At 41.7% G+C, this 227,608-nt stretch overlaps 2 protein-coding genes and 3 long non-coding RNA genes across 13 annotated transcripts; 1 reads left to right on the forward strand and 4 right to left on the reverse strand.

The window, feature by feature from the left end:
* Window positions 1–10,704: 10,704 nt before the first annotated feature.
* CHST1 (carbohydrate sulfotransferase 1) lies at window positions 10,705–51,535 on the reverse strand. Of its 7 annotated transcripts, XM_020800138.3 has the most exons (4): window positions 51,395–51,535; window positions 35,404–35,505; window positions 31,433–31,556; window positions 10,705–12,744 (listed from the first exon to the last, which is right to left on the reverse strand). In XM_020800138.3, the coding sequence occupies exon 4, from the start codon at window positions 12,694–12,696 to the stop codon at window positions 11,437–11,439; it is 1,260 nt and encodes a 419-aa protein (XP_020655797.1). In that variant the 5' UTR covers window positions 12,697–12,744; window positions 31,433–31,556; window positions 35,404–35,505; window positions 51,395–51,535; the 3' UTR covers window positions 10,705–11,436. The 7 variants fall into 7 exon arrangements, 6 of the variants coding, with proteins under 6 accessions (XP_020655797.1, XP_020655770.1, XP_020655780.1 ...); XM_020800111.3 differs by lacking the exon at window positions 31,433–31,556; XM_020800121.3 differs by lacking the exons at window positions 31,433–31,556; window positions 51,395–51,535 and adding an exon at window positions 51,077–51,222.
* LOC144587289 (uncharacterized) lies at window positions 25,115–57,234 on the forward strand. The gene is made up of 5 exons (XM_078387368.1): window positions 25,115–25,753; window positions 28,767–28,884; window positions 33,501–33,555; window positions 51,193–52,931; window positions 55,846–57,234. Exons 1-4 carry the CDS (start codon window positions 25,115–25,117, stop codon window positions 52,283–52,285), a joined length of 1,905 nt encoding a protein of 634 aa, XP_078243494.1. The 3' UTR covers window positions 52,286–52,931; window positions 55,846–57,234.
* A 1,167-nt stretch (window positions 57,235–58,401) lies between these two features.
* LOC110082527 (uncharacterized) lies at window positions 58,402–125,568 on the reverse strand. 3 transcript variants are annotated; one of them, XR_012082509.2, is made up of 5 exons: window positions 124,727–125,568; window positions 122,916–123,057; window positions 104,433–104,624; window positions 98,141–98,212; window positions 58,402–59,898 (listed from the first exon to the last, which is right to left on the reverse strand). It is a non-coding gene; the product is annotated as an uncharacterized LOC110082527 (long non-coding RNA). The 3 variants fall into 3 exon arrangements; XR_013543162.1 differs by having other exon boundaries at window positions 122,681–123,057; XR_012082510.2 differs by lacking the exon at window positions 122,916–123,057.
* A 6,724-nt stretch (window positions 125,569–132,292) lies between these two features.
* LOC140703154 (uncharacterized) lies at window positions 132,293–133,589 on the reverse strand. Its single transcript, XR_012082511.2, has 2 exons — window positions 133,461–133,589; window positions 132,293–133,005 (listed from the first exon to the last, which is right to left on the reverse strand). It is a non-coding gene; the product is annotated as an uncharacterized LOC140703154 (long non-coding RNA).
* A 23,886-nt stretch (window positions 133,590–157,475) lies between these two features.
* LOC144587915 (uncharacterized) lies at window positions 157,476–220,562 on the reverse strand. Its single transcript, XR_013543167.1, has 3 exons — window positions 212,254–220,562; window positions 162,150–162,186; window positions 157,476–162,020 (listed from the first exon to the last, which is right to left on the reverse strand). It is a non-coding gene; the product is annotated as an uncharacterized LOC144587915 (long non-coding RNA).
* Window positions 220,563–227,608: the final 7,046 nt, after the last annotated feature.

The raw sequence follows: 227,608 nt of genomic DNA on the forward strand, positions 1-227,608 counted from the left end.
GTGAGAATGGTCTGCCCACATCACATGAGCTAAATGGCAAAGCAATGTTCCTGTGCACACAAATGTACATATACATAAGTGAATAATGTGTGTGTATGTGTGTGCGTGCCCACATACGCGCGCGCACACACACACACACACACACACACACACACACTTGCAGGTCTTACATAAGTCTGTCCGATCCCCTTTCTACTCTCATACGCAACACCAAGGACAATTTAATCGAAGGGCAATCTATTTGATTTCCATAAGAAAATACTCAAGTAAATATACTTAAGGTTTGTACTCTTCCTTGCAACTGCTAGAAACTTAGAGCAAACCTCTTTGATTCAATTACTTACATGTTTAACTAAATATGCTTAAGCTCTCTACTTTAAATTCACAGAAAAGGAAGCTATGCAGAGAGCAAACATTTGGAAAAATGCAAAGTATGGAAAATATTGGTTGGGTTTTCTGGGCTGTTTGGCCGTGTTCTTAAGGTTTTTCTTCCTAAAGTTTCACCAGTCTCTGTGGCCAGCATCTTCAGAGGACAGGAGTCAGAACTCTGTCTGTGCTGTGTTGCAGTTTGTTGGACAGTTGAGTATTTATACCTGTGGGATCAGCTTTTGTCCTTTTCAGGAGACTGGGTGACTACGGTGATCAGCGTGTTTTTGTTGTGGGTGTATTGTTGTGATAAGGGGAAGAGATGATCTGTCACTGTGATTGATGGGTGTTGTTAGCTGATCTTTTGCGTGCAATGATCATTGGTCCTTGTGGCTGGCTAGAGGTCATTGACTTTTTGCAGGCTGTATTTTTCAGTTCCAGGAGCCAGGCTTTCTTGAGTTTTAAACTTTCTTCTTTTTTGTTGAAGCTCTGCTGGTGTTTGTGGATTTCAATGGCTTGCCTGTGCAGTCTAACATAATGATTGCTGGTGTTGTCCTGTACTTCAGTATTTTGAAATAGAATTTCATGTCCAGCTTGTTTTAGGGCATGTTCAGCTACTGCCAATTTTTCTAGTTGTTTTAGTCTGAAGTGTCTCTCATGTTCTTTGATTCTGGTGTGAATGCTGATTCCAATATATACCTGTCCACAACTGCAAGGTATCCGGTATACTCCTGCAGTGGTGAGGGGGTCCCTTTTGTCCTTTGCTGACCGTAACATTTGTTGTATTTTTGTGGTGGGTCTGAATACTGTTTGTAGGTTGTGATTTCTCAAAAGTTTCCCCATGTGGTCTGTGACCCCTTTGATGTATGGCAGAAATACTTTATTTGTGGGTGGCTGTTTTTCCTTTTCAGTTTGGTGTTGTTTTCTTGGTTTAATGGCTCTTTTGAATTAATTCTTATTGCCTGTAGGGCCCAATTCAGATGGTTGAGTTCGGTGCTGAGAAATTGAGCTTCATAATTCCGATTTGCACGCTCTACCAGTGTTTTGATTATACCTCTTTTTTGTCATGGGAGGTGGTTGGAATTTTTGTGTAGGTCTGTGTGGGTGGGTTTTCTGTAGACCTTGTGTCCCAATAGGAGGTCAGTTTTGCGCATGATCATGACATCTGGAAAATATTGCTTTCACCTGCTGTTAACCTTATGGACTTATACAAACTGCAAGGGCAAACAGAAGGGTCAGCATGTGAAGGGAAATTTCTCACTTTTGCTTTTCCCTTATAAACATTTCAAAGGAGAAGCTGGAAGAAGGATTTGACATTCCTGTGCTATCTTTTCCCAGAAGGATATTTCAGGGTAAAATCTGGCGTTCCTGTCTTATTTTTTTATTAGGGTAAATTTCAAAGTGAACCACAGCAATGCTTTCATGCTTTTAAAAGTACTCTTTGATGTGTGTCATCCCAGAGTGAGTCCCTTCATGCCTAAGGGTGTGTTAATTTAACTAAGGATAGGGAGCTATTGAGGAAACTAGACATTGTCCTTATAAGGAATGAAAGATAATTAAGTGTAAGTGGCAGCACACCACCCAAAAATGTCCCTTTACACAGGCCCATGAACGAGTATAAAGGGAACTGTGACTGCGCTAATTTTTGAGTCCTATCCAGGGAGGTACCCTTTGTCTGCTCATGACCTTGTCATGACCTTGTCCACAGTAGCCTATTCTACTTAAGTGTGAGTATAGAAGAGGTTAGAGTAGAATTTTCTTATTTCACAGTGTGAACATTCTTGGGAAATATCTGGAGTGCTTTGTTATTGTATTCACAAAGGCTTTCACAGCCAGGATCTAATGGCTGTTTTGGGTTTTTCGGGCTCTTTGGCCATGTTCCGAAGGTTGTTCTTCCTAATGTTTCGCCAATCTCTGTGGCTGGCATCATCAGAGGACAAGAGTAGCATTCTGTGCTCTGGTGCAGTTTGTTTGGAAGTTGAGTATTTCTAGCTATGGGAACTTTTGTCCTTTTCAGGAGATGGGTGATTATGGTAATCAGTGTGTTTTTGTTGTGGGTGTATTGTTGTGATAAGAGAGATTATCTGTCACTGTGATTGATGGGTTTCTTTAGCTGGTCTTTTGTGTGTAGTGATCACTGGTCTTTGTGGCTGGGTAGAGTTCACTGATCTTTTGCAGGGTGTATTTTTCAGTGCTGGGAGCCAAGCATTGTTGAGTTTTAAACTTTCTCTTTTTTTGTTGAAGTTCTACTGGTGTTTGTGGATTTCAATGGCTTCCCTGTGCAGTCTAACATAATGATTGCTGGTGTTGTCCATTATTTCAGTATTTTGAAATAGAATTTCATGCCCAGCTTGTTTTAGGGCATGTTCAGTTATTATTTAGGGCATGTTCTGTTATTGCTCCATAATCCTGTGATTTCTTTTGAGTAACTGAGTGGACTTTTTGAAAAAACCTTTTGTAACTGTTTTATTCTTTTCTTTTTCTTTTAATAAAATACATAAATTCCTTTCCAATATTTGGTTGGATTTTGGATACTTTAGCCTCACTGCATTACTGGATCTGGTAAATGGTAAATGGGTCGGTGGCAGTGTGCCTATTTGAGTTAAACTCCCTGAAGGCCTGGTGTCACACACCCCCAGTTCCTCTGTTTATTCTTCCACACAGCCCAGGTTCACTTTCGGATATGACATTTATTTTTCAACCATTTTCTGCTGCAACCAGAGGATTTATTCCCCACTCTATTACATATGACTCTTAAATCAGTGTTATTCAATAAAACAATGTTTATTTAAGTGTTTATAAGTAAATAATATAAAGTAAATCATGGATGGTCTTATTTTATTCATTCAATCAGCTGTGCTTTGATAACATTTATATGTGCTTATGTATAATCATGTTAATCAAGGTATTTATTCATTTCTTATCTTGTTCTCTATCTCTCTATTCTTCTTTAACACAAGGCTGGTCCTAACTGTCTAAACTGTTTCTCTCAAACTGATATCTCTAACTGACGTCCCTAACTCTAACTCATATACCTAACTCATTCCTAACTGATCTTTAACTGTCTTCCATTCTCCTTATATTTTCTTAGTTCCACCTCTTCTGTTCACCCATTGGTTGTTAAATCAGGGTTCAATTGTGATGGACAGGAGTGGTTACTGACCTGTCCGTCACACCCGGCCAGCCTAAAAAGAGCAGGGGTGTTCAGCAAACGGAAAAGCAATTTCCAATTAAGTGCAATAGACTCTCACCCTTACCATTACCTTGAGTTCCCCCATCTCAGGACAAAGAAGAGTAGAGTGGCTATCAGAGGGGCTGAACTGGTATCAGAACAGCTGCCACAGAGGCTCCTCATTCCTCTGTCATCTCCTCACTGAATGAGAAGAGACTGGCTATTGGGCTCACCAAGCTGTGCTTCCTAGACCTGTATGCATATAGGATATATGGGAGAGTACAGTATAATGGATAATATACCAATTGTTGAAACTCCCATGTTGTATAGCTTGAAAACCCCATTGAATGACATATATCAATAAAGAGGATGTACAGCCTATTTAACAATGTACTTACTAGTACTGTAGCTTATTATTTATTTATTTATTTATTTATTTATTTATTTATTTATTTATTTATTTATTTATTTATTTATTCATTCATTCATTCATTCATTCATTCATTTATTTATTTATTTATTTATTTATTTATTTATTTACTATCCTGCCCATCTAGTCATTCGACTACTCTGGGTGGCATACCTCAAACAAAATAAACAATTAAAATAATACTAATATCCAAAAATAATTAATCATTCAAAATGGAAAAAGACAAAGAAGATAGATCAGATAGTGCCCAGCTGGAAGGCTTGCCTGAATAGCCAGGTTTTTAATTAGTTTTCAAAAATACCTAGCGAAGGGGCCATATGGATCTCTGAAGGTAGATTATTCCATAACCAAGGAAACACTGCTGAGAAGGCCTGGTTTCTTGTTTTTTCCTTCCGGGCCTCTCTCGGCGTTAGGCTCCTCAGTCGCATCTCCTGACTAGATCGAGTGATATGGGTAGATTTTGGTGGGAGAAGGCATTCCATCAGATAGCAAGGTCCTAAACCATTTAGGGCTTTGTATGTAATCATTAAAACTTTGAAATCGATGCGGAAGCGCATGGGCAGCCAGTGCAATGTGGCCAGAGTGGGAGAGATATGATGGTGTTTCCTCATCCCAGTAAGGAGTCTGGCCGCCACATTCTGCACCATTTGAAGCTTCCGCATCAGTCTCAAAGGTAGCCCCATGTAGAGTGGATTACAATGGTACATGCACTAAAGTGGTGAGTGCCCCAGCATCAAGATAGGGACGCAGCTGGGCAATCCACCAAAGTACACCTTGCCTATTGTCCATACTACACTGGTTGTATACACAGATGACCACAATTTAAAATGAACGGTCATAGGCCTAAGAGCATGTTCTCCCAATCCAGATATGGGTTACACTGGTTTTGTACTGAAAATTATGCCTTACCTGTCTGCAATTTTGGCTCCAAAGGCACCTTGGGGATAAAAGCAACCAACGGAAAATATTTTATTAAGAGAAACAGATACAGTGCCCTTCATTCAGGACAGGACACTCACTTGGATTGGAGTCCTATGGCTGTTCTCCTCCTCCCCCACCAAAACAAAAGCATCCAGATTAAGCACATTTCTCTGAATGCATAGCTAACATCCCATGCCTTTTATCCCCTACTGCCTACCTTTATAATTTTTAACATTCAAAGAAAACAATTCATCCTATACTGGAGATGTGTATATATTCTTAAAAATTCCATCGGACCTTCTCTCAAAGATTCTTGTGAGTTCATTATTTAATGCCCACAATTTTGAAATTGCCCCCTACTTGGACAATTTTCTCAGTTTTTTTAAAAATTTAATTCCCAGAGAACTCAACTGACCTAGATTCTGCTCACCAAAATCTAGTGCGGAGAAGTAGTAAAAGCTCATCTTCCCTTATTTTGCAAGTGAGGCTTTCTAATCTAACTGGCTAGAGCAGCAGTGGGGGGAAACTAACTAGGGCTATAAAAGCAGGATAGCCTTGTGAAGGAACCCAGCTCACTGAACTTATGGAAAAACGTAAGTGATGAAGTGTTTCAGCTTTGGTAACAAACAGCTAACAAGAAATAAAGCACATGTATTAAGTACCTGTGTGAAGAAACGTAACTGCAATGTTTCTTATTGAATTTGTGCGATGTATCATATAACGAATAACAACGCATCTGTTAAAACAAGGACATAGGAAAATAAACTAATTTCTGGCAGAGCAGGATAACCTTTTTAGGAGTTAGGTCCCAGATACTAAGGGTTTGTCTACATAGCTAGATTGGAACAGGCTGAAGGTAGTTGAATAGGGTCTTGGAGAGGCTCTGTATGCCATTTGCTGCTATCCTTACATCCAAACGGCATACAAACCTCAATTGACCCCATTTGGTCTGCTTTTTTAAAAGTACTGTACAAATGCAGGAACATGAGATACCTTTATTAGACCATTAAGAAAATAAAGCGAAAAACAAAAATTAAAGTGAGCTCTCAATGATAATTCATCTTCCTCAGGCTGTGCACCAATTTCTCGTGAGTAGTTCCAAAATTACATGCTTTTATTAAACTCCCAAAGTCTCATGGTTGATGCAGAGGCCAGATGAGCTTCTTAGACAGAAATAGTTGAACTCTGTGTGACTTCAAACCTCTCCTCCAGGCCAGTATTTTGGGATTTATCACCCAGTGCATAAACAAAGGAAACCAAGTATTCTAATTAGCCAGTATCCCAAAGTGATTCTAGTAAGCTACTTCATGATATTGCAAATAAAAAAAAGGAAGGCTTTTGATTCATTCCAAGTGATCACACTTGCAGGAAATGCACCAAAAGAGGGTGATTCTACCCACATCAAAAAAGTGAAAGCCCTTGGACTAGGGCCAGAATGATGTCAGTAGGATTGCTCTGCTGGGTGGGTTTGTTTGCTCCAGCAAAGACGTCTTTAAAAGCAAAACACCCCATCCCTGCAGTGGGCCAAGCAGCTGGCTGAATGCCCATCCAGTCAACTTCTAAAATCCTACAAAATGTTACAGGTCTTGCAACCTACCATAGAATGCAGAAAACGACAATTAGTAGCCAAAACCAGGTTGACATAGTACTATGAAAATTATATATAACTCTACATTGATGGGCTATTATGCAGACCTCTTCTAGATGGAGCTAATTTCTACAGCATCTTACTGTTTTATTTTGTCCGCAAGCTTCTACTTGATTTCAAAACAGTATTTCATAGAATAGGTTCACATTTTTAAAAAAATCCAAAGTGAAGAGGAGAGGTACAAGGCAGAAAGGAATTATTTTATGTTCCTATCTTCCCCTCTATCAGTTTTTTTTAAAAAAAGGGGTAATGCTATAATGTTTACAGAGAACACCCCCACACAAAATCCATAGGATTTAAATAATGGGAAGAGGGAGACCTCCCACAGAACACAAGCTAAATGCAGTTCTTCTGCTTCTTTTTATAACCCCAATTCCTTGCTGCTGGATAGGCAAAAACAAAAACATAAGTAACTGAAAGTTTCCAAACAAGCTCTGATCTTAGAAATGAACTGAAAAACATCATCATGCTAAATGTTGCTCCTCGGGGGGGGGGGAGAGAAAATAAATAAATTTTGCTTTATAGGAGGTACATTTTGCTCTGGAAAGTTTTGGTTTCTGTTACTTTTTGCCACCAAACATGACGTAAAGCCTTATGTCGCCTGGATGTGGTGGTGGGGGGGTGGAACCTGGAAATTTCAGGGACTAATCAGTAGAGTTTGGGGAACTCAATCAGGCAGAGTTTGGGGAAGATACTGGAAAAGTCTGGTGTATCAAAAAAAAGATGCATAAGTAGAACACCAAGTCAGACTGAAATTATGAATGGTGTGATGGAAGTAAACAGGAAGTTTTTATTTCACTCGTATTAGAACCAAGGGCCATCAACTAAAGTTGAATGGTGGCAGATTTAGGAGAGATAAAGGAGGTACGTATTTCTTTGCACAGCAGAGTTAAAACTGTGGCATTCATGTCCACAAGATGCCAATATGAATAGCTTCAAGGGACTAATAGATGTGCTTCTGAAGATTAGGAACACAAATGGTGCTAATCAGGATGCCTATCAATCTCACCTTCAATTTCAGAGGTGGTAGGCTGCTTTGCAACAGTAGCTGGGGAAGCAAGATAGAAGGTACATTTATACTCATATTATCACCTGCTCCTGCATTTGTATTGTTTCCACAACCATGTTGCCTTTTCTTTTTTTTTTTTTAAACTGGAAGATACCACAGAATGGCCAATCAAGTCATCAACTGAACACCAGCATGAGTTCTCAAAAATCATGGATTCTTGACAACGTACAAGCAAGTACTACATGCTAAGGAAAGGATCTACCAGGTAAAACTATTTATTTGGCATTAATCTGTCTTAAATTTACTGTTCTGATCATTTAACTAAATTCCTGATCACAACTCTGTTACAGGCAGGCGATGCTAACTGGGTAGTCTTCCCTCCCCCAGCTAAAAAGAAACTCTTTGAGTTTCAAAAAGCCAGAAACTGAGAAAGAGGTGGGGGCTCAGATTGCAAAGCAAAGCAAAGCGTGCTGCTTATATACCGCCCCATAGCGCTTCAAGCACTCTCTGGGCAGTTTACAAGTTAATTATGCAAGCTACACATTGCCCCCCCCCCCCAGCGAGCTGGGTACTCATTTTACCGACCTCGGAAGGATAGAAGGCTGAGTCAACCTTGAGCCGGCTACCTGGGATTTGAACCCCGGGTCATGAGCAGTTTTGGCTGCAGTACAGCAGTTTAACCACTGCCTGTGACTGTCCTGTTTTAAGAGATGGGCCATAAATTCCAAACTGCTAGCTGAGGAAAAGTTTGAAACCAACATGCATGTTGCAATTTCCATCTAAGCTAACTTGGTCTCTATACCACGTGAATTTGGAACATTAATAACAACACATAAGTTTGGAACTACTCACAAAAACCTGATTCATATCTTTGAAGATGATTTATCATTGAAAGTTCATTGTTTGCATGATGTTTTATATTCTTATTGGTCGATTAAAGGTATCACCTGCTCCTGTATTTGTATTGTTTCCACAACCATGAGGCCTTTTCCTGATTTTTCCTGAACTCATACTCTGATGGAAGATATTCCACAGGTTCACTGGGCTAAAAGGTCATGACGCACAGTGGCATCAATGATACTAGCAGATAGCTATGAGAATTTAGAAAGCAAAATTAGGTTACAATGTATGAGTTTTAAAGAGGGATTTAGACATGCTAGACAGTATGGAATAATTTGAGATGAGCTGGTATTTACAAAATAGACTGCAGTTCAGCCAGAATGGAATCAGCTTACTGGAGCTTAACAACGACAACGGGAAATTGTAGAGCCTCAGAAGGTTCACAAGAGGGCAACCAAAATGAGGCTAGAGAAACTGACCTATGACACGTGGCTACAGTGTTTCCAGCTTATAAAAAGACAGGTAAGAGAAAACATGGCAGACACATTTAAAATAACGTATTATGTGCTGAAATTGGATAGGACTTCTCTAACTCTCTCATCAATCTAGAATCTGGGGTCATCCAGGCTAAGCAGTGGATTCTCAACAGACAGGTCTCTGAATTTACAACCATAAAACGTAGTGGTAACTGGCAACTTCAATAACTTTGGAAGAGGATTAGACCAATTCATGAAGAATAAGGCTATCAGTAACTACTGGCTATGGTGACTTTACATTACCCCCAGTAATAGAAGCAATCTGTCTCAGTAGCGGTTGGTAAGGGCCATAAATAGAGTGTGGGGTTAGTATTGCACTCAAAAATAATTGTTTGGTTGCTGTGTGAACAGAACTTTGCACTAAATGGCCCTTTGATTTGATCCAACATAGCTGTTTATATAGTCTTCAACAAAGGATTAGATGAAGTATTGGCTAACTTCAGTTTAGATTATCAACAGGGGGAAAGAGTTGTTGCCCTCACATATTGTTTTGAGGGGTTCCTGGATGGTCAACATAAGCAAAATAATATTAGATTAGATGTGTGTTTAGCTGGAAGCAGTGCAGCTCTTATGCTTTTATGACAACAGTACTGTTCACATCCAAGAACTTTTGTGGAGAAGAAATATCTATTAAACCATTTTTTTAAAAAAAGTAATGTAGATGCACAGTTTCTGAAAAGTGATTTCAGCATTGGGTAATATCATGACCTTGCACAAATAACCACATAGCAATTTTAGTAGGAAGCTGCTGGGAGTACTTTCTGAGAGAATTACAGTCCTCTTAGAAGTTCAACACCCAGGATTCCTTTGACGAGATCCAAGACAACTAGGCAGGCTAGAATCTGTTTCAAAATTGCAGCATAAATGTGTCCCTAAGGCCTTGTGGCACAACTGCCCCTAACAACTTCAGTTGAACAGAGATGAACTCAGATTTTCAAGAGTGACAGAACAAATTTGGGGGGTGGGGGGAGACAGAGTTTAACAAACGGACATATGAAGCTACTTTGTAATGAATCAGATCACTGGTCCCTCAGTTCAGTACTGTCCCACCTGGCTGGCAGGAGTTCTTAGTGCTTCAAGTTGAGATCTTTGCCAACCCTACTACCATAGATCCTTTTAGCTGTGTATACTGGTGATTAATCCTGGGCCATTACACATATAGAAGTAACTCTCCTACTGAGCTAGAAATCCTCCCTTTATGTACTTGTTGGTTCGAGTGTGTGTCTTTGTGTGGGGAGTTTGAGAGGGAAAACTTTCTCTTCATATAGGCTTTTTCTCAGTGGCTGTCTGCCAAATAATTGGACAGCTGTTTTTGTTGTTTAGTTTTTCCTCTCCCCTGTTAATTTTTTGTCTTTAATATTGTAAGGTGTCTTGGATCCTCTTGAGGAAAAAGGTATGGTATAAATATTTTAAACAAATAAATAATAATAAACATAGAATACTGAATTGTCCTCAACATTTCATAGTTATAATTATTCTTGTTATACCAACCACTTCTCATTTACTTAAAATAGCTGTTTTTGTTAGATCAGCCAAACTACTTTTAATTTACTTAAAATAAAAATGGTATAGAGTTAAAATGCATATGGATCCTGGAATAGCCCTTATTTTCAGATTTTGTCACTTAACAACCACACAATTAACTTCCACCAGTATCACTGTTTTGACTATCCATCTTTGGACTTAGAAAAGACAGAAGCCACATCTTTCCTATCCCACCCAACATAGCATTTAATGATGTTCACAACTATCCAGAGTAGAGGTAAATGATCTGACAATTCATTGAGCTTGGCCTGGTGAATTTTACCCTCCAGGAACAATTGATTTTATTGAATTCTTTATTTGCCGAAAACACAAAGATAAAGCATTAAGGTTTTGTTGTTGCTGTTCAGCAAACCACTATCTTTTCTTTTGTTTTTGTTTTTGTTTTCCTTTTTGGCACAAAGAAATGTCATAGGTGTTACTAAACAAACCATGGATCAGCGACCAGCCTGATAACATGACTCAGACATATCAAAACAAGATTAAAAACAAGGAGATTATTCCACATTCAGCTAACAGTAAAACCAGCTCTTATTCAGAAAGAGTTAGGTGGGAAGTGACAACACTATTCATAAATTAGACATATATATTTATATATATATATATTTATATTTACCTCTTACATTGTAAAAGTAAACAGTGCAAAAAGTACAATCCCTCAGGTGCCCTTCAATGGGGAAAGCCTGAAGGTTACTTTTTTTTTCCTTTTATACATTGTTAAGTGTGTGTAAGTTGTAAACATTACTACCTGTCCACAGTTTATTTGTTTTAGCTCTTGCTTTTAAGAGACCCGATTCTTATAATCCATTATAATGGTCTGCGGGGAGGCACCTTCTCCTTGTTAACGCTTTTTTGACACTCCCATTCAAGAATTAGTGCAAATTTCAGAGAGTAGCAGGGAAGGGAGGAAAGTAAGGCAACAATTACAAACAGCTCGTCTCAGAATTACAACACGAGCCCTTAATGTCTGCATTACCAGAAAGGCAGAAAGTCCCTTTCTTCCACCAGACTGATGGAGAGGTTCTTTAATTCCTTCTCAGAGGACACCAGTTTGTAACCCAGCTGTACCAACACCTGCTCGCATGCATTCTGCACAAATGCCACAATTTCATAGGAGAGGCGGAACCGCCACTTCTCTGCAGTTGCTGCTGAATTTCGGACAGTCCCATACTTGTGTTTGGCTGCAGATCTGTCCCCTCTTGTGTTATTCTGTATCCATCGTTCCACATTGCTGTCCATTGGGATACCAAGGAACTCATATATCTCTTCAGTTTTTTTTAAGGGGTTCCTGGCCAGGTCTTCATATCTCACCAGCATATATTTGCCCTTGAGCCAGGGAGGCCGGCTCAGTCCAGTGGAAACAGAGTTCAAAAAGTCCTCACAGACAGTGGTGAGCTGTGACACTTCCAGGTTATACGGTTTCCTACCTGTTCCATCCCAGATCCGCCAAAGTCTGTAAGTGTCTCTGAATGTCTCTGTCCTTGAAGCCAGGATCCCCCTAGGGTCTCTCACCAGTTGTATAATCTTCAGGTTGAGCCTGGGATCATCCACCAGACCTCGGAGATCATTGACCTCGGGCACCCGCACTGTTTTGATAGCAACATGCCCATGATCTTTGCATGACTCAGTGGCCAGAGTCAGGTTCAAAGTGCCACATTTTTTCACACAGTCCCCTTCTTCCAGGGGAATATCAATGGGTGTCAAGGTCTCACAAACTGGAGGGGAGCACAGAGCTTTGCTGGCTCCCCTTCGGAAAAGCCTGTCCGTGGTGTGGTTCACTGGCTGAGGTTTGATATAATTTTCCAAGAAATAAAGATCACACTCATAAAGACTCCTCAGCAAATCTCTGCCAGCCCCCAGCATGATCCGTCGATCCGCAAAGACCTTGGCCTGTGTTAGCTTTGGGAACAAGGTGATCTGGACATGGTAGAGAGGCTCAAATAAATAGAAGACATCGAAGTGCTGATTAAAGAGCTGCCCAACAAAAGAAGAACCACTTCTGGTAGTGGCCAGGATCAGAACATGCGTCTTCTTGGAAATGTTATAAGGGAGGGTGGGGCTTTCATCACAAAGTCTGTCTGCTGATTCAGTCTCTTGATTCAGGCTGCAGTTCATTGGATTAGGTACAGGGCAGCTGTGGAAGGATTTGGTTGTGAAGGTGCGGATGGCTGTGTACTGGATAGCAATGGAAGCCAAAGCAAGTAGGAGGACAGCCTTCCAAGAACATTGCATGGCTGGTCACCTTCATGAAGATTCTTCTGCACTGGTCCTCTTAGTTATCTGTAACAAAAGAGAGTAAGCTGGTTGAATATAAGATTCCCAGAAGACTACTTTCTCTTTGAATTTGTTTTAGTAATGTTTTCTCTAATATTTTTAATATAATGTTTATTTAATTCTTCTTAAATATCTGAACAACTAATTTTTTTCGGCTTTCCATACTATAATGATGTAAGCCACTTTGGGTCCTTTTTTTAGGAGAAAGGTGGGGTAAATTTAAAACTGAATATGAAAACCACAATATTTGATATTCTACAACCTCAAGACTGTTTGGAATCCATGATGGAAATCAGACAAACTATAGATGAATCTGATACATTTCAAAATGTGCTCCAAGTATGAAATCTGGGGCAGTGCAAATATGGGAAGCATATTTAAAGTGGCAGACTTTTAAATCTCTGGGTAAGGAAAAAGGTTTTCTAATTATATATTTTTTTACTAGATAGTTCACCCATCCTTAAATTAACCAGGTTCTCTGGTAATAAGATGCTTTGTGGCATGTGGCCTTTTGCTCCTTGGACACTAGCCTTTGAGGAACATGCTCCTTCTGAGTGACGCAGACAAGTAGCTCTGGCCTCCAAAAGGCTTTCTCTCCTTTTGTCAAACAAGTGAGAAAAGGGTCATCTTGTCTTTTCTAAGACTGTTCTTTCCTGGAAGAAGAATTTGTTTGGCTTCCCTCCTCACAGAGAATATCTTAATCCCTTCACATGAATTACTGCCTAGTGCATTAAGAGAGATATTTTTAATAAAGCAAGGGGCTTGTGGGGGAGATGGGATATTTTTGACAAAACAAGAAATGCCCAATAATGTAGTGATGAAAAGGTACAGCAGCTGTAGCAGCATGGAAAATATTGCCCTCAAAATAGTGGCTGCCAGAAGAGCTTTCAAAAGGCTTTCTTAGACAACCAAACCCCATCCCTTTTTTGAGGCCTTTTATGTTTCATTTGAAGGGTTCCACAAGTACAAAACTCCACAAGTGATACCATGCTAGGACTGAAAGATTTCCTTTCCTCTGCTCCATCTCTGGCACTGCCCAGGTTCTTGAATCCCATTAGAATCAGTACTAAAAAGGGCACCAAAATGGCTGTTTAATGACTCAACATGCTACAGGGATTCACTATTTCATTTGAGGGACTCGAAAGGCTAACGTAAGTGATGTCCTTGCACAACCCTCTGAGCAGGTCTTGTTTAGTGGGCCAACACAACATAATGCCCCTCTGTGATTCCATGGTCATCCTATGCCCTAAAGAAGCTTCTCCCCTCCCTTCTCTTTCCCAGGCAGATCCCTCTTTCCCCACCAACCCCAAAATGGAAAATAACACAAAAGTGTGAGGGAAGACCGTTTTAAAAGGCAAGATCTGTGAAGAATATAAAATTTGTAAATAATAACAAAAGAGAGGGAAGAACCCTGACATTCATGGTTCCAGAGACAACTCTGTTCTGATTGTGGCAGAGAAGGAAACCTGCAAAAGAGGCCAGAAGATGAAGCCTCTTTGCAAAGTTTTAAGGTATTCTGGATGGCAACAGGCACAAGCACCTTCCTTGTGGGTTCCTCGCACCAGAGAATGATCCAGGTACAGATCATGGGTGGGCAATCTCTACAGGGCTAAGGGCTTTTTTTAAAGGTTCGATGGCAGCCCAAGGGCCACACTCTCAAGGGGACAAGGCTAAAGAATATGATTAGCATACATATATCTTTATGCTAAGATTGCTACAATTGTTTTTTGTTAACAGAAGAACTGGTTTAAATAAAAAAAAGGGGGGAGATTAATCGGAAAAGCCCCTTTGCACCTTCTAGTGACCCAGTTAAAAATAATTTTAAAAAATCTGAAGATGTAACTGCTTGCACAAGAAACTGCTTGCACCTCAAAACATGTAAAAATCACCCTGTGTCTTCTAGAGAGCACAATATAGGTCTTCACAATTAAAAAAAAAATCCAAAAATTCCACATTGATAAATAATTCCTTTGGGGATCATGAACAGAAAGAGCTCAAGAAAGTATCAAGGGAGAGGTGAACAACAGGTATTTGACTGCCTGAAACCTAACACTGCTGTCCAAATACACATCAATGGAATATCTACTGGCCAAACCCATATCCTAAAAGTTTTCTGGGGTAACTTATCACTGCTATAGCAGGACTTTCTTGGAATTACTAATAAATCCACTGTTACATTGGTTGTAACTAGAGATGGGCATATTCATATACGAATATGACTATCCCCGCGAACCTGGACCTCACAAGGGCCCAGCCTCCAGGACCAGATCATCCACTCAAACATCTTGCTGTGGCACTGGTCCTGCTTGTCCTTCCAATGGTGCCCGGAGCTCCTCTCTCTCTTCCCACTCGGCCGGCCACGCAGCAGCCTGGAGAGGCCAGCTGAGTAGGAAGAGAGAGGAGCTCTGGCACCATTGGAAGAATGAACGGGACTGGCACCGCAACAAGACATGTGAGTGGATGGTCTGGTCCCAGGGGTCAGACCCTTGTGAGGTCCAGCTGTATACAAATACTGTATTTGTATACTGTTTGTATACAAATATCCCCATCTCTAATTGTAACCTTCCTGGCTTTATGTTCAACAATTAAAAAATCTTGAATTTTATGTTCAAAAATAAAAAAAATCTTGCATACAACAGCTTGGGCTCATCAGTACACATGTATGGGTTTTTCTCCATCTGTTTTTGTCCTCAAAGTACAATCTATGAACTGTTAAAGAATGGACTGCTAGATGTACTCAGGTGCCTTCTACTGTGCTTTTCACTGCTGTCTTTGTGTGTCCTTCTCCAGGTAGTTAGCTATATGCTTCAGCAGCCTGTAAGAAACACCAGTTTCCTGGTCCTGGAAGACTCTATGCTAAATAAGGACCTCACACGAAATGTTGTTCAGTTCTTATGTGCAAAACAGTATCATCCATTGTTGTACAGTGGTGCCTCGACTTACAACTGTCTTGATTTGCAACCAATTCGAGCTACAGTCATCTTAACTGCTTTTGCATTAGTTCCTGTTTTTAGTCCCTGCTGGAATGGGGCTTTGTTTTTTGTTTTAGACTCCAAACTCTCCCTTTCTTTCCTCTTTCCCCCATTGTTCCCTCCCTCCTTTCCTGCCCTTTTTTAAACGTTTAAAAATGGTCGGAACAGATTAATCACGTTTCAATTTATTCCTATGGGAAATGGTGCTTTGAGTTACAACCAACTTGAGTTACAACCATCATCCCAGAACGAATTAAGTTTACAACTCAAGGCACCACTGTATTGTATTTTGTCCTACTTTACTTCCAAAGTGTTTAAGCCAGCATACATGTTCATCTCCATATTTTATGCTTAGAACACCCTAAGGTCAGTCTGCTTTAAAGTCTGGATCCTTCCTGTGGCAATGAAATCTGATCCTAAGAACAACAGCTGTAGTCAGTGATACAATACCTGTCATAGAATCATAGAATCATGCAGCTGGAAGTGGCCTATGAGGCCATCAAGTCCAACCCCCTGCTCAATGCAGAAATACAATTCAAAGGATATCTTCCAGGTGGTTGTCTAAATTTCTTTTGAATGCCTCCAGTGTTGGAGCACTACTCACACCTCTCAAAGTAACTGGTTCCATTGCTATACTGCTCTAACTGTTAGGATGTTTTTCCTGATATTGATCCAAAATCTGGCTTCCTGCAACTTCAGCCCATTGTGGCATATCCTGCACTCTGGGTTGATCAAGAAGAGAACCTGCCACAAGTGTTCTGCCCTATGATCCATCCAGATCAAATAACACATGATGCAAAACATGTCACCTGAATTTGCATAATATTTTGCTTTAAGCATAAATACCACTAGGGACAGATCAGGATTGTAGTTGAGACAGAGGAGGTTTAATCCAATTTTTTTTCTCTTGTACACAATTGTCCTGATGATAGTTGCAAAGCTGGGACCACCTGCAGGACGCCTGACAATTATCATTATAGAAAGGTAGAGCTTTAAGGGATTCTCAAGGATCATCATGTCCAACTTCCTGCCAAAGCACGAAATCCACAGCTAAAACATCCCTTATAGGTGGCCATTTAACCTGTTTAAAAATATCCGATGAAGGACAGTCCAGCACCCTCTGAGGTAGTTCATTTCACAGTTGAACAAGCCTTTACTGTCAAGAAGTTATTCCTACTGTTTAAGCAAAATCTCTTTTCCCATAATTTTGAATCCATTACTTCAGGTCCTACGCTCTGGAGATACAAAAAATAATATTGCCTCTTCTTCTATGTGAAAGCCTTTCAAATATTTGAAGATGGTTCTCCTACTGCCTCTCAGTCTTCTCTTTCCCAGGCTAAACATAACAAGCTCTCTCAACCATTCTTCATAGGACTTGGTTTCCAGAACTTTGACTATTCTGGGCACCCTCCTCTGGACACATTTCAGTTTGTCAGTATCTTTCTATAATAATAATAATAATAATAATAATAATAATAATAATAATAATAATAATAATAATAATAATAATAATAATAATAATAATAATAATAATAATAATAATAATAATAATAATAATAATAATAATAATAATAATAGAGGGCTGGAAGGAACCATATTGATTGAATCTAGCCCCTGCACGGAAGCACAGTGGGGAATCAAAACTAGCAAGCTCTGACTCTCCAGCCAGATGCCTAAACCACTGAGCTATCCATTACACCAGTGGTTCCCAACCAGATGTTCTTGGACTGCAATTCCTAAAAGGCTTTACCACCAGCTGTGCTGGCCAGGTTTTCTGGGAGTTGCAGTCCAAGAACACCTGGGGACCCTAGGCTGGGAAATGCTGCATTACATAGTTTACTTATCTTAAAGTACTGTGGTTTACTAAGACCCCTAGATCCTTTTTACATGTAAGACTGCCAGGCCAACTGTCATCCATCTTATAGTAGCATCTATTTTCGGCTACCTAAATGCAGGACTTTACCATTTTCTGTTGAAACTCCTTTTGTTAGCTTTGGCCTAGTTCACCAATCTGCTTAGGTCATCCTGAATCCTGATTCTGTCTTCTGGAGTACTTATCTATCTCAGTTTGGCATCATTGGCAAATTTGATGAGCATTCTCTCCACTTCCTAATTCAAGTCATTTATAAAAATTCTAAGAACCCTATGATAGCCCAGTTGTCACTTCTTTCCAGTGGTCCACAAAGTAGCACAAACAGAATATACAGTACTGATAGAATGGCATGGAATTGGACACACCTGTGTCCCACTTCCAAAAGAGAAGATGCTTTGGCTGTTACCATGAGAAATTGCTATTTACACAGCAGCAGGAAGAGCTCACAGGATTGGGCTGTTGAGCTTTAGAATATGAACATAAAATGCTGACAGCAAATGCCAAGCAAATCCCAGATTAATTTACCAAAATATTTTTAAACTGTCCCTGCTACAATCTGGCCCTCAAGAATGTTTGTCCTGGACAGTTGTTTTCCATTTTGCATCTCATCCTTCATGTAGAAAGCTTCTTGTACCCACAAAACGAAACTCGTGCACAGACTTTGATCCATAACAGCTACTCTCAGCAGTCCTAAAACACCTGGACTTTTTTGCTTCACCAATTCTCTCTCTCTCTCTCTCTCTCTCTCTCTCTCTCTCTCTCTCTCTCTCACACACACACACACACACACACACACACACACACACACACACACACACACACACACACACACACACACACACACACACACTGCTCACAACCCTGAACAGGCACCTCTTCATTCCTTTACTGCCCACATTAAGTCTCTACACCACCATCTCTGGATGGCAGAACAAGAAGAGCATCTGATAGACCACAAAGCAAGAGGATTTCTTTTCTTTTCTTTTTTAAGCCAACAACCTTTCTATATGCTATGCAGCTTCAGGAAGCAGCAATGTTAGTATGCAGGGACTGTTCAACCTCGAAAGCTCCCGTGGCTTTAGCATATTAAAATTCCTAACGGGACTGGAAAGGCACAAAGTTCCTGGTTATTTCTCCCAGGAGAGGATTCTGCTGTTGGCAGACAGTGGCATGCCTGGGGAGGGGTGGGGGGAAAGAGAAAATAGGCTGGTCCTATCTGTGCCTGTTATATAAGGGCCAAAAAAGGACTGCTTTTCATGGGCCCAGAGGCTGGTTTGAAGCATTCATGTTTTTTTATTTATCAGGATTTAGTCCAGCTTCAATGACTGTTCTATAGTATCAGACATTTTCCTCTGTGAGGAATGTATAAACAAGACACTGAAAGAGAAGGAACAGATGTTGCCACGAAGTAACATGACAGGTTTAACTCAAACTTACCTGGATGGCTAGTTGATAGCCCAACCTGACTGAGGACATTTCTGAAGCTAGACCTCAAAGCTACGTATGTCTGACACTAGTCACTTTGTAGACTTTCCAAATGTAAGATTAAGACTTGAAGTTATACAGTGTTACCAGTATATCAAGTTCTGCAAAACAGTACAAACAAACTTCTCCTTTCTCAAGGAACTTATTATCCATATTTTTACAGAGATCATAAGTACACAAGGTATATAAGTGCTAGCTGCACAAAGTGTAAGTGCTTAATTTTTTAAAATAAATTATATCAAGTTTATTTAAAAATATTTCCTTTCTTAAAAATTTCTATTAAAACTATTTCTTTAAAATGTTATTAGAAATGCAATGCGAACGTAAGTTTACAGATCGTTTTATTGCATTAAAGGAACACTGCTCTGCAGAGTAACTACCGTTCCTGCCTCTAGAATGTTTTGTGCACTTACCTTCAAATACATATTTTTGTATGGCAGCCCCACATGTGGGTAGAGAGAACTGGAGCTCTAATTTCACAGGATATCACCAAAAGGCAAAGCCTGAGAAAGGTAGTTTGGGGGGGGGGGGGTTGGAGGTGGGAGGGAGCGGAGACTCATAGCCTTCCCCAGCTGATGTGTAGTATCACTGACTGGGGGAATTCTGTGAATCACAGCTCAAAAAAGTTAGGTTAAGCTGTGCCAACAGACAGATGAGGCTAAAAACACTCTGGCCTAGAAACACTCTGGCTTACAAAGCTCCTACAGTTGCTCACTGTACATCTTCCATTCGGATTACAGCTAGGTCACCAGATCAGCATCAAAATTTCACAACTCCTTTCTCAAATACAGAACCCCTGAAAGTGCCATTCCGTGTTTAAAAAGCTCACATTTTTGTCTCAATGTACAATCCACTACATACACCCAACCAGGAACACAGCGTGCCTTTCTACACCAGGTGAAACTATTTAGCCCTTTATCCTAGTATTGTCTACTCTGGCTGACAGCAATTCTCAAGACTCCTAGGCAAAGGCTTTCCCATTAATTCAAGGTGGCTTACAACAATGCATTCAAATCGACAAAGAAATCAACCAGTAATAAAACAATTTTTAAAGCTGCAGTAAAACACACCAAAAGCACACAATAAAAAAACAGAATAAGAAGCAGGAGGCTCACATAAAATTATGAAAAGCAAGCAATAAAAAGCAGCCAGTAAAGGCCAAATGCCTCTCTCTCTATAGAAAGAGCTTAATTTGTTGTGGCAGTAGGCCAAGCCAAACTTTTCCTGAGCTCCAAAGTTTTGGTGCAACAAAGACCTCCCTCTTGCCCCAACCACATACAGGTCTGGACCTTGCACATGGATGGCTACAGACAATCTCTATCAGTGAGAAATGTCATATGGGAGAAGGTAATGCACAGGATATCTTTTGCCCTGAACTGTGAAGAAATTTAAAGGTCATATGCTTTTAGTTATTATGCACCATTGCCTGTACATCAGCTAGTTTTTTGGTGCTGACATGGAAAAGAAAGGAATCTGTCACTTCCAATAGCTTGCTCTTTCCCTCTGTGGCTTTAGGAAATCAGCTGCCCACTGCAGGATCCTCCCAACTAGCAACATTCATTTACAATCTGAATATGCTTTGTCAGACAGATAGGGCAGAACAACTGAGATCTGCTGGCTTATCCCACAATTTATGACCTTGTCTTTATTCCAGCCAAAATCTCTCAATGTACCACTAGGTCTCCTCAAGTTCCAGTTCTAGAAGTTCTAATTTTAGCATAGTTCTTCTTAGTTTACTCCTAAGATTTTGACTAAAGTAGGCTTTTCATATGTGTTGCAGACAGGTGTAAAGTCCTAGTTTTAATCATCTTCCTCCTGGTCAAGTGGAAGGTGAAGTGTAACACTGTAACTATCAAGATCTCACATATCTAAGTGGCTTCTGGACAACTGGCAGGTTACTCACCTGTAATTGTAGTTCTTTGAGTAGACCTCTATGATTCACACTGTGGGTGATCCGTGCCTATTCTAGAGCTTTTTCAGTAGCAAAAAACATATTATAATAGACCCCTCCCCCTCAGTATAAGTACCTTGGCGCCAGGACTCTCCCTTCAGTTGTGTCAACCACTGCAAGGGAAAAAAATATTGTATGGCATGACAGAAGGGAGGTTGGATGGGATGTGTGAATCACAGAGGTTCACTTGAAGAACTCCAATTCCAGGTGAGTAAACTGCCGTTCTTCTTCATGGTCTCTGTGAATCACACTGTGGGGGACTAGCTAGCTGTCTTACCTAGAGGCAGGGTGTCACGCCAAGACAGAAGCCAAAACAGCACATCCGAATGCCACATCAGACTTGTTGAACATCTAGTCTATAATGTCATACAAAGGTAGATGGTTGTGCCCACATAGCCGAGGCACAGATGTCGGGGAGAGGCACACCACGTAGGAATGCTGTAGAGGCTGCCAATGCCCTGGTGGAATGAGGGCAAATAGCTTGAAGGACCGGCTGTCGAGCAAGCTGGTATGCAAGCCAAATAGTAGACGCAACAAAACGAGAAATCGTCTGGGAGGTGACTTGTAGGCCTTTGTTAGGAAGTTGATGACTGACAAAAATGTGTGGGGAACGTCGAAAGGGTTGCGTACATGACAAATAAAAGGAGAGGGCCCTCCTCACTTCCAAAGTATAAAAAAGTCATTCATGGGTTGTAGATGGTGACGGAAAGAAAGATGGGAGGACCAATGGTTGAGAGAGATGAAACTGAGAACCACTTTAGGGAGGAAGGAGACATTGAGGAACAGCTTTACTTTATCAGGATAGAATTGTATATAAGGGTAATCATGGCATAGGGCCGCAAGGCCGTTTGCTCAGCAAGTTGAAGTAATTGCAATGAGAAAAGCCATTTTGAAGGAAAGTAGACAGAGATCCGCTGAGGCTAGTGGTTCGAACAGAGATTTAGTGAGTTGTCACAAGACTAAGGTCAAGGACCATTGTGGAGAGGGCAGGTGAACATCTGGGTAAGTGTGTGACAATCCCTTAAGAAAGCACTTGAGCATGGGATGTCTGAAAAATTGAGCTGCTGGAAAGGTCGGTGGTTGGTACGAGATGACTGCCGAGAGATAGACTCTAACAGATGAGAGAGAAAGACCAGAAGATTTGAGATGGAGCAAATATCAGAGAACCGTGGAGAGAGATAAGTTGATGGCAGGAAGGGAAAGAGCTGCAGTAAAAGATTGATTTTTTTTTCCATTTATACAGGTAAGCTTTTGTAGTTGAGGGTTTCTTTGCCTGACAGAGAACATCCATCATGGAGGGAGAATACTCCATGCTGCCAGGTGCAGAGCAGGTAAGTTGGGATGAAGGATCTGGGAGTTGTTCCGTTTGAGGAGGTGTGGTAGGTGGGGAAAGTGATAGACATCAGAGGACAGGTGGTGTAGCACTGGGAACCAGGGCTGTCTCAGCCACCAAGGAGCAATGAGAATGGTGTTGGGTTTGTCCTATTGTATTCAGACAATTACCCTGTGGAGGAGAGGGAATGATGGGAAGAGGTATGTGAGGGTCTTGGGCCAGTGGCCAATGAACATGTCTCCTTGGGAGTGTTTCCCGATCCCAGTACGGGAGCAATAGCGCTTCCATTTCCAATTCTTGCGAGAGGCAAAAAGGTGTAGAGTTAGTTTTCCCCATCTTTTGCACAGGTGGAGGAAAATTGTTTCATCTAATTTCCACTCATGGGGTTCTGAGTTTGTGTGGCTGAGAGAGTTGGCTAGGTCACTGTCCTGGCCTGAATGTGCAGAGCTGTGAGGCAGATGTGGTGTGAAAGACAGCATTCCCATAGGTCGACCGCCAAATAGAGGAGGCTTGGGGAGTGTGTGCCTCCTTGTCTGAGAATATAGTACATGGCTGTTGTGTTGTCGGTGGCAATCTGAACCACCTTGCCAGCTAGAACATTTCTGAATGCTTTGCATGTCTTTATTACTGCTAATAGTTCAAACTTGTTGATGTGGAGTGAATGTTCCCTGTGGGACCAGCTGGCGAGTATTTTGAGAGAACCACAATGCTGGTGTCAGTTGTGACCTGTATTTGAGGACGTGGTTGCTGGAAAGGATATCCCATAGAGAGATTTGGGACGAAGCACCACCACTGGAGTTGTGAGGCGAGTTCAGGAGTAACTCTTAAAAGACTGTTGGGAGGATCTGTCCGTGGGTCGAAAACTGTGAGAAACCACATTGTAGAGACCTCATCTTCACGTGTACATGTCGTACAACTGAGGTCATGGAGGCCATGATGCTGTGGCAGAATGCCCATGTCCTGTCCATCATATGGAGCTCAAGTACAGGATCCTATGATAGGACAGGAGGGGCGGAGTTAGAGTAATAGTTGGGGAGTTAGAGGGACAGTTAGAGAATTAGAGAGGGAATGGAAGTGAGAGAGTTAAGACAGAGTTTGGAAAGTGGGAGTGTTATAGAGAATAGGAAAGAGTTAAAAGGAATAGAGAATAGATAGATGATTGACTTCTTAGGCATCCTTCAGTCTCGAGAGACTATGGTAATGTACTCTGAGCTGGAGTGTCCTCGCCAGAGCACGAAGCCTGGGTAAAATCATACGGAGGATAGGCTGTTACCCAAGCAGCAAATCCCCCCTCTCCACCTTGCTGAAATAGTCCAAATGAAAGGCAAGAGCCAATACAACTGGTTCCAGCAACGTCGCAGGAGTTGACAGAACGACATGAACTGCCTCCGGGATTCTGGCTCCAGATTTTGCCTAAAGGTTAAAGTGGTCACTGTGAATAAAAGCACCTACAGGTAAACGTGTGATCAAATCCAATTTAATGAATGATCTTCAACAACTGTGATTTACATCTGTGATTTACATACCAACGAAAAGGTCAATAAACCTGTTCCCCAGCTTTAATTTCTAATTCCCTTAAGTGAAATTCCTCCTCCAATTTCCACTTTATAAACTCCTGGGAGGTTAAAGCAACTTCTCCTCCTGAGGCATAATCCTCCTGGTCAGATATTTCCAGATTTCCGTCCTCTTCATGAGGTAAAACTTGAAGTTTAGTTACCTCGACTGCCACCTTTTCCCCTCGTTTAGTTTAGTTTAAAGTGCTTTTTTTCCTTTTCTGTGTTAGAGAGAGAGTTATTCTGTAGCTCTCTGTTGGCAGCTACAGATTGTTACTATATTTTTCTTCTGGAGCCCAGCCGGTCCCTTGGTCTGAGACACTGTTTCTCTTTTTTGCCTCCAGACACCAAAATTGTTCAGAAATATTTACTTTATTCAAGCCTATGTTGGTTTCAGGCACCTTAGCTATATTTATGACCTGGTTTCCACTTGTCACCTCAGTTCTCCCTCCTTAAAGCTTGGGATCTCAAGCTAGCCTACTGGTCTTTTCACTTAAAGTGTGAGGTAACCTTAAACCACTGAATTTTCCTCAGAGCCTTTTCCTGTTCTTAGTCTTTCCCCAGGTCTGCGATCAGGAGCCCCTTCTAAGCTTTTCAATAAGAACTCTAGAGGGTTTTCCACTCCTTCTCGACAGTCCCAGACTAACAGGTCCTTTAGACTCAGAAAATTCACTTTTCCCCCTTAGGCTTACTGGACTTTTAATTGTGTCCCACTGCTTGCCACCACTTTGTCGCGTCCCCCTAGTGTCCCTTGTTTGTTCGCCCCAAACACAGGTTCACCCTCAGGATGTGTTGCCTCTTTTTACACTGCCACCAGTGGATCCAGTCCACAATATACTAAATATATCTCAGACACTTAGTGCCAATATAAAAAGAATTACAGCTAGAAATAAGAACTAGGGCTGAGGCAGAAGCCAGACAAATAGAATTAAAAGAAAGAGAAATGGCACTAGAACAAGAAAAGAGACACATGGATTATCAATTAGAACTGAAAAGATTAGAATTGGCATCTCTAAATAAAAATAACAGCAATAATAATGAAAATGAAAAATAGATCTTAAGAAATTCCCACAATTTAGGAAGGATGATGGCCCAGAAGCATTCTTAATCACTTTTGAGCAAGCGTGTTGAGATTTTAACATAAAAACAGAACATATGGTTATATTGAGGTCCCAGATAAGTGGGGATTTAGCAGACATTTATGCCCAAATGCCCTTAGATCAAGCCAGAGATTATGAGGCTTACAGGGAATTGGTTTTCTCAAGGTTTGGGATCAATGCTGAACATCTGAGGTGGAAATTTCAAGCACTGATTAAAAAGCTTGAGGAATCATATTCTCAATTGGGGGCAAATCTAGTCAGATACTTGGAGAAATGGCTAGAGCAGGCTAAAGTCAAGACATTAGAAGATATGAAAAATATAATAGGATTAGAACAATTTTATTCAGTTCTACTAGGAGAACTGAGGTACTTAGTCAGAGACAAAAAGCCCAAGAATGTACAGGAGACAAGTGAAACTGTTGACTATATAACAGATATCAAAAACCCCAAATTCTCTGAAGTGAAATTTGATGGGAAAAGTAAGGATGACAGAAAGAGCCCAGGGATTACCTCAAGCACAATCAGGCAACTGGAAGCCACTTTAGAGGCAAGCTCTCAGAGCAGAGCCAATAGAAATATAAGAGCTATGAATGGAAGGGGGACCAGTCACCATATTTTGAACAAAGAGTCCCTAAAACTTGCTATGGGTGCGGTGAAAAAGAACATTTTATTGCCCAATGCCAGACCTCAAGAAATAAAGATTGGTCAGCAAAAAGTTGGGAAAAGTCAGCCCAAGAAAGTGTACTGTGTACAACAAAAGAGAGCAACCACTGAGGCAGTGGAAATGGGTGCCATAACCCCAATAACTGCTAGAGCCAGGAACAACAACAACAATCACTTCCTTTGGCAAAAGTTCTCCGATGTTTAATATTGAAAGTAACCAGGAGCTTCTTCACTGTTCTGGGGATGTTATTTATGTGAATGATGCTAAATATCTGGCTCTAAGAGACTCATGCTCTCAGGTGACATTGTGCCATCCTGATATAATCCCTCAAGAAGATATTTTAAGAAATGAAAGCCTCACCCTAAAAGAGATTGGGACAGAGTTAATTACTCTACCAGTGGCTAAAATACAAATAAAATATCAAGGGTGGAATGGAATGTGGAAAATAGACATTGCAGATCAAATTCCTACCCCATGTTTGATAGGGCTGGATCTCTCTGAGCATGTTAAGAGGGTTCTTGTAACAATTTATTTATTTATTTATTTATTTATTTATTTATTTATTTATTTATTTATTTATTTATTTTATATCCCGCCTATCTGGGATATACTCGTTCCCAGAAAGAAAAAAGGGAAGCCACTGAGGAAAAATATGATTTCTCTAATGAAATAATAAGAGGAAATGAGGCAGATGAGACAGCTGATTTAGTGGCTATAAGGAATCCTCATGATAATGCTTTTAGAAGGGAACAAAGAGAAGATTCGATCCTAGAACCATGCTTTAAGATGGTTAGAGAAGGACCAATAAACCCTGAGAACCCTGAAAGGTACTTTGTGGGAAAAGGCCTATTATATAGAGAGGTCTTAGTAAATCCTAAAAGGGGAGGGAAAAGTCTTCATAAACTGATAATCCCTACAAAATACAGAGAAAATCATAATAGAAAAGGGACATACAGACACCTTTGCTGCTCATATGGGGATCACATGCACTAAGCAGAAAATAGCTCAGAATTCTTACTGGCCTGGAATGGGGAAGTAGATAAAATTATATTGTCAAAGCTGTGACATATGTCAAAGGCAGGGTACTGGCAATGATAAAACTAAAGCCAAATTGTGCCCTTTACCTATTATCTCAACCCCCTTTCAACGTATAGGCTTAAGCATTGTGGGACCACTGCCTAAAGTTACCAGACAGGGAAACAGATTCATACTGTCTATAACTGATTATGCCACCTGATATCCAGAAGCAGTTCCCTTACAAAATATGGAAACAGAGACAGTGGCAGATGCCTTACTGAGTTACATGTGTCGAATGGGCTTCGCTTCTGAGATAGTCACTGATTTGGGAACCTCATTTACATCTAGATTAATGAAAAGGCTGTGGCAACTTTGTGGCATAACTCACATTACATCATCCCCATATCATCCCCAAACTAACGGATTAGTGGAGAAATTTAATGTAACCATCATACGTATGATCAGAGCTTACACTGCAGAAAACCCCAATAACTGGGATCACAAATTACAACACCTATTGTATGCATATCAATCTGTACCCCAAGAAAGTACTGGATTCAGGCCATTTGAACTGTTATTTGGGCAGGAAGTGCAGGGACCCCTAGATTTACTCCGGCAAAATTGGGAGGAACAAAAAGGAGAAGATCCTGAGACAGTGATCCAGTATATAGATAACCTAATGAACTCCTTGAAACAATCTCTGGAGTTAGCAGCAGAAAACCTGCAGAGCCAGCAAGGGAAGCAAAAGCTATGGTACAATAAAAGGGCCAGAGAGAGAACATTCAATCCTGGAGATGAAGTGTTGATTTTAAAACCTATTAAAGGTAATAAACTGCAATTAAATTGGGCAGGTCCTTTTAGAATAATCTCCAAAATGAGTGAAGTAAATTATATCATTCAGGAGGAGGGAGAAACAGGTCGAAGAGTGGTCCATGTAAACATGATCAAGCCTTACTATAAAAAGGAAACGTCTTATATGCCATGAAAGATGCGGACAATGAAAGACATGAATTACCCTATCGGGAAGAGAGGGGCAAACCCAAATTTAACCCTGAAGAGGCTGAAATCAGTCACACGCTATCCCTAGAATGACAAAATGAAGCGAGAGCCTTGCTGATGAAGTACAAGCAGGTCTTCTGAAACAAACTGGTGTAGCAAAGGGAGTAGTGTGCAAAATTGATACAGGAGATGCCACTCCACAAGCTGTCACACCTTACAGAGTAACAGGGCCATATGTAGCCAAGGTTCGCCAGGAACTAGACAAAATGCTTAAAGAAAAAAATCATTGTTCCTTCATCTAGCCCGTGGGCAATCCCAGTAGTATTAGTGGACAAACCAGATGGCAGCATCCGCTTTTGCGTGGATTATTGAAAACTAAACCACATCACGAAGCCTGATGCTTACCCAATGCCCCGGTTAGATGATTTAATCGAAACTCTAGGAGGATATCAGTTTATATTGAGTTTAGATCTGACTAAAGGGTTCTGGCAAATGGGGCTAGACCCCAAAGACCAGGAAAAGACCGTGTTCAGTAGCCCTTTTGGATTGTATGAATTCCGTATCTTAAGTTTTGGATTGCGAAATGTGCCAGTGACATTTCAAAGACTCGTGGACCAAACATTACAAGGGCTTAGGGAATTCACAGTAGCATACATCAATGATATAGGAATATATAGTCAAACGTGGGAAGATCACCTGTACCATATCGAGACAGTGCTACAAAGGTTAAACAAGACTGGGCTAACAGTGAAAGCTAGTAAATGCCAGCTGGGTAGTTCCAAATTAAAATACTTAGGACATATAGTAGGGGGAGGTATAATTGAACCCCTAGAATCAAAAATTGAAGTAATCAGTAAGTGGCCTAAACCTACATCAAAGGAAAAAACAGATCTTTCTTAGGGTTAGTTGGCTATTATTGGCACTTTATACAAAACTTCACTGAGATAGCTGAAGTTTATCTGACTTAACACATAAAAGAAATGCTGAAAAGATCCAGTGGACGAGTGACTGCGAGGAGGCCTTTGGGAAGCTGAAGACTGCATTGATAACCAGTCCTGTCCTGAGAGCTCCTGATTTCTAGCGAGAGTTCACCGTCTTCACAGACACAACCAACATCCAGCTGGGAGCCGTGCTGAGCCAGGCGGATGACAACGGAGAGCAACATCCAATGACGTTCCTGAGTAAGAAACTGCAGGCAGGTGAGAGACATCTGTCCACAATCGAATGTGAGTGTCTTGCAATCGTATGGTCATTACAGAAGCTCAAGCCATACATATGGGGAAGACATTTTGTTCTTTGCACAGACCATTCCCCACTTCTGTGGCTGAGAACTATAAGGATGAATAATAGCAAGTTAATGAGGTGGGCCCTACTGCTACAGGACTTTGATTTCGAAACCCAGAGTGTGAAAGGGATTCAAAATGTAGTGGCTGACTCTTTGTCACAAAGACCAGAAGACTGATCGATGAAAAAGAAGAAATAAGTAACTTAGAATGTAATAAATGGGTCTAGTTATGTATAAATAAAAGAAGGAATTAAAAGTATAATTTTTCTGATGAATTAATGGTAAGTAATGATATAAGTAACAGTAACAGTATTGTAGTAAATAAATTATAAGTAATGCAAATGTTGATTAATGTATTTTAAATGGGTAGAGTGATAATATTTTTAAAATCGTAATCAACAATAACATGCATGTCTATACTGTGTAAAAGAGTAAATAGAAAATTGATTTAAATGTGTAACTGAAGAATGTATTGAAAAATTGTTTGAAATATTGCTAAGTGTTTCCTATGTTGTTCATAAGGGTAAACTACTGTAAGTTTTACCCCATGAAACCACCTTTCCAAGGGGGAAGGTATGTGGCGAAATGCCCACATCACTCCTGTCCATCATATGGAGCATCATTTGGAGCAAAAATTAATATAAGACCCTGTCTTATTTTCAGGGAAACATGGTAGTACATGTTGGACAAGGATGGCAGGAATCAAGGTGTGGAGGGTGAAACCTTGGAGGAGGGAGATGAAGAACTGAGTTATCCTGCCAGCTTTATAAGGCAAACATTTATAAGGCAAAGCATATTGTTGTTTCAACCTATATGCTGCCCTATAGTGCTAGAGCACTCTCTGAATGGTTTACAAATTATGCAAGGAACACTTTCCTCCCCTGTGAACTGAATACTCATTTTACTGACTTCGGAAGGATGGAAAGCTGAGTCAACTTTGATCCAGCTATCTGAACCCATTAATATCAAATTCAAGTCATGAGCAGAGGCTTGACAGCAGTACTGCGGTTTAACCATAGCACCATGGGGTCACTTTTAAAAAGTACACCAATATATGAACTATATTAACATGCACTTAAAGTAGAAAACAAACCCCTCATGAAGATTCATTTAACTCTACATTAAGAAGGGAAACTGTCGCAAAATAAGCAGCTTATATCAGATACCAGCAAACTGCATTGTCATCAAAGCACTGCCTGATTTTAGAAGATTCTCATATACTGCACCATAGCTTGCTTGACAGCTATGGAAAGTTTCTGTCATACATCAATAAAAATTATGTTATATCCACACAGGATATTAATGCAGTGACATGTTTGCAATTATATTTATATAAGACTGTACCTCTGTTGCATATAATTTTTTGGTCACTGAAAAGGTATCTCCACCAGGATAAGTATACACAATCCAGCAGAAAATCATAGAATTTGATTTTCAGCCTCTCTTAATAGTTTCACCTAGGGTGCTGATTACTTATTGTCAGATGCCCTTTAAAAAAGCATGCCTCATGGTCAGTGAACAAAGCTGATAGAAGAATAGAGTGATATGTGCATCTGTCCCCAATCCCTGGACTTTTTTAATGGGTCAAAGAGGCAAATGGGAAATTAGTGCAGAAAGTCTAAGACACCCCCCTTTCCCCCAGCACTCTGATCTTAATTGCATACACACATATACACAGATAGTGATTAATGAATTTTATTTTAGAATTTTATTTTATTCTTATTTTAGATCAAAGAAGAACCCATTCACAGATCTCCCATCACTTCTCGTTTGGCCCACAACAACATGGCTTCTTATCTTTCATTCCATTCTTGAACCCCCGCACATCTTTTTATCTTCAAGCTGTGCATTTCAGTTTTATTGGAGCTATTGCTTGCTTCACATGCAGAGCTTAGGAGAGATGAAATCATAAGCTGCTGGGAAATCGGTAGGTATCTTAACATCTGACACTGCATCAGAAATAGGAGCGTGGGCTAACTAAAGCAATGGTTCTTAACCTTTGATTCTCCAGATGTTTTTGACTTTCAGCTCTCACAAGCTCCAACCAGCATGCATAATGGCTAGGGATTTAAAAGTCCTACACTTTTAAGGGCTGCAGGATATCGTTCTTCAAGTGTGCGCTTGCAGTTCATCTCCATCCAGGGGGATACAAAAGGAGCCTCACTGAAGAATGCAATGGCTATGAGCCCATTTAGTCATCTCTTAGGCAACAACAGCACCATCTTGGATGATCCTTCCACTGGGGAAATACCACTGGATTGCTTCTGAAATGAACAAAGATCTCCATCCAAGACCAGATGTAGCTTTGAAGACCACCTGGCACATTGCTCCCCAAGAAAATAAAAGCTGAGTAGTTTGGTGCTGTGTGAAGTTGACTAAGAATATATCAAATAATGGGCAGAATCTTGGTGGGATGCAAAGAGAGCCATTCATTTGGCTGCAGCTGATTATTACTCACTCACATTTATTTTCATAGTAGACAAAATCCTGTTCGCGTAAAGTTATACAGTAGAAGCTGATGACCCTCTTCCTGAGGCTCTCAAAAGCTTCCCCAGGGCAAAAGGCAGTCTTAAGGTGCCTCAGAATCTAAAACAAGAGGGGATTTTTAAAATTAGTTTTTGTTAAATATTACCAGTGCCAGCTAATGACATCATTAGCTTCCACTACTAACTTTACACAAACAAGATTTTCCCTACTATGAAAAGCAAATATGAGTACCAATCAGTTGCAGACCATTCTACATCTTGCTACAAGAATACGCATGTACTGTATCCCTAAAACGGAATGCTTTTCAGCTAGACACAGAGAAATGTCAAACATCTTCAGCTACCAAATTCCTATAATAAACATGTGAACAGAATGAGAAGTATGCTGTTTCACCCAGAAATGGCCTTAGCCCTCTTGCCTGTCTGTGTCAGGTGCTTCCAACACAAAAGCATTACCGAGCAAGCACCCCCAGCAACAGTCATTAGACCAGGGATGGGTGATGCCTTTGGGTTGTAGAGCTATACTGATTGCCTTATAACATTTGAGGCATTCTCTTAATGTGATGGCTGATGAAACAGATGGGTCTGCAGTGGGTGATGGAGTGACAAAAAATAGAGCAGTGGCCAGGTTTTCATGATGTGGTACTGGTAAAACCACTTCTTAAATAACCCACTTACCTTGAAAGCCCTATTAGAGTGACTATAAGTCAGTGACTTAAAAGCTCATAACACCAACAACCAATTCTGGCAGTAATGAGACAGCTCAGAAAGGGATATAAAAATGGCCTTGGGGCTGCATATGACCCATATACCACATGTTTCCACTCTGAACTAAAGACCACTGCCGTGCATATATGCCTTATGTATTGTAACATATATGCCTCATGTATTGTATTAAGAGCAATCTTAACACTGTAGGACTTTCAAGATAATTCAGGTATCTGAGTGATTTCATCAGTGCTAGCACCACCACTCTATTGAATTTCTATGGCTGAGTAGGGATGCTATGCCAGGTATCTCCTGAATCTTAGTCCATGATTCTATCCATTACTGGGTATCTTAAGTCATACCACAGGATCACAAAATTACAATTATACATATTTCTGCATTTTTGTATACAGCTTAAACCCACAGTTTTTTCTTAAATGGGAAATGCAGAGATAAAATTAAAATAGGGAGGATTCTATCAAGTAATAATTAAAGGCAAGTGAACGTGCAGAAGAGAGCAGGAGAGAATAAATGTAATGTAATGTCTGATGTCCACTCGCAATGGGATCCCACTGGATAAGCAGCCAAAACATATTAGGAGTGAACATGGGACTGGGGCCCTATGACAACTTCAGCTATAATAGAGCCATCAAATCATGTGGATTTACAGACATACAGACTCACCATCCACCAACTAATTCAATAGATCTACTAAAATAAACAGAGACACCCAATGTGGTGTAGTAGGTAAGAGTAATGTACTGAAACTGAGGAGGCCTGGGTTCAAATTCCCTCTCAGACATGGAAATTGGGAATGCAGAACTGGTAAAACCAATCTTTAAATATCTCACTTACCTTGAAAGCTCTGTTAGGGTCACTACAAGTGGGAAGAGACTTGAATGCATGTAACAAGTGTAATTGGTGCTAAATTGGATTTAGGACATTGCAATTATTCCCCATAAAGATTTTTGCATGCTTTGGATAAAACCACTTCCTTGGAATGGAAACCCATAATGCTATTGTCTCTTTCAGGTTGATTTAAAAACAATAAAAAAGCCCAAGATGTAACAGGAAGAAAAATGCCCTACCCCACTGTATTTCACATCTCTAATTTTATACTTATATTTCACATAAACAGAAGAGTAAAAATACATCTATGACATGCAGTGTAGATGTGGTATAAGTACACCTTTCTGGAATAGGTACATGCAACAAAACACAAGCATCTGTAAGACACACAGCAATGTTAGCCTTATGGAAATAGCAATATAAGAGACTTCTGGGTTTTGTTGTTGCTGTTTTGGGATCAAGTTGTATTGTCTTTTTTTCATTCCAGCATGGACTGTATTCCATTTATGGAACCCATCATATGTGGACAACTGCAAAGCTGGGTAAGATAACAAGCAGATATAATGGCTTAAATACTGTTGCATAGTGCACTGGTTCTTAACCTTGGGTTACTCCGGAGTTTGGGACTACAACTCCCAGAAGCCTTCACCACCAGCTGTGCTGACTGGGGTTTCTGGGAGTTGCAGTTCAAAAGCATCTGAGTAACAAAGGTTAAGAACCACTGGCTTAATGTACTAAGTCACTACTAGAGTAGGGCCTTTGAATCACTGGGGATTTGGTGAGTTGGCTCCTCTGTAAGTTCAATTGTATTCTACCTGCAACTTACTTTAGTGTAGTAAAATGCAACTAGAGTAGGCCAATTTGAATCAATGGAATTTATAGAGGAGGTGACTCACCAGATCCTCACTAATTCAATGGGCCTACTCTATAGCAATTTTTTTTACCGAGCAAAAAAGATTTAAGCAAATGATTCCAAGCTAAGATTTGATGCTGGTTTTAACAATAAAATTGCTTATCTTGATTTTGTTTCCATGAGCAACCATAGGAAGCGCATGGGAATTACCATTCGCCAACAAACAACTGGAAACAGCAGACACACCTGATGCCATCCAGCTTGCTGGCTCACTTCACTATTATCTCCCATTGTGCCTTTACACTTATAATTGGATGTTCCTGTAACTTATTTTGGCCCTTGCCAGCAACAAGAACACAAAGAAAAGACTAAGACTTCACAGCAACAAGTTATGTATTGAAATAGCATGAGTAGGACATGTACCTGGAAATTAGATGGCCATTTTCTCTCACACACTCTTCCTGTCCCCTCCCTCATCTCTGAAGAATTTCACACAACACTGCCTACTGATGTTACTGAGGACAAAGTATGAGCCCCTCACTCAACACAGTGAAATCCTGCCCATCCCTCTTGCCAATATAATTTTGGCAGTCGCCCAACTCCTAGCAGCATTTCTACTAATATTTTCACTGCCCCTAAAACCAACTATAATGAACAAGTCTGTTTCCATGGAAACAATACAGTGACTCAGGGCTTTGGGGCTGGCTCTAAATATGATTGTCAATAGCAAAAGCTCCAAGAGATTCAGGATTCAAAAGGAGTAAGAATGAAAGGTGTTCTGTCCATAAAAGTGAACATGCTCACCCTACACAGTGTTATGTAAACAAAGGGGAATGCAAGAACACATGTGGCTCAAGCCCACACCAGAGCCATCCAACATGAGACTGCTGCATCTTCTGAGAGTCAGAACAGAAGCATATTTATTAAAAGGTATACATCAGGTTACTATGGAAGATGAGCCAAGCTGGCAGTCATTTTTGTAGGTTTGACACACTTGAATGTACACAGCATCATATTCAAAGTTCAAGTGTCTATATGGAACCCATAAAATTCACACCACTGCCTCCCCTATAGTATGCAACACTGCTATTCATATTAAACTTTCATCCGCTGGAATATTTGGGGAATAGCACCTGCCTTTCAAAGAAACGAAAAAGTAATTTTCCAAACACTTTCAAGTAGGAATTTAAATTGAAGTGTTTGTCAAAGATGAAAAAGAAATATTTTCTTAGCTTTGATAAACTGAAATGCAAATTCACTCTGCTCAAAGCCTGATCTCAGAAACAAGATGAGCACCTTTCAACAACAAGTGGATAAATAATGTGTTTTAACATCCAGCACCTTCTCTTTACAGAGCCCATCACCTTTTTCAAAAAAGCTAAAGATTCATATTTCAGCCTTCTTGGTCACCGAAGCATCAGGGCAGCTAACCCATATTTCCATTATCTAATTCAGTTTCTCAACAATTGTGTGAGGAAAATCATTATGAGGTCAATGTCGAATTGACACTGATAAAAAATTCCCAAGGCCTACCCACCTTTTAAGGCCATTGACAAGATGGATCATGTCCAAGGAGCAACCAAGATAGTGCTAGGTCTGGAAACAGGTCCTATAGTTGAAAGAGCTGGATATATTTAGCCTGGAGAAGAGAAAAATAAAGGAAGAGATTACAATGCTCCTTAACTACCCGAGGGTTTACTTTGCATCATTTCTGGATAGAAAGGATTAGCCAGCTGCTCAGGGGATCCCCAAGTGTACTCGAAGTGCTTTCCACTCTTCAGGGAGGCTCCAAGCATAAAATATTTGGAGCAGCAGCTATTACAGTGGCATATGATACTGTCCACCATCAATTGCTGCACAGAAAACTCTATCTCCTTACTAAAGATCATGGGCTAACAGAGATGGTCACCGTACTTCAAAACCAAATATGCCTCATTGAATTTCATGAAAGGCATAATCACTGGAGAAATCAAAGAATCAGTCTCCTACAAGGTAGCGTCCTGGCACCACAACATTTTAACATTTACACAAATTATCAACCAATGTTCCCATACTCCAGGAGTTTCATCTATGCTGATATTCTTGCCTTTACAGTCCAAAGAGAATTTTTTAATTCCATAGAGCACCACCTAACCTCTGCATTAGAAGGTATATTTTTATGTTATAAAAACAATCAGAGAAACTAGAACCTTTAAAAACACAGGTCTGTGCCTTCCACTTAAAGAACAGAGAATCAAAGAGAAAGCTCAGAGTTAACTGAGAAGGCAAAATTTTGGAACATTGCCATACTCCAAAGTATTTGGGCATCACTCTGGATCAAACCCTGACCTACAAAAAAAATGGTTAAAACATTGAAAAGGAAGTTCTCGCCAGAAGTAACAGGAAATTGGCTGGGTCAGATTGGGATGCTCACCCACAAACAATAAGAACAACAGCTTTGTCCCTGTGCTATTCCACAGCAAAATACACTAGTGTCATATGGTATAAATCTGAGTGGATTTGATTTAAATCAAGTCAATTTAAATCATGATTTAAATCAGTAAGACTTGGTTTAAATCATGATTTTTAAATGTAAAGACTCATTCTTGCTGGTAGTTATAATCTTTAGTATTTTCAACCAGACGAAGATTTCAAATTTGGAATAATAACCTGTCAGATTAGCAAAACATCTACTGTATATCAGAACTGAAGTGGGTTCAATAGGTTAATCACTCATATTTGAAGAACTACCGTTTTCCCCAAAATAAGACCTAACCTGAAAATAAGCCCTAGTATGATTTTTCAGGATGTTTGTAATATAAGCCCTACTCCAAAAGTAAGCGCCAGTTAAGTGAAAAACTGCCCTCCACCATTGTGCAGCAACCAGAAGAAGATGACAGGACTGTATTTGAATGAATGTAGATTGTTGTACATGAACAAACATAAAAGATCCCCCAATGCGTTTTTTGGAGCAAAAAATAAGCCCTAATGCGTTTTTTGGAGCAAAAAATAATATAAGACCCTGTCTTATTTTTGGGGAAACAGGGTAGATTTACAAAACAACAATGGGATGAAAGTCTCTTCCTGAACTTTGATTATTTTATACCATTTTTACTGTGAAAAGTGCATTTTATCTCAACTTGGATAACCTCGCTTAATTGAATTAGTTTACAAAGAATGTAAATATTGAATGAATATACAGCCTCATGCTACATAACTACAAAACTAAGCTCTATTTCTTGCTGAATAACCTTTGAGCTACAATGTATCTTAAACAGAAAACTATCTTTAGATAGATTTTCCTCCAAAAGCATTTCATTATTTATTTTTATTTATTTATTTTATTTATATCCTGCCTATCTAATCAATTAAGACCACTCTAGGCGGCTTACAACAACAAAAAACAACAACAATGTAATTAAAAGCCATTTTACATAAGGGAAAACTTTCAGCAAGATGGGACAGACAGTAGGGAGTGGAGAGAGAGGGAAGATCAGGAATTGACTAAGGGGAAGGCCTGCCGAAACATCAGTGTTTTCAGTTGATTTTTAAAAATGCCCAGCGAGGGAGCCGCGCGAATATCAGGAGGTAGGTTATTCCAGAGGCAAGGAGCCACCGCCGAGAAGGCCCGATTTCTTGTCTTTTCTTTCCGGGCCTCCCTCGGCATTAGGCTCCTCAGCCTCAGCTCCTGGCTCGCGCAGGTGACACGGGTAGATCTTGGTGGGAGTAGGCGTTCCGCCAAGTATCGAGGCCCTAAACTGTTTAGGGCTTTATATGTAAGCATCAACACTTTGAAGTCGATGCGGAAGCGGATGGGCAGCCGATGCAATGCGGCCAGAGTGGGTGAAATGTGTTGGTATTTTTCACACCACTAAGAAGTCTGGCCGCCGCATTCTGCACCACCTGTAGTTTCCGCAGCAGCCTCAAAGGCAGCCCCACGTAGAGCGCATTACAGTGGTCTAATCTTGAGATTACGAGCGCATGCACCAAGGTAGTGAGTGCCCCAACCTCGAGATAGGGCCGCAGCTGGGCTATCCGCCTAAGATGGTAAAAGGCGGTTCGGACCACCGATGCCACCTGGGATTCCATGGTGAGCGCCGGGTCCAGATGGATCCCCAGACTGCGGACCCCATCCTTGGTGGGGAGGGTCACCCCCCTGAAGGAAAGGGAGTTTCCCCAACCCCCAACTGTGGGGGCGCTCACCCTTAGTACCTCTGTCTTGTCCGGGTTCAGCCTAAGCCCATTCTCCTGCATCCATTGCAGTACGGTCCCCAGGCAGCGCTGAAGGGACAGAATCCAATTAAATTTTAAAAATCCTATTTCAAGTTTAAAAAATCTGATTTTTTAAAAAATTAAAAACCATTGATTTTAATACACCCTAGTATAAATAGGCACACACCAAACAACAGGATATAATAATAATAATATAATATATGGCTCTTAATCATGAAAGATTATTACTGGCTGCTTGAAACCTACTCCCATTGAAGAAGTTCATTATTTGGTTGGCATTGCCCCTCAAGAAGTAGATTGAGAGGTACTAGCAAATATGAATGAAATAAAGTACAGTAATACAGCACCAAACCCATTCACATCATGGACGCCAATCACCTAAACAATGGCTAAATTAAGGAAAAGTTTTCTGCACACATTTCAAGCTTAAATAGTAAACCAGAAGAGGCCAGACTAAACCTATGGAGAACAAAAATAATACACTGTGCTGAATGAATGAATGCTAAAGAGTGTCTCCCATCAGGACAAGATTTTAGCTGGACCATCTGGAAGTCACTTTATAGACTTCAAAGTAATGTAAGAAGTAATAAGATCAAAGAATAATCAAGCAAAATGGGGTTACTTGGATACAAGACACATTTTCTGTGGAGAAATTCAATCAATGCAGCTTTTATGTGCATGCAATTTATGTCTGAGCACATATATGATCTAGTAAATGGCTGAGATAAAGTGACTGAAGTAGCCCGCCTCTGGATAAAAAATAATCAAATCATTTTAACATTTTAAATCTGTTTGAACTTTACCTATACAGTATTGCATATATGTCCATAATTTTAAATGGCACAATGCTCTGATATGAATAAAGAGGGGCAGAAATGGAAAACAACAGAGGGCTAGAGCCTGTTCACAGAAGTTGCAAAAAGGTGGATTTCAGATTACCATGAGAAAAAAAACTTCAATTTAGGAAGCTAAACTGAAGCTATTGATAACGGAGCAAACTGCTTCAGAAGGTAGTGCTTCTCTTTTGGTAGAAGTAATCAACACGCAAGTTACATAACTTCAATGTTGGCAATGAAGAAATCAAAATGATCCTATCTTTAAAACAAACTGAAACTTCACCTAAGAAATTGGAAGAAGACTGAGACTGCGAACAGTAGGCATGAAGGAACTAGAAAACATCCTACGTTTAAGTATGTGTTGCTGGACAAAGGCCAAGAGCATCCATATGTGTGTATTCTTGACTGCTATGTACAAATGTGAAAGTTGGATAATTAAAAAAAACAGGGAAAAAACTATTTTTGCAAAACATCATATTGAAGAAAAAACTTTATAGATACCATATGAATGCCAAAAAGACACAAAGGGGGGGGGTGTTCTAGATCAAATCAAGCCTGAACATTCGATAGATACAAAAATGGCTAAAATTGAGGCTATCATACTTTGGATATATTATAATACCATAATATATTCACTGGAAAAGACAACAATGCAATGAAGAGTTGAAACAGCAGGAAAGGAGGAAGACATAACATGAGATGAATCAGCACATTACAGGAATCCCTACTTTTTAGTCTGCAAGCCCTAAGCTGGGCTGTTAATGATAGGACCTTTCAGAGACCAGCAAATTCACAAGATCCCCATATACAGTGGTGCCTCACAAGATGAATTTAATTCATTCCGCGGTTAATGTTGTCTTGCGAAAAATTTGTCTTATGAAATACATTTTCCCATAGGAATGCATTGAAATCTAATTAATGTGCTCCTATGGACAAAAAAATGTCAGAACAAAGTCAAATTTGGTTTACAAAGGGTTTATTAAGTGCTATTTAAAGCCATACATATTGTACAGATGATTTCAAAAATTTCAGTCCAAAAATTTTAACTTTTTAAATATCATAGAAAAACATTTAAAAACCAGCAAAGATGAGGTAGGAACAAAAAACGGAAAACATTCATCTTGCAAAGCACAGCCATAGGAACATTGATCTTGCGAGTCATCAACCCCATTGCCAAAACCATTTGTCTTGCGAATTTTTTGTCCTGTGAGACATTTGTCTTGTGAGGCACCACTGTATAAGAAGCAACTTCACACCATGTGGCAACAATGACTAGTCCTCATGCACCAGATTTTTTAAACTTCCATTGAGCGAACTGTGAAGTATTTTCTGATCCTAGCGAGAGTTCCAATGTATAGAAAATTATCACAAGGGTCAATGTTGTGAGTTAGAGTTAATTGAAGGGTTTTATTGTACACTTTGTTTATTTTCTGAACCTACCAGGAATCCCAAAGTTGCTACTTGAGCCAACCTACTGACAGAGAATGCCACTTCTGATTCTTGGTATCACACTCCACTTTAAAAACAGCAGACTTTGTTTTTCCCTCCACTAGGTTATCTCAAGGTGAAAAGGCCATAGATTTGTTGAGAATTTTTTCCATCTTTAAATTGTTTACTAGCCAAAACAAAAAGTACACAGCAAGTGGCTGAAATCTGAGACAATCTGCATTTGTTATGGTGACAAGGCTAGAGTACCTACATTATAAATCTAGTTCTATGTCGATTCTGCAACAAAATATGATCCCAAGGGACCAACCTGACCCGCCCTAGTGCATGAGGGTAAACCAAATGACCAGGAATACTGTAACTGTATCCTGTATTGCAGAGCTTGTTCTGAACTGAGCTTGGACTAAGGTAGTAATGAAGAACCACTTAGCCTACTAGATGTTTTGGACTTCAGTTCCTAGAATCCCCAGCCAGCACAGCAAATTATAACTGTGGGAATTGTAGTCCAAAACAACCTGATGGCTAACTGTTCCCCATCACTGGACTAGGACAGCTCCAACTCTATGATTCTAATAATTCCCATCTATGAAATAAATTGCTAACAGAAAGCTTGCCTGAAAAGAAAGGTCTCCATCTGCTGGCGGAAGGACGGTAAAGATGGGGCCAGCCTGGCGTCCAGTGGGAGGAGTTCCAGAGAGTCTGGGAGCAGTGACAGAGAAGGCCTTCACCCATGTCCCCACCAAACACACCTGTGAAGGTGGTGGGACTGAGAGAAAGGCTTTCCTTGATTGTCTGAACAAAATCCAATGCTTTTTACACTAGGGAACTGAGAGGCTTTACCCTGAGTTGATCCCAGCCCTAAAATACATAAGGCATGATAAAATAATTTAGGTATAGGCCCCATTTACACAGTGTAAGAGCTTAGAAAAGTTACATTTTGGACTTCACTTCTTCCAGATAGCGACTGTAGAAGCTATAGTTCAAAAAGTGTGCATACCTGTGGGAACATGAATGCTGCTTGCCTCTGCTGCAGTAGTTGGGTAAATACCACAGTTGCTAGGGCAAGGCAATCAAGTTGTTCCTGATAGCTACCTGTATGGCCCATTTGTATAGGTTCCCTCCCTCCTCAAAACTAAGCAGAAGAGCAAAGTGGATGGAACCAAGTCCCCACTTTTTTCCCCACACAAGAGAATGGGAGCACATGAACAAAACTAAAACTCTCTCTCTCTCTCTCTCTCTCACACACACACACACACACACACACACACACACACACACACACACACACACACACACACACACACACACACACACACACACACACACACACACACACACACACACACACACACACACACACACACACACACACACACACACAAAAAAAAATCTGCCTAATCCCACTGGGCCTTCCAGGAGCAGAGCTAGCCTTTGTAGCTTTGGGGAAATCTACACAGTCCTGGGATGTCTCAGAGGTTTCTGAGTACTGTAGTTTAAACCTAGGAAATCCTGGAAAAAGTTGCCATAAATCAGATGATGTGATGGCACACTATTATTATTATTATTATTATTATTATTATTATTATTATTATTATTATTATTATTATTATTATTATTATTATTATTATTATTATTATTATTAACCTTTTTTTTTTAATGTGGCAGAGTCACATTAAGATTCTGCTAAGAAGAAAAACAAGACGGTGCCCTCCTCCAGCCCCCATGTAAAAGTTGACCGGACTGGTAGTTGATTCTTTTTTCATTACTGCCATTGGGACAGCAACCATTGAGAGTATCAGGTTAGTTTAGGGAGAGGATGGCAGGCCACACAGCTCTTTTCTCCAACACAATGCTGCTACGTATCAGTATCTCCATTCCGACATAACTCTCTCACTGTACCTGTTGGTCAGGCCAGCCCTGGATTGCCATGAAGAGAAGTATTAATCAATTTGCAAGGGAAGCTCTGCTTGGAAAGGACAATCTTGCTGGCATTTTTTCAAGTAACTCTATTCATACCTGGCAAAGATATACAGGAACCAGAAACAGGGAGAGTGTATTCTGCTCACATGTATCTAAACAAATGACTGCCCAAGCTGGATTGGATAAACTACTGTTTCAGTGCCTATTTCAGCGGAGTCTTAATTTTGACAGCCCTGAATTTATTACAGATGCTGCTGTCAGACACTGAAAGCTGAACAGGCACCCACCAGGTGCAATCAGCACATGAAATCTTCAATGTACCACTCATCTTCTAGCACCACAAATGGGATCATCATGCTGCCTACCGCACAGGGTTGGGAAAGGTTCAGGTACTAAAGCACACTATGCCATGCAATGCTTCTGTTAATAATGGTTTATGTGATTTCTCTTGCTTTTTTCATCAAAACCACACCAGTAGCAATTGTAAAGTCACATTTATCAGTACAAATGATAGCTAGAAGGGTGGATAAACATCATTTTAAAAAAAATATATTATTATTATTATTATTATTATTATTATTATTATTATTATTATTATTATTATTATTATTATTATTTTATTATTATTATTATTATTATTATTATTATTATTATTATTATTAATTGTCATTGTAAGTATATACACAGTATACCCGTACAACGAAATTCACATTATTATTGTTGTTGTTGTTGTTGTTGTTGTTGTTGTTGTTGTTTAAAATGTCAAAAAGTCTGATTTTTAAAATTTAAATTGTGATTAAATCAATTTGATTTCAATCAAATCCACAATGATAGCTAGGACTGTTGTCTTCTACAATGCTGTAGATCACAGCAACTTACAAGCTGCACTGATGAGCAGTATTTGGTTCATGCCAGAGTAGACTATGTCTAGATGGGCGGCATATAAATGCAATAAATAAATAAATAAATAAAATAAAGTTATGTGCTGGGCATTACACCTGGCAATAAGCAATCGTGTTAGGGAATTGCACAACTGGTTGTGTATTCCCAACTTGACAAATGCACAATGTGCTGGCAGGAGTGCTTTGGGAATAGCCCTACCACCTTGCCACTAGCACAACTATCTCACACACAACTTTGAATTGCATGCATATATAGTTACTCAATAGGACTTTGGCCAGTGACTCCAACCCATACCCAAAGTGCCCTTGCCACGCCATTAAGAAGCCTAGTCACAGCAGTCTTCTGAAGATTATTGGGCTAGTCTTTCAAAACCAGACTGCATGAGCTTTTCATATCACAAATCAGAGGGGCAAAGGCATCCTGGAGTTCAGCAGGGCCTTCTGGCAATGCTGTCTAACAAGAAATCCACCCACCCGCTCACAATCTCTCCCTTTTTCTCTTCCCCTCCTCCAAATGCTTCCTGCCTGCAGTAGCTCCTATCATCACAAACACAGACATGAAGCTATTGGTTTGCAAAACAAACAACTCCTACTGGAAGAGAACAACTGTGGCTTTGCTGGTTGCTTTAACTGCCTGGATGAATGATAACTTTGTTTCTTGAAATGAAATGCTGCCGCCTTACAAGCAGGGGAGATAGCAAAGCATAATGTCAAGAGTTAGATTCTGACACAGCTTTATTCTTTGCATAGTCAAGAGACTGCAGGAGGACAGCACAAGCTGGTACTCTTAAGTATCCATGGGGAGGGGAGGGAATCTAACCAGAGAAATTCCACCCTAAAATCAACCTAAACATATGATTTACAGCTCTACAGCATAGCAGAATTTGCTTAAACCAATGGAACTTAAGATGCTACCTAGCAAGCACACTAGTCATGTTGAACAAACAGGATCACTCCAATCAGTTCCAAGGGGTGAGTAGCCTTTTCACTGACAAGCTGAAATGTTTTCTCCCTTCTTCTTTGACATATGTCACTCACTTTTACAGAGAGAGAGAGAGACAGACAGAGACAGAGACAGAGACAGAGACACACAGAGACATTCACTTCTTCCTCAGCAAAGTGGTGGAGAGGGTGGTGGCTGATCAGTTTCAGGCTCTTTTGGATGAAACCAGTGCCCTGGATCCGTTCCAGTCAGACTTCAGGCCGAGCCATGGCACAAAAACGGCACTGGTCGCACTGATAGATGACCTGTTGAGGGAGGCTGACGGAGCAAAATGTCCCTGTTGGTCCTCCTTGATATCTCAGTGGCCTTTGATACCGTCGACCACGATATCCTCCTGAAGAGGCTCTCCGAGCTGGGAATTGGTGGCCTGGTACTTGCCTGGCTCGATCCTTCTTGGGGGAGTGCCCTCAGAGAGTACAGCTTGGGGAGAGTGTCTTCGCCCCATGGAGTCTCAATTGTGGGGTTCCGCAGGGGGCTCGATCATCTCCCCAATACTGTTTAATATCTATATGAGGCCGCTGGGTGGGGTCATCAGCTGTATGCTGATGACATGCAGCTCTATATCTCCTTTTCACCTACTTCAGTGGATGCCGTTCTGTCCCTTCAGTGTGGCCTGGAGGATGTACTGCAATGGATGTAAGGGAATGGGTTGAGGCTGAACCCGGACAAGACGGAGGTCCTGAGGGTGGGTGGCCCCTCCACTGGTGGCTTGGAAAACTCCCTCTCCTTCGGGGTGGGGTGACTCTCGCTGCAAAGAGTGAGGTTCATAGCTTGGGAGTACATCTGGATCCAGCGCTCACCATGGAAACCCAGGTGGCATCAGTGGTCCGCTCCGCCTATTACCATCTGTGGCAGATTGCCCAGCTGTGTCCCTATCTTGATGGCAGGACCCTCACTACTCTGGTACATGGCTTGTAATCTTGAGATTAGACCACTGTAATGCGCTCTATGTGGGGCTACCTTTGAGATTGATGCGGAAGCTTCAAATGGTGCAGAATGCGGCAGCCAGATTACTTAGTGGAACGAGAAAACACCAGCATATCTCTCCCACTCTGGCTGCCTTGCATTGGCTGCCCATTCATTTCCGCATTGATTTCAAAGTGTTAAAGATGACATATAAAGCCCTAAACAGTTTAGGACCTCAATACCTGGCAGAACGCCTTCTCCCACCTAGATCTACTCAAGTCACTCGCTATTGCCAGGAAAGATGGCTGAGGCTAAGAGAGACCCAGAAAGAAAGAACAAGAAACGGGGCCTTCTCGGCAGTGGCCCCTCGACTATGGAACAGCTTGCCATCAGAGATCTGCCTGGCACTCTCGCTGGGTGTTTTTAAGAGCAAATTAAAGACTTGGCTCTTTAGGGAAGCCTTCCCTCCTATCAATACTTCACTCTTACTTTTACTTAGTCTTTTGTTCTATTTTCCATCTTGATCAATACTAACATTGTCAATTTAATTCATGGTTTTAATTGTTTTATGAATTTTTAAATAGTTGGGGATTATGGTTAAGAGAGTGCATGTAGTCAGAATGATTGATATTATAAATATTTGTGACTGCCAAAATGACAGTTAAGATGCAGACTTGAATCCTAGAATGCTAAAAGCAAATGTTCCTTTTTTAGGTGACCAGCACAAATTATTTAATTCAACACTGATAAATGGTAAAAATGCCAGAAATTCAGTGTATACCCCCACATTACTGAAGTAAGCAATGTATAGATAAGCTCTCCTATGTGTCTCTTTTAAAACTCTGGTCCACATTTGCTGCTTTCCCCAACCATTAAAATCCTTCTCCCATTGTCTTTGAGTGCATTTTTGATTACTCCTCCCAATCTCTGTCCTTGAAGTAACTACAGTATATTACTATAAGGTCTTTAACATACTTTGGTACCTAAGAATAATCATTTTCTTGCACAACTTAAGTTTTAGTGATTGTCATATTCAAAATGCGATTAAATACAAGAGATTAAATTACACTTCTTCTCCCCCACTTTTATTTCAGTTAATCAAAATATATCTATGCTAATACAAAAAGGAAGAAAAATTCAGAGGGTGGGAGTGGCCCAGCCAGCAGAATGATTTCAAAAGAGGAGAAACTGGATGCCAAGTAAGGTGGAGTGGTGCAAACATATATCATGAGATATTTCACCATCCGTAAAAGAAAAGGGTTAGGAATGGTTGGGATTAGAAAGAGGAAGGATATGGCTTAGTTTGGAGCTCAAAGAGAGTGGGTCACTTCATTTCTAAGCCACATCCACCTTCACCTTTCCATTCTAAAAGGACACATGAGATTGTCAAGAAAGCAGTGAACATATTTTGAATATGCAAAGAAGCAGACTGCATTGTATATCTTAGATGCATGGACAGCAGTGGTATTTTACAGTACTGTATTTTTTTCAGAAACATGTATCCAATCCACATCTTACTATTCATACTATATACCCCTATAAAGACACTTTTCAGTTTACTTGCTGGCGTTCCTCAATACACATTTTTAAAAACATGGGAAATAAAAAGTTATAACAGACATAGTGCTCATTACAATGTCAAAAATTGTGAAATTAAATCCTATTTTAGTTCCAAGCAGAGCATGTGTGTTCCGTATCATCAAGTTGAAACTGACTTACAGCGGCCCTAATAGGGCTTTAAAGGTGAGATATTTAAGGCATGGGTTTAATAGTTCTACTCCCCCAGTGAGTTTCCATGACTAAGTAGGGATCTGAGCTCTGTTCTCCAGAGTCCCATCACTCTATACACTACACTGAACTGGGAATCATATTCAAGTACAGTATAGCAGACCCACTGAAGACAATGAAACTTATATTAGTGTTGAATAACAAGTCCTGTTCATTCCAATGGCTCTACTCTAGTTGGTACTAATATCAGGTTTAGCCCATGATGCTAAACCTCATTTTTGCCAATATATTGTGGAATTCAAGGGCAGGTTATTTTTGTTTCTTTCATCAGAGGCAAAAATAGAAAGGACATTGGCTTGTTGTTAGGAGGAAGAAATTACATCTTGCTGTGCAAAACATCTGAAGGAGGGCATCAACAGGTGAAGAAAGGATTACCTGCACCTCCCTCTCACCAACTCCTTTAAAAAGTGCCCGCCCTGCTGCTCCATATGAAGAGGGAAATGTACCAAATGTATCCTTCTTAACATCTTCACAGGTTCCCATCCTGGGAGTTGGGACCCCACAAGGGGGTCATAAAATGTTTTCTGGGTAGGGTCACCATGATTATTTGTAGTTGCAATTATTTTTATACTTGTTATATTAAATATGTCATGCACAGTGCTGTTTATTTTAATCTTCTTGGCTCACAGATAGATAATTTAAATCTGAACCAGCATAGAAGGCAACCTAGAGTTCTTAGTTATTTCTGTACCCCTTTGGGCGGATTTTCTTTTTATGCCTGCACATCATTCCTACCCCCTCTGAAAGAGCCCCTCTTGCTCATTTCTCTCTGTTCCTCCATGTCCACCTTTAGATGACTGATGTCAGCCCTTTGGACTGGAGCATTAGCCTGGCTCAAAGAGGTCTGAATGAACAAGCAACGGTGCACACCAATTATACTCTGAAAAAATCTATTTTAATGTGTCTTCTTTACACCATTAAAATGCCTTGTTATGCAACTGTAGCAGGGGTCTCAAGTTACTTGGCTATTATAAAAGAGGGTTGTGACTTAAAAGTCTGGAAAGCACGTTCTAGATAATATCTTGACTGATGATTCAATGGGGTTTTTCTTCATAAGAAGAAGAGAAGGAAGAAGAGAAAGAGGAAAAAGAAGAAGTTGCTTTATCTAATAATAGCCAGAGATTCCTATATGGAACTTGTGTATCATTTCGTTCATGCCTGTCTTCAGCTTCTCAACTAAGGAATGCAAGTAATTTCCTATCACAACCATCTGACTGTTTCTTAATCCCCTTTTCCTCAATCTGCCCTTTATAGCTTGTCCTGATTTCTACCTTACTTCAACACTCAACAGCACCACTAATGCACCACAGAACGTTCTCTGCATCAATATGAGTATCTTTCATAAGTGTTTATTCAAAAAGTGACCCTGTTGTTTTAAGCAGATATTAACAACCTACTTTGAACAAGAACCTTCCAGTGCAAAGAATAGCTGATTGCCTCAGCTTTAGCCATACTATTTCTGCTTTCCTGCTTAGGCCCCCCACTGCTGGCAAGATACGATTTTATATCCACTTGCACTACTGCGAGGCACTCACTGTACATGGGTCTGTCTTTGAAAACAACCAGAAATGCAGGCCAGTTCGGAACATATGGCTGCAAAATGTCTCAGTGGACCAGGACAACGCATCATGAACACATCATGTCAGATCCAAGAGGTGGAGGGCTCACCTAGCTACTGTGGGATGAGCTGTTTGGACCATGGACTACCAATGAATGTCAATGCTTTGCTATCTGAACTGGCTTCCAATCCATCTCCAGGTACAACTGTAAATACTGCCTTTTGCCTAGATACTATAGCTTGTTCTTTCCACATATACCTATTCTGACCTTGATATTGCCTTCTCTGAATGACCCAACTCAAACAGAGGTAGTAGAGAGCAACAGAAGAAAGTGGTCTTCAATAATCATAACCTGGCTGTGGAATATTCTCTCTAGCCTCTTCTTCTGATTCAACTTGAAGCTACTTTTACTCTTTGCAGCTGTTTTAGTACTCTATTGCTCCGTTCGCTATCACTGAGCTTTTAGTACTTGTTGTGAGCCATCCAAAGAACTTCTATGCACTGGCTTATAAATACCATAAACAAAATAAATAAATATACTGATGAGAGCCAAGGCTTTTCCCTTTTTCTGTCCTCCATGGATTGTTCAGTATTTGTGTTGATGGGTCAAAATAAGCAGAGCTTTCGGGACCAGATAGAGTCTGAAGAGGGCATGGAAGCAGAAATAAGTAATGGATAATATTGACTAAATTCTAGGCAGCTGGGTTGTGAGTCCATTAAAAGTCTTTTTTTCTTTTTAAATAGATTCTTGTTCCAATAACTCTTCCACAGAATTCAGGAAGAACACAGCATATGCCTGCATTGCTTTTTTAGCCTTTTTAGAATGATTCCAGAGTCCAAATTCAAATGCAGTAGTGAGATACAAAAGCAACACTTTATGGATTGAGAGTAACCTTGCTCTATTTAGTAGAAGAGGTACGGATAGGATGGTATGTACTCCAGGGGGGGAAAAACTCACTCTACAAAGAATGTATTTGTATGAGACCTGGAACTGTCTAAATTGCAAGTCTGAAAATGTGCTGTTTTATCCAGAGTGACAAATAGCATTCACCTATTTAAGCCTGTCCAATTTCAGCTCCACAGTAAGCCCCTCTTCAGGAAAAGCCTTGGCTTCAAGGGGAAAGAAGGGAGTAATGCCACATGTTTTAGCCAAAAAGTCCTCATGAATCTCATACGATCACATTCCAAAGAGTACCCATCCTCAATGACAATGGCTCCACTGGCTGGAGAAAGAGTGACCGCCTCTAAACAGCAACAAATTGTTATTTGGGTCTAATATCCTGAAGCAGATGTGCTTTCCTGAGGAAATATGTCAGGTCCCGCACAACAGAAATAACAACTTTACTTTTGTTATTGTGCCATTCTTTGTTTGCCTAGAAAGGTATTTTCTGTGACTTATCTGTATTCCAGACAACTTTGGGACGCTCCCATTTCAGTCAGACCTCTAACTTCCTCCCTAAAATTATTGCCCAAAACAGACCAGACAGTGACAAACAAGAAGAACGGATGTTGCATCCTCCCTCTGTATATATACTCCTTGGGAGAACCTCTCCAAGCAGTGGAGGATAGTGATCACACATAGCATTTTATAAGACACGTATGTATGGTGAGTGCTTCTAACAAAGGGCTTACTGAAAGGCAAGTGTTTTGATTCCTCCTCAAAACTAAACCAAGAAGCCATTGGGACTCTTTTGGATATGCAAGTAAGGGAAATCCTAATCCACCAGGAGAAGAGCTGTTGAGAGAGTGAGAAATTAGAAGGGAAGATGCAAATCTGGTGACTCCAGCTGTTAAGCATAATTAAAATGTAAAACAGAGACAGCAAAACAGAGGAAGCCCTGCCGATTCTTCTGTGGTCTACCAGAAATCTCTTAACTCCAGCCTCGCTTCATAGCTCTGGACAAACCTGAAACTTGCTACCGCCTGGCAAGCTAAAGAAAGAATCCCTAAAAGACACAATATGTTGTGGATGTCCTTCCTTGGACCGTGTATATCCCTTGCCTGACACTGTGTCATTCTGCTACTCCAAATCTCAAATGAGACCAACTAATTACCCCCAAACTTCCATTTGGGACTAGTTATCCCTTGGTACAAACTTTCTTTTAAAGAAAAGGGAACAAAATGGCGAGTCCTCCGGGTGATACATGACATTTTCTTCCTTCCCTTTCCTGTATCTGTCAGCCCTTTCAACCTCCTGCACGATATAAAAACCATCCAAACCTTGTTTTCCACCTTACAGTATTTGATTCTTAATTATAACTGTCTGCTCTTCCTCTGCTCTGCCTGTTCGTCAGGCTACAATCCTACTGAAAGTGTGGTTAAATTCGGACTCCACTCCTGGGTACCCCGGTTGGACCACGAATGCAACAGAGTCGTTAACAGACCAGAGACGAGAATCTAAGGGATAACTAACCTGTGTTTTAACAGCAAAGGGAGGGGGCCGCGGCGCGCGGAGGAAACTGCCTAAATCTACACCTTAAATATTGTGACATAAGCTTTTGCGGATAACAGCCTTCCCCGCATCAGATGGAGAAGGAAAGAGGCTCTGGTAGCCCACGAAACCTTCTACCACAGTACGATCTCTCAGATCTTTAAGGTGTCACACCGGACATTGGCAAAGGGTCGGTGCAAGGCTTACCTCGACCGTAAGTAAAGCCCTTCCTTCTACCGAACGCCAGCCCGGTGAGGCAGGCGCCCAGCTCGGCGGCTCCGCTCTCGCCCACTGCCCCGCTCCACGGCTCGCTCCTGCTCTAGGGGCCCGAAAGGGAGAAGGCAGACGACCCCTTCCGCCCGCCCGCCCGCCCTCGGTGCACTGACCGAAGACCCGGCAGAGCGAGCGCTCGCCCTCTTGCTTTCCCTCACACACAACGCGCGCGCACACCCTCCCGGCACGCGGGCAGAAGGCGCTCGGAAGAAGCGCCCTCACGTCCCTCCTGCCCACTCCAAGCCCCGCTACCTTCGGAAACAAGGAGCCGCTCCGGGCGCGGCAGCGGCGGCGGCGGCGGGTCTCCACCTCATCCCAGGGGCTGCAAGCCAGCAGGGCTGCTGTCGTTGCCGCATCTCCTCGCCCGTCCGCAGCTCAGGTCCCCTCCGTTCCAGCGAGCGGCGGCAATCGGATGACCATCTTGCGTGTGTGTGTCCGTGTGTGTGTCCGCGTGTGTCGTCTCCCTCTCCCTCCTCGGGGCTGAGCTCCCGCCAGCTTTCCCCCCCCCTCCGCCCGCGCCCCCGCGCGACGCACGCGCGGCTAACCAAGGAGACGACCCACGCGCAGCTCGGGCGGCGGGGCTTGGGCTGGTCCTATCCCCGCCGCGCGCCCGCCCGCTCTTTGCAGCGCCAGCCCCGAGCTGCCCACGCGCTTCCTCTTCGCCTCACACGGTCGAGCCGGGGCTGCCGGGCGGCAAAGGGCGCCTTCTCTGTGACGGCTCTGCCGCTGCCCAAACCTGCGCGCCTTCCTCTGCTCGCTGCTCCTGCTGTTGGCTCGGCCGCCTTTCTGGGGAGCGAGGAGCCTTATTTATTGATTTGGCAGCTGTGCTCCACCTTCTCCCGACCCACACATACGCACACAACTGCACAGCAGCAACGGAGCGACTTAGGCGGCGGCGGCGGCGGCAGCATCAGCATCAGGGAGTTTCTCTCTCGGAGCCAAATCTGCAGCAGAAAGGAGTTGCCGGCCCCTCCCGCGCCCCATCGCCGAGGTCAGCGCACTGCCTATGCCCGGCTGGGCTTTAGCCGAGGGGGAAAGGCGAACCCCTCCGACGGACCTCGCTCCCCTCCAGCACGGCTCGTTTCTTGCGACTGGGATCTGGCCAGAGAAGCCGTGCGCCAGACCGAGGCTGGCGGGGAGTAATTCAGTGGCATCGGACTAAAAGCATGTGGTGCTGCCGCCACGCTCCGCGCACACACCGGACAACTTTGACGCTTCCAGATGGTCAAGCTGGCGAGCTTCTCTCTTCTTAAAGGCGCCGACGCGCGGAGTGAGCCGCCCCCCGGGCGGGGGAAGGCGGGATTCGTGGCAGCCGCCGGCTGACGGGACGCGAATAAAGAGAGCAGTTGCCGCTGGCCGCTAGGGGGCGCTTTCCGGCTAATCAAGATTCTGTCCTAATGAGGGCCGGCCTGCGGCCAGAAAATTTCTCTCACGGGATGTTTCCAAAGTGAGAAATTAACCGACTTCCAGGCATACATTTTGGTAGCTTCGGGCCTCTGCCTGCTGTGATGGGCACTTTCTTGGTATCCAAAAGGGTTCAGATATTCTCCCCACAAAATCTGGGCCAATAGTTTCCAGTTATCATGCTATAAAATACCTATGCCCTGGATCTTTCAAAACAGCAGCTGGAAATATTTTAGCATCAGCAGATTACTTCCAAACCAAAATTCAAGGACTTCACCAATCCATACTCTCAACAGAGACTCGGGTTATAATTAGGGAGGGAGAGAGAGAGATGACCCAACCCATTTCACCATTGGAAAGAGCTTTGTTACATTTCAGTGAGCAGGTGAGAATCCATTTTTCTGCTTTCCAGGACCAGTTTTATGGAGGCTTTATCAAGCTTGGGAAACAAAGCACTTTCCCACAGGAGCATTCTCCTGATGACCACAACACTCACAACATTGCACCAACCAGGACAGCTAATGAGTCAAGCAGAGTGCCTCATTCCAAATTAAAAGGGTGCCCCTACTCCCACTTATATGCATGCAATTATATATGCCAGTAGTTTCAGTAAAACTAAAACCACGCAGTCATGAAAACATATACTCAAAAGCCAGAGGGAAAAAAAGTGTTTACATGCTAAACATCAAAAGACATGATATAAACGAACTTCATTAATTAGGCCAGGGACAGAAATATCCCTACTTGCATTCCAGCAACCCCTGTTGTTGTTTTGTTGTTGTTTAGTCATTTAGTCATGTCCAACTCTTCGTGACCCTATGGACCAGAGCACGCCAGGCCCTCCTATCTTCCACTGCCTCCCAGAGTTGGGTCAAATTCATGTTGGTTGCTTCAGTGACACTGTCCAATCATCTCATCCTCTGTCATCCCCTTCTGTTCTTGCCTTCACACACTTTCCTAACATCAAGGTCTTTTCCAAGGAATCTTCTCTTCTTATGTGATGGCCAAAGTATTGGAGCCTCAGCTTCAGGATCTGTCCTTCCAGTGAGAATTCAGGGTTGATTTCTTTCAGAATTCATAGGTTTGTTCTCCTTGCAGTCCAGGGGACTCTCAAGACCCTCCTCCAGCACCACAATTCAAAAGCATCAATTCTTCGGTGGTAAGCTTTCTTTATGGTCCAGCTCTCATTTCCAAACATCGCTACAGGAAAATCCATAGCTTTGACTATTCGGACTTTGGTTGGCAAGATGATGTCTCTGCTTTTTAAGATGCTATCGAGGTTTGTCATTGCTTTCCTCCCAAGAAGCAGGCGTCTTTTAATTTCATGGCTGCTGTCACCATCTGCAGTGATCATGGAGCCCAGGAAAGTAAAATCTGTCACTACCTCCATATCTTCCCCTTCAATTTCCCAGGAGGTGATGGGACCAGTGGCCATGATCTTAGTTTTTTTGATGTTGAGCTTCAGACTGGGTTTTTTGCGCTCTCCTCTTTCACCCTCATTACAAGGTTCTTTAATTCCTCCTCACTTTCTGCCATCAGAGTGGTATCATCTGCATATCTGAAGTTGTTGATATTTCTTCCGGCAATCTTAATTCTGGCTTGGGATTCATCCCGTTCAGCCTTTCGCATAATGTATTCTGCATAGAAGTTAAATAAGCCAGGGGACAATATACAGCCTTGTTGTACTCCTTTCCCAATTTTGGATCAATCAGTTGTTCCATATCCAGTTCTAAATGTTGCATCCTGTCCCATGTATAGATTTCTCAGGAGATAGATAAGGTGATCAAGCACTCCCATTTTTTAAGGACTTGCTATAGTTTGCTGTGGTCCACACAGTCAAAGGCTTTTGCAAGTCAATGAAGCAGAAGTAGATGTTTTTCTGGAACTCTCTGGCTTTCTCCATAATCCAGCGCATGTTAGCAATTTGTTCTCTAGTTCCTCTGCCCCTTTGGAATCCAGCTTGTACTTCTGGGATTTATCGGTCCACATACTGCTGAACCCTACCTTGGAGGATTTTGAGCATAACCTTGCTAGCGTGTGACATGAGTGCAATTATGCGATAGTTGGAGCATTCTTTGGCACTGCCCTTCTTTGGAATTGGGATGTAGACTGATCTTTTCCAATCCTGTGGCCACTGCTGAGGTTTCCAAACTTGCTGGCATATTGAATGTAGCACCAACAACCACTACACCCATTTAAAACAAAAATTAAAAAATCCCTGTAACATCCCTTGTGTCCTTCTTGAGGATAGGGGCCAAATTTCCCATATTCTCCTTGTATTCCTGCCCCATTCCAGAAGTAGCCTTTTTTAAAAAGTTGCCACTAGAAGGTTGCAGTAAACTGAAATATTTTTTAAAGAAAACGATTTTGGGAGTGTGAGGGGCTAACCCTGGCTCACCAAGGTCAAGGAAAGCATATATGTTTTTGGAACTGTGGATGTTGCTCATCTCTACTCTGAATCTTGTTTAATTCTCTTTATAGTATGTATTATTTTATTTTATTCATTACATTTATACCCTGCCTGTCCAGTACCAAGGTACTATTCTGGGCAGCTCACAGCATTTAAAAACAAAGCCCAGCTGCCCATACTCACTCATATAGTGTAAATAGTGAGATTCAACAAAAATATTAAATACCAAATATCTAAGAGAGAGAGAGAGAGAGAGAGAGAGAGAACTGTACTGTCTTATGTATACTCAGAAGGGAAACAATATATTGAATGTGGCTTGCTACCAAGCAAATGTGTGCTGGATTTCAGCTTCAGTCATGCTTTCCATTAGAGCAGTACAAATTGGGTTAGAAGCTTCTTTAGCTTCTTCCAACCTGGCACCTTCTAGATTTAAACTATGTCTCTTATTATTCTCAGGCAGGTGACAATGGGGGTTATAGTTCATCACCTCTGAAGGGTATGCAATTAGGGAAGCCATGCTAAATGAGTACTTATCTATAAAAGACCTACGGGATTATATACTGTCAGGTTAGAATAGATCAGTCTAACTCACAGCACCTTGTGTACACAAGTGAGAACTACACCTGTAGACTAAATACCCAGTAATGGAGGTGGTGCCATAGGGAGTTACCTGCCTTTCCCCGAACCCTATCTTTTCTGTCCTTCTTACTTGGAGGGTGCAATGCTACTGGCTAGAACTCATGACTTTGGCAGAATGCATTAAAGTCTGTGAGCAGGTAGTTCAACCCCTTTTGCTAACACATTCATGTGTGTTTTGATACGTTCTGCTGTACCTTCTTGTCGAGACTGAAGAAGTTTGACTAAAGACTGTTGGACCACTTTTTTCCAGAACATCTCGGCACAATCTGGGTCAGGGGGTAGAAGGAGCATGGATTCATTGGAGAATGTGGAAGAAAGAGAGAAACGAAATCTCCAGCAGAGAGCCTCCTGTTGACAAGTGAATAATATCCATAACAGATTCTATGAACTCTGTTGCCACAGTAGTTTAATATTTCTTCTGTCTGCTGTACTCTCCTGCTTCCAAGACTGGATATTTTGGGGGATCCTAATTCTCTAGGATCTTCAAATGGTTGTTAGTTATTACAGACTGAAAACACATAAAATGACATTAACCAAATTAAAAGGGGGAAAGGAAGAACATTTGTTGCATCTTAAGACTAACAAATTTACCCTATTTGGTTATGTATTAATATATTTTTATCCTATTTTTTAATATTGTTGCTCATGTTGATAGCCATCCAGAGTGGCCAGGTTGCCAGATGGTGCAGGGTATAAATTCAGTCAATCAGTCACATAATCAATCAATCAATCAAGGTGTGGATCAAAATTCTGTGGATCAAAATTCACTTCCTTAAAGTAGCTTTTGATCCATGAAAACTCACATTGAAGCAACATTTCACATTTTGTTCTTTGGGTTCCCCCCCTCACTTTTTTCATTTCTCCCCTTCAGTTTGGTGAACATGCTAAAACAAACACAGCCTTTTGCACATATGTTGATTTCTACCACCCTTTCCTTGCATGTTTGATGATTCTTATTCTCCCCTGCTTCATCACAATATTCCCTTCTTCTTCCCTTGATGAATCAGGTGCCCATTAGGGAGGAACAGAGGCTGCAAGCTCTTTTAAGAAAAGAAACATATAGCAGAAAATCTAATCACACATCTTACCCATAATGTGTAGTTTGTCCCTTGATAAAAACACCTTAAAGTCTTGTTTAGAATTTATATGTAGGTTTTAGTCCTAAACATACGTACTGTAACTATGTTGAAATAGCAGTGGCAGGAGATTGCACTAGAAAATGGTTCAGGCTAAGGACTAATTTGTCCTTAAAGAGTTTTAGAGAAGCTAACAGATACAATTGCAAGGGTCACTTAAGATACAAAGCTAATTAATATCTCCAAGAGAGCTGCTGCAGCAAACAGAGTTTACAAAGGTTGTGTTGCCTATCAAAAGGTGGAAGAAAATAAGTTTCCTTTCAGGCTGGGTTTGCCACATATTAAAAGGCTTTTATGTTCAGCATGTTCTGTAATCATGGTCTTGCTCCTTTAATAGCCTGGCGTAACTAGCAATCCTGTTTTGTACTTCTGGATGCTCACCCAGAGAATGGTATCTGTGAACTGTTATTTCCAGGAATCTTACTACTACTGTTTCATTGAGTGGTTCAGTTTTATTGGCTGTTTATAACTCAATAAAATTGGTTAAACTCTTTGATTTCTAATTCAGTCTTCTTTATTCAGCCACTCTTGCTAACAAGGTTTATTGAAATTGGTATGTATGTTACATCTGAGCATGAACAACTAATGCAAGAATTTTTTTAAAAAAGGATTTCCACATTTCAAAGATTAATTTTGAATGGAAACCTTTCATTCACAAAATCTAATTGGGCTCTTCGTGTCTTTCCACTCTTCCAGCTAGTTTTATTTTTTTCTCCTTGTGCCATGTACATGAAGAATTTCCCGTTGCTAGCCTACAATCTTACGTTTCCAACAGGTTGAAAATTAAACATTGCAGACCTGTACAACAACACATAGCCTCCTTGTCTGAAAAGGTTACAAATGAAAACTGATAACTGACTCCAGGAAACATAGCAATAACCCTGTGCAAACTATTTTGGTGTTATATGCCATTAAGTTCTTTTCATATGGTGACCCAAAATGAATTAGTGACGTGCAAACTGTGGTCAGTGCAAATAATCTGAGCATTCCTGGAACCCTACCATGAGCTACATCTTGGAAAAGTTAACTTGCTTGGACTGGCTAGGGGTCAGAGTTCAAAAAATCAACATTCTCAAGTTCTGACCACCAAATGACTTCCTTAATGCCAGCTTACTCAACTTGGACTGCTTGACAAAGACTTTACACCCTGGTCTGGTCTTCATTTTGTGCTGGACATAATGCTGCCTAAGCACACTGGATCCATGATATGGTATGCTCAGAAGCTCTCCTGCAGATACAGAGTGGAAAGCCACATGTAGTTTACATTGAAACAACAATTAAAATACCATGGGAAGAAACTACCTTCAGCAAGGTTCTCAGCTGAATACGGAAGTTAAATGATGTCAAATCTTCAAATAATTTTAAAAATATCCTTGAGTGAAATTCAAGGTGATCCAAGTCAGTTATCTAAAAATATGAAATTGTTGCTTTCCTCTATGTAACACTAATGTCAAGGCAGATGCACTATTTGGCATATTCAGCATCCCATAGAATGGTGAGATGCAGAATGTGCAAAGTGGCAGAGCCCCATCGATCCATTATTCATATTTTGTCCACTGTTATGTCACCCTACACCCAGAGGCTCCAGAACTGCAAGAGTTTTCCCCCCCTGTTCTTTATCATGAAACAGACTTTGAAAAGAGTTTCTTTCAATTTACGCAACTGCCAGGTCAGAAAAAGTCACCTTTATTTGATTTCAGAGAAGAAGAAAAAGCACCTTTGGAATACACCTTAGTGCCCTTTGCTCAGTCAGTGACTGAATTCCCAATTACTACCAAGTATGACTGCATAGCTGTTTTATCCATTTTTGTTGCAATGATTGCTTTTAAAGTGACCCCTTCTTTGTTCACAGAAGTCACTACTAGTATCATTCATAACCTTCAACACTGTCCTCATGCAGATTGGTAGGGCATTAGGTTGATTTAGGAAGTTGCCACCATTTCACTCCTGTCCAGTGCACCTGCACTCTAGCAGACCCTACCATGCTCAGGCCTCTTTTCCTTAAGATGAAATATTAAGAGAAAATACACTGAGCCTCGTGGCCTCCTCTCAACCTTACTGTATGCCAGCAACACCAGTGGTCCTAGCTCTTTTTACAAATGCCTGCCACTTGCAGCCATCAGATAAAAACATTTAACCAAAGGCTAAAAATGACAGCAAGTAGAGTTGTAGTAATAACTTCAAGGCAGCTGACAATGTGTTTAAAATCAAAAGTTGTCATAATGTCTATAAAGCTTTGGTCTATATCCCAATTTAGCCATGTAAATCTGCTATGGTATTTCCATGCAGGTCTTTAACTGAAAGGTTGTTAAATGGTAAAGTGAGAGCTGGCTCAAAACTGTGAGCACTGACACATCTTAGTGGCCCTAGGAATGCTTTTCAGTGTCTTGGCAGTGCCAGCCCTACTGTTCAGCAGAGTGAGGCAGCTGCCCCAGAGAGCAAAATATGAATGTCAAGAGATGGCAGGAAATTATTGCTTTTTTTAAAAAAAAAAAAATCATATTTGATTCTGTTTTTATGACTGGGAATACAGAAATTTGCTTAAAACTTGGCGTTTTCCAAATGGAATGTGCCAAAATTTATTTATTTATTTATTTATTTATTTATTTATTTATTTATTTAATTTATACCCCGCCTATCTGGTCGGTGAGGACCACTCTAGGCGGCTAACAACAGTAAAATGATACAATAAAAATATAAATAAACAATTCTAATTAATAAAAACACTACAATACATTACATGAAACGCAAAACGAAACAGTAAAGAGGAAAGAGGGAGGTCAAGAGGAATGTGATGGAAAGGCCTGCCCAAACGTCCATGTCTTTTCTGGCTTTGAGGAATATGTGTCTAGATTTAAATTGTGACTGTTTCCTGTGACAACTCAGTAAAATATCTTAGGGTAAACGTGATCTGATTGGGTTTTCAAGAAAAGCACCTGGTATGCTGACATGGACAACGTCTGTGCATGGAAAAAATCCAAAGTGTTGACCATAGAGTAATTTTCCATTTCAAGTCTTCAAACTCAACATGGCCTGAAGCTTATTTTCTTCCCACTGGCGCCTCAAGCAGGCTTGATTAACATGAAGTTTCTGTGCAAGGTTCTCCCACTTCAAGGTCAACGTTTGAGGTCTTTTGGAGATGTCAAGAACTGGTTTATGAATGCAACCTGGAAAAAAGACAAGAAAATCAAAAGGGGGAAAGCCCAGTTCTATTTCTAATAAATACTTCATGCAATTTAAATACAGTACTACAAAATTAGTGAGCCTTTTTTTTTCTAAATTTATAGCAAACCCAACCTTAGACATCAGGGTGAGGTATAATACAGTATGTACCACTGAGCATCTGGGAATATCCTTCTAATACATGCTTCTTATCCGGATGGAGAAATCACTCCTCAAACATGTCTTTGGCCTCAGGGTAAAAATTGTTTATTCTAGAACTCAACAAACCTTGGTTAGTATAACCTTTAGAAGGACAAAAGAAGCATGCTAGATTTACTTTCTCATCGGCATCTTGATCGGGGGGGGGGGGGAGAGATTATTTACAGACATTGAGAGGTGTATAAAATTAAGGCGCAAAGCAATGGCACAATGGAAGTTATTCACTTGGTGTTTTCCACATCACAGGATAATATCCATCATGACACTCATAGCAAATTATATCCATGACTAAACTCAATCAATTCCTCCAATAATCAGAGTTCCTTTACTCATATGTATTATGAAGACAAAAAACAGACAGGCTTTAAATTGGAGCATAATCCATCACTGGTTTATAGCAGACAAAACCAGTCAACCTGAGCTGGACAACAGATTTCTATTCTTGTAATCTGACTTGCAAGCTGGCTGGATAGCTCAGTGGTTTAAGTATCTAGCTATGGAGCCAGAGATTGAGAGTTTGATTCCCCACTGTACCTCCTGTGAGTAGAGCAAGCTTGTGTTGCCTTGGGCAAGATGTGCAGTCCCAGGGTGCCCCCAGAAGAAGGGAATGGTAAACCACTTACGAATATTCTCTACCTAGACAACTTTGAACAAGGTCACCATAAGTCAGAATTGATTTGATGACACATGATTATTATAAATATAACTTTCAAGCCTAGAACAGTAGCCTAGAATGCTCCATCTATGAAATATATGATCCCACTCCATCACTGGTGACATACCACAAGAAATTTGCCAAGAAAAACAAAATTGATAGCTTGAATTTACCTTAAAATGTTCTATTGCCTGCATTCTGCCATGAACCTCTTCCTGAAGCACAGCTTTTACCCCCACTTCACTGTGATCAGTCGACATCACTGGTTCTTAACCTTGGGTTACTCAGGAGTTTTGGACTGCAACTCCCAGAAGCCTTCACCACCTGCTGTACTGACTGGGGTTTCTGGGAGTTGCAGTTCAAAAGCATCTGAGTAACAAAGGTTAAGAACCACTGGTCTACATCACTGGTTCTTAACCTTGGGTTACTCAGGAGTTTTGGACTGCAACTCCCAGAAGCCTTCACCACCAGCTGTCCTGACTGGGGTTTCTGGGAGTTGCAGTTCAAAAGCATCCGAGTAACAAAGGTTAAGAACCACTGGTCTACATGGTATGATACGGAGTAAAATAAGCAAAAGAAGATGCAACTGCCCCAAACTGTTCACAACTGAAATGCTGGCAGTGTTTAAAAAATGGAAGGAGAGGGGAGAAATACAATTGAATGAACAGACACCAATGCAGTAATATAAACCAGTAGCAGAGATGGATGAAAATGTTGATGTTTTGTTTTGTTTGATTAAAAAATTCAAAATTTATAAATGTCATAAACAGGATGATAACTATGGTAAAAGCTCACTCAGTCCCCTTCCCCCTTATATTCTCTGTTTGCCATAGACTCTTTTCCTATGGCTAAGCTAACAATGCCTGTAGTCTGCTTGACAGAGACCCAAGATGAGATTATTTGCTTTCACCCTTCATGTCCTACCTTGCTGGGTTGCTGGCAGGCATTCTTGATCTCATTCTTCCTTGTGTCTTGACTGCCCTCAGGTGTCCCAAAGAGACCTACTTTCCCTGATTGGCTGGCCTTATTTCTCCCTAGTCAACCCTGGCCTAAACTCCTGTGTTTAAAAATGGAATGGGCTCTGTCACCATCTTCCTTTCAGTTTGCCTTTTCTGAAATGTATCCCATGATTAGCATCTGCATTTCTCTTGTGGAGGCTATGCGTATATGTGCATCTATTGAATTCATAGGCCAGCTACGAGAATTTGTTCCACTCTGGAGCCCCCTGCTGGAATGGTTGGGATCACTCTAAAATATTGGCTACATGACATTCATCTTAGAGCATTCCAACCCCTGCCTAATGAGGACTAATCCATCCCAGATTAGTCTAGAGTTAGAGCCTACTGTTTATTTGGAATGATTAGGATAAATAAACATGGCACTCTCCATTATATTTTGCAGTGGGGGAAAAAAGCATTTTTGTTTACTTTTTTTATTAAAAAATAACTTTCCACGATTGCACTGCATCACAAGTGCTATGACACTTAGCAAAATTTAATTTTAAAAAGAGGAGAAACAGGAGCTTGAAACATGGCACTCTGTACCCTCCCCCTTGGTGTGCATAAAAGCCCAGCATTAATGCCCAACCACAAGCAAACAGAAGCAGGCTGTGTCCCAGTCGGCTGCCAGCTAAAGAGAAGGCAAGAGCAAGAAAGGGAGTGGTACATGGTGACCAAACAGACCAAACAGAGTCATCTAATGCCAACATGTGGTTGACTAGATTCCAAGGACAAGGACTACAGGAGTAATTTCCATGGGAATGAAAGGAGCAATCTAATCAAGCCCCACCATTCCAAAGAGTTCTAAAGCAACTCAGACTAGTTCATTCCTTGTTGCTAATGTAGCCATAGCCTTAGTTAGAACTCTAACACTACTAGTCTTCACCAGAAAAAAACCAATGGTCATTTTCTCTCATTTAACTGCCATTTCTCAACTTTACTTAGTATAAATGCATTTTGATTAGAAGGGTGGACTTGACTGTCCGTATTTGCCTAACCACAGGACTGTTTGCACTCATGTGCTTAAACATTTGTTCACACTCCAAGCTTTTAAACTATTATAAGTGGAAAGGTACAGATTGGGTCCTGTCCTGCCCATGTGAAAGAGTGTGATAAAAATACTCCCCCCCCCCAACGCTTCTAGAGCAAAGGAAAATGAACAAGGTTATGGTGACTACTCACATATAAGCAATATGCAGGTCACCTTCCAGCCCATTCTACTTCAAAAGATGTTTGTTACAAGGTGTACAATGGAAAATACCTTCCCCCAACACACACACACACACACACACATGTGCAGTGATCTTCAAGGGTTTCTCATTCCTATTTTTTTAAAAAAAATCCAAAGTAAATTGCAAGAAAAAAATATAATCACTAAACACTTTTCTCAATATTTGTCAATATTTCTCACCTGAAAAATATTATTATAAATTAGCTGCTTTAAACCAGTTGTTCAGTAGCCCTGCTTAGATTTTGCTATTAGAATCCTTAAGCTACAGTAACTCAGATGTAAATTTGAAGGGGTAAGTTGAGGTGCCATCCCCGCCAAGCACAAATCACCTCTGGCAATGTACTGGCAGTTCGCAGGAAAGGTTGTTTCTCTCCTGACTCAGCATTTTGCCTAGCCATTTTCTTGTACTTATCTCTGGTTTCTGGATGGCATGTTCCCTTATGACCCTTGGTTGCTTCACCAAGCAAAAGGTGCACACTACGTGTCATTCAGCTGCCACCAGCTGGTTACATCAGCACTGTTCACTATTAATGACAGAGGTCCAGGCAACATATCATTTAAGAACCAAGTAGAAATTGTTTATTGTTATAGGTGATAACAGTCCAGTCAATGTCGTTAACTCTCAACTAAAACAACCTTCTTTCTCCACTCTCAACCGCCTACTCTACTCCCCTTCTCTCCCTCCTTTTCCTCACTTTCCACTTAACTCCACCCCTACCGATTCCTATTGGTGCATGCAAATTTTCATATAAATATTTATGAGCAGGGTGAACACTACACTGGATCTTTGGCTTCTCCTAAATAAACAAAATGGATCCCAGCAACCTGAAGTCTGCCAACCCTGGGATGAATGCATGGATAGGCCAAATGATACATGGGAAAGGGTCAGTTTTGAGGTTGGATGAGAAGAAAGAGAGAGACTAATAATTATTTTATTTTATTTCTTTATTTATTGCATTTATACCGCACCCATCTAGTCAATTGACTACTCTGGGCAGCTTCCAACATATATAATAAAACAATATAAAATATAACAATATTATAGACCTCAATAATCAAATTATTCAAGATGGAAAGAGAAAAGAGAAAGTAAATGAAATAATAACTGAAGGGAAGGTTGGCCTAAACAGCCAGGTTTTCAACTGGCTTTTAAAGATGCCCAGCGAAGGGGCCGCACAGATCTCAGGAGGAAGATTATTACAGAGGCGAGGAGCTACCACCGAGAAGGCCCAGTTTCTGGAATTAGTGACTGGAAATTATAAATTACAAACATAAGCAGAAGTCATGTTTGAGCTATTTCAGAAAATGGGGAAGATTTCAGGTAGAAATCACATGTGAACGGAAATGCCTCTTTCCTGCTATTCTTGTTATTGTTCCTTTCCTACCGGAGGATGGATGTCATCATGACTGTTCAGACTTGGGATCCTGCAGCTGTAGACAATGATATTGTGTTGCATCCAAGCTAGCCGCCCAGGTTTTTCAGTCATTACATGTTTGTCCTTCCCACATTTCTTTTCCTATGTCTTTTACCTTGAATGATCAAGTGCAGCAGCCTGTACTTTTCATTGTCCAAAGTGTGACTAAAGTGTTCCAGTCTTCCGCATTTCATGTGTTTTATGATTTTTTTTCTTTATTCCTTTGTCTTAATACTTGTTCATTAGTCTTTGTCTCAGTCCCAGAGATGCTTAGCATCCTCCAATAAATCCATATTCTCTATGCTTCTATCTTCTTAACAGAAGCCCGTGCTAATAATCCATTATTCCATACTATACAGGTAGAATAGTAAACGTTCTATTGTTACATATTTGTTAAATATTATGTTTGCTAAATTGCTACATTTTGGTTAAATATTACATTCTTAAGGCTGCTACTCTGAAGCATCTCTGTTCTGAATTTTATTGCTTGGCTATGATCCTACTGCTTGGGCAAACAAATTTTAAAGTACACAGATTTGTCAACACACTCCGCACTTTCCTCTTCAACACATTTCTTCATCTGCTTGTTTTTTTTTTTAATTGATGGCCATGAACCTGGTTTTATTACCACTCCTTTCAACATTATCTTTAATACTTTCTTCCTTTACTAAGTGACCTTTGCAGATTATCTAAACTGTTAGCTAGTGGTCTATATATCTTCATGCTGTCTGGACAGCTCAGTAAGTTGGGTACCTGGTTGCACACCCAGAGGCTGGGAATTCCCCACTGTGCCTTCCATAAAAACCAGCCTGTATAGGTTTGGGCAGGCTACACAGTCCCAGCATCTCCAGAAGAAGGGCATGGTAAACCACTTCTGAGTACTCTTTACCTAGGAAACTCTGAAAAGGGTTGCCATTCAACAGAATTATTATTATTACATGTCTGTGTGTCTGACATCATTGATAATCTGTCTGCTGACTGTGATGTCATCATATAAATGCTATTGTACAGTTTGTACATTACAAAGCAGTGGCATGAGTTTACATCTGTGCCATATTCCTCTTTATATTTCTGTTTTCCCTCATCTCATCTTCACATTTCACTGCACCTTTTTTGTTCTTGAGTACAGGTTGCCAATTATATAAAAATATTTTGAAGCAAGACCTTTGTTTACCAATAACTGCATCAGCTTGCCATGCTGGACTTTGTCAAAGGTTCTTTTGTAGACAATAAAGACACCATACATATCCACACATGTGTCTCAGCATCTCTCCTCAATTATATGTGTGCACAATATTGGTTCCAGATCCTCCTCTGAATCGAAACTGTGTGGCCCTGCCCTTCTTCCCATTTGTAAGTTCTGTCTTGTATCATTTTTCAAAGAATCTTAAGCAAATGGCTCATTAAGCTTATTGTTCAGTAGCCTCAGCAAGCTTTGATATTTTCCTTTTGAGTAAAGTTTAATTTCAGACAAATTTCTACATCAATTTCACCTATTAACTTTAATATTTCTACAAGAACACCATTGAGTCCAGTAGCTTTGTCATTTATATATCAAATTTCTGCACTTGTATGTGGATATCTGGTACATTAAATTCTGTTGCCCTGTTATCTTTATGCAACTGTTTAATGTAGCTCTTAATATTTAATAACTATTTTTAACATAGCTAGTTGCCCAGCACTTGCTGCTGGTATATTAAATGTATTTTTAAATGCTTTTATGCATTTTAATCTGTTTTCATATGATGATTTTAATATTTCCATGTTTAATAATTTTTAATGTTTCTTGTACATTGTTTTAATTCCTCTCTCTTTTAATTATCTTTAAATTGCCTTGAATTCTGTCATTGGGAGACAGGTGCCGCAGAAGTCAAGGAAGGAAGGAAGGAAGGAAGGAGGGAAGGAGGGAGGGAAGGAAGGAAGGAAGGAAGGAAGGAAGGACGGAAGGAAGGAAGGAAGGAAGGAAGCACTGCTGTCCCTGATCCCCTCTACGGCTGCCACCCCCTCATGCTCACTGCCACAGTGCTGTAATACAAGGGGGCAGCACCTTCTTGCCCTGGTCATTGCTGAGACCTTCCCACCAACATATCATGGCTACTTCTAGGCCAACTAGCTGAACAGTGCCTGGTCTCAAGGGTCCAAGGCATTATGGAAAGAAGTAACCAAAAAAAAAAAAGACATTAGCTGGTGATTTCTTAAGCCATCCATTTCCATAATGACCTGACTGCAAGGCAAAATGGAAAAGGAATTTGGAAGAGGATAGGAAGCAAAAGGAAAGAGATGAACTAGAAATATAGGGTAAGAATTACATACATGGAATGATGATGAACCTTCCTGATTGTTTGAACCCCAAATTGTGCCATAAATGCTGTTGTGTTGTGTGAAGACATTCATATCTTCTAACTGAACTGCTTGCTAGTTAGTAAACATGATACAAAATCTCTGGAACTGTGTAGCCCAGGTGTTCTTGGACTGCAATTGACATAAGCCATTTACCACCAGTTGTGCTGGCCAAGGTTTCTGAGAGTTGCAGTCCGAGAAGATCTGGATTACCTAAGGTTGGGAACCACTGTTCTAGAGAATGCATACTTAGATTTTAAAGACTGGAAGACTTGATTGCTTCCTTATTCTTGTTTGAGAAATAGTTTGGAATTGGAATATAGTCAGCAAAGAGAAGAACATCTTGAGTTTTGACTGATGGGTTGTGTTGGAAGAAGAGAACCACCCAGCATATCCAAGGTGGACAGTCTGTATTTCTCCAGATGTTGTTGGACTTCAGGTCCCACCAGCCACAGCAAGCAGAGACAATGGTCATTGTTGATAAGATCTGTTTCAGTTTGGAAAGATTCTGCTTTGAACATTAGCCTCATCTGATTACTTAATTCCCACACACCAACATCCTTTCCATCTTGTAGATATATGTATAATATAAATGCCAGTCCAGTTGTACATCTTTGTCATACTGGGCTTTTATTATGGCCTCCCTAAGCAGAACTTAGTAAAGTTATGTTTTCATTGACAACAGCTCCCAGAATGCTCCCAGTCAGAACAGCCAGCATAAAAAACTGGCAGACCTTTCAGCCAATGCTTGGTAGACATCAGACTGGTGGGATCTGGTTTGTTTCTTATACACACCAATGAAGGAAATCTGAAAGCAGCAGTGCTGCTTATGATAAAGGGAGCAGGGGTCCAGAATCCTCAAGAGATGCTGGGCAGGGGATTCTGAGACTTATAACTCAAAAGCATGAGAAAAGACAGGAACATGAATTTACCCAGTTCCCTTTTTGTTGTTAGTATGGAGGCCAGCCCCCCCCCTCTGAGTTTGTAGACTGCATAATGACAGCAGCCACATGGCTGGGGCCAGCAGAAGATGTCTAGCCTTTGCACCCCTCCCAACAAAAAGGGTAGGAAGGGGGCCAGGACTGGCCAGCAGACCAGAAGAGGCGCGGACTCTGCACCAGTCTGCCGGCAGGATTCAAAAGGAGGAGCTGGGGCCCTGCCAAGCTCCAGTTCTTTCCGAGCAGCATCCACCCCCAGTACGCCCTCTTTAGCTATATCCTTTGCACTTTCTTATATAAGTTCTTTGGTTCCACTATTAGGTGTTTGTTCACTTCTCTATTGTCACAACTTGGTTGGGCAGTTTCAGGCATTGGAATGGATCACCTTGGTTGGTGAGAAGCCATGGGGTGGCACATGTCTATAAAGTTCTGGCCATTTTTACTCTAGTTATGGCATTTCTGTTGTTTTAAGGAAGGAGCTAGGACCTCCTTAGCAGTAGGCCAACAAATACTAATTATCCACGAAATGACCTCCCTCAACCCTCCATTCCTGCTTAAACAACTTTAAGGCAGAGAATAAACCTGGCCCTTGGGGGAGACAGGAGAGTGTCAGCTCCCAGTGGAAAAAAAAAAGCAGCTCCATCCTCCAGCCAGTTTCCCCCTGCGTACTCCATGTCACCAGCCTTGCCAACAGAACAGCTTAATTTGCCCCTGGCCAGCTATTAAAGTAGTTAAGACTCTTTGCCTTCTTGGCTACCTGGACTTTTCCGTTCATATTTCCACAGTTCATGGTCACCTCCCATCGCAATCTGAGTTTTCTCAGTCTGTGCCTTTGCTGTCAAGGTCCTTTATGGGAGTCACAAACAGAAATAGGCTCAAGTTTGCTGTACTGAAGGGAGAGAAAGGAGCTCTTTATTGCCATGCAATCCTGCCAACAATCTGGGGCCTCTTAAAGCCAGGCAGCAAGGCAGCACAGCCGGTGTTTGTTGGGGAAAATCAGGGAACCAGCAGCACAACACTCTTACAAATTAACGCCACAGAAGGCAGCTGGCTCCTGAGCTAAGGGTGGCACTGTTGTTTTTAACAGAGAAACTAGCAGAGGAGACACAGGCAAAAGATCAAGCCCTGTTGTCTACCATAAAGCAAGATATAGAGTTCTGTTTTGTCTTATACATTCCCAAGAGGTGTCATGGCTTTTCCAAAACCACACACAGTGATAATTTTCTCAGCATTACCTTACTCTGCACTGATTGCCCTAAAATATTTTCTTCTTTCTTTCTTTCTTTCTTTCTTTCTTTCTTTCTTTCTTTCTTTCTTTCTTTCTTTCTTTCTTTCTTTCTTTCTTTCTTTCTTTCTTTCTTTCTTTCTTTCTTTCTTTCTTTCTTTCTTTGTGTTGCACCATTTATAATTATAGACATATATAAAATATTGGTAAAAATTAAAAACAAATTAAATGTAAGAAAGTATGGTCATTAGTGCTCCTAAAAAGACTGTTGGGTCATTTTGCTCATCAGCAAGTTTGCAATGCAATGCTATTGGAAGTGAAGGATTGTCCAGCTGTGTGCCACTGCTCAGGGGATGTCAAAGGGAACTCACAATGCTTTCCAGTCTTTGGGTAGGCTCCTTCTTTGAGTCTGATCTTCTCCTGACCTCTCACCATCTGAAAGCATCTCTCTTAAGAGTATCTAGCTCTGTTCTTGCGGTTTTTTATAGTATGGTCACAAAGCACCAGCTCCTAGGAAAGTTAATGGAGAGCTACTGTATTATAAGGAATAGGATGCTCACAGACAAGGAAATCCAGGTGTAAATATTGGACCATCTATGAGACAGTTTAGGCCATATTCGCCTTTACTCAGCTCTAATGATACAAAATGGCATATGTGAACAGCCAGCTACTTTTTTCCTTTTCATGTAACCTCACGCTGACTCAATCAGTTAGACTTAAAGAAAAATGAGTTTATGAAATTCCCAGTACCACACCAACGTGAAGGCAGAAAATCTCCCGATTTTGGAAGCTAAGCATCATCAGGTCTGGTTAACACTTGGATGGGATTCCCCTAAGGAATAAGAGGGATCTCAAGGAAAGAGTCCTAGCCAAAACTCTGGAGATTCACTGCTGCCAGTCAGCATTGACGATACCAGGAGAGATCGTTCAATGATTTGACTCAATATGAGACATCTTTTCTATAAGACATAGTCAACTTGTCTTTTATAAAGTAATGATTACTGGGGATACTGTAGTGTACAGCAGGGAGCAAGCAATCTTTGTGTGTTAATTTCACCGCTTGTGTAGAAATGATGTTATTTTTGTACCACATGGACAGATTCTCCCTGCCTTCTAACTGACCTCACAGGACTGTTATGGAGGTGAAATGGAGAAATCCCCTTAAGGTCCTTGGAGTAGAGAAATGCAATATAAAAGGCTCTGCATATCTGTTCTACTGTGTTTTTTCAATATGGTGTTATTACTATTTTCTGTTCTAAGATGAAACTGAGTGCTTTGAATGCCACTTCTTATATAACCAAAATAGTAACACTCTATCTCAAGGAAGAGGCAGACCCCAAGTACTGCAAAATAAAGGGAGGGGGAATCCCTTTAAAACACAGGAAATCCATGTTAAATGCTCTGTGTGGCTTTAGATTCACTGGGTATCCAAGTAGTAAATTTTTCCCAAGTTCCACAATTCTGTAAACAGAAAATAAGAATATACCTTTCACAAGGTTAATGTAAAATAGTTCTTTAAGATATTATAAACTTGCGTGTTTTTAATTGACATTGCCACTGTTCCTCAGGGTTGTAAATTACTGTGTAGTCTTTCAAATTGTTTTATTCTGAGGCAATTTAGATGACTGAGTGGGTTAGATCCAGGCTGCAGGAATCTGGGAATTGTAGTCCAAAGATGTCTAGAGGATTCAGAGGACTGTAGTCCTTTTATCTTGAAAGCTTTTTGAAACAATGAGAGCTAAAAATACAAAATTTTGTATGGATGCCAATAATTTCCCGTATTATATAACTAGATAGGCTATATCTTAATTACCCGTGCTGACTTAGGAATTTTAGTTCTATTCCAAAAATACCTTTCTATCCTATGAGTATTGAACTGAATAGTTGGGTGGAGAGAGTAAAAAAAAAAAGTGAAAAAAAGTTGAGTTGCCAAAAGAAGAGAGATGGAGAACAAGGGTAAGGGGAGATTAATGCATGTCTAATTGTGTTGCAAGCTGAATGAGTATCAGGATGGAAAGAGTGAAAGAGAGATAACTGAAGGAAGGAAGGAAGGAAGGAAGGAAGGAAGGAAGGAAGGAAGGAAGGAAGGAAGGAAGGAAGGAAGGAAGGAAGGAAGGAAGGAAGGAAGGCAGGCAGGCAGGCAGGCAGGCAGGCAGGCAGGCATTGGGTTAGGATGCAACTCATAGTTTTTAACATCACGTAACTAGTTCATGTAACTAGAAATGAGTAATAACGTAAATATTGACCTCAGTGATACCTTGGTGGAGGGACAGCAAATGACCAGCATGACAAATATTGGGTTAGACAATAAACAATACTGGGAGAACCAAGGGATTTCTAGGCAGAGTATATTTCCTTATAAATAAATGTTCTGTTGATTTTTCACATCCATTGTCTGAAGACACACACATGTACTTTACTATCACTCACTGGATTTGTTCTTTTGTTTTGTTTTCATTGTTTGGGATCTCTTCCATTTTAGTTCTGGGAGGACAAAAATAATGCTGAAAAAATGGCAGCCCTTCCTAGCCAACCTATTTTGTAATCAAAATAATATTCAAATATTGTCGGTATATTTCTTTATTTCAAGGAGGTGGTGAAATATTAATCTGAACTCTCATAGTTTCTGCATGATTAAAGCCAGCCAACTTGCTTTCTGAAAAATTAAAAAAGCACACATTGGGAAGAGGGAGAAAGAACCTGATTGAGGATAACAATTCTGCACAATTTCCTCTGCAAACTCTAAGTAGATAAAACTGATAAGGAGGGAAAGGCAATGAGATAGAGAAGATGGCTGCTGAGTGCAGTATAAAATGGGGACAAACTACTCTAGCTATGAGTAGTCTGACTCTACCCTAGTATGGGCCAAAGGAAGCATTCAAAACCAGCTTTACCATTAAAGGTTTGAGGAAACATGAAACAGCATATCCCTGACGATCTTTTTTTTTCTTTATATCCCTTTGATCTCTGTCTTTGCTCACTTGTAATGTAATGTTTTTAAAAATTATTGTTGTGAATTGTAAGCCGCCTAGAGTGGTCGAATAAGACCAGATAGGCGGGATAGAAATCAAATAAATAAATAAATAAATAAATAAACATGTGGTGAAAGAGGATGTTTCAGTGCTGCAATGCTGTACAAAATTAATCCTATGCGCTCTTTTGTATTCATCTGTTTGTGTATTCATCTTACCTATACAGCAAGTAGATTTCCTGCATCGTATATTAAGCTAGCCCTCATACAGTCAAAAAGTTAGCCTCATCTTGCAATCTTTCAAGCTTGACTTAAAAATCCAAAATCCCCCAAGATGTATAGACTTGGTAGATTCAACATCTTCAAGTTATGCTGTCAGGTAGACATCTCCACCAGACATTTGTTAAAAAGTTATCAGCATAACTGCTTTCTGATTTCCATTTTTTACTAGAGAGTAGGGAAAGCTCGTGGACCAAGCAGGAGGCTACCTCAAATTCCATTTAGGCCTAAGCTATGCATAGTAGTCATTTGGGTTACAGTAACTTAGAATCCAGTATGCCAGAAATTAAGGGGGAGGGAGACAACAAACCAAACTTGCTTTCAGTGTAATTAAGAATAATTATTATTACTATTATTTACCCAGTCTTCTTTATCTGTGTTGAAATCAATCCAATGAGTGGAAGAATTGACCAACAGGGTGCCATTTTTGCCCAGGGACTCCCCAAAATTCCCAAATGTGTACACAGTCCTCATATTATTCAGGGAGGCTTCTTCCATGTCCACTGCTATTTTCTGATGAAGTAGCAACTTTTTAGAAATATTTTCAGTGGTAATCAGGCACCTAAACTCTGACTATATTGACATAACAAAAGAGTCTCGTGGCACTTTGTGGCATGAGGTTTCAGAGACATTGGGCATCTGATGGATGTCAAGAGTATTTGCTTGTTACGAGTTCTTTTGAGAGTATGAACAATGGTGCTGCTTTTATAGTGTTTATTTTCTTCTTTATATGCTTTTCTTATTATTTGCTGTTTCTCCTGAATAAACATTTTATTTGTTAAGATTAGTCATTTTGCTCTAAGTTATTTACACTGTGCAGCCTTGGCATTCAATTGCTTCAACCCACTTTGCAATACGTTACTTGAATAATAAGCTTAAGGAGAAACTTCCTGTGTTAAACGTATAAGGGATACTTAGATTTCACATCATTTCTGCTCCTGTTCTCACTTTGTAATTTGCGCTGTCATGTGAACAACCATTATGCATGTTTTGCTCATGAATAACTGAGAAAAACAAAATTAAAAAGAAAAAAATTAATATCCAGACAAAATTAAAAACAAAACAAAACCGACCCATAAATGCTGTAGCAGTTTAAAGACTATTATAATTTCAATGTGACCTTTCATGGTTGCATCCACTTTTTCAGACATTCAGTGTCTGAAAGAATAAATATATCCATGAAAGCTCACTTTGAAATGTAACAGTCAATCTCATCTGTATATGCTTCCACAAACTAATATGGCTACTTCCCCTAGCAAAGTAACTACACATACCTCAAGCTGTTTTACTGCTGTTGTCTTGAAGGCAGACAGATGGTTGAGCAGCTCAGCAGCAAAGCTGGCAGAGTGCTAAACTATGAGCTGTTCAGCCTTTACCTCAAGGGTGGGCAAAATATAAGCCTACCTGAAAAATAATTTGCTGAGATTAAGGTGCTGGGCCAGAAACAAGAGCTTTATAGGGCCAGAGGGGGTTCTATTGGCCCCCTGTGTCATTTGATATTCGTTAGGCAACAAGCTGCAATACAGTCTCCATCCATCTAGAGTGGTGGTGCTGTAACATAGCAGACAACAAAAATGCCAGCTGTCTATTGTTTGCAAGCTCCTACCTAACGAAGGGAGTAGACAATCAGTTCAAAATGGTGTGTGGAAATCTACATTTTTGCAAGTGAAATTCATGAAAGCAATGCCATTATCCTTCTCCATTCTTCTGCATATTTCACAGAGAGTCGCGTGATTTAAATTCATGTGTGTCATTATTAAGTGAAATGAATAGTCTTGTTATGTAACCATCCATTCCCAAGAAGGAAATGCTACAGTGAAAAGTGGTCCTGAGAGTTAAAGCCAGACAACTTTCTCTTCCTGCTTAGAAATGAAAATCGGGCAAGTGACTCTGAGAAGGATGTCAGTGCATAAATTGTTTAGGCAGTTATTGTATGCCAAGTCTCCAAGGAGCTTAGTATAGCTCTAAGAGCTGAATCAGCTCAAGTAGACCAGGCCCTGAATGGTGCTGAAATGTCAGCATTAAGGTGTGGAGGGAGTCATTCCCCCAGAGCTTGGAGAAATTACATTGAGAAGCTTCCTTTTTCATGTGAACTGGGGAATTCTGAGTTACTTAGATAAAGCGTATGTTTCCTCAGTTCTTGATGTGCCATGTGTAGTATTAATTATAGAAAGGGGTAACTACTTAGATATTTTCTGCAGATGAGTCTTTAATCTTATTGAACTATTTATTGTTCACACCGGAATTTAAAAATAGTTTTGTTGCTACCTCGAGGTTCACAGAGGAACTAGTGACTTTCCCACAGAACAAATCAGGACAAAATGCAAGCAACAAAGTTTCCTCATCAGATTTTGTTCCTTCCTGTCCTATTTTAAGAAGACTGTATTAAAACCTGCCACACATACAAACCTGGCCTCTCTCTCCAAGCCCTTTCTCCTCTTCTTCCAGCAGCATGTAGCTATGAGGTGAGGGCTTCCACCCCCAATGAGGCAAACTGGCCTCACACTACCGTGCCCAGTGTTGGTGGTACATTTTTTCCCCTTCTGCTGAGCCATCATGACTGAGTTATAGAGAAACCCCATGTCAATGCTGCCCTCTGTCAAATGTTCTTTGGGGAACAATAAGGCCTTTCAGCGCACCGTCTCAAGCTGACACGACAACACCGTCTTGGTCTCTCTGCTCAGTTTGCCTGCCAATAGCTGTGTGTGTGCAAGACCAGACAGAATAAGGTAAACAGGTTGTGGGACTTGCCTCAGGAAACTCCAGGTAAGAGGTCAGCAAGATCAACAGCTATTATAAGTACAGTAATAGAAATTGAAAATTGGTGGATGGAAATCTTCCCATCCACACCCTTGAAACAAGAAACAGCAGGGATTACTGCCTAAACCACATATGGATTTAGTGTGTGACGATGGCTCTGAGATCAGCTCTTTGAGAAATGACTTTTTCAGACAATGACACCTGGAATTTCAGAGCTAGCAGGAATAATGTCTGGGCAACATAGACAGAGCCTTCGGTAGCATGGACATTGCAGGAGTAGTTGTTTCTCTATTCAAATTAGGACATATGTTAAAATCATATGGTAAGTCATGCATCCTTGTTTCCAGTGGTTTGCCCAGAGGATAAACTCAAGATACAGGTGCCTGCCAAATGGAGAGCCTAACAATGAAAGTGCCTCCATAAGTCAGAGGCAACTTGACCACACATAACAACAAAACTAAAAAAAAACCTGGGGAGGTTCTCATCCTTATTGAGATTTCTGCAACGTTTTGGGGCAGGGGCCTTTAAAAGGAAAATCAACCTCCCACCTACCCACCCACCCACATATACTTCAAGGCTTCCAGGAATGCTGCCTGCCAATTTGTCAATTTTTTCCCCTTTTGATCTGGTATGAGCAAGGGGACTGAGGAAGCAGAGGCGTGTGAAAGCCAAGCTGAGAACTGCGGTAGGCCACATCTGATGTGCCAGCTGCCTTTTGCCCACCCCTGCAATAGCTATTCATATCCCTGTGTGATCACATCTACCAGAAGCCACAGCAGCTGCACTAGGTATCCTAATGGCTTGGAAATGCTGTTTCCCTACAAGAGAAGCACTGTCTTGAGAGAAGAGTTCAGGATTATCCACAAACTGGGTCAGGACAGCACTTCCTTGAGAAAGAAATTTGGATTGCCTGCAAAATTTTGGTATTATACTTTAGTAATACTTCTGCAAATATTACTCTTTGTGACTTTTCCCACTGTACATCCCAGAAGAGTCAGCCTGTGTAGATATGGGCATGTTGTTGTTGTTGTTGTTGTTGTTGTTGTTGTTGTTGTTGTTGTTGTTGTTGTTGTTGTTGTTGTTGTTGTTGTTGTTGTTGTTGTTATAATACACACTTGAAATCAGAAAAGGAACGTTTTAATTAATGGCAATCCCTGCAGCAACAATTGCTCATCTTATTTAGTCCTAACATATGTGGGCCTGTCCATACTGTGAAATTTAGTGTGATCCAGTCAGTGCTTAAAAGGCCTTTATCTTCAGTGCAATCTATTTTAAACTCCTACTAACCATCCACAAAGGCAAAACAAAGAGCTATTTTGCATCTCAATGAATCATCCTAAAAAGTTTGCATGCCCTACCCTGTGCCCGAAAGATATGGGGCAGCTCTTAAAGGGGAAGTTTGGATTGTTTTAAGTGGAAACATGTTTGCCAAAGAGTGCCATAAAGGTTCCATATACCATAGCTATATTCTAGTGTCACCTCTTTGGAAACGATGGTACTCACAACTGGACATAGTATTGCAGGTAAGGACTGACAGAAGAAAAATACAACGGTACCTATTATTCTATTATTCTGTTATTATACTTGACAACAATATGGTTGTAACTTCAAGTGATTGAATGATGGTGGTGGTGATGGCAGAAAGAATGATAAGGATGCTTACACTTTCCTACAGCAATTTAAAAAAGGTTCCTGTAGCAATTTAAAAGAGTCTATCCAGACCGACAATCTTGTGAAAGGTACCTGCACCACAATTTCTGTCTTTGTAATCCACAAAGTCCTTACTTTCAGCTTTTCTTTTTCTTTATTTCTCCTGGTGTGCAGATCTTTGCTTGTTTGTTTATTGTTTATTCTATTTTTTTTAATCATCCTGCAATAAATTGGCAGAACGCTAGGCAGCCTAGCATTCGCTCTCTGCCTATGGGCCTATCAATCTGCTGTTCGGCAGGCCCATAGGCAGAGCAGGAAGGTTTCGCTTCCAGCAACCTAATGTTCCCTCTCTGCCTCTGGGCCTGCTGAACAGCTGATTGGTAGGCCCTTAGGCAGAGAGGGACTTCTAGGCTACCAGAACGGAAGTTGCCACCACCATCTGCAAAGATGGTGGTGGCAGTGGCAGCAGCAACGGAGGAGGGGGGGTGGCAGCTGGTCAAAGTAGGGAGGTGACAGGGCAGTGGGAAGGGGCTGGGGACAGGCTGTGGGGGCAGGAAGGCTTGGCTTCTTCTTCTTTTTTAGACAGCCATGGGCTGTCTAAAATAAATAAACACCAAAAATTCAATTCATGGTTTGTTGGTAAAACATTAGTAAATTTGTAGTTTGTCCCCATCTTTGTCCTGGCCACTGAGGGTTGATAGGGGAATAGATAAAACTGGGAAAATGTCTGTCAAATCTCTCTAAAATGTTTTTAAATGCCCTTTAATACTAATGTTTGGAAGCAACTACTTATACAAAAAACTGTACAGTATTTGTAATTACTAGTTACATAGCTGTTACCAAAAATAATTATATTACTTTTAACAAGTTACATCCAAGATGTACCCTAATAGTAAGGAAAGCCTTACATAGAAACTAGTAGAGGAGGTAGTTGCTATTCCCTTTCACACCTAGAAAGGAATAAGTATTCAGTGATAAAACCTGCTCTTGTAACACAGCTATGCATCATGTCAAAACGAAATCTTCCCCCAGCTTCAGAGTGGGCAGTTTTTTCACATATGCAATCCTGTATTCATTTTGCTTGGATTATGTCTTATTGAATTCAATTATATTTGCTTTGGAGTAGTTATATGCCTATAACAGACCTCCATTCTGGTACTAGCCCCATGTTGAATGTATCAACTGCACTCTGAATGTAGAAAGCTAATTCATCATGGGAGGAGGAAGGTAAGTTAATTGGAAAGTATTTGTTTCTAAGCATCTAGGGCAGTCCAGGAATAAATTCATTCATTCATTCATTCATTCATTCATTCATTCATTCATTCATTCATTCATTCATTCATTCATTCATTCATTCATTCTTTCTTTCTTTCTTTCTTTCTTTCTTTCTTTCTTTCTTTCTTTCTTTCTTTCTTTCTTTCTTTCTTTCTTTCTTTCTTTTGAAAACTCCATAAGCCTCTGTAAGATAAAACTGTGAAAATACGTGGGTGTACTGTGAGCTTGACCTCCTCCTCCTGATTATTGTTTCTCCTTCCAAGCCTTTTAGAACACGCATTTTCTTCCCTGATAGCTTTCATCTTTTACTCTGGGTAGTGTCAGCTCCTGCCTTTTAGTAGGGAAGGAGGGGCCACCTTTTTGCTTGCTCCTTTGTTGTGCCCATTTCAGAACCTGTATTGATTTCCCACCTAATGTGACTTTTACCAATGCTGATGCTTACTGTAAAAAATTGATGTTGCCTTTTTGCCGATGCAGGACCCCTTCACTTAGTATCCTTTGAAGGCACCCATCACACTAATAGTAATACAAGTTCCTAGGTGAAGGATCTGCTCTGCAGTCTAAATAGATTATGTTCTTTGATGGGAAATGCGTTATGTGAAAATGCACCAGAAGAAAATAACAGGCGGGGTCAACCTGAGATGCTACTTTCCTGAGCTACCTCTCAAGTAACTTCATCCATCTGCATGCTGTGCTTGATCTAAGAAGCTCGCACTTTTCTATTTTAATCCTGCCAACAACCCAGTGGGGTAGGTTGGGCTTTTTGAAAATAACTTTCCAAGGGCTAATTTGTGAATTTCATGAGCCAATTTAGATATTATAGGTAATGCACAATTAGAACAAAAAATTCAGTACATGTTTTTTAAAAAGATGATGTCAAAATGTCTCTATAAAATGACTTGTTTTAGTTTGTGATTGGCTATTAGAGGATAAGCACAGGCTTCTTTTGCAAATATGACTGCTCAGGTATGATACTCTTACAGAATGATGTCTCTCGAACACTAGCAGGTGTCAGCTTCTAATAATGGGCTATCCCTAATGTAAAATTTGGCTCTAATGGTTAAATCCAGACTATCACATTGGTGTTCCGGAGTGACTTCATACCTTTCCAACAAATACAGACTCTCCTCTTTTTCATAAATATTGCTAAATTGCTAGGATTCCTGTAGCTCCTAAATTTCTTTGCATATTCCAGGCTGGCTCAACTTCAAAAAAATAACCTGTATGATCTTGTCATTCAAGTCGACTGGTTGGTCAGTTTAAGGTTTCCTTCTCTGGGATCTGCCTGGGTGACAGATGAATATTTGTGTTTTTGGAAGTAACTTCCTTTGTCTTTGCCTGGAGAGCTGGGAGGCCATATCAGCCAAAAAGCTATGCCAAGAAGTCCCAGGGCTGTCCTTCATCTCTAAGTGGCTTTGCTGAGTTGATCCTCCAAACCTAATAAGTTTAATTAGCTAATGGTTTATTTGTTCATTTTATCTCAAAAGCAACTGACTGTTTCTCAACATGACTATTTAATGAACATACTGAAACTAGGTAACTAGGTGATTTATTCTGTTGGCCAAGATGAAGGCTGGCCTTAACTATGTACTAATCATACTAACCTAGTTGGTAAAGGGTTCAAAGAAGTCTATCGTTCTGTGTGGGCAACTCCTGCTTAATAGCTGTTAGCTACATTCTGTTTGTGACATGCATGCACTCCTGGCAGAGAGCAGAGGCTCCCAGCGGGTGGGGTAACCCTTCATTTTGCCCTTTACTTAGAGTTAGAGCATTAGATCAAAAAGTTATTTTAGCCAATCCTAGTGGTGACTAGGTAACTAATATCCTCTCTGAATTCTCACAACACACTATGTAACTCATGCTGAGTCAAAAAGGGAGCACTCAGGGTGTTGCCTTTAGACTCCGCTGGCTCAGACATCTGTGGTAGACTCCACTTTGTACTTTCTCTAAGGCAATCAGCCTTCCTATTATTCTGTGATCACCCACATCATTAGCCTTCCGTTGTTCTGTGATCACCTACACTTCTACATACATGTCTAATCCTGGCTTTTTTTGTATCTCTACTAGGACAAAAGAACAAATAAAATATGAATGATGACAAACTATCTCTAATGAATACAAATACCTTGCAGATTTTCCTATATTGCAGAGTTAGAAGTAAAGAAGCTGTGCTTTGACACAGCAATGTGTGGATAACAAACGTGTGTAGATCATAAAACACTTCAAAATATTTAAGATAGTAGAGTGGGGGACATCCTATACAATATTTCAGCTCCACAGTTAGAAACTTGGCTTCTGTGTAAAGGACATATTTGTCCTGCTTCACGTTTCCTGCAGCTCTTACAGTTGCAGATTAGCTTGCTTTTATTTGATGGCTAGTAATCAGGAGATGAACACTGGACTTTATTAGCACATTGACTGTGCATACAGGGCAGCTTTGAAGGAATACATCTCTGGAGAAATAATGTTTAATCATGTTCTAATTGTGCAATTAGTATCTTATTTAGTTTGGCCCAGAAATACAGGACACCAAGCAGTCTATCCTGCTTCCCAAGTGTGGACTTTCAATCACACTGTCTTCTTGTCAGCATCTTGAACATACATGAACCAGAGTTATCAGTGCTACAGCATGATGTGTCTGTTTCTTTTCCCAGGTGTCCATAATTTATAGGTGAAGAGTCAGCTTCCTTATAATGTGTCAGCTGTTTGGTCCACTTAGCTCAGTAATAGCTGGACTGCAAAGAGCACCTTCCCATGGTCTCAGAAAGGCAGCTTTCTGCATGCACAATATATGCTGCACCAGTATGGTGGTGAGGAATTCACGGGTAAGACAGTCTTATTTAACAATTTTTAGAAAGATCCATGAGTGCTACCAAATAAATATGTCAGATAAGAAAGATGCTAGATTTACAGTGCCAAAACAGGGGACATCCATTATGGGCTAACCATGATGTTGTGAAGTTAGAAATATCTATCACCTTCTCCAGAGCAATTCCACTGTATTGTAAGGAGCCAGTGCAGAGAGTCCAAAAAAGAAGGGGAGTGGGAAGGCAATCTAAGACTTCTAGCAACTTCAAATGGAAGAATGACCTGCAAAGTCAAATTCACTCTTTTAAGGCAGAGAACCACTGCTAAACTCAGAAGAAATTAGAATAATTTTGGGAAAGATCTGCAGACTGTTCTTTAGATCCACTTCCAGGAGTTGTACTCACTTAGATATTATTTGGGGTGTGAGTACTAGGAAGTAGTATCTGAAACTTTGGATCAAAGAAAAATAGTTGTACACCTTTTTGTGTTCTTCAAACAGCCAGCTTCCACTGGGAACGATCCCATTGGCCATCGGACCTAGCCCACTGCCAATGCAGGAAATCCATACCTATAGCACTGCGATACTTGGCCATCCAACCTTTGCTTTAAAATCTTCAGTGAAAGAGAGTCTGCCACCCTCTAAGGCAGTTGATTCCATTGTCAAATTACACACCCTGCCAGGAAGTTCTTCTTAAAGTTTAATCAAAACCTCCCTTCATGTAACTTGAATCCATTACTTCTGGCCCTATCCTTCTGAGCTGCAAAAAAAAAAAAAAAAAAAAACTACCCTGCTCTATCCTCCATGTGAGAGCTATCAAATACTTGAAGATGGCTATCATAGCACCTCTTGGCCTTCTCTTTTCCATCCTAAACACACCAAGTTACCTTTCTGCACAGCATTTGTGTTCCAAAACTTTTATCATTCTATTTATTTATTTAAAATATTTTACCCTGCCTTTTGCCTTAAAAAGGACTCAAGGCAGCTTACATCATTAAAAGACAATATTAACACAATATTAACACTAACAATAATGAGTATACAAATACTAAAAAGGATTTTTTTTAAATTCCATACTAAAAACATAAGCAACACCAAAAGACATTAAAAGCAATAAGGTATAACCATCCATTTAAAAGCCCCATTCAGGCAGGCGGTCACTCAGGAAAAGCTCGACTGAAGAGAAAGGTATTTGCCTGCTTGCCGAAGGACAGTAAAGGTGGAGTCAGCATAGCTTTTTCTGGACATGCTACTGTACATGATAAACCAATTTTGAAACTGAGAGGGGACTTTCTATGCAGTTTGTTATGCGACATGAGCAGGGAGCTATTGCTTGAAGGTGGAGTCCCAATAATCCAAAGCATACTGGCACCTTTGGGGATGCCTGAAGTACTTATTTGGATCCTGACTGTTAATGTTACATGCCATCCGAAATAGTGTAATTACTCTACTCAGAAGCAATCTTGCCAGCTCCCCTCATAGTATTTTGAAACATTCTAAAATCCAAGCACCCAAACAACTTCACTACTTTGTCATCATGATGACCCATATTTTCAGCCATCATTAGGATACTGGACCAGAAGGAGAGGACCTAGTACAGTCCAAAAAGCAGTACCGCACACAGTGCAGAGGTGCTGGATCAAGGTCCTGGCATCAAGTCCAAGTTTAGCAGTCAAGGAACTGCCAAGACACAGACTCCCTCCACCTGGAGCCACTGAGCCAGATAAAACAAAAGCAGCGACACTCTTCATCACCTGTTGACCTTATTAATCAGGCAGTACATTGGGTGAAAGATAGAGGAGAAACAACAGAATGCCACATTTCAAGCTGTGGATCTTCAGTTTTTAAGGTTCTCCATTGCTGAGCACAGAGGCAAAATCTGTGTGCAACAATCAGCCCCAGGGTGAATGTAAAGATTCTGTTAATATCAAACCAAGAGGTAACCTCTACTCTTTCATTCCCTAAAGAGAGAAAAACTACTGCTGCTTAACTAAAGGTGAAACCCATTAAAAAACAACAGACAGAACCAGCTTTCAGTTGCATGAGTCAGAGATTGCCCTGTTGAAAGCAACAGGGCTTCCACTTCTGTAAAAGAATGGCAAACTCTCCCTTCTGCATACAGCAGGGAAGTCTTGCCTGCACACACAATGCAGTTTTATACAGACAGAAAAATCAAACAGGATTTTGGCCAAGAAGACTGTATTCCCCCAAATACCGATCAATTGGACGGAACTATTAAATATTATGTAATTGTGAATGTCAGGGAGTGCAGTATCTTTACAACTATACAGGATCAACCTATGGGTTATAAACTACAGCAAAGCCTTTGACTGTTTGGATCAAGAGAAAATATGGCTTTTTCTGAAAGAAATACGTGTGCCTCAGCAGTTCATTGTCCTGATGTTTGACCTGTATTGTGGACAAGAAGCTACCATTACGAAAGAATATGAAGAGACAGAATGGTTTCCTATAAACCACAGCATTAGACCAGGGTACATTTTATGTCCTTATCTGTTCAGTCTGTACACCAAATATATCATATGAAAACCCAGACTACATTCAGATGAAGGACGAATAAACATTAGTGGAAAAAACATCAGTAATTTAAGATATGCAGATGACACCATATTACTAGCAGAAAGTGGCAATGACTTGAAACAACTTTTAGTGAAAGTGAAAGAAGCAAGTGTCAAAGCAGGACTGTAGCTGCTTAATCACACTAAAGAAGAACTACTCAACTTTAACAATGACAATGAAAGAACTGAAATTATTAAATATTTTGTATATCTTGGTTCAATGATCAGTCCAAACAGAGATTGCAGCCAAGAAATCAGAAGAAGATTGGGACTCAGAAGGACATCAATGAAGGAATTAGAAAAGTCCATCAAGTGTAAGGATGTGTCACTGGAGACCAAGACCAAGATAGCCACACTCTTGTATTCCTGATGACCATGTATGGGTGTGAGAGCTGGGCAGGTAAGATAGCTGACAGGTGAAAACAATGATTTGTTTGAAATATGGTGCTGGAGGAGAACTTTGTGGATACTCTGGACTGCCAGAAAGATAAACAAGTAAGTCCTAGAGCAAATCAAGCATGGACATGCTTTGGAGGAGGAAAAATGATGGAACTGAGGCTGTCTTGCTTTGGGCACATCATGAGAAGGCAAGATTTTCTGGAAAAAGACAGTAAAGCTGGGAAAGGCTGAAAGCAGCAGGAAAAGACAAAGATCAAATACAAGATGGATTGACTCCCTAAAGGAAGCCACAGGCTTGAGTTTACAAGAGCTGACCAGACTGTCAAGAACAAGACCTATTTAGAGATTGCTTATTAATAGAGTTGCCGTAGGTCAGAGGCAACTTGACTTCAAGTAACAAGAACAAATTGTGAGTAGGTGTTGATAGGCAAACATGAATGCTTGTACTGTATTTCATTTCAGCTCCTCCATACTACTAATATTGCATTAAGAAGGGAGTAGGGTGAAGAGTAGAATAATACATATTTTGTATTTGAGGTGGAAGTTAAAGTATAAGAGGAACAGATTAATGTGACCACATTATGAGTGAGAAAGGTCTGTGGTCCGAGGTTTTTTTTAATTTCGATTGTGCAGCTCCAACTGTAAAATGAACTTTTTTTTTAATCATTTGGGAATCTACTGTAAATTATCTGGTGATATCTCAGTTTACTTTCTGCTCACCCTGGGGTAGAGTACATATATTTCCTTTATTACTCACTTCCAGTACAGCTAAACAATAGCATCAAATCAAGCAAGATCCGATGGAAATTAGATCATTTTGGAGGTTTCACTCTGCACAGAAAAAGAAACGTGAATGAATTATTTTAGTGCAGGACACACTCTTTGTTACAGAGCAGATCACAGGATGAAATCTGACTGCTATCACAATCTGCACAGCCCTGAAAAATAGCAGGGAAGCTGCAACGCACTGAGAGATGAAGTTGCACAGCATCTGCCCACATTAGCTCTGCCCAACTTTAAGCAGAGCTGCCAACTGAGTGTCACTTCCATCTCTAAGTGCTAAATTGACCTCAAAATTAAGAGATTCCCCAGGAAGATAGACACGGAGTGATAAATGAATGCTTGTATATATTCAGACAAAAAATCTAGATGGAAAGAAAACAGCCTGGAAGCTGAAAATGGCTTGCCCTTTTGATTAGGTAAAGTGAGGGTCTGTTTACATTAAAGCAATAGTTCAGAATATGTGTCGGTGAAAATTTAAATCTACTCCGAGTCACATGGTGTAACGTGGTGTTTGAATTGCAGTTTGCATTTCCTTGAAACAAATGTGTGATCCCGTGACAGACAGAAACCTTTATTGGCATACTGTGCAAAATTAAAAGACACTAAAATGCAAATGAAACATTCAACAGCTAACATGTGGCAGGGAACAGCCAAATGCATATTTAGGGCTCAGCATTCTGCGACAGCACATTGCGTTGCCTCTGCACGATGGAGTAGATGTATCTGGCTGTTATCAGGGTAAGTTCCTTAATAGTGCCACCTAGGAGGTGTCAAATTTTTCTCAGGTCGTCCCATCCAGAATGGGAGGAAAGGAAAGTGCTCAGATAAGACAGGCAGACATCCTTATACAAGATACAGTAAAACAACATATGCTGTAAGGATTCAACCACTCCCTGACCACAAGGGCAGACTCTCAGTTCTGTGAGTAAACCCATATATCTGCCCAGTGCTAAATTCAAGGGTACAATATTGCACCTAGCAAGGGTAAATGCCCAGTGATCTTGTGGATGCTCTAAGTGATATCAAGTGTGTGATCCAATGTTTTTGAAGGGATACCCTCCCCAGATGTGTGTGCTCTCTTTCTAAACCAATGCTGGAATTCAGAGAGGCAGGCAGGTAGATATGTATATGTGTATACAGTACCTTGCAGGTGCGGAGCAGGGAAGTGCAGTAGGAAGTCAGCACTAGAAAAGCCTTCATGCACACAGCGGAGTCTTGTGAACACTGACAGGCGCCGGACACCCCAGTGGCAACGGGAGGCTGACAAACACCAAAAACACACAAACGAAACATGTGCACATGGAGCTGGGGCGGAGGATACATGGGCTGAAACTGGCTGGCTGGAATAGGAAAGAAAGAGGCAGAGGCGGCAGCTGTGTTTCGCCAGCTTGCCTGCCAGCTGCCGGTTCTGGGGTTTGCACACTGGCTAGGTGAAGAGATGCTTCCTTTGGTTGATCTCACCTTACCACTCCCCCACCTTGGTTTTGGAAGATTTCGGCAGGCAAGCAAATGACAGCGGGGGAGGGGGGGTCCTGCAGGTGGCCTAAAGGCCTGGCTCACCCCACACACACGCACACACACTTTTAACACGACAACAGGAGAGGCAAATGTCTGATTAATGAAGCCTAGACATCGGAGGAATCAATTTAAATCAGTTGATTCCACATCTGCATTAAAATAAAGGGACCTCTGGCAGAGGAGTGAAAAAACTCCCTGCTACTCAAAATAACAGGAATCCCTGTCAAATTAATCTTCTCTTACACATGCGTTGTACATTCACTCATTCTTACAGCAATTCAAAAGAAGATAAGCCCAAATCAAATAGGGTTTTTAAAGCAATGTAACCAACTTCTGCTCCTTCACGGATTGCTGCCTTGTTGTGGCAAAGGGGCCTGAGTAATTCAGAGAAGCTATGGGCTATGCCATGCAGGGCCACCCAGTAATCCTTAGGAGCAGAGTATGAGAGCAGAGTATGGGAATAGGTATGGAATAACCTCTGCATCACTGTCGTTCCTTTCTAGTGGAAACCAACACAGAATTGCAATCCTGTGAAGCAAACCCACAGGCTGGTCTCACTTCTGCCTCACTGTGGGAAGAGTAGCACATTTCACAGCAGTCACTAAAAAGCCTCATGAAAATGCAGCCTGTCCTTTCTCAGCCTGAAGCAGCAGCATTACCCTCCCCCCCCCACAGATCCCCCAAGTGCTTTGAACCTCTCTGACATGCATAATAGCATTGCTGTTTTGTAACCATCAACAGAGAAGCCCAGTCTGCTTTCTCAGTGGGGATGCATCCAAACATTCACGCATGCCATCTGCTCTGGAGAGATACAGGCTGTTTCTCTCCCACCCCTCCCTAGCACCTTCTGGTCTGTTCCCTTTGCCTTACCCTCTCTCTCAGCACTGCTGCTGTGACTGCTTGCTTGTGCAGTCTTTGGAGATGAGTGAGCAAGCTCGTCACACTACAAACTCAACACAAAACTAATTTGTCAGCTATAAGCAAGTGGCAGATCTTTAGTGTGATTTCTGCCCACTTTATTCCATTCTCCAGGCAGAGGCAGAGTGCCTCCATCCCAATGTAATTCAGATCTGATTGGTTGGCATGGTGACAGAAGCACGTTGGTGCTTCTAGGTGTGCAATGAAGACCTATTAGGGAACCAGCAAGATCGAAATGGAGGCTTGAAAATGTGGAGGAGAAAGAATAAAAAGTGAGACCAGCCTGGCAGCTGTATCATCTACTTCTGGTTCAGATTGAGAAGGTTGGGAGAAGGGCTAGGATGAGGCAGAATCAAGGCCACCAGAAGCTCCATCATGGCATAAAGGGGAAAATTGGTCTTTGACTGTAACTGGATTCCACCAATAAAGGAATGCCTTGCTTGGCTATATGGATGCACAATAGGTGATGGTAGATGTTTACAGAAGTGTTAAGAGTCTTCCACTCAAATTAAAAAGAGTAAAGACTCCATATGAGCTGCATAGAAAACTGAGAGAAGGCTTGGCATGTTATAATGTTGAAGGAAAGACAGAATCAAATGACACTAAATTACTCTTGAAACCAAACAAGTTGTTGTTGTTGTTGTTGTTGTTGTTTAGTCATTTTGTCGTGTCCGACTCTTTGTGACCCCATGGACCAGAGCACACCAGGCCCTCCTGTCTTCCACTGCCTCCTGGAGTTGGGTTTAATGCATGTTGGTCGCTTCGATGACACTGTCCAACCATCGCATCCTCTGTCGTCCCCTTCTCCTCTTGCCTTCACAAAAAAAGGAGTACTGCATGCTAAAGAAAGCCTCTACCAGGTAAAACTATTTAGTTGGCTTAAATTGACTATTCCTGGTGCTTTAACTAAACTCCTAATCCCATCTCTCTTGGAGGCCATGCTCCTGGGCATTTTTCCTTCCCTCAGCTAAAAAGAAACGGTCCGAGTTTCAAAAAAACAGACACGGAGAAGGAGGGGATCCCCAGATTGTCTGGGATCATCCCCTGTTTTAGAAGATGGGCCATAAATTCCATACCGCTAGCTGAAGAAGAGCTTGAAACCAACATCCATACTGCACGATCTCCATCTAAGAAGCGAACCAGGCCTCAACACCATCAACCATGTGAATTTGGAAATTTAATAACAGCATATACGTTTGGAACTACCCACAATAACTTGATACACAGCCTTGAAGATAATTTACCATTTTTTTCTCTGTATAAAATGACACTTTTCCCTAAAATAATTAGAGGAAAACTTGGGGGTTGTTGTTTTATACGCGGTAGTAATGAGGGGGGGAGAGATCAAAGTGCTTAAATCCCTGCTTTTCCCCTCCACTTTTTTCAAAGGAAGTGGGGAGGGAAAGCAGCTTTTTGCAAAGAAAGTGGAGGGGAAAGCACTTTCTTCCCAAGAAAGTGGAGGGGGAAAGCAGGAATCAAAGATCCCTGCACTTTCTTGCAAAGAAAGACATTTAGAGTTAGAAAAGGAGGAGGAGTCTTATACATGGGGGTGTCTTATACACGGAAAATATGGTATCATTGAAAGCCCACTGTTTGTTTTTTGTTTTTGTTTGTTTTGTTTTATATTCTTAATGATCAATTAAAGGTATCACCTGCTCCTGCATTTCTAAATGTTAAATTATTGAATCTCCATGGACAAAAATTCCAGAAAGAAATGAGGTTTTGGAAAAGGTAATATGGACCACTAGGCTAAGCTTCTGACTTCGATGGCTTTGTTACTGTGTTTGTCATAAAGGGTAACTTGTACACAGCTCTGACTTCAGTAGGTCTGGTCTGCCAATAATATTTCAAGGAGCTTGTTTTTACAAAATGAAACTGCCTATTTCCCATGTTGTTCCAGTGAGGAAACACCCTCCATTGTACTCCTACTGACAACTCTTGAATTTTCTACTACAGAAGGAGACCTGACAACTTCTTGGGAAATACTATAGTATCCTACACTGATATCAAATTATTACAGGCACTTGCTTTAAGTAGCAAACATGCAATGCCTCTGGAGGTTTTGACAGTTTAGATGCCCAGGCTAAAAATGTAGACGTTGGGCCCAGCCATAGTCATATATAGAGTAGACCCAATGAAATCAATAGAACTTAAAGGAGTCATGAATGATTAACTTAAGTCCTTTTGATTCCAGTGGATCTTTCTTTCTTTCTTTCTTTCTTTCTTTCTTTCTTTCTTTCTTTCTTTCTTTCTTTCTTTCTTTCTTTCTTTCTTTCTTTCTTTCTTTCTTTCTTTCTTTCTTTCTTATGTCTTATTTATAGGCTGCCTTTCTTGAGGGGCTTTAAGGCAACTCACAATATTAAAATAATAGAATTAGAAACATAGTAAGTTAAACATTAAAAAACAATTAAATTATACACTTTTAAAAATACAATTCAATAATTAAAAGCAGACAAACATTAAAAATTATCTTACCTTGGTATTCAGGAACTCAGTCATGATTGTTAAAAGCCTGCCTGAAAAGATGGGTCTTCAACTGCTGGTGGAAGGATAAAAGGGAGGGGACCAGCCTGATCTCCTGAGGGAGAGCATTCCATAACCTGGAAGGTACCACAGAGAAAGCCCTCTCCTGTGTCCTCATCAACCATGCCTGCTCTGGCCATCGGACTAAGAGGAGGGTGTCCTTTCCTGTGATGGTCTTAAATGCTGAGAAGACTATAGGAGGATATATAGTCCTTCAGGTATCCTGGACCCAAGCCATATAGAGCTTTATGGGTAATGATGACCACACACTTTGAATTGGCCCCAGAAATATGTTCTACATATGATGAAGTTTGGAGCTAACCCAGTGCCTTAGAGTCATCTTCATTGTGCATCTTGGAGGTAACTGGATTTATTGTGCACCTTACACTGGAGGTAACTGGATGCCATTAAGCTTACATTGAAGAAGATGCACACCTTTGCAAGGGAAGTTGTAAAACGAGGCAGAAGGAACTTCTTTGATATCCTAGATTATCCTGCATTTGTTCTGACCGATGCTTGCCTTTCTTCCACCAGAACTAAGATTCTTAGAGTTGCTGATGTTATTCTCTTTCTTCTCACTGAACACAGGAGACATCTTGAATATTTTTCCTGAGAGGTGAAGGAGCAGCAGTGGTTTCATGCCTCTCCATTCTGGTTACCCGGAAGGAAGATTCCTGTTATCTTTCCTATCTCAAATGTGCTTCTCTTTTAAAAAAAACTAGTTTTCATATTTTTTTAAGAAGAAATGTAGATGTGATTCTTTCCCAAGGGGGAAGTTTGCTCTGGCAAGTATTCTAATTTTCAAGGACTGAATCCAGAAGTTAACTTGGTGGCTAGTTGCCCTGTTTCCATTTCAAATCCTTACTTCCTACGGCATACTTAAAGCAACCTACTACCGAAAAGCTGGAGAGTTTAATTTCGGGGGGGTGCAAGAGGCTTCCAAGCAGGCTACCAGAAATGAACCCTTTGGGGTGCACCACAATTAGTGAATCAAAGCTCACACCTTTTCCTGTGATAACTGCACAACACAAATCCATCCAAAGTGCTACTAGATCGATTGGTCCTGACAGGAGGTTTAGAAATGTGTCACCTAAGGTGGGTGTTGCTGCAATGAATAAAGACCACAGAATGGAAGTACCACTTGACTAAACACGGCCTCAGCACTATTATAAATGCTGTTATCGGGGCAAGCCAGCTTCCTTCACGGTTCTGTAGTATTGGGCTCTTTCTGTTGAATGAGGGGAAGGAGAATGCAGTCGTCATATCTTTCTTTCCTCCTTTTAAAAGTGATTAGGAATACAGAAAGTAGAGGGGGGTGCTATCATAATCTTTTCCATGAGGCCCTGGCTGCTCCTAATGCAGGTTTCAAAGCCAATACTGTATTGCCTAAGCAATGAAGCTGAAATTTTTCCACAAAAAGGAATCCCTGTTATGGAGATGGAAAATACTTGGTTTCTTTGGACTAAAACTCCCAGAATCCCACAGCCAACATGCCCAGGGCCTAAATGTTTCCCAAGAAACTGTCTTGGCTGAACATCAAGCAACCTGGGCTGTTTTAAGAAACAATTGAAAACACTGATGTATAGGCAGGCTTTCCCAACAGATAATCCCTGATGATTTTTCTTTTATATTCTTTGATTTCCATTTTTGTCTATTTGTAATGTTTTTAATAATTTTATTGTTGCTCCAATTGTAAGCCACCTAGAGTGGTCTAGTATGACCAGATAGGCGGGATAGAAATAAAATAAATAAATAAAATAAAAATAAATAAATCTAGTGAGAGCCTGAGAATGGAACTTACGCCACACATCATTTTGCCAAGCACCATTATGAGAAGTTTAAGAATGATATTTCCTTGCAAACATTGTTACTATTGTGGGAAAATGTCCACTACATGGAACAACCTGGAACCTTGACATAATATTTAACAATATAATTATTAGGCTCTCTTGCACAATGTGGTTCTTTCTTGCAGCTAATATGTAAGTCTTTGTTTTAATTATAAAGCACAAAATGAGGGGAAATGGGAGCTGCTCTGCAAACATGTCTAAAAAGTTGTAATATAATGGAACCCGCATGCAAGGTGGTGGGAGTATGCATTCTCATGACTTGTGAATGTGAGTGTCAAAGCAGAGCATGTATTTCCAAATTAACCATCATGTGTGGTACTTTCATATCACCTGATGTTAAGTTGAGCAGAGCACTTTTCAGCAGAAGTCAGCCACATGGTTAGCTGACAGCTGCATACTGGATACATGCAGGATCATCACTTAATTTTTTAAAAAAAATGATTATGGTACAGTTTCTGACAAGTAACTAACTGTGCAGTCCTACATACTTTTCTGGAAGTATGCCCCACTGAGTCCATTGGGACTGACTTCTGACGAGACCTACAGATGCCTCAAGTAATTCCACTGAAAAATCATTTTGTTTTGGCAGTCAGATCCTCTTGCATCGCACAGCTATCCTAAAGTATCCTCTCTGCAATGGATCATTCACAGACACACATCCTCACTTGGTAATTTGCTCTTGAAGTGATTTGCATACATGGATGAACTACCCTCTGATGCTCAGCAGCTTGATGTAGTTAATCAAGTTCTGCATAATAGTGTATATATTTATTCTGCATATAATGGAGAGAAAATCTTTTCTCAGTGTTCGCACTCGGAGATTATTTATGCACAAATAAAATGGTGTGTTTTATTCATCATCCACTTTATTATTGTTCCAAGAAAGAATGGGGCCAAACTGATCCACAGGAACAAAACCAAGTCCAAAATCTACAGATGGCCGGCATCTTTATTTGCATCAACACTAAATGCTTAAAATTATGCACACTTCTAAGGTTTTTTTATAGCTCTTTATCAGGCTAAATGGTAAAAAAGTGAAAGGAGGAAGAGAAAAAAACATTAGACCCAAGCTGGAAGGTAGGGCTTGATGAATAAGATAATTTCTTATTGTTGTCATTGTTGTTGCTGCTGCTCTTTTTCTTCTCCTTTCTCTTCCTGCATTATTTTATCATTCTATTTTTCTTCCATTATTCTATTATTCTGTGATGATGATTCTAACTTCAGTATTCTATTTCTTCTTCTTCTTCTTCTTCTTCTTCTTCTTCTTCTTCTTCTTCTTCTTCTTCTTCTTCTTCTTCTTCTTCTTCTTCGTGTGGGACATTTGAAGCCAGATAAGTTTCCCTCTAACCAGTCCAATGTTCCTTCTAACAGTAGCCCCCAGCTTACCTGGATTCAGTTTTCAATTTATTTGCTCTTGTCCAGTTTATTATCAATGCTAGGCAGTGATCAAAGATCTGTGCAGTATCCCATAGATGAAGAAAGGAGAGAGAGAGCTGTGTGTCATCAATTTATTGGTGATAGCAAATCCCAAATCTCCATATGACTTCTTCCAGCAGCTTCATGTACTGCAGATGTTTAAAAAGCATTGGAGAAATTGTTGACCCCAAGAGACCCCTTTGCAAGGAAGAACCAGAGCCAGCAGAGAACAAAGCCCCCAATCCTTACTCTTGGTAGCCTTGCAAGATGGATACAATGATCGATGGTATCAAAGGCCACAGAAATATCCAGGAGAACCAACAGGATTACATTCCCCCTGTTCTGCCTGTCTTACGATATCCTCTTGCAGGGTGATCAATGCTGTTTTAGTCCAAACTCAAACTGAAATGGATCCAGACTATCAGTTTCTTTCAAGAATGCCTAAAACTGGTCAGCCACCACCCAGTTGATTAACTTCCCAAAACCATAATATTTGAGACAGGTCTGTAGTTGTTCAGATCATCCATTGTCAAATTAGTTTTCTTAAGAATGGGCCTTATTATAGTTTCTTTTAAACAGGAGGACACGTGGCTTTCTGGGCAAGAAGCATTGATGGTATGGGTGGCCCATTCTACCATTGTATTCTTGGCAGATTTTAATAGCCAAGATAGACTAGGGTCTAAAACTTAGGTAGTAGCTTAACAGCATGCAAGTGCCTTGTCTACATCCTCAAGCCTTACTAACTAAAACTGATCCAATAAATCCTGACTAGACAGTGCATTGGACATCTCAAACTGATCTACTGGGATAAATGAGGAGCCAAGGTCATAACGGATGCCTTCAGCTTTGGCTCTAAAATGGGCTTCCAGTCATTTGCAGTTCTCTATACTTAATTGTAATGTCTGCATCTATCTGGCATTTGTAAGGCTGTGGACAACTTGAAAGATTCCACCTCTTGGTTGGAGGTCACGTTAATCATTTTGGTGTGGTAGCCTCTTTTTGCCACCTTTACAATATTTTCCAGACATCTCTCTGACTGCAGCCCAGTTGCGTTCTGAGGGAACTTTCCTCCATCTGCTCTCTAGCTGTCTTCTTAATTGCTTTGTCATCTTTAGCTCTTCTGTAAACCATGATGAGGGTTGAGTTGTGCAACGAAGAGGGTGTTTAGGAGCAATCATATCTATTAAATTCTTTCAGTGTTTTCTTTGTATCATTGAATTGTTTCTTTTGTCCAGCACACAAACACACACCTGCAACCAGCTCTCCATAGAAAATATGTTTTGGGAGACCGAGACATATACAATTTCCCTTACGCTTGCCTAAATTGGCAATTGAAACCTGATCCTGGTCCAAAAAAAAAAATTGAATATTTTCAAGGACTGGGTGATATGCTCTAAGTGTGCAGAAAGCAAGGAAATATGAATAGAAGACATTCATCATAGAATCAAAGACTGTGAGATCTTGCAAAGTAGGCAGTACAGTACTGTCAACTGTGAAATGCTGACGGGAATTGGCCACTGCTATTGGCACACAGTGGCCAAAATCCTTCGCTTACTTTTCAGTCTGTTCCTGTGTGTTTAGTCATTTAGTCATGTCCGACTCTTCGTGACCCCATGGACCAGAGCACGCCAGGCCCTCCTGTCTTCTACTGCCTCCCGGAGTTGTGTCAGGTTCATGTTGGTTGCTTCGCAGACACTGTCCAGCCATCTCATTCTCGGTCGTCCCCTTCTCCTCTTGCCATCACACCTTCCTAACATCAAGGTTTTTTCCAATGACTCTTTTCTTCTCATGAGATGGCCAAAGTACTGGAGCCTCAGCTTCAGGATCTGTCCTTCCAGTGAGCACTCAGGGTTGATTTCCTTTAGAACTGATAGGTTTGTTCTCCTTGCAGTCCAGGGGATTCTCAAGAGCCTCCTCCAGCACCACAATTCAAAGGCATCAATTCTTCGGCGGTCTGCTTTCTTTATGGTCCAGCTCTCACTTCCATACATCACGACAGGAAAAACCATAGCTTTGACTATTCGGACTTTTGTTGGCAAGGTGATGTCTCTGCTTTTCAAGATGCTGTCAAGATTTGTCATCGCTTTCCTCCCAAGAAGAAGGCGTCTTTTAATTTCAGGGCTGCTGTCTCCATCTGCAGTGATCATGGAGCCCAGGAAGATAAAATTTGACACTGCCTCCATATCTTCCCCTTCTATTTCCCAGGAGGTGATGGGACCAGTGGCCATGATCTTAGTTTTTTTGATGTTGAGTTTCAGACCGTTTTTTGCACTTTCCTCTTTCACTCTCATTACAAGGTTCTTTAATTCCTCCTCACTTTCTGCCATTAGAGTGGTATCATCTGCATATCGGAGGTTGTTGATATTTCTTCCGGCAATCTTAATTCCGGCTTGGGTTTCTTCCAGTCCAGCCTTCCGCATGATGTATTCTGCATATAAGTTAAATAAGCTGGGGGACAATATACAGCCTTGCCGTACTCCTTTCCCAATTTTGAACCACTCAGTTGTTCCATGACCAGTTCTAACTGTTGCTTCCTGTCCCACATATAGGTTTCTCAGGAGATGGATAAGGTGGTCAGGCACTCCCATTTCTTTAAGAACTTGCCATAGTTTGCTGTGGTCCACACAGTCAAAGGCTTTCGCATAGTCAATGAAGCAGAAGTAGATATTTTTCTGGAACTCTCTGGCTTTCTCCATAATCCAGCGCAAGTTAGCAATTTGGTCTCGAGTTCCTCTGCCTCTTCGGAATCCAGCTTGTACTTCTGGGAGTTCTCGGTCCACATACTGCTGAAGCCTACCTTGCAGGATTTTGAGCATAACCTTGCTAGCGTGTGAAATGAGTGCAATTGTACGGTAGTTGGAGCATTCTTTGGCACTGCCTTTCTTTGGGATTGGGATGTAGACTGATCTTTTCCAATCCTCTGGCCACTGTTGAGTTTTCCAAACTTGCTGGCATATTGAATGTAGCATCATCTTTCAAGATTTTAAATAGTTCAACTGGAATGCCATCACCTCCACTGGCCTTGTTGTTAGCCAGGCTTTCTAAGGCCCACTTGACTTCGCTCTCCAGGATGTCTGGCTGAAGGTCAGCAACTACATTGTCTGGGTTGTACGGGATATCCAAATCTTTCTGATATAATTCCTCTGTGTATTCTTGCCACCTCTTCTTGACGTCTTCTGCTTCTGTTAGGTCCCTCCCATTTTTGTCTTTTATCATGTTCATCTTTGCGCAAAATGTTCCTCTAATATCTCCAATTTTCCTGAACAGATCTCTGGTCTTTCCTTTTCTGTTATCTTCCTCTATTTCTTTGCATTGTTCATTTAAGAAGGCCCTCTTGTCTCTCCTTGCTATTCTTTGGAAGTCTGCATTCAATTTTCTGTAACTTTCTCTATCTCCCTTGCATTTTGCTTCCCTTCTCCTCTCTGCTATTTCTAAGGCCTCGTTGGACAGCCACTTTGCTTTCTTGCATTTCCTTTTCTTTGGGATGGTTTTCGTTGCTGCCTCCTGGACAATGTTACGAGCCTCTATCCAAAGTTCTTCAGGCACTCTGTCCACCAAATCTAGTTCCTTAAATCTGTTCTTTACTTCCACTGTGTATTCATAAGGGATTTGGTTTAGATTATACCTGAGTGGCCCGGTGGTTTTTCCTACTCTCTTCAGTCTAAGCTTGAATTTTGCTATGAGAAGCTGATGATCAGAACCGCAGTCAGCTCCAGGTCTTGTTTTTGCTGACTGTATAGAGCTTCTCCATCTTTGGCTGCAGAGAATATAATCAATCTGATTTCGATATTGCCCATCTGGCAAGGCAGCAATCCATGAAGGAGCAGTCTGTTCCTAGCCAGCAAATAAGGAGTCCTTGCTGCTATTCTTGAGTGGACATGTACTCGCTCGCTTGGTGTGTGCGCTCCCTACTGAAAAGTATGATGGGGATTTTTTTTAATTTGCTGGTTAAGAATGCATCGAAAGTTACACATTTACTTATGCCAAGCAAAAGGGTTTGAGCCAGTGCATAAGCTGCTTTTTGTATTTACTGGAACCGACTATACAAAACGCAGCAGATGCAGCCAGCTGCAGTGCAGTGATGTGCTGTGCAACACATCAAAGAACTTGCCACAGATGTGGAAGGCGCTTGAAAACAGTTGCTCTGTTTTCTCCAGAGATAAAACCCTCTCTTCTTTATTTTTCTGCTGCCCTTAGCAACCTTCTGATTTCAGCCCTCGTTCCTCCCTGCACACACACACACACACACACACACACACACACACACTCCATTCATCGCTCCCGGTCATTTAAAGTCCCCCGAGAGGGCTGTACTTGTTCTCTTTCAAGTTCAGCCACAGGCTTTCAAGCAGGATGTTGCACTTTCCAGAGGGAAAGCAAAGCCCTCTGGCTTCACATCGATCCCTGCTCTTGATGGGGGCTTTTGAAGATCTCTGTCCTTTGAGGCAGACATGCTGATGCTGCCTCTCAGGGGGCGAGCGGGGCGGGGAGGGGAGGTTGCTTCATGATCCATCACTGAGCGCTACACATTTCAGGGTCAGAGGCATTAGGGCAACCGGTCATGCCTGCCGGCAGGGTCCAATCCTCCTGAGAATGCAAGGGAAAACACTTTTCCTGCTTCTTTTTGTTCCTTATCAGAGGCTGCATGGGACACAGTGGCACAGAAGACGCAAGGTGGGGAAACTGACTTTTGCAGACAATGATACCCAGAATCCTCAGCCATTCTGCCATTGATAGCTGGGGAATTCTGGCAGACGCAATCTAGGAAGGTAACTTTCCCCTACAGGTCTTGGAGAGGTTTCCTCTGAAGCTCCTTCAAGTGAAAGAATACCTGTCAAAGAGGATACTTTTGCAAAGTCAAAGAAAATAGATATGATATATCAAGGCAGGACTGAGATTCATTTTGTACTTTCAGAATCCAGCATAGCTAAGGTTGCCAGATTTTGACCAGTTCTGGCTTCTGTGCCTTTAACAACAACCTCTTCTGCAGGCAAGTGATCATTTCTTCTATTAGCAAGTAGAGGATCAAATCACTGAATAAGACATGTTAGTATTTCCTCTATCTGCAATGTTATATTTCCAGCCATGCAAATATTTTGTCACTTTCAGCCTGGCAAAACTTGCTGCCTCCCAGCTGACCAATCACAAAAAAAAGGAAACCAAGTTGTTCAGTACAGATTGCAACAAGCTTGTGCTACAATAAACATACCATATTTTCCTTTTAAGCGTGCACTGCTTCTAGATATGGAGTCAGTGTCTCATCTACAGAGACTCTCAGTGGATAAGTGCCACTGTGACTGTTGCAGCCAACGTGGACACATATGTGGGAGGTAAGGGTTTTGACAAGTGTAGCTAATTATGCAAGGAGCCCTATACTCTTTTTCAAACTACTACCCTACAATTGGGGATGCATGGAAGAATCCTGAGGTTCACAGAAATATAATAAATAAATAATAATAATAATAATAATAATCAAATATGTTTTTCTTTAAAAATACTTACTGTATAATGCTGGGATAAACCATGATGAAGAGAAGCAAATCTTGTTTGCCAGTAGGTTGGTCCCAAAGAGGTCTGAGGAAATAGAAAAATATATAGGAAACGCATCCAGTGCTAACCCTACTACTAGCCCTCAGTAGAGTGGAAATCCAGTGAAGTTCAAAATGCTTCCCAATTCAGTGAATGGAAGTCCTTTGTTATGTTCTAAATCCTGGTGCATGAGGATTAAATAAGATTTGAACAAAGCAGCTCTCCAAGTAGAAGATATCTTCAAACATAAACCTATCCTTTGTAAGGGATAAAGCTAAAGAAAGTTACTTTGTTAGGCTATCTGTCTATCTGTCTATCTGTCTGTCTGTCTGTCTATCTGTCTATCTATCTATCTATCTATCTATCTATCTATCTATCTATCTATCTATCTATCTATCTATCTATCTATCTATCTATCTATCTATCTATCTATCTATCTATCTATCTATCTATCTATCTATCTATCTATCTATCTATCTATCTATCTATCTATCTATCTATCTATCTATCTATCTATCTGTGGCCTTTCTCCCCATAGGGGACCTAAGGCAGCTCACAACAGACTTAAAAACATTATATAAATCCAATATTTAAAAAACAGTTATATATTAAGATTTTAAAAATCAAGTTATAAAACAATTCTAAAACATATTAAGAATCTCTAAGCCAGCATTTTTACTTAAATTTAGCTATCTGCAGTGTAAATCACACTTTGTAATGCGGTTACTTCTGTCATATGTAGAAACAAAATGTGGGTTGGTGCCCATGATGGAAACAGATAGTTAGGTGCATGATTGTTATTAGGACTCAAAGGAAGAAAGTCTGCCCATCAAGACCAGTGTGTTGACTGTCACTTTCTTGACCTATTTTCATACTCTAAATTACTTTTCATGTTTCTGCATGCATTTCCTTCCCTTCTGCTACTGAGCAAAATACCCATTTCCCATTCTTTCATTGGACTCAGTTCAAACAAACAATTGAAATAATGTGTTAAATGACAAAGGAGGTATATTTAAGCAGGGCCAGGCATGTTCTACATTCTTCCCCAAGTAAATTTTAAGAATTGCACACATGAAATACTCATTTTCAGTTCAACGATATGGGTTAGATCAATTCATATTAATATTATGTTCATTTCCATCTTGTATTAGTCCTGTGAATAGTTGATAATTCACAGCATTCAGAACATTTTGAAAAGTAATGTATTCGTGAAGGCTTTCATGGCCGGGATCTAATGGTTGTTGTGGGTTTTTCGGGCTCTTTGGTCGTGTTCTGAAGGTTGTTCTTCCTAATGTTTCGCCAGTCTCTGTGGCCAGCATCTTCAGAGGACAGGAGTAGCATTTTGCAAAGTACTCTGACAGATGAGGCAGGGGGTCAGGAAGATCCTGAAGACCCCAAATCCTTAATTGCCAAAAGCCAGGATATATTTTTTTTTTTTGTTTCTAAGCACATCAGATAAATTGACAAGAGGAAAGCTTCCAATATAGGCACAATGCAAGAATGAACTATAGAGCTCAGCCATTATGTCTTTGCGTTGTTTTTGTTTTACTGGACATGGGAAAGATTTTTTCCTTGGCCCTCAGCTTTCAGAACCACACTGCTGTCCTGGCTTCCTTGTATGTCACCCAAAAACCATTGTTCTCGGTGAGTTTTAAAATAATTATGACCAGCCAGGAAGCGAAACCCTCTGTGTTCACTTTGTAATCCTTTGGAACAAGTAGATGTATCTTCTCTGGCTCTTTCTCTTTATTTCTTTTGGTATCACCTTAGAAGGTAGGCCCCCACTTTAACTTTCATGACTTCATCCTACAGAATCCTGCATTTTTTTTAGTTTGGTAAGATACTTCTGTTCCAGAAAACTCTAGTATTAAAGAAGTACTGATACTGGTAGAGATGTGAAGGGGAAAAACTTTTGTATGGCTTTCATTTTGAGGGGACTCTTTTGGGGGGGGGTTGTTTCAGGTACAGATCCCTTTGGGGAACCTGAAAATACCCTAATCTTTCAGGTTCTTCCATTTTGGATTTCCCATTCAGGTTTCTGCCACTAGTCCCAGTTAAGCCCTGCGGAATACACAAAACTAGTCCAAAAAGAGGTAAGACAAGAGACAGCCAACTAGTCAATAGTGGGCAACAACAGTGCATGAGAAGGAAAAATGAATTATCCACAGATCTATGCAGGCATTAATAGTACTTTAAAGTCCACGATAATCACATCGCCACCTTCATCATCCTCATCAATTCATCAGCAGGAAACATTGCAGATGAGATGGAGACTATGGGGAACTGGACAGACAAGTCTCTTTAGCTGCAGTCCACCAGCACAAGTATGCGAGTACTGGGTGAAGTTAATGCATTGTTCCAGGCAACAATAAAGGAAACAATACCTCCAAAAAAAGGCAGAAAAAGCAGATTAATTCAGAAATGTGTAAATTCCATTAACCTCTCTTTCAGATTCATGAATTTCTCACAAAGTTAAGACTCTGAAAACTAGATTGCTAATCCAAAAGTACTATTCCTAGCTACTGGAGTGATTTCTAATGCTTGGAGCTACAAATTACAAGATTATAATGGAGCTAGGCCTCTTTTTTAAGGCATTGAGGGTCCAGGGCAGAAATGTTCACTTGAGGCCCCTCCCAGTCCCTCCTTCTGTCATGATTTTTTTCTGAACGCTGGGGGTGAGGTGTGGGGAAGGTAGGTGTGCATATAATACTTTTTTTAAGAAAAGGAGCTATATATAGGAATTGTGTTTTTGTACAATTAAAAGAAAACATTTATACAAAATGACAAACAGAATTTAGGATATTTTAAAAGTTACCTATTTTTCCCTGCTTTTCAATCAACAAATTCAGGTATGAAATTATCAAAATACTATATATTTTCCTCAGTAGTTCACAGTCTAGGGATAAAACAGACTGTGATGACCATCTTGACTATAGCAATGTGGGATGGAACATATTTTAAATAAAGGTTAACTTGGAGAATGCAGGTCACAATTTCCAACTGGTGAAATTAGTAAAAGGCTCAAACCCTTAATGTAAATCTTCAAACTACTCTGTGCGGTAGCCTCAGATCTCTCACATCCTTTGACAGAAGAGGTTCCCAAAATATTTGACACAATAAACTCCTTTAGAATTTTTTTAGAAACCTCTGCATCCCCGTCCTCTCCTTGGCCATCAATTCCAATGCCTAAAATTTAAAATTTACAAGTTAAAACGACAAATAAAAACCTAAACAGGCTTTAAATCATATTACATTAAAACCAGGTTGCCTGGATTATAGTTTATAACAGTTTCTAAGATGAAATGCAGGAACAGTTTTTCGGACAAAACTGGAGCAACGTCCTAATTGGAATTAGCAAATTAGAAGGTTGATTTAGTTCTGTCTGGAAAATCGATATTGTGAAAAGCATGGACTGAGGTGATTAGAATTAAAAGGGATGTTCTGCTATGAAATCTAGCAGTTGTTTGGTCTCTCCACAGGTCCTTAGTAGAGGCACTAATAGAGTGTGGCTTTACAAAAGGAGTCAGATGGTGACAGCTATTGATTTTGGGGGTGAGGCAATTAGAACTTTCTTCCTTCTCCTGTTACATCACTATACCATCTGCATCCCCCTCTCCATAACCATATATGGCAATGTTGACTGGGGAAATCTATGATTTATAGTCTACAGCACTGGCCAGGTTGACTAGGGGTATTCTGAAAGAGTCCAAAAAAGTAACTCATGTGGATGCTGTTGTTAATACATTTCTTGGAGATGCCAACCAACTGTCTAGGTTTTTATCTGGCAATGGCACAAGGCACAGGAAGAGGATGAAGCAAAAATCTGTACACACACACACACACAGAGAGAGAGAGAGAGAGAGAGAGAGAGAGAGAGAGAGAGAGAGAGAGAGAGAGAGAGACTGTATAGCCTCTATCCAAAGGGGGCCACATTTATCTCATCAAAGACTGGGCAAGAGCAACCAAGCCTGACTCTGATCAGTGCCTAAGCTGGACCATTTTTGTCCAAAGAAAGGGCTTCTTTTCTTTGATGCCAGGCTGAAGCAATTTCTGGACAGGCAGAAGGGTCGCTGTAAGGGAGATTGCTCCAGGCAAAGCAACCCTTTAAAATGAAATCAGACAAAATCCTTTCTTGTTGCGTCCTTAGTAATGTGGCTTTGTCCCAAGCTATTATACAGTCCTGGTTCTTAGGTTTGGCCACTCACAAAGCTCAGCTTCCTGAACTCCTTGTTAAGGCAGGAAGGAACTACAAGAAATGTCAGATAAAGCTGAAGATATAAAAAATACACCTTGGCACTGAATTTCTAATGACCACATTCCATTTTCTAACACTGGGACTTCAGCTTTGCAGTGCCTCTCTTCCACGTCCTGTCCCCCATTTGTGCTCAATGAGAATTCCTGACTCTGAGATGTTAGTAATAGGAGGGAAATCTGCAAACCCTTTCAGAAGTGTACATGGATGAATGATTATGTTTTGCAATTGTCTCTTAGCAGTTGCTCACCATAAACAGTCTCTCTCATAAGAACTTGTACTTCTATGGCAGACTCTAAGAAATTACTTTCCCAGCCTTCACACCCCACCTCGCCCAACAAAAACTGGGGAGTGTCTTTCCCAAGTTCTGGCACTTATCCTGCTCACATACAGCAGGCTTTCCTGTGCCAATAAAATGATAATCTCCTGTGAATACTTATTAAAGACTAATAAAAGCACTGGGCCTTATTTCAAATAAATACACCTGGGGATCAAGCTGTAATTGTGACTGGAAAGATATGAGAGGAGGATAACCACAGCAGTGGCTCCAACTGCTTATCGGGGGAGGGGGGGAGAGATTCACCTGGCTGGAAAGCTATCTGGGGCTGGGAAGCAAATGCTCCTTGAAAGCCATGAAGAATTACAGGTTGTAACACTACCAATAGAAAGAACGTTGGGCAGGTAGTCTATCATTTCCTTTGTCGTACATCCCCTCTCTAAAAGACAAGCCCACAGTGGTAGCAGGCCCTGTAGGAGGAACAGAAGATAATGCCTTCAGTTCTGGGTAGCAGATAGAAGGAGCCGGTAGGGCCTGCCTTGCATACTTACTGTGCAGGGCAATGCTAGGCTTTAGCATTCAAGTGTTCCTATACAGTCAGAAGATGCTTTTGTGTTCTGGAAGCTCACCTAGTGCTTAAACGTCCTGTGTCCCCAAACAAGCAGAAACAGAAAGCCCATCAGAATTTGGAGGATTCTGGTGAGAGTGGTGAATGACTTGGAGGAGGATGACAGATATGTGTTGCACCCTGACTCCTCACTGCTCAGAAAACTAGGATACATGATGTGTGAAGGACCAATGACTCCTTTTATGGACCTACCATATGTTAAGATCACTGTCGGAGGCCTAATGTTCTGGTCCACCATTACAATCTGGAAAGCTGGTAGGCATCAGAGATGTACGACCTTCTCAGGAGTGGCCTCTGCCCCAGAAATAGAAACATTTATTCTTTTCGGCTTCCAGCATCCCATGTCCATCTCTGTTCTGCCCAATGGAATTACTCCTTTAATACATATAAAGCTGGCTGCAACTACTATTATTTTTAAGCTGGTTTTAAAACTGTATCTATTTTCTTTGACATTGACTGTCTTTGGCTTTCTGTGGCCTTTCATTATGCATGCTGATTTTCTTGGCAGTTTTAAGTATTGAATTTGGCATTTATTAACTGCTTCAAACTTAAAATTGTCAAAAAGATTTATGATTTAATAGACATGCTATATTGTTATAGTATGTATTAAATTGTATGTTGTTTTGAAAAGCTTAAAAGGAGCTAAGAAAAGCATTGGAAAAATGGAAAATGCAGTACAGTATTTCAAATGTAGATGCTTGCTTTTCAGCTGTACAATGAGAAATACTTCATTGTACTACTTTATTAGTATGATGATGATGATGACAATAAGGTGGGGGGCACATGACTTGGACAGTGCTGTACAGAACAGTTGTAACTCTATCATGGGCCACCAGCTGGAAAGATTCAACCACAGGGAATCAATGCATCTATTGAGAAAAGTGCTGCAGATCCTGAATATATTATTGTGAAATTAGAGTAAAACCAAAAGCAGTGGTGATTCATATTACAGAAAGCTGTTTGATATGCTTCCACAGCAAGGATCAAGATGACTAGGCTAGAAGAATAGAGTGAGTCATTAATGATCAATAATGCTCATCCAGTCTTACCATGCTTCTTCTGGCAGAACTGAAATATTCACAGTAATAAAGTAAGTAAAGCTGTATACCTTGTTTGGAGCCAGATGCTTCAACATGCCTATAAAAACACACGCTGACATGCAGAATTGGTGTGGAAGTTGAGATCATCATCCTATGCAGCTAGTGTCCATGTTGGTGTTTCTTCTTCATCACTGTTACATATCTAGGAGGGGTTGGCTCTTCCTACTGGGAGTGGGTGGGTCTTCTTTATTAGTATTTCCCTTGTTGAGAGAGAGAGAAAGAGAGAGAGAGATTATTTACCTGTTGTGTCAGGATGAACCCCCTAAAATGACCATGGCTGTCCAGCTACTTGGAGGTTCTGAGCCTTATTGCCAATTAGTCTTCCTTTCAGCTCTGCTCTTTGGATTTGTGTTGTGTTCTATTATTTGTCAAAAATGCTCAAACATGGAACTTACAAAAAGTCCTGGGGAAATTCTAAGAACGTACATGGTAGATTTGCAACTGCATGGTGTTTCACGTGTAGAACGATTGGTAAGAAAATCACCAAATGTCAGCAGCAAAATGTCAAGCTACAGCAAGGAGTTTATGAAGCAACAATTATAGACTGAATTTCAATTACAATGAAATCAATCTGACATGATATGTTTCCTGATTTGTTTGTTTTTTAAGTAGAGTTTTGGAGTTCTAGAGCACATGCAGAGCTCATTTCAGAGATACTGTAATGGTCGGAGAGGGAGTATCATGGTTTAACAATTTATTGTGATGAGCCATGAGATTTCACAGTGTGGTGTAGTGGACAGAGTGTCAGACTAGGACTCTGGAGAACAGGGTTCAAATCCCCACTTGGCCATGGAAATTCATTGGGAGAATGGAACTGGTAAAGCCACTCCTTAAATACTTCACTTACCGTGAAAGCTCTATTAGTAGCTATCATATAAGTCAGTTCCAACTTGATGGCACTGAACACACAAAGGATGATCCATGAGGACTGAGCAAATTCTTATATTTATGATAAATGTTGAGGATCAAAAGCTAGCTTATGTTTGTGGCTTTTAAGTGGTCTAAATAAAGGTACCACCCACATTGCTTGCTCTTTACATATACTGTTATCTTGTACAGTGATAGGATAGCGTCTGTTCCTAATGCCAGTTGTCTAAAACAGTGAATCAAAAAATTGTTTGGCAGCTGAACTCACATTTTTAATGACCCTCAATTTGCATCTCAAAAAACTGACTAGTTAAAGCCACAGAGAGAGTGTATGTGCTTCAGGTTGGGATAAGTATTCAAGCTGGCAGGATAGATATCTGGCTAGGGAGCCGGATGTTGGGAGTTTGATTCTGCACTCCTCCTCCTGCAAGTAGAGCCGGCTAGTGTGGTCTTGAGTAAACTGAACAGTTGCAGGGCACCCCAAGAAGGGAATGGTAAACCACTTCTAAGTATTCTCGCCATAGGTCTGAACTGACTTGACAACATATGATTATTACATGTATTCATAAGCAAGCCACAGGATATGCACTTAACACATATTCAAGCTGCTCTGCAGGTTGCTGATTGCTTGGGGGGAAACTCTTGAGCTACATCAGCATATACATATAAAGTACAATCCCGTGAGCCCTCTGTAGCAACGATCCATTCCAATATTCTGTATTTGTAGCTTGATTCATGATGATGCTTTTGGTGTGGCAAGTTAAATGGCCTGACCACATGGGAGTGGCTACTCTGGACCTCTGATCTTTCGCTAGAGGTGTGCCCAAATCAGAGCTCGAGAGGCTATAAATACTTTACAAACATATGGCTTTGAGCAGGAATTTCTTTTAAGTAGTTAACACATTCTGAAAGTTATTAATTTTTGATGATTGAGCAGGTTATATTATCCCAACTGAACAGAAGCTGTAACATCTAAAACAGAGGTCACGTGAGTAAAATCCATGCACTGCTTTCATAGTCGAGGAAGGAGGGGGCATTTCCCTCCTATAAACTCACAATGAAGTAAAATACAAATATAACACATTGACGTCTTGCACACACATTGACATGTCTTGCACACACACACACACAAGGAATATGAATAGATCTCTGTCTCAGTATTGCTGCATTCCTCCAAATCCCATTTCCAGATTTTCTCCTCATTCTTGTTTTATATTTTTTTTATATAATGTTTTTCATAGACAACACATTGGATAATGCATAAACTGTGTGTTAAAATGGTATTGGTGTTGCTTACCATTGTCAGTGTGGTATCTGTCTGATTCTTTTTAATATTTGTATGCGTACAGTTTTTAGCTTTTGAATATTGTCTTTTAACTATAGACGCCATTTTGGGTCCTTTTTAAAGGGAAAGGCAGAATAAAAATATTTTAAATAAATACTTAAATAAGCAATCAAAATTGATTAGCATTAATTTTATTTACTATCCCAAGCACACCCAAAAAAATCAGTTTAATAGATCGGACCCATAAGAAAAACTTATATCTCTGTGTAAGAACATTTGATCATGAAATTGTACTGCTTCCAGCCAGCTAAGGCTCCCTTTCCCACACAAATAGAGAATTACAACTCAGAAATGTCTTTGGTGCTTTCCAAGGAATGTGGAGAGGGAAGCAATTTTGCCTGCTGCTATCTTCAGGGCACCTGCTGTTTGTGTCATTTCTAACTAGCTTCATGCAAGGAGTGAGTGGGCGGTTCTTGTTCTTGCAATCATCCATGTTTCCCGACAGGAGAGAGAGACAAGTGCAAAGTCTGCTTTCAAAGCCTCAAGGAGGGTAAACAAACAACCCTCTGCCTCTCCTTTCTCATAGACAAAAGGGTCTCCTGCTCTAGGCTGCTTGCCATACAATGTTAAGGAAAGGTCAGCCCAACATATGCTCCTATTGCCAACTCACTCAACTATATTTAATTGGCAAGGCAATAACTTCCCCCACTGTCCTCACACACACAATACACTGTTCCACACCTGTGCAACTACAGCGTATACACCCAGTCTTCACACTATGATATCAAAACAGGGCTGTACCACTTTCATATAGTCTCCTTGGCTATGTCATGTATAGTAAATTAATGGACTGCAGGCCAGTATGAATTTCTACAAGTTGGAACTTGTGTCATCACCAGGACAGGATCCTTCAGTTCAGACTTTTCAATACCCAGGAGCAGTGCCTTGGTTTTGAAGCAAAAGCAGGTCAACAGCTCCCAAATCCTTGAGATTCCAAGCCCAAGAATAGAGCCCAGGGGTGGATCCTTGTTAAGTTACAGGGCAAACCTTTTCGATGCCACAAAAACAGGAGAGGTAAGGCTTGGCAAGGGGGAATATTGTCCCCGGTGATGTGCAACAAAAAAGCTAATGAGTTAGGATTCTGGTACTTCACTACCTGCTATGCACCAAGTGGTATGATAGGTCCCAAGATAACACAGCAAAAAGTCAGGAGCAAGGGAAAAAGTGGGAGTACATGCACTTCAGCCCAGTGTACCATTTGGAACTGGGCTGCATTAATAAAAGTATAGTTTCCAAATCCCGCGAGGTGGTAGTTCCCCTCTATTCAGCACTGGTTAGGCCTCGCCTTGAGTATTGTGTCCAGTTCTGGACACCACACTTCAAGAAAGTTGCTAACAAATTGGAACAAGTTCAGAGGAGGGCAACAAGGATTATCAAGGGGCTCGAAATCAAGCCCTGTGAGGAAAGACTGAAAGAATTGGGCATGTTTAGCCTTGAGAAAAGAAGATTGAAGGATGATATGATAACACTTTTCAAATATTTGTCATATGGAGGAGGGGGAGGATCTGTTCTCGATCATCCCAGAGTGCAAGACACACATCAATGGACTCAAGTTCCAGGAAGCCAGATTTCAAATGAATATCAGGAAAAAAACTTCCTAACTGTTAGAGCAGTGCAACAATGGAACTAATGACCTAGAGAGGTTGCGAGTGCTCCAACTCCGGAGGCATTCAAGAGAAACTTAGACAACCACCTGGCAGATATCCTTTGATTTGTATTCCTGCATTGAGCAGCAGGGGGTTGGACTTGATGGCCTCATAAACCCCTTCCAACTTCACTATTCTATGACTTCTATAATAATCCAGTGACAAAGATCTTCATGATGAGCCAATGAAACCTGGTGCCAACTGAGAATGAGTAAAGATGTCTCCAGATGTTAAAGCCACCTTACACAGAGAAATTTAGCATTCCCCTCCAGCAAGAGTCTCAGCCTATGGTTTCTCTCTCCTCCTGGAGACTCAGTGAAACTTTAGCCAGCACTCAAAGAGCCAGCAGCTGTAGCAGCAAGCTCCCTCCTCTGGAACAGGGCGGGGTGGTGGTGGAGGAATCCTTCCATTTCCAAAGGATGGGGTCACCACAGCACTATTCTTAACAAGAACTTAAGCTATTACAGAACTGACAGAGCCTGGAAAGATTAGTTCAGAGTTTTCTCAGGGATTCTGAGAGTTATAATCCAGAAAAGTAACTCTTCTGAGCTCTAACTCCAAAGAACTCCCTAAGCCTGATATATAAGAAGAATGTTCCAGCTAACACACAAAAAGAGGAGGAAGTATTTGAGGCTGCAGCAGAAGAAGATCCTGATTTTCATGGGCCCCTAAGGAACTGTTATCAGGAGCTGAGGTAGAGGAAAGGATGTGCAAAACTGACCCAGATTCTTCAGTAAGAACTCTTGCATATTATTCTTATTCCACCTAACTGTTTAGTTCTTCTCAAGGCTTGGAAAAGTTTCTTCTTAACTACAACTCTCAAAGTCTCCCAGCCAGCATGGGCACCATCTGGCATTGTGAATCAAAGAGAGAGAGGCAAGGGGCTGGTGCAGTCAATGGTACTGCAGTTGCAAACTTTACTGCAGAGATCATTTTTAGTACTGTAATAGTGAATCTTGCTAGAAAATATGACATACACACACAAGCATCCACACATGTACAGATGTTCCACTTTTACAAAGGAAAGCAGACTCTGCCTGGGTTGTTGTTGTTGTTGTTGTTGTTGTTGTTGTTGTTGTTGTTGTTGTTGTTGTTGTTGTTGTTGTTATGCATTCAGTGCAATCAAATATCTGGTTACAAGTATGTAAGTAAAAGAGATCTCTATCCCTGTGTTCAGAGATTGGAGAAGGTACATTTAGTCTACAACTTCCAGAATCCTCTCACCAGTAAGCTTACTCTGATACCCTTAGACCTGGTGACTCTAATTTAGGGCCTCTGTAAGCAACCAATCTTGAAATGTGTCCATGCTTCTGGCTACAGTCCCACTGGACCTCAAGCTATAGCTTCTTGTTTGCTAAGAAAAGAACAAATTGTAGAGTTACTAGATCTCAAGGTGGAAGCTGAAGCCTCACAGATTAGTTATTCTTCTCTGGGTCTTGGGCAAGGGGATACATCTCAGAGTGGGTGTTACTGAATAAAGTTTTGTTTTTGTGTCAGAGTAGTAATGTATAAATGTGTTTTATAAAGCAGATATCTCAACCAATACAAAACCAGTCTGCCATGAAGAGGCATGCCAGACTTATCTAAAGCCTAGAGAGGAAAGCACCTGGCTATGAAGTATCTGCTCACCTGGCCTGTGAAGTGTAAAGTTAACTGGTGCATATATGTGGCACATGGGTAGGTTCTCTGCAACAGCACCGGGAAGCCCAAGAAACAAAAGACTGCTGGTGAGACATAAAGAATCCATGTGCTCTTCAGTCCTCAGAAGAATAAGTAGAGATGGAAGAGGTTACACAATGGACATGATCCAGGTTCACCCTTGCCACCCATGGGTTCACAGAGGATGGGGATGAAGAGGCATGGCAGAAAGCAAGGAGGAGTGTGTGTGTGTGTGTGTGTGTGTGCGCATGCGCGCGTGCACGTGTGCACGTGCGTGTGTGCACGTGTGTGCGTGTGTGCGTGTGTGTGTGTGTGTGTGTGTGTGTGTGTGTGTGTGTGTGTGTGTTAATCGGGGCTTCAGGAATGTAGAGAAGAAAGGCTAAGGTGAATGGAAAAGAGAGATAAGACTGCGATAAAACAGAGCTGGGCAAGAAATCAGATTCCTTCCCTTTCTTCCTCAGCTTCTCCCTTTCAGACCCTAAGGGACTGTCAAGGCTGAGACGTTGCTCTTCTCCTGCTTCAGCCCATTCACCCTTACCTCAGGCTGAAACCAAGTTCTGCAGCAGAAAATCTCAAAGGGTTGGCGTGGGGGCTTCCTATCAAGGGCGCCCTGCCCTCTGCTGTTTTTCCCATAAAAACAAAAGAGCCGTCAAATTTTTCTTGAACCACCAGGACAGGATACAAAGGTCAGCATTAAGAGGATTTATCCTTTTGCTTTCTTCACTTTGCTTATAATACCTGTGAGCCAAGTGGACGACTCTGCCCATCCCTCACATGGCAGAGGAGCTAATTCTTTACCCCTTTGCACATTACATGTGTTTGTATATATGAACACAAATGCACAAAACGATTGACATGTACTTCTAAAACAATGTCACTTCCAGCAATGCATGGAACAGTGCAGGCATTCTAGGTGGAACAGCACATATTTCCGAACAGGGTACAGGGAAACAGCAGGCAGAACAGCATTTCAAATCCTGGCCCAAGTCAACTTTGCTGCCCACCTCAACATGCACAGTTCACAAATTATTGTAGTTTACAAAGCAGAACCCACAAGGAATTCCCCCCTCCCAGATAGTACAAAGACATGTGTGTCCCTTTGGTAACACTCCAAATGTGCCACTTGAGAAGTCCATCTCGCTTTACCTAATGGTTGGGCTGGCCCTATCCAGATGTTGCAGAAAAGTATGAGACCTCTACGGACAGAAGAGATGAAAAGATATGGATTCATGTGAGCGCTTTCAAAGCAGATGATGCTTTCAGTCAAGCCTAAGGCTTCATCCCTTGTGGAAAGCACCATCAAGTTCAAGAATTGCTGTGAGGAGGTGTTGGTGTCCTCCCACCTCACCCACCCAACCAGTATGGTCCCGATAAAAACCCCACTACCACCCTGCTATTGGCCAAAGGGAGAAAGGAGCTCATGGGGGATTTTTCCAAAAGGCATTTTCCTTGGGACCACAGCCCAAGGGAAAATGCCACTCCTTCCTGCACGTCACAATGTTGATCCATACCAAGCCCCTCTTCCCACAGGTGCTATGGCAATGGGAAGAAAAAAAATATGGGGAAACAAGATCACAAATGTACAGCATGATGCAGTGGATAGGGTGACAGAGTAGGATTTAGAAGACCTGGCTTTGAAGCCCTGCTTGGCTGTGGAAACTCATTGGGGGAACAGAACTGGCAAAACTCCTCCTTAAATATCTCACTTATCTAAACTGTTGTAAGTCATGTCCAACTTGCTGGCATATAACAAAAATGAACATAACCACACCTTTATTTATGCCGCAATACCAGACTCCATATCCATCAAGCTCAATAAGTATCCAAAATAGATATGCATTGGATTGCACTATTAGCATTGACATGTCTAGCCCTTTAGCTGTCATTTCTCTCTTCCATTCCCTATTATATATCTTCACCATATACTATATGTATGTATATGTGATTCTATGCTTTTGGGGTTAATGATTTTGGCTTGTTTATTTTTTACTCTTTCCTTATTCTGTTGCTCTGAAAAATGCCACGTGTAATATAACATGGAAAAAAAGTACATACTGTTCTACTAATGTATGCTAAGTTATACTGCTCAAGAGTGGCACTCCTACCTATGTAAGAGCCATATAGAGATGGAAATAACCTGCCACTGTGCCAGGCATGCTGGGTTTTGATTTATGAGCTGGCCAGACCCCAGCTAAGGCAGCTAGTGTCTCTCTTTCTATGGAGAGGGTCTGCCATCCAGATGCTGTTGGTTTATTTTGCAGGCACTGATCATTTTACGCCTGCCACACACTCCTTAATTAACAGCTCAGTGGAAGTGGGGTGAGGGAGAGATGTAATGAGTGCATGTGTTTGCATATCAAAAGGCAGTTTCATTAACATCCCAGCATTTGCTCGAGTTCTCAGGATGGAACAGGGTCACTAGCAGAACTACCCACGACTCAGATTGACAGCCCAGAAGCCAATGCTCCCTGAAGCCTGATGGGGCTTGATTTACACATGGTAGAAGCACACAGTTCAGAGTGCTTGTCGTTTTGTCAGGCCTGCAGAAGGAGAAACATAGACGAGTAGTTGCAGAGGGCATATTGGCCTGTGTATCGTGTTCAGAATCCTGTATCCTATCCAATATTTATGCTTAATGCGAACAGTAAAAGGTATAGTGGCAATATGACAATGTGCTGGTCATACACAATCAGGTACAAAGCTGACATTTTGTCACATCACCGCAGCAGTTTCAGCAGTTTGAGTTCTGCATGCATCATTATTGAATAGGAAGAGTGTATGCTGATAATGCTGATAATGATGATCCTAGTAGGGTTTCCTATGTGAGATATTTAAGGAGTGATTTTACTAGATCCCCTCCAGTGACTTTCCATGGCTAGGATTTGAACCCATATCTTCCGAGTCCTAGTCACTCAATCTACTGCACCACATTGGCTCTCAACAAAAGGTGATACTGGCCAGCGTATCTTATCCAACCAACAGTAATCAGGCATAGGTGTTTGAAAGACTGTATGATAGACTGGTTATACATTTAGATATCTACCTCTGGAGCCAGAGGTCGGGAGTCTGATTCCTTGCTAAAAAGATTAGAAAAAGGCTGTTTAGTCCTTAAGATTGCCTAAATCCAAGAGTAGCCAATACTTTTATGAGACCACTGGGGGGGGGGAAGGAGCAAACAGCAAGCTTTCAAGGATAAAATCCACTTCTTCAGACTTATGCACCAATATTTTATGAATAGGCCTACTCCTATTTTTTTTCTGGACTACGTAAGATGCCCTCAGTGGCCGCCCATAGCACCACCTGTAGGATGACGTGGACTAGAGACATCAGCTAAATGGGACTGCAAACTGAAGAAAATATCTCCTGATGCTGAGGAGATAAATTTATTAATTTGGTTTTAATTGGGTTTTTCTACCAGGTTAGCCAACCAAAATCTAACCCCAACCTTCTGATGGGGATTGTTCTGCTTTGTTCTGGGTTGCCTTTCTCCAGCCCCATAGCCAAAAAAAAACCTTTGTTTCAATAGCAGGCAATGTGTGGGGAATTGGGGGGGGATGCAGAGTAATTGGCAAACCTTTGTTAGAAGAACTGAGTGAAAAATTCCAGCCATGCAGCCAGAGGTGGGACTTGAGATCATGCCTCCCAAAGGCATTCTGCATTCATCATTTTAACTCACCTCAAGCGGATCTGGCACAGACATCTGCCATGAATTTTTAGGACTCTTATTTACAATCCTTCTTCACTATCTATAAAATATTGGTGCATAAGTCTGAAGAAGTGGGTTTTATCCTCGAAAGTTTGCTGCTTGATTGATTTTTAGTGATCTAATAAAAGTATTGCCTACTCTTGCATTTGTAATTCCTTGCTGTGCTTCTTAGGAGAACAGGGTGCCTCTGTAGGCGTGACCCAGATACAGTTCCAGAGCGCCTCCAGAAGACTTCTACTCTAAACCTCCCTGAAAAGAGTTGCTATAAATCAGAAATGACTTTGACAGCACACAATGATGGTGGTGGTGGTGGTGGTGGTGGTGGTGGTGATTATGCCACTAGGCTACTCGCTGGAACCCTCTGAAGGAATATAGACAGCTACCTTGTACTGAATCATAAAGTATACTTACATTTATACTGTTGGTCCATATAGCCCAGTTTTGTTGATCCATGTAGCCCACTTCTATCACACCTGACTGGCAGAAATGGCTTTCCAGTGTTTCAAACAGAGCCCTTTCCAACCATACCAAGAGATCCTTGGACTTTTTTAGTAGCTCTCCCATTCAAGTAGCAACTAGGCCTAACCCTGCTTAGCAGACAAAATCAAACAAGACCAGCTATTTTATTCGCCCCACATTCTGTTTCAGCAGAGGACATCCTGTACTTTTGCCCAATACATCCAGGGCTGGTTCTCGAAGACTTTGTGTCTTCTTTGCTTTTGGCCCTCCTCACTAATGTGAATAAAAGTAAATGAAAAAAGGTCTGCCGTGTGTGTGTGTGTGTGCGTGCGTGCGTGCGTGCGTGCGTGCGTGCGTGCGTGCGTGTGTGTGTGTGTGTGTGTGTGTGTGTGTGTGTGTGTTGAGACTGCCCAGAGCACAAGAGCTATCAGATTAAGAAGAGAGATCAGATCTGTCCATTCAATAAGAGATCACTAGCTGGACGCCAAATGCCTGCCACGGGGGGGAGTCACAGTGAGGCAGTGATATTACAGAATCTCATTGTGCTACCAGCACCATCTGCTCTTTTGAAACATCTGCCCCCAGAAGCCTTTGCAAACACTTCTATTTGGTCAGACACAGAACAGAGGGATTAAATGTTCCATTCATCCTATCCCCTTGTAAATCAGCACTAAAAACATGGGTAGTAGGTCCCTCACACATAAGGATGCTTTTGCCTGACTTTAATTAACAAGATCTGCTCTGACACAGAGTTCCTGGCTGTTCACCCAGCCAGACTGGCATAGTCATATTCTCCTGGCTAAAGCCTAGGCATTCAAAACCTGCCAACAGGTGTGCTGGCTCAGGCTGGAATCTGGCCTCAGCCGCGAGACCTAGCCAAGTCTTCCATGGTTTAAGGTTTGTGGTGTGACTCCACAGCTGCTCATTTTGTGTTGTTAAATCTGGTCATGTTTAGCAGAAACCCTTCTCTGTGCCTCCTTTCAACAAAGTTTTAGAGCTTAAGCAAATCCCCCCTCATATTATTCCCTTGCTCGCTTGTTTTGCCAGGGATAAAGGAAAAGGACCTCTTTTTTTCCATTTTTTAACAAAGAAAAGAAAAAAATGTGCATGCTACAAAATGTGCATGCCTGAAATGGTAATCCACTGGATCATCTCAAGATGCCATCATAGTGCCTGAGTGCATCCTGCCATTAGTAACAGTGAGGTCAGTGCCTCAGGCAGTAGGGCACTGGAAAAAGCATATTTGCCAGTCCCCTGCCCTCACTTCCTGGGCAGGGGCCCACCTCTCTGAATTGCTGCCACACTCCACGCAAACCTCCACACCTGGCCTCTGGTGGCAACACAGACTATGGGCTTCCACTGTCTCCACAATGGAAGGAGGGAAGATGTATTCGCGAAGGCTTTCACGGCCGGGATCTAATGGTTGTTGTGGGGTTTTGGGGCTCTTTGGCTGTGTTCTGAAGGTTGTTCTTCCTAACGTTTCACCAGTCTCTGTAGCTGGCATCTTCAGAGGACAGCACTGTGTGCATCTGGTGAAGATGCTGGCCACAGAAACTGGTGAAACGTTAGGAAGAACAACCTTCAGAACACAGCCAAAGAGCCCGAAAAAGCCACAACAACCGAAGGAGGGAAGACCTCAAATTCTGTGCTGCCCAGCTATATCCTTCCTCTCAGGAACACCTCACAGGGTCCTTCTACTACATCTGGGGAAGCTCAGAAAGCTAGTGGCACAAATGCCCCATGCATTTTAGGGTAGATGGGTTGCTCTAGTTACAAAATCCTTGTCAGGAAGAAGGGGACACAGGAACTGCTGCTGTCACCCTCTTTTCCACCTTTTTCAGGGACAGCCATCATGCAGTGTGGGGGTTTTCTTAGTTCCTCATGCAGTGTGAGAGCTTGGGCTATCTGTCTGAATGTGACTCTATTCTGGGGTTTTATAGGCCTCCCTAAAGAGAGAGGGAAATCATGAACAAAAAGACCCATGGGGTCAGTGAAGGCAACTTTTCCTAAGAATAATCCATAACTTCAGATGAGGGCTTAAAACCTTGACTCCAGATGAGCACCAGGCCCTAGTTTTACCACGGACAAGTTACCAATGAGGAAAGAGCTAGTGACTGAAATCTTGTTGCATATTATCTACAATGAAAACAGACTTTTAAAATAATTCAATCACTTCAGCAGGTACTGGTTGAAATCCAGTAGTAAAATGCAACTAGAGTAGGCCAACTGTGGAAGGAGTCAACTCCTTCTTACGTTCAATTGATTCAATGGTCTACTCTAGCAGGCTCTTGCAATTTCCTGTGTGAAGCAGCAGGATTTCAGCCTATACTTCAAATCAAAAACTGTTTTAAAAAATACTTTTATTTCTAAATATCAAACAGCATGTTTATATGACACATACAATACAGAAGAGTATAACATACATATTAAAAAGTCATTTTTCAGAGGAAAAAGTGGCCAGAATCCCATTGCCACTTTACATTTTCAAAAAGGACATCATGTAAGACTTGGAGACTAGCTGCCACTCATAAAGAAGCATATGTGAAGATAATTGATGTTAAGCTTCCTAAACTCCCTGGGTGCTAAGCTTCTTATTTAGACAAGAAACCAGTAATTCAGAAATGGTCTTAGAACACAATTTCTTAACAATGGACTGTTGTAACTGGAAATCAGTGGCTGCAGTTTTCCTGTCAGCATTTCCAAATACTGTAGTAAGTTTCCACAGACAAGACTTTTGACTCGAGTCCATATTTTACATTTCCTTCTTTTGATCCCAGTGTCTCTAGGGTACTATTATTACTAACCATTCAAAACCATTTCTCTCATTTTCATTCATTTCAGCAGCATCCACAGGAATCATTTCTATTACTTCTTTTGAGAAATTGTGAGATGAGAGGAAATGTCTAGTGAGCAAAATTAAATGTTGTTTTCTCAGGCTTACAAACTAGGGGGGCTGTTTCTACATCATGAAACAGGAGGAGGTGAATTACCAAAAGAATGATGAAAGAAGACACTCCTTTGCATTAAATTGCACATGCTAATTTATCTGCAAGAACCAGAGTGATATAGTGGATCAAGTATTGGACTAAGAATTCAGGAGACCTGGGTTACAATCCCTATCTGGACATGGTAAGTCATGGGAGGGGGCAGCAATGACATCTCACATACCTGAAAAACCTGATCACCATAACCAAGAGGCACCTAACAATAATTTATGTGTACAATTGCGAAACCATAAATATTTGAATAATTTAAGCAGAATTACAATATATTACACGTTATTTAATTAATTTTTTAAAATTATTTATATGCTGCCTTCCTCTCCATAGGGGACCCAAGGCACCTCACAACAGATAAAACAACAGATTTAAAAACACTATGGTATATAAATATATATATATACTTTAAAAAAACAGCTAAACATATATTAAGATTTAAAAGACCAGGATTTAAACCTGGCCTTTAAAATTTAAAAACATTTTAAAATTTGTAAGTTAAAAACCAGCATTCCTGAAATACAATAACTTAATCCTTAAAGTCCTGCCTGAAGAGGAAGGACAAGAGTGGGGAGGCCAACATGGCTTCTTAATCCAGTGAATTCCAAATCCTGGGAGCAGCTCCTGAAAAGACCATCTCCTATGTACTCACTGAGTGATCTTCGGAAGGTAGTAGAAGCGAGAGAAGGGCCTCCCCAGAGGATCTTAAAAGCCAAGAAGGCTCATATGACATGACATGATCCTTCAAATAGCCTGGACCCAATACATATAGGTTTTTAAGGTAATAAGCAGCATTTTGAATTGCGCCCAGAAACAGAAACAGCCAAAGAAGCTGTTGTAATAAGGGAGTTAAATGCTCCCTATAACCAGCATGAGTCAGCAGTCTGGCTGCTGCATTTTGAACCATCTGAAGTTTCCGAACACTCATCAAAGGCATCCTCACGTAGATTGCATTGTAGAAGTCCAGAGACATAATGTCACTAAAGCATGTGGCTGAAAAAAGCTGTTACCAGGTGTGATGGAACCATGGCCAGTTTTGCCTGGCAAAAGAAGAATCAAGATAATTGGCTGGAGGAATGCAGGACAGCCTGGTGAAGGAGGAGCAGTAAGAGCTGGAATTTTGGGAGGTTAATTTGTAACCAAGGAAGGAGTTTGTATTTTTGAAAGCTGGCATGTAACCTAAGAAAAATTTATGTTAAATTGGGTTTACCTTTCAGTTGTTACCTTCTAACAAATAACATGTATATATTTTTTTCATTCTTTAACCACTTGGTATAGTGTGTTTATGGCTGATGTCAAGTCTTTTAAAGGAAGGGTATTTTGAAAGTGGCAAGTTGGGGTCGTGGCTGGTCACACCAAGTGACCTGTTAGCAGGTCAAATTGATAGTGGCTGTAGATGGGCAACTTCAAGGTCCCTGATCTCCCTCCTTATGACTGTCTTCCCTAAAAGAGGGCATGGGGCCACCCTAAGTGTCAACAAAACTAAGTTGGCAGAAAAAGTTCCTAGCTAGGAACTGTGGTGAAATGCACAGCACATGAACTAGAATACATCAAAGTGAAAAGGAAATTAATCTCACATTTTCTCTTATTATACTCTGAAATAAGAGCAACAATCTAGATCATAAAGTAAAAACTGATAGAGTATCTTGCTGTCATCACCACCATCATCTTGGAACTACAGATAATCAGACACATCGTTCAGAAAGGTTCAAAATTCTAGACAAAGAGTAAATTTATCAGAAATACAGGGTTTTTGTGATGAAAACACATCTATTTGTATCTAATATCTGTAACATTGTCTCAGAGTCTTCCTGTTTCAGAAGACCATGTCCTGCAATTAACTTTGCAATTAACTGAGGGCTGACAGTGGACCCACTGATGTTATTTAAACTCAGCTTTTGAGGCCAGTCTGAACACAAAGGTACCTGTTTTTGACACTATGGGGAGAAGAGAAAAGGAACAGCCCCATCACTTCTGGAGGGAGCATGGTTTGGTCAAAATCTGGGGAAAACAAGCCCATCAAATGTGTGGATTACATGAAGGGACTCGCTAGATCTACTCACCCAGTAATTCAAGCACTGGAGGAAACCTCTTTGTTCAAACCTCACTCTAAACCAGGGGTGTCCAACCTTTCACCTTCCCTGGGCCACATTAGAAGATGAAAAATTGGTTTGGGCCGCACATACATTTGGTTTGGGCCGCATGGGGGGGGCAGCCCTAGCCTTCCTCCGTAGCCCTGCTCCAAGCGTGCTTACCGGCAGCTGCAATCTTAGACAGCAGAGGCTGCCAGCTTCGACTCCGGTGGCTTTATGGGGCCGGGAGGGGGTCCGTCTATTGACGGGGATGGTGCAATGCAGTCACGCAGCCCCCCTCTCCCCTCCCCTCCCACTCCTTCCTTCCCTCTCTCCCCCTCTAATGTTGTGACATGCCCCAGCCACATTCCGGCCGCAAGTGTCGGCAGTGTAACTTGAAACTTTGGAATTTCTTTAAAAATAAAAAATTGCACTGGGCCACATTACGAGCTGACCTGGGCCACATGCGGCCCTTGGGCCGCAGGTTGGACAAGCCTGCTCTAAACATTGACCAAACAAGGAAAATGATCTATATTTTTGAATAAAATCAGCATACAGGAAGCTTGTGCTCGAAGTCCCACCCACCAACCCAGCTCAATATTCTCTGGATCAGTTTCAAGTTTCTAGTCTTACAGGTATTTTATGCATCAGTGAAAGCACATTCAGACACAGTCTGCCTTCTTTGACCTTTTTAAAACATTTGCAGGAATTCAGAGTAACCAATAACAAGAGATGCCAGGAAAGAGAGAGGGACCCTGTCTCTGCCCCGAGTGTTTACTTGTCCTAATGGATTTAGGCCATCTTCCCAACTTTGTGAACTACAGGCATCCGACCCAAGTGCTTGGTATATCATTTGCAGAGTGGGGTAATGGGGCCATCTCCAACCCTGGGGAAGCTACAAAACTCTGCATCTCCTGCAGGAGAAAGGGTGACAAATGGTAGTGAAGGTAAGTGTCTATAGGGCACCCCCAAAGCAGCTTGGGATGAGGGTGCATGTGGCCCCCTCCATTATGTTCCAGGAATCTAAGGAGAGGGGACACCTTGCAATATGCAAGGCCACCATGAAGAGAAGTTTCGAGTAGGAAATTGAGAGGCACGTGGGTTCTCCCACATGAGTTTCAAAACAAGGAAAGTCTGCATGATATACAAGCAAAGCAGCCTGGATTTGAATTTTGGAGGATTTCCCAATACATGTGCTCAGGAGGGGCAACTCCCTTGTGATGAATGCGTATTTACACCTATCTTTGCATCTTATTCAGGAACTTCAGGGGCTTTCCTTTTGAGCCACACAGTCTTTGTGCCTCTGATCATTTTGCAAGAGACTGGGCAACTGGGCTGCCCTGTAGATCTCCTCTTGCATGCTATGATGTCTGCTCAGGCACATTGTTAGTGCACAGAACTCAGGGGGGCATATATTTCTTTAGCATCCAGTTAGTAGTATTTGTATTATTGTTCTTGTTTTTGTCACTCAACTTGAAATTTCAGATCTTTGTGAAGTTCATTGTGGTTATACTTTTGGTCTAGATGGGCGGGAGAGAAATCCAATAAATAAATAAATTATAATCCTCATTTTCAAAGATAGCTCTGCAAATCCTGAACAGTGGTACACATGGCTTACAGGGCTGTCCAGATGAATTCCTACCCTCAACACTTCACACTCCACCACATGAGCATGGAGAAGGCCCTAGATAGTTGGCCTGGACAAGGCTTTACCCTGAGCGCTACCAGTCTGGGTAGGTTGTTCTGGGAGAGATCAGCCAGGATTTCGTGACAATGTCCTGAATTCATGTTTCAGCCATTTATGACTATGGGGTCCCAGAGACCTCTTGCAGCCCTATGCTTTTGCTGTCCTTTCTATGGGAAGCTTGCTTAAACTGCAAAATCCCCAGTGATCCTTGTCGAACTAGAAACTCAGTGAGATGATTAAGGCCAACAATCTCTTTTTTTAATGGTGCATTAGAACAGTGCCTGGCACGGTGGAGTGTAGAATTTGACAAGGGCACATGGCACTGCCCTGGCCTTGTGACAATTTGAAATGGTCATCATCACTCACCCGCTGATATGCAGAAAAGATGATAAATTGGGGGGAAGTGATGGTTCTCTTAGTTTTATATATGTTTATGTCAGAAAAATTTTAATTGCGTCTCCTAGGGGAGATGCATCTCCATCTAATTCAGTTCTTAATTAACCCAGCACACCCCATAGAGGGTCTATAATCACTTGTAAATTAAATATGAAAAGAATTATTTATCTAGGAACAGCCGCCTAATGACTTAGTCTGTGACGCTTATCTTTGCTAATGATGATGGATCAGGAAGAAAAAATTTGGAGGGGAGGAGAGTACCTCCCTTCTCTCTAGCTTGCCTCTCTGCAGGGGTTACCAGATAGATAGGATGTCAACAGAGCTTTCAAAGTAAAATTTAGCACAGACAGACAATTACAAGGCAGAAGAGGACTGGCCCTGAGCCAGAAAAGTTGGAATGGTTTGTCTAGAACCACTAACAGACTGGAGCATTGAATGAGTTTCATTCAGGATAAGTCACAAATCCAGAGTCCCAGAGAACAACTGTGACCCTCTTCTGTCTGCTAGGTGGTAGAATCCTGAGCAGATCCAGTGGTCTACACCATTTTAGATTGGGGGTGGGATGGTCATATTTTCATATTCCCCACATAAAATCCTGGGTACCCAGTGTGATACAGTGGACTGAGTGATGGACCTGGGTTGAAATCCCTGCTCAACCATGTAAATTCACTAGGGGAAGCAATGGTATACTACCTTTTAATCTAGAATACTCTAAAAATTCTTTTAGGATCACCATAGGTTTGAATTAATTTGGCAGCAAATAACACACAATTAACTTTTAAGCACATATGTGTGCTCTTTGGCAGTTCAATATTCTTAACCCACCAGGAGTCTTCAAACTTATTCAAATTCTAGAATCTCTGCCTTTTGCCTCATGATCCCTGTTTGACATATCTTTACTTTTCCCTTCAATAGAGCCTGGTGTAAAGTGGTCTTTCTTTTTATTATTATTCTTATCAGAGCATGGCACAATTCAAAATCACAGTAACACATGAAATATAGGCAAAACCAAAAACCAATTAAAATGTCTAGACAATGAAACTGTTTTTGACTAGAAGCAGTCAGAATTTTTCCTTGACTTCAGCCGTCATCAAGGGGGTCACCACCCACGAAGTGAATGATCATATTCGAGAAGGGGTGGACAGGAGTTTATCACATAACCAGAAATACAAAAAAAGTGAGCTATCTCAACTGTGATATAAATAGCTTCAGACCTGGGCAGGCTAGTGATGCTGAAGACATTCTGCAGCCTGAAGCAAAAAGCAGGATGATATCTTCTCTCCCCAGAGAGGTCAGGATGCTACATTTTAAAAGTATTTTTTTTAATTACTTACTACTTCCTGCCACCCTAGCTGTAATTTTGCCATGCATTATTAACATGTTGCATTGTCAAAAGGCCAGAAGCTACAAGGGAAATACTTACTGGTTTCCTCTAGAGCAGCCCTCAACTTTTCTTTTGGTCATGACCATAAGCACAATATGAAATCTAGGCTCAATCAGGATTGTATAAGCCGGATCCCGCACCTTACAAGGTAACGTCTGTGGTCCCCTTCAAATGTACCAGGGTTTCCCATGGGGTCATATGGCTCCCATTGAAAAGGCCATTTCTGATTTTGCATCTTGAAAATATTTCTAAAATTTGTTATATTGCTTCTCACCGATGCAATCCTGTTGGCTTTCTCTCTTCCTACTGTCTTTAACTTTTTCTAGCATTACAGTTTTTTCCAGTGAATCTTGTCTTCACATAGTATGTTCAAAGTACTGTATGTCCGAAGTCAAGTTGACGATGAACCAGAAGAACTGTGGATTGAAAACCAGATATTGAGCAACAGAGTGGCTTATCGGCCCCTTTCAACTCCATTATTCTATGATTCTGTGTTATCAAGGAAGAATACAAAATGCTGTTCCTTCAGTCAAAAGCAGACAAAAGCATCAGTGGAAGACTTAGCAGTTTTAGAAAAAAATGAGAAACAAAAGTCAAATGCAACTTTTCAGTGATTTGAACATGAAGCAAAGTTATAGATGGAAAAGGAAAGCTCAAAACTGCACAACATGTAGAACTAGAACATGGGACATGAGTACTCTGAATCAAGATCTATTTCAAGATTCATAGAAAATCCTAATAAAAATATGCAAACAAATGTGGAAAATAAAGCAATGAATCACAAACTGGAAACATTTGATAGACATTCCAATTCCAGAGAAAGGAACCACCAAAGACTGCAGTAACTAGAGAACAAACACATTGATTTCCCATGAAAGGAAAGTGACGGTCCATACTTTTCAGTGAAGATGTTTGCCTCTTACATTTATTTATTTATTTAATGTTAGAAGATCAAGCAGGATGCAGAAAAAGAAATGGAACTAGACATCATATAATGCATGTTGGAGCATACAAGGAACCTTCAGAAGAAAATCCATTTTTGCTTTATAGATTACTATAAATCATTTGACTGTGTAGATAATGAAAAGCTAGGGATTACTTTAAAAGGAATAAGTTTGCCACAAGCATTTGACTGTCTTAAGGTATAAAGTATACTTTGGACAAGAAACTACTGCTAAAACAAATGTGCAGAAATAGAATGGTTTCCAACTGACAAGGGTGTCAAACAAGGATGTATTTATCTCCTCAGCTGTTCAATTTAAAGGTAGAATATGCCATATGGAAAGCTAGATTAGAGTTATATGGAGGAACAGTGAAAACTGATGAAGGAATAATCAGTAATGTAAGATATGCAGATGAAACCACATTATCAGTAAAAAAATAGACGCACTTGAAATGATTACTGATGAAGATTAAATATGAAAATGCAAACGCAGGACTGAACTTTAAAGCAAAAATAATGACGATAAGAGAAATGCATAAACAATAAAAAAAGTTGAGACTGTTTAAAAAAATCAGAACAAAACTGAAACTTGGAAGGGTAGTTGTGAAGGGATTAGAAAAGAAAAATAACTTATAGATGTGTCATCGGATATCAAGGCTAAAATCATCCATATGATGGCATTCCTGATTATAATATACAGATTTTAAAGCTGGACAGTGATGGACGTTTTTTACAAACACTGTTTTAAATGTGTTGGAGGAGAGCTTTATGGATACCCTGAATACTGGGAAGAGGAATAACCTGATGCCTCAATAAGCTGCAATAAGCAAAGGCTAAAATGAATTGGACATTTATAAAAAATAGAAGAGAAAAACATTGAAGAATTATTTTCTTGACACTTAGAATTGTAAGAAAATGGGATAATGCCAGGGGGGAAATGTCAAAATGCCTCTAAAATGTTAAGAAATTCCCTTTAAAAGTAACATCTTAAACTAGGTAGGTATTAGTCAACACACCTGAGCAACTTAGGTATTATTCAAATACCTAAAGAGTAACTATGTGATGACTTAAACAATACTCATTATCCCAAAAGTAACTAGTTACAAATAGCCATGTTGCTTGTAATTACAGTACATACTTACTTCCATGCTCCATACTCTTCCATTCCAAGCACAAAAGTTGATATATCCCATGTTAAAATGCTGAATTTTTCTTCAACAGTCCTAATCAGACCATGTCCTTCTTCATACCTGAAGGCAACTGAGGTAATTTAGGCATTTAGTACACAGTTTTCTCCCACAACAACTTGCTGCCACCACTCAGCCTCTGCTGCCTGAGGCACCTTCCTTATTGGAAGGACACCTCCCAATAGACAAGAACATGTTTTGATTATTCCAGAATCCAAACCTTGTCACAGCTCCTCTAGGCAGCCATGCTGTGGAGCCTTTGTTTGATGTGAAGTTCCAGCTTTTCAATAATGTCTAATTTCAGAATTTTCACCATAGCCTCCCTATCGCTGCTGCTGCTGCTGCTGCTGCTCTGCTGTGCTGTATTATCTCTCACTCACTCCTTTTGCCTTTGCACACGTACATCAACTGAGGGCATGCGTGTATGTACATATGTGTGCACATATTACAGTTTCTTCATTTGCTCTTTTGCAAACCACAGTCTGATTCACATTTTATGGCATTCTCACCTTACAAATGATTCTTTGTTCCTCAGCAAAATGTATACATTGCAGAAAAAAGACAGATAGTGGGAAGATATTAGTTCTTCAGGGAAATGTAGCTACCAAGCAGGAATACAATATTCCCACTGTAATAACCTGAGCCTTATCTTGTGCTTAGAGAGATAAACCTCAGGACGGGGTCAGGTCTGGAGTCGCTGGGTGTATGTGAAAGCGAAGTCTGCTCACTATAATAGGAAATCATTTTGTGTCTGATAGGAGCTAGAGAGAAATGCCAGCTGCTTTTCAATCTTTCATTCCCCAGGGCTCAGTGAGGGAGGTGTGGGACACAGGGCGAGTGCTCAGTCCTTTCAGGCTCCCAGAGTGGAGAGCAAACCGAATCCGATTACTGCTCAGAAAGGACAGTTGAGCTGGCTCAGGGTGAGTTCTCACATTACCACCCCAGTGTATGAGCCTAATGAAAGGAGTTCTATATGGCAGTGTCTCCATTTAGAGGCCATACTGTCTAGTCAGACATTTACCTGATCATGCATAGAACTAAATGAGTGGGGGGGGGGATACGAGTATGCACTGGTAACCACTGCAAGCAAACATACTCACACAACAGGCAACATCACAGACCTTTGTATGTTGGACAGAAAAGGCCAGCAGAGAGCCTAGTCAACACATTTGTCTGAAGGCGGTTTTGGAGTTCCTGTAAACACATTCAGCCCAATAACGTTACAAAGCCCTCTGCAGAACTTTACGCTAATGTACAAAGGTCTGAGGAGCTGCCATTTGCATGAAGGCATTTGAGATCAGGAGATCTATCCATGCCCGTGTTCCCAACACCCATTTGGCTCTTCACGTGAGTACAGCAAATGCCTGCATAGCACTGAGGAAAATAATAACAATGGACAGATGGGGGAATAGTCATTCACCACGGGCATCAACTGTGATCCATGGAGACTATTCATGTCAGCACCATGTATTGGTTTACCCAAAGGACTCCACCTGCCCAAAGGAAGGACAAGAGTCCCCCACCCTCCATTCCACTGAACTGGTGACAAAAGCAGCTTATTTCACTGCACCTGAAGGCACAAAGCTAGCTGAAGATATGCAAGGCACGCTCTACAGCCTATGAAGCTCTATCTGCCAACAATTCACCTCACCATCTGATGCCTGAAGCAACTCTTTTATCCAGCCTAAGAGCAGGACAACCTCACTGAGGTTGTTTTGTTACATTATCAGGGAGGAAATAAACTCTCAGTAAAGTCTCCAGGCCATATGAAGCTGCTGCTACCCGGAAATAAACCCAGCAACCTCCCACAGAGAAGGTGGAACATCTCTTGGTGTACAAGAGCTGCTAACTCTCATGAGGACTAATGTAGCTTTCTTTTAAATGTGTTAATATAAATGGGAACATTTCATTTGCTGCAGCATACAGTACACTCTGTTTATGTTCTGAATTCATATACGGAAGGCTGGGGAAATAAGAATTACAGAGGCTCAGCTGTTCTTATTAACTTATACAGGAAGAAATATAGTCGCTAAAAGTGGCAGTAGAATAAACTGCCAGGAAAGATCTGCATGTTACTATTGTTACAAATCAAATTGTACCTCATCCTTTTGATCAGGAATGCTCCCTTCCTCTGCTACTCACCAGGTATTTTCTCTCTCCTCTTCCCCCCCCCCCGGTTGTTATGTGCCATCAAGTTGCTTCCAACGTATGGCAACCCTATAAATGAATGATCTCCAAAAGGTCCTGTCCTCAATAGCCATGCTGAGGTCTTGCAAACTCAACCAGTCTCGTATTTGGTCTCCCTCTTTTCCTGCTGCCTTCCACCTTTCCCAACATTATTGTCTTTTCCAGAGAATCCTGCCTTCTCATGATGTGCCCAAAGTAGAACTGGCTTAGTTTTTTGCTTCTTTAGGCTTGATTTGATCTAAGACCTACTTGTTTGTCCTTCTGGAAATTCAGGATATCCACAAGGCTTTTTATGTGTACCTACGGGTAAAGGTTCCCCTTGACATTTAGTCCAGTCGTGTCCAACTCTAGGGCACAGTGCTCATCCCTGTTTCCAAGCCGTAGAGCCAGCGTTTGTCCATAGACAGTTTCCGTGGTCACGTGGCCAGCGCAACTAGACACAGAACGCTGTTACCTTCCCACCATGGTGGTACCTATTAATCTACTTGCATTTACATGCTTTCAAACTGCTAGGTTGGCAGGAGCTGGGACAAGCGATGGGAGATCACTCCATCATGTGGATTCGATCTTACGACTGCTGGTCTTTTGACCTTGCAGCACAGAGGCTTCTGCGGTTTAACCTGCAGTGCCACCACGTACCTATGGACATTTATCTATACAGTATCTATATATATTTTTTCTGGGTGGAGAATAGATTGGGTTTCTTATACTTTCTATTTTGTATGTTCAACAGCAGTCCTCATGGCTACACCAACACCTGGCCAAATGTTCAGACTTCATTGGTTCTTCACATCTCCCCCAACTGATTATATTTTCTTTTCCTTACTGAAGAGGTCTGGAAAAATCAAAAGTGCAAAGTGATCTTGTGAAAATTTAGGTGTCCCTTAAAAAGGGTATTGCCCTTTCCTGCATATCAGTTTACTTTTAGGTCATGAGGCACCACAACTTCTTTGTTTATGTAGGAGTAAAGAGGGTTCCCACTGCAGCTCTTTCTCAGGCTTAAATATAGCAGTGTTTAGCTATTTTAGGAATTGCAAACATCTTTGGCAATCAGGGATAAGTAAGAGATTATTTTCTTGTATGTTTGTATTTTAAGCATAACGGATAGCTCAGTGGTTTAGGGATCTGGCTGTGAATCCAGAGACTGGACGTTCAACTCCCTGCCGTGTGTCCAGTGAGCAGAGCCAGCCTGTGTGGCCTGGGGCCAGCTGCACAGTCTCAGAAGAAGGGAATGGAGGACCCCCTCTGGATACTCTCTGCCCAGGAAACCCTGAAAAGGGTCATCACAAGTTTGAATTGACTTGACGGTTCACAGTTATTGTTGTTATTATAAAACTCGGAAGTGTTACACCTTAACATTTTTTTTTAAATGACCCTAATTGCTGTCATTCCTTGTGACCACAGAAGCATTATCTGATATTTATTGAGAAAACTGAAAAGGTCAAACTTTAACAATTTGAGTCTAAATAGTACTCAGCCAGCGGCAGTGCTATGCCATTGGCTTGTAAGCTGGAACAGACGGATTCATGCTGTTTCTTACTGATTTGCTTCGGATGCACTGTTTCCTTCCTTCTGCCTCCTTCCTTCTCCCTTTCACATGGGAATAATGGTCCTGACCCAGCTCCAAAGAGAGTTACAAGGCTTAATTCATTACAGCTTATAATGTTCTTTCAGGCACTTGAATCAGAGACACTGGAGAAGATGAATGTATCACAGTAAGTGCTTTCTTTATGGAGATGTATAAAGTAACGCTACTTCAAGCAGTTGGGGGGGGGGGGGTGTTGTGTTTTTTAAACATCAGTGCCAGCTACCAGCTAGTAACATAATGGGATTGGTGGAAATGGCCAGGCTCAGCAAGGTGGGAATACTTTTTTGGCTAGCACCACCTTGCAGCTGGGAACAACAACAACAGCAGAACGATCAGTAACATGGAACGGAACTGACGAATGAAACACTGTTTCTCAGGTACCATGGAACTCTTCAAGAGGCATACTTAGCTTAGGTAATTAGATACCAAGAATAGATTTGGGCTATATTTATTACCAGTTCCACTGCAGTTCATAAGATGGATGCTTCCCACATTCACAAGCCATGACCAACCATGACCGAGCAATTTCTGATCACGGCAGCTGAGCTTTCCTCATCACCAGTAAGATGAATGGGAGGGGCAGCAGCATTTGGGAGAGAGTATGTGATTTTGCTTTCTTCTAGTCATCAGCCAGTTGAAGTGGGTACAGTTCATACAGTCCCACCGGCATTTTGAGAGTGTAGGTTGAGTTCACTGGGTCCATTCAGAATTCATGGCGAAGTGACTGTGCAGCTGGATTGGATTGCTCAGAGCTCACCGTTCATTCCACTCCTACAATGTGGTAATAGTTTTTGAGAGGTACCCATATTAATTTATGTACCTGCCACCAGGTCCTCCATGGCATATGGAGATCAAAGGGCCTTTGGGAGTAATGGCATACTTGCTCAGGAAGGTTTCAGCCAGCAAGTGCTTGTTCTGTGCCACTTCGTATTGCAGGGTCCCTTTTCCAATCTCTGCAGCAGCTACCACTTCAGTGACTCTATGTGTTCAACCCAGTGACTAGGTCTCTTGGAATGGTTCTCTTACAACCTTCTCAACAGGGTCCACAATGTCCAGGTGGTCCAATAGCCCTTGGTTGGTCCTCTGGCCAGACCCACCCAGGGATCTTTAGTCTCCCTAACCTAAAGTATGTCATGCAGCTGCCAAAATCACTACACTTGGTGCTTCTGCTGAAGGCATCTATTCTGGTTAGGAGTTGGATGCCCTCTTCACTCCCTTGAAAGTGTAGGCTGGCTTGGATTGGTTCTCTGGGCAATGACATAATGGGGAATGTCTGCCTGGGCACTACAAGGCTGCCAATAAGGCCCCAGGCAATCTATAATGTTGACCCAATCACCTTCACAGCCTTATTACTTCATCCCCTCTCTATGGGTCTCTGGACCTCACCACCCACTTCTCCCTACTTGTTTTATAACTTCGGGCCCTTGCCCTGTCCATCATCTGATCTCCCACCTCCCATTCTTGTGGAAGTTTGTGCAAAGTCTGACAAGATTCAGGAAAGTTCTATGGTTTAGCAAAGTCCAAGAGAAAGTCCAGCAGCAAGATCATAGATCACAGCAGAGGAACCTTCCAAGTCAAGATGCAGAGGGAGAGAAGGAGTGAACCAAGATGATCAAAAGGAGTTTTGTTAGACCATGACTCCAGACTTCCTGAACCAGTATAGCTACACTCTGTTCTCAACATACTAATCCAGCTGTGCACATGGATCCTAAACTACTTTTTATTGGCAGCTGGATGGGAGAATCAAAGTGAGCCAGCTGTGATGGTGCTGATTTTAGATTTGGATGTTGTTTAGCTGGAATGCCGAGAAACCTGGAACTGCAATAGTGAGATCATCCCAGCTGTGGCAGCTCCCACCCATGTGGGCAGAGGCGGAAGGGTGATGAGGGCAGACAGAAAGGTTCTGCAGTTGCAGATAAATGTGCATGACTATTAATCTACAGATTGTCATCCCAGCTCTTAAGTCTTTGCAACACAGATCATCTGTCATAAAGCAGAAGTTCACTGTGCTGATTTAAAACTCATGGTCATACAAGCATCAAATATTATTAAGAATCCTGATTCAGCTATATATGGAGCTATAATGCCTACATTCCTTCCTTCTCCATGGGCTTCAGTGTTGCCCCAGTCCCTGGGGGACCAAGGGTATGACAAGAAGAGATAACCATCAATTTTTAATACAGTATTGCATATTTAAGCAGGCTTAGGTTCCACTCCATCACATCCCCTGGCTCTTCCTAAAATTAATCTTCAATAGCTTATTGGGAACATCACAAAATTAATATTGCAGCATTATGCCTGCGGGTCGAAAAAGGAGGCATTTCTTCTTCTTGAAAAGGTGTATGTGCAAGGAAGAGAGAGAGAGAGAGATTCTGAGTTGAAAGGCCTCTCTGGAAATCTGTGACAGTTTCTTCTTTCTACATGCAATCTTTAAAAAGCTATCAGCAACTACAACTGGCACCCAGTTGCACTCCAGTACCTCCTCCTCACATCTCCTCCTGCCGGCACCAGTAACATGGTTCCCCTCAACAAGTGGGTAAAAAAAAAAACAGATGCCACCCAATAGTCTACCTTGACACATAAATGGGGAGAATAGCTGCCAAATGGCAAGGTGAATGGGGTTATGATGATTAATGAGGGCGAGGCATAACTGAGTACAGGTGGCCCATCCATGAAATGGGTCTTAAGTAGAACTTCAGAGATTAGCCCTGGGAAGGAATGTCAAATGAGAAACAAAGCAAAGGACAAGCAAAAACTTGGGGGGGGGGAGGAGACAAAAACTTTGAGATCTCAGTGGTTTAGATCTCTGGCTGAGGAGCCACAGGTTGGGAATTCAATTACCCACTGTTCTGCCCTGACAGGAGCTGGGCTCCATGATCCATAGGGTCTTTTCCAGCTCTACTGTTTTAAGATGATATTACATTATTGTGGCACCTTAAAGACTAAGTGCTGTATTTTTATGGAAGCATTTGTGGATCAAGTCCACTTCCTCAGATATAGGAGTGAGACTACAATGGCAAATATTTGTACATGGTCCTAAGAGAAAGAGACAGCAGTTGGTTAGTTCAGTGGTTCTTAACCTTGGGTTACTCGGGTGTTTTTGGACTGCAACTCCCAGAAGTCTTCAGCACCAGCTGTGCTGGCTGGGGTTTCTGGGAGTTGCAGTTCAAAAACACCTGAGTCACCCAAGGTTAAGAACCACTGCGTTAGTTGACATCAGTTGCAAATTGTGAGAATCAATGTAGCTTTTCACACTTGGTAATAACTTAAGACCCCTGTTTGCTATTCAGTTATTTTTCTTTGAATCTTTGAAGAAGAACCATTTAACTAGCTGGTTTGGAGTGAAGGCAGAATGCTTTTAACTTTATAATTTTGTGGCTTCAATGGTTTCACAATGTATATCTTTTTTTTAACTAGGAGTTTCTCACTGAACTTTCCTTAATCTACACATGATAGAGCCCTTGTCCTGTGGAACGACTTAGGAGATGGTTTTGGGGTGGGGTGGGGAGTTATACAGGGTCATAGCAAATTGTTTGGACATAATTTTCTTTCCATGGTGGCCAGCTCTGCCTTGGCTTAAATCTCTCACTCTGCCAGAGAGCCAGGATATACAAGATGCTGACTTTAATTAAGGTGGATTTTATGAAGAGGTAAAATGATTACTTAGTTTGCTAGAATGTTCCCACCATTGCAGCTTATCAAGTTGCAGATTGGTTTGCTTTTCCTTTTCTTTTAAATGATTGGTCTTCAGGAGGTAAGCAATGGCTTCATTTGCAGGTTGATTGTGTTTTGTCATCTACTGTAATTGCTAAACTGGGCTTTTACCACACACACACACACAGAGGCAAACACTCCGGTAAATTATCTACTCCTTAATCTGCCTACATATACACAAGGAAAAGGGTAAACAGTTCCACCTAAAGTCACCAGTTAGCCTGGGAACTGAGGTAATTTGCTCATTCTCACTGAAAAACTGGAAATTAGAGATTAGAAAGTTACCTCTATAAAGGAATGTAATGACCTGCTCAAGCCATGCATAACTGAGTAGTGGTATGATGCTCTGGGATGCAGAGTATCACAATAGTCTTATTAAGTGTACAAATGCCATCTGCATGACATTGCATTCCTTCCTCTTAAAAGTAACTTCCCCAGGTCTGCCTGGATTTGTACTACAGCCTGACTTCCTGTTGCTTGCTGTCTCTTCTCCAGAGCTACCGCCTACTACATCCCTGCTCTGTCTCTCACTTTCCAACATGCTCCACTCATAGGACTGTGAAGCACGTGCTCATCATTAGTTTCTAGCACATTTGTAACAAGCTCCGGGTATGTTAGCTGCTATAGTTTATTTCTGAGGCAGCTTGTCTCCAAGGCACATGAGAGATGACAGCCTGCTTGGTGGAAGAAGTTCAGCCTGTTGGATTCTGTGCTGAAGCAGTGCCTTACGTCTCCTCCAATCTGACTGTAGGGTACAACAGAAGAAAGAAACAAAGAGAAGTGAGCTCTTCAGAGAAAAATCCTAAATTTCCTGCTGCACACTTCCACAACCCACTCATGTGGGGGAGAAGGGGAAGAAGCAGGCCAACTGTTCATTTGTGGCCTCTAACTGAGCCTTGGAATTCAAGGGCAGACTTGGAGGTGAGAATAGGGCAGCTGGGGAAAGAACAATGCATTTCCTTCAGGCCAGAAAACATCTGGAGCAGAAAGGAAGCAACAGCCTAGAAACACATCCTCTGCAGTTGGTCATATGTAGATTTCCTACAGACCACACAGAAACTTCAGCTCCAGGCAGGAAATATCTCTGGACCCTTCACAAAAGTCTACTTTCAATGCTCAGTGTGGTTTAATACAATTAGTCTTTTCACACCTTATCTAGAGCCATCACAGGTATTCAGACCTACAGATGAATCTCCTTACCTTCATGGAAGTCACTTTAGGAGTCAGGACACATCTACACAGCTTCATACTCTCCAGAGTCAGCATAATGGCATGTGACAGGGAGCATGAGAAGTGCCTTCTGGACAGATAAGTCCTTTTGTCCACAGCAGACCCTGTCAATCATGTGGGGATTGTCAGTCAGTCAACATATGAAGCATGGCGTGATAGCAACCATAAACCACAGCTGTATGGATGTGCTAACAGTTTGTACTGATCATTCTCAAAAAGGATAGAAAAAGGCAAAAATATTTGCATCCCTTTTTATGTAAGTAACTTACATTTGTACGCATGGAATCACAAAAGGTATAACTGTACGTTTCCATAGCAGTGCTGAGAGCCTTGTTGATAATAAAGGACCACTCTATGTGAATGCTACAGACTACACTGTATACTATACTGTAGACTCTTTGGGGTGTGGTGGGGAAGCATGAGGAAGGGTGGTGGCAGGTGCAGCTGGGCCAAATCAGTGGAGGGCATCTGGACATGGTCCACTGCCACTATCAAGTCTATAGGATGGTCTCCATGGCCATAATATGTCCATCTTTCTCAGGAAAAAAATACAAGTCTTGTTTGCTGTGTATGTTTGTGTGTGTGTGTGGTGGCTAATTAAAAATTAGCCACCACAAACATTGTGGATGCATTTGTTTTAAAATACAAGAAACAAACAACATAGCTGAATTAATTTAAATCTATCCAGGTGGCAACTCTAGAGAGCTTCTAGTAATTTGCATCTGAAGGGACTCATATGATTAATAACTATTGTGTTGTATTGTTGTAGTTATTTCACAATGCTCTTAGATGGAAATTATCATTTTCCTATGTGGGAAAAACATGTGCTAAAATTTGTCATGTATAGGCATAAGAAGAGAAAGAATTGGAGTTTTTCTTCCATCTTGTTTCCAATTTCCTATTATTCATCTCAAAACTTGCTTCTGTAACCATGAAATAAAAGTCTCATTAATAAAAGCTAGGTTGGAAGTGCTTAGTATTCATATGGCTATATGTATTGCTAAACCCCAAACCTCAAAGCACTCCCTCTTGATTGACAGGTTAGCATGGAGGCATCATTGGACTGAAAATGTATTTCTTGACTCTGGTTTTCTACATGATCCGTTATGGGGGCTTTGTGTAACGGAGTGAGAGAATCCAGACAGTGTTCTGTGTCCTGCTGTAGCCCATAGAAGCCCACTGAAGATTTATTTCTACTCATCACATTTCCTCTGTATCTTCTTACATCTTATTTCCAAACCAATTGGGACTCCCACTCTCACTTCCCTTTGAACCAGAAATAAGGATGCAAATAGACAATCTGATCATGCTGGATACAAAGGGGCATGCCCATCACTCCACTGGTTAGTCACCTACACATTGCTTTCCCACTGTCTTTTACAACAAATATCCAAAGATTTCAGAAAGACTGAGAATGAGCCCATGTTCCTCTCTACAGATCTTATCAACTATGGATCTACCTGGCATTTGTTTTTATTTTTGTTTGTTTGCAGCATGGGAAACCATTACTCTGTCATGGATATTATACCAATGATGGTGGTATATGTCATTAAAAGCAAGATAAAAACCCCAACTTCTTTCCCTCAGCTATACATGAAGAAATGGATATTCTATCTTCCCAGAAAATGAAAGTAAAGAGAAGATAGTATGGTTTCTAGTTGTAGATCTTTAGATAATATGAAGTAGCAATTGGCTCAAGTTACAGCAAGCCAGATTTTGGCTGACTATCAGGATAAATTTCTTCATTGTTTGAGCAGTATGACAATGGAACCAATCACCTCAGGAAAACGGTGAGCACTGCAAGGCTGGAGGCATTCAAGAGAAAATTCGAAAAACAATTGGTCAGATCTGCTCTGGTTTGGATTCCTGTATTGAGAAGGGGGTTGGACCCATGGCCTTATAGGCCCCTTCCGACTCAATTATTCTATGATTCTATGAGTCTAACTGTTTCTCAGTCCCATTTGTTTAATAAAACAGTTTTACTTTACCCACCAAAGTGAGGCTGCTGAAATGAAGAAAACTTGAGATAACCAAGATAACCAACAAAATCCTTTAATTCTTAGTGTGTGTCTTTTGCACCTGGTTCAGTATACGCTGAAGAACAAATCAAAGTATATTGAACGAGGCTGAAGTCTGCTTTCCCCTATTGTATAACATATGAATTCTTATAGTGTACAGGAAAACAGCTCTGGAAACAGGATGGTGGCAAGAAAAGAACAGAGTTAGGGAAAAGTGGAGTTATAGAAGAAATATTTGAGAAGATTCTGTTTGTTGGTTTATTCATTAAATAGACCCGCAAAATGAAGATCAGGGAATCAGGAAATGCTGCAAAAGAAATTGGATTACTAGAAGCCAAATTAACAGAATATAATCTTCTGCCTAGCATCTGTCAAGCAGGTTCAGGTCACATATAAACCCAGCTGTCATCAAAAGATCAACATCCTGCATTGCAACCTTGATAGCTTAGAAGATCTTGTCTGTGTGGACAGAAAGGAAAATACGCAGGAGAAATGTTGGGGTATATGGGTTGAAAAGCTGTGGATAAAATCAAGTAGGATCAGGGACTGGTTCTCACAGAACTGTGTCAGAAAAGAATTTTAAGGTGTGATCACAGTTGCAAAGGCACGCACCTGATTGCACCAGAAAGGATCACTTTAAAGGAAGGACCACCAAGCTTAGATTGTTACAAGCAAGATAGAGAACACTTTTTCCCCAAGCCAAGTATAAGGAAGAATGGACTCTATAGAGTGTTGTGGTTCTCAACCTCGGATAATCCAGGTGTTCCTGGACTGCAATTCCCAGAAACCCCAGCTAGCACAACTACTGGTGAAAGTTTCTGGGGATTGCAGTCCAAGAATACCTGGGTTTACCCAAAGGTGGGAAGCACCTATACAGTATACAGTAAGACTCTTTTTGTCACAAGCCAAATAGAGAGTAACACGACCGCCCCAATGGTGGGTTTTGGTGTGTGTGTGTGGTTTTTTTAACAACTCCTAGAACACCCCCCCCAAAGACTCAGCATGGCTATAGTAAGCTGAGGAATTTTGGGAACTGTAGTCCAAAAAGTAACTCAACCACATTCTAATCTACACAGCCCAGTTCTTTCCTTTCTTTTCCGCATATGACAGGTTACCAATGATCTTCTGTTCTTGAGAGAGTGGATGAAGTGAGTCCCTTTCTAATGCACTACAAATCAGAGCTGACCCAAAGCATTTTGCTGCCTGAAGTAAGGAGAAGATGGCACCCCTCCCATTCCATGTCCAAAAACCAATATGACTGGTAGATCTGTCTTTCTTCAACAGGTATAATGAAAGAACAGCATCAGCAACATCTGATGGCACCAGGCTAACTTTGAAGGCACAGGTAAAGGACTATAACATATTGGCCTCTTGTCCAATACTTTGGTGCCATCTCCCAGCATCTGCTGCCCATGGTAACCACCACATTCTGTCTAATGGTACAGCCACCTCTCTCACAGACTGAAGTGCTTGTCTATCCTCCAGCACCTCATCTCATATACACAGAAATGGAGATGCTGCCATAAAGAACCCAAGAGCAGCAAAATAGGTGTTTCTCGTTGTACTTCATTGTATGTCTCATCTGCCTATCATACTTGGCCATATTCTTCTGTATGGGGGAAAAAAGAAATGTGTCCCATGCATTCCGGAAGATTATCCCTTTGACACTTTAATTATAATTCATCCTGAGGTCAATAGGAGGGACAAATAGCTCGGGAAGCCAGGATCTGTTCTAAATGGGGAAACATCTTAGTCCAAGTGGAAGCACAACTACTTTTCTTTTGACACCATTGGAATGATGAGCTTCCTAGTGTGACTTATCAAATCCATCCATGTTAATAAACTCTTTGTCAGTTCAACACCTTCATGAACTTTCTCCTGTGCATTGCCTTGACGCCAAGCCAACAAGTGCAATAAACCCAATGTAATAGCATTTGGGGCCATACACTTTATATCACACCTAATCAAATCATTTGCTTAGTTTCCCACCCAGTCTTTCATTCCAGTTAGCTGACAGGAAATGTGTGAAAGTACTTCACATAGTGGCATCCATGACCTAGCTTAACATTATGTGTAGCCTTGGGAACTGGCTTGAATCTAACCCGAGATTTTCCTTCTGGAAGCCTCAGATTGGAACTGGACACTACCCAGCCTGCTAAACATAATGTCTTCTATTATTTTCACCAGATGCCCCCACAATTCCATCTCTGTCATAAAAATGTGAATAAATGTGATGCCTGTGTCCTTGCAAAATAATATAGTTGAATCCTCAAAGCCATGTAATCAAAGGAGTGTCTTCTCAATTAATATACATATGTATGGTCATTATTATTTCTATTATGCTGTACAGGAACAATGTTCAAGTCAAGTCATAAAAATGTACAATACAATGGTAATTCATAAAAATATGCAATACAATGAAACATATATCTTTTGTCCCAAGATTTTGATCTCTGCTTCTTTTTTTCCCACCTTCCTTTCAGGGTTTTTTTCACTTTCTTTGAGCCCTTCTGTGTTGTTGTTGTTTTGTTTTGGTTTTGTTTTGTAGGAAGCCTGTGGAACTAGTTCACTATCTTGCATTTAATCAATGTACAGCACCTTGCTTTTGAGAGGCTTTATACATTACTGAATATCAATAGCTGGGCACAGATTTATTAGGACACAGCAATTTGCCATAAAAATGTGCACAAAATTATTGTCCAGTGGTGTAATCTGAATTTCTTTCTCATGGATCAGCTCAGCTACATTCTTAATATCCTTAATCATTGTTCCAGCAGACGTAGGAACATTTTAAAACTGCATAAACAACCAACAGCAAAGCAGAAGTGTTTGGGTAAGTTAAGAAGATACAACATCCTTACGACTTCCAGGGGGCCAAATGCAGCCCAAGCAAATACACCCGATTAATATTGTTAGTTGGTTGGTTTGCTTAAGGCTCAAAATTTCCCTCAAAATTTTGTGATGTTTCGAACCCTGCAACCCCTCTCTCCCTGTCTTGTGAATGTATGTTTCTTCATGAAGTAAGGTCACAGGAGCAGGTAGTCTCTAAACTGTACTCCAAATATTTCTAGGCAAATTAGAGCGCTGGGCTGTTGAAAACTCAGAAATAGCAGAAGAAGAGGCAGGGCTCCAAAAGGGAAAATCTACTTTAGACCAATGTTTTGTACTCCACCATTTAATACAAAAATACTCTCAATTAGGTAAGAAGGAGCTGTGTGTTGCCTTTGTGGATTTCAGTTCAGCCTTCAACCTCATAGATAGAGCCCATCTGTGGCAAAAACTTTCTACCACCAATATAGATAGGAGGCTGTAGTTTTTAATTCAGATGCTTCACTCTAACACCAGCTTCAGGGTAAGGCTTGTTGTCTAAGTCAATTCCAACAGAAAGAGGAGTCCATCAGAGATGCCTGTTGGCCCCTTTCCTCTTCAATTTCTATATTAACAACATAATCCAAGAATTGAGCGGTCTGGAATTTTTCCCACCCAGAATTAGGGATGTCAAGCTCTCAGTCCTTCTATATGCAGATGATATTGTAATGGTCTCCACAACATTAATTGGTATGCAAAGACTCTTGACCAATTTGAGCAAATTCTGTGCAAGAGAACACCAGACCATCAATTACACCAAAACTAAAGTTGTAGCTTTTGGAAAGAAGAGGAAATTCCATTCATGGAAGCTTGATGGCAAACCCATCGAGTGGCTATGCAATTTTAGATATCTTGGCCTTTGTTTCAATGCCCAACTTTCATGGAAATATCATCTGAAAGCAATTAATCTGAAAGCATCCCAGTCCTCTCAGTCTCTTTTGCAGTTAACTCCAACCCATGGCAGGGGGTTGGTGGCCTCTGCAGTTGAGGTGTTTGTCAAGAAAATAGTATACCAAATAACATATGGGGCAGAGATATGGGGATATATAAAGACTCACACTGAAGAAGTGATCCATAATTCTTTTATTCAATCTCTTCTAACCATCCCTCACAACACACCCTCTGCATATCTAAAGGCCAAAGTAGGACTGGTTCCAATTGAAACACATTCTCACATTGTGCTGACCATGTATTGGCTGAAATTGGCCAGTATGAATGATTCTCACCTTCCTAGGAAGTGTTACACAGAACAGCTTCAGAATCCATCTCGAAAATCCTGGGTGAATTTAGTTAGACCCATTTTTGCAAAACTATGGGATTGACACAGACTCCCTTCCTACCTTTGTTTCAAATAGAGCTATGCATCTGGTTAAAGAAAAAAATGTCTTTGCTCTAAGAGTCAGGATCTTCGTGCCATCTCAGAAATGCCCTATTCCTGTTGGTTCCCTTTGTATAAAACATCATTCTGTTTGGAGGACTGCTTTGTTAATTCAACCTCAGTCCCTCTAAAAAAAGAGTTTACAGCTCTGCGCTTTCAGTGTATGCCAACAGCTATATTAGTAGGAAGATATTTATTTTTATTTTATTTTTATTTTTGGACTTATATACCGCCCCATAGTACTACAAGCACTCTCCAGGCGGTTTACAATTTCAATATACAGGCTACACATTGCCCCCCCCCCCCAGCAAGCTGGGTACTCATTTTACCGACCTCGGAAGGATGGAAGGCTGAGTCAACCTTGAGCCGGCTACCTGGGATTTGAACCCCAGGTCGTGAGCACAGTTTTAGCTGCAGTACAGCGTATGAAAATGTTCCTTTTGATCAAAGACTTTGTATATGTGGATCAGGAGAAGTTGAAGATGTTTCTCATTATTTGTTAAGATGTCCTTTATATGATCACCCCAGGAGCAAATTCCTTGCAGATATACTTAGAACTTTGTGTGACTGCCCTCCTCTGGCTCAACTTTGTCTGCTGCTTGTGGGCAGGGATATCATTACTACCCACCAAGTAGCAAAATTTGCCCTGGCAACAAAGAAGATTCATGCCAAGCACCAAAAATCCTAAATATTTCTTTCTAAGTGTAATTGTGATATGACAGTGCCACATATGTTTGATGCTGTCATTGATATATTGCGATGAACTATGGTTTTAAGCAATCAACCAATAAAGTAAAGTAAAGTTCATGAAGTAAGGTCACAGGAACAGGTGAAGCCCTCCAATTTCCCTCAGTCTTCTATAGGCTATTCCTCCCTCAAAATGGCTGCTAATTGCTAATCTCCCTGGCCCAGACTCTCGGGAAATGGGTGCTATAACACTAAAAACCAATTAATCTCTCCTCAGAGAGCCCATGTGGTGTAATAGTGAATAATCTTGAAATGAAACATGGGAAAGGCGGCTGCAAGCCTCCTTGAGCCAAACACTCTTTCTCAGCCTAACTACCTCACAGCGATTTTGTGATGATGAAGTAGAAATGAAGAAGAAGAGAGCCACATACACTGTTTATTGAAGCAAAGGGAGGATATGTGTGTGTCTTAAAGGTAAAGGTAAAGGTTCCCCTTGACATTTTAGTCAGTCATGTTCGACTCTAGGGGGTGGTACTCATCCCCGTTTCCAAGCCATAGAGCCAGCGTTTTGTCTGAAGACAATCTTCCGTGGTCACATGGCCAGCGAAACTTAGACACAGAACGCTGTTACCTTCCCACCGTGGTGGTCCCTATTTATCTACTTGCATTTGCATGCTTTCAAACCGCTAGGTTGGTGGGAGCTGGGACAAGTGACGGGAGCTCACTCCGTCACGTAGATTCGATCTTACGACTGCTGGTCTTCTGACCCTGCAGCACACAAAGGCTTCTGTGGTTTAGCCCGCAGCACCACCACGTCCCTTATGTGTGTGTCTTATGTGCCATCAAATCATATTTGACTTATGGCAACATTAACAAGGTTTTCAAAGGTATGTGAAGTAGTTAAGGATCAGCCTCCCATGAGTTTCCATGGATGAGCAGGGATTTGAACCCAGCTCTCCTAATCTGTCACTTTACCCACTACTCCACACTGCTTCAGGATATGAAAGTGATAAATAAAATAACAAGGAAAGAGCATGGAGAAAGGTAGTTCTATGCATCCTCTTAGGTGATGATTGCATCTTAAGGCACAGACCTGGAAATGCAATCCTGAAAAGAACCATGTGGCCACCAATCCCACCTTCAAGACAAAACAATCTGCCTATCATCACTGCTGTCACCCAGGCACACACAGAGATTATCCCTGTTCATCCCACCTACCAAATAACATATGTGCCACTTGAAGAGCAGGAGAAGCGGTGTATGATACCACAGGAGCTATCAAGCCAGTTGCACCCAATTATGTAACCAAATGAACCAGTGGAGATATTAATGAACTAATGGATAGGGTTGTCACTTCCTAGATAGGCAGATGCATTGCATGGCAAGGTTTTACATTCAGTCCCTGACATTTCTGAGGAAGCTGGAAACAAGACACCTCCCTAAAAGCCTAGAGAGTCACCCAGATTTTCCAGGGTTCTAATTTACAAGGAGAGACCCCAGAAACAGGCCAGTCATTTTCTGTTTCTTAAAAAGTCCTCTTAATGCCTAAAGTATGCCCTAAATTCCAAGGTACAGAGCCAAATATATTAATACTCAGGACAAAGAGTTACCCTCTAAACCCCCTGGGTTGCACTATTTGTAGGGGGGGCACTAAAATGTTTGGAGTGTTTGGAGGCGGAGCATTAGAGGAAGTGTGTAGTGCTCCAAGGTCCAGGACAAGGAAAAAATTGACCCTTGGAAGTTATCCGGCCCTGGCCTAGTCTGACCCAGAAGAATCTTGGGTGGAAAGTTTGAGCTGAATGTGTCTCCCCCAAGATCACTCATTCAAGGTTACAGCTACAAAAGAACTCAACCCAGGTTTCCTGTGCCCCAACATATGATTTTGATACATGGATTTTCAGTTTTGCTACAACCCTGCTCACGCTATCACTCCACTGAAGTCTGAAGCAGGCAGTTCTGCATAATAAACAAGATGAGTGCACAGGAATGAGAGCAGACAGAGATGGAGTGGGTGGCTAACATAATTGTTTCACACCAGATATAGCTTTATTTGAGTTTTAAAGATTTATAAGACTCCTTCATTCAGTATTTATATCGTCCTACCCATTTTGATCATAAATTGCTGACAAACACAACAGCATAGCCCTCTCACTCAGCCTTAGAGATCACAATTGTGAGCTTTGGTATTTCCCTGTAGATCTAAATAGGTGGCTGATGCTGTTAGACTTCATCAAATCTGGGTGACTCTTTAGGCTTTTAGGGAGGTGTCTTGTTTCCCAGCTTCCTCAGCAGGAGGTAGTCTACTGGCTGAAGCAAAGATTATTATTCCTCTCTTTCTAGAACTACAGAAGCTGATTTACCTGACAACTAAATTCAACATGACCCCACAGTGAGGAGACAGCATTCTCCACAAAATCTGGGGGTGGGGGTCAGCAGACCACAATCTTTTGTAAAGGCCCCATGTCTGTCCTCCTGAGGAGAACAGCTGCTACCCCCCTCTACATTCCATAGTACTATGTGAGTCAGTCATCACATTCTGCCTCATGGAAGGACTGTCCATGGATGCGATCTTTCACCCATTAGTGACAAGACTACAAACAGAAGAAACTGTCCTTCTTCATGTTGAAGGCCCTGACTCTGATTCCTCTCTGCTCACCTCTCTTGTTGTACCTCAGCCTTCAGTAGGTATCCCGGTGGGGGCGGGAGGGGGGCTAGAGCCACTCTAGGTCTAACCAAGGGACACCATAGACAGATCAGCATAAGATGTTCACAGAAGATGCAAGAAGCTGACTGCAGTATCAAAGCCAGCCTAAGACATTTTGTTGCCTGAGGCAAACAACAAGATGACGTATCTTTCTCATTCCATGTATAGAAGTCAACTGGACTGGCAGCTGGAACTCTTTATCAGCACTGGAGACAGGATACAACCCTCCACCTGATTTAGACCAAGAGGTTAATTTGGAGCTCTCAGGACAGGCCATATGAAATACACAGTTGCTAACAGGAGAGGAACAGTCGGAAGGCAAATGCTGAAAAGGAAGTGTAGGAGGCCTGTGGTGTATGTTACAATATAATATGTGATTCGAACCTCTACACATTATGTGCTTTTTCATACATCATGTAGAGGCTAATCTGAGTTCACTATGAAGTGTGCTCCCATTATGGAGTTGCAGCCAGTCACACCTCCCTAATGAGTGTACGGTATGATATACATTTGCAAGCATGTAGATCTCATGGTGCTGGGGGACAGTTGCTCTGTCCCATGGTGTTTATGTCATGGAGTTCCTCAGGGCTCAATACTGACCCCCATGCTGTTTAACATCTACATGGAACCCCTGGGAGAGGTCATCAGGAGGTTTGGGCTGAGGAGTCAGCAATATGCTGACGACACTTAGCTCTACCTCTCGTTTCCACCAATCCAGGCGAGGTGGTTTCTGTGCTGAACTGTGCTGAACAGCTTGGGCCCTGGATACCTGAAGGACCGCCTCCTTCCATATGAACCTACCCAGCAGTTAAGATCCGTCCCTTAAGGAGGTAAGAGGGATAGCTTGTAGAGAAAGGGCCTTCTCGGCTAAGCTGTCCCCAGACTATGGAACACCATCCCAATTGAGATTTGTCTGGTGCCGACGCTGATGACATTTTGCTGCCAGGTCAAAACCTTCCTGTTCCAGAAGGCTCTTAATTGAAATAATATCAACTGTGCGTCCTGATGGCAATTTTAGAGCATATATTTTAATTGCATTTTAATTATTTTATCTTTTTCATTGTATTTTATTTATTTATTTGATTTATATCCCGCCCTTTGGGTAGTGTGGGTGGCATATAAGTTAACTAAATAAAATAAATAAAATAATAGTAAATACACATTACATTTCTAGATGTACCAAGCTCCCAGAAGTGATTTATCATTCCCTTCTTCTAGGGCAGTGGTCAGGCAACAGGGGTAAATTACCCCAAATGGGGTAAAAATGAAAATCCTGGGGGTAATGAGGATGAGCAGAGCCCCAACATTGATGCTCTCATATCCAAGCTGAAGCAATATCATTTCTCCAAATCTGAAGTTTTCAAGCAAGTTGAAGCTTTCAAAGTAATTTTGAATAGATTGAATAAGATTTCGAATTCAAATAATGTATGATTTCCTTCCTTTTGAATCAAGGGGGTAATATCGGCGTATATAAATTTGGGGTGGGTGGGTTTAAAAGGTAAAAAAGTTCCCTGATCCCTGTTCTAGGGCCACTCTGCCCAAGGCTACACAGGCTGGCTCTTCTCCAGAGAACGAACCTACTAGCTACCCCCTAAAGAAGGAAATGGTAAACCATTTCTGAGTACACTATACCTTGAAAACCCTTCAAAGGGTCACCATTAGTTGATGATATACAAATATTTTTACACAAGTAAGCAGAGCCCAATTTGAGAAGAAATACTAGTTTTTGGACTACAACTCCAAATATGCTCCCAATCATAGCCACTGCAGTAAAAAAAAGTAATTGTCTAAAAGTTGTAGACGAGGAAAATAGTAATTCCAGACTCTGAAGTTCTAAAAACTAGACTTGTTTTAAACACGTCCCACCACAGTTTTGCTTTGCAACAGCAGTTTTTTTTTTCACAGAATCTCTTCCTTTAACTATTTCATCATTTAATGATGTAGGTTCCTACTGACAGATATTCACACTGCTATAAATGAATTCCTTAAGGTGCTGCTGTGTGTACTGTCACCTTTCCCATTCCTCTGTGCTTTGTGCAAGGTAGAGCCACAGCACCACCTGCTGGAGTGGGAGAACAGAAACATGCTCCTAGCAGCCCTCCTTCATATTAATATGCAGACACTGATGTTTACAAGGCCAGCCCTACCACTAAGAGTGAGGCAACTGCTTCAGGCAATAGATACCTCTGGTTCTGGGCAACAGTATCTTGGTTTTTGTGCCCCTTGGCCATTTCTTGGAGGAATGAAGAGCACAGGCCATGTGTTCCATGTCCTCAAAGCTTGCCTACTGCCCTCAGGTGTGGTAGAAAACATTATCCTCTCAGAAGCATTAAAAATTAAATTAAGCTGTTGATTTCTCTATGTAAAATGGGGACTGAGGGCATCTTCTCCAACTTGGGCCCTAAAGTGTCTTGGGCCTGCTCTGGATGTTTTGCTCCTTTTAAAGTTCATGATGTCTTGTTGGCATGTTCTCTGAATCTGCCCTCTTCTCTTTTCACCCACCACCACTGTGACTCCATCAATAGCAATCCTGTGTTGCATCCGATTTTGGAAAACTAGGTGAAAATGTTCTTTGGGCTACATGGCCTTCTAGATCAGGCAACCATTGACCCTTCAGATGTTTCAGACTCCACTCTCTTCAGTCCTGGCCAGTGCATTCAATGGTCATAGATTATGGGAGCTGTAGTCATTTATTTCTTGGTTGAATTTTTCCTTAATGTCTACTGATGGTTCTCAACATTTTAGCACTTTAACATTTGATAAAGAATCAGCTGGCTAATTAGTTCTACGATTTCACTTATTGCTTTATGAGTATGTTTATATGTTGTAAACTATCCCTAAGGCTTTTGTCAGTTGGGTGTATATAAATGTAAATAATAAATAAAAGTCAGTGTCTTGTTCTACATGTACACAGACAATAGTACCTATGAAAGGGATCTAGGAGTCTTGGTAGACCACAAACTGAATGTGAGTCAGCAGTGTGATGCGGCTGCCAAGAAAGCCAGCGCAATTCTTGGTTGCATCAATAGGAGTATAGTGTCTAGATCAAGGGAAGTGATAGTACCACTCTATTCTGCTTTGGTCAGACCTCACCTGAAGTACTGTGTCCAGTTCTGGGCACCTCAATTCAAGAAGGATGTTGACAACCTGGAACATGTCCAGAGGAGGGCGACCAAAATGGTCAAAGGTCTGGAAGTCATGTCCTATGAGGGGCGGCTTTGGGAACTGGGAATGTTCAGCCTTATAAAAAGAAGGTTAAGAGGGGACATGATAGCCATGTTTAAATATCTGAAAGGATGTCATGTCGAGGAAGGGACAGGTTTGTTTTCCATGGCTCCAGACACTAGGACAAGGAATAATGGTTTCAAACTACAGGAAAAGAGATTCCACCTGAATCTCAGGAAGAACTTCCTGACAGAGCTGGTCGGCAGTGGAATATGCTGCCTCGGAGTGTGGTGGAGTCTCTTTCTTTGGAGGTTTTTAAGCAGAGGCTGGATGGCCATCTGTCAGGATTGGTTTGATGGAGTTCCTGCATGGCAGGGGGTTGGACTCTATGCCCCTGTGGTCTCTTCCAACTCTGTAATTCTATGATTCTATGAATTCCAGCTGCAGAAGCCACAGACAAGATGCCAAGTCATGCAGCCAGGTCACATGATCAGACACATGCCCATACGTGACTAGCACCTGATCAGATAGCTGTAGCAGCTTCCACAGTTGGGCCATAAGTATTAAACAGGGTCCTGGTCAAATAGTCTAAAACAGAAGCAGAAATAAAGAAGAGGTAGTAAATAAATTTAGGAACTCTTAGCTAAGTGCCACCAGTGTCCTGTGTTAAGAAGTTAGTGGGAACGGATAGCCTGATGGGAGCTGTGACATCGAACAGGATGCACCAGTTCTCAGTACATTTTTTCTTTTCTTTCAAACAAGTCACGTATGAAATATATTCTTTGTGTTTCCTCATCCTTGAGATGCCTTATTCCCCCCCCCCCAAATGAACTTGCATTTTATATCTCTTCATGTATAACAGCACCAGTACAGACTCCATTCTCAGCATGACCATCCTCAAAAACAGTTTGCCAGTGCTACAGCATTGATCATCTGCCTGGGAAGGAGACCCAGATATATTTTACATTTTAAGAGGAAACTGAGACCTTGAATTTATTGTACCAGTTGTTTTAAATGCAAAATAGCTATAATGTTTATTGAAGTGGATGCAAGTAGCTTATTTATCAGTCAATTACACATCTATCTCCTGTTTCCTGCCATGAGCTCATGCCTCTCATTGGCCCCATTTTATCCTCCAACAACACTGTGAAACAACCTGGTTTGCAATAAAATGATCCAGGGTCACCCTGGGTTTCATGGCTCTGTAGTGGTTAGAACCTAGATCTATTAAGCTTGAATTCCAATCCATTACTCTGACCACGATATCAATATCACAATGGCATGATGTGGCTTTGCCAAAATATGCAGCATCCGTTTTGAAAGACCAACATACTTAAACTGCCCTCTTCACTTCTTAGATACCTAGAAGCAATGATCAGGGCATTAACAGGTCCTCACTCACAGATATTTCAAATGTGAAAAATGTTGATTTATATGTATGTGAATACTCGTTTCAATTCTTCCATCATCCATCTAGTTTCTTCCAGATGTATGAAAGAAGAAACACTTAAAATTGTCAAGGACAGGTGAGAATTATGATGTGACAGAAATGGGGTCAGATCTTGACTGGCACTTAAAGACAAAGAGAACAATAATCAGTGCAAAGAAATAAAAGAGAACAACAAAAAGAGGGGAGGAGATATCTTTTTCCAGAAGATCCAAGAAATCAAAAGGAAACTCAAGTCTAGATTAGGAATGCTGAATGACTAACAGGTAAATATACTATCTGACCATGAGAAAATAAAGAGAAGGTGGAAACAGTATATTGAAGACCTGTAAAAAAGAGATAAAAGGATAACAGATTCCTTTGAAAAGGAATCCTGTGACAAAGAAGCTGCAGTTTTAGAAAGTGATGTGAAAGCTATTCTGAAAGTACGAGGAAGAAATATATCATCAGACATAGATGGAATACCAATAGAACTATTTCACGCCCCAGAGACTGAATCTGTCCAAATCCTAATGAGTAGTAGTAGTAGGCATCCTTCAGTCTCGAAAGACTATGGTATCGTGCTCTGTATGGAGGACTTGGAACAGCATCTAGTGTGGCTGAGGAGGCCAATTCGAGAGTGACAATCCCTTCCACACTGGAGACAAATCCAATCTGTCCCCTGTCCAGCTCCCTGATTTTGCTTCCTTTGTGACTTCCTCTTTGCCTCAGCCTGCTGGACAAGGGTCTCTTCAAATTGGGAGAGGCCGTGATGTATTGCCTGCCTCCAGGCTGAACGATCAGATGTCAGAGTTTCCCATCTGTTGAGGTCTATTCCTAAGGCCTTCAGATCCCGCTTGCAGATATCCTTGTATCGCAGCTGTGGTCTCCCTCTGGGGCGATTTCCCTGCACTAATTCTCCATATAGGAGATCCTTTGGAATCCGACCATCAGCCATTCTCACAACGTGCCCAAGCCAGCGTAGACGTCGCTGTTTCAGTAATGTATGCATGCTGAAAATTCCAGCTCGTTCTAGGACTACTCTATTTGGAACTCTGTCCTGCCAGGTGATACCAAAAATCCGTCGTAGGCAACGCATATGGAAGGTGTTCAGCTTCCTCTCCTGCCGGGCACAAAGGGTCCAGGACTCGCTGCAGTACAGGAGTGTGCTCAGGACACAGGCTCTATAGACCTGGATCTTGGTATGTGTTGTCAGTTTCTTATTGAGCCATACTCTCTTTGTGAGTCTAGAGAACATGGTGGCTGCTTTCCCAATGCGTTTATCCAGCTCGACATCTAGAGAGAGGGTGTCAGAGATGGTTGAGCCAAGGTACACAAAGTCATGAACAACCTCCAATTCTTGTGTGGAGATGGTAATAGAGGGAGGTGAGTCCACACACTGGCCCATGACTTGTGTTTTCTTCAGGCTGATTGTTAGTCCAAAGTCTTGGCAGGCCTTGCTGAAATGATTCATGAGTTGTTGGAGGTCTTCAGCAGAGTGGGCAACAATGGCTGCATCGTCTGCAAAGAGGAAGTCCCGCATGCATTTCAGTTGGACTTTGGTCTTCGCTCTCAATCTAGAGAGATTAAAGAACTTTCCATCTGATCTAGTCCGGAGATAGACACCTTCTGTTGCAGTTCCAAAGGCATGCTTCAGCATGACAGCAAAAAAAATCCCAAAAAGTGTTGGTGCAAGGACACAGCCCTGTTTCACTCCGCTTCGGATGTCAAAGGGATCTGATGTTGAGTCGTCAAAAACTACAGTGCCTTTCATTCCATCGTGGAAGGACCTGATGATGTTAAGGAGACGAGGTGGACATCCAATCTTGGGAAGTATTTTGAAAAGGCCATCCCTGCTAACCAAGTCAAATGCTTTTGTAAGGTTTATGAAGGCCACTAAGAGTGGCTGTTGTTGTTCCCTGCATTTCTCCTGCAACTGTCGGAGGGAGAATACCATGTCAGTGGTGGATCTATTTGCTCGAAATCCACACTGTGATTCCGGATAGACTCTGTCTGCAAGCACCTGGAGCCTCTTCAGCACAACACGGGCAAGCAGCTTCCCTACAACGCTAAGAAGAGAGATACCACGGTAGTTATTGCAGTCACCCCTGTCACCTTTATTCTTGTACAACGTGACAATGTTTGCATCCTTCATGTCCTGTGGTACTCCACCTTCCCTCCAGCAGAGACAAAAGATTTCATACAGTTCGGTGATGATGATCTCCTTACCGCATTTCAGCACTTCAACAGGGATGTTGTCCCTTCCAGGTGCCTTGCCAGAGGTGAGGGAATCCAAGGCCGCATTTATTTCTGCTAGGGTTGGTTCGCTGTCCAGCTCTTCCAAGACAGGCAGGCACTCAATGTTATTTAATGCTTCTTCGGTTACTACATTCTTTCTGGAATATAGCTCGGAGTAGTGCTGCACCCAGCGTTCCATCTGCTGTGCTCGGTCCTGGATGATCACATCTGTAGTAGACTTCAAGGGAGCAGATTTCTTCTGTAATGGACCTAAGGCCTGCTTGATACCATCATACATTCCTTTGATGTTACCTGTGTCCGCTGCTATCTGTATCTGAGAGCAAAGCTGAAGCCAATAGTCATTGGAGCATCTCCTGGCAGCCTGTTGGACTTGGCTACGAGCGGCTCGAAGAGCTTGCAGGTTGTACTCGCTAGGACAGGCTTTGTATGCTGCTAGAGCTCTTCTCTTATCCTCAATGGCTGGCATTAACTCCTCCGAATGGGCTTCGAACCAGTCAGCCATCTTTCTGGTCTTCTTGCCGAAGGTGGACAAGGCGGTGTTGTCTTATGATTGTTGCATGGTGCACGGTTGTCGATCTGCTTGTCGGGTTTCACCCTAAACCCCACGCACCCCGTGAGGTTAACAGACCGTGGCGAGGTAGCACCTTACTGGCTGGGGGCTGCCCAGCTTAAGGCGGGCGGTATCTACCTAGTGAGGTGCAATGACCTCTCCCACCATTGGAAGTAGCCCCTGGCGTCCTGCTCTACGCCAATTGAGCAGAGACTTATAACCGGTAACTGCTACTTCCCGTGTTGTTTCGACGCTGTATGCGAAGCTGGAGTGTCCTCTCCAGAGCACGAAGCCTGGGTAAAATAGTATGGAGGATAGGCTGTTACCCAAGCAGCAAATCCCCCCTCTCCACATCGCTGAAATGGTCCAGTGGGAAGGCAAGAGCCAATACAACTGGTTCCAGCAACGTTGCAGGAGTTGGCAGAATGAAAGAAAATGCCTCCGGGACTCCGGCTCCGGATTTTGCCTCGAGGTTATCTCCTGAAGCCCTTTCCATAAGTGGATATAGCCACAAGGCAGTGGAGGTTTAAATTTGGAGTTTTCCTTCTCCTAGATGGGCTGCCTTCCAGGGCTGACGAGTCCCACCTACCCGGCCTGCTCTCTTTTACCAAATTAAGTCCTAATGAGTATGCGCCAACAAATATGGAAAATAAAAATATGTCCCAAACACTGGCAATGTTCAATATACGGTACATTCCAATCTCCAAGAAAGGAGATGTCAAGGAGTGCAGCAACTATAGGATCATTATTCTTCAGCAATGAAGAAAAGAGAAAAAATCATCAAGTGTAAGGATACGCCATTGGAGAACAAGACTACCCACTCCCTTGTATTCCCAGTCATCATGTCTGGCTATGAAAACTGGACAGAAAGGAAAGCTGACAAGGGAAAAAACTGATTTATTTGAAATGTGGTGCTGGAAGAGAACTTTGTAGATACCCTGTAGTGCCAGAAAGATAAACAAGTGTGTCCTAGAGCAAATCAGCCATGAACTTTCTATGGAAGCAAAACTGATGAAACTGAAAGTTTCATATTTGGAGCAAGTTTCTCTGGAAAAGACAATAATGCTGGGAAAGATTGAAAGCAGCAGGAAGAAAGACCAAATATGAGATGGGTTGACTTCTGAGAGGAAGCCACAGACTTGAGTTTACAAGTTGGTTGGTTGGTTGGTTGGTTGGTTGGTTGGTTGGTTGGTTGGTTGGTTGGTTGGTTGGTTGGTTGGTTGGTTGGTTGGTTGGTTGGTTGGTTGGTTGGTTGGTTGGTTGGTTGGTTAAATTTATACCCCACCCATCTAGACCGAAGTCTACTCTTTGGTTGAGCAGGGCTACTGAGGATGGGACATTTTGGAGATCTCTCATTCATAGGGTTGCCATAAGTTGGAGTCAACTTGGCACCATGTAACAATAATACTTATTTCATAACCAAAAAGTAACAGATATATTTTCTGCTCAGACATTTTTACTTTCTGGTCTTAGAGAACTTTGTATCACTCATATATTTTGGACTACAACTCCTATCAAATCTAAACTATAAATAAATAAATAAATAAAATAAATAAATAAATATAAAATAAACATGGGCCATGCTGGCTGGGGCTCATGAGAACAGTACTCCAACACAACTGAAAGTGTTCACTGTGGTGAAGTCTATTGTTCTGTAAGACTACTGTATTCTTTTGTATGACTAGATCACGTTCTTATTGCTTGTTAGCTCAGAGTGGATTTGTTGACTGCTTCCACAGAATAATCCAGGACTCATCTTTGTATCTTGTTCAACAAGCAAGAATTTATGCAAACTCTGAGTCTCTGCTGACAGTCATTATTCAATAAACAAACCACAAAGTGAAAAACTGAACATTTTTCTTCTGACTGAAAAACAATTTTCATACCTGTTTCAAAACATGTTGCTGAAAGGAGAAGTGGCCAAAAGGCTCCTACTGAACGCTCAATTAGGGTCACCATAAAATGGAAACGACTTGATGGCACATAACAACAAAGCTTCCCTGACTCAGTGCTGGCTCAAAATTCTTCTAGCCTCTTGACCGAGAAGACAGTGGGGCAGCATCTCTGAAAGGAAAAAGTCTAATTATGCAAAGAATGCTGAATAAAACTACTTGTGTCTTTAAAAAACTAATTTGTGGCACAGAGGTTTCCAAAGAGGAAACTCCATCAGGTGAGCTGGGGGCTGGGGGCTTTCAGAGGAAGCTTCTAATATGTGAACATTGCTAGTAGATTTGTTCCAGGCACTAATTAATAGAGGCCTCCTGCTAACAGCCTAGAGGCAAGTGCCTCCCAAATCTCTGCTCTTGTTTCCTTACTGTCATTTCCAGGCAGTTTCAGTGTTACCCTAATCCTTCCCTCTAAATCCTGAACCTCATTTTTCATCTTCTTTCTCAATCCAACCTAAAAGATGGTAAGATTGTTGGCAAAAAAGGCTAGGTCATTACTTTTTTCTATATTTCCTCCCTTCTAAAATGTACACTTGGCAAAAAGAAAATGCTGGAATAACAGAAAGAATTGAGGAAGGTTCTGTTTTAAGTAGTGCCACTGTATCAAATTTTCAAACTTCATTCCATGATGTTACAATGTGCTGCTCTGGATCTCCACCCCTCTTGATCCTGCATCATTGCCCCCTGTTGCTTCCATAATGCCAGGCATATCCAATTAAAGTTGTCTACTTGATCCTTGGCTTTACCTAATTAAAGTAATCCTGTGCGCCATTGCTGGCTTTCTTTTGTAACAAGAAACATGGAAAAGTTTTTCATTACCAAAAATCACAGCCACCAAGATGACTAGCAGCAGCAGCAAATTTCAACATTTAAAGACTCCCCACTACCCTATCCATAGCCCCCAGTGGCTTCCTGAATCCCGGGATTCCACTGGAGCCTTGGGACCAATAGAGGAGTTGTAAATGTCTTATTTCCTAATGATGATGTTAGCCGCCTAGAGTGGTCCTGAGTTGGCTAGATAGGCGGGATATAAATTAAATAAATAAATAAATAATCACCACTGCTTATGTCATCAGCCTTATATGGCATAACATACAGAGCAGGATTTCAGCCATTGTTTCCTGTTTTGATTAACTTATAGATTCGTTGTGCGGTGGGTAGTTTTCCCCAAACTCCAACTGTTTCTAGCATGAACTAAATGTGTACTTGACATCAGACTATCTCACATTTATCTACTGTAGAAAATATTTTCAGTAGAGCAGGCTGTGTCCCAATTCCAGTACTTCTCCATTTAATTTCCCTCTGCCCTCAAACTCTGTGATTCCCCCAACCATATAGACGCACAGGCGCACCTCCTTGATATTCCACTTTACACACCATGAATCTGAGATAGCAAGCTGTAGTAAACAGACAGACAGACAGACAGACACACACACACACACACACATACACACACACATCCTCATGCTGACTGTTCAGATTTATCAGCTTTGAACTTCAGAGCACCATAAGATGCTATCTTGTTTTTGTTGCAACAGATTAAAATGGTCCCCTTGGAAATGTCTCACTTGGCTTCCACAGAGCCATAACATGAATTTCTTGTTTACTTAACATAAAACAAAAGCATCCGTTTTCCCATCTCGTACGTTGGCTAGTAACCCAACAGCTGCATTTCTGCCATACCTTGTCTAGACCTGCTCTCACCAGACCTAAACAATCTTTCCCTGAGGCTTTTCCGGTTGATTTGTTCTCTCCCTTAAGCCCCTTACCAGGCCCAAGGAGGCAGTGAAGTAACAAATGGACCAGCCAAAAGCAATTTCAGCTTTTTAAAAGGAACAACTGGTTCATAACAACAGCAGGAAATTGTGCAATTAGCACAACAGGCCAGTATCAACAAGCTCTTAATGCCTGTTGTTATGGCAACACTGGGAGTGTCAGAACTGAGAAATCAAGAGATGGCAAATTTGTGTGCGAAAGAAAACAATATCGAAAAAAGAAGCATTATGGGATTCCCTTCTGACCAAAGACGCTATTTTATAGTGTCATGTGTGAGTCTCAGGCAGACTAACCTAAAACTAGTGCAATGAGCAGGCCGCAAAGCAGTCAGTAACTACAGCCACCCAGAAGTGTGCAACATGCAACAAATATGGAATGGAGAAAGCTAAGCCCCTGCTTCAATCCACTAAGGCATACATGCAGCTTCTCACATTTTGAGTTTTCCACACTTTCTTCATCCAAAGAGCATGCAATAGATCTCACCCATCCTGAGGAAATCCAGGCTGAGAGAACATCAAGCTGCAGAGCTGGCTCTGCCATTCAAATAAGGGTAAGGTTACTGTACGTGGTAAGATTACCACATTAAGTAGCTCATGGTTGGAGAGCAAAGCTGATATCACCCCCAGCTATTTTTTTTTTCTGAACCTTTCTTTACAAAGGTTCTCCAACTCTCTCCCCCCCCCCCGTCACACATGGTGAAGGATGCTGTCCCATCATCAAAGTTGAAGTAAAATTCACTCACCAAATCCAATCAGCCTTTGTTTGCAAATTGTCCTTTGTTTGAAGGATCAAAATGCTTTGGGCTGATTGGTCCTGTAAGGATAGCAAAATATCCAGTAAATGAAAGCATGAAAGACTGAAGATCAGGGGTGCCCTGTCATAAAGTCTGGTAAGGCTGTCACCACAAGGGAGTACAGTGTTGTGAACCATGAATTCCATTCAAAGAAGGCATAGGTGGACCCTCTCCCTACATCTTTCTCCTGGCAAGCAAAGACCAGGTTCTTCAGAGCAACTTTGGGCCACTGACTAGTTACTGAGGAATGGGCTTTCAACTGGCAGGGCCTGTACTTCCTTATACATGTGTTCTCGAAGCCGAGCTGTCTTTTTATATTTTTATTTTATTTTCTTGTGAGCCACCTTGAATCCCAGGATTGAGAGGAAGATGGAAGATTAAATAAATAAGTAAATAAAGTAATGAGAAATGCAGTAATTGATCATTTTTAATACTTCACACACCATACCACAAGCTACATCATCCAGTTTAAATTAAAATAATAGTATCTCTTTTCTTATGATTATCACTTTCTAAGATGACAGAGACATTATCTAACCTTCACTCAAGGCTCAAGAAATGCCTGCTGCCCACATTCTAGCAGAGCTGCCTATTTTAGTTTTATTTTTTTAAAAGGACCAACTGTTTCAGCTCAAGGTTTGAAGTCCCAGGAACAGCTTGAGAAGGAGGCATTTCTTTCCTCTAGGCTCCTCTAAAACTGGCATTCACACATCAACAGACAACAAGGAGCTTTGATCCACTGAGTTCACAACGCAACAAATCTACTAGGAAAACATCTGGAGACCTGTGATACGGCCTCCGCCTCCCAGCCCATCTGCCTGATTCATTATGAGAGAACCGTGTGAATTTACATGCATAGCAGATATAACCACAAAGGTAACATCCTGCGTGAGATCACAGGTATTGTTAGGGGATTGGGAAAACAGGCTGGCCTTGGGGAAAAAAAAACCTGAAATTAATTTTGGTTTAAAGCTGCAGTGTAGGCAGGCATACAGTACTTGGAAGTAAATTCCTTTGGAGCATATAACTATTCAGCAATAGTATGGACTGCTTTAAAGTGTGCTCCTCTCTCCTCTGGAGGTTTTTAAAAGAGAGATTGAATGACCACTTGTCAGGGATTCTTTAGCCACGAATTACCTGCATTGTTAAAAGGGATGTGGTGGCGCTGCGGGTTAAAATGCAGAAGCCTCTGTGCTGCAAGGTCAGAAGACCTGCAGTCATAAGATCGAATCCACGCAACGGAGCGAGCTCCCGTCGCTTGTCCCAGCTCCCGCCAACCTAGCAGTTCGAAAACAAGCAAATGCAAGTAGATAAATAGGTACCACTATGGTGGGAAGGTAACGGCGTTCTGTGTCTAGTCGCGCTGGCCAGGTGACCACAGAAGATTGTCTTCAAACAAAACGCTAGCTCTATGGGTTGGAAACAGAGATGAGCACCACCCCCTAGAGTCAGACATGACTGGACAAATTGTCAAGGGGAACCTTTACCTTTACCTTTTACCTGCATTGTTGGAGGGTAGGTCTAAATCACTGCTTCCCAACCTTGGGTCCCTAGATGTTTTTGGACCACAAGTCCCAGAAATCCTGGCCAAAACAGCTAGTGGTGAAAGCTTCTGGGAGTTTTAGTCCAAGAAAATTTGGGGACCCAAGGTTGGGAACTATTGGTCTAAATCAGTGGTTCTTAACCTTTTTGAAAGAAACGCCCCCTTGAGCCCTTGAGGAAGTTATCATCGCCCCCCTCCCCAAGGTGACGATATCGTATTTATTTATTTATTTATTTATTTATTTATTTATTTATTTATTTATTTATTTATTTATTTATTTATTTATTTATTTATTTATTTATTTATTTATTTATTTATTTAAGACACTTAAATCCAATGACCCCTGAAAACAAAATTAAATTCCAAGAAAATGAAATGCCCCCCAAAAAGTAACATTTAATGATTTAGTTGCAAGTGAATTTTAAGACGCAAAAAGAAATATAAAAAGGGCATAAAAACAAATGCAGGAACTAAAAGTTTCAAGACAAAAAGTCTGAAACTAAATTAAAATTGGAGGAAAATATATATTCATGCACACTGTAAAAAGGCTGCAGCCATCTTCACAGGTTTGGCTTGCTCCAGCGCCCCCCTACCGCCCCCTTTTGCTCCAGCGCCCCCACGCCGCCCCTTTTCTTTTTACCGCCCCCCTGAAAAATGAAATCGCCCCCTGGGGGGCATTATCGCCCACGTTAAGAACCACTGGTCTAAATAATCTTTGGACTACTGTCCAATTCTACAGTTTTATGATTTCTTGTTCCCAGCTGACATATCTAAAATTAAGATGCCAGCTTTTCTTTCTTTCTTCATCTTTTTTTTTTTGCATGCTTCAAGCCATTCCTAGAAACGTTACCAAACAAGATTGTTTGGGGTTGTTTTGTTTTGTTTTGTTTTGTTGCTTTTCCTCATAATATTTACTTTTAAATGAATATTTCCACCATACAAAGTAGTGAATAATTAGAAAGTTATTTTATGTTATGGGAAGACACATAGAATGGACTAGGGAGACCATTAATGTCAAACAAGCTGGCAGAAAGCACAACAGTCTTTATGAAAGTACTCAGGAAAATTGCTGGGAACCATACAGAATATATCTGTGCATATTGTGGCACCAATGGTTGTTTCTCAAAAACTGAATTCAGCAGGAATACAGCAGAAAACAGTGCATTGACAGCAGCTTAGATATTTGCTGAGAGGTCATAATATGGATAGTTAGTGACAGCCGTGCTTCCCACAAGGAAAACTACAAAGCTTCCCTACTCCCCCATAACACAATTGCCTCATACCTTCTTTGACTTGTGCAAGAGAAAACTATTCTGACTGCAGGATTCTCCCACTGATCACAGATGCATTTGGGAAAGCAGCTATCCCTGGAGAATAACTCAAGCTTTCAAACAGCCAGAAGAGATTAAGCTTGCCCTTCTCAACTGATGGGTAAGCCATGCAGCAGCTCTTCCTTCCTCTCACTCTTTCAATGAAAGTGGAAATCTCCAAAGATGAACCCCTTTCCTGTCTCCTGGGGTTCCAGGGTAAACTGGAAGCGCTTTCATTTGTCTTTCAAGTGGAAAAAAATGGGAAAGGGAGAAGAGAAGGATAAGTACTAGGAGTGAAGGGGGGAGGGAAAACCCAGTAAGATAACAAACTAGCCTCCACTAGTCTGCTCAAAGCTGGAGGAGGTGATCAAAGGATGCTGCCTATCAAAAAGACCCCTGTGGGTACACAAAAGGAGAACTACATAATGCAAACAATAGCACAAAGGACAAGACGCATGGGCTGTGGAGATGCCTCCAGTGCTGGAAGATAAAACAACCCAGTGGGTGTCTTTTCAAAGGCAGCTGAAGCAGGAAACATGGGGCTTGGCCAGCAACAAGAGGAAGGAACACATTAACCACTATGGCCAGGACCTGAGCTAAGGAGCCTCTTTGGCTTGTCCCTGGGAAGATTTTGTGGCCTTTCAATACTGAGAAATATAGAAATGTCAGTTCTTGCAATTCATTGCCAATTCATCCTATTTAGGGCTGGTAGACAGAGGTTGCCCCTTCATGGATTGCTGCCTTGTTGTGGCGAAGGGGCTTGAGTAACTCAGAGAAGCTATGGGCTATGCCATGCAGGGCCACCAAGACGGACTGGACATAGTGGAGAGTTCCGACTAAACGCAATCCACCTGGAGTAGGAATTGGCAATGCCACTCCAGTATCTTTGCTAAGAACGCCCCATGATCAGAAACAAAAGGCTAAAAGATATGACGTTGGAAAGTGGGCCCTTCAGGTCGAAAGGCATCCAACATGCTACTGAGGAAGAGCAGAAGACAAGTACAAGTAGTTCCAGAGCTAATGAAGTGATTTGGCCAAAGCCGAAAGGACGCTCAGTTGTGGACGTGCCTGGAAGTGAAAGGAAAGTCCAATGCTGCAAAGAAAAATACTGCATAGGAACCTGGAATGTAAGATCTATGAACCTTGAGAAGCTGGAGGTGGTCAAGCAGGAGATGGCAAGAATAAACATCGACATCCTGGGCATCAGTGAACTAAAATGGACAGGAATGGGTGAATTCAACTCAGATGATTATCGTATCTACTATTGTGGGCAAGAATCTCATAGAAGGACTGGAGTAGCCTTCATAGTAAACAAAAGAGTGGGAAAAGCTGTAATGGGATATAATCTCAAAAATGATAGAATGATGTCAATATATATCCAAGGCAGACCTTTCAACATCACAATAATCCAAGTTTATGCACCAACTACCATTGCTGAGGAGACTGAAATTTTATGAAGATTTACAACACCTTCTAGAACGGACACCAAAGAAAGATGTTCTTCTCATTCTAGGGGAATGGAATGCTAAAGAAGGGACCCAAAAGATAAAAGGAACAACAGGGAAGTTTGGCCTAGGAGTTCAGAACGAAGCAGGGCAAAGGCTAATAGAGTTTTGTCAAGAGAACAAGTCGGTCATCACAAACACTCTTTTCCAACAACACAAGAGGCGACTCTATACATGGAAATCACCAGATGGGCAATATCGAAATCAAATTGATTATATTCTCTGCAGCCAAGGATGGAGAAGATCTATACAGTCAGCAAAAACAAGACCTGGAGCTAACTGCGGCTCTGATCATCAGCTTCTCATAGCAAAATTCAAGCTTAAACTGAAGAGAGTAGGAAAAACCACTGGGCTACTCAGGTATAATCTAAACCAAATCCCTAATGAATACACAGTGGAAGTAAAGAACAGATTTAAGGAACTCGATTTGGTGGACAGAGTGCCTGAAGAACTATGGATAGAGGCTCGTAACATTGTACAGGAGGCAGCAACAAAAACCATCCCAAAGAAAATGAAATGCAAGAAAGCAAAGTAGCTGTCCAACGAGGCCTTAGAAATAGCAGAGAAGAGAAGGGAAACAAAATGCAAGGGAGATAGGAAAAGCTACAGAAAATTGAATGCAGACTTCCAAAGAATAACAAGGAGAGACAAGAGGGCCTTCTTAAATGAACAGTGCAAAGATATAGAAGAAAATAACCGAAAAGGAAAAAACAGAAATCTGTTCAGGAAAACTGGAGATATTAGAGGAACATTTTGTGCAAAGATGGACATGATAAAGGACAAAAATGGTAGGGACCTCACAGAAGCAGAAGACATCAAGAAGAGGTGGCAAGAATACACAGAGGAATTATATCAGAAAGATTTGGATATCCCGGACAACCCAGACAATGTAGTTGGTGACCTTGAGCCAGACATCCTGAAGAGTGAAGTCAAGTGGACCTTAGAAAGCCTGGCTAACAACAAGGCCAGTGGAGGTGATGGCATTCCAGTTGAACTATTTAAAATCTTAAAAGATGATGCTGTTAAGGTGCTACATTGCCAGCAAGTTTGGAAAACTCAACAGTGGCCAGAAGATTGGAAAAGATCAGTCTGCATCCCAATCCCAAAGAAAGGCAGTGCCAAAGAATGCTCCAACTATCGTACAATTGCACTCATTTCACACGCTAGCAAGGTTATGCTCAAAATCCTACAAGGTAGGCTTCAGCAGTATGTGGACCGAGAACTCCCAGAAGTACAAGCTGGATTCCGAAGGGGCAGAGGAACTCGAGATCAAATTGCTAACATGCGCTGGATTATGGAGAAAGCCAGAGAGTTCCAGAAAAATATCTACTTCTGCTTCATTGACTATGCAAAAGCCTTTGACTGTGTGGACCACAGCAAACTATGGCAAGTCCTTAAAGAAATGGGAGTGCCTGACCACCTTGTCTATCTCCTGAGAAACCTATATGTGGGACAGGAAGCAACAGTTAGAACTGAATATGGAACAACTGATTGGTTCAAAATTGGGAAAGGACTACGACAAGGCTGTATATTGTCCCCCAGCTTATTTATATGCAGAATACATCATGTGAAAGGCTGGACTGGAGGAATCCCAAGCTGGAATTAAGATTGCTGGAAGAAATATCAACAATCTCCGATATGTAGATGATACCACTCTGATGGCAGAAAGTGAGGAGGAATTAACGAACCTTGTAATGAGGGTGAAAGAGGAGAGTGCAAAAAACGGCCTGAAACTCAACATCAAAAAAACTAAGATCATGGCCACTGGTCCCATCACCTCTTGGGAAATAGAAGGGGAAGATATGGAGGCAGTGACAGATTTTACTTTCTTGGGCTCCATGATCACTGCAGATGGAGACAGCAGCCATGAAATTAAAAGACACCTGCTCCTTGGAAGGAAAGCGATGAAAAACCTTGACAGCATCTTAAAAAACAGAGACATCACCTTGCCAACAAAAGTCTGAATAATCAAAGCTATGGTTTTTCCTGTTGTGATGTATGGAAGTGAGAGCTGGACCATAAAGAAAGCAGACTGCCGAAGAATTGACGCCTTTGAATTGTGGTGCTGGAGGAGGCTCTTGAGAGTCCCCTGGACTGCAAGGCAAACAAACCTATCCATTATAAAGGAAATCAACCCTAAGTGCTCACTGGAAGGACAGATCCTGAAGCTGAGGCTCCAATACTTTGCCCATCTCATGAGAAGAGAAGACTCCTTGGAAAAGACCTTGATGTTAGGAAAGTGTGATGACAAGAGGAGAAGGGGACAACACAGGACAAGATGGTTGGACAGTGTCATTGAAGCTACCAACATGAATTTGACCAAACTCCGGGAGGCAGTGGAAGATAGGAGGGCCTGGCATGCTCTGGTCCATGGGGTTACGAAGAGTCGGACACGACTAAACGATGACGAGACAGAGGTTGACTGCGGCCAGGGCCATGTAATATTTCATGAAACATTGCTCATTGCTCACTGCTTCAGACATATGACTTAGACTACAGAGACTTCATTCAAGGCTCAAAGAGACAGTGGTATTTGGTTGCAGTTCATGCCTTGCAATGTTTATGACCCATGTTTTGCATGCAGTTCTTTTGAAGTCTGGTTCTATAAATGTTTCAACAAAAACACAAAACAAAAGCAATGGCACTTTAATGACTAACTGTAAATAGTAACATAATTAAAGGAAACATCAGAGGAACAGCATGTGGTAATGTAGAGAATGGCAGACTTTACCTTTTATCCTTCTTCTGAAAAGATGGGTCTAGTAGTTCTGAAGAAAAATAATAGTAGATAACAACATACATATTTATTACATTTGATAATGACTTAAGAAATCTTGACTAGTATTTCATCCGTGTGCAGCATGTGTGTACATTTTATCTTACATGTTTCCCCCTGGATTCTTGTTTTGTAGTATTTCTTATCCAGAATAGCAACCACATCTTATATGATTTCATATCATATCTCTTTCTTTGCTGTCATACTGTTTTTGTTCTTTTTTTGTTTGTTTTTGGGAGGGGAGTATTTATGGCTGTGAGATAGGCTTATCTCACAGCCATAAATACTGCACTCCCAAGCCAACTACACCAGAGCACAGAGTGCTGTCCTCTGAAGATGCCAGCCACAGAGACTGGCAAAATGTTAGGAAGAACAACCTTCAGAACATGGCCAAAGAGCCCAGAAAACCCACAACAACCATTCTTTAGGATGGCTGATTTTTTGTTTGTTTGTTTAGGTCACTTTTCCCATTTGAGCTATACATATAACCCCCTGAAATCCTGTTCATGTGTGAATTGAAACATTATAATGAAAAAGCTGCATTAACAGAAGAATAATTACATGAAGGACTAGTCCGTCTCTATTTGACACTGGTTAGGCCTCATCTTGTGTACTGTGTCCAATTTGTCTAAATCCAGAAGGATTTAGACAAACTGGAACAAGTTCAGAGGAGGACAACAAGGATGATCAGGATGCTGGAAATCAAGTCCTATGAGCAAAGACTGAAAGAACTGGTCATGTCTAGCCTCAAGAAAAAAAAAGAGTGAGGAAAGATATGATAGCACTTTTCAAATATTTTAAACACTGTCATACAGGGAAGGGACGCAATCATCCCAGAGTACAAGGCACATAATAATGGGCTCAAGTTACAGAAAGCCAGATTTCAGTTGAATATCAAGAAAAACATCCTAACTCTTAGAGCTGTATCACAAAGGAACAAATTGACTTAGAAGTGGGTGAGTGCTCCAACACTGGAGGAAATTCAAGAAAAAATTACACAACCATCTGTCAGATATACTTTGATTTTGATTCCCTGCATAGAACAAGGGGGGGGATAGATGGCCTTATAGCAGTGGCCCCCAATCTTTTCCTAACCATGGACTGGGGGGGGTCCATGCACGGGGGGTGCTCCCCGTGCTCACGGGTGGGCAGAGTGCACTCTTGTGCATGTGTGGGTAGGCGGGACATGCTCACGGGTGTGTGGGGTGCATGCTTGTGCATGTGTGGGAGAGAGGGGCACGCTCATGCGCATTCATGGATGGGCGGGACATGCTCCTGTGTGGGCAGGGCTCATGCTTGTTCATGTGTGGGTAGGCAGGGTGTGCTCAAGGGTGGGTGGGATGTGCTCTCACGCACAGGTGGGTGGGGCACCCATGCATGCGGGTGGCTCTGCATGGGAGGGAGTGCATGCAGGGGGTGGGAGATCTATCTCTGCAGCCCAGTCAAGCCAAGGCCATGGACCATCACTGGGCCACGGACCATGGGTTGGGGACCCCTGCCTTATAGGCCTCTTTTTCCAACATTATTCTATAATTCTATGATAACAGGCCTCTCCTGAATAATTCAACATTTCCTTGAGAATGCCAAAAGTGATTTCAGCAATGGAAACTTACAACAATGAGGAACAGAAAACTCCTAATCAACTTGAATGAGCTTCTCTGTGTAGCCATGCCCTCAGTCGTTTTTTGCTTCTAGAGACAATTGAAGCTTGATCTGAACTAGTTCCTCTTGTTTCCTCTACTACTTTTTCCCTCCTCCTTCACTATATGTCATACAATAGAAGGGAAAACAGAAATGCTTTAAAAAAAATACAAGTAGAAAAAGTAAACAAGGTCAACCACAACAATTTTTTTAAAAAATAAGAACACAAACTGATAATACCAGCATAGTACTGAATAGAGATGAGGATATTCGTAAACTAGTACAAATATCTCCGTCCCAGCTGGACTTAATGAGGATCCAGCCTCTGGGACTGGCCCATCCATTCACATGTCCTGGCACCATGAAGGTCCCGCTCTTCCTGCTAGAAGCTCCGCTACCTCCCTGCTCAGCTGGCCACTCTGCATCCATGTAGGGAGACTCATCCTCCCGCCTCCTGCCTGGAGTGGCTAGCCAAGCAGGGAGACAATGGAGCTCCTGGTGCTATTGATGGGAAGAGTGGGACCTTTGTGGCACTGGGACGCATGAGTGGACACGCCAGTCCTCGGGCCAGACGCTCATTAGGTCCAGCTGGGACTGAGATATTCGTATTTGTTTATGAATATGAATATCCCCATCTCTAGTCCTGAATAAAATATTTCATAGTCTAGTCAAATGTATGCAGATAAACTGACAAACAGCTCCTTTTACTATCCTTTGCAGAAACTGGCACCTGCCTTGGATAGAACCTGGGTGAAGACCACATCTCTTTTCTTTCTCTTACAGTCCTTATTTTAAAAAATAAACAAACAGATAAATAGATGTGAAAATCTCTCTTCTAATGAGTTGTCCAAATAGGTCCACTTTTTAACAGTTCAGCAAATTGTCAAATTGCAGTTAAATGTACGTGTATAGGGGAGACCCTCACCATCTTTTCTATGGCAGAGAGTTGCTGAAAGGTAGCTTTGCCTGTTTCCTGTCAAGAACTTAGGAGGGCATTAACTGAATAACTGAATGCTGAGATAAAAGTTATCAGCATTAACAGATAATCCTCGGGCCAGGCATCTGTTTAAAGATGTTGTCCCAGGGAGATATCTTTATGGTTTTAAGGGATGCAAGATTTTCCTGTGAAGATACATCCATAATGTGTGATTTAAATGCTTTCTTATAGCATGAAGATAGTTGCTCAGGGAAAATAGGATTCTGAAAAACCAGGTTTCTGAAGCAGGCATAAAATATTATGGTAACGAGGTTTTCCCTTGATTTAACTAGAAATCAGTTATTCAGACAGCATAGTTTTGGTTGGCAATCACTGAGCAATTTCTCATAATTTAAATCGATTACTTTTGGTCCTATCATCTGGAGCCGCAGAAAACAAGGTTGCTCCATTTTTCAGATGACAGCCATTTAACTGTGGTGTCCAAAACTGGACTCAGTGTTTCAGATGATGTCTGGCCAAAGAAGAATAGATCTGGACATTACACCTATTCTTAAGATTCTATTCCGGATACACTCTGACTCTTCTGATGTTCAGAAATCCCAGGTCTGTAATCCATGTAGTATCTCGGAACCGATTTTTAATTTTATTAAATCCATAATAAAGAGCACCTGCCAGCTTCAGGTATGTTCAAGAATCCGCCTCACAATTTGTTCAGCCTTAGGTTTTGTGGCTTTAATAGTGATTGCCAGAAGCAGCAAATAACATGCCCATGTAATAATATGCAGGCACCTGTTCTATCACACTTTATGGTCAGCTTTCACAACAGGTATGACAGTATCAGCAGCAACAGACTGCACTGATTAAAGGCTTCCTTTTGAGATTTCAGGGTGTATATGACTTCATCATGTTGTATGTGAGCTGTTTGTGCTCAGAAATCACAAAATGAGCCATTTAATCGGCATCAATCTGCCATTGCTGCTGATGGCATTCTCATTGTGCAAGCGAAGCTGTGCAACAGGATTTCAGTCAATGAAGAATAACCTCACTCCTCTCAAGCAACTGTAATTTTTAGCTGCTTCTGTAGTTGAGGTGTGTGCCCTTACTACATGATGGCATCACATGATATTGGATTGTACTTTTTCTGCTGCCTCCAAATACGAGATATTCAGATTTATTTATGTTTTAAGTAAGTAAATATATGTAGTTCAGTAATGTTAGGGGAGGAAAAGAGTTCCTTTCTAGCAGTGCAACAAAAATGACAACTGACTATTGGGGAAGCTTAGAATTATAACTGTGCTGAATTACTTTTAAAACTTACTTTCCAAGCTCCGATCTATAGCTATCCACACGCACATGCAGCACACCACAGAAAGGCACACATTTTAAAAATGCAAAATTGCTGTGGAGTTTTGAAGAGAGATTTCTTAGTGAGTACAGTGGTGCCTCGCTTAAGGATTTTAATTGGTTCCAAAAAATTCATCGCTAAGTGAAAACATCGCTAAGCGAAACGCGGTTTCCCATTGAAATGCATTTAAAACTGGATAATCCGTTCCAATAGGAACAAATTGCCGTCCTTAAGCGAAAATCGGCATAGGAAACATCGCTAAGCGAAACGCAGTTCCCCAATTGAAATGCATTGAAACCTATTCAATGCATCTCAATGGGGGGGGATTCAACAACAAATTAAAAAAGAGTCAGAACAAAGTCAAATTTGGTTAACAAAGGGTTTATTAAGTGCACTTTATGATTTCAAATATTTTAAACAGTAAACTTTAACTTTATAACATTTAAAAAAACAGCAAACATGAGGCTGTTTAAACCATCGTTAAGCGAAAAAGGGGACCCAAAAATTTAATTGTTATGTGAAGCATGGTCCCAACATCGCTAAGCAAAAATAGCCCATAGGGACCATCATTAAACGGAGCGCAAAAACACTCCGAAAAAGTCATCGCTAAGAGAATTCATCGTTAAACAAAGCGCTCGTTAAGCGAGGCACCACTGTATTTGGGGAAGAGGGAGAGACACTGAAAGCTACTCACAGCCAACTGTGAGTTATTGAATTGCTTTGTTTTGTTTAGTTTTTCAAAGCTGTACAGAAAAGGTACGTTTGGTCTGCACACAGTGAGGATCCTTCAAAAGGGCAGCCCTCCCTGCTCTAAAGCATTCCATTTGTTTTCACCCGGACCTCATTAGTTGGAATTCTGCAATACACAGGCCAGTGATGAACTGAACCCTAGGCTGTTGCAGATGAATTTGATGGCTGGATCAAAATGCTAGTGGGTGGGGAAGGTAAAAAAGGAACAGGTTCATTTGGGATGTAGAGTATGTGGAATCAGAAGTGGGAAAAGATAAAACACACGCTAGAAACCCGTGGTGCAGTGGTTAAAATGCTGTACTGCAGCTAAAACTGTGCTCACGACCTGGGGTTCAAATCCCAGGTAGCCAGCTCAAGGTTGACTCAGCCTTCCATCCTTCCGAGGTTGGTAAAATGAGTACCCAGCTTGCTGGGGGGGCAATGTGTAGCCTGTATAATTAAAAAATTGTAAACTGCCCGGAGAGTGCTTGTAGCGCTATGGGGCGGTATATAAGTCCAATAAATAAATAAATACATACATAAATACATAAATACATAAATACATAAATAAATAAATTGTTATGTTATTGCAAATCCAGAAAAGGTAATTTGTTACCTAAAAATGGTAATAAGAACATTTAGCAACTTGCTTGTTACATTTTTTTGTAATATTTTCATTAATTCTTTCTTTTTTAAAAAAAATCACAATTGATAAAGGACTGATCTAAAAACATTGATTGGATAAAAGTTCAATTCACAGTGACTCTCAAAATTCCTTTTAAAAATGCCCTGTAGAAAAAAGAAACACAAAAATGTTATTTATTTTAAAAAAAAAATAAAAAAAACAACAAACGACTTAAAATGTGTTATTTCCAAGCCCTGAGAAGAACCTACATCTAATAAACAGTTTTCAGTGACAGCAGACCTGAGTTTGCAAAAGGTTTATTTGGTGATAAACTGTAGTTGTTGTTTTGCACCACATAGGGATTTTCAATGCAAAGTGGAATTTTCATGGGTGTATATAACCATATCTTCCTTCACTTATTCAGCTTCACAAAAGAGGCCACTGAATGCACTACCAATTCATGAAGTCAGAAATCCATCAGTCCATGCTAACGCCAGTGGTGCAGAATTGTGCTTTTCAGCTAAATGGGCAATGAACATTTGGATAGTTAAGTTTCCATCAAGACGAAGACAAAGACCCTGCTCTTGGCTTACTTTAGTCCACAATAATCAACATACATCATCATATTAAAGGGCACTCCTCTAAAATCCCCTTTACGCAACATGTGATTCTCTACATCTCTTGGACTGCAGTTCCTACTACTCCAACCAGCACAGCAATTGGCTCTACTAGCTGGAGAATATGAAAATTGTGGTCATACACATCTCAGGGGCAGAAAACTAGGTTACTCTACCATGAAGCCAGAATGTGCCCTGTTCTCTCCCTTATAGCAGTTAAGCCACAAATGTGCAAACTAGGCAGGGCAAGTTGTTGAGGGCAAGCAACAGGCTCAAAGAGAAGCTTCAGGAAGGGAAAGCAGTGCTAACTCAAGAATTTTAGTGCCTGACGCAAAGAACAAGCAGATGTGCCCACTTATCCCACACACAGAAAGCGAGTAGATGGGCAGCTAAATCATTCTTCAAACAGGTGATGCAGGAATGACCTTCATCACACCTGGAAACACCCAGATGGGAGACTTTTTACAGTGCTTTAAATTAGAAGTGTTTTAACAATGTTATATACCAAACACATTCTAGTAAGATGATATATTTTACTAGAACTGATAGGTGGGACTCGTCAGCCCTGGAAGGCAGCCCAACTAAGAGAAGGAAAACTCTGATTTCAAACCCCCACTGAGGCGCCGCCATCGTCCTCCATGCCGTGAGGGAACAGGCCAGGTAGGTGGAACTCGTCAGCCCTGGAAGGCAGCCCATCTAAGAGAAGGAAAATTCTGATTTTAAACCCCCACTGAGGCACCAACATGCTGTGAGGGAACAGGCCAGGTAGGTGGCTATATCCACTGATGGAAAAGGCTTCAGGAGTTAACCTCGAGGCAAGGAGGCAGTTCATGTTATTCTGTCAACTCCTGTGACGTTGCTGAAGCCAGTTATATTGGCTCTTGCCTTTCCATTGGACTATTTCAGTGATGTGGAGAGGGGAGATTTGCTGGTTGGGTAACAGCCTATCCTCCATATTATTTTACCCAAGCTTCGTGCTCTGGAGAGGACACTCCAGTTTTGCGTACAGTGTCAAAACACTAGACGCTGTTCCAAGTCCTCCATACAGAGCACGTTACCATAGTCTCTCGAGACTGAAGGATGCCTATGATGAAGATGATATATTGTGTTCTTAGTGGTAGCTGTGTTTTAATCATTTTGACAGACACAGTGACTCCATGTGTTGACAGAAACATGAGACAGAAATGAAATTCAATAACTAAAACAAAGAAATAATATGTAGCACACCGTTTGCCCTCCTTGCTGCCACCTCCTACCTTATGCCACCTCAAGGGACTATCTCATCTTAACTAAAGACAGGGATGGCCCTAGAAGAGGAAAGCAAGCAGGAACAAAGAATATGGCAATCACTACAAGCTGCCCAGCAGAGCCATAATTGGGGCTTTGCTGCCTCATTGCTCAGTCTTGGGTCAAATGAAATTGGTTTATGCAGGGAGAGGACCAAGGAGCACCCTTCAGTATGATGATGTATTTTGATTTTTGTGAACTAAAGTAAGCCAGGAGCAGGATCTTGGTCTTTGTCTTGATGGAAAATTAACTATCCAAATGTTCATTGCCAATTTAGCTGGCCTAGCGCTGGCCTGTCTGCCCAGTTATACTGTCCAGGACCAGGGTAGATTGGAGGGGCAGAGAGGGAGTAGCCATTGTTCATAAATCCATCCTGGAGGTTACTAGGCGCTCCTCGGTGGTAAAGTTGGGTCTTGAGGCTCTCCACGTGTCGACTGGGGCCAGGGATGGTATTAGGATTTTCCTGTGTTACCGCGCTCTTCGCGACCCAGCCACTACCCTTCCGGAGCTGGCGGACTTTGTCTCCGTGGCAGTGTTGGGGTCCCCAAAGCTCTTGGTTTTGGGTGACTTCAACATTCACGTGGAGGCAGAGACCTCAGGGCCAGCTCTTGAGTTCTTGGAAACCATGGCTTCCTTGAACATGTCCCAACATGTCAACGGCCCCACCCACATGGGTGGTCACATGCTGGACCTGGTCTTTTCCACCAATTGGAGTGAGTGTGGTCTGATAGTGACTGACCTTGAATCGGTCCCCTTGTCATGGTCAGATCACCACCTAATAAAATGTAACCTCTCAGTGGCAGTCCCCCCTCGCAGGGAGCAGGGACCTATTTCTATGGTCCACCCTCGAAGGCTACTGGATCCTGTTGGATTCCAGGATGCCATGAGAGGTGTTATGACTGATCTGGAAGAAGCTCCTGTCAAGGTTCTGGTTGACAGCTGGTCTACTGCTGTCACTAGGGCTATAGACACGATCGCGCCTAAACGCCCTCTCCAATGCAGAGCTCAGCCTGCGCCCTGGTTTAACCAGGACTTCCAAGCAATGAAATGGATTAAGAGAAGGCTAGAGCGTAGGTGGAGGAAGAACCCGACAGATTACAATTGGATAGCTGTCAGGGTCGCAACTAACCTCTACCTGTCTAAGATAAAAGCTGCTTGTCATACATACTTCGCTAACCAGGTAAGTGAAGCCTCAAGTCAGCAGGCGGAGTTATTCCGTATAGTGCATGACCTATCCAGAATTGGTCTGAGTGATGGGCCTCCCCCTAGTTATTTACTGGACCAATTTGCAGCATTTTTAAAATCTAAAGTGGAGGCCATCCGCTGGGAGCTCTCTCTGTTTTTGAATACAGTGAGTTGAGCTGAGATGTACAGCGCTCCGTCTTGCCTGGTGACTCTTGATCTCTTTCAGCCTGTGATGCCTGACACTGTGGACAAAGTGCTTGATCGCTGTTGGACCACTACCTTCTCCCTTGACCCTTGCCCGGCCTGGCTAATCAAAGCGGCCAAGCCAATAACAACAGAATGGGCCACAGCAACAATAAATGGATCTTTCCTTGAGGGCAGGTTCCCACCTGCCCTCAAGAAGACACTCATTAGGCCCATAAGAAAGAAACTTAATATGGCAGTGGACGAAACTGGCAATTATAGGCTCGTTGCCAATGTTTCTTTCATCAGCAAAGTGGTTGAGAGGGTGGTGGCTGATCAGCTTCAGGCTCATTTGGATGAAACAGATGCCCTGGATACATTTCAGTTGGGCTTCAGGCCACGCCACCATACAGAGACGGTATTGGTCACCCTGTATGATGACCTGTTGAGGGAGGCTGACAGGGGTAAAACATCTCTGTTGGTCCTCCTTGACATCTCGGCAGCCTTTGATACCGTCAATCACGGTATCCTCCTGGGGAGGCTCTCTGAGTTGGGAATTGGTGGCTTGGTGCTTGCCTGGCTCTGATCCTTCTTGGAGGACCATCCACAGAGAGTGTTTCGGTCCTGTGGAGTCTCAGTTGTGGGGTTCCACAGGGGTCGATTATCTCCCCAATGCTGTTTAATATCTATATGAGGCTGCTGGGTGGGGTCATCAGGGAGTGTGGGGCATCGTGTCATCAATATGCTGATGACACCCAGCTCTACATCTCCTTTTCACCAACTGCAGGTGATGCCGTCCTGTCCCTTCAGTGTTGCCTGGGGACCGTACTGCAATGGATGCAGGAAAATGGGCTGAGGCTGAACCCGGACAAGACGGAAGTTCTGAGGGTGGGTGCCTCTGTGGTTGGCGGCTTGGGTGACTCTCTCTCTCTCATTTTGGGGGTGACCTTGGCCACAAAGAGTGGGGTTCGCAGATGGGGATCCATCTGGACCCGGCACTCACTAATGAAACTCAGGTGGCATCAGTAGTCCTCACCGCATTTTTCCATCTTTGGCGGATTGCCCGGCTGCGACCCTACCTCGATACAGGAGCGCTCACTACCTTGGTGCACGTGCTCGTAATCTCAAGATTAGACCACTGCAACGCGCTCTATGTGGGGCTGCCTTTGAGGTTGATGCGGAAACTTCAGGTGGTGCAGAATGCGGCAGCTAGATTCCTTAGTGGAGTGAGAAAATACCATCATATTTATCCTATTCTGACTGCATTGCATTGGCTGCCCATTTGGTTCCGCATTGACTTCAAAGTTTTAATGCTTACTTACAAGGCCCTAAACGGTTTAGGACCTCGATATTTGGCAGAATGCCTACTCCCACCAAGGTCTACCCAGATCACCCATGTGAGTCAGGAGGTGAGGCTGAGGAGCTTGACGTCAAGGGAGGCCCATAAGGAAAAACCATGAAATCGGGCCTTCTCAGTGGCAGCTCCTCCCCTTTGGAATAATCTCCCTCTGGAGATTCGCGCGGCCCCCACTCTGGGTATCTTTAAAAATCAATTAAAAACATGGATGTTTATTCAGGCCTTCTCTCCAGTCAATACTTGATTTTTTATTTTCTCTATTTATTTATTTCTTATTTTATTTTTCTCATTTTATAAATTGTTATGGAACTTATTTGTGTAATAACTTTTGTGATATTTTTATTTGCTGATTTGTGTTGTATTGGAAGCCGCCTAGAGTGGTCACAAGACCAGATAGGCGCTGCACAAATGAAATGAAAGGAAAGGAAAGGAAAGGAAATGAAAGGAAATGAATGAATAAATAAATAAATAAATAAATAAATAAATAAATAAATAAATAAATAAATAAATAAATATCACAATTCTGAATCTGATGCATGGCAGTCATTTCGGTTCCTTGTTGAGCCTATCCTGCCTTCCTGCTGAAACATAACAGCTGGAGGTAGTAAAAAGCAAAAGCAAAGCATGCTGCTCATATACCGCCCCATAGCATTTTAAGCACTCTCTGGGCGGTTTACAAGTTAATTATGCAGATGACACATTGCCCCCCCCCAAGAGTTGGGTATTCATTTTACCGACCTCAGAAGGACAGAAGGCTGAGTCAACCTTGAGCCGGCTACCTGGGATTGAACCCCAGGTCGTGAGCACAGTTTTGACTGTATAGCAGTTTAACCACTGCACCATGAGGCTCATCCACTGTGCCACAAGGCTCATATGTACTCAGGGAGGATAGGTTTGTACCCTCCAGTATCAAGTACCAACAAGTGGGTTTGGATGCTCCCAGTAGCCCTCTAAACGTCTGAGATCCGGGACAAATCCCTAGTCACCCCACCTTGTTTACCATCCTGCTCCTCAGACAACTGTTAGTCTAATGGCCTCATAGACAAAGACAGGCAAAGCCACAGACATAGGCAGACAAAGGTTGGAATATAGGTCTGTGCTAGTGATGCCTGCTGGAGAGAGTTAGCTACAAGAGAACCATGGTCTGAGAAGTCCTGAAAACCCCCTTTGAGCAGACACTAGCTGCTTCCATAGATAATGTTTCCTGCTGCTAACCAGGGGAATAATTTGTATTAGTGATAATTACCTGGTTAAGATAGACAAATCTTACCTTACATTGCACAGTACCATTCTCTTCAGTGACTTATTGAACTATTGCTAGTGAAAGCTTGGGTGCCTGCTTCTGTGATGAGGAACACTGGTCTATCAGAGGAGCTACCATCAAAAGCCACCCAGCATGATGGAGGCACAGTCCCCCACCCCCATGTCTGAGCACGTTGCAATGCCAGCTGCTTGGCACATCAGCGTTGCTAAGTAAGAAGACATTTATACATGTTGATTAATGCCCTGACTCTGGGTAAGTAATTAGAATTAATGTGGGATATCAAATAAGGAAATCAGGCATTATTAGAAGGAATTAGCGATTTATTTTCATTTTACGCTTGGTTCATCCCAGTTCCAAATACTGACAAGAGTTTGGCAAGATACAAAGATATTCTTTGGAGGTTTGTGTGTGTGTGTGTGTGTGTGTGTGTGTGTGTCTGTGTGTCTGTGTGTCTGTGTGTCTGTGTGTGTGTCTGTGTGTGTGTGTGTGAGCGAGAGAGAGAGAGAGAGAAAGAGAGATGGATGGATGGATGGATGGATGGATGGATGGATGGATGGATGGATGGATGGATGGATGGATGGATGGATGGATGGATAAGATGAGCACAAGAAATACAATAGGGAGAAGCCTCACCATCAAGACCTTAAAACTATGTAACAGATCTGAAGTTCTTTGCTCTTCCAGCAGTGAAACTCTATACAAATCTCGCCAGATGTAAATCCCATTGAATTCTGTAGGACATCTTTCCTAGTTGTTGAGTACGATTGCAACATATGTCAGTTGCAAATGGCATCTTCTTGCTATTATTTTATTTAAATTATTTATTTAAAATGTTTATATCTCAGCTTTCTCTCCAAAAGAATACAGCCTGTACCATCAGGTTATGACTTAGTGGCAATCCTATGAATTTAGATTAGATTAGGTATCCTTCAGTCTCGAGAGACTATGGTAACTTGGAACAGCATCTAGTGTGGGTGAGAAGGCCAATTTGAAAGTGACAATCCCTTCCACACTGGAGACAAATACAATCTGTCCCCTGTCCAGCTCCCTGGTTTTGCTGGTTTCAGGACAGCCTCTTTGCCTCAGTCTGCTGGACAAGTGCCTTGTCAAAATGGGAGAGGCCATGATGCACCGCCTGCCTCCAGGCTTAATGCTCAGATGTCAAGGTTTCCCATCTGTTCAGGTCCATTCCTAAGGCCTTCAGATCCCACTTGCAGATATCCTTGTATCACAGCTGTGGTCTCCCTCTGGGGCAATTTCCCTGCACTAATTCTCCATGCAGGAGATCTTTTGGAATCCGACTGTCAGTCATTCACATGACATGCCCAAGCCAGCATAGCCGTCACTGTTTCAGTAATGTATACATGCTAAAAATTCTAGCTCCTTCTAGGACTACTCTGTTTGGAACTTTGTCCTGCCAGGTGATACTAAAAATATGTCGGAGACAACGCATATGAAACATGTTCAGCTTCCTGTCCTGCCATGCACAAAGGGTCCAGGACTCACTGCAATGCAGGAGTGTGCTCAGGACACAGGCTCTATAGACCTAGATCTTGGTATATGCCGTCAGCTTCTTATTAAGCCATACTCTGTGAGTCTAGAGAACATGGTAGCTGCTTTGCCAATACGTTTATCCATCTCGACATCTAGGGATAGAGTGTCAGAGATCATTGAGCCAAGGTACACAAAATCATGAACAACCTCCAATTCTTGTGTGGAGATGGTAATAGAGGTAGGTGAGTCCACGCCCTGGCCCATGACTTGTGTTTTCTTCAGGCTGATTGTTAATCCAAAGTCTTGGCAGGCCTTGCTGAAACGATTCATATGTTGTTGGAGGTCTTCAGCAGAGTGGGCAACAACAGCTCCATCATCAGCGAAGAGGAAGTCCCACATGCGTTTCAGCTGGACTTTGGTCTTCACTCTCAATCTAGAGAGATTAAAGAGCTTTCAATCTGATCTAGTCTGGAGATAGACAGCTTCTGTTGCAGTTCCAAAGGTGTGATTCAGCATGAGAGCAAAAAAAATCCCAAACAGGGTCAACGCAGGGACACAGCCCTGTTTCACTCCGCTTTGGACGTCAAAGGGATCTGATGCTGAACCATCACAAACTACAATACCCTTCATTTCCTCATGAAAGGATCTGATGATGTTAAGGAGTCGAGGTGGACATCCAATATTGGGAAGTATTTTAAAAATGCCGTCCCTGCTAACCAAATCAAAGGCCTTTGTAAGATCTATGAAGGCCGCAAAGAGTGGCTGTTGTTGTTCCCTGAATTTCTTCTGCAACTGTCTGAAAGAAAATACCATGTCGGTGGTGGATCTATTAGCTCAAAATCCACACTGTGATTCTGGATAGACTGTCTGCAAGCACCTGGAATTTCTTCAGCACAACACGGACAAGCAGCTTCCCTACAACACTGAGAAGAGAATTGCTGCAGTAATGGTTGCAGTTGCCCCTGTCTCCTTTGTTCTGATACAATGTAACAATGTTCATAACCTTCATGACCTGTGGTACTCCACCTTTCTTCCAGCAAAGATGAAATACTTCATACGGTTCGGTGGTGATGATCTCTTTGCCGCAGTTCAGCACTTCAGAAGGGATGTTATCCTTCCCAGGTGCCTTGCCGGAGGCAAGGGAATCCTAGGCCACTTTTATTTTTGTTAAAGTTGGTTCGCTGTCCAACTCTTCCAAGACAGGCAGGCACTCAATGTTATTTAATGCCTCTTCGGTTACTACGTTCTCTCTGGAATATAGCTCAGAGTAGTGCTGCACCCAGTGTTCCATCTGTTGTGCTTGGTCCTGGGTGATCACGCCTGTAGCAGACTTCAAAGGAGCAGATTTCTTCTGTATTGGACCTAAAGCCTGCTTGCCCTCTAAAAGGAAATGTCATTAACAACCCTGCTGAAGTCTTACAAGCTGAAGTTTGTGGCTGTTGTGGGTTTTTCGGGCTCTTTGGCCGTGTTCTGAAGTTTGTGGCTTCGTTCATGGAGTCAATCCATCCCATTTTTTGGTCTTCCTCTTTTTTCTGCTGCCTTTCACATTATCTAGCATTATTGTCTTGTCTTCTCATGATATGTATGATAAGCAATTGCCTCATTTTAGTCATTTTAACTTCTAATGAGAGTTCAGGCTTGATCTGAATGCATTTATTTGCTTCTCTGGTGATCTTTGGTACCCATAGCCTTTCTTCCTGCACCACATTTGGAATTAATCATTTTTTTTTTCAGATTCCTTGATTGTCCTGTATGTGCACAATAATTGGGAATACTACAATACAAATGAACTTGGTCTTGGTCTCCAATGACATGTCCTTTCACTTCTTTGGTTCCTTTATTACTGCCCTTCCAGGTTTCAGTCTTCTGACATCTTGGTTTTAGTCTCCATTTCAATCAGTGATGGAATCAAAGTACTGAAAATCTTCAGCAGATCAACTTCTTCACTGTTAACATTAAAGTTATTTAATTGTCTTGTAGTCATGATTTTTGTCATCTTGATTAATGTTTAGTAATAATCTTGGTTTTTAACTTTTCTCCTTGAACCTTCATCAGTAGTCAAGATATATTTGCAATACAATCTCCAGTTGCCTCCTCTTTTTCTGATTCCAGTTAAATTTCTAACATTTCTCTTCTGTGTACAGGATATGTATTTTCTGTAAAATATTGAGCATAACTTTGCTTGTATGGAAAATCAAATGTAATTAAAGATGAAGATCAAAAGTGAGATGGATTGATTCAGCAAAGAAAATCATGGCTTTTAGTTTGCAGGACATAAGCAGGGTCTTGAGAGGACTTCGTGAAGGTTATTAGTTGACAAATCACCTAAGTCAGAAGCAATGCCATGTAATAACAAGGCATAGTAGCCTGAGGCAAGCCACTCTCTATCAACCTAGTCTCCCATCTTGCCCTGCTCCATTAGGAAAAAATAATAGTGACTCACCTTGTTATAAGCAACATACCGTATTTTTCTGTGTATAATACTCCCCCACGTATAAGATGCCCCCCTCCACTTTTCTAACCCAGAATTTCTTTCCTTGCAAGAACGTGGAGGGGAAGGCAGGGATCAAAGCACTTTGATTCCTGCTTTCCCCCTCCATTTCCCTGCGAAGAAAGCATTTTCCCCTCTGCTTTCTTCCAAAGAAAGTGCTTTCTCCCTCCACTTTCCTCGCAAGAAAGTGTTTTCCCCCTCCATTTTCTTCACAAAAAGTGGAGGGGGAAAGCAGGGATCAAAGTGTTTTGATCCCTCCCCCGTCCTTACTTCCATGTATAAGATGACCCTACATTTTTAATCTAAGTATTTTAGAGAAAAGTATCATCACTTGTCCCAGCTCCCGCCAACCTAGCGGTTCGAAAGCATGCAAATGCGAGTAGATTAATAGGGACCACCTCGGTGGGAAGGTAACAGCGTTCCATGTCTAAGTCGCACTGGCCATGTGACCACGGAAGATTGTCTTCGGACAAACGCTGGCTCTATGGCTTGGAAATGGGGATGAGCACCGCCCCCTAGAGTCGAACACGACTGGACAAAAATTGTCAAGGGGAACTTTTGCCTTTACCTTTTAATACATGGAAAAATGTGGTATTTTGTTTTTACCAGTCTTGTGTAAGCACTTTGAAGGACTCTGTCCTTAGAAGCAACACATATGTTCCTTAAACAAAAACTCAAGGCAAGGACAGACATAGTGCAGCCCTCCAGATGCTATTGGATCACAATTCCCATTGGCTGTAGCCAGTACAGCCAGTGGTGAAGAATGGTGGGAACTGTAGTCCAGCAATATCTAGGCAGCCATGCTTTGTTCAACCCTATTTACAGTGCTAAAAAGAAGACACAGGTTGAGCTCCAAGAGAAGAGCAAGCTTGGAAACATTTTTTTATTGAGGGAGTGAGAGTACATCTCCTAGAATGCCCCATTCAAGATGGCCACAAGATTTCTGAGGGATTCTATGTGTTGTACTTCTCAAGTTGAACTTTTCCAAGAATCAGTAGCTCCCTGCTCCCATCTTTCAGATATGACATGAATGAGGAGGGACCAGCCCTATTGATTAAGGTAGGTAGGTAGGTAAGGTAGGTATACTTTATTACGGTCAAAGACCAGTAAAACCAGAACAGTATAAAATAGATACATACAATTATTGTTTAGGAAAGTCGAGCAGGGTAATAAAATTCCATTAAAACATGATAAAACAAACCCTTATTTCCAATTAATAACATAATATATCCTTGATATAGATAAAACCACAGATAGTGTTGTATTAAAAATATTATATTGTCGATCTAAAATCACCTACCCAAACATCTGTTTACGAATAACCATTGCTGCAGCACAGAATTTGGCCACTTGTCTAGTAATATAAGGGGTACTGTCAGAGAGTAGCCACTGCACATAATCCTCCTCTGATCTCCCAGGAGATTTACAGATAATAGATGATAAAAGCTCCATGCGAAGATCCCGATAACAGGTACAAAAAAGAAGAACATGACCAACTGTTTCAACTTTATCACTATTACAGGGGCAGAGACAATCTGATGCAGGCAAACCTCGAAATCTTCCCTCCAGAAGCTTAGAAGGTAGTACGTTAAGCCTAGCTAGCGTAAAAGCCCTTATGGCTTTAGATGACATAGTGCTTAAGGAAAGAAGCTATATAATTGCTCCCTGTAGGGACATGGCATAGGCCCTCCCAGATGGAAATAACTCTTCAATCACCCCGTACAAAAGCATGGTCATTCTCTGCAGCTCATTGATCATGTCTGAGAACTAATCTTAATTGTTCAGCTTCAGCTCAATAAATCATAGGCACAATTAAAAGTTCCGTTTACACTGACTAATTGTTCCTAAGCCCACGGAGTGTTACAGTTTTAATTTGTTCAGGGCAACCATGAAAGATGTGAGATGAAATATTTTAAATAAATAAATAAATAAATAACTGGGAACCAGGTAGCATCCAGAGTGATGAAGAGGTAAGAGTTTGCCACAATTTTATATATTTCTTACATACTATTCAAGGAAGAAGACGATACAACTGGAGGTTTATAGGCCGAAAACAGTTAGGTAAGAAACAATAGCAGAAATACTACAAGAGAAAAGCTATTAAAATTGGAGTCATTTTTCTAAATGTTACAATAATTAGTATAAACAAAATATATATTACAGCAATAATTATCCAGATAATTATTTTGGCAGTAATTTGTTTAGGAAATTGTAGAGGAATATTAACAATAAAACACCCATTACTGGCTAGCAATTACATAACCTCTCATTCTTTAGCTATTGGTATGATATAGACTTTTTAAAAACAAATTCACAAAAACTGTATAGCTAAAAGAAAAACAAGTGCAGTGTGGCAACAAATCATTGCACCATGGAGAGCTCTGGCTCTCTCTTCCCAACTATGTTCATCTATGTCTTATTTCTGGATGCACCGTTTCATTCCCTGACTTGACTTTCAGGTTAGGTTCTGTTGCAGCTGCACCCCTTAAGGTTTCCCCCTGAAGTGTTTTGTCAGTCACCCTATTTCTCTAAACCTCTCCATTCCTCCATGCTTTCTTCCTTCTGACATAGGAATAATATGGTTTGACCACAGAATAGGCCACAGAATACCCCACCTACTGCCGGGTAGGTGGGGCTCGTCAGCCATGGTAGGCAGCCCATCTAGGAGAAGGAAAACTCCAATTTCAAACCTCCACTGCCTTGCGGCTATATCCACTCGTGGAAAAGGCTTCAGGAGTTAACCTAGAGCTGGAGTCCCAAAGGCAGTTCGTGTCGTTCTGGCAACTCCTACGACGTTGCTGGAACCAGTTCTATTGGCTCTTGCCTTTCCATTGGACCATTTCAGCAATGTGGAGAGGGGGGATCTGCTACTTGGGTAACAGCCTATCCTCCATATTACTTTACCCAGACTTCATGCTCTGGATAGGACACTCCTCAATTCAGAGCATGTTACTTACCATAGTCTCTCAAGACTGAATGATGCCTATGAGGCCACAGAATAATTAGCTGTATCCTCACCCTCATACAAGCACGTTCCTATTCAGGGTTCTAGCTGGTAAATCACTCTGTTTTCCAGGATAGTATAATCTTTATGGACCAAAACCAGGCCAATTCTTTTTCCTCTCCCCTTGTTTTCCCTTCTAGATTTCATAGAATCATGAAAATAGGAGCAGGGAGGGACCCCAAGGGTAACAGAGCTGAGCATCCTGCAGACAGGAAATCTACCACTAAAGCAGCCCTGATGAATGGCCATCCAACCACCACATTAAAACCTCCTATGAAGGAAAACCCACCACCTCCAAAGGCAATCTGTTCCACTGTTCAGAAGCTCTTACCATCAGGACGTTCTTCCTAATGTTTAGTTCAAAATGGACTCTCTTGGAATTTGAATCCATTTCTTCTTGACCTACTCTCTGGAGTTGGAGGAGGGAACTTGCTCCTTGTTCAACATGACAACCTTTCAAATATGTGAAGGCAGCTATCACGTCACATCTCTAGCCAAAATATGGTCAGTTCCCTCGAACATTCCTCATAGCCCTTGGTTTTCAGAAATTTTACCATCCTAGTTGCCCTTCCCTGGGCACATTCTGTCTTGATGACATCCTTCCTAAATTGTAGTGCTCTGAAAAGAACACAGTATTCCAGGTGAGATCTGACCAAAGCAAAGTAGAGTCATACTGTTAACTTGCCTTTATCAGGACACTATAGTTCTATTGATACAGCCTATTATAGTACTGGCTTTCTTTTTTTGTAACTGCATCACACTGTTGACACCTGTTTAGCTTGTGGTCTACTAAGGCACTAGATCCTCTCCACAAGGTCTGCTGCTAAGCCAGATGACTCACATTCTATAGCTGTACATCAATTGTTTTCCAGCTAAGTGCAGGACTTTACATTTTTCCAAGTTAAAACCCATTTATTTATTTATTTATTTATTTATTTATTTATTTATTTATTTATTTATTTATTTATTTATTTATTTATTTATTTATTTATTTAATTGTTTGTTTGTTTGTTTGTTTGTTTGTTTGTTTGTTTGTTTGTTTGTTTGTTCGGTCGTTCGGTCGTTCGGTCGTTCGGTCGTTCGTTCATGCCATAATTCTCCAGACACTTTTTCACAATGTTTTGTTCATCCACATAGCTTGGGGTTCGTAGAACATCTGATACCTTCTTTCTTGTTTCTTGATAATTCCATTTTGATTACCATCCTGTCATAGCTGAGCTACCTACATTGGTTATTCTATTGTTACTATATATGATAAATACATTGAATATCAAACAGGGAGGGACTTGAGTGATAGTGGCACAAAATTATACATCTCAAACTATGATTGGTTCTTCATCCAAATTGGGAAGTGTCTCAAGTTTGCTTCTCTGTTTGTCCCTAACTCCCTACTCACAGGAAGGGGGAAACCTGACAAAACCTCAATAAAAGAGGGCAAAAACACAAGCAGCTGGATGGGTACTGTCTGTTGACTCTGCTCAAAAACTCTGGAGACAAGGAAACAATTTATCCAAAATAATTAGACCAAGGGCCTGGTCACACAACCAAAAATCTTGGGACTTCTGTTAAAATCCATGCTGAGTTTCACATTCATGCAATGAATTCCAAAGTCTTTGTTTATTTTCCTCTGACTCATATTATTTTCTTAGGAAGTGAATTAAAATAAATGGCCACCAGAGGGCCATTTATTTTAGCACACTGTTTTCTTAATTCACTTAAGCCCATTGTGTACCTTGCAGCCACTTTCAAAAAGGAGCATTTCAATTACTTAGTAGGAATGCGGGAAAATTTTATTGAGTCAGATAAAATTAAAACACTACATATTGTGGGGGGGGGGGTTTGAGAAATGTAGAATCCAAGAAATTAGTTAACTTGTGTTAATGATTCTCTATGGCAGTCTGAAGAGGAAGGTTCTGGTACATCTGGAGTCACCCCATACAGCTAGGAATTCAAGGATTCCCAAACAGTGGATTGAGCAGAGATGTCCAGCGCTCCGCCTTGCCTGGTGAGACTCGAACTCTTTCAGCCCGTGACACCAGATTTGGTAGACAAAGCGTTTGATCACTGTCGGGCCACCACCTCCTCCCTTGACCCTTGCCCAGCCTGGCTAATTAAAGCAGACAGGCCTATAACAACCGAATGGGCCACTGCAATAATTAATGGCTCTCTCCTTGAGGGCATTAGGCTCCACATGTAGCAGACCTTCTCCATTTTAGACTATCTTCCTTCAAATGTATCAGACAAAATCCAAAGAAACAAAACAAAACATGTGGCACCTTAAAGACCAACTATTGCATTTGATAGCATCTTAAAAAGCAGAGACATCACTTTGCTGACAAAGGTCCACATAATCAAAGCTATGGTTTTTTTCAAGTAGTGATGTATGGAAGTGAGAGCTGGACCATAAAGAAGGCTGACTGTCGAAGAATTGATGCTTTTGAATTGTGGTGCTGGAGGAGACTCTTGAGAGTCCCCTGGATTGCAAGGAGATCAAACCCATCAATTCTGAAGGAAATCAACCCTGAGTGCTCACTGGAAGGACAGATCCTGAAGCTGAGGCTCCAATACTTTGGCCATCTCATGAGAAGAGAAAACTCCCTGGAAAAGACTTTATTGTTGGTAAAGTTTGAAGGCAAGAGGAGACGGGGATGACAGAGGATGAAATGGTTGGACAGTGTCATCAAAGCTACCAACATGAATTTGACCCAACTCCAGAAGGCAGTGGAAGACAGGAGGGCCCAGAGTGCTCTGGTCCATGGGGTTGTGAAGAGGACACGACTTAATGACTATGATTTGGGGTGGGGGTGGGGGGCAGTTCTCAATACAGGGGCAGTCAAAAGAGCAGTAGCACACATTAAAGAGGCAGGGTGGCTGGGGGCTTAAAATGGTTATGCAAATTGACTCCCACAGAATTATCAACTGCCCAAAGTGTTTCAGTAGAAACCTTTGTCAGGAAGGCTGAAAGAAGAACAAAACCAGAATTTGAATAACAATATTAAGGTTATTCCTACTGGAAAATATATTTAAGAATGTGAATTATGTATAATTATAATCAGACTAATCATATTTTTAAAAGAAAGAAAGATGGCATATTCATTAATAGAATTAGCCTTAACCTGTATTTCATTATTACTTTTTACGCTGTTTTTAGAAGTATGGTTTATGTGTTCTTTCAATGGCCCAAGAAAGATACCCATTGAAATGTGCTAGACATCTCAGACCTTGTCAAACCGAGCGCCCTTGAGATGTTTTGAATCATGATTCCTGTACAGCCGACAGCATGACATTATGGGAGTTGTAGTCCAAGACATTTGGAAGATGCCAGCTTTGAGGAAGGCTGGATTACTGCATTGTGCATGTTCTGTGCCGTCAAGTCAGAACTGAATGATAGTGACCCTAATAGGGCTTTCAAGGTGAGATATTTAAGCAAAGTTTTTACCAGTTCCATACCCCCGGTGGGTTTTCATGACCAAGGGGGGATTCAAACCCTGTTTTCCAGAGTCCTAGTCCATCACTCTCTCTTTTCTAGTGCTATTTTTCAGGCTTGCCTATTTGCAGGGAGTGAAGCTTTTGCTGGGGGCGGGGGTTGAAAAAACATATATTATTACTTGGGCAACATGTACTGTATGTAAAGTAGAATATCTAAGACAAAATCCAAATTCTTAATCAAACATTTCTACTTTGCTTTCAGTCCTCTTCAATGTTAAGCTGAAGCCGCCAACTGCCTTTTCTTTTAAATGAATGTTCTCTGTTCTACATTTCAGTCCTATTTAAGGATCATTCCTTGAAGTGGCTCTATAACCATGAAACCATCCTTTATTTTCAGACTTTTGATTTAACAACTACAGTGGCAGCTCAGCCAGCCCTTCATACTGTCTGGAGCACCTGCAAAAAGCTTTTTCCAAAGCAAACTACAATGAGAAATTGCACATTATTGGCCATTAATATGATTCATTCCATTGAGGAGAATACTTTATGTCTCCTGTTCCAAAAAGGCAAAGTCTTGCTTTTTTTAAAAAAAATAAGAATCGGGTAACAGTCTCCATAAGACTTCAATAAAATACTGAATACATTCCTGTTCTCAGCAGCAGAGGGCAGCACTGTGTGCCCTTTTTTTCAACTTCTTTCCACTATAAGTTGATGGTAACCTAGCTGTGCAGTTAGCTGAGGTGTGGCAGGTTTCCTACCCAATACAGCATGAACAGTAGAGATCACCTTTCCCACTTCGATAGGAAAACAGCAAGCTGCCTTCAACGACCAGTCCATCTAGCCCACTACTGTCAAATCTGATTGACGGCAGCTCTCCAGATCATGTTTCTTCCCCAATCCCACCTGAAAATCCCTGGTGGCCTCTCATCCAAGTAATTAAGTAGGGCTGACCATGCTTAGGATCCAATAGATGAGAGTGCAAGTCTTTTGGGTGATATGATGGGTTCTAGATCTAGCTTTAGCTTGGCTAGGTAGAAAGGGAACCCTCCTGGCCTTCTCCAGGGTGTGACTTTTATTGATTGTCCAAAAGATGCTTCCTTTTGCTATCAGCCCTCTTCCACCTTTACCAGCCGGGGGACAAGGAGAAATCTGGCAACTGGAGCTTTTATTTGTATGGATACGAAGTGATAGAGAAAAGCTTCTGCTTATCACGCCTCTGGCATCCTTGATGCAGCAAGATTTGCACAGACCCTGCAGACTGGAATGGGCCTTGTTGGTTCCTAGCATATGCCCCCTTCTCAGCTTGAGAAAGCAGGAGGGGAAAGCACAGTACTTGAGTTTGAAACAAATTCTCACCCACTGCAGTTACCATAATTTCCTTCACACAAATGGATATGATGTTACTGTCAGCTGGAAAGGATGTCCAAAGGATGTATGCACTAAAGGCGGGTATAAAACAAACAGCTTTACTAGCAAGAAATACATAGTGATAAACCTGAGATGCATCCACAGATTGGGATCTACTGATTCATCTCCAGTAGATCTCTGGTGCTTCTGGCTTACCACAGGGTCCTGTTTGCCCCTCCTAGTTGGTGATGATGATCCACTTCCATGCTATGTAGCATACCAGGCAGCAAGGCTTCTCCAGCTCATTCAGTCTTGTGCGAGTCCTTCGGCGTCCTCCCATCTAATATAGAGCACCTTCAGGTCTTCCATCAGCGTTCCTTGCCATGTTATTCGAGGGCCTCCTCGTTGTCGTTTGGCACCAGGAGAGTCCAAATCATTGCTACCATGGAGCTCCAACTGTTCTCCGTACGGAAAATATGGCCAGCCAGTTGGAGTCTTCTACTTGCGACAATGTTGACATTTACACAAGCCGCTCCTTTGGAGCACCTCCTTGTTGGTAATGTGACTGAAATATTGGATCTTTAAGGTTCAGCAGAGACACCTCTGCTGGAAGACATTGAGCCTCCCATTGATGCTTGTTGATGCCTTCCAATTCTCACCGGCATAAATAGCTGTCGGGATCACAATAGAGGCAATCAAATGGAGCTTAATCTTCAGCTATATGGATGATGAAGACTGGGATTTGTTCATCTTCTGGAAGCTGGCTATCGCCTTCCCAATGCGGCACTTAATGTCCACTTCTGCAGCTCCTTTCCAGGTTATCATACGATCAAGATCAGTGAACCTCTCCACTTCCTCTAGCTGCTATTGTCCAAGTATAATTCCCTTTTGGAACTGTGGAACTAACATGCATGTGTTTTTTTTAATTTCTCAGCACTTATCTTGAGGAGAATTTTATTTGCCTCTTCAGCCAGGACAGTCATGGCATGCTGCATTGGGCTGAATATTTTCAGGAAACCTTCAGCCTGCCAAACCCAACCTCAATGAAGAGAGCACTCCAGGTGAACATCAGTGAGATCACTATTTAAAAACTTACAAATGCGATTGGAAGCCTTAAAAATGACTAGGCAGTGGGCTTGGACAAGTTAACTGTGGAGATCTTAAAGAATGGTGGCCAGACTATGGCAGAAATGCTGATGAAGCTGTTTAACAAGTGTTGGTGAAGTGGTGTAGTCCTAGAGGATTGGCAAAGAGGCACCATTGTCAAAGTCTCCAAGAAAGTTAACATCTCCGAATGCACCAATTGGTGGGGCATCATCCTTCTCTCAGTACCTTGGAAGGCATTTTATGTAGTCCTCCTTGGGCAGATGCAAAATGCCCTTGACCAACACCTAAGAGAGAAACAAGCCAGATTCCACTATGGAAGATCCTGCAATGATCTTTACCTGAAGAAACATCATAGAAGAGTTCATTGAGTATCAGCACCTGTTAGCCATCAACTTTGTCAGTTTTTTAAAGCTTTCAATAGCGTCTACCAAGAGCCCCTTTGGCAGATCCTGCATCTGTACAGCCCCTCCTAATTAAGCTGAAAATATGAAGAAAGCTCTACACCTTTTTTTCTTGTTGGTTTTTTTATTTTTATTTTATTTTATTTTATTTTATTGTAGTTGGACCTTTAGAATTTTCTCTTTTAGAAACTCCCACGCTACTTGGACTCTTTTTCTTGTTAAGATCTCCAGCCTGTGATCTTACTTATCATGATCTTGAGTTTATTAAAATTGCCTTTTAAAAAATTCAGCTCACCCAGAGTTCCCCTTATTGCCACTTCCTCCACCAAGTCATCTCCATTGCATAGAATCATGTCAAGGATAGCTAGCCCTCTAGTTTCTTTTTCCAGTTTTTGTAGGAGAAAATTATCAGCCACACAAGCCAGGAATTTTAGAGAGGAGCTATATTTGGCAGAATTTGCCTCCCAACAGATATCCAAATAATTGAAATTTCCCATCATTACTACCATATTTTTCTGTTTATAAGATGCTCCCGTTTATAAATGCCCCCCTCAGTTTTCTAACCCCCAAATTAAGAAAACTTAGCTTTGGGGATTCTCAGCTTATTTCCATGTAAAAGACACCCCTCAATTTTTAGTGTAATAATTTTAGGAAAAAGTAGTGTCTTATACACGGAAAAATATGGTACATTGTGTCTCTTTGAAATGCTTGCCTTTTTCCCCCAAAAGTTTCATCCGTATCCTTTCCTTGATTGGGTGGTCGATAGTAGATTCCAACTACCATGCTCTCTTTGTTTTTTGCCCTAGCTACATTGATCCAGATACTCTTCATGGGACAGTCAATTTCCTTCTCCTGTGCAGGAATGTGTATTTTTGACATATTCTGATATATACTGCAACTTCACATCCCATTCTATTCTTTCTGTTCTTTTTGAATAAGTGCTGTATTCCAGTCATAGGAGTCACTACTCCAAGTTTCAGTTATTCCTATCAAGTCACATTTACCCTCCTGAACTAAGATTCCAGTTCTTCTTGTTTGTTTCCCATACTCCTGGCATTTGTATATAGATACCGGAGATTGTGTGATTTGTAGCCTGCTTTACTTTGTACATTTTATGGATTTTATTATTAATGTTAATGTTATTATTAACCCCCATTAGAACTGTTCAGTCTATTCCTCCTATTGTGCCTATGGCTTCATCTATCTTTACCTCTGTGCTTGTGTCTCCCTCCCCCCTTTCAGTTCAGTTTAAAGCTCTGCTGATGAAGCCCCCTTGACAACCGGGTGGGGGAGGGCTGGGGGAGTCTATCATTCTCCCCTAAAGTCATAGTCTGTGGAGGAGATTAGAGTACTATGTATGGTAGGGACCAAGCTGTTACCTGTTAAAAAGTGCCTCCTGCTTATCAGAGGCCAAAGTAATACATTCAGAGAAAGGATGTATTGCAGCTGGCAACAGTTACCTTAGGTCAACTCTGACCTGAAGCAGATCATCAATCGACTACAGCACTCTACCTGCTTATCCAGGAATTTAACTCTTAGTACACCCTCCTTTTTTTGTCCAACAAGCCACTGTTTCAGTGACCTTCCAGTCATCTCTGTGGTGACAGCAGGCCTATTCCAGGATGTATGAGTAGGCAGAGCCATGACTGCTTTGCCTACTACACTCCTCTCCTCCTTTTTTTTTCTTTCATAATTCTGGGTAGCAATGCACACTGAGATGTCATTAAAAATGTCAATGAACTCCAGCTCACTGACTCTTATCAAAGTGTTCATGATGGTTTCTGGTGTGACTAATTCCCCCTAACCTCACTAATCTCCCAATCTATGGTGGCCATGTGTTGTCCCGCCCAATCTTTGGAGCCCAGAAACTTGTTCCTCTCATCCTTGAGTTAGCATCAGCTTAGGTTCAAATCCAATTTACCCACAAACCTCAGAAACTGCAAGAGAGAAGCTGAGGTACATGGATTTGTACAAATAAGCAAGAGTATTAATGTAAGCAGTAGTTGGCAGGATATGAATGTAATAAATAAATATGTCATACATTTTCTTAGCCCAACCTGGAGATGCCAGTGGTTTAGAAATGAGACCTTCCACATGCAAAACACATGGGTGCTTGGTCACTAAAAATAGTTACACAATGAGAGATACAGAGAGAGAGAGAGAGAGAGAGAGAAGGTGTATATCCCATTCCCAGAGGATGATCCAGTTTCCCTAAGTGAGAGCTTATTTCAGCTGGGCCACACTTCTGACAGGTAAGCAGAGTGAGAGAGAGAGAGAGAGTGGAATTTAAGTCCAAAATACTCATGTGGAGATCCAGGTTATGAATGCTGAGGCTGCACACCTCCTCCTTCTTTCCTCTGGCATTATTCCAGAGACCTTCCTACTTATTTCTGAAGTGAGTTTGATGGAACTCCTCAACAAAAATCAGCAATTTCCACTCTGGAACCCTCAGTACCTGTTGCATTCCGTGCCAGCTGTGGCAGTGACCTTACAGAGAAGTAACGTGTATTGCCAATCAATCAGGGGAGTAAATGCAAGCATAAATAGGGCAGCTGCAGCCCAAGCCTCCGTTAGAATCTTTCTCACCCAGGAGGAAGAGAAAAAAGGGCAGCACTGTGGGCAATGCAACGTAGCAAATGATCGTGTGGTGTCAGGTCTATGGCAAGCTTGCTTAAGCATGAAATCCAAGTAGAATATTTATGAGCTGATTTAAATACTAATAAGCCCCTAGCTAGAATGAGAGCCGAGAAGTAGCTATTTCACTCCCAGCTAAACACCATGGAAACCTCCAGAAAAAAAAAAAATAAGAGAAAACAACAGGAGCTTTGTAGATGGCAAATATCCCCTCCTCTTAAGCAGATGCAAAACAGTTTCCACTGGGGTCTCTTGGATGCTCCTTGTTGCTAGGAGAGATGACCAGATACAAAACAGAACATGTTTCCTCTCAAGCTAACCCCTGGGTGAGAAGGAGGAGGAAGATCTTTTTCCTTTCCTGATCCAGGTTCCCAGGCAGTAACGAGAAAAGTGGAGCCCACTGGAATGTCCTTTTCTGAAAAACTCTTTCAAAGTTGTGAGCGCCTCTGCTTTCTTTCAATCTGACCATCATATTGTTCAGACTATTTTTAGAAGCGCTTGAAGCCCAACACCCTGGACAGGTACTGTACCTCAGGAGTAAGCCCAGTTTTGACCCACACCCTGGGGCCTATTATAGGTTATGCCTCCCACCACCACCACCACCACCACCAAAAAAAATCTTTCTAACTTTTTTCTTTCTTTTTTTTTCTCCACCAGTTCTTCTATTCTTTTCTTTACTGAAAGAAAATTCATCAAGGAAGAAAATGGTGGGAAATCAGCACAGTGCCTTACAATAATGACTGGGATTAGTCTTCAGTGGTCTGTTAGTTAGCTCATTGGTCTGTCTCCTATCCTTAAGCAACTGCTTAGGTAAACACGTTTTCACTATTCAATGACCTCAGGGTTCTCTCCTTATTGTTATTTTTCCCTAGGCAATCTATCTCAATTCACAAACCTTCCAGATACATTTTGTTATTTGAGCCAATGCATCCCTGGGGTGCTTTATTATAATACACATCTCCTGTAAACATCTGATGCCAATCACCCTCATTCACACTGAGAGGACAAGCAGTTGGTATCTGTTATAATAACCTCAACAAACACTTTTATTGCCCTACTGTTCCAGAGGATGATGCCTCTAAGTGAAAAAGAAAGGTGCAAGGTTTTAAGGTTGTGTGCTAGAACAACCATGCTCTAACCCAGGAATACACATGTAAGGGGACAGCTAGCGCATCATTATTCATTGGCCTATGGGGTAGGAAGGAATCTGGGCTTATTTGGATTCAGAGCTTCAGAAAGTTATTTGGGGCAATGAGAAGTCTTAAGTAGCCAGGCTAACAGGGAATCCTGGGAAATATAGTTTTTAAAAGCACACAAATATTTCCAACCTCTGCTTAGATGTATTTTTCAGTGCCTGGATTCAATTCTGATGCAAGAGGCAGAGCAGGAGTATTTCTACACTACACAGTTAAAGTTACAGGTATTTGATCCCACTTCAACCGCTAGGGCTCCATCCTATGGAATCCTGGGATTTGTAGTTTGGTGAGGCCCTTGGAACTCATTGGCAGACAGCCCTAATGAACTCCCCTGACCTTCAGAAGACAATTCCCAAACACCTTGCCACACAAAAACAGCCAGGAGTCCATAGACTGGTTGTAAATAAGAACAACAATAACCATGTGTCATCAAGTCAAATCTGAGTTATGTCATGTTAAATTCATTCTGACTAGGGTGACTCTTTCCAGAATTGTCTACTTATAGAGTACTTCCAAGTGATTGACTATTCCCTTCTTTTGCAGGCCTTTTGGGACCGAGGTGGCATCAAACTGCTATTGACTGTGCAGATACATTTTAAGTTTCAGAGCTCTGTTCAGCACTGAAATTGTCCCAGAGACAAGTTCAGGCTGAATCATTTGAAATTATTTCAATTATTATCTAATCATTTTTGTAATCCAGGTAACGGAGAATGTGCAGCCCCTCAGGTATCTTGGGTCTGTAACTCTCAGCGCTGGTTATGTTGGCTGGGGTGCAGGAGGACTGCAGGCCGAGAACATTTGGAGCACCTCATGATCTTCATCTCAGGTAAAGAGTGTGCTGAGTTAGAATAACAGATGGCCAACTGAGTGTCAGGTTCTCGGTGTTCCTGTATTCTGTGTTTGTTTCATCAGTTTTATGATTTCCCATATTTTATTAGAGCATCCATTAATGGGTGCTTCACCAACGACATGCTATTACTATCTTGGCTGCAGTTTTTAAAAATAATGGGCAAACATTCTTTGTGTTTACTTGGAATGGAGTCATTAAATAATCCTAAAAGAATAAGTAATGGATTTCCCCCCAGCCTTTCTATTAAACCAGCGCGGCTCAATTCTATTGAGACTCTTCTAAAGTGGAAGCTGCCTCTTATTTACACAGCATAAAAGACAGATAGTAATGGGACAATGTTTGCTGTGCCATAAAATCTCCAGTTTTCCCTGTAGAAAGCCTAGGAAAGTGACTATTATACAGATTTTCATTGACAAGGAACAGAAAGGTAATAAGTAGTAGAAGATTACTGGGGCAACAAAAGTTGCCATTAATAGAAGGGGATAGATCGGTCTGAAAAAGTGGACACAGAGATATTTCACAGATTTATCCAAAGAGAAACCCCTCAATTTCTACATAGCTCAAAGGTGTAATTTGTTCTATTGTCTGAAGTGTGTACATCTGAAAAGAAAATATCAGACAAACACGCCTGTTTAGCTAGTAATTGTGCAGAGTCTCCCAACCTTGGATTCTGAGATGTTGCTGGACTTTGACTTCCAGAACTGCAGCCAGCACGGCTAATGATTAGGGATACTGGGAATTGTAGTCCACCAATTTCTGGAAAGCCAAGTTAGGGACCATTGATCCTAAGAGTCCTATATTTTTGACACACATGCTTTATATATTATGGAATGGATGGGGTGAAGTGGAAACATAGGGCACCATCTTATGAAATAACAGCCAACAGCCAATATGAAGTGCAAAATGAGTGCAAAATGAGTAAGGTTGCATCCAAACAGATGGCTCCTTACACTAACAATTCATTGCTCCTCTGCTCCAAGCTGTAAGCAGAGTTGTGATTGACCTTCTGTACTGTTAAGGGATATTGAGTATTTTCCTCCTGTACCTCACACTATCTTCCACTCACATCCATACCCTTATGCTATTCGTCCATGTTTTTAAAGAGATGGTTTTGGTAAGAGGAATGACTTAAAGGTAGTAACATTTATTTCAACTCAATACACGTTCATTTTGTAATGCCAGCATTTTTATTAACAGTACTGAATTAGTCAGGACTGAGCAAAATGTGGCCCTGGTGTTGCATGCTGTCCAACAAGCTGCTTTTGCAATCAGCAGCTCCAAGAGATTCTCCATATCTTCTTGACCAAATAAGTAGATTTCCCAACACAATAGGTGTGGGGGGGGAGCGTGAGTTGCCACACCTGGAGGCTTTTTAAATACTGGTATTTTTCTGTGTATAAGACTATACTTTTGTCTAAAATGTTTAGACTAAAAATTGAGGGTTGTCTTATACACGGAAGTAAGCTGAGGAGAGTAAAAAAAACAAATGGAGGGGAAAGCAGGGATCAAATTGTTCCTGCAGGGGTTTGACTCTTGCCATCCTGCTTATAACTTTTTTGAACTGTTACCGTCTGGCAGAAGATATAGAACAATTAAGACTCGGACCACACGTTTTCTGAATAGTTTTTATCCCAGAGGTATAATTGCAATTAATAATGAGCTTAAAGACCACCAGTAGTGAATAATTAGTTGGACTGTGTTACTTGGCCTGCGGTGTAGATGTTTGTATTTTTAGTGGGGGACTTTTAGTGGGTGGGGAGTGTTTGGAGAATTTTATGTGTGTGCATGTGTCTGGTCTCTGGGTGTCTGTGAATTTCGTTGTACTGTATGGGTATACTGTGTATATACTTACAATGACAATAAATTATTATTATTATTATTATTATTATTATTATTATTATTATTATTATTATTATTATTATTGATACCTGCTTTCCCCCCCCCCTTGCTAATCCTTAGCAAAAGGAAAGCAGGGGGTCAAAGCGCTGCAGGATCGCTTTGATCCCTGTTTTACCCTCTGCTTTCTAACTTCCATGGGGCTTAACAAAAGGAGAGGGGAAGGAATCAAAGCAATCCTGTGGCTGTATAATGGGGAAAGGGATCAAAACGATCGTGCAGTTGCAGGAGTGCTTTGATCCCTTTCCCCCTCCTTTTGGAGGGAGAAAGGGAGAAAGCAAGGATCAAAGCGATCCTGCAGCGCTTTAATCCCTTTCCCCCTACACTTGCTAAGCCCCACTTCGACTTCTTAATTTTGGGTTAGAAAAGTGGGGGTCATCTTATACATTACGGCTTCTTGTACACGGAAAAATACAGTAGGTCACTTAGCCCTCCACCACAATGTTTGGAACCCCAAAATATCTATTTTTCAAAATCTGAAATGGATTCTCAGCCACTTCTGGATTCTTATTTTCTTTTTGTTTGTTTGTTTTTCCACAATTTTGGCACTCATGTGGCCCTTAGAGAATATTGAGGGCAGAAGATTGCGCCCTCCAACTCACTGAAGTTGCCTCACTACTGTTTTGAGTACTGACAAGAACACTCTCTAGGCTCTACTATGATACTCCAAGACTCCTAAATCCTTTTCATAGCACTTTAATTTTTTTCCTGTTAAAATTCATTTTCTTTCTGTTAGTCCATTTCTCTAATCTATTAAGGTCATTCTAAATCCTGCTTCTGTTGTTCTTGGACATGGTGGTGGTGCTAGTGGTGGTGTTTCTGGTCACACCATCTTTAATCCACCTTGCTGAAACAGCAGTACATAACTGGAAACAAGTATCCCCTCCTTATGGAGGCACACACTACATGGCAGCACTATACGTATGCTATCTCTTATTAAACAGCACTCTTATTAAACAGCATTCAGTATTTGAATATTTAAATTTACACACAGAGAGATGTGTATGCATCAAACACACATATGCACTTGAACACATAGACAGGTATGCAGACCAGAAAAGGTACTGTACTTCATCATTGCTTCAAATATATTGATTTAACAAAATAAATCAGCTTGTGATAAAAAAGGACATGCACCCCGAAGTTTACACTGTCCACGTGCAGGGTCGTGAAAGATTCACTGACCTGAGGGGTCCTTGCTCATGTTAAAACCACAGCTCATTAAAACAATAGGAGAGAAGCATTAAGGGATTCTGTACCTGAGGGGGAGTGATACTCTTCTGCCCTTAAAAAAATGAAGATTTTCCATTTCTCATAGAAGATCCCACATGTCACACTACATGCAATGAACTGGCACTCTGTCAAGTTGCAGAATTAGAGCTACTTTAAGAAACTGATCATCAACAGAACAGGTAAATAACTCCACTAACCCGATGTTGCAGGACGTTGTCCTTTGTAACAGACAAGACATTTGGAGTGTGCTTTTTTTAAAAACGGCTTTCATTGTTGTTTCAAAACATCCAGTGAACATTTTTTATTTTTTATTGTAAACTACCCTGATTTGGTTCTTGGGTGGTTTACAAAAAATCTATACGATCTCTTTTAAAATTGCAACAGCAAAACAAGCAATAATAAGGCAAGCCATTTACTCAATATGGAAATAAGATCATTATAATTTGGAGCTCACATGAATACCATCTACTCAAATACTACTAGGAAATGAAGTTTTGGGGGTGGGATGTGTACTCCACAACCCGGATTCCCTTTTATGGTTCCTTTAACAACATGTTTAAATAGCCATCAGATTTTTCTGCATGGCAGCAACACCAGTCCTTTACTACCCAAACAATCCACTAACAACAGAAAACCTAAACAATTGGAATGGAACCCTTTCCATGCTATGGCCCTGTAAGTGCTGCTGAGGTACTGTGCTCTTGCGCAATCAGTCGGAGGTGGAATTTGAGCAGGGGCTCCTTCATGACGTTTACATGATTGTTCTGTGTGACCCTGCACAATGCCAATTCCACTTGCAAAAACAAAAGTGGGTGGAGCATTATTTTACAGGCCTGGGTTGCAGCCTTATAGACGATCCTGAACATTTTCATCCAGTGGTAAATCTTAATGTTGACTTTTGCCCTGATCCTTCCTGATATCCAAAATGGCACCCATGGTCACTGGCCCTTCCCAAGGGCTGGGAAGCTGACACACAGTGCCGGCTCTTGTCTTTTCCACATACCAGATCTCCTAGAAGGAGTGCTCTTTTTATTTGGGTGAATAAATACATGGAGGAGTTCTTGGAAGGGATAAGCCTTTAATGAAAAGACAAAGCAAAAATGTCCCAAAGTGCCTATTCTGAACCAAACTAGCATTTTTCTGCCAAACATCAGGTTTTCCAAATGAGCATCCAGCTTAGCTGTTATAGGGATAATACATTTTGCCTCCTGTATTCCAGTAAGATGAACAAATAGATCCTGGATCAAATCAAGCCTGAACTTTCTCTGGAGGTGGAAATGACAAAATTGAAGTTGTCATACTTCAGTTGTCATACATCATGAGAAGGAAAGATTCACTGAAATAGACAAATAATACTGGGAAAAGATGAAGGTAGCAGGGAAAGCTGAAGACCAAATAGGAGATGGATTTACTTCAGCAAGGAAGCCACCGTCTTCAGTTTGCAAGATTCTTTGCCTACTGAGGATACTGAGAAAAAAATGGAAAAGAGAGCTATGCCTGAATTATATATTATTTAATATGCAGGGACTTGAAGAAACTCAGACCTGAACATCACCCACCTATCAAGGTCTTTCTTCTAGACAAGGGACCACATTACATTGTTCTCAGTGTAGTGGGGAGTAATTGGACTGATTACATAACAAGACTTGTTCAGGTTTGGTCTGAGACTTAAATGTGACAAAAACATTTATAGTACTAGCTCAAATAAAACAGATGTCTTAATTGACTACAGTCCTTTATAATGTAATACTATATGGAAACTGGCAAGGCCAGAATGAGGTTAAGGGTGCTGTCATCATGATCTGGAAATGGAAATGCATTGGTAGAATGGGATTTTTCCACCTCAGACCCACTGAAAAATGTAGATGGGTAGGTAAGGCAAAACATAAACAATAGGGCGGGTCGGCGGGAATGCACATGAAAAATGTTCCATCTTTCTGACAATTTACTGACAGACTTGCCCCAGGCTTCCTGGGATGTTGATTCCTTTTTTTAAATTGATTACCTGGATGGGCTCTTAGCTATAGAGCAAGCTGCCCAAGGCAGAATCAATGTCTTGGGGCCTGTTTGTACAGCATTCTTCCAGATGCACAGTGACTTGTCTGCACACGCGGGGAAATGTCATTTTAATTGGCAATACAGCAGTCTGACACATTACCTGAGCCACCAAATCTGGAACAGCAGTGTGAATTTGAGACTTTTGTAGGAGCGTCATCAAACTCATATCTTACCAACTTGCAGATCTTCTTTGTTTGTGTCTGACTCAATCCAGTGGTGCTTCTGGAGTAGAAGAATCAGCCAAGCAGGTGCTGCCATTGCCCAGGAGATGCCCAGAAGAGGTTATAATCCTCCCATTCATCAGATAATTTTTCCATGTTTTCCTCCACAGGTAAAGCAAAGCAACAAGCAGGAGACATTGTTTATTTATTTATTTGTTGTTGTTGTTGCTGTTGTTAAACTCACCATGAGCTTGCTAAAGCTACTGATTTGGATTACAGTTCCTAGAACACCAAAACAGCTTGGCAACCACAATAGGAAACACCCTTTGGTCCGATGTATTAATGTGAAATACTGTATTGTGGTTTTTTTTTTAATCTATAGGAAAACTCTGCAGTGGGGACTGCTTTGCATGGGATTGAAAGAGTTTTAAGTTTCAAAGGGGTTGCTTGGCTTTTCAAAATGGAGAATCAACTATTTATGTCCTTTTGTCACCTTTCTTGCTCCCAGCAAGCTCAGGGGGCATTCATGGTGAAATATGGTATCTTACGTACATACCTGTTTGTCTTTTCAAAGCTGTTCTCTCACGACTTCTCAATACACAAGCACAGAACATGGTTTTATAGCTCTTGAAACCTCACACAATCATTCTATGCCATTGGAGTTGGCCTAATAAAATATAAAAATGTTAGAAATTTTCTTACATCCTACACAGTTTCAACCAACTGTCCCCACATTTCAGCAGAAAGGGGATCTTCAGAAAATGAAATCCCCTATTTTCCTCCTATCTCATGCCAGGATCACATGACTGTGTGTTCAGCATCATTACTGTACAACTATCCTATCCCTGCATAAACATGGGCATATCAGAGAAAAGCTTTTTAAAAACCAAGCACCACAGAAGCTGAATCATTGAATCCAGAATACTATATGGCAATAGTTCTTGTCATTCTTTTGTATCAAGACACAAATCAGCCTCTCACTATTTTTGAGACAGAAAAAGAAATACCTCTTATGTGTCAAGTTAAAAAAGTAACTGAAAGTATGTGGTAGGGGATAGAATTCAAAGCCAGCACACTCAGTCTTTGTGTCTTTCAAGTTATAAACAACAGGCGTACACATTCACAGGATAATACAATGTGTACTCCAGAGTTAGCTTCCAACTGATAATCAATATGCTCTTGATATTAAAGGGCCTTATTTCTAGGTGAATGAGCACAGGATTGCACCCTGATTGACGCATACAAACATACACACACATCCCTAGCCTTTATCCACATATCCAAATACATAAACATATGCTATAGAGTTAAACAATGTGAGAGCCACAGTTGTCATTTCAGCTCATGATCATTCACATTCAGCAGACAGGATGTCCATGTGAAATCCAAAGGGGGAATTAAACACCGACACATCACAGAAGATTGATCTCAGTTCTTCTGTGCAAACCACAGAGCTGGTCCATCCATTGGCACTTAAATTCATGTGCCCCCTAAACAGCATCCCTTTTGCCAATTTGCTGTCCATTTCCCCTCCACTCCCATCTTCCTCTCCATCCCCATCCCTAGGCTTTTCTACTGGCAGATGCTGGAAGAATAGAAATAGCAATTGGAAAATACAATACTGTATAGGCCTTTATCCAAATGAACAGTCATGGAACAGAAGGCATTAAGGTTTGCTGAAGGAGAACAGAAGCATGAAGAACATGCTTGATGAAGACACAGACACTAAGATCAAACACAGGTTTTCAAGCATGAGGAGCAATGATTCAGTGTGCCTACAAGCTGCACAGAGACTGTGCCAATGCTCAGCCTGCTGGTGAGATTTCTTCGCCGGCGCAGGCCACCATTATTCCCTTCCTGGGATACTGCGAGATGGAGTTGTCTCGCGTGAGACACTGGGAAGGGAGGGGGAAGGAGTAATGTATTTAAAAAGAATCCCCACCTTCTTTTGGCCTCTTCTTCACTGGCAGTGATTGAAGAAGGAGCTCCGCAGTTGCGCCTGATTTTTGGGGCCGGATAGAAATTTTTGACCTGCTTCCTGATTGGCCTTTGGATGCAGGGATTTTTTTTTTTTTTTTTTTTTTTTTTTTTTTTTTTTTGCCTATCCCACACTAGTCAAGAATCGTTGGCATGTTGAGAGCTGGTTATATTGATCACACAGGCGGGTAGTCCGGATAGAACAAGTTTCGGTGAGTCCCTTCACAAAGACAGGTAAAGTATAGCTTGTTTGATCTCCCAGCACTGTGAATCATGCAATTACAGTGCTTGGGTGGGGGAGGGGGATCTACTGGGGCCGCTCCTGGACCAACAGCCAACAATGAGGAGGAGGCCAGAGATCCGGGGATGGTCAAATTGGGCCAGCCGGGTTCTCGCTGTGTTCATGACCGCGAGTACTTGGGGCTCAGGACTCGCCCATTATTTGGTAGGGTTCAGTTGAGACCCCTCTGCAGAACCTGATTCCACACTACCGCAGGGCCCCCAATATATTGAGGTCTTTAATGAATATTTAATAAAGTGTGGCCCATGTTTGAGCCATAATAATTGTCTCTCATCTTTATTCCTGGGTAAAGGGGTAATGTGAACAGCAGGCCAGCCTCAAATAGGATGAACACCAGTGGCACAGAAATGACCACTACAGAGCAAAGAAGAACCCTTGCTACTTCATACCTTTTCCCTAAAATACCTTTCCACCCATTTCCTGCTTAGTGCCCCTTTGTGCTAGGTGTCTGTTCAAAATGGAGGAAAGCTTCCGAAGAAGCGCTTATTTAAAATGATCAATGGGCAATCAATCAGAAGATATAAACCAGGACTCTAGGGTTGATACATTCCTAGACAAGTCACTTGTGAAGCTCAGGCTGTGATACAGGACCTGTACATTTCTATCCAAAACAACCAGTGAGACATTAGGGTCTGAATTCAAATGGTTTCTCAGCTAAAGTAAACTGCAGAATCAATGAGATTTGCATAAATGTTGGCAAAGCAAAGCGAAAAAGCAAAGCGTGCTGCTTATATACCGCCCCATAGCGCTTCAAGCACTGTCTGGGCGGTTTACAAGTTAATTATGCAGGCTACACATTGCCTCCCCCGCCCCCGCAAGCTGGGTATCATTTTACCGACCTCGGAAGGATAGAAGGCTGAGTCAACCTTGAGCCAGCTACCTGGGATTGAACCCCGGGCCATGAGCATAGTTTTGGCTGCAGTACAGCGGTTTAACCACTGTGCCACGAGGCAAACTGTTCAGCAATGGGATTACTCTAGTTCAACAAGCCAACTCTAGCTGGGCTTTCCATTTGGATTTAGGCCAAGGACATACAATGAAACTGAGGGAGGGAACAGTCCCTTCCTGTCCAGAAAAAAAACAGGAAAATATGAAAATAGCAGCCCGAAAGAAGTAGATTGGGAGCAGTTCTTAAATGCTTTAAATGAAACCTTCTCCAAATAATCTTCCCTGAAGAGGTTTGGCTTTAACCCCAATCACTTGGTATGCTTCATTTTTTTAGTAAAATGATAAATTATATGAACAGAATGAGTCAGTAGTATGCAGAGCTTAAAAGTAACACGGTACAATAACAACTTCCTTCATAACAGGCCCATTGTTTTAACATTTAATTTTTAAACATTTTTCTGTGGGCAGGATATAATGTGCCTTAGAGTGAAATGCCTTAGAGTGAAAGGCATTGGTTATTTGGGTCTATTTTTCTATTTTTAAATCTTTTTTTATCAAGAAAAAAAACTGCAAATTTAGAATTGATGCATAAGTAATATTTTACTAGCACGGTACTCATAAAATAGCAAATATTGTTAATACATTCCATAGTGCTATAAATTATTTAAAGTAATAAATAATGCTAATGTTAGGTTTTTGAACAGAGTTTGAAGCTTTGATCCTAGGCGAAGAGATTCAGGGAAAGGCCCTCTGTGTGTTTTTGGAGATGCTGTTGCTCCTTAGCATGCAGACCCTGACAGGAAAATAGGCCCAACTAATATGTGAGTCACTTACCAGGAGCACTAATGGGCATTTGGTTGCCATGGTTCCTCAAAGGAGGCGGCAGGCAAGGTGGGGGGAAGATTGCTATATTGTCAAACCCTCTTGCAAACTGAGCTCTCTTTCCTCCTCTCCAAAGTGCCCTGACAAGATGGGATGCAGAATAAGCTGGACTCAGGGTCCTGAGTGAGGGGCACAAGTGAGGTGGGGGCACACAGCTTGTCTACAACCCAGGAAGTAGTTTGTGAAAATAGTGAGTTCCCCTCCCCCCCCCCAATATGTCCCTCAGCAGACAGAAAGACAGAATGAGGCTCTCCTGCAGAAGAATGATTGGTGTCTGGCAGAAAATGTCCTGCTGATAGCTCGTGAACAAAACGCAAACAGGAGGAAATGACAGCTGCTCCTGTAGCTATTCCATCATTTCTGCCAATAGCAGCCAGCAACGCCTGCAGCCCTGCAATTGATGCATCTCCAGGGATTCTCAGCTGCTTGGAAGGCACAATCAGGAAGGATGAAAGAACAGCTTGTGAAACCCTACAGAGGCTTCAGATCCTTATCAAGAACAAAAAAAGAGAAAAAAAACTGATATCAATCTCATGCCAGCAGAAGCCTGTCAGGCACAACCTGCCTCCTCAGCAGTGACCCCAGGGAGCACAGCATGCTGTGGGATGCTCTCATCAAAATAAAGCAGGACCACTCCAGATGTTGCTGGCTGGCAAGACCCATCTTCCCATACCTTTGACTATGCTGGTTAGAACTAATGGCAGCTGCAAGCCAAGAACATCTGGAGGATCATGAGTTGCTCATCTCAGACAGAAAGGATTTAGCTTCTCATTTCAAAGTAGCCACCGTGTTAGTTTGTCACAACAGAAGCAACCATCCACATGCATCTACACCAGGTAGATGCATCATTCTGGTTCCCTTTAGGAGCCATGAAGCTGCCCTACAGGATCCTGAGATCTGCAGTCTGATTGGGTGCTAAGAATTCTGCACTATAATGTTTTTACAACAGGGTTGCAATTTGGTTGGGGGTTGGCTGGGGTTTTGGCCCAGGGCATGGAAATGTGGAGGATGCGAAGATCCTCATCCAGGTGTCAGTTTATTTCTTGACATGGATCACACTGCATTTACAAGCCTTATGCCTCTGTTACTTTTAAGGGAGCCATACAACTGGATATTTTTTATCTACCTCTCCAGTCCCCCAGACTCCAGGGTTATTCCTCTCATGTCCCCCTTCTTTTCCTCCGTCCCTCCTCGCAGTCCTGGCTCAGGCTGAGCTGCCACAGGCACGTCCACAATAACGTGGTAGCAGCAGCAGTGGGCAGCTCAGGACCGACAGGACAGTGGGGAAGACACTGCAGCCCCATTACTTTGGCAAGGATGCAATGATGAGTGGAGAGTGCGCCAAGGGAAGGAGACCTTCTTGCTGATCTGTGTCTTTTGCATAATTCCTCTTCTGGCCTTGCACTAGGTGTGCATTCAGTCATCAAAGTTGCTCACTACAGTTCTACCTGGTGCTGTAGTTCAGGACACTGCGGTAGAGTTCTGGCAGATAATGTTGAAAATCTAATTAAACTACAAGTTACAGGATTTTATAGGAAGGAGCCAAAACAGTTAAAATAGTTTTAAACTTCTGTAACTATGTAAATTAGTGTTTTGTGGCACCTTAGGGAATAATATGTGTGTATGTTTTCTCCTTTTGTCTCTTAGATTGTTAGACTTCAGGCAGAGGCTTTCTCATTTCTTACATCTGTATGTCATGCAGAGTTCTTTGGGGTAGAGAGAGGGAATAAAAATGTGGTAAACAAACAAACATATAGCATACAAATACATTCCTTTGATAGGATTATGATGAAGTAGTACTGAATGAGTGCCAATAAGCAATTGTCTCATGCAGATTTCTTCCCCATCTCTTCTTTCTCCAATTCTAGCGGATAAGAAAAAGGAAGGTAAGGTACAGTCATCTGGTGGCAAGCCATGAACACTGGCATGATGGGAAAGACGTGAAGGGTGTTGGGAGCAGACATAGAAGAGAGTGAGGACAGGGCATAGCCATGATATACATGGGCTGCATCATTGATCCAGATGTGAAATACTATTTCATGAATTCTGGGTCTTCAACAGTAAATGGAAAGCAACTTATACTGTATGTAACCTAAATAAACTGAGAGTGCTGCCTACGGTTGACAATAGCCTAATCTAACTAACCATGTTTTTAAAGTCCAAGAGAAAGGTTGCATATCGTCCTTTTAGAAGACAAGCACAAAATCTGCTCTTTAACCATATCAGGATGGAAATATATGTTACAGAAAGCACATAAATAGAAAATGGTGAAAATATCTGTTTGTCACTGCTAGTTTTTCACACCTCCCTGATTTACAAATTCACTTGCTCTATTTTGTGATTTTTCAGGCACAAAAGTCTGCCCAAATTACCTCTCTGGAATGCTAACATTACTTCATGTGAAATGACATATAGTTTGGCACTCTGTGTTAAACAAGAAGTGACAGGACAAAATGTTCTGCAGTTATCCAGGAACAACAACCACTTTTTTTTTGAAACTGGTAAACTGGCTGTGTAGGTTCGGTGTCACACAATGCATAATTAAACTGTAGAATACATTCTGTCACAAGAAGCAGTAATGGCTGCCCAACTGGATGGCTACTATCCTGTTATCCAGCTTTAAAAAGAATAAAATCACGGAAGATAGGTACTAATCATGCTGCAGTTGCATTTCCTCCAGTACTGGTGGCCATATGCTTCTGTCTATTAATTGTTGGGAAGCATGAGTGGGAGGCCACTATCATGCCCTGCCTTGACCTGATCCAATATGATTGTTCTTACGACACATTCTTATTGGTCTGTTTGCAATACTCTTCAGCAGGTGATGGTCAGAACGACAGAGCTAATACTTCCAATTATTGGCCCTGATTCGTCCTAATCGTTTTTCCTTCCATATGACCAGTCTTATATTGGCTAAACTAATCACCTATGCGTAAGGGAGTCTGCTGATCTATCCTATTTAGCAGAGACATTCAATATAAATTTATTTGCTCTGATTGTCACAGGTTTGTTAGGATCCTAAAATAATCAGGAAGTTTTAGTAAGCAATACAAAACAGCTGGATGACTCAACTGGGAAGCCTTAACCTAGCTCAGCTTCCCATCAGGCCCAAAGGTGCCCTTTTGGCTGACACACAAAAAATCAACCCAGATGTTTCTAAGCACATCCTTCCTTCTAGCATCACAGAGACAGGCAAACATGACACCTCTTGTTGGTGCCGTGTGCTCTGCTGATTCTCAAATACAGAATTCTGCTACGAGTTGCCCTGAAGTCTGTGAGGTGAGGCTTCTTCCTTGAGGATATGACAGATGCAGCCATCTAAAGCAGTGTTGTACAGCAGGAGCCTGTGTTGCTGAAAACATATGCACTGTGGTTTAGATGGAATGGGAGGATGTTTATATTCACATAAAACTCGCTGATGTGGTGACACCTTCTGTTAAAGCCCGGGGATAGAGAAACTCTTTGCTCCTTACAACCTAGGCAGGTTCCTCCATGCTATTCATAGCCAAGGCCATATTTCAACTGGGCAACATTCTTAAGTACCCATGATGGTTTTGCCATGACAAAGAATTGCACAAATTTGGCGGCGGCTGTTCGCTCCAGGTTGACCCGTACAATCTTTTCAAGGTGGAGGCAACACTCTCTGTGGCTCTTGGTAGAAGCCGAAAGAGCCTCTGATACCACCTATTTCACACTTTTCATAATTGTCCTTTAAGAAGAAAGTGTTTCTTCATTTACACATTTGTCCATTTTCATCCCAGCTTCCCACCAAGGAACATAATATACTCCATATATTCTCCATATATTGCCCCTTGCTTTATCTTCATGAAACCTACCAAGCTAGGTTCAGAACCAATGACTAGCCCAAGGTCATCCAATGAGCTCACTAGCTGTAATGCTGCATTATTTGCATAGGATGTATTGAAAGAGGGGGGCATGCTTAGTTCCAAATCTAAGTCACATTGTTTGTTCTTCCCCAAAATGTGACTGCACTAGTGGGGTTATCTGGAGTACTTCACTGTTTTGATAAGGCTTAACACTCCTCCACCTCCTATAATTTGGACACTGGGCTGGAAGGCTGTAGTTAACAAAGCTGTACAATCTTATCATTACAGTTACTTTAGGGCTTTTGGAGGGAGGTGTTCTCCTTGGACTTAAACAGGTGGAAAGTTCTCTGAAAATGGCAAATATTAGCAATACTTCTTGGCAGAAGGTGGAATTTTGGCTCCATAGAGTAGACCACCCCTTTTTGGCTTGCTTCTCAACAACTGTCACAGTCTCAATAACTTACTCTGAGACATTGGTAAGAGAAAGAATAAAAGGTTCAATTTACTCACAGTGTTGAACAGATCGAAAATAGCATGTTGTAAAAAAAAGACTGGTCACAGGAATAGTCATTAACTGACTCATAGCTGCATACTGATAAGAGCTTAACTCTAACAGAATACTAGGTGAAAAGGGAAGGAAAATACTCTTATCCAGAAAGGTGTAGCTTTTTTCAAAATCAGAGGCAGAGAGGGAACAATCAGTTGCTAATGAATTGATTGATTCCCAGTTCAGAAAGGTCCCTTCCAGTCAAAACCTTTTGAAGGGAACAGGTTGAAAACATTCTAGCAATACTACTCCCTGTTTTTAGGAGGGAACAAAACACAGGATGGTGGACAAGTGAGCTGAGGGACACATAGACAGTCTTGGGGCTGCAGGCATCCTATGAGCCTCACTTCAATGTAGATCATGCAAAACTATCATCTTTCAGAGTGGTTGCCTACTTGGTATGAAGCTGTTTTGCCAGGTAAAATACACCGTGATTACATTTTATAGCTTTTGTTTTTATTGTTTAATTAAAGGGATCAGAGGGAGATAATATACTCTGAAGTGACAAGCAAGAGATTACTTCCTGAAGGCAGCAATCAAAGTCCAAAAGACACCTGCAAATGTGGCCGTAAGAAACAAGACCAAGTCTGGAACAGTGGTTTTCAGCTTTCGACCTTCTGGTCTCCAGTTCCCGAAGCCCGAGCTAACATGGCCCATCAGGGGTTCTGAGAGTTGAAGTCAAAATTTTCCAGAAGGCTAAAGGCTGAAAACCATTGCTCCAGAGCACACCCAACGTCTGAGATGGGAAGCCTAGGTCAGGAGCTAGATCAGGCATATTTAGCCTCCCTGATCGTCTGAGTGGCCGGTGAACTGCTGGAAAATACCCATGCTGCTGCAGAACAGCCACCCTTACTAGACCAACAGCTCCCACTAGTTCTGAGCTGCCTGCTGGTGCAGAGAGACAAACAACTAAGATGTGCCACCTGAACCACCCAGTTAAACGGCCAAATGCTTCCCAATATTGTTAGAGAAAATGGCCATTGTTCTTATACTGAAAGCAGGTCTTACATTCCATTCCTAGCATCTCTTCCTAGTAAAAGAATATTTCATTTACTCTGTAGTCATAAATATTATCTATATATATATTACTCTAATTGGTTCTTTCAGTGTCCACCTATTTTAATTTTAAGATATTGATGCAATACTCTAGACAAGAGTATTAATAATTAACGTAAGAATACAGTTTAAAATATGGATGTGCTGTGGAATTATGGATATATGAATTTACTTATATGATGTTCTCCCCAATAAGTTAGAATGTTGTAATTGCAATTCTTTTTATGTTATATAGCCCTTGAAAAAGGCTGATAGGCCAAAACGTATTGGGCATTTTATACTGGAATGAAGAGTACTATATTTTCTACTTCCTGGGAGTACAGATTCCCCCCCTTCTCCCCCAAAAGGGCAACAAGGAGAAACTAAACTGCATGTTCCATATAGTGCCATGCCCATTTGAATTCAGGGTTCTCTTTTCATCAAGGGAAAGAGAGTCAGGGCAAGAGAAGACAACAGAGGTACAGGGATGTTTCTGAAACATTTGCCTGCTCGAAACCATGCCCCCCCCCCACAGCTGCACTTCTCCCTAAAGAATAATAATAATGTTTTAAAAGATTGGCATTTGTGTCCTTCATCTTTTCCCACAGATGCTTTTAGATGATACCAGCCCTAGTCTGCTCCATCTTTTAGCAAAAGACAGACATACTGTATACAGAGATAGTGGGTGAACAGAAGAAAAGTCTGGGAAATGAAGGTTGAGGTTTAACGGTTATCCCAACTCATTTCTCTTACTCTTTCCACTCACAAGGCGTTGCTCAGACTGAAGCTACATAACCCTCAGGGACAAAGAATCACGGAGATTCAAGTGGGAGCTTAGCGTGAGGAAGACTCAGTATAACATGCACTTTTCATTCTTGTGTGCAACCACCAGCTTTTAATAGGACATAAACAATGCTACTCTTCCCCAGGAAAAAAAATATACTGTTGGTTTATTGACAAAGTTCCTTTATTAATTTCTTTTGATTTTGAATAGATGTTTATAAAAATGGTTGAACACATTGAATGCTTGTTCTTTTTTCTTTCTTTTAGTGGAAAGGCAGGATAAAAAAACATAATAAATAAAAATAAGTTATATTTCAACATTAATGTTTATAATGCCTGTTTATTTTCTCTAAAAATGAAAGGAAAATGAAAATGAAATAAAAAGTAAAACTAAAATTTATATTCATGGGTCATTCTGAGTCAAAATTTGGTAAAAATGAAATATTTTTTCTTCTGTAGTGTGACTTTCCAGCACAGAATGAGTGATTATCCTTTATTGCTTAATTAATTATAGTTTTCATCATTTGCAGACAGAGCGCATGGTGCTGAAGACTTTACACAACTGCAGCTTATCTTTAAAGACCTTTTCTACATACAGCTTCCTGCCCCATTTTAGAGTTTGGACATGTTTCCACAGAAAGACACACACCTTTCCCGTGTGTGAGGCCTGAACTGATTTAGAATATGTGGCACCACATGCACAAGATTTCTGCCAGTACATATAGCACATCAGAAAGTACTAAACCCATTTAGATATGCCACCAAACCTTACTGTAAGCATAATGAGGCGCCTAGTGCAGGAAGTTGAGTTTAGATGTCATGAAAGGATGGCAGATCTGCTAGTAATTTGATGCTTTATTGCTGGAAATGAAGAGAGGTGTTTGTAGGATTCTCTGATTCATGTCAAAATAACTTGGCTGGTTTGAGATACTATGTAATTGGAATTGGATGAACAAGGTACCATGTGCTCCTCTGCCTCAGGTAAAACCATAGTATCTTCAGGGAACCATAGTATCTTCCACACAGTACTCTGTCAAAAACCTCCAGTCGGTGCTACAGCGCTAAACCAGGATTTCATGCAGATTTGAGCAGAGAGCATCTTTAGGGACCAATGTTAGCAGAAAAGCTATCAGACTGAAAAGGTGAAGAAGCTCTCCTCCCCTATGGCTCGTCTGCTTTCCATTGTGTAAACAACATTTCATTTTGTAGCAAAATAATAATAATCATAAGAACAAACTACACCTAGCTGTGCATCAAGTATAGTATATATATATTGCTTTAAAAGGGTGGAAAACTTCTCTGCCTGCCCACCTGACCCTTTCCTCTCATTCCTCCTGGAGGTGAAAAAGGGCTGCTTGGGAGTAGTGATTCCGAGCTGAAAAGTAGACTGAAAAAGAAAGGATCGCACATAGGGTGGCCACAAGAAAGAGACATTGAGGATCCTGTACCTTTGAGACTCGTGTGACAATGTCATGTTCAGACTGACATGCAAGTTACGTTTGCTGGAAAATTCCCTGTTCCGCGTTAAGTATTAAAGGCACAGGTACTCTGTCTTTTCTTCATAGAGTAGCCTCATTAAGCAATGTGTCTCCATGTGTTCATCTTCTGGTCAAATACACACTGTTCCAGCCAATTTGAATATAGATATAGCAGAAGGCATCACAGAACTACACATAATGCCATTTTAAACTTCAGTAGAAATATAGGCCATATCAAAGCCCACTACAGCATCCTGGAGAGACTGTCTACTTTATGTGAAAATATGGAGCATGTTGCCGCTGTTTTGAGGGGCTCTTTGTCCTTACATAGCTGCCTGAGGCATACATATTCTGGAAAAGTCTTTTTTTCCAGATCAACACTGAGCCACGGATAGTTGCCTTAGAGGACTGGTTGTTAGTCAAATTCCTCAGCTTGCCTGTTTTAAAGCCTGCCAGCTGATCTCCATCTGGATGTGGGCTGTGAGCCACCAGCAGGTAATTGCTTAAGCAAGCAGGGCCGTGTTAATTCGAACGGCTGCGGCCAGGGACCCGATCTCAGTTAGTCTTGGCTCTGCAGCAGCTACTATGGGAGAAGTGAATCCACAGGGATTCCAATTCAATTTTCCACAGCATTGCGACTTCCAAAAATAAAGCTCAGCCAGAGAAATCAACAGGATTCTTGAAAGACACAAAGATCTACGGGGACATTAAAGCTGGGCAGATCAGAGGTTCCCTGCGTGCTGTCCTTACAGATGGCTGTGGTAGTCAAGAGCAAACCCACACACCAGCCACCTTTAAATTGTCCCTTTCCAACCATGCAGGAGCAGAAACCATGTAAAACAATCTGTGTCATTGTGACCTTGTCTTTCATAACAACCAGCTATTTACTCTATTTCCATTCTGGCTTTAGTCTGTCCAACCCTTGGGAAGTGGGTTTCTTCTAAAGGGCAGTTCCTTTGCTTTGATCTTCTTGACTGCCTCTCATTATGACTGGCATGTCTTCTCTTTGACTCCTCGCTTGTACTGGCCTATGACGACCTCAAACACAATTGTGATCCTAGATGCTAATCCTAGTTCTGTGTTCCTGGCTAGGTCTTGCAAACTCGTTGCCAGTTTTTACTTATCTGTTTTCAGCCAGTGATCTACTGCATTCTGGGAGACCCTGAGTGAAGCCTATGCAATGAAAAGAGTCATACTGCCTGACAAACACTTCTGAACAAGAGATTGCTTCTTGCCACAAAACTCCCTAAATATGGTGCAGCTACAGAGGAATGCCATATGTGAACCTCTAAGGACCAAAACGGGTGTCTAAAAAGATCTGCTTCAAGAAGGAGTGCTGCCTCAAGGGGTGAAAAAAGGTATAATAGTGAAAAACTGTTTTTAAAAAAGAAGCATGTGTCATCACAATTATCTCTGGAATACAAACAAAGCTCCCTATGCATGTTTAATTCTAGAGTTATGCCTAACAAAGCAGATCACATTGCCTGGGAGAAAAAAAAGTATAAGAACAAGAAAGCTGCATTTCTCAGAATATGTGTGCCCACCCTAATTTGCACATGGGGCAATAGTGACACCTAACAGCTGGCCAGTGCTTGACGAGCTAGGACAGGTTCTCTGAATCATTTGCAGTATCATTCAAGGAATACAGTGAATTTCTGTACTTCACTATACTTTTGGCCAGAAACATGGCTCTACCATAAGCTCTTTTTGTAGGTCAAGGTGGAATGTTTTCTGATATAGCAAAGAGTGAGGTTGCCACTTCTCCAGACTACAGCTAACGTGTGAGAATGGTATTTGCTTCTCCCGCTCAGCTACCTGGTTTTTGTTTTTTGCTCAACACTGAACAATGTCAGCATCATCACAATAATCAAGCGAGCAACTACTAGGTGCTGCTATTGTTGTTGTATTCAGTGCAGAACATGTAGCAAGGCAGCTGAACTGAGGGAATGTTGCCGAACACAGGGAGAGCCTGTTGGCTGACAGGGCAGAGCAAGAACAGTTTAGGAATCCAAAAAGCACAATGCAATCAGCCTTCCTGTAGCGCAAGGATATGCAACTCTCAAGCGAGTCTCTGGGTGCGTTTCTGAGTTGGGGGAAGGGGCAGCAGAGCTCCATAGTAGTAGGTCAATAGGGGGGGGCAACTTATTGAGCCACCCATTTGGGACTGGAGTGGTGGCCCTGGTTTGTGTTGCTGGTCCAGGGAAGATGACAGCAGTGCAAAGAATGATGGAACGTCAGCTGCATAGGTTGGCAGCCTCCCATTGGCTGCAACAAATTTGAAATCCAGACTTCAGGCAGGTGGACTAGATTGATGCAGTGCTCCCTCCTGTGTCCATCTCCTGTGCTTAAAAGCAGGAGTCCAGAGCCTCCCCAGCCAGTGTGACTGGGTTCTGGTCCAACACACCCAACTTTTATGTTCTTCCCACACAGAGAGAGTAAAAAAGAGGCTTCTGGTTTAACGCTTATTTAACAACAAGGGGGGGGGTTGTTCCACCACCACCTCAAAAGGTTAATCGTTACATGCCAATGGGCTAAACTTGTTCACCAAACCCATACCCAAGGCTGCCAAGACATCCCGACTGAACACTTGACCCCACAAGATCTCTCCCAGCTGTACCAGGGGAAATGCGCAAACATTTCAATGAAAACTGAAATGTTTCTGCCAAAAGTCATGTCTGGCCTTGGGGGGGAGGCGCAGATATGTGGCCCATGGGACACACACTATAGCCTATTGCATGGTTGGGGGGTGGGGGAGGTTGTTTGTTTAACTGGGCCATCTGCCTGGCTAAACCTATTTCTTTCCTTGCAAGCCCACCTGGTATGATGGATCTCTACCGATCTCCACCTCTTGAGTTCTCAAATGAGGCTCCAACGATTAGTATTCTGGGTTTAACTACCAATTAAGGAAGAGATAAATAGCAGCCATAGCTCCTGCCTTCCTGATGCTGCTATCTACTGCCTAGCCTCAATATATATAGTGAGTAGAACTGCAGGAGCACTAAACTCCCAAGTAAAAAAAAGAGGACAGCCAGAAAGTAGAGGAAGGAAACTGACTCTCAGGTTAACCTGCTTCTCCACTCGCAATAGAATTTATTCAGAAGTACATGCCACAGCAATCAGACTTGCAAATTAAACCCATGTTTTCCTTCTAATGACCAATCACAAAACAAATCCCACTGAATGCAAGATGCATAGAAGAGGAAGATCACATGCTAATCGTAATCACATTATCTTGTTTGCCCTTATCAAATTACAGAAGTTTGAATACTTTGGGCATCCTTGTTTCTTTCTGTTTGTGGTATACTACAATTAGCCATTCTGGAAGGTTGGCTACAAACAAGTACTATCTGCACCTTTTAAGTATGGTTTAGACCAATTTGAGCCAAGTTAAATACAACATGAGGAAATCTTACCCATGCAACTGGCTTGCATGGCAAGCTTCTTATTTAAATCAATGTCTCTTGACTACTACGCCCCCAGTGTAAACCTTTTAGAAAGCATCCACACTGGCCACAGATCCCTAGTATGCTAATGCTATAGAAGGGGGTACCACAACTCAGGACTGCTGGTAATGTACAATACCATGGGAGCATTTGTTGTTGCCTCTCCCATCCGGCCCCCACCCAGAACCCAAGCAAAATGTACACAAAAACACTAGGTGAAGCAACCAGCACCGTAAACCTCAAAAAACAAACTTTGAAACCTCTCCTTATGACTGCATATTTCTGGCAAGTTCTTTGAGAACAAAGCAAAAACCTGCTGGAGAACTAGCAGTGGCAGTAGCTTTTCAAATGAAAACAAACTCAGGTTACCCTCAAGCATCACAGTGGAGGTCTTAGTCTTCTGCGCGCCCACCTCCTGCAATCATACCTGGATCACCATGATCTCCTCCACTGGCAAGAAACCTCAGCTGAAAGTTGTAGTGCACGCAGGGAAGAGGTGGCTGAGTTGACCACAGCAGCATTGCAGCAGGAGGAAGAGATTTAATTGCACACCTCCAGGCAAGAGTCTTGTCTCTGCCATGAAAGGTACAAGAGCTCCATCTGGTGAAAAGAAATCTGTTAAATCTATTTGAGGTGGTAAAATACTTTGCTTCACTACCTTAGGCTGCAGTCACACTGGCAATACGAACAGCATTTAAGCATCATGTAAATCGATTTAGACTTTATCATTCATACGACACAAGGGGGAAATCGATTTATATTGACTGCAAACCTAGTTTTGTACAATTGGCTGGCAGGGGCTTTTTAAAACACCCCACTTCTAAAACCGATTCAATTCAATGTGGTTTTGTGGATGCGAATGCTGCTGTCATTTTAATTTGTGCCTATTCCTGTAGTGATGTACAGAAGTGAGAGCTGGACCATAAAGAAGGCAGACCGCCGAAGAACTGATGCCTTTGAATTGTGGTGCTGGAGGAGGCTCTTGAGAGTCCCCTGGACTGCAAGGAGAACAAACCTATCGATTGTAAAGGAAATCAACCCTGAGTGCTCACTGGAAGGACAGATCCTGAAGCTGAGGCTCCAATACTTTGGCCATCTCATGAGAAGAGAAGACTCCCTGGAAAAGACCCTGATGTTAGGAAAGTGTGAAGGCAGGAGGAGAAGGGGACAAAAGAGGATGAGATGGCTGGACAGTGTCTGCGAAGCAACCAACATGAAATTGACACAACTACGGGAAGCAGTGGAAGATAGGAGGGCCTGGCGTGCTCTGGTCCATGGGGTCACGAAGAGTCGGGCACGACTAAACGACTAGACGACGATATGAATTATGGGTATAGGGGCACCACCATTTTTCCTTTAATTTTTTTCCAAATTCTTTCTTAAAATGTTTACTGCTGAATCACTTTATCAATACATTCAGCATTACAACCACCTACCCCATTCTCTCCATTCAGCTGATGAAAGAGCCAGCGGAGAAGCAGAAGACCAGCAGGTGCAGAGCAGGTACAGAGCAGGCACAGAATGCTTGGGCCTGCACACAGAGGATGGTCCTCGTACCAGGAGCATCACCCTGCAAAGCAGCTGGAAACCTTCTCTCTCACTTTCATTTTTTCATCATTAATTGACTGGGGTTGCCTCTCCAGTGTTTCCCCTGTGGTTTCGAGTGACTATTATGACACCAGTTGGCACCTCCTAGACCAGTGATGGCAAACCTATGGCACGCATGCCACAGCTGGCACACAGAGCCCTCTCTGTGGGCACACGAGCCATAAGTCGCCATAGAGAAATATTTACCTATCCTCCGATCCCGGATTTTGGCACTCCCCTCTGCTGGTGCAGTGGTCCAGCAGAGGGGCACAATGGTGACAATTACCAGTCTAGCCCAATGGGGGATTGGAGGACCAGTAAGTATTTCTTTGTTAATACTGTCCATTGGATGGGTGGGGGGAAACCAAGCATTTAACCCTTGCAGTGCAGGAGCACTTGTTTTTTCTAAACTAAACCTCAGCTTTTGTGTTTTAATTGCAGTATTGGCACTTCAAAATAAATAAGTTGATTTTGTGTTGCAGTTTGGGCACTCGGGCTCAATTTATCAATGTATCACTTACTTTAAAAAAATTAAAAATCAAAATCTTCAGGAACAGCATGCTCCTAAAACAGAAAGGAAATGAGTCCATTTCTGCAGTGTAGATGCTAACACCGGTTTAAATCACCAGAAATAAATCAATTTTGATTCAGTGCATGTGAATGCAGCCACCAGTTTAAATACCATGACTTGAACCTGATTTTTTAAAAGTCTGAACAGAAACCAATTCAAATTGCCAGTGTGACCACAGCCCAAGTTTCTATGTTGATTTGTTTGCTATTGCTGCCATTCCTAAGTTTGCCTAACCAAAGAACAAAGCCCACAACACATGGATTCAAAAGATATGTAAAGCTACTCCAACTATTGGGAATTAATCTGTCTTGAAGTTACATCTGTAGCAGCATGTTGACTGGAAACCAAAGCAAACAGGTTTTGACGTTGCATGTCTGGATGAGAAAGAAGATTAAACATTGACTGGCTTGTAAGAATTCTTTTGTGTCCAGCAAGGATTGGCAGAAGATAGATTGGGATCTACTGAGAGATCTCTGTGTAAATTTGCAACTGTGCTAATTGCAGAGTCTGGAAAGTTAAGAAGAATGAATGAAATGTCACACCAAGATTATCCAGAATTGAGCAGGGATAGAATGGAGCTTTGGTTTCTAGACTTGCAGATGACATGGTTGTTGTCTCCCACACAAAGGCATATTTAATTCCTACTTAAATTTTAGTAATCAGTAAATATACATTCATCCACTAAATCAGTGGTTCTTAACCTTTTTGAAAGAAACGCCCCCTTGAGCCATTGAGGAAGTTATCATCGCCCCCCTCCCCATGGTGATGATATTTATTTATTTATTTATTTATTTATTTATTTATTTATTTATTTATTTATTTATTTATTTATTTAAGACACTTAAATCCAATGACCCCTGAAAACAAAATTCAATTCCAAGAAAATGAAATGCCCCCAAAAAGTAACATTTCATAATTTAGTTGCAAGCGAATTTTAAGACGCAAAAAGAAATACAGTATAAAAAGGGCATAAAAACAAACCGCAATGCAGGAACTTTTCCTCAAGACAAAAACTCTGAAACTAAATTTAGATTGGAGGAAAATATATATTCATGCACACTGTAAAAAGGCTGCAGCCATCTTCACAGGTTTGGCTTGCTCCAGCGCCCCCCTACCGCCCCCCTTCTGCTCCAGCACCCCCACACCGCCCCTTTTCGTTCTACTGCCCCCCTGAAAAAATGAAATCGCCCCCTGGGGGGCATTATCGCCCATGTTAAGAACCACTGCACTAAATGAACATATGCAAATGGGTACTAACTCTTTTTTGACCCTTATATACATGGCTACCCTGTGCAGAAAATGGGTATAAAATCTTAATAAAAATACTAATCAGTAAACTGGGAGAGGGAGGGAGAAGAAAAGAGCAAAAGCACTTTGGACTGATCTGGGCAAAATCTAACATCATCGTGTCAATGGCTAAGCCCTGTTTGAACGTCTGCAGAGCCTTCCTCCTCCTCCCCATCTCAAGGTCTCCTACAGACTACAAGGACCTCAGATGAGGGGGCCCTCTCTCACATACACACATTTCCCTTTCTCCCCACAATTTTTGTCACATTTTGCCTGAAGAAGAAATCTGTGCTTTCAAAAGCCTGCATACACTTTGTGCCTTTTTTTTTGTCTTAACAAAAGCATGCCTTGTTGGAATTTATAAAAAGGAAGAATCCCACATTCCTGGGAGCTTCTGCTCCTGGGCTCCTTTCTGAGGAAAAGTGTTACTGTGGTGTTCCTACGAGAGGAAGATGAAGGATGTGGGAGACGGTTATGGCTGAAGTCTCTCCTTTCTCCTCCTAGCATAAGAGCTGTAGCAAAATCAACATGTGTTGAAGCAGAGGCAGCAAACTCTGGGAACACAGGCAAGGCTGGTGGGGCTCCTGTGAGGAGCTAGCATGACTAACACAGGCTCTCCCACATGGGTCTCCCTTTTGTCCCAGGAATGTCATACATGGGTCTGTGTCCCCAGGAGCTCATATTTACACCCTATTATTGGCTGTTCTTCCAGGCCGGGACACACCATGCTGAGATGTTCTTCTGAAAGGACAGAGGATTGTTCGGCCATCTGTGACGCCTTGCCTTGCGGATGGCAGAGCAGAGAAGAGTCATGCCTGGCTGAGACAGACAAAGGAGATTAAAGAGATGTTAAATACCGATTCTCCTTTCAGCAGTTCCCAGAAGCTGCTCAATGATCTGTAGGGAAAATGTTTAATTAAGCTGTTTACAATAAGTCTTGCAGAAAAAATGCCTACTCTTGTTGTTGAGGGGCATGAGGACAAAGAGGTGAGCTGGGGCACAGAACACAAGGGGGCATGGGATCTCTCAGGCCTTGGGTCAAAGCGAGGCTTTGAAAATATTTATCATTCTTCTCCTTGTGGCCTGCCCATTCCTGGATTTCCAAGTGGTCCCCACTGATGCACAAAATCCCTCCAATTTGCCTCAGAAATGTTGCTCTTTTTCTTTGTTTCTTTCATTTTCCGGAAGAATTATTTTTAAACACAGACATGCATATATGCTTATACAGTTTGTAAAGGAAGGGGGGAAAGCATAGTTTAAAAGGAAATAGATAAAGAAGTTGTCCCTCTTCTGCTGTGCCAAGGAATCGTTCTCTTGTACAAGGCTTTTAAATTGGCTACTCATCTCTCCTCCACAAAACCCCACCATTGAGCTATCTGTGTGCGTTTTGCTCAGTCTTGTAAATTCCAGTGAATACTTTTTTAGGGAAGACGTAGGACACGTGTATTTTCAATGAACTGACCTATTTTTTAAACTCAACACTGATCATAGAAAGCACAGGAAGTTGTCTTTACTGCTGCTTTTTCTTGCAAGTGAACATGATTGTGTTCAACCTGGGAAGCAGCAACTATATGCCTACTCTAGTTTACAGCATTTCTTGACAAAATATTTATGACTGTAAAGTTTGTTTAGTGGTTGGATCAGGGCAATATCCTGGAAAGAATCAGGCAGCCTAATCTGAGAGCTAGAGTAAAAGAATAAACCAACAGCCATGGTTACAAATACAAGACACACTACGATTTCCTACAGAATTTGCTGCCCAGTCAGATCTGAAAGAAAGTTCCTTATACTGCTGCCTTTCTAGGAAAACCCCATAGCCAGCATAGATAGGTGGACAGGTGGATTCAGTATACAACTGAACAGCTGTTTCATAAAAGGCATGATATGAGCTTCAGTATATGGAATAGTGGTGAGGAATACTGGAACCACTGAGTTTTCTTCTTAATTTAAAAAACGGCACAAGCTTTTGTAGGTGGCAACCTGCTTTTGCTCGGTTGGGAGATGCAGAAATGAAGGCACAAGAGGTGACTGGGGCAAATCATTCTGAAGCCTATATGTACACAATACTAGTATACAATATGCACAATATTTACAGTATACAAAGAAACTATACAGTACATTCATTCAAACCTCTAATACAGTACATTTTCTGTATACATTTTTGTTCAGCTAATGAATGTTCCATATGTCCGCACATTTTGCCTTCCTTCAAGACTTTGTTCTGAGTACTGTCACCACTGTAACCATGCCCACTGTTTTCCTAGCATTTTTTCACCTTATATCCAGTGTGTGACCATGGAGCCCTTGCCCTGGGACCAGATCATGTATTAAGTAGAGTGTGTATTAGAACCTAAAATCAGCCAGTGTTCCAGCAAGGAGATTCAGGCAAGCCCTTGAGACTGAACTCATACTACACTTACCTTCTGATTACCAATCACAGAACAAAGCAAGCTAATTTGGAGGCAATAAGAGGAGCAAAAAGCTCATGCTGTGACAATCAGATGTTTTCAGCACTTACAGAATTCTTTCTTCTGATGATGCAATGCATAATCTGACCCTTAAAGACAGGTAACTTTGCCCGTGCCTATACAAGAAGGCTGAATAACAGCAAGAACTTCCTCTCAGCCTGTCAGATGAAATCCTAAGCAAAGAATTTTCACAGAGAATTCACAGAAAACTAGAATATGCCTCTAGGTTTCTTCTGAGGTTTCCTTTACTCATTTCTCTGTGATTTTTTTTCTAGAAATCGCAGGGTTCTTGGTCTGGGAGTTGCAACCCAACATAGAACCCAAGCTAAGGTTTGAGAAAGAGCCTGGTTGTTATGGTTACGGGAAACTCTCAACATCCAGCAAAGAAAGAAGTGCCCCTTTAAAGAAGCAAGTTGCCATGGCAACTAGCATCTTCAAAGGCCAGTTTATAAAGAATATTCCCAGAGGCTTCTTTGATAAAGGAAAGCCCAATGCATGAAAGAGTGCTGAGCCACCATGAGGATTAAGAAGAAAACCTGTTGCCCAGGATAGCAGGATGGATCTGAAAGTTAAAAAAGACATATCTGACTAAGAAGAGAGAAACGAACATTGCATTGAAACTAGCAGATGTTTACAGTCTGCTCTGCATTCCATGATCTGTTGCTTTTCCCATTCTATTTCCTAATTTTTCATACAGATTCCAAACTAGACCTTCTTGACTCCACTGAAGCTTGGCTCCCCATCACCAGGATATATTGGCTAGGTGCTTCTTCTTTTTTTAAAAACTGTATCCAAGTCACCCCATTTCCAAAAGTATCATCTGTCTGTTCTCCATTTTGCTATTCAATGAATGCAGAGTTAGGCCACAGAGGAGCTAAAGGAATTGGCACCTGGACCTGTAGAAAAGAGATCTGCATTAACTTTTTGTGCTGATGTCCAGGACATGGGAGAAAAAAGCAGACATGGTGGTGAGGGTATATCTGCCTTTTCAGATGCTGGTGTACTGCAGCTCATCTTAGTCTTAGCCAGCACGGCCAATGATGAATCATCATGGGAACTATGGTTGAACAACATCGGAAAGGCTGCATGGTTCCCAGTCCTGATGGAAATAAAGGGCAACTAATGTGGCGTTGTTACAGTGCTCGAAAAACAACTATGTGGTCCATTCATACAAAAATATGTAAGCAACAGCTGGTCATTGGTTTGGACGCCACCGCAACCAAACCCAAACAAGGTGTACAAGTGTATGGCTAAATCTATCCAAACACTGTGTCATTGCTCTCACACAAGCACAGATTTTCATGAGCAGCTGTTTCTTTATTGTTGCTTCAAGGGGCTTAACATACTGCAGTGCGCTCGGCAGCCAGCTTTGAATGGAGAAGAACCTCGCCCCCCCCCCTTTTCTTTGCTCCCAAGATAAAGCTGATGAGTTTCTGCATCTTTCTTTTTATCCTGGTTAGTATGATATCTTACACATTTGTCTTCCCTCTCTTAATTTTACTGTTGCTGAGGAGGTTTTGAGTATCCACACAATAATTCAGTACTGGCATTCATATGCACTTTGACAAGAAATTGAATCCTTTCCTGGAACTGACAGAGGCAGAAACATGGATGATCTCCAGGTAGTAAACAGAATATCTGGGCCCACATCTGGAGTACTATGGCATCTCCTTTTCTCTTTGAACAAATTTAGTCTGGAGAAATCTGGCAAAAATATTTCACTTCCATAACTTCATCTATTTTTTAAAAATGTGCCATCAAGTTCATTCTGACTGATAGCAACCTTTTTCAGGGTTTTCTAGGCAGAGAATACAAAGAAGTGGTTTGCCATTCCCTTTTACTGCAGTTGCCCTGGGATTGTGCGGCTTGCCCAAGGCCACATAGGTTGGGTCTTCTCTTAAGAGGCACAGTGGGGAACTGAACTCCTAACCTCTGGCTCTGAGATACCTAAAGCACTGAGCTATCCAGCCAGCTTTGGTTGACTCCAATTATTAGATTCACCCAGTTCTTCAGGTTGTTGTTCTTGTTTAGTCTTTAAGTCATGTCCGACTCTTTGTGACCCCACAAAAATACTGGAGTGGCTTGCCAGTTCCTGCTCCAGGTGGATCAGGTTTAGTCAGAACTCTCCACTATGTCCTGTCCGTCTTGGGTGTCCCTGCACGGCATAGCCCATAGCTTCTCTGAATTACTCAAGCCCCTTCACCACAACAAGGCTGCAATCCATGAAGGGGGTTCTTTAGGTACTTTCAGTTAATCCTGCATAAATTCATCCAGCTGTCAGCATGTGCAAGATCACAGTCCAAATATTCTAGACTTGGCACAATCACATGAAGAAGAGAGGAATGAAAGGGAGAAGAAACTTGTTGTATGATTTTAAGGGTCCTTGGATCGATAGGACCTGCTACAGATGTTATAAAATGATATCCTAGGAAACTGAAGCATCCAAAGGTTTGTTCTGAAGTCCCATTGGTAATTTGGCCATTGGTATTAACTGTATTAACTGCAGATGATGGGAAATTACTGTCCAGCAAATCTTTGGGGTTCCCAGAGACATTCTGCCTTGCCTGATGCTGATATAGGTCTGTTTGCATTCCCAGTGTTTCATCCATCATTGGCTCATGACTGCTAATATTTTTCAGATCTCCCATTCTTCCTAAGCATAACTGCACTATCAGTCTGTGCTTCTCAGCCCCCTATACAAATATATTAGCCACAAGTTACCATATTGACAATGATCATGTGTCTTTCCCTTTATCGTTTCCCTCGCCATATTTCCACTCCCCCCTGATATGACTGCCGCATAGACCCTCATCTAGCAGCACCCATCCCATTTGAGTTCTCCCCCATCACAATCCAGAAATGCTAAGGAGAAGAAGGAGAAGGACTCATTGCTCCTAAAGCCTTTAACCTCTTATTCTGTCCACCCAGTCTTACTACAGTATCTCCACTTAATGGCAGTTAAAGCTAGATCACATTGGAGTGGGAAAGTCAACATCTGAGAAACTGGGATACTCTAAGCACCAAGGAGTGCTCTTGTCTCAATCAGAAGCAGATGTTATCTCCATCTCACTAAGAGACAGAGAGATGGCCTGCAGTGAGGCAAAGGTAAAGGTAAAGGTTCCCCTTGACAATTTTTGTCCAGTCGTGTCCGACTCTAGGGGGCGGCGCTCATCCCGCTCTTCAAGCCATAGTGCCAGCGTTTGTCCGAAGACAATCTTTCCGTGGTCACATGGCCAGTGCGACTTAGACACGGAACGCAGTGAGGCAAAGCTGGAGTCAAAATCCCAAGGAGAGTCTGCAGGACTGCTCCATGGGCAGAAGATATTGACAGCCGAATGTTTGCTCCCATTAGCTGCTCTAAATGGCTCCATGCCATAACACCAGAACAATCAGTAAGATTCAGTTACCTTTATCAGGCAATTAAGACTCACAAGACCCCTGTTAGTGAGGAATTAATGCTCAGTGCCTGCACTCCAGAGGACACAGGGCCTGGTGGCACGGGGGGGCAGATCTTGTGGGGAAAAGCACTAGATAGAAATGTTTAGAGATTGACCATAATTAGAGCTGGAATGTTGCAGAGAGGAGACTAAGTTTTTCTGTGTTTGTGAAATCAGGCTTCAGAGGAATCCTGAGCTTAAAAGTCCTGAAGACCAATCACAAAAGAAAGCAAACAAGCAAAGCTGTGTGGTCCTCACATACAAAACAAGTTCATTTGCAACAATCTACAGGTGAAAGAATCTTGTGCTGTGAAACTAGGATATTTTTTTCTGGACTGTGGTGTATATGCCCAGCGTATCATTTAGAAGACAACATGGGCACTTAACATCAGCCAAGCATTACCACAAACTGCTTCCAGTGACTAGGTAATATCATTAATTTGGCTTTAGTGTGGCTTCACCTGGTGGATAGACTAAATATGATTCCCAGTTCTCTGATGATGGTTTGACATATGTCTTTGTAACCTTCCCTCTCCTCCGTCGCCAAACAGGAACTTTGAGTTTCAAAAGAAAGCAGTAGGGGAGGGAAATGCTGGCTATTGGTGGCTCTTTGTTTGAGGAATTGGAAGAGAAAATCCAACCAACAGCTACCCTGAAGTCTGAAATCTACATCCCTAACTGGTGTTTGCAGCTGGCATTTTTTAACTCACTTTTAGGAAACAGATCTGGCACAGAAATCTGCCAAGATTTTTGGGACTCTCATATATATATTTTCTGCACGAGCCACAGTATATTAGCGCACAGCCAGATGAAAACTGGTTTAGGTGGAAAGCTAGCAATTTGTTTAATTTTTAGTGGCCCAATAAAGGTATTGTCTGTCGTTGCCTTTGCACTATGTAAGGACCACAATGCTTTGTTTCTTTCTTCAGATGCTTTCCTCTCCCTCGTCTAGTCACAGGCCATCTCTGTCATCTGTTTCTGACCATGTCTGGTTGAAGAAAGGAGATTCTGAGTATTTTTTCAGAAAATCAGTACATCAAAAAGTTACATTTTTCATGATAAGTTCCTTGAAGTGCTTTGCTAGCAAATTAAGTGGTTATGATGGCTGGGAGATTCTGTGAATTGTTGTCCAAAATGAACTTTCCCAATAAGCTCTGGTTATTGTTTGTGCATTTCATCCACAAACCTCTGACACAGAGCTATCAGGTCATGTGCTAGGATAATTATGAAATGCTGAATAGCCAACTACTGCTGTGTGGTTTGGTTCCTAGAGGTTGTTGCTTCTCCTTGGCTAAGCTGCTCTGCTGCTATGAAATATCTTAGGCAAAAAGGGCCAGAGCAATCAGTGTCTTGGGAAAGCAAAGTCAGAGGAGGCAGGAAATGAAGAATGGAATAGAGCGTGGCCCAGTAAAATAAAGGGGTAAGGAGAAGAGCAGAAAGAGGGGCACCATGTCAGGATTAGAGCCTTGGGGGGGGAATCCAATTATAACTCCCAGACCTCCCCAGAACAAGATGGCCATGTTGGCTGGGGGATTTGGGGAGTTGTAGTTCAGAAAAAATATTTTCTCCAAACTTAAGCTGAGCCATAATCAGAGTGCTGTTCTTCACTCCTAGGGCAATGCTGCATATTCTGTCTCTCTTCCCACCTTGCTATCCACATTGCCCAGTAATGAAGGCTTGATATATTATCCAGACCTTTAGCTAGGCTGCAGATATGGGACAAAACCCCCTCCAAGGCCACCTGGTGAAGTCAGAAGAGTAATCTCCACTCTTGCCACTTCTCAGTGTTCTCATCATCATCTCTCCTTCTTCGTCTGTTTCTTGGGATGTCTGGGCTCCATAATTCCCCTGTAACATTGTGGTTAATATTCAGGCCGCAAGACTGCACAGCATCATTCCAACCCGACAGCCAGAGATTAAAAAGTACAAATATAATTAGGGTGATAATGCCCCCATGCATTCAGCTGGAATGGCAAGAGGGGGGAGCTGGGTTGATTGGCATGCTTTCGGCAGCTTTTCCCTTGGCTCAGCCCCCACCATCCCTGTCTCCACTGGAGAGCACTGCTGTACCTCTGGCTGTTGGCAGACAACAGACCAGCAAACATCCCTCCATCCCTCCAGAGAAAAGCATTCCTCCCTCCTTTTTTAAAAAGAACAGTAGCGTACAATGTTTCATGGTATATCTCTCTTTCTGGAGCCCACCATCCTTGCCGCTGGCTGCAATAATCTGAGAATTCTTCCTCAGGTTCCTGAACTTCTTCAGGTTCCTGAACATGCAGCTGGGGTCACGTGGATTCCCTGAAGCTAGAGCCATGCCTTCTGCATAGTTCTGTTCAATGGATGGAAAATATAGAATAACTAAATGGATAAATAAATGGATTCAAACAAACAGATGAGTGATGCATGGAAGGTAGGAAATACTTACCATTTCCCCTATTTTAGTTGTTGTTTTTAAGCAGGATACACCCACTAGCATAGGATTTTACTTCCACAAAATATTAGAATGGTATAGATGGCAAGCAATAAGGAATCTTGGGTAGATTTTCTTGGGAAGGAGGGAAATGACAGCTCCCTACTGGGGGAGCATCTTGGGACATGGAAGATAAAAGTCCAAAACAGTAATTTTGCCAAGTTCTGGTCAGCACTTTTGAGTCCTGTCAGCTGCATAAACCTGGCTTTGTTTCCCACTCTGACTTACCCTCATTTAGGAGAAGTGAGGGGGGAACAAAACTGAATCCTGAGCAGAAATGGCAGGTGGAAATGTCAATGGGCATGTCATCAGAGGAGCCAGTGACGGTAAGGGGCATGGCCGTGCCTCCCACTCGATATCATCCAGACTGTTGGTAGTCAGTGGACTGGCATCTCAAACCAGCCAGGTTCCCAATTATCAATGGGGTAAGAATCTGCACAGCCATATAAGACTGGTTCACTCCCTCTGCCTTGTATTATTAATCTTCACTGCAAATGAGAAATCCCACTGATAGCAGGAGGGAAAGTGACATTGCCTGCAAGACAATACCACTGGTGAGTTTCAGCCAAGCATCTGCCCTTGAACCCAAAGCATACTGAGCACACTGGAACACTGCAGGGTTTTCAGCCATGGAAGTTGGCTGGGTCTCATGGCTCCAGTAACTGAGAGTGCTAGCTATTTTGCACATTCCCAAAGGGCATCTCTTTGGCATATGGATAGTGCAGCATTGCCAAATACTTTCCAAAGTCCTTCTGTAAGGATGTGATGTGATGGAGAGAAGGATCCATACATTTCTATCTATCCTTTTTTCTCTTGTCCAGTCCCACATTTCTCACTGCCATTGCTTTAGCTGGGAGCTGCAATCACAGACTGTTGACTTAGGAAACACAAAGTCATCAATCCCAGTTAGGCAGCTCTCAGGCCTGTCACACAGTACAAAACACAGACTGAATGCTAAAACTGAACATGTTTGTGTGAACACTTTCTAAATCAAGTCTTTTCTACATCTATTTCTTAAACCTATCTAGCAGTACACAACCAAGCATTCTGCGAGGTCCCATTGCACCCAAATCCTAGAATATGGGATTTAATGCAAAATCTTGCATCTCCTATAGACTCTTATGACAATTCTGCTCCTCCCTAATTGTGCAGGAAATAGAATGCTTTTAATCCTTACTTTTGCAGACAAAATGTTGACATTTGTTGAGTGTTAAAGAGTGTTAAAGAAATAAAAACAAAGGAGGTGTAGATACAGTATATCACAGAAGTGAGTACACTCCCTCACATTTCATAAATATTTTAGTATATCTTTTCATGTGACAACATTGAAGAAATGACATTGGCTACAATGTAAAGAAGTGAGTATACAGCTTGCATAACAGTGTCAATGTGCGGTCCCCTCAAAATAACGCAACACACAGCCATTAATGTCCAAACCACTGACAACAAAAGTGAGTACACCCCTAAGTGACAATGTCCAAATTTGGCCCAAGTAGCTGTTTTCCCTCCCTGGTGTCATGAGACCCGTTAATGTCACAAGTCTCAGGTGTAAAGGGGGAGCAGGTATTCTCGCTCTCACTCTCTCAGACTGGTCACTGGAAGCTCCATGGTAATGAACTATCTGAGGATCTGAAAAAATGAATTGTTGCTCTACATAAAGATGGCCTAGACTATGAGAAGATTGCCAAAACCCTGAAGCTGAGCTGCAGCACAGTGGCCAAGACCATACAGCAGTTTAAGAGGACAGGTTCCACTCAGAGCAGGACTCACCATGGTCGACCAAAGGAGATGAGTGCACGTGATCAGCGTCATATCAAGAGGTTGGCTTTGGGAAATAGATATATGAGTGCTGCCAGCATTGCTGCAGAGGTTGAAGGGGGGGGGTCAGCCTGTCAGTGCTCAGACCATATGCCATACACTGCATCAAATTCATCTCCAGGGCTGTCATCCCAGAAGGAAGCCTCTTCTAAAGATGATGCACAAGAAAGCCCACATATGGTTTGCTGCAGACAAGCAGACTAAGGACATGGATTTCTGGAACCACGCCCTGTGGTCTGGTGAGACCAAGATAAACTTATTTGGTTCAGATGATGTCAAGCATGTGTGGCAGCAACCAGGGGAGGAGTACAAAGACAAGTGTGTTGTGCCTACAGTCAAGCATGGTGGTGGGGGTGTCATGGTCTTGGGCTGCATGAGTGCTGCCAGCACTGGGAAGCTACAGTTCATTGAGGGAACCATGAATGCCAACATGTACTGTGACATACTGAAGCAGAGCATGATCCCTTACCTTTGGAGACTGGGCTGCAGGGCAGTATTCCAACATGATAACGACTCCAAACACACCTCCAAAATGACCACTGCCTTGCTAAAGAAGCTGAGGATAAAGGTGATGGACTGACCAAGCCTGTCTCCGGACCTAAACCCTATTGAGCATCTGTAGGGCATCCTGAAAAGGAAGGTGGAGGTGCTCAAGGTCTCTAACATCCACCAGCTCTGTGATATCATGGAGGAGTGGAAGAAGACTCCAGTGGCAACCTGTGAAGCTCTGGTGAACTCTATGATCAAGAGGATTAAGGCAGTGCTGGAAAATAATGGTGGCCACATAAAATATTGACACTTTGGGCCCAGTTTTGATATTGTCACTTAGGGGTGTACTCACTTTTGTTGCCAGCGGTTTAGACATTAATGGCTGTGTGTTGTGTTGTTTCGAGGGGACAACACATTGACACTGTTACACAAGTTGTATACTCACTGCTTTACATTGTAGCCAAGTGTCATTTCTTCAGTGTTGTCACATGAAAAGATATACTAAAATGAAATCTGAGGGGGTGTACTCACTTCTGTGATATACTGTAAGTCTTTTCCATTCCGTATAGCTTTCATTCCAGTTTTGTGCTGAGCAACAAGATATGAAATGCAGTTCTACTTGAACACCAGGAGAACTACTTAGTTCAATGAGGAACCTAGTGTCCTTGATTGTGCAGAAAGTTATTTTTTGAGTATGTTGTTGTAGCTTCTTTGACTACCCAGTGTGGTGTAATGGATATGGTGATGAATTTGAACTCAAAAGAATTGTGTCTGAATCCCTGCTTGACCATGGAAACTCATGGGGGTGAGCATGGGGATGGCATTGGATCTTGAAAATCCCATTAGAGTCTCTGTCAGATGTGTATAATTTGACTGCACACATCTCTCTTACACACACACACACACACACACACACACACACACACACACACACAATGTGTCTTTGTCTTTTAGAGAAAATAATTCGAAAGTATTTTAAATGTTGATTAGGTGTCAACAAGGTCTGTTGCCTGAAGTAGAAAGCCATCCATAATATTTCACTAGAACGTGCTTTATCCATTTAAAAAATTAATTACAAGGGATCTTCTCTCAAAATTAATGGTAGCTCACATTGCAACCCCCTGCTTTTTGCAACCTCTCTGTGTTATGGAAAGCACCCCCTCCCAATAGCATTGAAAATTCAGTTTTATAACCTCTATGACCTGCATACTAACACTGCAGAGGAGAGCAGGAGAAGACAGAGACCAGGTCACAGGGGGAAAACAGAACACAGCAGAGGACAGAGGGGCAGAGAAGGAGCAAAGAAAATAGGGGCAGATGGATGAGAGAAGAAAGGGGACAGAGGGAGAGAGGAGCTCTTTTTTTAAAAAAAAGATTTTCCTAAAGTTTGGAATTTTTAAAATTAATAAATATAAGAATAATGTTTCTAGAAGCAAGCACAAGTTTGGGTTTTTAATTGAACTCCCACTTCTTTCTATGGATAGTAAAATTTAAGACTTGAAATTCATCCAGGAATCCAACCATTATTTTAACATTGATCCTCTTAGAAAAATAAGATTTGGTTGAGCAATGACTCCCTTGACTACTGATATTAGGAAACCAAGGAGAATGCAATCACAGGGGTCTTCTGCATCTATTTCCTATTCTGTAAACCA

This window comes from Pogona vitticeps, chromosome 1 (genome assembly GCF_051106095.1).
Source record: "Pogona vitticeps strain Pit_001003342236 chromosome 1, PviZW2.1, whole genome shotgun sequence".
Classification (NCBI taxonomy): Eukaryota; Metazoa; Chordata; class Lepidosauria; order Squamata; family Agamidae; genus Pogona; species Pogona vitticeps.

Excerpts from the sequence above, each read along its gene's own strand:
- CHST1 (XM_020800111.3), bottom strand. The coding sequence starts at position 12,696 with ATGCAATGTTCTTGGAAGGCTGTCCTCCTACTTGCTTTGGCTTCCATT.
- LOC144587289 (XM_078387368.1), top strand. The coding sequence starts at position 25,115 with ATGCCCTTAGATCAAGCCAGAGATTATGAGGCTTACAGGGAATTGGTT. Across the intron at positions 25,754-28,766 it reads AGCCCAAGAAAGTGTACTGT|CGAGAGTTCACCGTCTTCAC; the intron begins GTACAACAAAAG and ends CCTGATTTCTAG. Across the intron at positions 28,885-33,500 it reads GAGTAAGAAACTGCAGGCAG|CATGGACTGTATTCCATTTA; the intron begins GTGAGAGACATC and ends TTTTCATTCCAG.